The sequence below is a fragment of the Pteropus medius genome, unplaced genomic scaffold, assembly GCF_902729225.1.
Source record: "Pteropus medius unplaced genomic scaffold, Ma_sr-lr_union100, whole genome shotgun sequence".
NCBI lineage: Eukaryota > Metazoa > Chordata > Mammalia > Chiroptera > Pteropodidae > Pteropus > Pteropus medius.
Window position 1 is genome coordinate 42156257 of NW_024340849.1, and position 243793 is coordinate 42400049.

The 243793-nt window shown below is 37.2% G+C and overlaps 3 protein-coding genes across 9 annotated transcripts in view; 2 read left to right on the top strand and 1 right to left on the bottom strand.

Annotated features, from left to right (window-relative positions):
* The window catches only part of SMCHD1 (structural maintenance of chromosomes flexible hinge domain containing 1), a 140625-nt gene extending 45711 nt beyond the window's left edge, over positions 1 to 94914 (top strand). Inside the window, exons 14-48 of the mRNA XM_039845162.1 lie at positions 643 to 756; positions 1300 to 1406; positions 2117 to 2199; positions 2356 to 2469; positions 14649 to 14726; positions 14802 to 14921; positions 17516 to 17660; positions 25178 to 25274; positions 26646 to 26718; positions 28978 to 29117; positions 29745 to 29879; positions 31645 to 31872; positions 34623 to 34771; positions 35645 to 35733; positions 36294 to 36412; positions 40934 to 41101; positions 43658 to 43783; positions 45611 to 45690; positions 45910 to 46067; positions 47797 to 47912; positions 49005 to 49069; positions 54970 to 55054; positions 56004 to 56135; positions 56999 to 57151; positions 61253 to 61379; positions 61553 to 61672; positions 62756 to 62841; positions 63464 to 63586; positions 66891 to 67081; positions 68857 to 68966; positions 69233 to 69303; positions 76140 to 76311; positions 86705 to 86863; positions 87170 to 87284; positions 93857 to 94914. Coding sequence (XP_039701096.1) covers positions 643 to 756; positions 1300 to 1406; positions 2117 to 2199; positions 2356 to 2469; positions 14649 to 14726; positions 14802 to 14921; positions 17516 to 17660; positions 25178 to 25274; positions 26646 to 26718; positions 28978 to 29117; positions 29745 to 29879; positions 31645 to 31872; positions 34623 to 34771; positions 35645 to 35733; positions 36294 to 36412; positions 40934 to 41101; positions 43658 to 43783; positions 45611 to 45690; positions 45910 to 46067; positions 47797 to 47912; positions 49005 to 49069; positions 54970 to 55054; positions 56004 to 56135; positions 56999 to 57151; positions 61253 to 61379; positions 61553 to 61672; positions 62756 to 62841; positions 63464 to 63586; positions 66891 to 67081; positions 68857 to 68966; positions 69233 to 69303; positions 76140 to 76311; positions 86705 to 86863; positions 87170 to 87284; positions 93857 to 93881 — 4173 coding nt within the window. The 3' untranslated portion in view covers positions 93882 to 94914. The remainder of the gene's footprint in view (positions 1 to 642; positions 757 to 1299; positions 1407 to 2116; positions 2200 to 2355; positions 2470 to 14648; positions 14727 to 14801; positions 14922 to 17515; positions 17661 to 25177; positions 25275 to 26645; positions 26719 to 28977; positions 29118 to 29744; positions 29880 to 31644; positions 31873 to 34622; positions 34772 to 35644; positions 35734 to 36293; positions 36413 to 40933; positions 41102 to 43657; positions 43784 to 45610; positions 45691 to 45909; positions 46068 to 47796; positions 47913 to 49004; positions 49070 to 54969; positions 55055 to 56003; positions 56136 to 56998; positions 57152 to 61252; positions 61380 to 61552; positions 61673 to 62755; positions 62842 to 63463; positions 63587 to 66890; positions 67082 to 68856; positions 68967 to 69232; positions 69304 to 76139; positions 76312 to 86704; positions 86864 to 87169; positions 87285 to 93856) is intronic.
* A 19594-nt stretch (positions 94915 to 114508) lies between these two features.
* Positions 114509 to 165734, top strand: EMILIN2 (elastin microfibril interfacer 2). 3 transcript variants are annotated; one of them, XM_039845186.1, is made up of 10 exons: positions 114509 to 114603; positions 117447 to 117532; positions 117937 to 118093; positions 118631 to 118753; positions 139003 to 139178; positions 143072 to 145000; positions 158946 to 159359; positions 160581 to 160613; positions 161290 to 161418; positions 163084 to 165734. In XM_039845186.1, exons 1-10 carry the CDS (start codon positions 114524 to 114526, stop codon positions 163419 to 163421), a joined length of 3465 nt encoding a protein of 1154 aa, XP_039701120.1. In that variant the 5' UTR covers positions 114509 to 114523; the 3' UTR covers positions 163422 to 165734. The 3 variants fall into 3 exon arrangements, with proteins under 3 accessions (XP_039701120.1, XP_039701124.1, XP_039701128.1); XM_039845190.1 differs by having other exon boundaries at positions 158949 to 159359; XM_039845194.1 differs by lacking the exons at positions 117447 to 117532; positions 117937 to 118093.
* A 1052-nt stretch (positions 165735 to 166786) lies between these two features.
* LPIN2 (lipin 2) lies at positions 166787 to 243581 on the bottom strand. 5 transcript variants are annotated; one of them, XM_039845231.1, is made up of 21 exons: positions 243449 to 243581; positions 220344 to 220469; positions 197827 to 198027; positions 194535 to 194630; positions 191459 to 191760; positions 186662 to 186769; positions 185903 to 186026; positions 184158 to 184503; positions 182449 to 182548; positions 179663 to 179850; positions 177716 to 177809; positions 177202 to 177271; positions 176358 to 176447; positions 175553 to 175635; positions 173815 to 173962; positions 172811 to 172959; positions 172145 to 172231; positions 171449 to 171601; positions 170926 to 171040; positions 170194 to 170297; positions 166787 to 169866 (listed from the first exon to the last, which is right to left on the bottom strand). In XM_039845231.1, the coding sequence occupies exons 2-21, from the start codon at positions 220353 to 220355 to the stop codon at positions 169722 to 169724; spliced, it is 2715 nt and encodes a 904-aa protein (XP_039701165.1). In that variant the 5' UTR covers positions 220356 to 220469; positions 243449 to 243581; the 3' UTR covers positions 166787 to 169721. The 5 variants fall into 5 exon arrangements, with proteins under 5 accessions (XP_039701165.1, XP_039701170.1, XP_039701175.1 ...); XM_039845236.1 differs by lacking the exon at positions 243449 to 243581 and adding an exon at positions 222303 to 222321; XM_039845241.1 differs by lacking the exon at positions 220344 to 220469 and having other exon boundaries at positions 243449 to 243576.
* Between the last annotated feature and the right edge of the window lie 212 nt (positions 243582 to 243793).

Here is a 243793-nt window from a genome sequence, read left to right on the forward strand (position 1 = left end):
TAAAAAATGCTTTCTCAGAGAAGATAATCTGAGCAGAGACAAAGACATAGATAAGTTCAGGGAAGCAGCAGGTAGTAGAATTGGGTTGTCTTGCAACCCGTTATGTGTATGTGAAGAGAAATAATTTAGAAACGAGGCTGGAAAGGTAGATTGGATGTAAACTCTTGTAGTCTGTAGTCCTTTCCAAATTTCTGAATTGGGCTAGTGGATATTACCATTTTTTCCTAGCCATGTTAGGAAAAGAAATATAGGCAAGTTTTGAGCTAATTTTTCAAGGAAATAGCTTTCCAGAGTTTGTAAGTCACTGTTTATAGTCCGAAAGCAATATTTCATGGAGGAAAAGGTTTGCGGTATTTTGGCATTCATAATAATTTACTTGGAAGAAGTTATGAACCTTTTAAACACATGCATAGCTATGACGTTTTTGTATGGAGAAATTGCTGTATCTTTACAAAGATATGTTAGGAACAAGTGGAAAACTTCACAAATACAACTTTATTAGAATATTAGAATACTTTTTTCATTAATTTTTCTAATGATAATGAATTTTCTTTGTATAAAATGGTTCTGTTAAATAATATTAAACCTATTTTTGTTAGTATATATTAATATTGAAGCCTTTTTTCAAAACTAAAACATTAGGTCAAGACAGTCAAGACACTTCCTCTCTATTATGGAAGCATAGAAAAGTTTTTTCTTTATGGTGATCATGATGGAGAAGTATATGCTACAGGAGGAGAAGTTCAAATTGCAATGGTAAGACAAAGTAATAAAAAATATTTATTGAAAGTTGTTGGTACTACTTATTTTTGCTTAAATGTAGAAATAAAGATACAGTACTTTGCTTGAATTTGGTGTTTCCTTTGGATAATGTTAGCGTGAATTTTTATGTTTTATATATGGTGTTTTTAGTCATCTATAGAACTCAACATTTGTATGCTCTGTATTTAACAAACACACATGTTATTGCTAGTTATCACAATAATTTTGTAAACTGCACATTTAATACAAAGCCTACAGACCAGTAAACAATGGAGCCAGAATTCTATCTTAAGAATGAATGATTCTAAAACTGGAGTGGGTTTTTCTCTACTCCATTCTGCTAATATTTAAATGGTATTTAATTAGGCTTAAGGAAGTGCCATAAAAAATGGAAATAAACCTTGAGGTCTAATATCATAGCTGATATAATTTATATACTTAATTAGATAAAATATATTTCTTTGAAAGAAATGTTTTTTATTGCAACTAAATTTGAGTAGTTTTCTTTGAAAGACTGGTATAAATTTATTTATTTAGGAACCTCGAGCACTGTATGATGAAACAAGAACTGTACCAATTGCAAAGCTGGATAGGACAGTTGCTGAGAAAGCTGTAAAAAAATATGTAGAAGATGAAATGGCAAGGTAATTTGCATTTCAAGATGCATGATAAAAATAAGAAAAATCAAGTGATTATTAGTAATGCTTTTAACTGTTCTTGAGTGTGTTGTTATAGTCTAGTACGACATTTGTAGTCTAGATGTATATATGTGACAAACCAGAAAGCTTGTAAGCTGTAGTTATAAAAACAGAAATGCTATATTTGTTTTACAGAAAAAGGAGAACATTTTATATATTTAAAGTGTCACTGTTACAGGCACTATGATTATGTTAAAAAATTAACTTTGGTCTACAACTAGAAGAAATTTGTAGCAACTGTTGAAAGGTAAAGATTAGTACAAAAGAAAAAAAAGGAAATAGAAAAACAGAACTCTACTTGTGACTCTTGTTTAGCTAATGATGCAGTCATTTTGATTCTTATTGTATCTCACTGATAATTCTTAGAGTTTATCATATCTCCAAAGAGTAACTTACACTATAAATGAGTAGAAAAAATCATGAAAAATTGACATTTCCTAACTCTTAATACCAAGAAGTTTTGCCTGACTTTTTCAGTAGCCACAGTGATAGTTAAGGAGGAGAAAACTTTGAGATTATTAGTCATGTAGAATTTCAGATTTAGCCTTTTAAAATATATGATAAATAAGTATTAAAGTTTCTAGTAACTTCTGTTTTTCTAATTAAGGTCAAATTAACAGAGTTCATGAAACATTAATATGCTGCTTTCCTATTAGGCTCCCTGATAGATTGTCAGTAACTTGGCCTGAAGGAGATGAATTATTGCCAAATGAGATTAGACCTGCTGGAACCCCCATTGGTATGTTTTTGGTTTTTTTGCTTAATACTTTTTTTCTTGTGTCTTACGTTTCCAATATGTAAAAGACCATGAAAAATTAAAATGCAGTGTGAAGACCTAGCAGATTGATCATATTCTTTGGGTATAACTAAGATGTTCTTACTTTTGGACTAATAGGTGCATTAAGAATTGAAATACTGAATAAAAAAGGAGAAGCAATGCAAAAACTTCCAGGACCAAGTCATGGAGGGTCAAAGAAACTCCTCGTTGAGCTCAAAGTTATATTACACTGTAAGTGTAGAAACTAATTTGGATTACCGATCTGTAAACGTGTAATACCGATTTTAATATCATCATATAATGGATGAGCTAGCAATCTGATATACACATTGGATTTGATTAAAGTTAATTTCAGTTGTATTATGAATAATTCGAGTTTTTTAATCAATAATTTTGAGCTTTTTAAAAACACTTTATTCTAAATTTTCCATGTAGGTAACTGGACTGAAATAAAGATATGCTGTATATGTACATAGGAATTTAGATAATCTTTTAAGATCCCTTCTAAGTAGAAGATTCTGTGACTCTGTGGGCCAAAAGTAATTGATTCACATAATAAGCCTGATCCACTCTTTGGTAAAGAGGAAAGAACTGGATATTACTGTTCATCTTGTATTTCTCTAAGTTGAATCACCTTGTTTCTTAACTTTTTTATCTATTGTTTTTATCTTGACTGTGTAAAAGTATTTTCACTTCATACTTTAAATAATCTGTTTTATCATTATATACTTTTGTGTCTGGTGCATGGATTTTGAAGATACACTATTATTCAGTGTGTTTATTTACAACATTTAAAAACTAGTCAATGAAGGTATATACTTTTATTATATAAATATCTTATTAGAGCTCTCAGCAGCACTGAACAGTTTGACTAATGCATTTTACTAAACTATTCCTACTTTTGGCCTCTGACACCCTATATTTCACCAACTCTTTGTTTTTTTGTTTGGGGTTTTTTTGTTTGTTTTTGTGATGGGAAACAACATACATTTGTTATCTTAGAGTTCTCTAGGTCATACATCCCAGATGGGTTTCACTGGGCTAAAATCATTGTCAGCAAGATTGTATTCCTTTTGGAGGCTCTAGAGCAGCCTTGCCTTCTCTACCTTTTAAAAGCCGTCCACATTCCTTGGCTTGTGGTCCTTTCCTGCATTTCCAAAGCCAGAAATGTAGCATCTTCCAATCTCTCTGGAACTCTGGCTATCCTGTCTCCCTATTACTTTTTTAAAAAGTAGTTTTTTAGTTAAAAAAAAAAAATTTATTGTAGTAAATGAATATAAAGATGTATAATTTATACTTAACCATTTTTAGTTTTAATTTTTAAATTTATTATTATTTTTTTTTTATGGGGACATTGGTTACTGAAATCCAGTAAGTTTCAGTTGTACAATTTAACAGTCAGGCATATATATATTGTATTGTGTGTTCACTGCCCATAATTAGATTTCTTTCTGTCACCACATATTTGACCCCTTTTACTCCATTACCACCCATCTTCCCCCTACCCTCTGATAACCACTAGTCTATTGTCCATGTCCATGAGTCTGTTTGTTTGCTCTGTTTGTTTGTTGCTTTTAGGTTTATATGCCACATATAAGTGATATCATGTGGTTTTCAACTTTTTCTGTCTGACTTATTTTGCTTAGCATGATTACCTCAAGGTCCATCCATGTTGTTGTAAATGGCAATATTTCATCTCTTATGGCTGTGTAATATTCCATCGTATATAAGTACCGCAGCTTCATCCAGTCATCTGTTGTAGGACACTTCGGTTGCTTCTATGTCCTGGCCACCATGAATAATGCTGCTATGAACATCGGTGTGCAAATGTCTTTTTGGATATGGGTTTTCGGGTTTTAGGGAGTAAATACCCAGTAGAGAGATTGCTGGGTCATATGGTAGATCAATTCTTAGTTTTTTGAGGAACCTCCATATTGTTTTCCATAGTGGCTGTACCAATTCGCAGTCCCACCAGCAGTGTATGAGGGTTCCTTTTTCTCTGCATCCTCTCAAACATTTGTTATTACTTGTCCTATTGATGACAGCTATTCTAACAGGTGTGGTTTTGATTTGCATTTCCCTAATAGCTAGCAGTGTAGTATCTTTTCATGTGTTTGTTGGCCATTTGTATATCTTCTTGGGAGAAGTGTCTGTTTATGTCCTCTTCTCAGTTTGTAATTGGCTCATTTGTTTTTTGTTATTATTGAGTTGTATGAGTTCTTTCTATATTTTGGATATTAAGCTCTTATCAGAGACGTTGCTTGCAATTAATATATTCTCCCATTCAGATGGTTGGCTCTTTATCTTGTTGATGGTTTCATTCGCTGAGCAGAAGCTTTTTAGTTTGATGTAGTCCCATTCATGTATTTTAGCTTTTACTTTCCTTGCCTTTGAAGTCAAATTCATAAAATCCTTTTGAAGTCCAATGTCCATGAGTTTAGTTCCTGTGTTCTCTTCTATGCAATTTATTGTTTCAGGTCTTACATTCAGTATCACTTTGAGTTAATTTTGGTTTGTGGTGATAGACAACAGTCTAAACTTCATTCTTTCACAGATAGTTTTCCAGGTTTTTCTCAGCACTGTTTATTGAAGATACTTTCCTTTCTCCACTGTATGTTTTTGACTCTTTTGTCAAAAATAATTTGCCCATATGAATATGCGTTTATTTCTGGACTCTCGATTCTCTTCTGCTCAGCTGTGTGTCTGTTTTTCTGCCAATATGCCATTTTGTTATTATTGCTTTGTAGTATAATTTGAAGTCGGGAAGAATGACGCCACCAGCCTTGTTCCTTTTTCTCAGGATGGCTTTGGGAATTCGAGATCTTTCGTACTTCTGTACAAATCTGAAGATTTTTTTGTTCTATTACTTTAAAAAATACTGATGGGATTTTGATGGGGATTGCATTAAATCTTTATAATGCTTTAGGTAATAAGATCATTTTAACTATGTTGACTCTTCCAGTCCATGAACACGGACTATCTTTCCATTTCTTTGTATATTCTTTGATTTCTTTTAATAGGGTCTTCTAGCTTTCATTATATAGGTCCTTCACATGTTTCATTAGATTTATTCCTAGGTATTTTATTCTTTTTGTTGCAATTGCAAAAAGAATTATTTTTTCTACTTTTTTTCTGACAGTTCATTATTGGAGTATAGGAACAGTGTGGATTTTTAAACATTAATTTTGTATCCAGAAACTTAACTGTATTTGCTTATTGTTTGTATTAGTGTGGAGTCTTCAGGGTTTTCTTCATAAAGAATCATGTCATCCGCAAATAGTGACAGTTTGACTTTCATTTCTTATTTGAATGCCTTTTATATCTTTCCCTTGCCTGATTGCACTTGCTGGGACCTCCAATGTTATATTGAATAACATTGGCAATAGTGGACAACCTCGCCTTGTTCTTGATCTTAGAGGGAAGGTTTTTCGTTTTTCACCATTAAGTATAAAGTTGTCCGAGAGTTTGTCATAGATGGTCTTTATTATGTTAAGGCACTTTCCTTCTATATCGATTTTGTGAAGTATTTTGATCATAAATGGATGCTGTATCTTGTCGAAGGCTTTTTCTGCATCTATTGATATGATCATATGGTTATTTTTTAATTTGTTTATGCGATGTATCACATTAATCGATTTGCATACGTCGAACCATCCCTGTGCGCCTGGGATGAAGCCCACTTGATCGTGGTGTATAATCTTTTTAACATGTTGCTGCATTCGGTTTGCTAGTATCTTATTTAGGATATTCGCATCTGTGTTCATGAGAGGTATTGGTCTATAGTTTGTGTGTGTGTGTGTGTGTGTGTGTGTGTGTGATTTTTACCAGATTTTATCAGAGTAATATTGGCCGCATAAAATGAGTTAAGAAGTATTGTCTCTTCTTGATTTTTTGGAAAAGTTTGAGGAGAATAGGTATTAAGTCTTCTTTGAATGTTTGATAGAATTCACTAGCGAGGCCATCTGGTCCTGGACTTTTACTTTTTGGTAGGTTTTTGATGATTGTTTCCATTTGCATATTGCTGATCCATCTATTTAGATTTTCCAGCTCTTCTTGATTCAGTGTAGGAAGGTTGTATCTTTCTAAGTACTTGCCCATTTCTTCTAGGTTATTAAATCTGACGTTATATACTTTTTCATAGTACTCTTGTATGATTGATTGTATTTCTGCAGTGTCTGTTGTAATTCCTCCTCTTTCATTCCTGATATTGTTTGTGTCCTTTCTCTGTTTTCTTTAGTGAGTATAGCCCAGAGTTTGTCGATTTTATTAACCTTCTCAAAGAACCAATTCTTTCTTGCATTTATGTTTTCTTTTGTTTTTTTGTTTGTTTGTTTTCAATTTCATTTATTTCTGCTCTAATTTTGATGATTTCTTTCCTTCTGCTGACTTTAGGCTTCATTTGTTCTTCCTTTTCTAGTTTTTTAAGATGAAGCGTTAGGTGGTTTATTTGGGCTCGTTCTTGTTTTTGGAGATAGGCCTGTAATGATATGAACTTTCCTCTTATTACCACTTTTGCCATGTCTCAAAAGTTTTGATATGTTGTACTATCATTATCATTTGTTTCTATGTATCTCTTTTTATTTCTTCTCTGACCCAGTTGTTCTTCAGTAACATGTTGTTTAATCTCCATGTATCGTGGTTCTTCCTGCTTTCTTTTTACAGTTCATCTCCAGCATTATGATCACAGAATATAGTTGGTATGATTTCAACCCTCTTATATTTGTTGAGGCTATCTCTTGTGTCCCAGTATGTGGTCAATCCTTGAGAATGTTCCATGTGCACTAGAGAAAAATGTATAAGCAGCTATTTTGGGATAAAGACTGTAGATGTCAATTATGTCTAGTTTGTCTAATGTATCATTCAAGGATGTTATTTCCTTATTGATTTTCTGTTTGTATGGTCTGCCCATATCTGACAGTGGGGCATTTAGGTCCCCTACTGTGATAGTGTTTTGGTCTATTTTTTGCTTTAGTTCTGTTAGTAATTGCTTTACATATTTTGGTGCTCCCTGATTGGGAGCATAGATATTAATAAATGTTATGTTTTCTTGGTTCATGATCTTCTTTATCATTATAAAGTGCCTCTCAGTATCTTTCTTTACCTTTTTTTATTTTGAAGTCTATTTTGTTCGATATTAGTACTACTACTCCCACTTTTCTCTGAATGCCATTTGCTTGATATATTTCCACCCTTTCACTTTGAGTCTTTATTTGTCTTTGGAACTGAGATGTGTCTCCTGAAGGCAGCATATAGTTGGGTTTTATTTTTTGATCCAATCTGCAGCTCTTTGCCTTTTTATTGGTAAGTTCAGTCCATTTACATTTAGGGTGATTATTGAAATATGTGGTTTTCCTATAGTCATTTTTTTTTTCCTGGTAGCTCTATGTTTCCATTGCTTCCTTGTCCTTGTGTGTGTTTGTTTTTTTAATTCTGGTTGGGTTGTGTGGATTTTCCTTCTAGTCCTTCTTGTTTTATGTTACACACTTCTGAATCTTTGGCATATGAATATGTAAAGGGTATTTATCTATATCCATTTTCTTCTGTGTGTGCCTTATCTCCATTCCCATTTGAGAATTTGGATCTTTCAGTCCTTTTCTGTTGTTATTGTCTTAATATGTATGTCCCTATATGCTGAATATTCATTACTCTCTTGCAATAGTAAATGTCTTCTTATTGTTTAAGCTTATAATGCCCTGTTCTTAGTAAGGGTTTCACTCCTCTGCTTCTGCCTGCCTGCTAGTCTCCTTACTCATAGTTTTGTTTTGTTTTGTTTTGTTTTTGTCATTTTATTTTAGGTGAGCTGACCCTTTTCAGTATTTCCTATAATACAGGCCTTGTAGTGGAGAATTCCCTCATATTTTACATATCTGGAAAGGTCTTTATTTCTCCTTCATATCTAAAGGAGAGCTTAGCTGGATACATTATTTTAGGCTGGTAGTTCCTTTCATTTAATAGTTTGAATATTTGATTCCACCCCTTTCTTGCTTGTAAGGTTTGTACTGAGAAGTCCGACAATAACCGAATGAGTTTTTCTTTATAGATTACCGTTGTTTTTTCCCTGTTTGCCTGAGAATTCTTTTTTGTCATTGATTTTTGATAATTTTAATAGTGTGTCTTGGTGAAGGCCTTTTTTGGTTGAGATAACTGGAAGTTCTGTTGACTTCTTGAATTCCAACTCCAGCACATTTCTTAGATTTGGGAAATTCTTGTCTACTATTTGTCTGAAAATGCTTTCTAATCCCTGCTCATTTTCCTCCCTTTCGAGAGTGCTCATTATTTTTATGTTTCTTCTGATGGTATCAGCTAGTTCTTGTATTTCTTTTACATTATTATTCATTCTTCAGTTTCTCTTTTCTTCCTTCTGATTTATTTCTAGATTTCTGTCTTCAGTATCACTAATCCTTTTCTGCATTTAGTGGACTCTGTTTCTCAAGGTTACTATTTGATTTTTCATCTCTTAATGTGTTCTTCATCTCCAGAAGTTCTGTTTGGTTCTTTAGAATTTCAGTTTTCTTGCTAAAAAACTCATTTTGCTAATTTAGTTGTTTTTCCAATTCCTGGAATTGTTGATATGAATTATTTTGGATCTCATTGAGTTTTATCAGAAGTACCATCCTGAATTCTCTGTCATTTAAGTTGCATATTTCTATATCTTTAAGCTTATTTTCTGGAGATTTTTCTCTTTCTTTTTGAGCTGTTCACAATGTTTAGTGGACTGTTTCTCTGCCTGGGCATTAATGGAAGTATATCTTGCTTCCCGCCCTTGCCTCTCCCCCCACCCCCCCTGCCGAAAGATTCATTATATAAAGGTCTCTTTTTAGGCTGTTGCTAAGAAGGCGTAAAAAGTTACCAGTACATGGTGTCTAAGTTTCTTGGATCCCTGCTTTATATAAAGCCTTAATAACTTTTTTTTCTTTTAAATATTCAGTCATGCTCGCTACACTCAGTCTCAGTCCTTGTCAGTGTTAGCAACAAGAGCTGTGGTAACTCTTATTCACAGGTCCTTCACTCAGATGTGCTTGTGTGCAGGTTTAGTGTTAATTATTGAGTTTTAGATGTTCAGCTTATTGTTATTTCAAGGGGAGAGATCTAGGGACATCTCTCACTCTGTCATGCTTTCAACGTAACTCACACTTAACCATTTTTAAATGTACAGTTTAATAGCATTGAGTTTATTCACATTGTTGTGCAACCATTGCCACCATCTATCTCCAGAACTTTTTCATTATCCCACTTGTAGTAACAACTCCCCATTACTCCCTTCCCTCATCCTCTGTTCTGCTTTCTGTCTCTGTGAATTTGAGTATTTTTAGGTATCTCATATAAGTGGAATCATGTATTTAAGATGAAATGATATTCCATTGTATGTATATAACACATTTTGTCTATCCATTCATTTATCATTTGACACTTAGGTCCTTCCACATTTTAGCTATCATGAATAATACTGCTGTGAACATTGGTGTACAAATATCTGTTTGAGTCCCTGATTTCACTACTTTTGGAGATGTACTCAGATGTTGAATTGCTGGATCATATGGTAATTCTATGTGTACCTTTTTGAGGAACTGACATACTGTCCTCCACAGTAACTGTACCATTTTACATTCCTATCAGCAATACACAGGGTTCCAACATCTCCACATCCTTGCCAACCCATGTTATTTTCTGTTTTTGTTGTTGTTGTTGTTTTTTAATAAAAGTTATCCTAATTGGTGTTTAGTAGTATCTAATCGTGGTTTTGATTTTCATTTTCCTAATAATTAGCATATTTGAGTATCTTGTGCTCTTTGGCCATTTCTGTATCTTTGGAGAAATGTCTATTCTTTTGCTCATTTTATAATCAACTTTGTTGTTTCTGTTAAGTTGTAGGAGTTCTTTATATGTTTTAAGTAATTCTTATCAGATACGTGATTTGCAAATATTTTCTTCCACCATGTGGGTTGCCTTTTCACCCCATTTATGGTGTCCTTTGATGCAGAAAAGTTTTTAATTTTGATATAGTTCAGTTTGTCTACTTTTGCTTTTGTTGCCTGCACTTTTGGTGTCATATCCAAGAAGTCATTTCTAAATCCAATGTCATGAGTTTCTCTTGAATGTTTATTTCTAAGAGTTTTGCAGTTTTATCTTTTACATTTAGTTATTTGATCCATTTTTGAGTTAACTTTTATATAGGTTAACTTTTTTTGTATATGGTTAACTTCTTTTGCATGGGAATATTCTGTTTTCTCAGCATCATTTGTCAAAAAGACTATCCTTTTCCCAATGAATGGTTTTGGTATCTTTGTGAAAAACGTTTGACTGTCTATACCTGGGTTTCTTCTTGAGCTCTCTGTTATCTTCTGTTGGATTATATGTCTGCCCTTATGAGAGTACCACACTGTTGGGTTTTTTCATTGATTTTTAATTTTTAATTGATGTACAGTATCCTATTAGTTTCAGGTATACATCATAAATGATTTGATATTTATGTACATTATGAAATGATCCCTACGATAAATCTGGTTACCATCTGTCATACAAAGTTGTTAGAATATAATTGATTATTCTCTATGCTATATGCTATATCCTATGACTTTTTACTAAAATTATTGGGGTGACATTTTTTGATAAAATCATATAGGTTTCAAATCTACAGTTCAGTAATATGTCATATGTATATTGCATTGTGTGTTCACCACCCAAAGTTAAATTTCCAAACTTATTTTCTGATTGGAAGTTTGTGCTTCACTTAATACCCTTAACCTATTTCGCTTACCCTCCAACCCTTCTCCTCTTGGTAATGACCAAGTTTATTTCTTGTATCTACGAGTCTGTTTCTATTTTGTTGTGTTTGTTCAGTTGTTTTGTTGTTTAGATTCCACATAATTCCACAAGTGACATTTAATGGTATCTGTCTTTATCTGACATATTTACTTAGCATATAGCTCCATCCATCTTGTTGCAAATGACTAAGTTTTATTTTTTTATGACTGAGTAAGTATCACACTGTTTAATGTGAGTCCTCTAATTTTGTTCTTCCTTTTCAAGATTGTTTTGGCTGTTTGTGTCCCATGAGAGTTCATAAATTCTTAGAATGGGTTTTCTATTTCTGCAAAATACAGCATTGGGGTTTTGATAGGGATTATATTGAATCTGCAGATCAGTTGAGTATTATTATTGTCTCAACAATCCATGAATATGATTTTGTATTCTGCAAATTTGCTGAATTTACTAGCTCTAACATGTTTTGATTGAATCTTTAGGGGTTTCTACATATAAGATCATGTCACCTATAAACAGATAATTTTACTTCTTTCTCGAATGGATTCTTTTCCTTCCTTATTTCTCTCCTTCTTGCCCTCCGTCCCATCATTCCTTCCCTTTTTTTTGCTTAAGAGCTCTGGCTAGTACTTCCAGTACTATGTTGAATAGAAGTCATGAAAGCAAACATCCTTGCCTTGTTCCTGATCTTAGAGGTAAAATTTTAAGTCTTTCATTGAGTATGATATTAGCTGTGGGCTTTCCATAGGTCCACAAGGCTTCACACATGATCTAGTCCTGTCTCCTTTTTCAGCTTCACTTTATTCCATTTTCATCCTCACTCCCCGTATAATCATATTCTTTTTGCTCTCATTCAAGTCCAGTTTTTCCACCTCTGAACCTTTGCATGTGTTTCTTCTGCCTAAAACTTTAAAACAAATTTTTGACAAGCTTTTTGTTTCTCAGGTTTCAGATTGTCATTTTCTCAGGGAGGCTTCTAGTAGTAATATTTTTCTATTACTTTTTTCAGTTTCGTATTTCCTGAAATTTATTTTTATAACTGGAAATTCTGTTATTAAATGTATCTTTGCTCTCTAGAACAAGGGTGACAAAGTATTTGTAAAGGATCAGGTAGTATGTAGTTAGGCTTTGAGGTGTCATAAGTTCTTTGTCACAGCTGCCTAACTGCCATTCTAGAATGAAAGCACCCATGGACAATAAAGTAGCTTATGGATCCCTTGCACTAGAAAATAGAACTCCATGAAAGCAAAGATATTGTTTATATTCTTCACTTCTTTTTAGTGCCTAGTATGTAGGAAGTAATTAATAAGTGTTGAATAAATACATAAAAATCAGAAAGTTGATCTTTTTTAGAGAACTTCTGATGGTGGTTTACCATTTAATTTCCGTGTAAACTAGTAATTGCAAATTAAAAGTAATTTTTTTTTATTATGAGTGAAACAGAAAAATGGAATTACATAATTGGCCCTGATATATATTGGTTAACCTAATTCAACAGTTGTTCAATATTTGGTTATACTCGCTTCATGTGTTTATTTTTTTTGTGGTTGTTGAATTGCAGGTGTGTGAATCTCTAAAAACATGTATATTTTCAATTTTGATATTCCTTGGTATTATCTAATACCTAATCCAACTTAAATTTCTATGATTTTCTAAACTGATCACCTTGTATGTTTTTTTTGTGTGTGATTAGGCACTATTATTATTACATAGTTATTATAGGTCTTTCTAAGTCTTTTTTCAGAGTAGAGCCTCCTCCTCCTTTTCCATGCCAGTAATTTATCAACAAAACCCAGTCACTTGTACTGTAGAGTGTTTCACATATTTCTGTTTACCTCTTTGGGATGTCATTGAACTTGTTCCACTATTTGTTCAGTATCCTGAAAACTGGAAGTTAGCCCTAAAAGTTTGACTTGATTTAGGTTCACTATGTTTTTCCTAAAGCAAGAATCATAGCTAATCTGTGTTTATTATGGTATTTTATCACAAGAGACATAATGTCTGATTGTCCTACTTTTCGTGATGATGGATCTTTGTATTCACTTGTCTGACATGATGATAAAGTTCTCCTTTTACTCATCAGTTAAAGATTTTTGCTTGAATTAGTTATTTGATATACAAAATGGTGATTTTACCCCACCCCAGGTTCTTTCATTCCTTCTTAATTTATGATCCACAATTCATCTGAGAAGAAATTTCTTTTGTCAGTTAGAGTTATTGGTTTACTCTGAAACACAGCTTTTATAGGAAAGGCAATATCATGGCTTAATTCTTTTTCTTTAATTGAAAATTACCAGTCAGTACAATAATGCTAGTGAGTGCTTTTTGGGTGTTTTTGTTTTGTTTTGTTTTGTTTGTAAATTTATGGTTTTTTAAAATATATATTTAATATTCTTCATTCATTTTAATGTGCCATCACACTGGCTACTCTGTCTTCTTAATATGAACTTTCTTGGTCTTTGATGCAATCTTTCTTGTTTTCTAGTTTAAGATATCCTAGAATCTTCTAGCACATGGTCTACCCTAGACCTGGATTCAGCCATTACTTCTCATTCCTTTCAGTGAGGAATGGTATTTAGAGGCCACAATCTGAGTGTTAGTATTGCTCATTGCTACTGGGTAAAATTGCTTCTAAGTTTTTTCAGTTGATAACATGAATATTTTTGGAAAAGAAAAGAAAAACAATTCATATTGACATTCTGGGTTTTTATTTAATCACTTTGATTTTATGCTTTTATTTCATTTTTCATATTGAAAATCTTGATTCTTAACAACATTAACAATTACTTATTTGCTTTATCCTACAATATGTTTAATTTCAAAATAATACTAATATAATTACTACTAATAAAACTATTGCATTAAATATGTCTTCTTTGCAGTTCTGTTTGTCCTTAATATATTTCTGTCTGTATAAATCATTAAAAAAAAGTTAGTCTCAAGTTACTCAAAATGATTTTATTGTGATCGTATCACCTACTTGATGTTTTGGTTTTATGAATTACTTTGTTTTTTGTTTTTTGTTTTTTGGGGTTTTTTTTTTGAATATTTAACAACATTCCAAAGTCAAATATAATAAGGAATATTTGGAATAAGTGGTATTATCCCTCTATTCTGTTTTCTTCCTCTTTCTTTAGTAATTTTATTAGTTTTGACTTATCTTTCCTGTTTTTCCTGTTATAATGCTAAGCAAGAAAAAATGTGTTCATATATCTTTTCCTTCCTTAAAAAAAGGTAGCGTATTATATTTATATAAATATAAATGTTTTTACTCCTTGCTTTTTTTTTTCTCTTAACAATAGATCACTAGGTCTCAGAGTCGTTTTATATAAACTATGCTCTTTTAATTTTCTTGGAGAAAACTTTCAAGGAACGTGATTTTTAATATCAAAAATATATATACTTTTGTTTGTACTGTTTAAGTTCGTTTACAGGTAAATTTTTCAGAATTGAAATAAAGGAATTTTAGTGAGCTGAATGAGTAATGCTGTTCACTTGCGTAGGAGAGCTTTAGATATTTTGAAGTTTCAAAAACAATTTTTTAAATGTATAGCAAAAGGGGATATTTGGTGCCATTGTGACATTTCATATTCATGTTCTATATTCAGTTTCACAAGGTAAAAATACTTCTTTTTTCTTTTATTAAGCTTCAAGTGGAAATAAAGAAATCATTTCACATATTAGTCAACATGGAGGAAAATGGCCTTACTGGTTTAAAAAAATGGGTGAGTTATTCTGAATGTCAAAATTATATCAGTATTATGTTGACTTGATTCATAATTTCATCTTAATTTTTCCAGAAAATATTCAAAAGTTGGGGAATTACACATTGAAATTACAAGTTGTAGTTAATGAAAGTAACGCAGACACTTATGCTGGAAGACCACTACCATCTAAAGCAATTAAATTTTCCGTTAAAGGTAAGCAACACACTAATATATAACTATATGCTAAAGGTGACATTTTAAATCAAGGAGGACTAGATAGGTAATTTAATAAAAGATGTTCGACCAGTTGTTTAACCATCTTGATTTTAAAATGATTTTGTAATTCTTCTTTATAATTATATTCCTTCTAAATTTTGAAGACGTCATTGTTTTCGAGCTTTTTTTATTGTTGCTGGTGAAGTCTAAATCTATTCTGATTCCTGACCTTTGCATGTGAACCCCTCTGCCCTGTCCTTCTCCCCAATCTCCCTGTTCCCTAACCCCCAGATGTTTAGAGAATCTTTTTTTATCCCAGTGTCTGCAATTTTAAATTCTAGAGTTTTCTTTGAATTACTTTGATTTCCTACTCTGTTCATCTTTCAACAATATCTGATATTAAGATGTTGGACCTCTTGACTGATGTACTAATATTCTTTTTTCTAGTTTCCATCTCTTGCTTTTAATTTTCTACTTTATGAGAGATTCCCTTAATGTGATGCTCTACACTTTCAATTGAGTTTTTCCTCCCTGCTGTCATTTTTTAGTTTCTAAAATATCTTCTTTATTCTGTGGTTATTTCCTTTTAGTATATTCTCTTCCTACCTCATGGATTCAGTATCTTTATTCTCTGAGCATATTAATAAGTGGCAGTTTCTCTTGAAGCTTCTAAACTCTATATTCATAATCTATTTCCTCCATGTTTATTTTTCTGTTTGCTCTGGCTCTTTCATATTAGGTGCTATCTTACATGACTGGCTATTTGCTCACATTTAAGATTTAAAAACTTTTATTTCATTTGGAGAGATTATGACATTGACATTTTTTAGGTTTTTTTCTCTTTGTTCAGATTTCCCAGAGCGGAGCCTTCTAGTCTCCTGCTAGGAGAGTAAACACCTGGCTGCCAATATTTTGGGAGCCAAGCTGGGGAAGACTCTTGCAAGTCTCCCATTTATTATGTAATCTTTCACTTGATTTTCCTATTTTCAGTAGACTGTGACACCTTTAGCAGTTCTGTGTCCATCCCTCCTTAAATGTACGTACTCTTTTTACCTCTCCCAGAGAATAAACCATCTATTGCTGGGGCTGACTTGAGGAGTGCAATTGACTGGCTCTGTGTATTGAGGGGTGCGAATCTTTGGACTGCTTCTTAAACAGACTTCAGCAGATCTTCCTTTTTTTTTTTTTTTTTTTCATTTTTACTCCAATTTGATATAGTCATTCCTGAGATTTTGGGGTGTCCTATAGAGTGAATTAGATTGGATCTCTGCTTGCTTTCTGATGATTGAAGATTTGAGGTTCTTGGGTCTTTCTGCTAAGTCAGTTACACGTGTCTATATGTTCTCCAGCTTTTAAATGCTGTTACTCTTTTTCTTCATTATTTTTGTAGGTTTAGGCCTCTTAAAAAATATCGAGTTTTTGGAGAGAGTTGATCTAAGTGCCTGTGATCATCTTGCCTTCTATAGTAAGAAGGGCCATCATGGAGATCTTTCTTTTTTGTCCATATAAATCTTCACACTCTGTTAACGGCTGTGGAACACATTCCATAGTATGGACATGCTAGTTTAAGCGCTTTTCTGTTGATGAACATTTACAGTTGTTTTCTAATTTTTTGGTTATTACCAGTTCTATTGGTATATGGGAAAATAAATTATGCTGGTTTGTGTACATGTGCTAGAATTTCTCTGGGGTAGATACCAAAAAGTAGAATTGCCAGGCTGAAGTATATGTGCTTTAACATTTTAAATTTATTTACTGTCAGATCACTTTCCCAAAAGGTGATGCCATGGTGCCCTCACCAACAGACTGTGAGAGTTCCAGTTTCCCTATGATCATTCCTGGCAAACCTATATACTTATTTAGCCTCTTTGGCAGTTAAATTATTCCTTTTATTATTAGGTTGTATACCTCTTTTGGCCTTTATTGGACGTTTTATGTCATCTCTGAAAGCCTGTTCATTTGCTTTGTCCATTTCAATAGTTAAAGATGTGGTTTGCAGATTTGAGCTTGTATCTGAATCACCTGGAGGGCTTATTAAAACGGACTGCTGGGCCCCAATCCCACAGTTTCTGACTCAGTAGGTTTAAGACGAGCCCTAGAATTTGCATTTTAATAATTTCCCAGTTATAGCTGAAGCTGTTAGACTGGAGACCACACTTGGAGAGCAGCTGGTTTATGAGAGGTTTTTTGTATCCTGGATTTTAATCCTTTGTTGCATGCGTTGTGAATATTTTCTCTTATAGACCTTCCTTTTTAACTTTTATCTTTTAAACTTTATCAAGTCATTTTATACCTTTTTAATATGTGTTTAATAATGTTTTGTCTTAGTTTTTCCTATGGTAAGGTTATATTGTATTCTTTATTCTAATAATCTGCTAGAATTTTACTTTCATGTATGGTGTAAGGTAGAAATCTAACATCATTATTTTCCCAAGTGGATTATAGATATAATTTATGTAATTTTTGCATAGATTTAAAACATTGTCTTTATCATAGTCTAATTTCCCATACATAAATGGATCCGTTTTGGACCTACAGTGAATTTTCTGACCAATGAATTTGCTTTTCATTTTTATCTTTTTTTTTAAAAGAGGGTAAGCCGGAGAAATTTTCATTTGGTCTTCTCGATCCTCCTTTTCGTGTTGGAGTTCCATTCAATATCCCTCTGGAGTTTCAGGATGAATTTGGTCATACTAGTCAACTAATAAATGATATTCAACCAGTTCTTGAAGCAAGGTAATTTGAAACATCAATTTGTATTTGACTTTTTTATTTGCTAAGCAGTTACTCTTTTTATAGCTTAAATTTGTTATATGTAGTTAACTTCAGTATTATTAAAATGTTTAATGAGTTTTTATGATACCCTGGTGATTTATTTAGCCCAAATCTAAATAAATGTGACTACAGTGTCATATATATATTGGCTACCAAAAGTTTGTTTTGACTAAATTTATTGTTAAAGTTGTTTAGATAAGACTGATTGCTCTGTCTTACTCCATTTCTTTTTGCAAGTATGATAATTATTAGTAATACCATGTTTATTCTGTTGTTTGCTTAGAAATTGTGGCCATTTAAACTGAGAGATACTGCCTACTAGTAGGTTTTGAACCTCCTAATGCAATTTAGTTTGGTTTGTTTTAAAAACTGTAGAATAAAGTTTGTGCTTTCCATGCAAATTTGAGTCATTCCTTAGAATTTGCTTTTACTTAATAGCCTTTTAAAGTGGTGTGATTGGCTTATATTAAGAAATAGCTCTTAGAAACTTAACAGTGTATCTAATGATGTAATTGAGGATGTTCATTATTTTACACTATCTCTTTTTGTGGCACCAAGGGAAAAGTTCTTTATCAGTTTAAAGAGCATGAATGCTAAGTATTTCTTTTTTGCACTGGCTGCCAAATTTGTCTTTTTGGCCCACTTTTCATGTATGCTTTCTGTCGTTCTCATGTATTATTTTTCCTTGTGGTGTAATTGTTTACTCTTTCAGTCATTTGAGCATGTACTATATTTCAGGCATTTGCTTGTTGGAAAGAGAAGTGAATAGGACATTGTATTTGCCTTCTAGAAATTCACAGATTTAGTGAGATGTAGATAGTTTAGTGTTAGATTTATTCCGTGGTTAAATTCCTGAAAAGCAATACATGGGTATAAAAAATATTCAAAATGAATTTTTTCAGATTTTTGGTCTCAAGTTGCAAAAAGATTCTTGTCTTTTGACACATTACATTCATTTCAATATTAAGCAGTAAAGGAAGAGTTCAATACAGTTGACCCTTGAACAGTGTGGGGATTGGGGCTCTGACTCTTGCACAATTAAAATTCATATATAACTTCTAACTTCCCCAAAACTTAACTAATAGTCTCTTCTTGACTGGAAGCCTCACCAATAACATAAACAGTTGCTTAACATATTTTGTGTGTCATACGTATTATATACTGTATTCTTTCAATATAGCTAGAGAAAAGAATGTTAAGAAAATTATAAGGAAGATAATATTGCATTTGCAGTATTTATTGAAAAAAATCTTCATGTAAGTGACTTGCAAAATTCAGTTCCATGTTGTTCAAGGGTCCAAGAGTGCTTAGACGTTCTTTTTTTAAATAAAACACTAAAAAAAGCTCATCTGGTCACAAATAAAAAAGTTAGTGCATTAGTCAGCACTTGTTGTTTTCAATTATTACTTCTGTCTTATCCTTGATAAGATATTCTTACATAGGAAGTCTGTCACATACGTATATTGGTAGCTAAGACCGACTTAAAAAAAAATCTTGGCAGTGTGGCTATGTGAATTTATCTTCAATAAAGTATGACCATTGTCTGAGTGGGTTTTTGGGGGGTTATTTTTGTGTTTCCTATATTTAAAAAAAATTATTCACGTATGTCTCGTAAAGAATCAAATCATTTGATAAGGTTTGTTACTTGAATCTTTTAATAACTACTGCCATATTTCTAAGTAACTTTTATATTGCTACTTCTTGATTGTTTACTTTTAGGCATTATTTCTTGACTTAATGGTTATGGAAGATGAGAACATTTTCTCTTGTTGCCACTTCTATTACAAATAAACCTCCTTTCTGTTCCCTCATTTTCCAGTAAAGTTACATTTTAGCTTGATCAGCATTTACGTTATTACAAGTATATGTAAATGCTAGTCACTTTCTTTATTGCACAACTTTGTTTTTGTTATACTTTTTCTTTGCTAAATTTATTACAGATTGAACCCTAAATTCTCCGCCAATTATCTGGTCTCTTCTTAAAGTGTTTAAGTGCAGAGACATCTTGGAGACATCTCTTTTGGAACTTGTGATGTGTTCCAGTCTAGACCAGTTGTTTTTATGCTCATTAACAGTTGTCATTCTGTTTCTTCCTTCACTTTCAACCTGGGGATTTTCTTTGTCTTCTGTTTTTTGGGAAATATAATTAAAAACAAAAGCTATACCCAGCCTAGAAAACATCTTCACAAATGAGGGGAAAAAAAAACAATTTTATTATTGAATAAACATTAAGCCAGAATGTGATGTGGAGATAAAGAGATTGTAAAAACTATAGGAGCTCTTACTCATTTTTATCAATAAGTGGATACAATTCATTATATTCCATGTTTTCAAGATAAATTGCTGTGTCTTTATGTCTGGCTGTGGGATTTGAAATTGAGAGTCAGCTGACCACAAGTTAAGCCCAGGAGACTAGGAGGTAGGGCTTTATCTTCTTTGATGATTACACTAAAGAGAGATGGCTCTCAGGTACCTGAGGAAATAGTCTCAAATTGTGTGAATCTGTTAAGTGGCTTATTTAGCATTTAACCTTTCGTGTATCTCTTGTTTTTTAAAAGAATCCCTTTTGCTGAACAACATCCTTCACTAGTTTCCTAAGAAAAGATACATGTGACATGTGACATAAAATTACTGCTCTAAAAATGCCTTTATTCTTCCTGATACTTGATTGATTTGAATCAAAAGTTAGACACTATTTTTCATCAAAATTATGAGCATTACTTCATTTTTGCCTTTGAGCTTTCACTGTTGCTGATAAATTTAAACTTGGTTAATTTCCCTTTTTTATGTTTCCTGTGTATTTTCTCTGGAAGTTTATAGGGTCTAGTTTTTATTCTTAATTTTATTTTATTTTGTAGGTTTCTTCACTATTCGAAGTACTTCATTCTCTACCTCCCATCATCACTGTTTTCCCTTTCTGGGATCCTTATTTATTTGATAGTGAACCTTCTATCTAGACTGGTTCTCTGATTTTCCTAATTTTTCTGTCTTAATCTTTTTATGTTTCTTCTTTACTTTCTTTATTTTTATAACTTTTCCATTGAGTTTTCTCTGCTGTACTTTTAATTTCCAAGAGTTCTTCCTGACTTTCTGAATGGTTTTTTGTAGATCCTGTTTGTTTCATGAATGTAATTCCTTTTTTCACTGATAAATAAATGGTGATTTAAAAAAAAAAAACTTTACCTGCACAGATAATTTCTGTTGTCTCAGTGTTAGTTGCTTTTTGTTGGTTTTTCTCTTTTTTCCAGTTATCTGGTAATCATTGGTTTTCTGCTTATTACTTAATAGAGAACTAAGTGCACTTGGAGACTCGTGTGGGAGAGGCTGTTCACTGAACTCCACCGAAAGATGATCTGTCTGTAACACTTTGTTGAGGGGAAATCCTGTTGTCAGTATCCTTAAGTCTTTTTTTCTTGGGCTGGAAAGTTTTCTTAAAGAAAAATCTTTAGTCTCTTGCCTGGAGGGGAATATTTTGGTTCTCCAGGTTCCTAGCCAGTCCAGGAACAAGGCCAGGGTGGGAATGGAAATGGAAAAGTCTCAACATCCATATGCATTCATTCAGGATTACCCCTTCTCTTTTTAGCATTTTACTCTCTCCTTCAATTTATCTGCTTTTCCTTGGTTTCAGAGATTCTCTACTTTAACGATTTTCAGAGAATAATCTTTTAGTCATCTGCCAGTGACAGAGAGGGGAGATCTGGCGATATAGATTTCGTTTATTTTTGCTTTTCTCTTTTGACCCCACTTCTAGAGGCACCTAGTACAACCAATTCTGCATAGTACCTGGGAATTCTGTGATATAGATTGGTTTCCACATTTTTCCATTGCTATTTTTTAAGCACTTTTTAAATTGAACTATAATAGACCATTAGTTGCTCATATTTACAGTGTACAATTCAATGAGTTTTTTCAATTATAGTGGTATACAATAATAGTTTCAGTTGTACAGCGTAGCGATTAGAGATCTATATAATTCACAAAGTAATCCCCCTATAAATTTTGTACCCCTCTGCCCCTTACGTATTTATTACAATGTTATTGACTATATTCCTTAGGCTATACTTTTTATCTCCATGACTGTTTTGTAGCTATCCATTTGTACTTCTAAATTCCTTTTCTCTTTTTCACCATCTCCTCCCATCTACTAACCCTCAAAATGTTCTGTATCTATCAATTTGTTTCCAGTTTTGTTGTTGTTTATTTTGTTCTTTAGATTCCACATGTATGTGAAATATTATGAGATTTGTCTTTCTCTGTCTGACTTACCCCATTTAGCACAATAACCCTCTAGGTCAATGGTCCCCAACCTTTTTGGCACCAGGGACCAGTGCTCCTATGAGAATCTAATGCCTGATGATCTGAAGTGGAGCTGTGGTGATGCTAGTGCTGGGAAGCAGCTGCAAATACAGATGAAACTTTGCTCACTTGCCTGCCGCTCACCTCCTTCTGTGCAGCCAGTACTGGTCTACAGCCTAGGGGTTTGGGACCTCTACTCTAGGTCCATCCTGCAATATCTTTTCCTGTCCCCTTACTTTTAGTATGCGTGTGCGTCTTTTAATCTGAAGTGAGTCTCTCGTAGGCAGCATATGTAAGGGTCTTGTTTTCTTATCCATTCAGCCACCCTCTGTATTGATTGGATCACTTAATTCTTTTTCATTTGAAGTACTTGTTAATAGATATGTATTTATTGCCATTCTTTATTTGTATTTTTGATACATGTTTTTTCTTCTTAAAGAAGTCTCTCCAACATTTCCTCTAATGCTGACTTGATGGTAATGAACTACTTTAGCTTTTTCTTATCTGGGAAGCTCTTTATCTGTCCTTGGACTCTAAACGGTAGCTTTGCTGGATAAAGTAATCTTGGTCATAGATCCTGGGTTTTTACCACTTTGAATATTTTGTGCTAAGTCCTTCTGTCCTGCAAAATTTCTTTTGAGAAATCAGTCTTACGGGTGCTCCCTTGTAGGTAACTGTTTCTCTCCTGCTGCTTTTAAGATTCTCTCTTTGTATTTAACCTTTGGCATTTTAATTATGATGTCTTGGTATGAGCCTCTTTGGGCTCCTCTTTTTGGGACTCTCTGAGCTTCCTGGGGTTGTGTGTCTATTTCCTTCACCAGGTTACGGAAATTTTCCATCATTATTTCTTCAAATAGGTTTTCAACTTTTTGCTCTTCTCTGGTACCCCCATAATGCGAATGTTGTTACATTTAATATTATCTTCATTATTTTGGATTCTTTTTTCTTGTTGCTGTTCTGACAGGGCGTCCTCTGCTACCCCATCCTCTATCTCAGTGATTCAATCCTTTGCTTCCTCCACTATGTGGATTCCCTCTAATATACTCTTTATCTCAGATAATATATTCTTCATTTCTGAATGGTTCCCTTTTATAGTTTCCATCTCCATTTTTATGGTTATCTCTTTGTTAAAGTTCTTACTGAATTCATCTATTCTTCCCCTAAGTTCATTGAGTATCCTTATAACCAGTGTTTTGAACTATGCATCTGATAGATAGCATTACACCATTTTTCCTGGAGCACTGTTCTCTTCTTTCATGTAGGACATGCTTCTTTGTCTTCTCATTTTGGCTGCCTTTCTGTGTCTGTTTTTATGTATTAAGCAAAGCCCCTACATCTCCCAGTCTTATTCGCCTGGCTTTGTATAGTAGGTGTACAGCGACATAGTCCTGAGAGGGATCCAGCTACAGGCCAAGTTTATCCCCAGCCGGTGCCCCTCCAGGTCCTCCTGGTAAGATTCGGCAAGCAATCCCCAGATGGCTAATACCTGTGCCGTGCTTGTAGTTCCCTCAAGAGGCCATGTCAGAAACTGAGGCTGGGTGCCATCAATGTAGGACTTGGAGTTGCTCAGCAAGGGGCACAGGGCATGCCAAGGACCCCACTGAATACAGCTTGGGTAGGGCCGCAACTTGAGATGGGCAGAGTTTCAGGGAGTCCTCTGGGCAGAGCAACCTGTGTTATTCAGTTTGATGAAATCTCTGCTATGGCGGTGCCTGTGTTGGCACCCTGGGTGTGGGCAGGGCTCAACAGAGGAACAGTGGATCCCACCAGCACTCTACCTGGGAAAAAGCCTCTCCTTTGGCTCTTGCCCTGAAGGCCAACAACTCAGCATTCCCCTGTAAGTCCCTGACCACCCCATCCCCACACCCTCACCGCCAAACCCCACACCTCCCACCCCCCACAGTAGATGCAGCTCTGGAGCTCAGAGCCAGCAAGTCGGTTACCGCAAAAGTTCAGTTGTGGTGGCGGCCCCTTTAAGAGTCTGCACCTGCTGGCTGCAGCTTTTGCACAGCCTCTGTCTCACTCAGCTGCGTGGGACCAGGCAGCCTCTCAACTCTGCCCGCTCCTACCATTGGAGGGTGATTTCTTATTTCTCTCCCTAGTTGTAATGCCTCTGTTCATCCAGACCCCAGGCAACTCTGCTTGTTGTTTGCTCTGTGTTTTCATCACATTTCTGGTGTGGTCGCCAGAGGAGATGTACAAAGCTTCTAGCTCTGTGCCATCTTGCCTCTCCCTCTCCATTGCTGTTTTTTTTTAGGGTTCAAATTTTTGAGACTGTTAGGTCATTTGTTACTATCTATTCTATTTTCTAGCAGCAAGTTTTGTTGTCTCTTCCCTTCCTCTCTTTTCTTATCTTTGCCTTTAATAGTAGATTAAAGAAATCTTTGTTGTCTTTCCTGAAGTTTTAAGAGATAGTGAAAGTAGATGTGTGCCTTTAATGAACCATCTTTCCCAGGGAGTCTGCTTTATATTATATGCCACTTTACATCTTTTTTCAAACAAAGCATGTTGTTTAATTTTTACAATTTATTCAGATAGTACCTGTAAATATTTAAATTTCATTCTTAAGAAAAATTAGTTTTTTTCTCCATCATGGTGTGCTTTTTCCCTTTTTCTCTCATCTTACCCCTTAACATAGTAAAATGTTTACACTGTAAGGATGTACACGTGTTCAAAAGTGATTTAAAAATAAAATTGCTCATGGTAGTAGATTAGGGATCTCAATACATATTTGAACAAGATTACATCATCATAAGGCTATATTTGATTGTTTGGACTTCATCTAAATATGCCATTCAGTTTAATAAGTGCCAAAAATTCTCTAAATTCCCACTGGGTAAAAAATTTGAAAGAATTCATGATGAAGTCTGAAGAAATGCTTAAACCTGGCCCATTTGGATGATTTTCCCCCCTTAGGCCTGTATACATGATCTAGCATTTGATTATTTCCTACTTGTATCTTTACTAATTTAGCATATGAAGTTTTATATTTTACAATATATGTATTGTTTGCAGTGTTTAGCTTACTGGTATCACTTAGTTCAGTTATTTCTTCCTATTTTAAAAAAATGCTGTTTTATTTAAATAAGTTCAACATGTAAATGACATTTATGAGAAAACACATTTGTGGCTTATTTGTAGGTAATGGAGGGGAAATTAAAAAATAACTTATTTTTTTCCAGTGGTTTATCTTTACAATATGAAGAAATAACCAAGGGACCAAATTGTGTAATTCGAGGTGTTACAGCTAAGGGCCTTGTAAACTCTTGTCAAGGCAAGGTAAGCATTGTACATAAATATTATAATATATGTTTATTTTTTATATGGTAAAAATGAAATTGGAAATTTAAAATTGAACAACCTATTTTTATAACAAGATGCCACTAATGTTGGGTTCTTAGGAATTAATCAAGATTGTGTCATCTGGCTTAGCATTTACATCTTTAAGAAAAATTAGAATGTTTGTTGCTGCTGTTTTTATTACACATTTATTAATTAAATATTTTTCAGCTGTCTTCATCTCCATTTCATCCAGTCTTTTCACATTCAAAACCATTTTCAGCAGTTATCCAGTACTATGTTTTTTTCTTTTTTCTCTTCTTTATCTTTTTTCATCCATTCTTGAATTCTTAAAATAGAAACAAATATTTGAGAAACTTTAGCTCACGTCTATAAAAATATTGGGTTTGGTATTTGGATAAAAGGAATTATATTGGGAGGGATAAGGTTAGAGAAGGTAAAGCCATAAACTCTGATAAGATAATTTTTCAGTTATCTATATAAAGCAGCTGATAGTTTTATATGAATAAAAGTAACACTGTGGTTAATAACTTAAGTAATATGCTACTTTTTCTTTTTACTGTATCATTACCTTAAGTATATATTCAAATATTTTCCCTAGAAAATGTTTAAAAGAGAGCATATGAGTTCTAAGTACTATATACTATACTACAGTGTATTATCAAATCAAATTAAAGATCAAGTTTTGTACATTTTTCTGAATTACGATTTTCTGAGACAAAGAACTTTAATTCATAGAAAATTTGGCTCTAGTGAGATAAACTTAATAAAAAAATTTTAAAATTTTTGAAAACTTTTTATTTAGAAATAACTGTTTACTGAAGAGTTAGAAAGTTAGTATAAAGAGTTCATATATACTCTTTATCCAGCTTCCTCTGTTAATATCTTATATAACCATCACATTTTTATCCACACTAAGAAATTAGCATTAATACAGTATTATTAACAAAACTATGGACTATGTGGTGAACATTTCTCCAGTTTTTTCACTGTTATTTTTTCTATTCCAAGATCTAATCCAGAACACCATAGTACATTTGGAGATTTTTAGATTTGGGGGTTTTTTCACTGGACTATTTTCCCACATTTGGGAAAATGCCCATCCTGATTTTGATTACTATTCAGAGGGTTATACCTTTTAAATCTGAAGAGATTCTTGTCTGTAAAGAAGCAATATATCAGTTTTTTCACCTGCATCTCTTACATACATATATGTAATTTTAGTCAATATAAAATTGCTAAGTAGATTTCTATAATGGTATGAAAATGAAAAGCACAAATAAATTAGAATTGAGGTGATAAACTAAGTATTTATTTAAATCTTGGATTTAATTAAAATTTTTTCAACAGAATTTTAATCTGAAGGTTATTCTGCCGGGTTTAAAAGAAGACTCACAAATTTTGAAAATTAGATTACTACCAGGTAATATTATTTTAAGAAATACTCCTAATTATTTATTTTAAATAATACGATAATGTATAATGATACTTAAAAAGGCGAAGTGTCTTTTGGTTTGATTATGGTTTAAGTCTTGAAAATATTATTTGAATGTCAAACATAGCACTGACAGAAATGACCAATTAAAAAACATGAAAACATTAAGGAAGACTCTAGTGATGTTCTAAAAATAAACTTGGGAGAAAATTTTGAATATTCAAAATGTATTGGGGAGCTATTCTTAGAGATATAATTACTAGACTTATATTAGAATTGGATCTCCTTTACCTTTTCTAATATAACTGTAACTTTCATATTTTGAGAAGAAAAGTTTCTCAAGTATTTATGTTGTTAGTTTGATTTAATGACTTACAATTTGAAAATAAAGTTACATTAAAGTTACACAGGGTAGAAAATGCTAGCTAATTTGAGAGGGCAGTGTATTGTAGAGATTCAGAGTATATTCTGGACTTAGCCCTTCTGGGTTTGTATCTAAGCTGTCACCTAGGATCTAGATAAACTTGTTCTATGCATCAGTTTCCTCATGTGTAAAATGAGATACATACTTTCATAGAGTTGTAAGGATTAAATGAAAATATAGGCAACCCTCGATTTGCGTGTTCTGTGGTAACAGTTCCATTATGCATGAGTTCTCAAAACAGTACTGTGCAAAGTGAGGATTGCGTGTGCTTGTAAAACACCTAGAACAGTGCTTGGGATGTAAGTTTTAGATCTGATATTAACAATATCAAGTACAGCATAGGGAATATAGTCAGTAATATTGTAATAACCATGTATAGTGCTGCATGGGCACTAGACTAATTAGGGGCATCACTTCATAAACTATATAAATGTTTAACCACTATGCTGTACACCTGAAATTAATATAAAATAATACTGAATGTCAACTAATTGAAAAATAAAAAATATAAATTAAATGGGAAAAAACAATATCATGATTATATCTTTGTTCATATATGATGATTTTTAGCATGAGTTATCTCTATGTCATAGCTTGTCACATTAAAGTAAGTCTAGACATCAAACATTTTTATACAGTTTAGACTTTCGTACTGGTTTTAAGTGAAAAGAAACATATTAGCTATTTCCTTTTACAAATACAAGTAGTTTGAAGTTTCCCTCAAGCATGAATTGAAATAGATATAAAATTTGGCACATTAATAGAAGTATGATAAAAAATCATTACATATTAATAAATACTTACAATGCTTTTATTTTAGAGGTTAGCTAAAAATGTAGATTGGAGAAGTGAAATTCTCAGTAACCAGATAGTTCTAACAATTTCTTGGAATTTGGGAGTGAAAGTGGTAGGAACTAGCATGGTATGGTGATCATGGTTAAAAGGTTTCAAATTACAAACCAGGTCTTAAACCTGAGTCTGCAACTCACTAGCCATATGGCGTGGACAAGATAGTTAATATCTCTGTATCTCAGTTTCCTCATCTGCAAAATAGGAAAAATAATACTACCTTATTTATTAAACCATTGTGAGCATTATATGAGAATAGTGCTTAATTAAAACTTACGTTGCCTGGCATGTAGTAAAAAATTAACTAGTAATATAAAATAAGTGCTTCTGGTAACTGTTCTTTGTAAACTTGTGTTACTAGCATTTAGTATAAATTGAATTTTAAAATATCAGTATTTATAGAGCACATCAAGTAATCTTGCTGCAGAAGTGTAAAACCCTCTTTTAATCTTAGAAGAAGCTTGTGTTGTAACTTGCTTATGAAATCAGTAGTGGGCAATCTAACAAATTATCTGATCGCATCATTACATGAACTGGTCCTTTGAACATTACCTAAAACAGACTTGTAGTTACATGTACCTGAGAAATCAGTCATTGTATAAATTAAAGTTAGTAAATAAAAATGTAGTTTAGTAAATATTTACTTTTCTTCTTGAATACTTTTCTCCAGGATCTTTTTAAGATTTTATGTATCTAGATGATTTCTAGCCTAAGTTATCACTATATCATAGCTTGTCACATAAAAGTAAGTCTAGACATCAAATATTTTTAAATAATCATGACAACTCTGGTCATATACAAAATCTATGTATTGGAGAAATAGAAATGATGAAACACGGATGGTACTTATTTTTTCTTTCTCAGCATTATTTACAGAATATTAAAACTTGAAATGTTAAAAATTATTTCTTTTGCTACTTCAGTATTTTAGTCTTGAAACTTGAATCTTTATTTTATTATTAATTTCCTGGTAGGTCCCCCTCGTCGATTGAAAGTGAAACCTGATTCTGAAATTTTGGTTATAGAAAATGGAACAGCCTTCCCATTTCAGGTAGAAGTTTTGGATGAATCAGACAATATTACAGCACAGCCAAAATTGATTGTTCATTGTAAGGTAAGCTATAGTAAGATAAAAACATACAGATTTTGAGTCCTATCGTAGTAAATGGAAATGTAGTAAATGGAAATATCTTTTAGCTGCTTTATAGTAAGCCTTAGGTCTTTAATGATTATTCCATGGAGAAATTTGTAGAATATCTTATTGCCAGTAGTTTTCAGCATCCCTAAGCCAAAAAAATGTCAGTTATGCTGAGTTTCATAAAGAAATTTGTGAACTAAAGGTTCCTCCTCTCTTCTTCCATGGTTCATTCACCTCATTTCAGATCAGGTATTTAATTTATGAATAGAATGATAGAAATGTCCTTCAGGATTGGGTGTGGATGGCTAAATGAAGATGAGTAAAGACCTCAAAAAGGAAAGGAAAACCCAAATAAGTAAAGTAAAAAAAAAGAATAGTGGTTGAAGAAGTAGGAATTTCTTCTAAAATAAACTTTACTTAGAAGTATAGAAAATTATCTCTTTCGTTCAGAAAGTTTCTAGAATATTAGTGAGTTTTACTTAGAATTTTCCAGGTTATAACTGGAAATAGTAGCTGTAGGTAAGTATTTGAAAATTTAAATAATTATTGAATAATCAGTTAACATTTATTGCGGTCTTAAATTATTGTGTATGCTTCTAATAGTTTTCAGGTGCACCTAACCTTCCAGTCTACACTGTGGATTGCAGTAGTTCTGGAACCAGTATTTTATCAGGATCTGCAATTCAAGTTCAGAATATTAAAAAAGACCAGACCCTTAAAGCTAAAATTGAAATACCCGTAAGTTGTTATTGTTATTCATTGATATTATAATGCATCTTCATACAAATATTCTTTAAGAGCTTCATAATAAATTCTTCAAAGTTGTTTGACTTTTTAAAATAAGGTATTTGTGGTTCTTTTAGCCACGGGAGAAAAAGACAACATGAAATAGTATAGTGAATAATTTAATCTATCTGTATTGAATATTAGTAATTTTCTTGATAAAATCTTTTATATCTATTGCTATTATTGATTTATATATTCCTCAAATTAATTTTTCTTATATTAAAACATGACATCAGTTTATTTTTACATTTGCTTCTTAGAAAGTTAGATAAATATTCCCACTTAAACCACCACTGAAGGCTGTATAAACATTTAATTTGTATGTATAATTAGCTGAAGGTGAAGCCATCCTGATATAAGCAATTGATTCCCAAAGGATGCTGAATGGGATAACAAATACTTTACTAAAATACTTAAAAGTAATTTCTTTATAATTGATATGGGAAAATGATGAGTAATCTTATTCCAGTCGATTGATGCCTTTCTATTAATTATATATCAAATAACATACCTTGAGCCTCAGAAGAGAAAAGGACAGTATTTATTTTTTTAATTAGAATGAGATGACTTGATTTTATTCCAATTCTTTTCTTTCAAGCTCGTTATATTTGATAATCTTCAAATATTTGTTACACATTTCCTTTTTTACAATAATGTGGACAACATAGTTTTGAGTATCCTATCTCGCAAAAGATCAGGAAGATTTAGGAAGAAAAGACTTGAATTTAGGGAGGAATCTGGGCTTGGAAGCTAGAGTAACAAATATAAAATTATGTAAATACTGCAATGCAGCAACAGACAAAAGACCCCAGAATCCAGGTCGGTTAAGACACAAAGGTATATCATATAATATACAGTTAGAAAATGTTATTTAAAGGCAGTGACTCTTGAGTTTGAGTCAGGCAAATAGGATATGTGTATAATTGGAAGATGGATTATTTGTCTAATATTCTGTGAGGTAGGAATTTTAAGTTATTCATGTGGATGGGCTTTAATAAGAATGACTAATGAGAAAGATATGAGCTAAGTAAGATTGTGAAGGTATTTTAGGCTTATGCTTATTTTGAATTTTGTATATCCTGTGGAATGCACTATATCTAGATTATGAAAATAATAGTGTAATATTTTCATTTTGTGTGCCTAACATCAGTTTATGCAGCATAATCCAGCTTATCTTTACTTATCTGTGGAACACTGATAAGTTATAAATATGCCAGCTTAGCCCTTAAGGCATCTGGAATCCTTATCTAGCTAAAGCAAACTCGTCCACTTACTTCAGTGTATAATGCATGAAAAAGCACTAGAAACTTCAGTGTAAGCTAACATCATTAAATAAGATATTTTGCGGCAATTATTTGTCTCTGATTTTATGGAAAGTTTTAAATTTCCTACATCTTTATTCTTATATGTTGGTCACTGACTCTGTTTCATGTAATTAAAATTTTATTACAAATAAGGTGAAGGGAATCCTTTTAAGTCCAAATATACTAGTTTTTGATTTTAAAAATGTGGCCACTATCATTATTTATGACTCGATGGTATAAAACATGGAATTATTAATAGTACAGTGCCCTCTTAATGACAAAACCTATGAATGTTAACAGTATATAAGGTGATCTTCCACAGTATTGAAATAACTTCTTAAGCAGTATAAAACCAAAACCGTTTTCAGTACAGATGTCACTCAGGGTATATTTGTATTTTCTTCCCTTCCTAGAGTTGTAAAGATGTGGCATCTGTGGAGAAGACAATTAAGTTGCTTCCCAGTAGCCATGTTGCAAGATTACAGATATTCAGTGTGGAAGGACAAAAGGCAATCCAGATCAAACATCAGGATGAAGTTAATTGGATAGCAGGCGATATTATGCATAATCTTATTTTTCAAATGTATGATGAAGGAGAAAGAGAAATCCATTTAACATCAGCTTTAGCAGAGAAAATTAAAGTAAGTTTTTCAAACTGGTTATTTGCAAGAATTTTATTTTACGCTTGGAAGACAGACTCTGAACAAGAAGTTTTATTGGGTAACCTCTAAGAAGCAGCTTATCACAGAAATAATACTATTATTTAAAATTCCAGGCTAAATAAGAATTTTTTTCATATACTAGTTTGAAATGTGAAGGATTCATGTGTGACAGAATTGTACTTAGAAAAATGATTTTGACTCTTAAACAAAATTCCAATCAGGCATTTTGTCATTTCCTGACCAGCTGTATTTCTGCATTCACAATCAAGATCACCACCTTACCAAAGCAATATATTTGTAGCTATTTTGAAGGCACTAAATTAAAAGTCTGTTAAAGGTAAATAATGAAACAGTATTGTTAACTCTGTAGAATAGAACCTTGATTTGGCTGTTTGAAATCGGTGTACTGCTCTCTAAAAGCATGAATCTTAGAAAATAGTTTGATTGGTCCTCAGTAGCTTTAGGTGGTTCTCATCAATCTGCTGTCGATTAAATGTATTATTTATACCCTGACAGGGTGAATCTATATATTGAAACTTCACTTGTCACTTAACAGAAAACCAAATCAAACCAATTAGATTGTTATCACAAAGTAGACAGTTCTGGCATTCTTAATGGTTAATTGAAAGAATAGTAGACAATCTATGCTTGCTTCATTAAAAGTACAGTCAATTCAGCTATAATGAAACACATGCATTGCCAAAAATCACTGTACTATGTAAAATGGTACAATAAATATCACAGAGGTTGTGGGGAAAATGGGAATTAGAGGCATAATACTCACACCTCATCAATCGTTAATAAAGATAGGAGACTAATAAAATAGTACCAAAAACAGTAACAGTAACATATTACATGATTAAGAAGTTTGTAAACACTTTAAATATATGTCAGTTTACTTGTGGAAGTGAGTGCAGAAAGGGTCATAATTTGTGAGTTACTGTGGAAACTGGTGGAAACTCTACTAGATGTAGACACATGTGGCTCAGTACACATAATTAGCTGAGGTGGCTGGCAGGTGTTTGAGGTTTTGTATATTTCTACATGGCTCAGTTTAGTTGGGTACAGTTTTCTGTGTTCAGCTGTTATAAAGTAAAATTTGTTTTATACTCAAATTGTTCTCCGATATTTTAATTACATTAGAACAAATTTGTATTTTCAAACCAAGCGTTATAGCAGAACAAACTGTACTTTTTTCCTTGACATTCAAAGAGAGAAAACTTCAAATTTGTGTGAGAAAATAATTTTCTAAATCTTAATGTTTCTTTAAGGCAATTAGAGATTAATATCCCTCCATCCCTGGAAAGCCAATATTTGTGGACCTTTATGTAAAGAGATCCCAATTAAATAAATATTTGGACATTTGCAATTGGGGACAGGATGTAGAAATTACTTTTTTGTATTGTCATATCCTATAGCCACCTTGAGTTTCCAAATATAGGATCTGATATTTTAAAAACAAAAGTTCAACTGACTTTATTTTTAAAATCTTATTTGGAATAACCCTCGTTTCAGCCAGTTTATTTTTTCCCTTCATAATGAGGGAAGGGATGATCGAGAAAGAAATAATCCTGAAAGGAAAGTAAGTCATTTTTATCTGTATCAGGAGATTTGAAGACGAGTGGTTTAAAAGTAGGGCCAGGAGCCTAGCTTCTGAACTGGTTCCTTGCTGTCTCATAACAGTGTTTCCACATTCTAGTTTCTTACCAAGGTTAAGAAGAAACATTGACTGGAGAACCTCTTCTTGTATATAATCTTTTTGCCATTCTCTAAGTGTGTGGCCTGCATTTGATACATTTTGCCTCAAATTTAGTAGTTACCTATATCTTAGTTTCCAAAGATTTTAAAACATGCACCTCTTTATTGACAATAAAAGATATTAAATACTATTTTATTATAGTTTTTAAAGTGGTTTTTATAGTCTTTAAAGAGTTCTCCAGCATTGAAGAAAGTCAACCCAAACAGTCTAGCTTGCTTCTTCCACTATTAAACTATGATAAATGAGACTTAAAGATGGTTTAAAAATATAAAAAGGTGACTAAGATTAGAATAGCATAAACTAGGATCAAAATATTAGAATGTTAATGAGTTAAGAATCACTACTGTTGAAGGTTAAAAGAGAAGTTGAACTAAAAATTCTTAAATAGAAAAGATTAGAAGCTTCAAAGTAGGAGAGTAATCAGTTTTAAAATATGGTTCCAGTAACAAAATGTGGAATGCAAGAGCTGTAAAATTAAAATAGAAATAAAGCATTCAAGAGTGGATTAAGACCACATGGTGGCCTGGATAATAATTACATCAGTGGATGTAACTCGTTTTCTCATCCTGCTTAATAAGGGTCCACCTAAATCTCGTTTAAAGACTGTATTAAGATTCTTTTTTTAAAAAATTGATATCCCTCAGAAATGATCACATGGTTTGCTCTGTATGTTATTTTTAAACTATGACCACAATGATAATCTTGTGGCAAAACTCTAAAGAAATGACGTAAGAATTTTTATTATATTGCATTGAAAGATGTGGCAACATTAACAGCAAAGATAAATAAGATACTGTTTTTTATCATAGTAATGTATGAACCACCATTCTTGTCAAAAAGGGGACTTTCTTTTTCCTCAGAGGTAAGTAGAATGGGTTATACTTTAAGAGTCTTAATTTAGTAAGATAAGTGGCAGTAGGAGGGCATTGGACTAAGCTTTATATTCTTAAATATGTAATCTTTCTCTTAGGTTAATTGGACTCCTGAGATTAACAAAGAACACTTGCTACAGGGTCTGCTTCCTGATGTACAAGTACCAACATCTGTAAAAGATATGCGTTATTGCCAAGTTTCATTTCAAGATGATCATGTATCTTTGGAAAGTGCATTTACAGTAAGGTTTGTGTGCACATTTTATTTGGAGGTATTTCAAATTTCAGCGCATGGCAACAAAAATACTTTGTTCCTAATGTAGAAAATATCAATTTCTGTGAAATATGGTAGTTCATCTTTGGGATAAAGCTCGACTGGAGGTAATGACTAGTTTCTTAATATCACTATAACCCTCTGCTTAATTGGCTCCTCTAGTATCTGTAAGAACTGTGCAGGCAACAGTGAAAACACCTGCAGAATGACAGGCATGAAAAGTATAAAATATGTACTGTGATCAGTCAATGTATTGTTCAGAAGGAAAAATTCTTTCATTGATTAGTGATGATTTTCAAAGCTGAGTCCAACCATACCTACTCTATAGAACTGATAGGAAAGGTAAAGACAGGTAAATACATTTAAAAACCTATCTATCATCCTGGCCTCTCAATTCCTTGTCCACCTCTTTTCTAATAACCTCCTTCACTTTAATTCCTCTACCTATTTCGATACTATTCCCAACACTTAGACTAGCTCCATATTTGAGACAAAATTTTCAGATATGCTAATCTCCAATCATAGCTAGATCTTTTGACGAGTTATTCTTACCTACCTTTTCTTTCTCAATGCTCTCTTTTCATTATTTCTTTTTAATCCAGCATAGATACTGTGACTTAGCACTTCTGTAATATTTTTTTGTCAGTATTCTCTTTACAAATAGGCTTTTCTCTATATCCTTTGGGTTAATTGTCATCTATAAATTGAGTATTACTGTAGTTAAGTTTTAGAAAGTGAGATACATATGTGTATATGTACATATATATCTCTTTAGCATATTGAAACTAATTTTTTTCTATAATAAATAGTGTGACTAAAACCTCTTAACTTGTTAACCAATTTCAGACCCCTTCCCGATGAACCTAAACATCTAAAATGTGAGTTAAAAGGTGGGAAAACAGTACAGATGGGCCAAGAGCTTCAAGGAGAAATAGGTTAGTATGGCCTGCTTTTTTCCTTGAAATACTTATATAATATGTCCTTAAATTCATGTTTTGGCATACATAATCTGGAAAGAAAGCTTTGGGTTTATATATGATAATTGGTTTAAAATCCATTGTCGGAAAAGATTGAACGTTTTTTGCTATCTTTGCTTAGGCAGATATAACTGCAATCAGTTTGACAAAAATAGTTTGTTGGAAAAATTTTGGCTTTTGTTAGAAGTAATAATAGCTGATGTTAAAAGTATAAAGTAAATATGTGAGTGAATTTATGTATCCCATATTTTTTATATATATAGGATATTATGTAATATTAAATTACTTTATTCAAATTTTTATGGTAAAAAATCTGATTAACATCAATATTATATTAGATATATTAATACAAATGTACTTATGTAGATTCTTGATATTTTTTGTAGTGATGATAAAAGTAATTTTTTACAAATATACATAAAGACAGCAAGCTTGTGAGCATAGTTTTTTTGAAGTGTATATTTATAGATATATCTTTTATTGAAAGATAACACTTTAAAATTAAACTCTCCTTTTAGTTGTAATAGTTACAGATCAATATGGAAATCAGATTCAAGCATTTTCACCAAACTCTTTATCTACCTTGGCAATTGCTGGAATTGGACTTGATAAGTCACAGTTGAAAACTACTTTTCAGGTAACGGCTGCTTTTCATAACAATTGGCGTATGCCATTGGTCTACATATAACAAAATTTTGGGAAAACTAAAATAACTAAAATTTGATTTTACTGTTTACAATTAAAAATCATAAAAGGCATTACAGAAACTTTTTATAAGGAAAATTTTGAACACTCGGCTCCAGTAGTCATCATTTCCTCTTTACCGTCTCATTTTGAAGCAAATTCTATACATTGCATCGATTCATCCATAAATACTTTGATATGCATATAAAGGAAGTTTTTCGTGCAGCTATTATTTAAATAAAATTTTTCGTGCAGCTATTATTTAAATAAAATTTCCACACCCTGCATTAAAATAATTGTGAAAGTTTGCAATTGTTTCGTTAATTGATATTAGCTTGAAAAATAAGAACTGTGATACACTTACTTCAGTTTAAAACAAGCAAACATTATGTATTCTGCTTAAAGAGATCAGTCAGCTTTCGAGAAAAGGATATGTTGGAGTTGGGCCTTCAAGGAACCTGCCAGGCCAGAGTAGGTGAAAGAGGAAGAATTCTAAAACCCAAGTAAAGTTGACTCTATTTATACTATTTAATACTTTTTAAAAGTCTTCCTTTTAGAGCTTTCATTACAGTTTTTACTGACAGAATATCATAAGAATAGCCTCCTTGTTGCTTTTCCTAACTAGAGTTTCTATTTCCACTGATCTGTTATGTTGTGATTTTCTGATGTTCAGAACACCACTTTTACTATATCTTAGCACTGTTGAAGAACTTTTAATGATGTTTTGTTTACTATACAAAGATAGGTTTCCTCTTTGATTTTCAGATTCTTCTATTACCTAGCTTTACCTTATGTTTAGATGATATAAGAAGATAACTGTGCTCCTGCTGTTATGCATGAACAGTCTGCAATCACTTTATGCACAGACTCCCAACCTCTTTCACTAATTGCTCATAAATTGTAACTTCCCACATCTTTAGTTTCCTCAACTATTAGATACCTATCAGCATGTAAACATGCTACAATATGTCTCATCTTAAAAAATGTTCCCCACTCTGCCCCCCCAAAAAGCACACCAAAACTTCTTTGGCTCTGAATCCTGTCCATACACTGCCTTATTTCTCTCTTCCTTTTTAATTGTATAACTCCTTGGAAGAATGTGATTGTATATCACATTGTATGTTTTCCCATCCTTTTTTGTCATTCCCAAGCAGGCCCCACTCAACATGTTTTTCTGCCCTATTCTACCTGACCAAATCCATTGTCAATTTTCAGTTCTCATTTTACGCCACCTATCAGACCTATCAGCATTTTATACTATAATTTTAGATTCCATCACCATGGCCTAAAAATTCTATCTTCACTCATTTTCAAACAATAGGAATCTACCCCCAGTCTCTGCTGATAGAAGAAGAGCCTTACCTGACAGAATAATCACAAGAATATCCTCCTTGTTTTTTTTTTAAAGTAGTTTTAACATCATTGTTTCTTAAAATAATTTCTGCATCTACATGAAATTATTGCTACTCTGAAGTACTTCCCTTTGATAATTTCAACATTAGACCTTAGTGCCTTTCAGAATTTTATATTTTAGTCGTACTTATCTGAAATTTATAAAGGCATATACAAATTTCATTTTCAAGATTTGAAGTAAAACCAGAATAGCTTCTAACATGACATAAAAAAGAAATTACCTCTTTAAAAGAGCTTTTGCTGTTTCACTATTAAATGTGAAATTCTAGCTTAGACTACATATTTTGAACTTTCATTGTTTTACTATTGAATATTTAATTTGTTTTTTTTTTTCGTTTTTTGTTGTTGTTGTTGTTGACATTGGTTAACAAAATCCAGTAAGTTTCAAGTGTACAGTTTAACGGTAAAGGGCATATATATATATATATATATGCCCTTATATATATATATATATATATATATATATATATATATATATATATATATATATTGCATTATTGTGTTCACTGCCCATAGTTAGATTTTCTTTTTCTGTTGCCACATATTTGACCCTTTTATCCCATCTACCTCCCCCCTCACTCCACTCCACCCCATCCCAACCTCTGGTAACCACTGGTCCGTTGTCCATGTCCATGAGTCTCTGTTTGTTTGTCCTGTTCATTTGTTGCTTTTAGGTTTATATCCCACATATAAGTGATATCATATGTTTTTCAACTTTTTCTGTCTGGCTTATTTCGCTCAGCATGATTATCTTGAGGACCATCCATGTTACCACAAATGGCAGTATTTCATCTCTTCTTATGGCTGAGTAATATTCCATTGTATATATGTGTCACAGTTTCTTTAGCCAGTCATCTATCATAGGACACTTCGGTTGCTTCCATGTCCTGGCCACTGTGAATAATGCTGCTGTGAACATCGGTGTGCAAATATCTTTTTGGATATAGTTTTTCAAGTCTTTGGGGTAAATACTCAGTAGAGGGATTGCTGGATCATATGATAGATCAATTCTTAGTTTTTTGAGGAACCACCATACTGTTTCCCTAGTGGCTGTACCAATTTGCAGTCCCTCCAGCGGTGTATGAGGGTACCTTTTTCTCCACATCCTCTCCAACACTTGTTATTACTTGTCCTATTGATTATAACTATTCTAACAGGTATGAGATAGGATCTCATTGTGGTTTTGATTTTCATTTCCCTAAGAGCTAGTGATGTTGAGCATCTTTTCAAATATTTGTTGGCCATTTGTATGTCCTTTAGGAAGAAGTGTTTGTTCAGTCTTCTGCCCATTTCTTGATTGGATCATTTGTTTTTTTTGTTATTGAGTTGTATGAGTTCTTCGTATATTTTGGATATTAGGCCCTTATTGGAGGTGTTGCTTGCAAATATATTTTCCCATTCGGTTGGTTGTCTCATTACCTTGTTGATGGTTTCTTTTGCTGTGCAGAAGCTTTTTAGTTTGATGTTGTCCCATTTTCTTATTTTAGCTTTTATTTCACTTGCCTTTGAGGTCAAATTTATAAAATCCTCTTTAAGTCCAAGGTCCTTAAGTTTAGTTCTTATGTTCTCTTCTATGTAATTTATTGTTTCAGGTCTTACATTCAGATCCTTAATCCATTTTGAGTTAATTTTGGTGTGTGGTGATAGACAACAGTCTAGCTTCATTCTTTCGCAGATGGCTTTCCAGGTTTCTCGCACCATTTATTGAAGAGGCTTTCCTTTCTCCACTGTATGTTTTTGGCTCTTTTATCGAAAATTATTTGCCGTTGTAAACATGGATTTACTTTTGGACTCTAGATTCTGTTCCACTCATCTGTGTGTCTGTTTTTCTGCCAATACCATGCCATTTTGATTATTGTCGCTTTGTAGTATAATTTGAAGTCGAACAGAGTGATGCCTCTGTCCTTGTTTTTTTTCCTCAGGGTAGCTTTGGTGATTCAGAATCTTTTGTGTTTCCATACAAATCTGATGATTTTTTTTGTTCTATTTCTTTAAAAAGATGCCGATGGGATTTTGATGAGAATTGTGTTAAATCTCTATAATACTGTAGGTAATAAGGTAATTTTAACTATGTTGATTCTTCCAGTCCAAGAACACGGACTGTATTTCCATTTCTTTGTATATTCTCCAATTTCTTTTAATAGGGTCTTGTAGTTTTCATTATATAGGTCCTTCACATGTTTAATTTGCTTTTCAAATATTAAAAAATTCTCCTGTATTTAACAGGCTTTAGGGGAGATTAATTTTGATTATTTTGCAATCTTTTTATATTGTTTTACAAACAGTTGTTTCAAAACATAAAACATGAAAATTTAACTCTCAATTTTTAAAATCTGATGAAATAGATTTGTACTTATTGGAAATTTAAGATGATGAAATTATTAAGGGTCAGTATTAAAATGTAAATACAGTGCTCATCTACTATGGAATTAGTTTATGTCATTCAATCACATTGTAAAAATTACAAGCTAGTTTTATTGCTTTCTATTAATATAATATATTAGGCTTTCTAAATACCAGAGATTGAGCGGTAACAAATAAAAGCCCCTGCCTTCTTGGAAATCACCTTGTAAAGTAGAGCACATGCAACAGGTAGGATATGAGTGTCTAGAAAAAGCATGGTAAAGGAATAGAGTGCCACTTTGTAGAGTGGTCAGTGGTCAGGGAAGACCCCTCTGAATAAGATATCCTATGTGGAGAAACCTAAAGAAAGCAATGTAGATATCTGGTAAAGAATGTTGAAAATGGAGAGAAGGGGCAAGCGTAAAGGGTATTGAGCAAGCACCTGTGGCTTGTGGGGAACAGAAAGAACAATATAAGTGTAAATAAGGGAATTAGGAAAAGAGAAAACAAAAGGACATAGCCAGATTTTTTTTACATCTCTTTCTCACAAAAAAATTCATTTTATCTCAAGGAAATGAATTTTATGGTATGCCAGTATTGACATGTGTGCAAGTAATTTGCCTCTTATTTTACCTAGAAACATGTCTCCATCTTTTCTCAATGCCTTTTTTTTTTTTTTTATCTCCCTGTCTTTTCTCAATGTACTTTTCCTCACTAGGAAAATACACAAAGTATAAGTGTAAGAGGCATCAAATTTACTCCAGGTCCTCCTGGAAATAAGCATCTTTGTTTTACTTGGCGTGAGTTTTCTGACCTTATTCGAGTGCAGCTAATTTCTGGACCACCAGCTAAACTTCTTCTTATAGACTGGCCAGATTTAAAGGTGGTAAGTAACTTCCTGCTTTGATTGAAAGAATTTAATAGCACATGGCTCACTATGTTCAGCTTGTTGATGGATCAAAATAGGCATATTTTATTGTTGAAGTAACAACAAATAATAATAGTAATAGTAACAGTAACAAAGGGACAAAGTAATATGATTCTTAATACATTATTTAATTCATCACTGTTCTCCTTTGATAAAAAATAGTATAATTCAAATACTAAAAACATTATTATGGAAATTTTCAAATATGCATGAAAGCAAAAATAGTATAATGAGACCCTAGTTTCAGCAGTTACTGATTTTTGCCAATTATGTTTCATTGTTCTCACTTACTTAAAAAAATTTTTTTTGCTGAAATTTTAAAAAGCATATCAGATACCAAGTTATTATACCCATAAAAACTTCTGTATACCTTTCTACAGAAGTTGTAATTACTATATAAGTAGCTAAATTTTAAATACTAATTTAACAAATGTCTGTTAAATCTGTTACTTTTGTTGAGTTTTTACTAAATATTTAGAATTCTAATTTTGAAATGTTCAGATTCTGGCATTTAGTTATGGTATAGCAGAGCTTTATCTGTTGGTATGACAGTTTACATTTTTTTCTAAAGGAAAATGAGCTCACATGATTATGGTAGTAGATGAAATTATACTACTAAAGGAGCAGATAATCTAAGAAAAGTTTATATACTGGTGCCCTAGTTTGAGATTGCCCTTTATGATTTATGCATTTTAAAAAAAAAAAACAGATGAACTGGTATATGACAGTGTGCTTTAAAAAAAATTTTCTGTAATAGTGTCTTGACTGAGGAGTATCAACTAAAAAGACAGTGCATTTATTTTTATCTTGGAGCATTTACATACTACATATATTAATATTCTTTGTGCCTAATGATGTCAATAAAGGATTTCTTGGTTGATTATATTATGAAATAATTGCGTACCTTTGAGGTGGAAATAAATCTTTGACATGTTCATCTTTTTATACGATTTTGTGTGTAGAGAGGGGGATATCAAAAATAATTACAGCTCGTTAACTCAAACTTTATTAGCAGATTTAGTTGTAGACACCATAGAAATCCAGAAGCTTTTAAAATAAAACCTAAAACAAATTTCTCATTCTCTTAGAGATATTGTTATATGTGGATAGGGCTGAAAAAGTAATCATTGAATATCTGATTTTCATAGAATTTCCTAATTTAATTCTTGACCCACTTTCTCCTTACAAGATCTTAAATGGAAAGGGTAACTGATCAAACATCTGACCATGAGAAATAAAAAAAAATGAATATATTATATAAACATACATATATATCCCTTCATTTAATCTTCAACATTGTGTAATATATTATTAACATTCATATTTTCTAAATGAGGAAACTTAAATCTCAAAATGTTAAATTACATGCCACTACTAAACAGTCGCAGAGGGCAGATTTGTATTTATGGACATTTGATTTCAGATGCCTTTTCCACTATTTCCCAGAAAACTTTATGACTGACATCTTGGGCTATAGTCATTTACTGAAGGATATCCTTTAAAAATTGTACTATTTGATGGGTAAGCATTATATGATTAGGAATAAAATACCACGATGTGCTTGTATTTGGAAACTCAGCAGTTTTTAAAATTTAAGATTTTTATGAACTAGCAGATGGCATCTAGTCAACTTTATCCATATTAACTTTGTGCTAATCAAGCATTTTAACTAAATCAGTCTCAAGCATATCTTTAAAAAAAATAGTCCTATCTATAACACAGCATTAATTTTTCTCCCACTTTTAGCAACATAATTTGTTCCTAACATAATTCGATAACCAATCACCTCAGATAAAGTGGGGGATTGAAGAAGCAAAGGGAACATTATTGGTAGGAGAGATGATAAGTCAGCTTTCTCTTTTTTTTGCTAACTAGTTCTCTCCTATTTTCTTTTCTTTCTTTTTTTCTTCCTTTTTTTTTTTTTTTTTAACTTTTAAAATCTGACACAGAGGACTGGACTTTTATCAGGTTTCTTGCTTGACAGTGTGTTTCCTGGATATATCCAGGAAATATTAATAGTCAGCAGGCAAATTCCCAGAATTACACAAAATTTACATAAAGTAGGCTAAAAGCAAGAGTTAGAAGCCAACAAGACACTGAAGGTTATCAGCAACTAGTCTTATGTAACTGAGGACTTAAGAAACTATTACTGTTTCATGTAGAATGGCAGAGTGCTGAAAATTGACAGAGGAGCTAAACTATAGATAGCCAACACTAAATCTAAGAACCTAAGCTAAACCTCTGTTCCTTTAAAATCATTCTAATATGTACTTTTGGTAATGTGTTAGAAGCCAGCAATGTCAAATGTTATTTTTCCTTTTATCAAATTATTAGTCATTTCTACAATAGATCATTTGTGACAATATATTGACTTTCAAAAGTTGAATTGGTGAAAGAAGCCATTTGTGAATAGAACAGAGGTAAATTAAGTAATCATTTTATAAGTATACAAGTAGTAATGATGCTGTTTGGCACATATGTTTTAGTGCTTCTTAAAATATTTATGTCTGTCAGTCCATTCCAGTAATTAATGGAAGAGAATTACAGAATCCTCTCATTGTTCAACTTTGTGATCAGTGGGATAATCCAGCACCTATACCACAGGTTAAAATAAGTCTAATAAAAGGTAACAATTTAAAGGTAAGTTTTAAATGTCCTTAAATAATTTTTACTTAAAATTCTGAGTTTCATTCTCATGATGATGCCTTTAGGTATCACATTTCTTTTTTTTTTTTTAATAATGTTTATTATTGCTTAATTTAAGTCAGCTTTTAGATTTTTCATAATTATTTTGACGAAGTAAAGTTTATATCTTGCAAGCAGTATAACAAGCAGGCAACATTCTAAATTATGAATGTTTGAGTGTTTATAATTCTAATATTTGGATCTCAGATTAGGATGAATAATGACCTGCAGTATGGGTTAAGGAACAGATATTATTAGGGAAACTTAAAAGGTAAGCCAAGAGTCATGTGAGTTACCTATTCTCTTGCTTACCTTATGGAGAGCTATCAGGGCATGGATATAGCCGCTAGACCTATACTGGGTTATATTCTAGGGTAGGGGGCAAACATATTGCTTGGATACCAGGAAGTCCATGAGTATTGGGATAACCAGCTGCTTAGGATCTACTAGGAACTTTGGGTGCCTGGTGCAAAGTTGGAGGCCCTTCTGAGAGGGGAAAGGATAAAAGCTGCCCATCGCTTATAAAGTTGCATTTTAACACAGTCTCTCCTATTGGTTGAAGGGAATTAATTTGTCCTAGCCAAGTTATTACTAGGCAACACAGAGTTCCTGGGGTTAAATCAGCCAGGCTTGAGTATCCCTTCACAAACATTTTAATTTAGTAGATGAAAACAGTCGATAATATGTAGCTATGCAGTTCCTTGAAATTAATCCATTAGTTCAATAAAAATGCCAACAGGGATTTCCCAGGGCCTAACAAGTTGATCTTTCAAGTCATTCAGGATATTAAAGTGCCCAGAGTGGATTGTGGTTTACATGGATTTGTTTTCATAGTAAAGTAACCAGAGTCAGAGATCTTAAGCCTGTCAAAAAAGACTATGATTTTGTTTCTGTTCAACCTGAAATAGATTTGCTTCTCTAGCTTAGCAACAAGAATTTAGGACCCAGATGGAAGAAATACTTTGAGAAAGATGAATTGAAAGGCAATGGATCAGAGGGTAAATGTAACAAGTACAAATATAGGACTTTCTCATTTCACTTACTCCTCAGTTTTTGCCTCTCCAACTATTGCGTTTTTGTCCACATGGTACCATAGTTATCTCATCTTTAGGTTCCAATTAAGCGGAAATGCGTATTAGAGTTTAGGAGAGAGTGTGACTTTTCTGCTTGCTACAGTTTACAAATTCACTTTTGTTCTTAATGTTTATGTTCAGGAAAGTTAATCAGTGATTAATTTCTATCCCAAATAAGAGTAAGATTCTAGTTTGTAGAGACATATCTGCAAAATGATGAGAATTTTCTAACCATTGATTAGGAAATATGGGTACTGATTCTTAATTACTTAAAAGTGAAAGCTTGATTATCACTACGAAGGCAGTATTGCAACAGAATATTAAGGAGCACATTTTAGTAAGCAAAGAGAAAGATGAAGTAACAATAGACACCTTGATTTTGTGTGTGTGTGTGTGTGTGTGTGTTTATGTTTACTTATCTTGTGCCATCCCCCAGTTTTGAAATAGACCTTCAGTGTTTGTGTAACCAAACTTCACTTGATATCAGTGTTACTGAAATTGAACATTGAATTCTGCAACTTAATAATTGATAAAGATGAGTGATTATTATCCTTTAGATTATGTGATTACATTTACATTATTTCAGCTATTCATATTAGAAAATTATAGGTTTTAGAAATGTGTGCTAATATAACTTTTTGAATAGTAATAGGGGAAAAGAATTTGATCTCTAGAATTTTCTAATTAACCATTTTTGTTTTGTTTTTAGCTCACTCCTTCAAATCAACAGCATAAAACAGATGAAAGGGGCAGGGCAAATTTGGGAGTATTCAGTGTTAATGCCCCTAGGTAAGAACTGAGAGTTTAATAGCTATTAGTATTATAGAGATCGGTTTTTCTTATTACTTGTCAAAGAGTAATAAACTAGCATTCTATTTAGTGTTAAGCAGCAAATGGAATAAACAGGAATAGAGACGTTTCCTAAATTTTAAACTTTGTACAAATTGTCTCAGAATTTTTAGATTACAATTAATGTAATTTGAACCCCCCTCTTTTTTTTCTTGTCAGAGGAGAATATACGATGCAGATTAAAGCCATCTATAACAAGACTACCATAGAAGGACCTACAATTAAATTAATGGTTCTTCCAGACCCTGAAAAACCCATTCGTCTCAATGTTAAATATGACAAAGATGCTTCCTTTTTAGCAGGGGGTGTTTTCACTGGTGAGTAATTCACAGTTTTAAATAAATTTGTAATGATAATTTGCCTTTTACATTAGTGGAATGAATTATCCTAGGTGCTTAGCGTGATAAAAAAATCAAGCCTGTAACAGCCTTTTAAATGGCAAAGAAAGTACATTTCACTTAGCTACATCTTCTCACCCCTATATCCGACATTCCTTTAATGGTCAGGAATGAACTAAAAGTTCATAAACTGATAGCTTGAGGTAATTCCATTTGTGTTGTTCTTTCACTGAATTGTGAAATTCTGCAAAAGAAATAACTGCTAAATGGCAAGAACTGTGGAGGGGTGGGGCTCTACTAAGTATATTGTGAGGTTATCTTGAACAAAATAGAATCAAGATTGTTTAACTTGGATGGAAATACATTGCATCAGATCTTTCGAGTAAAGACATTTTTTAGCAAACATTTATTAAATACTTGCTATGTCTAGGTACTGTACTGAGTTCTTAGTTCCAATAATATGACAGTTTTTAATGAGTTCAGTCTAATGTAGAATACAAGTAAGCACATAATTTCAGTGTAGCGTGACAAATGCCAAGACAATAGGAAATAGTATTTGCTTTATACAGGTGATTCTCTTGAAGACTTCTGTTTTCTTGAAGGGATGAGTCCTATACATAGATATTAGCAGTTGAAAGAAGCAGACTAAAAAGTTTAGGTTCAAAATTAACTAGTTTTTAATAATCTTGTTACATATGTGCATAGCTTTTATACTGAGTTTTAAATCTATTTGGGGAGATAAGACCTATTTCTTGTGATTAAAATACTGTAACAAAAGCCAAATAAATGTTACAGATAATAACCACAAGGGGAATATTATATGTAATGATCATTTACTACTGTATGCCATTGAAAATCATAAAAGAAAATAAACATTGTATTCTTGGCATACATAAAGCATATGAATTTATGACCAGTTGCCAAAATTATAGGTTGCTGAGTATCTACAGTCTAACCTTTTTGATCTTGCCTGGTAGAACTTACAGCATGGCAGACTGTGAAAATAAGACAAGGAACTGTTAATGTATGTTTTAGATTTCTGGAGGAGATTTAGCACCAGAGTTATGTCATGATTAGTAAGTTTTATAAATTGTTGGGGAATGCTAATAAAAGAAGTGTTATTTTCTTTATCAGACTTTTATTAACATTTTTAAAAGTTGTATGCTTTAAGACACACAGGTGTACCTCATTTCATTGAGCTTTGCAGATACTGTGTTTTTTACATATTGAAGGTTTGTGGCAATCCTGTGTCAAGCAAGTCTGTCTGCACCATTTTTTCTATAGGCTAATAAAAAGTATGTACAATGTGTTTTTAGACATAATGCTATTACACACTTAATAGACTACAGTATAGCGTAAACATAACTATTATATGCACTTGGAAACCAAAAAAATGCGTGGTGATTCACTTTATTGTGGTCTGGAACCAAACCCCGCAATATTTTTGAGGGATGCCTGTACAGTAATTCCTCACTTAATATCATTGGTAAGTTTTGCAACTATAAGTGGAATGATGTATAGCAAAACCAGTTTTACTGTAGATTTAATTGATATACACAAGAGTTAGGTTCCTATGGCATCTCATTGGTGTTATAATAAACAGTGTTGAACAAAACAATGTTATTTGAGGACCTGCTGTACAATTATTTAGCCAGATCCATTAATTGAACTGGAAAGAAAATAATTTTTTTAATGTTCACCATGACAGATTTTTTGATTACTGTTATTTCTGAAGATGATAGTATCATTAAAAATATTAATCCTGCACATATTTCCATGAAAATGTGGAAGCTCTCTAACAATGGGAACCGACCACCAGCAAATGTGAGTCATGGAAAGCATTTTAGAAGTTACAAATAGCTGTTACTGTTAACTTAAAATTAAATGTAATTTAAGTCAAAATGCAATGTGTATGTATTGGAGAATTAGAAAGTAACTCACTTTATCACTTGGGATTTAAAAAAATTTATCAGAATATGTTTCAAAATTAAGTGCTGATGCTGTTGAAAAAAGAGTAGCCTATACTGTGATATTTCTAAAACTTATACTTTACATTGTAGAGTTATCTTGTCTAAAGGACAGTGGCACAAGGCAAAAAGCATTAAGTATCACTATGAGATAATATAGAAAATGGGATGGGAGAGATATGATTGATAGAAGTACAGGGCAGGGAAAGGGAATAGAGAAGTGAGAACAGTTTGAGGATCTAAAGCAGCATAATTCAATAGAAATAGAAATCACATGATATTTAAATTTTTCTAGTAGATGCATTAAAATGTAAAAAGTAAAATAAATTTTAATGTAGTTTTAACCTAATATATCAAAAATTACCATTTCATTATGAACTCAGTATTTTTAAATATTTTGAGATTTTACACATTTTATTTGTACCAAGTCTTTGAAATTTGGTGTGTATTTTATGCTTATACCACATCTTAATTTGGACCAGCCATATTTCAAGTGCTCAATAGCCAGATACAGCTGTTGGCTACCATACTGGACAATGCAAATCTAAAATAAATCTCAGATTGGAAACTAAACCTTAACCAAATCAGAAGGTCCCAATTTAACAAAGCCTTGCAGGATTTATGGTTTATTTTACTCATATGTTTAGGAAATTAGCTTTCTTAATTTATGCTATGAGTCCCATCAAGTTGCTGTTACTATATCACTACGGTAGAGATCTGTTGTGTTCCCTTTAATAATAATATAATATGACTTTTCTCTGTGACTAATCTCACCATCGTGTTACATGCATTGTAAAGATATATACATATAGGTGTGTGTCTGTATTTCTAAATCCAGATGTGATCTGTATTCACATTTGGTGAAGGTAATATAACTTCTCATCCTAAATATACTATTTTAATTTTTGTGATTTCTCCCTCCCCCTTTCTCTCCTGCTTCCTTTTCTAGGCAGAAATATTTAGTTGTAATAAAATAAAAGATAATGACAAGGAAGATGGCTGCTTCTACTTCAGGTATTTCTCAAGTCATTTCATATTTTTATGTAAATTTTGTTGCAGAGTGAATCATCCTCTGTAGGGCCGAAATGCTTATTATTTCAGTGCTTTTTCAGACTATACTGAAGGACCAATTTCTGTTTTTCAAAAAATTCCCAATCTATCATAGACCAGTGCTCCTTTTTTTTTTAAAAAAAAAAGGTCTCTGTGCACTTGTTCTCAAAAGCAATGTCAGATTGTTGTACATGTTTCTGAATACTCTTATATTATCTTTCTACAGAGAAGTAACAAAACATTTATACCAGCAACTGTCTTTCCTCTGCACTTCGAATAACATTGCCTTAGGTCTTTCGGGTATTTTCGTTGCATGGGATTGATTTAGACATCCTAGAAGGGACCCACTGCCTTCTCTTCAGTCTGTTAAATTACCTTTCAGTGTTTGAATCTATTAAATGTGTGGTAATTGAGCTATTTTATTGTATTCCAAAATATGTAATTCGTTTTAATTGGATCTTATTTTACCATTCCAGGGCTTCAGTTTGAAGGAATACTTCTGTAAATCTTTTAAAAATAATCACACATTTTAAAACTGCATAGAGGTAGTGGTTGCACAACAGTGTTTATCTACTAAATGCCAATGGAGTGTACACTCTAATATAGTTAATTTTGTTGTGTGAATTTCACCTCAATAAAAAGAAATCACATATGCTGTCGGTTACACATATAAAAAAATATATTTCCCTAAATTGGATATATTTGAGTGCATGAAAATATTTGAGTTCTTAATGTGTGTCAGTCACTGTATTTGGTGTTCTACATATAATCTCACTTAATTTTTTAACTTTTAAAAAGCGAAATTGAATATTCATAAAGTTAAAATAAAAGATATGCAGCTTTCTGATTTCTCCCAAAGTGAATGTCTGTGCATCCACTGCTGGAGTCAAGAAATAAAAGATTGCCACACCTTGGAAGCCCTTCGTGCCCCTCCCAGTCATTACCTCCTTTTTCCTTTTTTCCTGCTGTGCATGTACACACACACACACATATTCACATATTCTCTCTCTCTCTCTCTCTCTCTCTCTTTCTCAACACTTCAACACTCAACACTCTCAACACTCTCAACACTCTCCTGACTTGGTTTTCTTTAGAGTTCTATCATACATGCATATAATCCCCAAATTCTCTACATGTGCCCATTTTTTAACTTCATACATACTATATTGTTTTGTACACAACTTCTTTTACTCAATGTAAGATTATTGCTTGGAGCTGTAAGTTCATTCATTTTCATTGCTGGGTCATGGATTATGTATATGTTTAATTTTAGCTGCTGCCAAACAGTTTTCCAAAGAGTTTGTATTAGTTTATACTCGCACCAGCAGTGTATAACAGTTTGCAATTGCTCTGTATTTTCCCCAACATTTGATTTTGTCAATCTTTTCCATTTTAGTCTCCTGGCGTGTGTACTGGCATCACATTTCGTTTTAATTTGTATCTCTTTTTTCATCATATATTGGCCATTTTGATACCCTTTTGTGAAGTGCCTGGTTGTGGCTTACCCATTTTTCTACTGAATTTTCTTTTTCATATTAATTTGTAGCAGCTCTTTAGAGATTATGGATATAAGGCTTTTGTTAGACGTCTTTGCCCATTCCGTGGCTGGCTTTCGCATTCTCTTTATGATACCTTGAACAGAAGTTCTTAATTTTTATATAATCAAATGTATTAATTCTCTCCTTTATAGGTAGCCTTCTTTGTGTTCTTAAGAAGTCCTTCCTGACATTTAGGTCATGAGGATATTCAGCTGTATAATTGTGTTGGGGGTACACAAGACTGCCCCCATGAATTTGATGATTCATTAGGAGGACTCACAAGACTTGTCATATAGTCTTAGAGCTATGCTTTGTTAAAGCAAAAGGATAAAAAGCAAATCAGGAAAGGGAAGAGGTACATGGGACAGCATTCAAGGGAAAACATACTCAGGTTTCCAAGGATTCCACCCAATTGAGTCACACAGGATATGCTTAACGCCCCACAAGTTATGATAACACATATGAAATGTTGTCAACCAGGTAATATCATTAGGGACTCAGCAGTCACGGTTTTTGTTGGGGGTTGGTCATATAGGCAGCCTCTGCCTGGCGTATACCAAAATTCCAGATTCCCAGAAGAAAAGCAAGGATTTAGCATAAACTGTATTGTTTGCAGAAACAGCTTGGGTATTGTTAGCCACTCTTACCACTTAATGGTGGGAACCTTTCTGAAATCTAAGTTCACAAATGCCAGCCAGTTTGTGCAGTTATACCTGAAATTAATATTTTTATGTATGGTGTGATATAATGGGTCAAATTATATGTGTGTGTGCGTGTATGTATAGTTGTCCCTACATTACTTACTGAAAAGATCATTTTTCTGCATTGCCATCTTTATTATATCCATATATAGTGGGGCTGTTTCTGGACTTCTTATTTTGATTTCTTGGTCTATTCGATATATTTTGCCATACTATACTTTCTTGATAAGTCTGGTATATTATAGAATGAGTCCTATAACCATGTTCTTCATGAGTATCCTGGCCCTTTATTTTTGCCTACAAATTTTTCAATCAGTGTATCAAATTTCAAATAGCAAAAGTACAATTTCCATAACAAAACCAGTTGAGATTTTGTTCAGGTAGGAATTTGGGAACATCTTGCAATTTACAAATATGGCATCTCCCTGTTTTTATTTAAATTTCTTTAATTTCTCTTTTTTTTTTCTTTTTGAATCAAAGTATTATACATATCTTTCCCTAGATTAATTTCTAGATAGTTGGTATTTTTTCCAGTTTTATTGAGCTCTAATTGACATAAAACATTGTATTAGTTTAGTGTACACAGCATAATGATTTCTGTATGTATATACTGCAAAATGATTATCACGGTAAGTTTTGTTAACATTCATCACCTCACATAGCTATATTTTTTTTTTCTTATGTTGAGAACTTTTAAAGTTTACTCTTAGAAACTTTCAAGTAGATAGTGTGGTTTTGCTAACTATGGTCACCATGTTGTGCATACATCCCCAAGACTTACTTATCTTATAACTGGAAGTTTATACCTTTGACCACCTTCATTTTGCCTACTCAACACCCCCTACCTCTGGCAACCACCAGTCCATTCAAAATTTGCTAATGATTTTGTTTTAATTTTACCATATCTATTTTGGCTGAGTGTGGATTTGTATATTTCCCCTCTTGGTTCTGTCAGTGTTTATATATTTTGAGGCTATGCTATTATGTACATATAGACTTAGATTATTATATTTTCCTGGCATATCAAATTGACTATCATTACAGTCTTCATCTTTTTCTCTAGCAGTGCTTTTGTCTTGAAGTCCACTTTGATAACAGCATACCAACTTTCCATATGAGTGACACGCGAAAGCTACCTTAGGGAGCATAATACTTAGTGTTTGCATAAATTTTTTTAAATTACTTTTGTATCTTTATATTTTGTTTTCTAACGGTAGTTGTTTCTTAAAATAATCTTCTCTTTTAATTGAAAAGTTTAGATCTTACATGTAATTACCAAATGTATACTTTTAAATCTACTCTTACCAGTTTTTTATTTGATACTATTTGTTTTTTTCTTAATTTATTGTTTTTAATTGTTATTTTCTCCTTAAGTTGGTAGTTACACAGTCTTACAAATCTCTAAGTGATTTTTTTTTTTTTTTTTTTAGAGATTACAACATACATAGTTGACCAATGCATAATTGCCTTTTTTACCCTCTTTTTGGGCAGTGCATGCATCCTAGAACACTTAAACTCCATTTTTTCTTTTCTACCTTACATGCTTTTGTTGTTATGTATGTTAAACCTATCAAGATGTTATTATTTAGTGTAGTCAGTGTTCATTTAGATTTACTAACATACTTTCTGTTAATCTTCAACTTAGGGCTTCCATCTGAGATCACTTTCTGTCAGGGTATCTGAGGAAATTCCTTTAGTATTTCCTCTAGTGCACATTTGCTGGTGATGAATTATCTCATTTTTGCCTGAAAAAAATGTTTTTCTACCCTCATACTCGAAGTATATTTTTTCTGGATGTAATATTCTAAGTTGCTTTCTTACAGTACTTTCAAGCCATCGTTCACGCTCCCATCATTTCTCTTGAGAAGTTAGCTCTCAAGTCTTATTTTTGTTATCTTGAAAAGTAACCATTTCCCTTCTTCATTAGTGGTTTTGAGTTTTGTTTTCAGCAGTTTTACTCTGGCATGTTTGTGTATAAATTGATTTTTATTTATCCCGCTTGGTTTTTGTGAGCTTTCATTTTGTGGTTTTTGTTCAGTTTTGAAATTTTTTCAGCCATTATTTCATTAAATATGCATTACCTCTTTCCCTCTTCCTCTTCTTCTGGCAACTCTTAATTACATGCACATTAGCCCTTCTCTCAATATTCTGTCTCTTAACCCTCTTTGCCATTCTCGTGTTACTCTTCATTGTATGTATTTTCTTCTGAACTATTTTCAATTAACTAATATCTCTTAAGTAGTATCTAATTTACTGTTAAATCCATCTTTGAATTATCAATTCCTGTTTGGTATTTTTAGTTATTTTTTTTTATAGGTCCATTTCTCTGTTGGGATTCTCAATCTTGTGTTTTATTACCCTGAGTAGTAACTAAAGTCTGTCAAGGAATCCTTTGGGTTCGTTTTATCTCTTGTTTTTGTTGATTTTTATTCTAGTTTTCTTGCCCGTTAATGTACCTGGTTGCTTCTTTTTTGTGGTTTGTTTTTTACCATACATTTTATTTATGAATGTTTATAGAAATAATTTGAAAGCTAAGATGTTATTTTTCTCCAGAGTTTGCATTCACTTCTGTTCATTGTTTGGGCCATTAGCAGTCTGTTATCATTTCAGTGCAATTTCAGAGATTAAGTTGATTCAAAGCTACAAGTTGTTTTTCCCTTGAGAGCCTGTCTGCTTTAGGTCCACCTCTACTTCTAAGATATGCTCCCAGGAGCACAACAGCCTTAAATGTGAAACTCACCTCTCAGGGTCTCCATGCTATCTTATATCCTGCTGAATTATTGTTCACTTTTTGCTTGTTATCTCTCAAACATCTTTAAGCAGATGTCTTTCTAAACATGGTTGTCTTCATCAGGAAGGGTGTGTTTGCTATTTGGAAGCAGAAGTCTGTTTCATTTTCACTGTAACTTTATTAGGTATTATCCTCTTGGAGAGAACATGACTTAGAGAAAAGTTAAAGAGTTTTCCCTAAGGTTGCATATATGTTGCAGTACTGGGGTTTCAAGTCAGATGTGTATTCAGAGCCTTTTTCTTTTTGCTACATTATGCCAATATTTTGAGACTATAATGAAGTGCAAAAGCCATATGAGCCACCTTGCACAAACTAAGCAAGGTATACCTAGAATGTCATTCGTATTTTCACTGTGGTTAAGTGTGACCAAAACACTTAACTGTACCTCTTATTAGGCACTAAATTTGCTATTGTTAAGTCACAGTAAATACCTTATATATGTAAAGTTAAATATTTAGAAAAGCAATATTAAAAGATCATGATATCCTATAATTTTTAAATGTAAAACTGTGAGTTGGAAATTTATCATGTAGAATTGGAGCAAAATTCACTTGACATATAATTCAGCATTTTTGTGTTTACTTTGTCAACTTTCAACTTTATCACACCCAGAGCTTGGTTTCTGTATCTTTTGTTAAATAATGTCCAGGCAAGAGGGACCTAGGAGTAAGTGTAATATTGCAGGAAATATTTGTTGAATGAAGGCGAATGTAGTAGTAGTAATTCTGTTTTTATGCATTTTCTCTTTGTGAAAGGAACAGAAATTTTGATGCTTTGTATTTCTTCTCCCTTTATTTAAAGTTGTGAATAACTATCTCTTTCTTTCTAACTTAGGGATAAAGCAGTTCCTAATAAAATGGGGATATATTGTATCCAGTTTGGTTTAATGGATAAAACAAATACTCTTAACAGTGAACAGGTTTGCTTACTCTCTTTATATATGACAGCTAGCTTTACATTTTCTTGCTTAGTTTAGGAATGAAATATTTTCAAATGAATTAATTATTGGATGCAGAGTACAAGTAATACAATTTTCAGGAATATTAGAATAGAATATATTTAAATTATGTTAATAGATATGACCTTATTCAGAAGTTACTTTTCCATGTCTCTCTCCCTTTTTTTTTAAAATGTGCCAGGATATCTATTGCAGAATTGTTTGAAGCACACACACACAAAAGGCTTAAAGACCTAATTTAACATAAGCATCCATTCGTTAGTGGAATGGTTGATAAATTTTAATGTTTATACAGTCTCAATTTGGCCTCTTCTGTATGTCCCCACTTGTAGAACTTCTGTCCAGCTAGACTTCTGGTGACTTCCATGATGGCTGTACTGTAGTTTAGTTGTAATTTTAATGTGATTGTGAAAGGAGGTAAGCAGTGTTTACCTACTCTGCCATCCTGACTGGAAGCCTTTCCATGTCTCTTTATATCAAAGACTCAATTAGTAAGCCTTTTAGTGTGTATCATGGTAAGGTTGCTGCTATCAGCCATACATGAAAATTTTTCAATTAATAGTATTTCAGGTACTGGAATTCTGGCTAATGAAGTTTAAGGTAGTTTTAACATCCATCATCTCTATTCAGTAGATCCATTCAATAAATGATAGTGTACTAAATTTTTTTAAATTACCTATATTTTTCAGTGCCTCTAAATGTGTTTTTAGATAATTGTTAACATTCAAGAATTAATCTCTGATACGCTTTTTATCCTGAGTTTTTTTTAAAGTTGATTAGTTTTGAGATTAATGGAAATACATTTTAGAAGGTAACATTTCGTTTAGTATATGCTATCATTTCTTCTTTTACTCTTGAATACTAAACCATCAATATATTGTTAATCAGAATGCTTCTTTTGTTTTGAAAGATTTTAGTTGATGTTCTACCTAATCAACCTGTGAAGTTAGTACCTAAAATTCAGCCAGATACACCAGCTGTTTCAAATGTTCACTCAGTTACCAATAGGACCTTGGTCAAAGATCTACATCTTATTATCACGGTAATGTTTATTTGCTTCCAAAATTGCAAAAGGTAATAAATATTATTTCTAGTTTTAGGGTGCAGAATGGTTCTTATAGAATCATTTTGATTATTCAGTTTAAGGTTATAGGGGAAATTTGTACAGATGAATGAAATATTTATAAACATCTTTGAATACAAGGAGAATGTTTAACATTATATATAAACTATATCCAGATATACTGATTAGTACTGACTCAAAAATGCAGAAATATGCCTTTCCTAATTTGTCCTCTTAAAATTCCCTGTTTCATATATGTTTCATGGATCTGTGTCAGGTAGGTTGATTCCTCCATGTCCATTTCACTGAGAGGACAAGAGGAAGTAATTAAGTAATTATTTTTAAAAGATCTACTCTGATGACTGACTGTAGTGAGCTCAAAGTTTCTGGAGAGGAAGCAGCAATATAATTGCCAAGAATTTTAACAAAAACAAGTAAAACACAGTTGTAGGACTTCACCTTTATGGAGAATTTTGCTGGTAGGATACATAACACCTTTGTTTATTTTCTAGTTTTAGACAAGTGAGTCATTCTCTTGTCCACATTAATAGGTGCTAAAAGTACACAACGAAGTGAAACTTTAAAATGGAAGTCTTTTTAATACAGAACGTTAGGATCCAATATATTAGATGGAAGCACTGGTTCTTTCATCATTTCTGGGATTATTTTCTGCCCGTAGAGCACTTAATCTGAGAACTAAATTCTGTGCTTGGAGTAAAGGAGCAACATAATTTAATACTTGGGGTTTTCTAAATACATGTCATATTTTTTATTTGTACATGTCCTTCTCTGGGTTTAATCTCCTTACCGTACTTCTAATTAGTTATTTTCTGTTGTTTAAGGATGAGTACAACAATCAGACTGGAATTGATTTGGTTGGCACTGTAATAGCTACCATTAAAGGTTCTGATGAGGAAGATACTGATACACCACTCTTTATCGGGAAAGTTAAAACACTTCAATTTCCCTTTGTGAAAGGTTCAACTGAAATCACGGTAATTTTTATATCTTTTGATAGATAAGATTTCTGTATTTTATAGTTTATCCGACAATAGTACCATACCTGTTCTTTGTATATATAGCTATGAAGTTGTTCTAATTATAGCATTAAATTGAAAAGTCAAAAAAAAAGTCATTTGAAATATTTTGTGATTTTGCTCTAAACTATTACAAATTGAACCCAGGATCAGTATTACTATTAGCAAGATATCTTTTCCTATGAGATGACTGTTTTCTCTGCTTCTAGTGATTGTTCGCTTCAGTGATAGTATATTCATGCTTCATTGAAAAGCTATCATTCTGTAGATAGAATAAAACAAAGCCCACCTAAAACGTATATATAGCTTAGGAAAATTTAATAACAGCTTATCATTGTTATTTTTTTCCAAAATGGAAATGATTTTACTTATAAAAAATACGTAGTGCAACCCCCCCCACATACACAAACACAAAATCTTTTATCACCTTTCAGAGATAACAGTGATTAGTAATTTAGTGTATAACCTCCAGACTTTTCTGTATATACACTAACACTGCACAGATACTCTGTGTGTATGATTTATAATCATGAGGGGATGTAAAATTTCAATAAGATAATAGAACATTGGTTTTATAAAAATATTCTTTTCTCATTTAACACATCTCGATATATTTCTTCATCAGTAAGTATAAACCAACATCAATTTAGTGGTAATCATAATTTATTTGATCAATCCTAAATGAAAATTTAATTTCTATCCAAAGCTTGTTTTTATCAACAGTGCTTCCATCAGCTTTATTCTATGTATATCATTTTGTATATATCTGATTATTTCCTTAAGAAGTTACTGGAAGTAGAATTGGAATTAATATTCCCACCAGAATTATGTCTACATTCTCATAATATTACCAACCCTTAATATGAACAGTTTTTAAAATTCTAACCATTTTCTGTATTTAAAAAAGTTTTTTCTTTGTTACTAGTAAGGTTGAACATTTTTCATATTTTTGATCTTTATACGATTGTCTCTCAACTCTTTTAATTATTTCATCATTTTCTTCTTAATATTAAAGATATTAATGTTCTTTTGTATGTAAATTTTTTTTTCTGAGTTTGTCTTTTATTAGGACTTTGTTTAAATTGGGGCAGGAAGAAAGATTACATTCACAGTGCTAGCTTTAATATCTTATGCATTTAATCTTTAACTTTGAACTTTATTTTTATCTCTTTCAAATTCATTAACTAAGTTTCTTGGTATCATTTAAATAATTCTTCCTGTACCAATAAATTTGAAATGTCACCTTTTCTTGTATTTTTATCAATATTTATCTTTATATCTAATCCAATGCTGATACCTTTTTTTAAAAAATTAAAATGTAGTTGACATACAAAACTGTATTAGTTTCAGATATACAGTATATCACATTGTTTTAATAACATTAGTCTTATAGTCGAGGAGACTGCCAGCTTGACTTGGCATAATATAGACATGTCAGTTGGTTTGACCATGACAGACCCTTACAGCATTTCCATTTTAATTAGTTTCCCACATTTAAAGTTCTGGAGTTTTTACATAAAAATTTGCGCTTCTTGTTTGGAGAATTCTAAGGACCTTACAATACTGGGCTAAGATTCTCTTATGACAGCAGGATTTTCAAGTCAGCTATACCTGTGCCACTTCTTTTCATCTCTTGATATTGAGAGCAAGTGTCAGTTGACACTTCTATTTACACTTTTTAAATTATTGTTATTGTAATGGAGAGTAAAGTTAAATTTTCTTGTACCTTGACAAAAAATTAGATAATTAAAGCCACATGTTGGAAAACAAAGAAGAGGGGAGACATGTCGAACATGCAAAGTAGGTTTGTTTTGGAAAAATACACCTAGCCCACTTTACCTATTTCCTGTTTACATATGTACTACTTCCTTGTTCCCCCTGTAGGCATTTGAAATTGCTAACCCTGCTGTACCCGTTTCTGAGGTTAATATGGTGGCTTAAACTATTCCCCCGCAGCTGCATATAGAATCTAAGCTTCATGTCATACATATGAATTTCCACTAGAGGTTCCTAATACCCCACTGAATAAGCAGAAACCTCTTAAGCTCTACTTGATTCCTGACCTATATATATTGATTTGGTAGGTCTGGAGCAGAGCTCTGGAATATGATTTGTAACAAGCAGGTGATTCTTATCATGAGGACCACTTAGGAAACACTGGGCCAGAACACAACCAGTATTTGTAAACATTACACATTCACTTGAATGCATAATTGCTTTCTTTAAAGTTATCATCTAAATTTATAATTTTTCAAGTTGGTTAATTGTGTTATTCAAATTCTCTATATTATTTCCCTACTCAATCTGGAAATTTCTGAAATTTCTCAAGTTTCATTCTGATCATTCGTCCATATATCATACTCCAAATTCCCTTTTGTATTTGGATTCAGTTTTGGACTCTTCAGTTCTCTACATTTCTCTTATTCTGTTTATGCTTTTTTATTGATCAGCTATAGATCAGAGATTACAAACTGTAAAACTTTGAGATAGGAAAGGCCTCCTTAAACAAGACATAAAGGAAGACATTTTATTTTTAACTATAATGAAATTTAAAACTATATACCAGAAGCATATCTTAAACAGAATTAAAAGAATAACGGTTGTATATTGATAATTGTTGATACTGAATAATGGTATGTATAGAAATTCATTATATGATTGTATAAGAAAATAATTTTAAAGATGCTAAGTGGGGTAGAAATGTTGCTACGTATATATTGCTATATATGTATTGTTAAGTATATATATTATAGCGATATTTTTATATATAACAGAAGATTAACATATTAAACGTATTCTTAAATTCCTAAAGAACTGCATGCAAAGCAAAGAATAAAGACAATCTTTTAAAAAAATAAATGAACAAAGATTGTGGATAGGCAAATAATAGATGAGAAAGTATAAATGACCAATAAACAAGAAGCATGACCTCAGTACCAGTCAAGAAAATGCTCGTTAAAACAGTAATGACCGTTTTTTTAATCCATCTTTTTTAGAAAAAAATACTTGATTGATATTAAATGTTGGCCAGCATCAGGGAAGCTAGTTATTTTTATATACTAATGGTGAGAGAATAAATTGATACAGCCTTTTTTAAGGGGAGTTGGATACTACCTATTAAACTGTTTAAACAAGTCATTATATTTCTCATTATTCTAGAGAAGATACAAAGAAGTAGTGAAAGATATTTTCTTTGCTGTATTATAAATAGCTAAATATTTTTAAACTAATGTTCATCACCCAATGAAAGAATATTATAGTATTCTGTACTTTTTGGAGAAAGAATTATTAGCTATAATTTATAATTTTGTTATTTTGTGGATCATTCTACAATGTTTTATTTAAATTTTTTGAAATTCTCTGAATTGTACTGTAGTCTAAAACACAAAACAGGATCTATTTCCTATAAGACTGAAAAAAATTATTTAGGTTATAAATATTTATATTTGCATTATTTACAAATTATATGCTATGGTCTTAAACTAAAATGTAGCAAAAGGTATGTATGTGTGTGCACTGATGAAGAAAATAGAGTTTTAAAAAATCTTTAGAGCTTTTTGGGACCTCTTGTTTGGTCACTTGGGACTGGTGGGTCTACTTCCATGGTAACAACTGTAACTTAAACTCAGCTTTGGGCTTTGGGCATTGCTTTGTGGTTGTTTTTATAACTTTCACACCATTAGCTGTTTCACACGACTTCAACTTAAAGGTTGGAATTAAGAAGATTTTATAGGTCAAGATATAAGTGGCCATCGATATTTCTAGTCTGAAAGAAAAGATTCTTTTTCTTATAATTTTTCACTGTATATATTCTTTACATAATCTGTTTATTGATAAGATCATTTGGCTTTCAAACCAATACCAAAAGGTAAAAAATTTTATGTCTCAGTTGGTCCTAGTTACGTTTTAATGAATGTTTGATGAATCTTAAGGGTCAGTCAGTGTCTTGCCTTTAAAATTTACTGCTTACTTGGAAACAGCACAGCGAGATATATAACATTTATATATAGACAAATACCTTTATAAATTTCAGTTTTTTACTATTTTCTCTTTATATAGAGTCTAGTACTGGCAGAAAATAGCCCTGGAAAGGATAGTACTGAATATTATATTGTATTTGAGCCTCAGCTGCCAGCTTTGTCAAGAACATTAAAATCATACATCCTACCATTTATGTTTTCTGATGGTAAGTTTCTAGGAAAACAGAAAATTAAACTCTTATGTTTGTAGTACCTTAGATAACCTTGTTTTGCTTTCCATTAAATTGTGCTTATTAGTTATCTATTCATGTTTATGACATATTTGAGGGAAGTAACAATTTTTAAATTGAAGTAAATTATCTGAATGTTTTTTTCTTAGATGTTAAGAAGCAACAACAAATGCAAGCATTTACCAAAAAGAAGGATGAATTATCTAAATATATCGGAATGTATAGAAGTGTATTTGAAACCAGCAAACAACTTATTGATGAAATGAAGTGTAAGTCATTTTTTTATTCAAAAATAATAATAAATTATGCTTTCGGGAATGGTAAGGCAGAAAGTCGAGACCATGAGACATAAACATTGTCTATATTCCTTGACTGCAAGTAAACTGCAAAACACTGCAGACAGGTAGTAATGATGGCTTATAATATTCATCATTTGATATACATAAGATGAAGTGTTCCTTTATTTTAAATAAATTTATATCTTGCTAACCTACAAAAATTTGAGATTTTTAAAATTAGAAATGTGAATCTGGAAATTTAAGGGTTCGACATCATAAAATGTTTATATCTAGCTCCAGTTTTTGGCAACAGATTAGATGACAGTATCAATAGGGGATGTGTAATTTGATTTTTAGTTCGAGTCATGGAACTGTATATATTTTAATTAAAATATCTGCAGTATATATGTATATACACACACACACATATATATATCTCTCACGGTGTAGCTGTACAAGGTCGCACACAGATAGAGAAGTATGCAACTTATTTATGTTTTAATACACAGAATGTTCGCTGCAATTCTCAATAATGTTTATATACCGTTAAGACAAGGCATTTGCTGAGTTGTTCTGTATCATCTTTTCTGTTTGTCAGATTTTTTTCACTGTGGTTTTTGGCTTTGTGTGAATTACATAGTTAAAATTTTGGTCTATTAACTAACAAATATGTACTGCCTTAATCAAAGTACTCACCTTTGTATATCTATCCATAGTCAAGGATATTTAGAGGATAGTAGGAACTAAGTAGTGTATTTTTGTAGCACTAAAAATTGTTTTTATAAAGTCTTATTTGGTTATTGGAACAACCTTATGCAGTTATGTATAATTTATGTTTAGTCATGTGGATTAAGATTAAATAATTTATCCAAGACTATCGTTTTTAGTATAATATCTCATTAATTTATTGCTTATTTTTATGTATTAGATATGAACCTTATAACTTTGAATTTCTAAAATAGACATCATTTTTTCATTTAGGTCAGTCATTAAAAGGAAAAAAATTGAAAACATTTTCAAAACCTGTATTTGGGGAATTATTACAATTTTTTGTTTGCTTATTTTAAATTTTAGGCCAGGTTGAAGGAGCAAAATTAAAAGAGGTCCAGTTGCGAAATGAACTAAAAACACATAATATTGACATTCCTATAACACAACAGGTACAGTTTCCAAGTATATGTGAAAGATTTATTTTTTTATTAAATTATAATCTGTAATTTTTTTTTTACCATTCATATTTATTCAGAATGTTATGGCCACTACTGTTTTGGGGTACTAAGATGTGTATTATAATCTAGTCACTTACTAGACATTAAAAGAGTATAACAAAATGATAGTGCTGTTTTCAAAGCAGTTGCAGTTTGTGTTTCTAATGTAATGACACTAATAAGTGAAAGTAATACTACATCAGTTTGAGAACTGCACTGAAAAGACTGTGTAAGTTATATAGTATGTAGTATATAAGTAGTGGCAAAGAAAATGAGAGAAAGTAACAAGAGACGATAGATGTTTTTAAACTTACATTCTTTTATGTACTCAGTTTCAAAGAGAAGTCCTATTATAGGTCATGTGTTTCTTAACTAAGATAAAAAAAAATCAGTGAGGTAAAAGTTTTATGTTACTCTTTTAAGTAACCATACTCTTTTAGTAATGCTTGCTTAGTAATGTTATGTTTTGGGGTTGTTTAGACTGTTGATTTTTCTCTGCTATCATTATGGACTGCCTAGTACAAGAGTAATTGGCCTAGTACAAGAGTAGTTAATTTTTCTTTATAAATTACAGATGCCACACATTGAAACACTTTTGAAAAGAAAGTTGTCAGAACAGGAAGAACTAAAGAAAAAACCTAGAAGATCATGTACTCTTCCAAACTATACTAAAGGCAGTGGAAATGTTTTGGGAAAGGTTTGTTTTTATCCTTTTAAGAGGCAATGTATTTTATCACCTTGTTTTGTTTAAAATGTTTTTAAATGACATTATAATAAAAGTGTGCATTTCTTTGTACTTTTAAACTTTTCCAATAAATTACTTACTCTTGTTACTATACTAGAGATTTGGCAGAATTTAAAACTGCCAAATAAATTACTTTTAAATTTTTCCAATAAATTACTTACTCTTGTTACTATACTAGAGATTTGGCAGAATTTAAAACTGCCAAATAAATTACTTTTAAATTTTTCCAATAAATTACTTACTCTTGTTACTATACTAGAGATTTGGCAGAATTTAAAACTGAAATGAATAATTAATTACTTTTAAATTTTTCCAATAAATTACTTACTCTTGTTACTATACTAGAGATTTGGCAGAATTTAAAACTGAAATGAATAATTAATTTCATAATTCATCTTACTATTGAAGGCTATGGCAGAAATTGTTAACGTCTTAGTTCAAGGCTTATTTCCTACTTAGAGATGCTTTTATGTCATATGGCTTTATAGGTAGCCAAAACCTTTCCATGTGACTCAGACTTTGGTGAGACAACAGAAGAGAGATCAGAATTTTTGAGTGTTGAATCGAATGTTGTTGGAAAATGAATTCTGGAATGCTCCTAGAACTTAAGAATAAACCATAAGGAATGGGAGGGGGTGTCAAAAAAGAAAAGAATGAACAGTAAGAACAAACAAGAAACTTCATACATTGTTTACTGCCAAGAGAATGCCATTTTTCCTTATTTTCTGTTTCTTCCCTCTTAGGTTCTACTTTTTGTCAAATGAATTATGTTTTCATTTTTTTTCCTTCCAATATTTAGTCCTGAGCATTCTATTTTATAGAAAGTTTTATTATAGAACATCTTCAATTTTTAATGGTGTGAAGTTTTGTGGTATATGTATGTGTGGTTTACTTGTTAAACTTTTACATTTAATACACATCTTGGCTTTCTGCTTTTACCTCTGTTTTAAAATTGAGGAAACTGAAACTGAAGTATAGAGGGATTAAAAAAGACTTGCTCAAGGCCACATAGCAAGCAAATGGCAAGCCAGGATTCAAACCCAGGCAGTCTGACTCCAAAGTCTGTACTGTTTATCATTAATCTATATTGTCTTTATACATCATTCTTTCACAACCACTCTGTGAACTTTTTTAGTATTTCCAGCTTTTATATGAGGTAATTGAGGTTCAGAGAACTTGTTAATATATAATTAGTAAGAGGCAGAACTTAAACATAAACCAAAGTCTCTGATTCTGAAGTCCTTGGTAGTTTCTTTATAAATGGTTCCTTAACATTACAAGCAAACTACATACTGAAAATAGGAGGTAATGGTTACTCTAAAAGTGTGTACCAGTGTTTTCTACCAGAAACATGTTACATTATTATCCAAACTTCAAATATGAAAATTGAAAAATTAATAATTTAAACTTATAAACTGGAAAACAAGATGCTAATTTATAATTTTTTAAATTGCTATTCCTTAGAACCAATTTATAGAATTTATAGAAAGAAGCAGTCTTTATAGAAAGAAGCAGTCCTATGAGTCTAAGCATATTGATTATAATAGTCTCATTTCGGGTACTAACATTCCACATTCAGTGCTCGCTTCATATAAAATTCTTGTGCAATATGTAAGAGTTTTACCAAAGTATAAAATAAATTTTAGCAGATGAAATATATTTGTACGTCTTTTATTCACATATTTCTCATCATATGTCTTGAAAATCAGAGGGAAACCCTTGAAATCTCTTTTGGTATAGTTTCTCCCCTGTCTTCTCAGAAGTACAAACCCTCTCCTAAGCAGCAAGAGGAACTTTTTCAATCATGCTTAATTTTCTTCCTTGATTTCTTTAAAAAAAATTCTTCCTGGCATTTATCCTAAAACTAGAATTAATAAGTGTGGAATATAGTAGGGAACAAAAGCTTTACAATGTGTTTTTAACATGGTGAATACCGCCAGTAATTGGATGCTGCCCTCTTAACTGCAGATATCTTGAAATCCCATATATATATTTTTTTTAAAGAGCCATTCATCCCTGAGGAGGAATTGAGTAACATCCATAAAAATGGCTAGGGTAGACTCAAAACTGAAAAGGTAAAGCTAAATGAACCAAAAACTGTATGTGGTACACAAGTTTTAAAAAAGTGAGTTTATGTCTTTAAAAGGATTTTGGGAAAAAAAAAAAAGAAAATACTGTCTATGCTTTGTATCACCTGAAAGTTTAAGGAGAAAATATAGCATTAAGGAGTTTAGTGAGAGCTTTCAATCATATCTTCACTTAGAATTAATTACCCCATTATAAGATTAGGGTGCTTGTGAATAATCATAAAATGGACACCTCTCCTAGTACTTGTGGTCAAAATAGAATGAGATCACTTAATTTGATTTGCCTCTACTAATTCTTCCTTCGTTTGCTAGAACAATTTTTATCTGCATTTACATGTGCTAGTTTCCCTGCATGTCTGTTTTCTTACCTTCTACAAAGTTCAAGAGAATTGGCATACAAATTGACATTATGATATTTCTAACAGTAACACACAACTTTCTTCTTGCTAGGGCAGATTTTTGCCACCATTTCAGGTAAGGATAAAGGGTAGATGTGACCATACCAGTGCAATGAATGAGGTTTTGAAAACTGACTACAAAAGTCCAACCTTGGACTTTGAGGAAAAATGCTTCTGAGTGAGGGGCATTTTAAAAAAAAAAAAAAAAGAATGCTTCTGACTAAAGTATTTGTAAATAGGAAAGTGACTATCCTAAGCACCAAAAGTGTTCTTAGAAGCAGAAGAAATGATTCTTATTTGTAACATTTAGATTTGTTTTCTGAAAGAAATACTATGGTATTGGAATAAAATATCTACTTAGAAGGATATGTTATGTAATTACATTTATGTTTACTTGAGTCTTAAAACTTCATTTATTGCATGTGTATATTATTTAAATATATTTTATGATTACTTAAGATACATCCCAATAATAGGGATATTAAATGTGAAAAATGTGCCTCAGTAATTAGCTGTTGATATTCCAAATATTTGTATTTGCTCATTTGCAAAATTTATTGGAGTTTAATCTGTGGAACAGTTTTTCCAAAATTTAACAGCCGAATAGACAGTTTAAGATTCAAGCCAGTAAGTTTTTACAGTTTGATAATTTTTAATTCATGCATTTCAATGAAGTGTTTTTGCTGTTTGGACTTGGACTTTTAAAATATTTACTATCAAATTTTTTATATATTTAGAGTTTTATATTTGATTTTTAAAAATGGGTTACAGATTGCACATCTGGCACAAATCGAAGATGATAGAGCTGCAATGGTTATTTCCTGGCATCTGGCAAGTGATATGGATTGTGTTGTCACCCTGACCACTGATGCTGCGCGTCGTATCTATGATGAAACTCAAGGTCGTCAGCAGGTGTTGCCCCTTGATTCTATTTACAAGAAGACTCTTCCAGACTGGAAAAGGTTAGAAAAAAATAGAAGTAATGATTTTTTCTGAAATATCTTTTCTTTTTTATCGAAGTGCTGAATTTAAAGATGATTTCTCTAACGAATACCTAATACAAACCAAGAAATGACTCAAATTATCTACATTATTTTTATCTTCATCTTTATTACAAGTGTGTATACTTCATTAAGACCAGTATCGAAGTATATTCAATTATATATGCTGGCCATGTTTAATTTGCCAATTAAATGTTATTTGTATATTTGCAACACTTACAAGCACATGCACACACAAACCCAAAGCAAATTTTTGGTTTTTGCCACAGCAAAGATGGGAAGATTTCATTATCATTAACGATATGAAATTGCTTTATTTGGAATAAGGGTATAGATGCATGTTTTTTGTCCTATTTATGTAATATGAAAATAAGCAGCCATCATTCAGGTAGAGAAGATCTCTATTGGAACTGCCAATAGCAAAGTTGAAATGTAAGAGACCATCTAATTAGGATGTTTCATTCTTATTTTAATATAAATCTGATTTCATTGGGTAATTATTTATTTATGTTTTAAATATGTTTTTAGGGAATAACCAAACCTATTAAGTATTTTTAATCTAAATTTTAAAATATATTATGTGTACTCTGAGTTCGACTATTTTCTAAAATTCACTTTAAAAGACTGGAAGACAGAATAGTAAACTAAGTTCATTTCCTGTCTGTTTTTAAATAAGGTTAGTTAAAGTCGTCTTTGCTTGTTTTTAATGAAGAAAACTAAAACTATTTTTGTATATCCCATAAAAAAAATAAAAGACTGGAAGAAAATTGTAACAAAACAAAAAAATTAAAATATATAACAGGATTGACCAGTACTTTTCTCAGATTCCTAAACAAAGCTCTGCAAGGCCTACAATTGGGTAAGAATAGAGACTTTAAGGAGAGTGATAACTCATTAAGAGTCTGCTATGTTATTAAACTGACATTTCATTTTGTAATCTGAAATAGATTAAGGAAACAATTGGAATTTGAACTCATCTGCTTCTAAAATCTCTCACCCTGCTATTAGTACTTATTTTAAACAACATGGGAAATCCTGTTGGATTATAATTACTGTGTTGATAAGGGTCATACTTTTTATGAGAGACTAATTTTCCCTCCAGGAGGGTCTTCTCTTACATCCATAATCCCTGAAGACCAAATCAAGAATACTTGATTTAGGGAAAGTGTGAATTTGGTATTTAGGGCTGATGTTTGATCTAGAATAGTTATGCTATTTCTGGTATTGTACCTCTTACTGGGATTGAGTTAACTAGCTTCTGGAGCCACCCTCCTACCTTCAAGATTGGGAAAAGCTATACTATGTGAAAAGGCAAGGCCCTGAAACCTCAGTCAACCTTCATCTCTTGGATCTCATTATTACCTGTGGGCTTCAGTTGTTCATTCTGTATGTTGTGTGAGAAGGATAGAGCCAGGATACTGAGGAGCTACCTCATATGTGTCTCAGTGTTGGGCCTTGCCCCTTCCATTCTAGCGTCCCTCTCCCCATGACACAGTTATATCATTCATTAAGGGTAGTAGTACAGATAAAACTACGTAGATATTTTTGTATGGTAAATATTGTTTGTTTTCATTTCTAAGGGCATAATAGTTAATCATTTAAGAGTTTCCCTTGTGGATAGGGAGATGATTAAATGATCACAGTAATTACAAAATATTCATGTCTTTTATATATTTTCTAATTAAAAAGTTATATGTGTTTTTTATTTACTTTTTAAAAAATTTCTTTTTGTTCAGACCTCTACCTCATTACCGAAATGGAAAATTATACTTTAAACCCATTGGAGATCCAGTCTTTGCCCGAGATTTGTTAACATTTCCAGATAACATAGAACATTGTGAAACAGGTAAAGGGAGTCATGCTGACTTTATTTTATATAGATGTTACATTTGTGATCCAGATACATAAATTACTGATTATGGAATTTATTATGTTCTTATTTAGTTTATAAGTGACAGTTTTATTACTATTTCATTCTCATTTTTTCCTCTTAAAATGTTGAATAAAATTCTAATGTTAACATTTTTTGTAAGAAAAATTTTCAGTGTATGTTAATATTTTAACATGACCAAAGAAGATGTCATAATTTAAAAAATGTATTTAATTTTTTAGTATTTGGTATGCTGTTAGGAGACACCATTATTTTGGACAATTTGGATGCTGCCAATCATTATAGAAAAGAGGTACGTATTTGAATTCTTTCCTAATTTGTAGCTCTATTTTAATGTGTATTTTAAAATTTTAATATATTAGAGACCTATATAGAAATAATTTCATTTTATGATACATATGCAAATGACTAACTTTGTCAAAATTAACTTACATGCTGATAAGCAATATAAAATTGGGCAAAATATATGAATAAATAGGCCAACCTGCAAATTAAAATGAGACATATTTTTGAGCTATGAAATTATCCGGAACTCAAAACTAGTATCTGTTATTGATGATGGTATTGGAAAAAGAGTACTCCTAGATAATGTTGGTGGAAATGTAATTTTATGTCACCCTTGTTGATTAGTTGTTAGGGCTGCTGTAACAAAGTACCACAGACTGGTACTTTTGCCTTTCAGTTCCAAAGGCTTGAAATCCAGTTTAAGGTTTGGGCAAGGTCCATTTTTTCTGAGGTCTGTGAGAGAAGGATGTGTTCCAGGCCTCTATCCTTGGATTGCAGATGGTCATCTTCTGTTCACATCTGTGCATAACTGTGTCCCTTTCTTATAAGTACACTACTTACTGGATTCGGGCCCAACCTAATTACCTCATTTTAACTTTATTACTTCTGTAAAGACCCTGTCTTCAAATAATGTCACATTCTGAGGAACTGGGAGTTAGAACTTCAACATAAGAATTTTGAGGGACACAGTTTAACCCATAAGACCTTTGAAGGCATAATTTGGCAATATAAACGTTTCAGTCATCTATGCTATATAACAAACACACCAAAAGTTAGTGGTTTTTAACATAACAACATACTAGTTCTCATATCTCTGTGGGTTTCTTCAAGTACTATTAGCATCAGTGTTAGCTAGTTGCATTTGGGATTGTGGAACTCTAAAATGACTTACTCACACACTGGCAGTTGGTGCTGGTTGCCATCTGGGAATTCAACTGGAGGAGGCCAGAGGCTCAGCTCGTGCAGTCTGCCGGGGTTATTGTTCTCACATACACTTCACCCCAGAGTGCTGTGAGATAATGCCATTAAGATTTTTAGAAGCCCTTTCATTTACCTACAAGATCTAGGAAGCAGTGCCTTAAATCTGAGGTCTTAATAAAGGGATATCCTCGACTTGATTTTTGACTCTGAGACCACATTTTACTGGTTGTGCATTGAATTTGATCTTATCCCGAGATTCTCCATATCTTTTTCAACAATATTTTGTTTGCTGAACAGGCCATAAATGAAAAACAATTTTCCTACCCAGCAAGCCCTGGGTTAGAAATATTTCCTTGAGATTATTTTTTATTTCTTTATTATTAATTTTCTTGAAATTAGTTCCTACTTTAGTTTATCTCCCACTCATACTGGCTTATTGATACTGGCTGTGGCTAGGCACTCCACTGGGGCTGTAGGCTGGCAGATTTGGATCTCTCCACATGAGCCTCTTCTGTGACTACTTGGGCTTTTTCAGAATGGCATCTGGGTTCCAAAAAGGATGTTCCAAGCAGTGAAGGCAGATGCTGAGGGTCTCTTAAGTCTCAGCCTTGGAAAGTACATTTGATTGGTCGAAATATGGCCAGCCCAGATCCAAAGCAGGGGATCAGAAGGTGAGAGTAGACTCTCTCTTCATGGGAGAAGGAGCAAAGATTTGCAGCAATCTTTATACAATCACAGAATATTAAGATAATTTATCTGACAGACATACTCCCACAAGTATAAGACAGGTGTGCAAGAATATTCATGTGAATATTAAAGAATTTGTAATGGAAAACTTTGGAAACGGTGTAAATGTCCATCAGTCAGGGTTGGATAACTTCATTAAAGTAATTATAGAGTAGCGTGTTGCTATTTAAAAGAATATAATAGATTTATATGTTCTAAAAAGGAAGATGTACACAATATATTGAAAATTTGCAAAATTATAATGTATAAGGGAATGAAAAGTAAGGTTATGTACTTTCAACAAACTGGAAAAATGGGTTGTATACTGTTGGCTATATTAAGAAGGATTATCACTTCTATATTACTTTTAAGTTTTACTTATAAAAAGTCTACTCTGAAGTAGGGTCATTCAGAGGGCTGTTGTCAAAATTGAATGATACATATAAAGCATTTAGCAAAGAGCCTAGGTGTGGTAAAATTTTAATAATAAAAGTTCTCTTTGGATAAATCTTGAATTCTTTGACACACAAGAAGTATTAAATTTCATAAGTATAAGGGGCTTGGAAATACTAGTTGATAAATATATATGGAAAATATAGGCTTGTAAATTAGTATAACTGAAAATGAGTAAGAATGTGGTTATATAAGAAAAAAACAGTTTAAAATATGAGTCAGTATCTATAAACAGTGTATCTAGAATCATGGGTGCCTTAGAGACCCTCTAATCTCACTTTCTAGATGAGCAACTTTAAGCTAAACAAATAGTACATCTGTACCAGTCCATGCTACTAATTCATGGCAGAACTAGAACTAGTCAGAGCAGTTTTTCTTTGGGCTTAATTAAGAAGTAATAAATGTATCTTGAATATAGGAGAGCTAAATGAGAGATTATTGAAAATTACACAACTAGTTGGGGATTAGTCTTTGGCATCTTCACGAATGATTCCTCGTGAACGTAATAATGGCTATAATATACCAGAAAACAGTTATGGATAGGGAAGCTGCTATATTCTGGTAGTGATTAGCAAGTTTATATGTCATGAATTATGGAATAGAAACCATACCCACTAAATGTTTTGACAACATGGAATCTGTTAGAAGATAAGAAGCTTTCTGGGGAGAATAGAATTAACAAATTGGGTAATAACTGGAAGATTCTAGTGCTGTCAGATATTTGTACATCCACAGTGTTAAGACAGTGGTATGCTATTAAATGTTGAGCTCTCTGGACATGGGGTGGTAGGACCCTGATTTGCAGCTTTTGCCAGTCCCCTTGGTGTAAATGCTTATATCATAGCTGATTTCCAGCTGCCTATGTGCAGTCATTGAATGAAGCATACGGTAGACCTAGCTCTCATGACTTGGTAAATGCTACCTCCAGTACACTACTAGGCAGAGTGCTAGGCACTAAGGGTTATACAGAGATAGACTAGACAACTCAGATAGCCAGAGGAAACTCCAGCAGAAATTAAAAGGCTATATCAAAAGGTTATTTCTGGCTATATATCATTAAGATATATACCTTAATTCGTGAACTAGCAATAAAGTAAAGATTCTAAGTGAAGGTGGGAACCCAGAGATAAACAGAACACTTAAAGCCATATTTTGCCTTGAGAACATTTGTCAAACTAATTGAACTTGAGCATCAATTTTCACTCCCTTGAGAGGCTCAGAAGGTAGAAGATAAAAACCAGGTCTTTAACCAAAGTAGAGAATCTGATAGAAGACCCTATGCTAGTAAACTGGAACCCCCAAAGGACTAAACCTTAGTGTAAGAGTGAACAAAGCAATATATCTGCCATTTCCATCTCAAATCCAAGTACCTCTGGAGACTGCCAGAAAATTGCCTTTTTTGAACCTTGGCATTAAGTAGAAAAGAAAAAAATATTAAATTGCTTTCCTAGAGAATTCATCAGTATAAACAAATTGGCCCTCATGTCTGTTTGTAGTCTGCATGCATAATACTTGTCTGAAAAATGTCAAGATAAATGTTTGGTTTCCTATGTTGCTGGACTGGTAGTATCCTTAGATATCTGATAGAGGAAACACAGATTCTCTTTGGAAGAATTCACCTTTATCTTAAAACTGAAAAGACTTCCATGTTGAATATAAGAGCAAGTATTTCTAAGTATGTTTAATATAGTTCAAAAATGAAAATGTTGAAAATGAAGAAAGAACAATTCAATTTAAAGATCAAATAGAACTTCTAAAAATAAAAAATATATAATAAATACTCACCGGACCGGTTTAACAGCTTAAGAGAGAATTAATTAATTGAGAAATAGGTAAAAAAAAAAGTTATCCAGACTGCAGCCCAGAGAGAAGGAATGTAAGAGAAAGAGTTTGAGAGGCTGGAAGATAGAATGAGAAAAATCTCAAAAGGAAAAAAAAAAGTCTAATTATAGTGCCAAGGGGAGAAGGGGAAGGGAATCATAGGCAATATTTGAAGAACTAATGCCTGAAAACTCTTTAGAACTGATGAAAGACACCAACCCATAGTTTTATAAAAAGCAGTAAAGCAATATTCCATTGTATATACGTACCACATCTTTTTTGTCCAATCATCTATCAGAGAATACTTTAGTTGTTTTCATTACTCAGCCATAAAAAAAAAAAAAAAATGAAATGCTGCCATTTGCGACAACATGGATGGATCTTGAGATTGTCATGCTAAGCGAAATAAATCAGAAAAAGTTGAGAACCATGTGATTTCACTCATATGTGGGATATAAAACTGAAAGCAACAAATGAACAAGACAAACAAAAACTCAGACACAATGATTTATTGGTTACCAGAGGGAAAAGAGAGGGAGGAGAAAGTAGATGAGGTTAAAGGGGAGCAAATATATGGTAATAGAAGGAGATTTAACTTTGGTGAACATACAATGCAGTATACATATGTATTAGTGAATTGTACACTTGAAACCTACATATATTAACCAATGTCACCTCAGTAAATTTAATAATAGAAGTAGAGCATATGTGACAAAAGCAGGTGCAGTATATGTTCCTCATAATTGGTATAATACATACTGATTTCTTCCAAAATTTTGAACACTTGAAGTCATATGTAATTCCATCAATTAAATATTATTTTAAAGCTCTCCTGAGAAGAGACTTTTAAGACATCCCTTAGTGACATTGTTAGGTTTCAGTAGTCTTTGTTATTGTTTTCTCTGCCTAAATTCTTCATGTCATTTATCCTACTTTAACCCTTTGTTTATTCCACTCCTTGCTAGTCCCTACAGTGGTTGTGAGTAAGTATTTCCCAGAGCTATAGGGCTGTTGTTCACTCACTGAATTTGCAAAAACTGTCATTACTTTTTTTGTCTTAATAGAGAGCTTAGTGGGGTAGAATCGCAAGATTGAAAGATACTTTGAACATTGAAAAACTTTATAAAAATAATATTTGAAGAATTGTTGTAAAAGGGAAACCAAACTCTCCTTTCAACCTGAGGCATTATTGTCAGTCTGTTAACAAGAGAATAAACAAGTCTTAAATTTGAGTGTGTTTATTATTTAAGATGGCATCAAATCCTTAAAAACATTTTCTGAATCCTGATAGTTCATGAATCCAGTTTGTTTTCTTAATGTTCACTTTTAGAAAACATATAAATCCAAACTGAAAGTAAGGTGTTATTCTTTGTTTTACTAAAAGGTTCATTTTACCAAAAAATTCACTACAGATTTTCTTCAAATAGGCATCTTATTACATTTAAATTTTTTAAGGTATCCAGTTTGATGGGAAAAATCTGTAAAGTACCCCTATAATTATTTTAAAAGAGTAACTACTAGTTATGATTTTTTCTATTGCATGACCTATTTTTCGTTTTTAAAATATCAAGTTTCATTTAAATTTATTTTTATAAATCAGACTGTTTAACCCTCAATATTAGATTAGCATAGGTATTTTTACATTAAGTTATAATGTATGAATTCTGTTTCATTGTGCAGATTTCATTTATGTAACTTACTGATGCTTGTAAGTTTCATATTTTTCATTATTAAAATAATGTTTCAGGGCACATTGTTTACACTTGTGATTATTTTTAGAAGCGAAATTGCTGGGTCATGCAAAATTTAAGCTTTTTAACACTTGTCACATTTCCTTTGAGAATGGTTGTCCCAGAGCAGATTAGTATAAGACCTTTTCACCATAGCTCTCCCAATATTCAGTGATATGTGTGGTGTGGTGTGTGTGTGGACGTGTGCACACATATATGCATATGTACATTTAACATTTTGATTAGTGAAAGTATCTCAATTTGAATTCTACCTCTTTGGTTACCAAGAGAAGTTGAACATTTTATTTTTTTCCTAACCCTTTTTTGAAAGAATATTCTTTCATGAACATTAAAGATCATGAAATCTAAATCTAGTGTCTTATTCTCTCACTTCTCTGAAGAATTTAATTTGTGACTGACTCTACCTACTTCTTTTCGTGACTTAGGTTTTACTATATAATTCTAGTTCCCCCAACTCTCACATACTAGCTCTTTTACTTCCCACAAATTTCCCACAATTGAAATTGTAGTATTGTCCTCTGAAGTTTCAGCCCTATGCTTTTCAGTCTGTATTTTCTTCAGTGTAATATTCTCACTATGCTGTTCTTCAGTCATCTGGAAAATTTGTATCTAGTAGAAAGAAACTGAGCTAGTAATGCTACCTTGATCCTGAAATGACTTTCAGAAGCAGACCACTGGCTTTTCCCTCTCTTCCTCTTATAAGTCAAGGTGTCAATTTATTTTTTTTAAATTTGTGTTGTCACTATTCTAGTTTAGACTAACACTTGAGAATTAGTCTAGTTCATCTCCCTCTTTCTGTTTCTTTCCCTCAGTTCATCTTTTTTTTTTTATGATGATAATAATTAATGAAATCCATTAAGTTTCAGGTATACAATTTAGCAGTAAGATATATACATATTGTATTGTGTGTTCACCACCCATAGTTAGATTTCTTTCTGTCACTGCATATTTGACCCCTTTTACCCATTTACCTCCCCCTCCCCACCCTCTGATAACCCCTAGTCTATTGTCCATGTCCACGAGCCTCTGTTCATTATAGGGCACTGGCTTATTTTGTGAAAATACTAGTATGATCATGTCATTTCTAATTTCAGAACCTTTAAATGATTTCCCCTTTCATAGAACAATTGAAATGAGTTTTATAGACTCACTAATAATCTGTTTACTTTAGGTTGTTAAAATTACACATTGTCCTACACTGCTCACCAGAGATGGAGATCGAATTCGAAGCAATGGAAAGTTCGGGGGCCTTCAGAATAAAGCTCCTCCAATGGACAAACTTCGGGGAATGGTATTTGGAGCCCCAGTACCAAAACAGTGCCTGGTCTTAGGGGAACAAATAGGTAAGTTGAATAAGTACTTAAATAAGTTTTTCATTTGATTTTTATCCTTTTTTGGGGACTTGCGTATTAATATTCTAACATGAAAAATTAACCAGTAACAAATATGAATAAGATGTTTTTGTTTGTGATGTGAGACCTCACCCCATTTTACTTTCTGTAGGCTGCCAACAGAATTGTTTCTACATCTAAGCTCTGAAGTGTGTGTACAGTTGACCCTTGAACAGTACAGATTTGAACTGTGCTAGTCCATTTATACGTGGATTTTTTTTTTTTTTTTTTTTTAGTAAATATATAGTTGGCCCTTCATATCCCCACGTTTTGCATCCTTGAATCCAACCAACCATGGATTGAAAACAGTATTTTTGATCTGCAGTTGGGAATCTGTGGATGTGGAAGACTGACTATATGCGTTATTCTATACCATGTTATATAAGGTACTTGAGCATCTGTGGATTTTGGTATCCACAAGGATCAGGGAGTGGGATTGGTCAGCTCCCTGAACCCCCTGTGTTGTTCAAGGGTCACCTGTACTTTTACAAGAGGTCCCCTATAGACCTTTAGAGACTATTTGTGCTTAATTTTATATAGTTGTAATATGCTTGAATATCTGCTTAGTTTTTCAGCAAAAACCAGTTTATTGTTAACATTTTTAATGATAAATTATGGTAAATACATAGAATAGAAAATTTATCAACTTAACCATTTCTAAATGTACAGTTCAATAGTGTTAAGTACATTCATATTGTTGTGCAACCAGTCTCCAAAACTCTTGTCATTTTGCAGAACTGAAACTGTACCCATATTAACAGCAGCTGCTCATTCCCTCTTCCCTCTGGCAACCACCATTCTACTTTCTGCCTCTGAATTTGAGTATTCTCAGCACATTATATGAATGAAATCATACAGCATTCATCCTTTTGGGACTGGTTTATTTCATTTAGCATGTCTTCCAGGTGTATCTGTGTTATAGCATATGTCAGAACACCCTTTCTTTTTAATAATTAATAATATCTGTTGTGTGTATATACCACATTTTGTTAACTTTTATTAAAGAATAATATACATATAGAAACACACATTTCATAAACATACAGCTTGATAAATTTTCACAAGATGAACACTGCCCCTGGATGTGGAACATTATCAGCACCACATATGTTTTCTCATGCCCTCTTCCATTCACTGCCTAACCTCGTTTCCAAAGGCTAACAACCTTCTTGACTAAAAACAGCATAGATTAGTTTTGTTCATTTTCGTACTTTATGTAAATGAAATCATGCAGTGCATACTCTTGTGTATGTCTGGCTTTATTCATTCAGCACTATGTGTATAATTGAAGTTCATATACATTGTAGGATAGTATTCCATTGTGTAAATATACCACATTTTAAGACACAGGAAGGCTCAGGAAAATAAAGTTTATTATATTCACAGGTCCTAGAGACAGGAGGCACCACGTATACCTTACAGGGCTACATTGAAAAACACCAGGGTGGTCAGGAGGCAGAAGACAGGAGGAAGAATAGTGCTTAGGCCACAACCTTTATTAGGGTTTTTGCAGGAAAGGTAAGGCATAAATAGGTTAAACAATTTAGGATTGATTATTTTGAATAATTTCAACAGGCTTTGAGAGGTCTCTTGCTACTTTGCTGGTACCTGGCCCTGAGATGATTAAGGCAGAAAAATATTACTTCTTGCTGTGCACAGGCCAGATAAAGGAGGTTTTGCTCAAAATTGGTTAGTTAGCATATCAAAGACATGTTGGGGCCTTTGCTATCTCTGGGAGGAGCAGTATCTCTCCAGCCAGCAAGGTTTTTTAAGATGTTAGAACATCAATATACAGAAAATTAAATTATATATATATAAAGGTTCATACTTCTGGTAATGATGGCAGTAAATGCATTCAGAAATCTTTATAGATAGTAAATGAACATCTAAACAAACCAATAAGAAATCAAAAAAAACAATTCAGACTGGAGTAGTGAATTAACATAAAAAGCCTCAACCCTTATCACTCTAGCACTACACTTTATTGCAGTGTTTCCAAACAATAAGAATTACCTGTAGAACTTTTTAAGTACCATAAAGAGACTAATGATTCACCGATAAGAACTCAAATATTAGAAAGACGGTTTTTAAAAAAATGAGACACTTTAAGATTACTGATATGCATAAAGTATTTTCGATTGTAGGCAATAGCTGTCAGCCTTGACCACTTTAAGCAAAACAGTACTGTGTTGGGAAAAATTGGAAGAAATCACAGATTCAAAGGAGAGTAGAAACAGCCAAGACAAAAGCAAGAATGGCTCTGGGACATTTAGCAACCTTGAGTGTAACCTTCATCCTGGAGTGCATCTTTTAACAGAACTCAGATCCTACAACTCCTGGGAGAAGCTTTCTCTTCTGAATCAGCCAGCCATAGTAATGATCAGATAGAATAGAAAAGAGCTTTGAGGAACCTCCTCCTTGTGTATCGTGGGACGTTTGCAGAGGAAAAGCAATTTTCAACTAGACTACCACCACAAAAATTGTCTATACTCGCACAATTGAAAGCAGAGTGTTTGTCTTCTAAATAATTCTGCCTACACAGTGTTTGCATATTTTGTATGTGATATAAGAGTAAATCAGAGCATAAAACAGAAGGAAAAAATGAGTACATATTATAAAATGATTAGAAATAATACCTTGGATAACATGTAAATACATTGAGTTCTTTTATTAAAAAGCAAAGACTTAAATTTTAAAAATCTAGTTTCAGGGTATATAAAAATAGCTGGCATTTATTGAGTACTTAGCTACATAGTCAATAAACTAGAATAGGAATCCGTTAAAAGTTGTGTCTCTCCATGACAGCACTTTATGTTCCTTACAAGAAATACCCTTCTAAACAAAATACTACAAGGTAAAAATCTTAAATTAACAAAAATGTAATGTAAACATTAAATAGAAATATTAATGCCAAAATTAAGTTCAAGACAAAGGCACTGAAAGGACAAAGATAAATTCATTTTGATAAAAAATATATTCCATACTAGATGCATAAAAGTTAATAAACTTGATGTAATAAGTTACAGAATAAAAATTCTTAAAACTGTTCATAACACAAAGATAGAAACATTGTTGTGAGAAACTATTATTCAATGACAGGTCATTAGTCAAAGAACAAATTGTAATACCAGTAGCTTCTTAGATGTTTATAGACTATGTCACAAAAATTGGTCATAATTTTAGTTGATCACTGTGCTAATCAGCTACAATGAGACTACAAATTATAAAAATTAAAATTTACTTAGGATACATTTTGTGACATAATGTAACAGAATTAAAATTAATGTATTCTTTTCCTCCCAAACTAACTCCAAATAGTGGACATTCAGAAACAACTATTTTGTCAAAAAAAAAAAAAAAGTTTAAATATTAAAGAGTATTCTTGAAGAATTAAGCATTACAAATTAGATGTAGGCGACATGAAGACAGTTGAAATAAAATGTAGTCTAAAGCTTAATGCTTTTATTATTAAATGAGAAGGAAAATAATCCACTCAAATGACAGGAGAAAAAAAGTACATTTTAAGAAACAAGTACAAGCAAATGAATTAGGAAAAAGAAAACTCTTTCATTGAATATATAATTTCTAGAGATGGTCTTTGGGCAAAAACTAATATTAAAGGAATAATGGCTCACAGGATACATTCAGGCATAGAGGTTTCTTAGGTTTTGATAATGTTATAAATACATTTATTTAACATCTCCAAATAAAAGGGGCTAAGTTCTAGAAAATTGCAAATGAACAAAATTGATTTAAATAAGGCAGGATACTTATATAGACCATTACATGAGGAAGTGTTCAAAAAGTTAACTCCATCCTATAGGCCTTTTTTTATTTTAAATATAAATCATTCCAGAATATAGATAAATATGGAAAATACAGATCACTTTATGAAACTAGTAACAAACCTATTTCCAAAAATAGCACATCAAAAGAAAACTATTAACTACTCTTCAGCTGGGTTCAAGGAGTTCTTGACACAGCTAAATAGAAATAAGAAAGCTTAATATTGAAAGGAAGAGTTTATTTTAATGTTCCTTTTTTACCTTCAGCAATTTTACCCCAGACGTTTGCATGACTTGCTTCTTTTCTTTTCAGTTCTGTACTCTGTCACACCTTCAGAGAGAACTTCCCTGATCACCCTATCTAAAATACTGTAAGAAGTGAGAAAATACAATATTTTATAGTTAATTTTTTTAAGTTTACATAAAATTTTAAAGCACCATGAAGAAAATAGAAAGATAAATAACAAACTAAGGGGAAAAATGCAACATATGATAGGCAAAGGCATTATAGCCTTATTATTAAAAACAATCTTTAAAAATCAAAAAAAAGCAAAGAGTAATAGAAAAGTGGGTAGATGACATGAATTAGCAATTTTCAATGTAATAATAATAGTTAATATTTGAAATCTTAACTTATTACCGAATAGTTTGTTAAGCTTGTCACTTGAATGCTTTCATTTACAGATGAGGAAGATGAGGCTCAGAAAGGTTAGATAACTCTCTCAAGTTCAGGACAGTGTAGGTATTCATTCGCACAGTGAAGCAAAAGAGTAGAAAGAAAAAAAGAAGTAGAAAGAAAATTGTCTTCTTTATTTCAGGATTACATAATTGAGATCATTTTTTCTCTGTTATCCTTATCTATATATTTTTCCAGCTCTGCCTCAGTGAATACTATGTCACTTTCATAATTAGAAAAATTATTAATTTTTAATACTCATGTTCTTTGAACCAGTAATTGATCTTTTAGGAAACATGCCTAATAACATGCCTAAATAAACAATTCTAAATACAGACAAGACTTTTTACTTAGGTGAAAATTATAGCCTTGTTTTTGAAGCAAAACATTAGAAATATTAAATACTTCAATTGAATTTATAATCTGGGAAAGGCTTATTACAGTGTTAAATGGAAAGTGGTTAGAAAATATATGCAAGTATCACACATGTTAAAAATTAAACTTGCAAACTTATGGAATAAAAAGACTAGAAAAAAGTGAGTTGGTAGACCTATTGATTTTTTCCCAACCTTTCCTCTTTTTTTTCTGTATTATCCCAGGTTTTCTATAGAGATCTTATAAGTAGAAATTCTTTTAAAAAAATTATTTAAAAAAATAATTATGGACATTGTAGATGGTAAGATATGGACAGAAGAAAGGAGAGCTGTTAATAGATACTGAAGAAAGGAAAATCTTTATTCAATAAGTAATCAATATATAGCTTATAATCATGATATTACTAACAAACTCATTAACATTTTTATTATGTTCATATATTCCAAATATGTATTATACATCTGGTCAGCTTTGACATTATTTATACTTGTGTCATTATTCTAATATAAATTATTAGAATAAATTACTCTAATTTATTTAGAGTAAATTATTAGAATAAATTACTTATTGGATATTTAAAAAGATGTTCCTTTCTTCATTTGCTATTAACAGCTCTCCTTTCTTTCATCTGTCTATATCCTACCTTCTACAATGTCCATAATTATTTTTTTAAATAACTTTTAAAAAATAATTCCTCTCAATTATTACTGTCCATTTATTGGTTTTTTCATTGTTATTTTGAGTAAAACCATTCCTAATGTTTTTAGAAATACTGAACAAGATTATTTAAGTGCCATGGTTTTCAGGGCAAGGATATTTTGTTTAGTTTTATTATGGAAGTAAACCAAGTAGTAGTATGAGTTCCCATGGACCTGTCACCTAGCTACTTTTATGTCATTTATACCTACCCCTTTCATAACTTGCCTTCCTCTTCTCACTGGGTAGATTATTTTGGAACAAATCAAAGCAGAGATTCAAGTATATTTTTTCACATAATTTTTTTGGTAAGCGTAAGTGCTATCAGTTTTTGCCAATGAAGTTCTTAGGATCACGTAGAACACAAAATTTGAAGAAACCTAAATATTTTTAGTAAAGTCTACCTACCCATCTAACTGCTTAAAGCTTCCAGTGGTGAGAAAGGCAACCTTAAATACTTGCCTAATAACAAACAGCCCTTCAGATATACTTTCAGTTCTTTTGTATTACTTTTAGTAGTTTTGCTTATGTGGTCATTCTCCTAGATATATTCTTTATCTTCATATATGTATCATACAGAAATTAATGCATTGTAATTTGAACTTTCTTCCCTTTATATGAACTAAGTTTTAAAAGTATTTTGCTGTTTTCATAGTAAAGCTTCATCGTTTTTTTCCCCCAGATATTTGAAAAATTTAGACAACAGACCATATAAAAAGTTCAAAAATTATTTATAAACAGAATTGAATGCGAATTTCAAATTCTTCTCCTTGGCAAAATTCTATTAAATGAATTAAGAAAGACTTTTTATAGACACCATGATAAATAGAAATTACATATACAAAAATTTGAGGGTTGATAAGGCATGTTAAATTTAGCTGCTACTGTCCATTTTATGAATAAAATATAGAAGCTACTGTTAGGGCTGCATATTTTATTTATTTTTTTAATTTTATTAGTTTCAAGTATACACTACGTTGGTTACATATTTATATAGTTTATGAAACGATCCCCCTGATTACTGTTTCTCTCCTGTGGTTCTACACCCAGCAGTTACATTAATGCTAACTGATTCTCTATGCCGTGTTCCCCATCCCTGTAACCGTTTATCAACTAATGATTTGTACTTCTTTAACCCTTCACCCTTTCTTCCAGCCCCTCAACCGCCCTCCCCTGGGGCCCTCACCAGATTGTCCTCTGTATTTGTGAGTCTGTTTTTGATTAGTTTGTTCTTTTCCTAGATTCTGCAGCTACATGAAATCATATAGTATTTCTCTTTGTCTGACTTATTTCACTCAGCATAATAACCGCTAGGTCCATCCATATCATTGCAAATGGTAGGATTTCATTTTTTTTAATGGCTGAGTAATATTCCATTATGTATATGAACCATAACTTCTTTATCCAATCGTCTGTTGATGGGCATTTAGTTCGCTTCCATATCTTGGCTATTGTAAATTGTACTGCCATGAACATAGGGGTGCATAGATCTTTGCGAATTATCGTTTTGGTTTTCTTAGGATAAATACCCAGGAGTGCAATTGCTGGGTTAAAAGGTATATCCATTTTAATTTTTTGAGAAACCTCCATACTGTTTTCCATAGTGGCTGTACCAATTTGCAGTCTCACCAGCAGTGTATTGAGGGTTCCCTTTTCTCCACATCCTCGCCAACACTTGTTCTTTGATTTATTGTTGATAGCCATTCTGACAGGTGTGAAGTTGATATCTCATTTTGGTTTTAATTTGCATTTCTCTGATGATTAGTGACCTTGAGCATCTTTTCATGTGACTGTTGGCCATCTGTATTTCCTCTTTGGAGAAATATCTGTGCATTTTTTAATTGGATTGTTTGGTTTTTTTGTTGTTGAGTTGTATGAGTTCTTTATATATTTTGGATATTAACTTCTTACCAGATGTATCATAACCGAATATCTTCTCATATTCAGTCAGTTGTCTTTTCATTTTGTTCATGGTTTCCTTTGCTGTGCAAAACCTTTTAATTTGATGAAGTCCTATTTGTTTCCCTTGCCCGAGGAGATATGTTCAAAAATAAATTACTAGTAGCAATATCAGAGAGATTACTGCCTATGTTTTCTTTGGTTTAGGGTCTTACATATTACTCTTTAATCCATTTCGATTCTCTTCATGATTATTTATTTTGTATTCTGCTACTTTACTGAATTCATTGATCAGTTCTAACAGTGTTTTGGTGGAATCTTTAGGGTTCTCTATAGATAGTATGTCATTTGCAAATAACGAGAGTTTTACTTGTTCCTTTCCAATTTGGATACTTTTATTTCTCTTTCTTGTCTAATTGCTGTGGTAAAAGGGGGCATTCTTATCTTGTTCCTGATCTTAAGGAAAACGCTTTTAGCCTTTCTCCATTGAGTATGATGTTGGCTGTAGGTTTGTCATATATGGCCTTTATTATGTTGAGGTATATTCTATTTCCACTTTGCTGAGAGTTTTTATCATAACTGGATGCTGGATTTTGTTGAACACTTTTTCTGCATCTGTTGATATATAGTTTTTATCTTTCGATGTGTTAATATAGTGTATCACATTAATTGATTTGTGGATAGTGTACCAACCTTGTATCCCTGAATAAATCCAACTTGATCATGGTGTGTGATATTTTTAATGTAATGCTAAATTCAGTTTGCTAATATTTTGTTGAGAATTTTTGCATCAAATGTTCATAAGAGATATCAGCCTATAGTTTTCTTTTTTTGTAATGTCTTTTTCTGGTTTTGGAATCAAGTTGTAATGGTGGGGCCTCATAAAAGGAGTTAGAGAGCCTTCTCTCTTCTTGAATTTTTTGGAGTAGTTTGAGAAGAATGGATGTTAATTCTTCTTTGAATGTTTGGTAAAATTCACCTACAAAGCTATCTGGTTCAGGACTTTTGTTTTGGGGAAAGTTTTCGATTACCGATTCGATTTCATTTGTGGTAATCGATCAGTTCAGATTTTCTGTTTCTTCTTGACTCAGTCTTGGGAGATCGTATGTTTCTAGGAATGTATCCTTTTCTTCCAGATTGTCCAATTTGTTGGCGTATAATTGCTCATAGTATTTTCCTATGATCCTTTGTATTCCTGTGGAGTCCATAGTTATTTCTCCTTTCATTTCTGATTTTATTTGAGTTCTCTCTCTTTTTTCCTGGATGAGTCTGGTTAAGGGTTTGTCAGTTTTGTTTACCCTTTCAAAGAACCAGCCCTTGGTTTCATTAATCTTTTGTATTGTTTTTCTAGACTCTTATTTTCCTTCCTTCTATTCACTTTGGACTTTTTTGCTGTTCTTTTTTTTCTTTTAAGTATAAGATTAGATTGTTTATTTGAGCCTTTACTTATTTCTTGAGGTAGGCCTGGATTGCTGTAAATTTCCCTCTTAGGACTGCTTTCGCTGTGTCTCATAGATTTTTGAGTCATTGTGTTTTCATTTGTCTCTAGATATCTTTTGATTCTTCCTCGAATATACTTCTTTCTTGAGTATTTTAAAGGTAAAAGAACCTCATAACTAACTACATTAAGAAATATGATTTTAATCATTAATGACCTGAAGTTTTATGTTGTCTTGTGAAGAAGGGCAGCATCACTGACATTGAGGTCGAGACATAAGTTTTTAACTCATTCACCTATAAAATAACTGTTATTTTATGTACATAGAAAATATTTCTTTACTATGAAATTGGAAGAACTACCAGGCCAGAAACTCGGCCTCTTTTCCAGATACCTTTAAGAGTTCCCAGTAAGTCATAAAGAATTAAGGAACATAAGACCTTGTCATCACTCAGTTATACATATAGAATTTGTATTTATATTAATATATTCATGATGAATATAGTCACAGATATACATGTGTGTGTATTTACTCACTCTAAGTGTAGATTCTCAGAATACTGGTTAGTTTTCTTTTTCAAATACTGTTCTTAACCTTTAAAGTATAGAATATCTCATTTTATAACTCATGTTATATCTATGTACTCTGACTCTTAATTTCTAACACAGTTTTATATATAAACTATTCTATTTATTCACTAAATGTTTGGGTGTTTATATGTCCATTCTCATGAATATTGATCATCTTTGTTGTATGAGACTAGAATCTCAAAGGGCCAGATAGTAAATATTTTAGGTTTTGTGATCCAAGAGGCAAAATTGAGGGTAGTATGAAAGTATTTATATAACCATTTAGAATGTAACCATTTAAAACCATGAAAAGAATTCTTGGCCCATGGACTATAGTTTGCTGATCCCTGGACTAAAGTATAGTCACTGTATTTAATATTTAGTTTCTAGTAAATCATACAGGTGATGGTTTCAATTTTGCATAATATAATACATTTTTAGACAAATAATTTAAGGCAAGTTAAGTTTTTGAAAATTAAGTATTTTACCAAAAGTGTGTTTTTGAAAGCCATGTTTACAATAATGGTGATGTTAGAAGCAGTGATTTTCTAGCATGTATTTAATGCATTTATACTCTCCAAATTTGTCTATGTGGAATCAGATTGACTATTGAATATCAAACAGGATGTAAACATTGAGTAAGTGATCCCATTCAGAGAGCACTTTTATGTAGAAAACTCAGAAATAAATTTATTAAAGTTAAGCAATTGAAGGAAATTAAAATTTAACAAGCAACAGTCTTGTGCTGGGATCTAAACTGCTTTTTTATTTTATTTGTTTACATTGAACATTTTTTGGCTTTAAAAGTAGTTCCCACATGTTGCTGTAACATAGTACCCAGTGTTGCTAATTCTTTCCTTAAACTCTATCAGTAGTTTTAATCAAATATCTTTGGTTTCTTTGCAGATCTTCTTCAGCAGTATCGTAATGCTCTGGACAAGTTGAACAATCTGACTGAGGACCTTAATAGTCAATTAGAGTACCTTCAGTCTCCTGAAATGAAGAAGAAAAAACAGGAACTTGATGAACGAGAAAAAAATCTGAAATTAATAGAGCAAAAACTAGGTATGTGCTTACTTTTTGTTAACATCTAGTTTCTCTGTATGAGAAAGTATTTATGATTAGAGAGGTTCAGCTACAAGAAGAAAGAATGTGAATGATCCAGAGCTTCAGTCGGCATTCTTGACCTCCAAGTCATCTGATAAACGGTTAAAAACTATTCTCTCAGCAGATGTAGTAAAAATTACTCAGTAGTATTTATTAATTCTTTTTTTGTAAATTAAATTAAATAATTTTGTAAATTATTTGCTTTTCTTGCTTATAATAATTCTAATCTTTTTAAAGTTAATTTTGTACATTTTCTATCTACAGGTATGACTTCCACACATAAGTGTAGTGATTCATTGCGTCATCCAGCAAAGGTTGAAATAACAGATTGTCCAGTTCCTCTTAAAAGAATGAGAAGAGAAGCTACAAGACAAAATAGGTGAGTCTATTTAAGACTTGAAAGTTATCATTGGTTAGTTTATCAAAGCTCCTGGCTCATCATACTTTAAAAAATAGCATGAATTTATTTCTAATTTTCCCCTTGAGCCAGAATGTGTGTGTGTGTTTTATTGAATTAAGTGATGGATAATGAAGGAAGAAATAATCATCATATTCATTCAGGATATTCCAGTTTTCTAAATGACTTTTGCTAGTTATTTGGAAACATAATAGTTTATTTTTATGTTATGTTAAAAGTCAATGTTAAGATTTAAATTGCTTTTCAGTTTGGCCTGACTTTTGAATACACTCATTCTGCTTCATAGGATCAGCAACTTGATAAGTATAGACTATGCAGCACCATTTGTACATTACTTATTTAAAAATTGCTTTTAGCGTTTGGTTTGGAAAATCAAATACCATTTAGATAGCTCACCCAAAAACCAACAAAGCTGTCTGCAGCTAACTCGGTGATAAGAACAACTTTCTTTTTTAGATTATCTATAGGGACAGCCATCACACAGGATACCGTGGTACTAGGGTTTCTTGTACATTATTTCAAAAAGTTTAAATGTAGACTCTGTCCAGGTAAGTGTCTCACATTAACCTTACAGGAGTTCCCTCAAGACTGTGGTGTTTGGAATTGGTATTCCATGCCCTGTATATCTACATATTCTACATATATGCAGTAACTATTTGAATGTTCATTTTGTGCTGTATGTTGCTGGGTGAATAAAAGTTGAGGTGGTTATTGCCCCCATGACACTCTACAGTCCCGTGCAGGACAATTCAAAAAAGTAAACTCTTTTCTGTATATAAACATATACAATAATGTTAACTTCTATGAAAGAAAAAAGGATGAAGTGATAAAATATAATGGGGAAACTATATTGGTTTTCTGGAAGGATGCATTTTAGCAGAGAACTGAAAGATGAAGCTAGCCATATACTCTCCAAATTTTTATGAAGAAACCAGCCCTGTAGGTTTCAGTTAGGTATGTAAGCTCTGAGAAAATAACAAGTGTGGCATGCTTGTATGGCTAAAGTGTGGTGGGCAAGGAGAAGATCCCAAGATGTGATTGGAGAGGTAGGTAGAAGCCAAATTATGCCTCCTCTTCCTTCAAAATCATGTTGCAAAAAATTGTAGGACAAAATTTTTTATGTTCTAAGTTCATTGATGTCTCTTAAGTACACTAACATTGTGTGGTAGCAGGAGTAAAAAAGTGTGGTAGAATAACTGCCTTTAAATTAAAGAGGAGAACTACTGAGATGATAATGAGATTATAAGGATATAGTACTCAACAATATGAGAAGTGTTTTCACATTTTGGGCATGTGAATGATGTGTTTTTACTACAGGTATACAGTATTTACAAACTATTAAGCTGACCATTGAAAGTGTACTGGGACAATTTAGCATCAGGAAGAGTATTTGCAGTGGATTTAAACACATAATTTTTACAAGTCATGAGTTCAGAATGATGCAGAAAATCCTTACTAATCATCATTGGCAGTCGCTATGGCACCAGCTCGTTACTGTAAAAATCGATTTATTCATATAGAAAAGACGTGTTCTCTATCTAAATAATTGGAGAAAATTCTTCTTTATCGAAGTTATTTTTATAAAGTTCTTTATATAAGAATGAAATACAAGAGGCATGATAAAATTATAGCATCATGATTTTGCCACCCTTAATGAAATAATGGATCTAGGCAATAATAATCAATGATAAATAATAAATAATACCCAAGTGATTAAGTAAAAAGCTGATGAGGAAACAATAACTTAATAACTTCAGATTGACATACTTGAACCCACTAATCAATCTTAGCAACACTAGAAGCAGGACGTTAACGTGAATCTAATGAAGCTTCTAGTCAGCCTTTCTCAACTGGGGTTCTGTAGAAGAATTAAGCACTGCAGAAAACTGAGAGACTATTTTCCCTAGAGTAGTACATAGCTAGTTACATTCTAGATGCATAGGAATGAGGTTAATTCATTGCATACAATAGATGCTTTAAAGCATTAGCTAAAATCTCATAAATTGAGAAGGGCTCAATTTAACAGGTGTACTGGAAATAATGGGAATCTAGGGATGAGTTAAATGATGCCACCAGGAAACAATCAGCCAAATCTAGAATGTCAAGAACGGGACATTGTACAGGAAAGATGACTGATTTTGTTAATAAATCACTGACATAAAAGCATAGGGAGAAGGATAAACTGTTCATGTAGAGTAAAAAAATGATTAAAAGATATAACAGTTAAATGCAGTGTGTGGACCTTTTTTGGATCTGGATTTGAATTTTTAAAACGACAACTTTGAAAAAATTTGGAGACATTTTAATGTCATCTGGATATTAGATATGTTAAGAAATTATTAATTGTGTATATAACAACATCTAATAGTATTTACATTAAAATAAATATATAGTTGGAAATATGTACTTATAAGTATTTATCAGTGGTCCCCAACCCCCAGACTGCGGACCAGTACCAGTCTGTGGCCTGTTAGGAACTAGGCCACACACAGCAGGAGGTGAGCAGCGGGCTGGGGAGCAAGCAAAGCTTTATCTGTATTTGCAGCCACTCCCCAGCGCTAGCATCAGCTCCACCTCAGATCACCAGGCATTAGATTCTCCTTGTAGCACTGGTCCCTGGTGCTAAAAGGGTTGGGGACCACTGATAAATAACATGATGTCTGGGATATACTCCAAAATACTGCTGGATAAAGAAAAAGTGACAGGATATCAAAATAAGATTGGACAAAATGTTATAATTACTGAAGCTTTTTAATGTGGGTTTGCCATAATTTTTAAAGAAGTGTTTTATTAAAGATGGAGAGCATTTTTCCAGTTTTCTAAGAGACCAATGAAGAAATTGCTGCTGAGCATTTCTAAAGTACATACACTTGAGGCTACCGAATTAGCCCAAGCACTGAATTAGCCCAAGACCTTGCAGTTACAACAGCTCTACTACAGATAATCACTGATTTGGATCTTCTTCATTAAGATTTTGTAACAATTCAGAGGCAGTATGGTCTAAAGTACATTTTTTAGTTTATTATGTTGTTAGTAGTACTGCTATCATTTACAAAGTCATACATGTATATAAATCAAATGATATTGTGTTGTACTGTAATGTGAGCCACACATAAAAATTAAAATTTTATAGGAGCCATATTAAAAAGTAACAGATTAATTTTAGTAGATTTTATTGAATTTAGTATATAAAATATTATAATGTGTAAACCATGAAAAATTATTAATGAGGTATTTTAAATTTTTTTTTTCATATAAAGTCTTCAAAATTCTGAAAACAGTAAATCTCTATTAGGACTAGCTAGCTACATTGCAAGTGCTCTGGAGCCACACGTGGCCAGTGGCTACCGGATTGGACAGCACAGGTATAGAAAGAGCTTATGATGAGGAAATCTTGTATCCTATGCGTCTTCACTTTATCCTATTCCCTAGAGGCAACCTTTGTTTTAATGGTTTGTTTGTTCTGTTGTCGCCGCCATATTTTTTTTTTATACATGTGTATATATACTTATGTCTGTTTGTTTTATCAGTTTTCAGACAGTGCAGCTCACCCAACCCCTTGGTGTAGAGGTGTGTCTTGCCTGGCCCATCTAATGACTCTTGGACTGAATTGTTCTGAATTATTTTCGAACTTTTTTTCCCCTCATGATTCAGTTATATACTATCTTGCAGCCACAACCAAGCCTTCCATGCTTTTTCAAAGGTAGAAAGCAATAAACCACATATATCTTTATGACTATGTACATATTTAGTACTAGGCAAAGTTTTGTGCTAGGATTGCATTTCCTTCTCTATAAGGTTCTAGGTCACCAGAGTTCCAGACATCAGGATTAAATAAATCTTCCATACAATATCAGTTCTTAAATTTTAATCTGATACGTATTTAGATTGTTTCTTGGATGATGTTCATTTTTCTGGAGTTTCTGATTTCCTTTTTTTCTTTCACTATTTATTTTGTTCACATACTCTTCCTCCTGCTCCAGTAACTAGTAACTGTGTTGGACCTCCTTGGTCTTTCTTGGCTACTTTCATGAGTTAAATCCACTGTGTCTTGGGTTCCTTGTCTTTGTCTCATAGCTTTCTTAGGAAAAGTGTATACAAAGAAACTGGGAGCTTTTTAATGTCTGAAAATGTCTTCATTCTGCCTTCACATTTGATTGAAGTTTTTTGGAGATAACAGGATAGAAACAAGGCTAGAATACACTAAAAGAGGAGGAACTGGGAAATAGTCTAGAGACAGTGGCAGACAGTCTGTCAGACAGAACCCAGAGACTGTGGATTCAGAGAAGTCCTGCCCAAAAGAAGGTGGATGGGAGCAAAATGGAAAAGGGGAGGAAACTACAGCCTAGAATATGCCAGATTTTCAAATCAAAACTTTGAAAGCTTTGTTCCCTTGTTTCCAGGCATTACAATGGACACCATGAAGTTAGTTAATGATTAGTTAAATGTTGATATATTGGCCTCAGGTATAGTTGGTCGCACCCTAGAAGCTTGTCTAATGCATCTAGGGAACTAGCACCCAGATAGTTGGCTCTCCAGCCATACACTTAAAGCAAAGCTTTGCTGGCCCACTGGCCCTACTCTGCCATGTCCCACTTAAAATTTCCACTCAGAGAGGAGACTTGATGGGAAAATAGTTCTGTTTTTGTAACAGGAGAAGAAATCCAGGCCACCAGCACAATCCTTTTTCTTAAATATAATATTAAAACCGAGAATCATCACGTTTATGAGTGGCGTTAACATGTGAGAGAAAATCTAAGATAAATAGCAAAACCAACCCTAGAAGATAATTTAGCCAAACTCTTTTAAAAATTTATAATTCCTAATAAGCTTGAAGGATGTTATATTCATGAAACTGAGAGGGTATTAAGAGGAAGATAGAGGTAAGATTATAGATTACAAACACGGTTGCTGAAATAAAAAATTCAACGGATTAAAATCAAAGAAACTTCCAGGAAAAACAGAAAAGAAATATGTGAAGACAAAGGAGACAGAGAACCAATTCAGACTATTAGGAATCCTAGAAAGGAGAAAATGGAGAAAAAAAATATATGGAAGAGAATTTCCCAGGGGTGAATGAAAGAGACCATTGAATGCCCAGCACAATGACTGACAAAAGAGACGCCAAGATAATTCATAGTAAAATTTTAGAATATCAAAGAAAGGTGGAAGAGTGTAAGTATTTTCATAGAGCAGAGAGAGAGAACCATATTGTCAGTGCGGATTTTGGCGCCAAAAAACAAACCAAAAAGATTACCATTGTTCTTTAGCTTTGTTTAGGCAATGTTAGAAGTTTTAGGTCGAAAATTTGGTATATTGTAGCCTATGGCTTCCTCCCCTTTTGCATCCTGTTTATCTTTGGGAAATTTAAAACTATTTTAATCTTCTATTTAAAATTTAAATTTATTGTTTCTATTTAAAATTTGTTTAATTTGTTTAGTAATTTCCTCATCCCCAATCTTTATCTATACTCCATAAATCTTAAATAATTCTCACACTGTCTCAAAAACATTAGAGCATTTAAAATTAAAATATCTTAACAGAATTGAAATAGTGATCAATTTTAAATTTTAGTGATAAATTTCACAGTAGGAAATAGCAAAATAATGTATATGCACATGTATGTTTGTTTTTATTTATCTTTATGTATGTATAACATTTATATATTTGAAAGTTTCATAGAGGTTACATACAATATTTCATCAACTCTAAGATGTTATTAATTATAAGAAACACCATTATTTCATGAAATGTTAAAAACACTACAGATTAACTCATGACATTAAAAGGTGGATTTCAAAGATGTTAAATGTGGAAAAACATGGATCTTAGAATCAACAAAATATGTTTAGCAATATATAATACTACTTGGTAGACTTAATTTCTTCAATAGAGACTTCAGTTTTCTAATTCATGTTTTACTCATAAAGATTACAAATTAGCTTTTTATCAAAAATGTGGATCTTCTGTTTGGAGATGGAAGTTCAGGTAACTATCATTAGGGATAAAGAATTTAAATGTATCTGAATAAAAATATCTGCATATATATATATATACATCAAGGTATTCACTATGGTCATCTCTATGTGAATGTAATTAGAGATATTTTTTAACGTTTTTTCTTTTGTGTCTTTATTTTATAACTTTATTATAATAAGCATTATAATTCTTGTTAATTTTTAAAATTGTAATTTCATTTAAGGAAAAGTGAAAGCAAGAGAAAATCTTTCGATTTGGAGTCTAAGATATACTATTTTAAAGAACTATGGTACAAATTACTCCTTTTTCTATACATGTTTACTGCTTTTATTTTGAGGCTTTCTCGGTTTTGTTTTGGAGGGGACAGGCATACATGTAGAAGAAGTGAGTATATACAGGGATTTAATTAAATGTTTCTATTGAAGATTATCAGAATGAATAGAACATAGTTCCATTGGATATTTAACCATATACACATCTAGTGAAGGAGTTCAGGAAAGGAAAACTTTGGTACATATAATTTATTATGGTTTTTTTTCCCCACTATGAAACAGGTCTGTAACCAAAACAGATGTGTGAAAGGTGACAGAAGAGGAGACCATTATTGGTCTCAGTTAGAATGCCCTGCCTTCTGCAGCTCTGTTTCAGAAGACCGAGAAGGTGACTTTTACCACACTGAATATTTCTGGGGACTATACAGGAATCTGGGCATTCATATCCATGTCTATTCAGATGGGACTGGAAACAACTATTCAGTTTTTTGAATCTCACTGAACAATATGGATTTACTGTAATTATTCCAGTCATCATGCCCTTTAGTTGTCATTATCTTGCTTATGTGTCAGAGGAAAATGTGCAGATATAGCAGTGACCGTAAAATTGACACACAGCATTTATTATTCCTAAAGAACAGTATATGTACTATTTTTCAGTATGATTATTATGGCTATGTTAGAACTATTTCTTGGAAACAAATGTTTTTACGGCTTTTGTGTGAATTTATTTAACAAAACTGTTTGTCTCTTGTGTCTAAAGAAAGTTCCAGAGGTTAGGTATTTAATTGTAAATATGTGAGGAAACTTAATGAAGAATTCAAAATAAAAGTAGAAAGAGCACAGGTATCTGGAAATTCAAATGTTAAGATACATGGAAAAATATTAAATCAGTGAGTGAATTTTTGACAGCAGTAGCATTTTAAATTTCTAAAGACATCCTGTGTACATATATAAAATATGCAGCAGCCGCAATTTTTATAAGTGTTGTTTGACTCTATTAATATTAGATTGCGTAAACTCGGCCTTAATTCTACATTTACGTTATTTTGTAATTTTTTATTACTATTTTTAAAGAGTTAAAGAAGTTATACACTTCCACATTAATGCAATAAGGGTCTGCTAGAACATTGCTTCAAAAACATTTGAATTGTGTATTAATTCAAGCTAATGTATGTCAATATAATGTCTTGTGTAAGTCCAGTTGTATTGGTCTGTGAAGTCACTTTGTAAGGAAATACTTTTGGTACAGTTTTGTGTCCCAGGATATGTGTGTGTTTTTTAATCCTTTCTGAATATACAGTGAAGTTAATAAAGAGGATTTTTTTCCCCCTATTGAATAGACGTTTCTTTTTTTTTTTTGATAGAAAACTCCATAAAAGTTACCATGGTAAAAACTTTTCCGATGTTAATGTATCTTTATAATTGGAAGTCATTTAACTGTATTATTGAAGAAACAAAATGACAGTAATTGAATTATCTAAAGGAAAGATTACATTTCTTTTAAGTGAAACTTGTTCTTACTGTTAAATGTTTGTGCTAAAAAGATAAAAGTTCTTTTTGTATTTTTTATATTTTTGACTATGATATGGTTACTTAGTCATTTTAAATGGGTGGGATTAATTCAATTATATTTTCAGTATATAATTTTCAAATACTTTTTAGTAAAAGTTTGAATTTCTGTCATTTTTATACTGTTAAAATGAGTTCAGTTATCTGCTAAACATTTTCATGGAATCACCTCCCCCTTCATGGTTACGTAATTATATTTATAAAATTACTTTTATACATGTTAATTTAAGATATTTTGGATGTCTGTTGAGCACATATTTTTTATATTCTAATACTATGCTGAGTGAAAGTGGACATCCTTGTCTTGTTCCTGACTAAATAACCATATCGTAGTCAAAAATATAAAAAATACAAAAAGAACTTTTATCTTTTTAGCACAAACATTTAACAGTAAGAACAAGTTTTCAGTTATTTGCTGTTGAGTATGATGTTCGCTGTGGGTTTGTCATACATACATTGCCTTTATTATGTTGAGGTATGTTCTCTCTACCCCACTTTGCTGAGAGTTTTTAATCGTAAATAGATATTGTTGAATGCTTTTTCTGCATCAATTGATATAATTATATGTTTTTTTTCATTTTGTTTATTGGTATATCACAGTAATAGATTTGTGGATACTGAACTAACATTACATTCCAGATATAAATCCCACTTGAGCATGGTATATGATCTTTTTAAGGTATTGCTGAATTTGGTTTGCTAATATTCTGTTGAGGATATTTGTATCTGTTCATTAGGGATTTTGGCCTTTTTTTTTTGTAGTGTCTTTGGTTTTCGTATCAGATATACCCCATTTTCTGTAATAGAACAACGAGACATAAAACCAACAACACAGTAGAAGACTTAAAGAAAACACTACAAGCCAACTGAACTTAAGAGACATATAAAACATTCCACCCAATAGCAACAATTTACATTCTTCTCAAGTACACATAGAATGTTTTTCAGGTTAGACCATAAACTAGGCCATAAAACAAACTTCAACAAATTTAAAAGGACAGAAGTGATACAAAATATGTTCTCTGATCACAATGCAATCAAATTTGAAGTAACAGAAACACACAAATATGTAGAAATTAAACAGTACACTCCTAGATAACGAATGAGTCATAGAGGAAATCAAAAGGAATTCAGAAAATACTTTGATATGAGTGGAAAGACAATATATCAAGAGTTATGAGATGCATCTAAAGTAGTGCTTAGACAATATATCAAGAGTTATGGGATGTATCTAAAGTAGTGCTTAGAAACATAAATTAAGAAAGGAGAAAGATCTCAAATCAGTAACCTAATCTTCACTTTGAAAACAGGAGAAAACTAAACCTAAAATAAACAGAAGGTGGAAATGAACAGAATGAAAGAGACTAGATATACAAGAGAGAAAAGCAATGAAACCGAAAGTTGGTTTTTAAGAAAGATCAATAAAATTGAACCTTTAGAAGAAGAGAATATATTAGAATAGAAAATACACTAGAATTAGAAGGGAAAGAGATACATTGCTACTGACCTCACATGGAAAGGATTAAGGTACAAACTACTGGAACTGACTCGAAGAAATAGACAACTTGAATAAACCTATAACAAGAGATCGAATCAGTAATAAAAAAGAAAAACTACCCACAGTGCAAAACAAAGCCCAGGCCCAGAAGGATTTACCTCTGAATTCCACCAAACACGTAGAGTTAATACCAATTCTTCACAAACTTTTCCAAAAAATTGGAATACTTCCCCAGTAGTACCCTGATAACCAAAACCAAAGACATCATCAGAAAACTACAGATAGTACCTTTTATGAACATGTATGCAAAAATCCTCAAAATACTAGCAAAACAAATCCAGCAACATATAAAGAGAATTATATACCCTGACCAAGTAAGATTTATCCCAGGAATGCAAGATTAACATCTTTTTCAGGTTAACATCTGAAAAGCAATTGATGAATATAGCATGTCAATAGAATTTTTTTTAAGAATCACATGATCTAGTGCATAGATGCGGAAACCCATTTAACAAAATTTAACCCTGCATCATAATTAAAAAATCACTTGTCTAGTAATAGAACAGCACTTCTTCAGCCTGATAAAATTCATCTATGAAAAACCCAGAGCTAACATACTTAATGGTGAAACTGGATGCTTTTTCTCTAAGATCAGAAAAAAGACTGGACATCTGTTCTTGACACTTTTACTCAACATTATATTGGAGTTTCAGCCAGGGCAATTAAGCAAGAAAAAGAAATAAAAGTCATCCAGATTAAAAAGGAAGAAGTAGAATTATCTCTTTATATATAATGTCTTATCCATAGAAAACCCTAAAGAATTCATTAAAGAATCACTAGAATTAATGAGTTCAGCAAGGTTGCAGATACAAGATCAATATACAAAATCAGTTCTATTTCTATATACCTGTAATGAAAAATCCAAAAACGAAATTAAGAAAATCTCGTTCACAATAGCATCAAAAAGAATAAAATAATTTAACAAGAGAAATATAAAACATGTACTCTGAAAATTATAAAACATTGTTGAAAGAAATTAAAGATTGAAAAAACACATTCATGGGTTGGAAGACTTGACATTGTTAAGATGGAAATACTCCTAAAATTAATCTACCAATTCAACACACTCCTAATCAGAATCCAGCTGACTTCTTCAAAGTAACAAATTGATTCTACCATTCATGTGGAATTACAAGCAACACAGAATAGCTGAAATGATATAGAAAAATGAACAAAAAAGGACTCACACTTCATAGTTTCACAATATACTAGAAAGCAACAGTAATCAAAGCAATGTTATAGTGGCACAAAGATAGACATATAAGTGAATGGAGGAGGATGAGAGTTCAGAAATAAACCTATACTTCTATGGTCAATTGATTTTCAAGGGTGTCAAGACCAACTAAAGGGGAAACAATAGTCTTTTTGATGAATGGTGCTGAGACAGCCACATGCAAAAATATTAAGCCTGGATCCTTACCTCACATCATGTACGAAAGTAAACTCAAAATGCAGTAGAGACCTAAATGTAAAAGCAAAAATTATAAACTCCTAGAGGAAAACCTGGGTAAATCTTAATGATCTTAGATTTGGTAAAGAATTCTTAGATATGACACCAAAAGCAAGAGCAACAAAATGAAATGAGATAAATTGGACCATCAAAATTAGACACTTTTTTTTTTTTTTTGCCTCAAAGGATACTCAATGTGAAATGAAAACCAGCAGGAGGGGAGAAAATATTAACAAATCATATATCTGATAAGCGACATATCTAGAATATGTAAAGAACCATGACAACTCAAGAATAAAAATTCAGATCAAAACAATGTATTATTGGCATAAAAAAAGACACAAAGATCAGTGGAACAAAATAGCTCAGAAATAAACCCACACATTTATGGTCAATCAATTCATGACAAAAATGTCAAGAATATACAATGGAGAAAGGACAGTCTCTTCAAAAAATGATGTTTGGAGAACTGGACAGCCACTTTGCAAAAGAATGAAACTGTACCACTCTCTTAGGTCATTCAAAAAATTAAATGGATTAAAAACTTGAACCTAAGACCTGAAACCATAAAACTCATAGAAGAAAACATAGACAGTAAGCTCCTTGACATTAGTCTTGGTGATGATTTTTTGGATCTGACTCCAAAGGCAAAGGCAACAAAAGCTAAAGTAACAAGTGAGACTACATCAAACTAAAAAGCTGCACAGCAAAGGAAAACAATATGAAAAAGCAACATATCAAATGGGAGAAAATATTTGCAAATCATATATCTGATAAGGGGTTAATATCCAAAATATGTAAAGAACGCATACAACTTAGTGTCGAAAGGGAGGGAAGGAGGAAAGAAGAAAGAAAAAAAAAATCATTAAAAAATGGGCAGAGGATCTGAATAGATATTTTACCAAAGAAGACCTACAGATGGCCAGCAGGTACATGAAAAAGGTGTTCAACAACACTAATCAGGGAAATGCAAATCAAAACCACAATAAGATACTCCCTCACACCTGTTAGAATAGCTATTATCAAAAAGACAAGTATTGGTGAGGATATGGAAATAAAAGGAACCCTTCTGCACAGTTGATACAGTCATTATGGAAAACAGTATGGAGGGTCCTGAAAAACTTAGAACTACCATATGATCCAGCAATTCCATTTCTGGGTGCTTTTGCAAAGAAAAAGTATTAAAAGATATGCACTCCCATGTTCATTGCAGCATTATAATACACACACACACACACATGGAATACTATTCAGCCATAAAAAAAATGAAATTTTGCCATTTACAACAACATGAATGGACCATTAAGGCATTATGTTAAGTGAAATAAGTCAGAGAAAGAATTACCATATGATCTCACATGTGGAATCTAAAAAAATCATTGATACAGAAAACAGATCGGTGATTGCCAGAGGTGGGGAGTGAGAGGTGGGTGAAATAGGTGAAGGGAGTAAAAAAGTACAAACTTCCAGTTATAAAATAAATCATAGAGCTTATAATGTACAACATGGTGACTATAGTTAATAAATGTACTGCGTATCTGAAAGTTGCTATGACATTTTAAAAGTTCTCATCACAAAAAATTTTGTAACTATGGTGATGTTGACAAAACTTATTGGGTGATCATTTCACAATATATTAAAATAATAAATTACGTTATATACCAGAAACTAATATAATGTATGTCAATTATACCTCACTTAAAAGAAACAAAAGTAAAAGAATCCAAAAAAAATTTAAATCTAATAGTCTTAAAAAAGTAGAAAGCTAAGCTGAATAAAGGGAAAAATGAAGAGAAAAATCCAAAAAAAATAAGAGTCAATAAGATGATTTAACGACATTTTAGTCAGGAATCTGAAGGTCATGAAGACCATGCCCTGTTCTCAGAGCCAAGCCCTCCCCAGAAAACAGTGATTTTTTGACTCTCTGAATAAGTCAAAAAAATGATTTGAGCCTTATTATGAGTAAAGAATGGAGTCAGGCTCATAAGGCTTTCTAGACACAGACAACTGCACCATAATATCCCTAAAACATTTATTTCTGTGTTTCAAACCAGCACTCAGAGCTTTTTCTCAGGAGGAGATGAGTTGCAGATCCACATTTTGCCAAGAATGCTGCTGAAAGAATTTTCTTATTGTGGTATATTTTATGTTAATAATATGGTAATATATACATAAAAATATGAAGCAAGCATCCATTTAATAGCTGACTACAAGGTCAAGAGCACTGCTCTAAAGGTACCAATGTGCCCTCTGATGGCTCATCTCTCCTTCCTCTGGAGGTACTACCATCCTGCCTTGTTTCTCTCTTGCTTGTCTTTATAATTTTACCACCTACTATGCATCTGTAAACAACATAGTTTAGTTCTGGCATTTTTGAACTTAACATAAATTTTAAAATCATACTTTAACGGAAGTCTTCTTGGACTTGCATGTGCTTGTGAGATTCATTCACATCGGTAGTTATCGACGTTCACTGTAGTTTAGGATTCTATTATATGGATGTGCCACAATTTATCCATTTTACTTTAATGATCATTTGACTGTTAGAAACAATACTGCTGGAACATTGCAATAAGTCTCCTGGTGCACATGTGCCAGATCTTCTAGGTTATATATCTAGGGATGTGATTGATGGGTTTAGGGTATGTGCCTGTTCAAATGTAAAGTGTAATGAATGCAGAACTGTTCTCCAAAGCAGTTGTGCTAGTTTAAACTCCCTCCAGCTGTGTATTAGAGTTTCTTTCCACATTCACACTAACGTGGTATTGTTAGATTTTTAAATTTTTGTCAATATGGTAGTATGTAGTATCTGTATTGGATATTAATTAGGTATTAGTCTACACTTCCATGAATACTAATGAAGTTGAGCATATTTTTTTATCGCCCATTTGAGTTTCTTCTTTTATGGATTGCAGATTCTGATCTTTTGTCCATTTTTCAGTGGATCGTCTTTATCTTCGATTTGTTGTTGATTTATTAAGTTCCTCCATCAATTCTTTATGAATTTTATGTTGCAAACATGCAAGAGGGCCTGGAAGCACCAGGGAAAGCTTCAGAGGAAAGATGAGGATTGCGGAAGGTGGAGTTGAAGTTCTCCAGGCATAAAGAAAAGTCCACACAGAGAGAACAGTTTATGCAAAGGTATATTTGCTTGAGGGCCTCCAATTAAAAATAACTAGAAAAAGGTAAAAAGAAGAACTACTTTCCTTCCTTAGCCCTCCTCAAGCAGATTAGATTTGTTTCTGGAGTTAACATTCTTATTTTTGAAGACTAGTTTTAATGTGGATGAGACAAATTCATGTGTTTCTCCAGCTTGGGCTTTAGCTCCTCACTGTGCCTTTGAGGCTCATCTTAGATAAAGTACGTATCTCTGGGCGAGGGGGACAAATTGGAGGAAAGCATTCTCTAAGAAAAATTGTTTTCATTGTCCAGTCTTGCTCCCTTTCAAATTTTGAAGTGTCTTAAAGAAACATTTAAATCCCCAACCTAATGAAGTTATTCATAATGAATCTATCCTTCAGAAGACAATTTATTTGTTTCTCCCTGGGAATCATTTAGGAACAGCACTTCAAAGCTTAAAATGGATTTTCCTTTTATTTGTTATCTCTGCAGTTGACAGATCTTTCTGGGCAAGCAGTGATTTGGCAATGCTTGGTTTTTAATTCCAGCTTTAAAAGTACAGTTAAGGAAAACTAATTCTAAAGCAGCATACCCTTGAAACCTTATTTGGCCCCTCATTACCTCATTCATGAGGGTGGGAAGCACTCTGGCTGGAGTGCTTTGGCATAGGCAAAGAGTGACTCTTATTTTGTTCTCTGACTGACCAGGCTTCAGAGTGGGGTGGAGAAGAACTGAAAATAGTAATTTCTTGGCTCCATTGGTCAGAAGGGAGGGCCTCTCTAAAATGGGTCCATTTACAGATGAGAAGGAGAAACAAGCTGCTGGAGGTTGACCTTACCAGTTACAGTGAGTATGATGTTAAGGCCCAGGGAAAACTTGACAGAAGTTTAGATTTATTCAAGTTATTTACGCTTGTAAAAAGATAAAGCCAAAGTATACTCCTCTTCAAAGTTTGAGTTTTCAGCTTGTTTCCAAGTTGGCATCCCCAGATTCCAGTTCTCACCTAAATTGAATGCCACTTTCCCACCTATATATTAGATGGGTGAATTTGGTCAACTGTCTTTGAAAGTCAGACACCTATGTGCTTTCTTTCACTCATTCAACCAATGTTATTAAACAAGTAACATGCCAAGCACTGCACCAGGTATAGGGCTGAAGTATGAATAAGATGAATAAAGGTTTTCTTCAACAAAACTTTATTCAAAACTAATCGATGGTGTTGGAGGTCAGGATAGATGTAACATTTGGGAAGGATTAATGATTGCAAGAGGCCATGAGGGGCCCTGGGGTGCTGGTACGATTTGCTTCATGAACTGAGTACTGGTTGTGCGTTCACTTTTTGAACATTCATAAATCACTTATGATTTATGTACTCTTGTAATAATGCTCTACTTTGATAAAATTTACATTAGGAAACCATAATCTACAAACATTTATTTTCAAAAACCTTTGTGAAATTGGAATCCCTAGTACTAAAGGAGAAGATTCTTTTAGAGTTGAAACACATTGGAACTGGTTCTGGTGCATTTTTTACTAATGTTCCTCCTATTTCTCCCAGAAATTCTGGCACCACTTTGCCCCCAAACAATCATTTGGAAAGCATAACCTCAGAATATTTAGGAATATTTTGTTATTATATTTTTTAATGTTAGGGAAGAACATGTAAGAGTGCAATAGAAAAATAAGGCACTTTCCTCCTTGCCCCCTCAACATTCTCTGAATTTGGAATTCTTGTCTCACCTTGTATTTTCCATTAGTTAAAAAGTATTAGCAACTTTTATCTGCCCATGGCTTATTATTCATGCTGCTTTAGTCTTTTTAACTAAATGTTCAAAGATGTCAATAACGCTTTGATGATGGCTGTATTTGAAGAGGCTCTCCTCTGCTCTACACTTTTTAAATACGCTGTGACCAGGCCAGAGTATTTTAATAGAATGTCGCACCGTGGTGCTGTGTTCTTACTTAGCTTCCAAGGATGCATTTAAAAGTGATTAAATCTGAGAAGCCTGAGCCAAGGAAAGTTCATGCAAATATCCAGCTTCATCAACAACTAAACAACCAAGTCTCTAGCACTTAATCAAGTTTTTTTTAATAATATAAACTTCAAAAAGTTATCAAAATGCATGAGGCAATAACAGAACAGGAGACTTGTCTTGAGTAGTTATGACTTATAGCAATTCAATTCTTACTTTCTGATTTTATTATTTGCATTGATGTTTACTAATGTTTTAGCCTTTATAAACGTTTGTGTTAAACAAACATAGTGTGGCTTTCAGTTCATTTTAGGTCTCTTAAGTACTGTATAATTTATTTTCCAAACCCAGGGCACTTTTGAAGATGAAAGGAGACACTAAAAATAATAGTGTTAACAGGTCCACAGTAGGAGTAACCTGGGACTGGCTCAGGCAAATCAGGACACTTGGTCACCCTACTATCTTTAGATAAGGGGAAAACAAAAACAAAAACAAAAGACTGCTATCTAGTGTTCCTTAACACAAGAAGGCTGGTGATGTGTCTTATGAAGAAAATCTGTGTTAGTTAAGGCATGAGTTACAGTGGTGTTGGCCATGAGTTCAATGTTATTGAGTCAATAATATATTAAATAAGGTATCTTTAATAGAAACACATAAAATAGGGTTATGTATTGATTAGGTGACAAAACCATTGTGACCAAAGTGTTGTAGGAGCCTACCCATATTTCCCCTAGGAGCAATTCTCAGTATTCACTAATTCAGTGTCCAGAGCAACTTTATAGAACATACTACACTAAATAATGAGAATTGACTGTATTCAAACACTTAAACCATTGTTTGGAATTGTACAACCTGAAGTACTAGAAAAAGTTAATTTGCTTAGGAATACTGAATAATTTGCTTATGAATAATGAGTATGAACCAAGATTGTGCTAAAACTGAATAACTTATAATCATCTAACTCCTGTCTATATAAAACATTTTCTTGATTCCAGAATAATCAATTCTCGTTCAATAAATAAATGATGAATTACAATGTAGTATGATGTGGCTTACACATATGAAGATGTTATTGCCTAAACTATTATAGCTCTCTTGGAAACAAAACTCAAAGAGTCAATTTTTGTTAGTTATTTCTTATGAAGAAGAAATGTATTCAAAACCATACCATAAGTGTGATAGCAATAAATTCTCAAATGTAGTATTTGGCCTATAGTTAGCTATAGGAAGCATTAAGAACTAAAACATCTGAAAAAAATTAATGGATACAGTGACCCAGCAATCGTACTTCCAGGTATTTATTCAAAGAAAATTAAAACTAATTCACAAAGATTTATGTACCCTTATGTTCATGGCAGCTCTATTTACAATAGCCAAGATATAGAAGCAACCTAAATGCCCATCAACAGATGATTGGATAAAGAAGTTATGGTTCATATATACAATGGACTGTCATTCAGCCATTAAAAAAATGAAATCCTACCTTTTGTAACATGGATGGGCCTAAAGGTTAGGCTGAGTGAAGTCAGAGAAAGATAAATACCATATGATTTCACATATGCAGAATCTAAGGAACAAAAAGAACAAACTAATCAAAAACAGACTCAGAAATATAGAGGATAATCTAGCGATGGCCAGAGAGGAAGGGTGTTGAGGGGCTAGGGGAAAAGGGTGAAGGGTTTAAGAAGTACAAATTAGTAGTTGATAGATGGTCACAGGGATGGGGAGTACAGCATAGGGAATGCAGTCAGCATTAACGTAATGGCTAGGTGGAAAACCAGAGGAGAGAAAGAGCAATTAGGGGGAACGTTTTATAAACTATATAAATGTCTAACTAATGTACTATATAGTTGAAACTAATAATAAAATTTTTAAAAATTAATGGATATGGAATTAGTAACTAATTTCACCTTTTTGAGGAATAAGATATTCACCATTAAATTGCCTGATGATCTGAGTTTATTTTTGCAGAGTTATTAATCCTCCCAAATGGGTCCCCAACCACCAGGCTGTGGACCAGTACTGGTCCATGGCCTGTTAGGAACCAGGCCGCGTAGCAGGAGATGAGCAGTGGGCAAGTGAGCAAAGCTTCATTTGTATTTGTAGCCACTTCCCAGAGATAGCTTCACTGCCTCAGCTCCACCTCAAATCATTAGGCATTAGATTCTCATAGGAGCACCAGTCCTTGATGCCAAAAAGATTGGGAGCTGCTGATCCCAAAGATTTCATTGAATTGTCCTAAACTAAATTTCTTTACAATGTAGAAGATTAAATCTCCCAAACAATAAGCTCAGCTATTGTCTTCTCTCAGGGAGCAGACTGGACTAGAAGTCAAGAGCTCAGTGCTCTATTCCTAACTATCACGTTTAGAGTCATTCTGATTAAGCATACATGTACCTGCTTGATAGCTGCTGCTTTATATTATTTGGAAAGAACTACAACAGAGGGTCAGCTTCCCACATCAGCTGGCACAATGGAAGAATGACTACAAATTGTTGCAGTGCTGAAGTAGTAAATAACAATAACAATTATGAATATCCTTCACTTACTGTGTGCCAGGCACTGTGCTAAGCAATTTACATGTGGTAACTCAACTAGCTCTCTTAACAGCCTCATAAGGCAGTCCCATTTTCAGAGGAGGAAATGAAGAATGGAGAGGCTTATTGACTTGTCCACTATCATTCTGCTAGGGAGGTGAAGGTACCCGATCTTGAACAATACACTAACTCTGTTGCATGAACTCAAACACTACTTTTTTTGTGTGTGAGTTCAGGCATGATTTTAACTTTTCAAAGTTTTGAAATTCTCAGGTGATAGTTTAAAATATATTAAGGCACACAACTCCTGATCAATATAGTGAAATTTTCTCCTGGCATCTCTCAATGAAGATTAAAATAACGGCCATAATCCTTAACAATGTCACCAAATCAATCAATTGATAAATAATATAAGTCTTGAGGAGAAAGAAAGATAGCTGTAGTCAGGCTCCCCACCCGACACCCTCAGCAGCTTCAGAGAGGAAGTGACTCAGCGCTTCTCCCCTCATGGAACCATGTGCTGGGTGTGCATGTGCAGGATACTATAACTTGGCAGCATGCCACTACTGTTTAACCCGTGTATATAAAGGCGCTGCTGCCTTACGAGGTTGGCTGTACCTTTGCTGAAATAAAGAGCTATGTTGCAGTTGCCTACGGCTCCCTGCATTTTCTCCCAAATGCCTGAGTCTTACCCCTTACCTCGGTACCCTGAATCTGCAGCAACACATTTGGTGTAGTCAGCAGGATTCCCAGGTAAGGGAGCCGTCTGCCCTACCAGAGGATGAGAGGGACGTGTGGCCCCCACAGAGCATGTGGTATCTTGTGGTGGCAGTATTGATGACTTGGACTCCATCTGAGCCTTGGGAGGCAGCTGATGGGTCCCCAACAAGTATTGAGAAGGCGCTCTGCTCCCTGAAGGAGCAGCTGCCGGAAAAAGCATGAGCTGAAGCCAGCTGAGTGTGCTGGGTGCTCTTAACAGCTTTGAAGCAGAATATGAACAAAGCTCTAGCAGAGGCCACACAATTACAGAAGCTTTGGCAAAAGGCAGATGCCTTGGACACAAGAGTACAACTGGAAGCTGAGGTCCAAAAGAGTCCACCCTCAGAGTCACCCTCAGAGGTGGAGGAAGACATCCTGGAAGAAGTCCACCTGCAAGTATGGCCCATAATACATCAAAAGGAAAGCGTGAACAGCCCCTGGGTCTGGGTGAGGTGCAAGCTGGCGGCCCCATAGTGACAGAATTCACCACATACACCCCATATACACCCATGGAATTGCAGGATTTGGGGAAACATCAGCAGCAACCTGGTGAACTATTGCCGGCCTGGTTGCTATGCCTTTGGCATGAGGGGCCTGACAGTATCTCATGCTCCCCTGACATTATGGAGAAATTGGTATCCATAACTATACAGCCCTCATTATAGCAGCATCTACAGAACAGCCGCTGCTTGGCTCAAGGTCAGGGGGATCATACCCTGATGGAATGGCTTACTGCTGCTGTGCAGACAGTTTAGAATGACACCAAAGAACTCCCAGACCACATGAGTAAATGGCAAACATATGGTAAATTGGTGCAGATCATTCATGAACTGGGCATGTGACAAGCTATGTTTAATTTGAATAGGCGGGGACCGGAAGATGAATGGTTTACAACTGGCATGCTGGACCTAGTGTTAGGGACCACCCCCTCTACCACTTTTGGCTCTTTGGTTGCTATCCTGGCTCCCTATATGAGGAAACATATACATGAAGTGACTACAGCAATGGCTGCTTCGGGGGATGTAGAGGGGAGACACCATGAGGCAGGGAGCAGGAAGGTCCGTGGGGTAATGCCCAGACAATCGAGGGGTGAGAAGAAAAAGGCCCTATGCAGGGTCCTGTTCGGGTTACCAGAATGCAAATGTGGACTGCAGGAGCCAATCAAAACAAGATAGAACACCAGCCTAATTCAGTGTTATTAGAACTGTGGCAGCAATTGAAACTTGAACAGCAATTCAGGCATGGACAGAAATGTCCCTCTGAAAGAGCTAGGCTGGTGGCCTTGAAGGACTTTTTGAAACCCTTTATGATTAGAGAGAAGGCCAAGGTGCCCATTTGGAAGGGATAGGCGGAGACCAGAAGCCACACATGGAATTGGCAATCCACTGGTCCCCAAACAACGTGCAAAGAGTCCTAGCACTGGTGGATACTGGGGCTGACTGCAGTCTTATCTATGGAAATCCAGAAAGGTTCCTTGGACCAGCTGCCTATATAAATGGCTATGGGGGTAAGACTATTAAGACCAAAGCTGTGACTTCGCCTCTTGGAATAGGATGTTTGCCCCCATGTCTATATAAATTTTATGTTTCTCCAGTGCCAGAATATATCCTAAGGGTGGATGTGTTGCAAGGGCTCAATCTGCATGCAGGCTTCTGCTGGTGAATTTCATTTACGAATCTGAGTGGTGAAGACTGTGGTGCAGGGACATACACATCATCCACCACAGAAAGTGCCAGAACTGAGGCACATTGTCAATGTTAGGCAATATCGCTTGCCTGATGGACATGATGAAATCAGGGCTCAGATTGTGTGCCCCACCCCAAGTCCTTATATTGTCCTTGTGTGGCCAGTGAAGAAACGTGATCGCTTGCGGAGGATGACTGTGGACTATTGGGAATCGAATTAAGTGACTCCCCCACTGCATGCAGTGGTACCATCCATCCATGATCTAATGGATCAACTGATTACAAGGCTGGGAAAGTATCACTATGTCTTGCATTTGGCTAACACCTTTTTCTCCATAGATTTAGCTCCTGAAAGTCAAGACCAATTGGCCTTCATGTGGGAAGGAAGACAATGGACTTTTGTGGTACTACCCCAAGGCTATTAACATAGCTGAGCAATTTGCCATGGGTTGGCGGCCCAGGATTTTGCAACCTGGACCTGACTGGCCATGGTGGAATTGTTTCATTATGTTGATGATGTCATATTAACCCTGCTTTCCTTACAGATCAAGAAGAAGCAGTGCTGGCACTGTTGCAGCACCTGAAAACATGTGGTGGGCGGTAAATACAACTGAGGTTCAGGGACCTGGCTTATCTGTCAAATTCTTGGGTATTGTCTGGTCGGGTAAGACAAAAGTTATTCCTGACGCTATCATTGATAAGAGACAAGCGTATCCATGACGCACTACAGTTAAAGAATTGCAGAGTTATGTGGGCCTTTTTCGGTATTGGAGAGTGTTTGTGCCCCACCTAGAACAGCTAGCATGGCCATTGTATGGGCTGAGCAAGAAGGGAGCTACTTGGGACTGGGACGAAACAGTAGAGAAGGCATTGCAACAAGCCCAAGCTCTACAGGTAACCGATCCAGGTAACCCCTTTGAACATGTGTACATAACAGCAGAAGGATATGGCTGGGGCCTAGGGCAATGTTCGAAATGAACTAGGACCCTGGTGGTTTTTTGGTCCCAATTATGGAAAGGCGCAAAGAGCCGGTGCTCCCTAATAGAGAAGCAATTAGCGGCTGTATATGCAGCCTTCCAGGCCACTGAGGCAGTGACTGGCTTGCCCAAAGTGCAGGTGCACACCACTTGTCCTACACAAGGTTGGTTACACACATGGATACAGGCCTCCAAAACAGGGGTCGCCCAAACTTCTACCCTGATGAAATGGCGTGACTATCTGGAACAACAGAGTACCATCGCTGATAGCCCTCAGCCATAGTATTACAGATGGTTTTAGGCTCAGTTGAGTTTACCAACTGTCAATATGCTGGATACTGCAGTTCCTGCAGATTTAGAAGTGTTCTCCCACAAAGAAGGGAAAGTGCCTGAACCCACTGATGTGTGATAGACAGATGGGTCCAGTAGGGAGTAGGGAGCCAAGTGGGTAGCTATAGGGGTGCAACCAGCTACCGACCATATTTGGTATGATACAGGTATGGGCCAAAGTAGTCAGTGGGCTGAACTGTGGGCCGTATGGATGGTTAAGGCCCATGAAGATGGCCCCTTGTCTATATGCACTGACAGTTGGGCGGTGTTCAAAGGCTTAGCATTGTGGTTGCCCACGTCAAAATGGCAAAATTGGCTTGTGGGCCATAGACTCTCATGAGAACAAGCCATGTGGCAAGACCTATGGGAGATAGGACAAGGAAAGGATGTAACTGTTTATCCCGATACGGGTCACGTCCCCTTGGTGACTCCAAGAAATGATGAGGCAGGTGTGCTCTTGCACGTGCGATGGCTGGAAAAGGCTCCTGCCACCGACGTGGTGCACTAGCTCCACAGACGATTGCGGCACGGGGTGCTGACACTGTGTGGACAGTGCAGCAACAATGGAGCCTTCCCCTGAAGTGGGAAGATGTCTCAGGCGCCCGTGCCAGGTGTCCAGTGTGCAGATGGGATACACCACACCCTCGCCGCATGATGCGGGAGCATATACGAGTAACAAGGGAAGGGGCCCATTAACCATGTGGCCCATAGATTACATCTTATGCCCTTATGGCAGTGGACACAGCTACTGGGTTGTGCAGCCACAGATCAAAAACATACTATTCAAGCTCTCAAATGCTTATATGCCTTTTACGGTAGACGGTTAGTAGTAGAAAGTGACCAGACATGAGGTCTGAACGTGGGCCAAGCAAATGAACATTCAGTGGAAATTGCATGCCCCATATAATCCCCAGGCAGCAGACATGATTGAGCTATACAACGAGCTGTTGAAACAGCACCTACGAGTAACCATCAACCCCCGGGGACTGTGAGTTTGGCTTTCTCACCTGTGGGACATGTGGTGGGGCCTGAATGAGTGACCTTGAGCTGGAGTTCCCTCTCTGGTAGAGCTGTTATTACATAGGGCCATGGCCCCAATTCAATTATGGGTCACAACCACTGAAACTCTGTTGAAACCTGGTAACATACTCCTACCTGCCCCTACTTGTCTGAAAAGGGAAGATAGAGTGCAATGGACTTGGCCATGGAAAATAAAGGCCCCACATTGCCAGTGGGTAGCCCTAATAGCCCCATGGGGCAAGGGGCTAGAGGTGAACTTACAGGTATTTCTTGGATAATGGCTGATTAGCTACCACAAATAACTGTGAGATATCCCACCAGAGAGACAGATGAAGAAGAAAGTATCATCCTAAGGGGAACCTTTGTGTTTTCACGGTGGCCTATCATGAATTCTCCCAGACAGTGTCATGTTGACACAGTACGATCAGTGCCACAAGGGGAACGGTTATGGTACTGACAGCCAGGCCGCTCCCCCTCAGCAGCAACGATCTTATCGCAAGATAAGACACTAGCTTGCGTCTTGCCTGATGGAAAAGACTTACCTGTGTTGATACTGTTGTCCTCCCTTTCTTTCCGACCGTGGGCCGCTTTACGCGAATACGAATACCATGGTTGATGGGGCACGTACCTATGCCACAAATGTCTCACGCTGTTGGGTCTGCACAGAGTTTCCTGTTAGAGCCTCTGCAGGATTGCCCTGGCATATACATGCAGCTGATGTCACAGCACGGAATCGGCTGACCCACTGGGGACCCCAGTCACCTGACTGGACCGTCATCCATACTTGAGTGGATACACAACGAAGAACTCGGCATGGACTGGATAAACCCTTACTGGGGTACTTGGTACATGATGAATGGTCATGGCTGACTAGTGAAGGGGTGAAGGTAACTGGGGATGTGCCCCATTGTATTGAAAGAAAGATGGGGTCCCTACCATTAGGGTGGGTGCCATGTCCTCTATGCCAAAACATATCTACTATTTCATTCACCATGCATTGGTGGACAGGACAAAAGTATGCCGGCACCCACCCGACTATGATTTTACCCCAGGAAGCCTATGGGTATGTGGGGCCCATGGGAGGCCCTATAGTCCCTCGAATTGGACAGGCCGCTGTACTTGTGGATGCCCATGTTTGCCAGCAACTGTGTGGCAGATGCTCCCACAGTGCCTCACAAATCGGGATATGTATTATTCACAACATGTCCGTACTAAGCAAACCCCATGGTGGCATTAACCCTTAGCCATCTTTCTGCCTGCGGCAGTTAACATGGTAGTTGAAATGCAAGTGACAGCTTTGGCAGAACATACTGCTCGAGCCTTGAATTATACTCATAAAGCCCTCGGTCTGGTAACTGATGAAGTAGATCAAATTAGGAAAGTAGTATTGCAAAATCTTATGGCCTTAGACACCTTGACTGCTTCCTATTGGGGCACTTGTGCTGTTCTCCACACTAAATGCTGTATCTACATCTCAGACCACTGGCACAACATCTCACAAGCCTTAGTAGATCTCTCCCTAGAAATACAGGAAGCCTAGCAGCTAACTGGGGATTCTCTGCAGGAGTGCTGGGCAGGCCTAATGTCCACTTGGCACTGGGTCTTAGCTCTCCTAGGAGGTGGAGCCTGCCTTCTAGTGGCATGTTGTTGTTTCCTGTATTGTTGTTGTGGCCTGTGGGTAAGGGCTCTGCCCTTCCGCAGAGATCACTTGCCAAGCCTCCATAGGTGTACAGGAGGAACCCTGAAGGTGTGGAGTGTGTGGAGAAAGAAAGATGGATGCAGTCAGGCTCCCTCCCGACACCCTTAGCAGCTTCCGAGTGCAAGTGAGTCAGCATTTCTCCCCATATGGAACCATGTGCTGGGTGCGCAAGTGCGGGCTCCTATAACTTGGCAGTGTGTCATTATTGTTTAACCTGTGTATATAAAGGTGCCGCTGCCCTACAAGGCTGGCCGTGCCCTTGCTGGAATAAAGAGCTATGTCGTAGTTGCCTACAGCTCCCCCATTTTCTTCCAACTGCCCGAGCCTCATACCCTTTACCTCGGTACGCCGAATCTGCAGCAACACACTTTGATTCAGAAGATACTGAGATTTTGAATCTTTAGCTACATATAGTGTTAAAAAACTTTCATGGTCAAAGCTTTTCTAAAAAGAAAGGGTTTATTAGGCCATTGCTAGCAAGAAAAAAACGGGTCGTGGGGCATGCAGTCTGTACCATCAGCAGCACAGCTACTCAGAAGAGACAATTATATCTGCAATCCTGGAGGTGACACTCTTATTAAAACAGTTTTGGGAAGAAAGATGAAAGTTGTTCTGAAATAATTTACATTGATCATAAAGGAGATGGTAGACGGCAAAGTGAGGCTATTTCAGGGAGAGACGCTGGGTCCGAAAGGGAAAGGGGTTGGCTCCCGTGAATTTGTTAGGTGGTCAGACATGAGCGACAGGGGAACAAAGGAACCAAGGCCCAGCTCTGTAACCATAGAAACTTCCCTTGAAGACGGTTCTTAAGCACCTCCCAGAAATACCTCACTTTTAGTGTTATAAATTACCCCAAATCCTAGAGCACAAAGGCCGTCAGAGCTGCTGGCTAAATCAGCTACAAATGCATGCTCAGAAAGTACTGCCCATAACTTAATCCTCATTATACCATCATTATAATATCATGACTGCCTGGAAGTTCATAAAACTAATTATAACAGACTGAATTCTGGGTAAGCACATGCACAGTAGGCAATGTGTTATATAGCAGCCGTCAGTCAAGGTGACCTCACTTACGGATCATCTAGGCCCTCCCATCACCCATCACGCCCCAAATATAAACAGACCTTCCCATCTCTGCATTGTTACAGCATTCCTTGCTGGAAACCCGCCGCTCCCTTTGGGGTGGACTATCTTATCTCTTCACCTCCTAAATTCCACAGAACTGCAGCCTTTCCTAGTGCAGCCTGTGTCCTAAACCGTACTTTCAATAAATCTTACTTTTTCTCAATCTTGCCGACGTGTACTTCTTCACGGCATCAGCAGGGAAGAACCCAGGAACAACAACACACAACGCCACCAACCACTGTTCACCTCCTCCTCCCCCACACCGCTGGGGTGACCCAGGATTTCACCTCACCCCACGGTGACAGATTAACTGTGGGCAACAGATTGGAAAATTCAAGTGTAAGCAAGTAGTAGAAGCTTCAGGGTCCTGTGGCTCCGGGCTATTCTCTTTAGATAATCTGGAAACAATCAACTGGAAATTAATTCAAAGTTCCAACATACATTCAGGAATGCAAGCGATCTTTTGTTGGTTTTGCCCTGCAGTTGTGAACTGATTACCCTCTCCTGTCTCTTCCTTCCACCCTCTAGCCTGCTGTAACTTAATTTAGGATGTCTCAGAATTTTCTCCTTGTCAATAGTAAATGGGATATTTGCAAATAAGTATGTTAAGAAAAACTGAAGAGAGCAATTGTTTTTTGTTCTGGTTCAGTCTATTTGAGCAAAGCCTTTAACAAGACAGGAAAGTAGCTGTTTGTAAATTTTCAAGTCTGGGGGACTCATTGAGTTCTGCAGGTGCCTTGTCCAATACAATGCCTATGTCGAATGAAGCTAAACAAAACTGTATCACTGTCAACATAAGAAACATCCAAACCTGTAGAGAATTTTTGAGTTTATTTGAGCCCAACTGACAACAATTACAAATTGCCAGGAAGCAAAATCTCAACAGATTGGGAAAGTGCTCCAGAGACTGGCAGTTTTGCAGTTTATTTTTATACATTAGAATCAAAGGGGAGACGTAAGAAGGGTTACATAAAATCCACCGGTGATAGATTAAGGAGGTAGGAGAAAGCAAGGTCGGGAGTTACCTCTGGGATTGGATAAAAAGGAGAGATACATACTTCTTTTACAATGCTGGGTACAGGATAGTTAATAATTAACATGTACAGCATATAGAGATGGTATGCCAGGGAACAAATTAACAATGAGGGGTTCTGTGATCTCCTGCTCTGGTGGCGGGTATGCCCTGAGAGGTCTGGAGAAGATTACTGAGACGTTTCAAAGGTATGTTATCTTAGATGCAAAAAGACAATAGACAGGCTCACTTAAGGTGAAGACTGAACTTTGTCAAGGAAGCTACAGGCCTAGGATAAGACTGCCTGCCATGACCCGCTTTTTATTAGGAATTTTTATGTTCAGACAATTCTACGTGGTTACTTTTATTCTTTCAGTTTGTAGAGCCTGCCATGCTGGTCTCCCTGAGCTTGTCAGGTTTAGTATATGACCCTTTTGTCCACAAATCGAAACTTGGCATTCTAAAACAGTGACCAAGCTAGACAGTGCAGCCAGTGAATTTTTCTCAGACATTTCTTTCTCTTTTTCTCTACCAACTGCATTTTTTTTTTTAAAGAATGAAGGGCATCTTATCACTAAATTATAAATGTGTAAAACACTTTCTTAGAGTGTATTGCTTTGCGATCAAAATTTATTCAAGGTATCCAGTCTACAAGGACTACCTTTTTCCATCAGTAGAAAGACAGCACAGAGAAGCAGTAAAGACACCTAAAAGTACATCTAGAAATCAGGGGGAAATGTTTTTGAATTCTAGAAAATGAAAATAAGGAATGAGAAGGGTAGGACGCCTAGGCTAGTCTTATGACTGTTGACCACATCCTATATGCAAAATCAGTTCATCTTGATCAAATGTCTTGTGCCCAGATGACTGAGCTTGGGGGGTGGGAGAAATGTACCCACCTGCTGCTTCTGTAATGATCACCCATCTTCCTCCACGGGGGCATTTGAATGCGAGTCAGGGTCTACTAGGGCCCAGCTGGCTCACTGCTTCATGAAAATTGCCCCCAAGTACAGAGCCTGATGAGCATCTTTTACCATTAGCAACAGTGAGGGCATGGGTTATATGAAGAAGCAGTTCTACTTTGCATTTTTGTTTTAGGTAAGTTGGTCACACAGTCAAGAGTGTAAATAACTTTGGGGGCACTTTTGTTTTTAAAAGCAGAAGGAATTCCTTCAATTGTTATAGGAAACTGAGTTTTCAAGTGCTTGTTTAAGATAGTTGACAATTTATAAAGAATTCACACTTGTAGCATTCTGCCAATTATGTCCAAATTATTGCTTATGGCTGGGACCAGATGACCTGCCCAAATTAGTCTGTTTCCTAAGGTGCTTAAGCTCTCTATCCTCAGGAAGCTTCTCTCTGCCTCTTAGAGGGCTCTCTGGTTCCTGAGTCTGATGTGTCCCTCCCTTCCTCTGGCTAGAGAAGAGAAAGGAAGAAGGGTCTTTTAAGATCTTAGCCTCAAGTCTTCCTGAGAGCCAACAGTCTTCTTCCATCTTCCCAGAGCAGCCCCATACCAGGTACAGGTGGGTTTGTATCTAGAGAAACACATGTGACAAATATTATCTCACTTAATTGACTGTACATCAGAAACTTTATAGCTTTCATTGCACAGGAATGCCTGAAAGCTCTGTAAACACAGAGACCATGTCAGTTTTGGCTTACTCATGAATCCCAATATTTTTGCACAATGCCTACCATGGAACAGATGCTCAGAATAAAATTTATTTACTGATAAATGCCATTTATAGATGATTAAATATAGTATTGTGGCCATCTCATGAAAAGTTAGTCCTCAAACTCTGGGACTAGAATACAGCTTCCTAGTATAACTCTGATTCAATGGAAAAAAATAGATTTGACTTGACCAGTTCAACTTTACTGTCAAGTTTGAGAACTGCCTGTATCGAAAAGAAGTTGTGGTTGTTAGCTGTTAGTTGTAGACATACACATCTGTGTGTTTCCTCCAGTTTTTCCTTTTGTCACTTGCTTTCATTTCTGTCCTATGTTTCTTCCCTATGACACTTCATGAACAAAAATTGCGTTAGAATGAGGATAGTGAAGTCACACAGAAAGATACAGATTGGTTATGCAAGACAGCTTTTTATTTCTTTGTCTTATTTTCCCCTCAGGGTGGCTCTTTTGAAGGCAGAGATGTTGTCAGTCCATTATTTGCATGATCTATTTAGAGAGTTCATGGACAGACTATATCCTTACATGGTATAATTTTCTGCTTGGCTCTTGCAAAGTTTCTACTTATGAAACTGGCTAGAGAAGAGAAAGGCAGAACATCCCCATCAAAGCGTATTAGAAATAAAATGGACCAATGGCTTCATTTAGTAGAGTAGGGAACACAACACAACAGCAAAGCTATATTGTCCACGTAACTCACAGCCAACAGTGTCCTGTTAGCTCACAGATATTACAGTTAATCTATGCAGTGTGCAAATAACCTCATGCTAGTGTCCATTAAATGCAGCAAGTTAACTCAAATACATAGCTCGCTCTAATACCTTGAGAATACAACAAATTTCTTCTGTATTTTATGTAACATTCTTCTGCGGAGTTGCTTCATTCCACCACCCTATCCCTCCGAAAATTGGTAGAGATTAATGTAACTCATGAATAGGCAGAAAAATATACAAGCAAGTGAAAAGACAAATGGCTAGCAGTGTCTGAACTGTTAAGAAGCAAAGGTGTGGAGTAAATGGCTTTAATAGATAGAAAGAGAAAGCTCAGAAGAGGACATCGGAAGCAGAGTCTGAGGTTGCCTTTCAAAGATTAGTGTAGCATATAATAGAAGCCGCTGCTCCGCTTCAGAAGCTGTTGGAAAGTGGTGGGACTGTAGCTTCTACCGTCCCCTGCTCCCCTTCACGTGGACTTGGAAACTGTTAAATGATGGAGAAGGCGGAGTTGGGTAAAGAAAGAGAAGAGGATCCTGTTCATTTCCCTCTAAACTCTCCTAAATCCAGCTGTGGGGGAATAGCCAGTCTTGCCAGAGGAAATCCGAGTCGCGTCTGATAAAAGACTGATAAAGATGTCCCTCTCACCCTAGGAAGCCGGCACCCAGGCAGGACGTGAGGACCGAGACTCACCGACTGCGGCCACTTCCCGAGGGGCTGGGGGCGCGCCAGTTGGAAGGTGGGAGGCGGAGTTGCCCGGCTTCTGGGATGAGACCAAAGGAATGAGTAATTGGAAATTCTGTGACAGACCCAAACCCTTTAGCCCTTTCACCCCGAACCCCCTGCCGAGAGGCAAGGGGACTGGAGACAAGGAGACGTGGTGGAGGGAGAATCACGTTTCGGAGAGGGAAGTGAAATAAAGAGGGCGGCACCCGGGGGGACCTGTGCGTCATTGAGGGACCGAAGAGAAGCGAGGGCGCACGGGGTGGAAAAGGGGAAGTGGGAGCGAGAAGCGGGAGGGGGCGGCCGCGTAGCGCGGTGGAGCCCCGCGAAGCGCCGGAGCCTCCAGCCTTCTCCCGCCGCGCCCCGGCTGCCCGCAGCCTTGCGCTCTCGCCGCGACCCTCCGCGCTCCGGATTCCGCAGGCTGGGCGCCCGCCGCGCGCAGAATGTGGCCTCGGACGGGACTCCGGCCCCGCACGCCCTGGCGCTGGGCGCTGGCGCTGCTGACCCTGGGCGGCGCGGGGCTGTGCCACGCCGGCCCGCAGCCCAAGCACCCCGCGAGGCCCGGCTCCAGGAACAAGTAAGTGCGCGGCCCCGCTCCCAGCCCCGCGGATGGCGAGGCTCCTTCCCAGAGCCCTAGGCCCCCGCCTCCCCCTCCCGACCCGTCGCCAGGCCCCGAAGCTGCGCTGTCAGAGGCGACGAGCAGTAGCCAGGGGTTCCCCTCGAGTTGCCTCGGGCAGCGCCTCCTCTCGGGTGGCTGTGCGCTCCGCGGTGGGCGCAGGGTGCCGGGCGCCAGCGCCTCCAGCAGTGCTGCTGCCGGGGCCGTGGGGCGCAGGGAGTGTCCCGCAGAGCAGAACGGTTAGAAAACTCCCAAGAATTACTAGAGTTCTTGGGAGCTTGGGTGATTTTCTCTGTCTCTGGTCGGGAAGAAGTGCACTCGCCAAAGGCTCACCCGCGCACCCTTCGGAGGTCTGTTTCGTGGAGTTCCTGCCTCCGCAGGGACCACGACCTCCCTGACCTTGGCTCCGTCCGCCGCTGTATCAGCCTGTCCCCTTTCCCCCAGCCTCATTGTTCCCGGGATTTACACAGTGCCTTTCTCCCTCTCTCTCCACCCCAGGAACTGGTGCGCCTACATCGTGAACAAAAATGTGAGCTGCTCTGTGCTGGAGGGAAGTGAGAGTTTTATTCAGGCTCAGTACAACTGTGCCTGGAACCAGATGCCCTGCCCGTCAGCGCTGGTGTAAGTTCTGGAGCCGAGGAGCGGGCGGGGCGCGCCGGGGCCCGGACGGCGGGGGTGGGGTCGGGCCGTTGGGCTCCAGCCAGTTGGTAAATCTCTTCCAGAGCGGGAGAAAACTCCGCAGCTGAAAAGTTTGAGCGCAGAGCGGGGTCCCGGGCACGCCGGGGTAAAGATGCTGAGTTTCTCTAAGTTGAAGATGTACAAGACTTGCGAGCTTGTGATCATCAGGGCACAGGAGGGGGTGAACAAAGCCCCCCACCCTCACTTATTTTTTTTTTCAATTTTATTACTAACATAAGACAGCTGGACCTAATTAGATCCATATTGTGTGTACTGGGGCACATAGATTCCAAGATGTATACTGCTAAAAATGTTTAAATATAGGGCTAGCTGACTGTCCTAAAACAGATGAGTTTTGTCCAGATGTCCCATAAAACGGACCTCTTCCAGTGTTGTAGATCTCTGAAGTTCCCAGAATAACTTGCTTAGGAGTGTGTCGTCTTGTTTTTTTCAAGTTAGATTTTGGGATTAGCTAAGTAGTTGTCAGGAGAGAATTGTTCTTAAAGACAAGGGGAAGAATTAATCATCTTTTTGCTTATAAAGATTTCACCATCTTCAAAAAAAAAAAAAAGAGGAAGGGATGCAATAGAGTACAGATTTCGTTAAATACAGCACACTCGTTCAATTCCCATCCAGCAAGTCTGTGTGTTCGTGTAAGTCAGATATCAGAGGATGAGCTGATGTAAACGAATGGCTGTTGGGGAACACATGTGATGATTGAAATTAATTGTTTTCCCCTAAGAATAAGTTGTTTGTCTTAGAGCACAGTTGTCATTACAGCAAAGAATAATAGCCAGTAGGCGGATCAGTCTTTGGCAAAGCAAAGGGACAGACTGAAACTTGTACTCCAGGAAACCTCATTCCAGAAGGTAGTTAGATGAGCCTTCAGGCATGTGAGGTGCAAGTGGCCCCTAAATCACACCCCACCCCATGAGCTGCTGTGGGAACTTAAAACACGAAAGGGGTAATTTCTGTTAGGCCAACAACTTAGGACAGATCCCCACTTTTTAATACACAGAGAAGCAGGCTGAAGCGGGATCTCCGGCTGTCACACTGCATTGCGTAGAGTGTCCGAAGTGTGCGGTACAGTCATACAGCTTGCATCTCTAGTCCGTAAGATGCAGATCTCAGAATCTATGGCCAGCAGTGAGTGAAACAAGAACCAAGAGTTTCACATTGTAGTAGAGACATGTAAGTACTCAATACAGTTTTGAGTGGATTTCTTCAAAATTAGAATCGTCAGTCAGGAATATTTCATTTGTTTTACACAAAAACAGCATTTTATGATTTGTTATAATCTTAATGCTTACTTGTGACAACTCAAAAATAAATTTTTCATTTAGGGAAGTAATGCTTTTCATTTAAAAGATTTAATTTTTTTTCTGATATTATTTTAGTGCTTAAAAAATCAAATGACGATTTAATTGTTGTATTTGACCAAAACTCAGTGAAACAAATCTTCAGTGGGAAACGAACCATCTTCAGATAAGCAGGTTAATGAAAGTTGGAGCGTATTTTTGCCACCCAATGGGAAGGACAATAAACACTGCTATAAAAAAAAAAAATGACAGATGTTTCTGTTGTTTTATTAAACAAAACCAAAATAAGTGACCTCCGTATTTTTTCAGTAATAACCATGTAAATAATTCAAGTGTGTCTTTACATTTTAAGTACTGCACTGTATGTGAAATTCAAAAACTAAAAAGATTGTTTTAGCTGATCAAGCCGAAAATCTTGAAGTTAACTTAAGCAGCTAATTTAGTTCTTGACCTTTTTCTATTTCTTTAGAGGCAGGAAAGGAACGGTTTACCTTATTTTTCAACTACTAAGTGTTTGCTAAATTTTGAGGATTAGTGGATGAATGAAGGCCAAGGGAGAAACATTTCTTTTACACTTAAAGAGGAATGACTGTAATTAACATGGAATTTCCCAGGTGTTTCTGATGCCTTGTGTCCAGAAGCCTGAGTAACTTCTCTCAATTCATAGGTACTGTCAGGTGCGATCTTCATTATTTGATCCTTAAAACCTGAGACCTATGGAAGTGAAGGTTCTTTGGAACCTCATCCTACAGTGACAGAGGGCTACTTTCTGGGTGGTGTTAGAAGTACAGACATACCATATTTGCTGCACTGCACAAGTGCTGCGTTTTTCACAAATTGAAGACAAGACCCTCTCCCAGCAAAAAGATTACTACTTTATTGTAATATTCGCTTTATTGCGGTGGTCTGGAATTGAACTCGAAGTATCTCTGAGGTGCGCCTTTATAGCAGTGGTCCCCACCCTTTTTGGCACCAGGGACTGGTGTTCCTATGAGAATCTAAAGTCTGATGATTTGAGGTGGAGCTGAGGCAGTGATGCCAGCGCTGGGAAGTGGCTGCAGATACATATGAAGTTTTGCTCCCTTTTCTGCCACTGTGCTCCTGGTACCTAACAGGCCACAGAACTGTATAGTCTTCAGCCTGGGGGTTGGGGAACCCTGCTTATAGGCCTAGAGTTTGACTGAGATGCTGGAGCTAGAAAGGTAGTTTAGTAGCTAGTGACAGTTGGGTATCTAGGAGTGGCAGGTGTCAGCGAAGGAGGCCTTAATAGAGTTGTAGCAGAGCTGGGCTGCTGTGGCCATGGAGGGAAAGGAGGAAGAGAAGCCAGGCAGGGGAGAGAGCAAAGCCAAGATTTTTAGAGACCCTGGAAGGAGAAGTCCGGGAAGCTGAGGGATCCAGAAAGGCCAGATGAGTTAGCCAGCAAAAAGATCTGCTTATGTGGAAAATAGCAGTGGGGTACAGTCGTGTTGTAGCTCATGTGAGATTAAGGGACTGGGTCGTGAGGAAACCAGTTACTCAAGAATCAAATGTGTTTCAAAGGCTTTGGTGGGGAAAGGGAGTTGATAATAGCCAAGCGGGTGAAGAATTACTTCAATAGAGAGAACTCTGCATGTTTTAGGAGAGAAGTGAAGAAGCCAAAGGAAGAGACTGAGTATGAGGTGGGCATCAGCTAGGAAACAAGGGGTTGGAGGGGAAGTCCACACAAACCGCAGGAACGGGTCTGTGCCTGGCCCTGTCATCGGGTGCTAAGCCTCCATGGGCATTTCCAGAAAGTTTCGACAATGCTCGTTTGCATATATGAACAGCCTTAGATTATAGATTGTGGATTTGAGTATCAATATGTGAAACTAGGAGCAGAGAGGGTTTTTATATGATATGTGGGCATTTCGAACAATTGTTTTTCTGAAACTTAAAGAACTTTCTGAGTGTTGGGCATTGTGTTAGGACTTTTTATTCTATATATTAGTTTTTAATTCTTGCGACAGTCCTTCAAGATGGACTCCATTTTACCAATGAGGAAATGGACACGAGATGTTCTCTGACTTCCCTGTGGTCACATGATGGTAAGTGGCTGAGCGGCCTCCACACACAAGGCTGCTGGCCTTTGTGGACTGGCCTCTGTCCCTATAGCAATGGAGAAATGTGTTTTAGTGTGCGCCTTCGATAGATTGCACGGTACTCAGCTATAAAGAACATTGACACCTTTCATGGAAGACAATTTCCATATAAAAGTGACTGAGAACTGTTTGTCCACATGTGTGCATGTGTACACATATGCTTAAATTTCTTAACCGTGGGTCCTTTGCTACAATGCAGTGCACTGCATCATTTTTCACACTGTCCACTATGCTATAGAGGTTTTATTATTTTAATAAAACACTGGCAGATTTGATTTGATTTTTCTGGGTTGTTAGGACAGTTGTTTAAAGGGAATATTAGTAAGGCCAGTGCTGTGGAGTATAACCGTACGAGCCAATAAGTTTGGCCACGTCAGGATATTCACACATATATCCCCGAGCTCAGCTACTACCCTGAGACTTGTCACAAGGGGATGGTGTCAAAACCGTGCTCCTGGAAAAACAACTCTAAGCCCATGCCTTTGAATTAGTAATACCATTCTTGTGTGTAAGAATTATTAATTTTCTCCGAAGATTTTCTGTCACTTTGGAATTTAGGGATCTGTCAGTCTCTCTCTTTCATGCATTGGCACTAGATGTGAGGTGGGGTCTGGGTTCCGGAGAATTGCTCTAACAGAAACTGATTTGCTTTCCCTCAGCTAATCCTAAGGGTGGCTGATGAGGACCTGTGGAGGAGGTCAGAGGAGTTACCAGGTGGAAGTGTGTAGTGAGGGGGCAGCTGCTTGTGGACTAAACTAGCACAAAGTTGGATGGTAGTGATTTACTATTTATTCCTAATTAGTCTAAGGATTTTTTCCCCTCTGAGGTCACTGTTTTACTTTATACTTTCATATTAAGAAAGCCAAAACTCTTAAAATTTCATTGCATTGAGGAGTTTTTCTGGTTAACCATAAAAAGCACTGGCATTTCGGTGCGTTCGGCAGACTTTCACCATCACACTGCCACCCATGCAGCACTAGGATGGTCCTGGCGTGTCCACACCTCTGAGTTTGCAATCTCAGGAGCAGCACATAAGTGTGGAGGGGGTCTGTCTTGGACATGAGCTCATTTTGGGGTCACATTTTGGGAATGTGAGCAACTTAGAATTCTTCCTATGGGCTTTGGGCAGGATGGCCTTAATATAGTATCCAGTATCCAGGGCCTGACTTGGGGAGAATATCTCCCTGGAATGCATAGTTGTTTGTAACTTGATGAGCAGTTTTGGGTTCATTGCCTTCCATCTTTACAGCAATGCTTGGAGTTGTTAACCCCACTTTACAGGAGGGCACATAGTCACAAAGAAGCAGAGCCTAGATCTAAATCCAGTTATTATTTCCAAGCCTTAGGCTCTTCCCACTCCATTTGCCCATAGCCCCTTGCTGTCTAAACCCACACTCTGGGATGAGGACCCTGAGGGAGGGAGAGAAGGAAGGAGGTGTGTGTGTGTTGCCTGCCCCAGCACGCTGTGATGCTGGCATCTCTGGTGGGAAGGGAGGAGATGAGGGCATGAGGCTTCTTAGAGCCCCTCTATGCGGGTTGGTGGTGTTTGGGTATATCAATGGTAGAAACAGCACCATCTTTCTCATTCTTGGACTAGGCATTGTTTTCTTTCATGCATCATTCATGCTTCATGGCAGTAATTCCAGGTAGTTACATAACCTCCCACTCAGCTCGCGGTGGTCCAGCTGACTGCTGTTAGTATTGGAGGCGTTTGGGGGCATCCTGTGTGTGGAGCAGCTGCCTTGCTGGCACCTAGTGGGATCTGAGGATCCCAGATGTAAGGCAGCATTATTCCCCTGTATTTGTTTCCATCCCAACTCAGGGCTGAGGCTCTGCCTGTCTGACTGGAGCTTCCTGCTGACACCAAAACTGAGTCAGGCTTATCAACATGCACCCAGCCCTACCCACCCCACCCCACGCCCTTCTTGGGTGTGCTGCATCTCAGTGGAATTTTTCCTATTAGCACTTAAAAAACTCTTCCATTGGGGGAAGGATCTGGATGGGGCCAACAGGAGGATCCTGTGCTGCTGTCATAAGACAAACTAAGAATTTGCAAATTTGCAGCAGGTGTGAATGCTAAGTGCTGAGTTTCCAGAACTCTTGTAATCCTGAGATTCCAAGGGGAGCAGGTGATCATTCAGCTGGAAGAAAAGTTGTCGATTAGGGAGCAATCTCAGCCAGGAAAACCTTTTTTTTTTCCTTCTTCTTCTTAAAACAAACAAAAACACTTCATACTGGAGGGAGAAAATAAAGGCTTACATCTTCTAGAGCCAATTCTACATTTTCTGCATCTCCAGGAACAAAATTCCATTTAATTCAAAACATGCCTCTTGTGTGTGTAGATTTGGGGATTTTTTTTTCCCTTTCAACTTTTATACAAACATCTTCCGATTAATTGGCTACTATGAGCCTTGCTCCTTGGTAGTGAAGGAAACTTGAATCAATTTGAGATGCATGGGAGAACACTGGCAAACACGTGTGTGGAGGCATCAGACCCCAAGAGCCTCCTGCTGCCACTGGTGCGTTTCCTGTTTTGTCTGCTTCCCTAGGCTCTCGGACCTTTCAAGCTTGTTCATTCAGTGTTTTCCCTCCCTAGGTTCCCAGTAGATAAGAAACTATGTGTGTAGAGCCCTTTGGCGTTTCCAGAACGCTTCCGCAATAGTTTTTTATTTTTTATTTTTTTCTCATCACAAGCTCAGCCAGAAGATTAGGTAGGATAGAGACTGGGGTCTTGGGAAAAGAACTTTATGTTTATGGGCTACATTTACTACCTTTCTTATCTTTAGGAAAAAATTAATGAGATTCAAATAGAGATTATGGCCTTAAGAAAAACAGTTTGCTTCTTGTTAAACCCATTTTAGTCTTATTGATTAGTCTCCCTCCGCTGTTCTATTCTACCAGGTAGGCACTTGGCAAATGAACTAACATTCTGAGGTAGGTGGAAAAGGCGAAGTGAATGGGCCAGGCAGCCCCTGAGGTAGCCCCACCACGGTTGGCTGTTGTGGCCAATGTGTTCTGGAAGAGGAGATAGAAAACTTGGCTTCTGGCCTGAGCCCTACAGCCCCCTCCGCCCCCTGCGCTGTGTAACCTCGTTAAGTCCCGAGGCCTCTCTGATGCACAGTTCCCTCATCTCTGCATTCCTGGAGAGGTGACATAGCTGAGAGAACTTTGAAAAAGCACCCTATCACACTTGTGTAAGGGGCACTCAGCAGGAATGGCTACTGAACACTCCCGTTCTCATTGCTCATTTGGAGCGTTGTTGCCTTTCGGGTGGTCTGATCTTTTAGGGCTTTGAATGTGAAATTCATGCTTCCTGACATGTTAGAGACAGACTGAAGTGCTAAACAATGAGATAAATTCAGCGAACTGCAATAATAAGAAGATGTAATGACTAAAATCGACTTTTAAACACGAAGTTAAACTTTCAGAAACTGCTTCGGAAGCAGAGTCAGCAGTAGAGTTTCTTCAGGGAATGTAGGTAAGTGATTACGGCGGACTTGAGGTTCATGCTGCAGTCACCGTGGGCACTGACTGCTGGTTCTGCAGGTGTCGAGTGCCTGCGGTATATCAATAAAGAGAAGTGAGCCGATGTTCTCGGTTGCTGTTAGTGGTGGTGGTGAACTCTGCGGATCCCCAGGCCATCTTTCACCCAGAAATGAATATGCTGCTTTAATTCTTTACTTTTAGGAAAAAAAAGTCCTCGTCCTCATGTTGGTAATGTTAAGGTGTTACTAATGTTTCTTAGTATGAATAGCGTGGTAGGCACTGTGTGCCACAGTTACAGTGCTCTACTGTTTTTTTAAAATCTAAAACTGACAAACTGACTGTTCAGATTACTTGCAGACTGTCTTCCAAATGTTTTGATTTATTATTAGTTACAAGACTTTTTTACTACTCAGAATTAACTGGTTCTGTCCTTAGTGAAGCAGTTTTTGGAACTTAAAAGTAGCACTGAACCACTTGACAAAATGATGCAACTGTGACTTCTCCTTATGAAGAATGATTTTCCTGGGAGAATCAAGAGAGGAACGTAGTAGTTTTCAACGTGATAGTAGTTCGCATGGGAGGAAAAATAAATGATTAAAGTGAAATTCACCAATGAGTTTTCTTCTTTCTTTCCTGTCTTAAAGTGGTAATGGGTGCTGAAAAAAGTGGGGAGGGTTCAAACTAACCAAATTCCTAGTTTGAAAATACTGAAGAAGCAAACTTTTCTGGATATGTCAGGGCCCAGCTGCTATTTTTACTTTTTTCCACCTAAGAAAATATTAGAAGATTAGAGAATACGCCTAGAAGTTATTCTTTGCAATGTTAGCCTTTCAGGAGGTATATTCTACTGTGCATTTGGTTAAAAGAAATTTGGTTGAGAGACCAATGGTTTAGGTGGAGCTTTCTCGAACTGGTCATTTAGATGAAAGGAAATTTGCTATGAGGTTTCTCACCTTTTTCCTAACTTTTCCATACAGTGTCTGCTGAATGTGTGGGCCTAATTCAGTGATCTTTTATAGAGATTAGCTCATGGTCCATTATAAAACAAGGTTCTAGAGGTTTCCCTCTTGCTTCAAGTTGTTTCTAACATCTCAACAGGGATGCTGTTAAAGGATCTTGAGATACTGGCCTAAAATTTTTCTAAACTTTTGTGGTGAAAATGCTACTCGTTTTTCTGCTAACTGAGACTTTTCCACAAATCTTGAAAATGGAGCCCAAAAGCTGTGGCAGTGATTGCGACAGAACTCAGGGTGGGGTGAGTTTTGCAATCCAGTCCTTCACCGGGAGATCTTTTCACTATTAAAATGTTTCTCTGGCTCGGTTGGTTTCAACCCAGAGAGCTCTGACATGCTGGTGGAATGAGTGCCTCGGGCAGGGAGGCATAGGAGAGTTTTTTCTGAGTGTTGTGAACATTCCAGAATTTCGAATCTGGCCGGCTGTCCTGACAGTGTTCAGGCCTGGGTTGTGTGTCAGGTGGCCTGCATCTTCAATAACTTTCAGCTGGGGCAGCAACTTTGCAGGACAACGATGCCAAGTCAGGGCCTTGGAGTGGTCATGGTAAGTGATGCCTTTTCCCATCCCAACACATTGCATCATCTTCTGGCCATTCTCAAAATAACTGGAAGTCATTCTGTTTTATCATTTTAAAAAACATCTAGAAGGATATAACACAGATCTCTGCTCATGGATGGTGCAGGAGGGAAAGCAGAAATACTATTAATGGCTCATTTCCTGAACCAAATATCAAGGCATCCTCTAAACATTTTTTTTGTTAGAAGCGTCACTGGGAAAATAATCCATGAGTAGACTGTCAGATTTTCAAAATGCTAATTTATGTCTTTGATATTTTGTGTTATTTTACACAAAATGGCAATTTGAAAGTGGTTATTTAAAAAAAATTCTGTTTTGATTATCTTCCTTCATCATTGATCTATACCTTTAAAAGTACAAAAATAAATATAGGCCTGAATTCCCAAGAGAAAAAATAATTGGTTGTGTGTCTGAAGAATAATCTGATAATTAAAAAAAAAAAACACCCTTTAGTTAAATCCTCATTTTGAAACAAAAAAACTCAGTGATGCTGGTTTTGCTTAACTGAGATATATTATTGGATAGTGAAAACAAGACTTTCTAGCACTCTGCTTTCGCAGTCCTAATGCAGAAATATATAGTTTTTTTTTTTAAAACAGCTTTACGGAGATGTAATTTATATAAACTGTATATATTTTAGTTGTGTAATTTAATATTTTGACATGTATATGTAGAGCCATGAAACCAACACCACAATCAGGATATTGAACATTCCATCACTCAGAAGTTTCCTCATACTTCTTTATAATTCTTCCCTCTAGTTTTTTCCCACACACCCCTCAAGCTGATCTACTTTCCATCTTTGTAGATGATTTTTCAGTTTCTAGAGTTTTATGTAAACAAAGTCATACAGGATGTACTCTTCTATGTTAGACTTTTTTCATTCAGCATAATTGTTTTGAGATACATCCATTTTGTACTATGTATCGATAGTTGATTACTTTTTATTGACTAGTATTCCTTCGTATGTGTAAGCCACTATTTGTATATAGTAGTTATTTTGTAGCTGAGGACTTACTTATGGTGCAATACAGTGTAGAAAATCATTTATCTTGATAGTAAGTTTACCTCTCTGATTTTTCTAAAGACCAATAGAGATGGTAAATACATAAAATGTAGAACACTAAATAAAACCATTATGGAGTAAAAACCAATTTTTTTTTTTCTTCACACTTATAGCCCTGGAAAATGTTAGATTAAGGCTACATAATTAGCATAAACCATTTTGAATTGGCAGAAAACTCAATGTGTTAAAGACATTATTTGAAGGCTATTGGTTACTCAGTTTCATTAAACAAATATTTTTGTGCAGGGCCTGTGTCTGGCCCAGGACTAGGTCCCATGGGGACACAGCAAGGAACCCGACCTCTCTCTTGCCCTCAAAAGTTCATGTCCAGTAGGTAAAATGAGACAAACAGAAACCATTAGAAATAAAAGGTAGAAATGAGAATTGCAATAAGATAAGTACAAATAGCAGATGGTATTCAGAGGTAGAAGAAAGTGTTTCCAGCCAGGAGGAATGTGAGAACTTGTTTGTGGGTGGTGAAATCTTAGAAGGGCTTTGAAGGAAGATTTTTGTTAAATATATGCAAACGTAAGAGAACCCCAGCCTAAGCCAAGAAAGAACATGAGGAAGGGCCTAGGGGTGGGACATCAACAAGGAAGAGTAAATCGAGGTGTCAACACGGCTAGTTTCTTCTGAGGGCTGTGAGGGAAAGATCTGTTCCATGCCTCTCTCCCTGGCATGTAGATGGCTGCCTTCCTTGTCTCTTCACGTCTTCTGTCTATGCGTTTCCCTGTCCAATCTTCCTCTTTATATTAGGATACCAGTCATACTGGATTAGAGCCCATCCCAATGACCTCATTTTAATTTGATTACTTCTGTAAGACCCTATCTCCAAACAGGGTCACATTTTGAGGTACTGGGGGTAAGGACTCCAACATATCTATGGGGAAAGAGATGCAGTGCAACCCAGAACAACCAAGGTTGAGAGTTTGGGCTTTATCATTTAGGCAAAGGGAAGTCATGGGAGGTTTCTGACCTGGGGCCCCATCAGAGGTATGCTTTCAGGTGTTTGTCTGGCAATGTGTACAAAATAGGTTTGCAAGGGGAGAGAACGGGGTGGGCCCGAGGTGGGTAAAAGGGGCCTTGTTGGGAGACTGACCACAGTCCATGCCGGACGTCAGTAGGTGTGCTGGGAGAAGCAGACCAGGCTGCGGAGAAAGTGAAAAGCAGCAACCCATTTTGAATGGCCAGGTAACTGTCTCTGAGCTTCACGTACCACAGCACTGCACAGGCTCTGAGGCTATGTAGAGATCTGTCACAGCGATCTGTGTGGTCTGTTGTCAAGAGTATTGATAAAAAAGACCATGCAATTTGAAGGAAGGCAAATTAGTTCACGGACTGTCGTTTGGAGAGTATATAGCAGGATTGCTTTTATCCATGGGACAATCAGGATCTCATTATTCATTACCTTCAGTGATCAGAAACCAACTATAAACCAACTATAATCTTTCATATGGGCAATTGAGTCCATTATTACAGAAGGAGCACATATTTTTAGTCAATGCAAATTTTTGCCACTGTTTATAAGTTTCATTTATATAAAGTTTAAGTTTCACAGTTTTCACAGCTTTCTCTAATTTTGTTTTTCCAATCTTTGGGAGGTAGAAGAGGGGCAAATGTTATAAATCCAAAAATTTTTTTTTGAGGAAACAGGATTAGAGAAATTTTGGAGTCTTATCTGATATAATTGGTCTTTGGCTAAGTTGGGACTAGAATGGTCACTGTTGTAGTGGACAAAGAATTGGATGTTATTCTCCATACAGTCTCCACATAAGCCTGACCATTTCCTATTGGATACTGTTGGCTTAAGGAAAGCCATAGTGTGGTGCCTGGGTACCACCTGGTCAGTAACCAAAGGATGTTTGCTGAATGAATGAAAAAAAGAGCATATGAGTTGTTTATTTTTCTATTGAGGCTTTTTTTTTTAAAGAACAGTTTAAGGTTCACAGCAAATTTGAGGGGAAAGTGTAGAGATTTCCCACATACCTCCTGCCTCTACACATGCACAGCCTCCCCCATTATCAATATCTCCCTCCAGAGTGGTGCATTTGTTACAATTGATGAACACATCATAATCACCCCAAATCCATAGTTTACATTACGATTCACTTTTGGGAGAGCATGTGTGTTTAACTTGTCATTCTTCCCATTGTTAAGAATCATGTGCTGAGTTCAGTTTTCAGTTTTCAGTCATGGAGACCATAAGTTTGAACAACTGTCCATGGTTTATGTTTTTAAAATGGAAATTGTGACATACATATATAGTCTTTGAAAAAATTGTTAATGAAGTGGTTTGCAGCTAAAAGAGGGATTTTGGATATGGTGGATTCCAGCTGAAGCAATCAAAGTAATGATGTAATTTAGATTCCTGAACTATCTCGGTGTAACCTTTAAACTTTTTTTTTTTTTTGCCAAGACGTAAGTGTACATTGACTCTCTATGATGTGAGTCAGCTTTATTTTGTAAAGGTTCAAGTGACATAACTGTAAAGAATGGTTTAGTGTTATTGGGAGGACACAGTGACCAAAAATAGAATCGCATTTTGAGAAAGTTAAATACTAAAAATATAGTGAATTATTTTAAAGATTAATTTTGTGGCTTGTTTGAATATACCGTGCTTGCTTATGTATTTTATTTGGAAAAAACTGAAGGCAATTTTAGTGAAGTCTTTGAGTAGTGGGCCAGTTTACGCTCCAGCTTGTTAGGAGGTTGGGAACCACTACTTACACCACAGATTTAGATGTTTTATTTATTTAAATAAAATAACAAAATAATGCAACCCATGTAATTTTTCTTAAAAAATAAGCACAATTTTAAAGAAATGGAAAGCAAGCTGTATATATTTTTAGCTTGTTAATAGATGTCAGTTTGGCCCTTCTTCATATCAAAGTCTATATATTTGTCTCCACACCTTGCAATTATCCAATTTAGTAAAGAATTTGTCCTTTATTCAAGGGAAAGCAATCCATGGGCCAGGGGAGTTAGTACAGGACCTCACAGGAGCAGAGCATGCTTCCCTAGGGATTTGGACATGTTGACCTTAAACAGATAGTCAGATATTTCTCCTGCAAAATGGGTTTATTCTGGAACAACAAAGAATTGCAATTCGGGACATGTGGTATAAAGGCGAACCACCTCAGGTTCAGAGAATCAAAGGAGAGTAATGCTCTTTTAGGGACTTTGGAGAGGCTGTTGTAAACAAAGAGTCCATGGAAGGAAACTGAGTTTGAAGTACAGTGACTTCTCGTTGGCTGAGTTATGGTGGTCTCCCATTAACTGAGCTGTCACGGGGCCTGGAGGACTCTTTTCTTCCTCCTGCCGCGGTAGTAAAGTAATATCACCTCCTGTTGGAGATGCAAGGTATGTCTCTTCCTGTGGGGTCAGTCGTGTCCACTGGGTGACACATGTGAGTTTTCTAGCCTCCCAACTCCATTTTAAATGAGGTTTCTGTTTATTTTCATAGGCAGAAGTGAGTTTTATAGAGCGTTAGAAGAGGCAGTGCAGAAATGACATGATTGGCTGGGGTTCCATATCTGACCTCATTTAGAAAAATCAAGAAACAAGGAAATACATGTAGAGCTTAGAGTTGGCTTGGCATTTGGGGATTGGCTGACTGGATATACGGTGTTTCTGGTCAAGCGGAGCTTTTGCAGGAATACACAAGTTTGATTTGCTGATGTGATACCTCTGGCAGCAGCAGCTCCTTCTTGGGCCTAGACATTTCTTTTAACACCTCTCAATTTACAGGAACTATGGACCCCCACAAGCCTTCCTCTAGTCTGGGAAAATTCCTAAGGCATACTGTCCCATAGCCCCTTCATACCTGGGTACCATGGGGTTGACCAAGGTAAAGAATACGATACTTCCAAGTTCCCTAAGAAGAATCCAGTCCCACAAGCTTGCATCAGCAGTGAGGACTGTACTGAAGATTGTAGCAACATGGATGGCTTTAAGGACATTGCAGATATCACTAACCTTAAAAGTCCATTGGACACCCCAAGTGTTCTTAAAGTTCCCCACCGCCACCCCATGGCCTACTCCATTATCCCCCGCACTCCGCCCATTGAAAAGCAAATAAGCAAACAACTTCATTTTGTCTTCCTAAGTAGCTCTCTCCCCCATTCCTACTTGTGTGAACCTTAAGGGTGTGGGTTCGGGTGGGGTGGAGTGTGGCAGCATCTTCCAAAGAAAAACCACTCTCCTTCTAAGTAGAGTGCAGGTGACTGAGACGTGTCCACCTCACTGTGTTAAGTGTGGATTTAAAAAACAAAGTAATATGGGGTTAGCATGGATAACGTGAGGAATAGGTAACTATGCTGCAACATTTTGGTCCTTTTCCCCCCACTGAGGTCATAAATTAGAAAAGAAATACAAGTGTTTCTTTGTTTTCAATTCCCAGATTATTTTTTTTAACTGAGAGTGAATTGGCCCGAAGGAAGAAAATGTTTTTATATCTGCAGAGAAACTCATATTGTCTCTGGGTCATCTGAGTTTCTAAGTGACTTTCAGCAAGTTACAGGTGTGGTCTGTGTAAGAGCTTGCCAACTTCCATGGTCTTTACCCAAAAGTCGGAAATAAATACAGATGGAAAGTCATAGCCAATTCTCTTTTAGCATCAGAAAGCAATATTGAGAACGTTAGATGGGCTGCTGCAAGTTGAAGAGTGGCTGGAGGATGCGGAGTTGAGGAAGAGGAGAAAGCCAAGAGTGAGCGACCTCCTTAAGAGGGAGATGTGGTTGTTGCAAATCAAGTCAAGAGAAACACAGGAAAAAAGGATTTTGAAATTATTGTGACTTTACAGGAGAATTTGAGGAAATAATTTTTCCTCTTAAAAAAAGAGGAAATAATCAAACTAGAGTTATTCAGTAGCTCTGAAAGGAAAGATTTGGATCCCCAAACCACGGATAATCATATTTGTGGTGAGCATCATGTGAAAGGCGGAGGCCAGCAGATGTTCTCATGGCCTGCACTTTGGGAGCATTGAGCATGAGTCCATGGGGAGTGACGGGAGGAGAGCCTTCTGTGACTCTGACTCCAGGAATGAGGCAGCAAACATGGTGTAAGTTTGAGGAATGAAATAGTATAGAATTTATTTGGGGAAAACAGCCTGCAGCAGCGATGGCCTTTCCCAAAAGAATTCTTTGAGAGAATGTGATTCTTCATTAATCATGGATTTTTCAGCCTTGCAGAAATCCCTCACAGTTAGCTGGGGCCCTGGGGGACGCCCCACACCTTGGGCCCTCCTCCCCACTGCCACGGCACAGGCTTGAGTTTTGTAATGTATCTCACAAAGGGAGGCAGTTAAATCTTAAGAATGTAGACTCATTGGAACTCATGCATAAGCTGTATTTCATGATCTGGACGTGCCCTGCACTTGGGGATGATGTCATTTTTAGCAATGCAAGTTTGTCAGAAGGAGGATACTGACTGCTCTTAAAATAAGTCTAAGTGACAGCTTCAGTGCTGCCCAGTTGTACTGAGCCTTGCAGCTGAGCCACTGCGGTTTTCTTTAAACCGTAGTTTTCTTCAAACACCTTTCTCTGGGACTGTAGAGTTGCTCTGCCCTCTGGGTAAAGTGGGGTGCTAAATTGTGGAGAATGGTGGGGAAAACTTCTATTTATTACATCGTGTGATCAGGGCAAACTACTGAGAAGTGAAGAAGATTTTAGGTTTTGAATTCTAACTTACCACCCTAAGTACATAAGGAGAATTATTTCAAGAGGAAACGGAAAAATAAGCAGCTTACAATTGTGGTTTCTCCAGCAAATATCTCCTTTGTACTGGGAAACAGACAGTCTTTTATATATACATTTTCATTTTGAACACATTGCTTTGATACAGGATCTGTCATTTAAAAATGTGTACAAAGCTCTATTGTGATCTGATTTTAATCAGGGCTCATCAATCTGATTTTTAGAGTCATTGGATACATTTTGTAGTTCAGAAATATATTCGCCCAAGCATCCTTGACCTAGGTAGGCAGTTAGTTTTCTAGGCCCACAGTGCTCTTTACCAGAGGGAATCACTTTTTCTTTCTGGCTTCCTTTTCCTTCTTCACGGTTCCATTCCAGTCAGTACTGTGCAGAACCACACATGTGGAATGAAGCAAGAAGAGTTGGCTCCAGGTTTTTGGGGCAAGCAAGAAGGAGAGTTTACTAGAAAGTCTGTTTTGGGGAGAAATCCCAGTCAAGCGAGTGTCCCCAGTGGGGCACTGGGCTTTCGATTTGTGCAATTTTAGTGCCTGTGTTAAAATTAAGGTAAATACTAAATGCCAGGAAATGATCCTTACCTCATGCAACAGCTGCCTAGATGATCCTCTGCCAGCGATGTGTGGTTATTTTGCAGAGAAATGTTCTACTTGTACCTCTGGGGATGTGGGAGGAGATGGACGGATGGATGTGAGATAGAAATCCAGAGATGAACAGATGTGTGCCCGTTGCCGTTCCCTTGACAATCTCGTGACTCTCTCAGCCCTGTCCAGTGGAATTTTCTGCGATGATCGAGATGTTCAAGCCTTATGTGGCTGTTGAGCACTTGAAATGTGGCTAGTGTGACTGAGGAACTAAATACTTAATTCTATTTAATTTTAGTTAGTTTTAGTGTAAATAGCCACATGTGGATAATGGCTACTTTATAGGACAGCGCAGCAATAGGTCACCTGGTGTGTGATTCTTATCCAATTCGTCATGACCAGAGAACTCTGGAGTTTTGTTTGGTTCTGAGAATAGTCAGAAACTCACATCTGCCCGGGGTTACACCTGAGGATAACTCTGGGGCTTTTAATACGGACATTGGACTCCCTAAAACCTTGTCAAAAGTAGACCTAGTATCATTTATTAATTATTGTTTGATTAATCAATTGTCGATTGATTAATAATTGTTTATCGAGCACTTACAATAGGACAGACACTGTGTTAAAAAGTGGGGATGTAGAGAATAAAACCTGCAGGCATTCTCACCCTAATAGCCCTGCAGGGAAGATGAACATCGAACAAGCAAATGCGGGTGTGAGCTGAGCATGTTTAGGAAAGAGGTCTCGCCTTGAATCAGTAGGAAGGAGTCTTTGTGGGCTGATGTCAAATGGAGGTAGTCATTTTGTCATCCTGTTCAACAGGGTCACTTACGGTCATGTGGTCCCTGAATTCTGGTTCAACTTTCTCAATCCTTTTTTTGCCACCTTCCTTCTCTTTAGAATTTCCTTGGGCTGATCTGGTGTCTTTAACACAGAGGCTGAACTGATAAAAATGGTGAACACTTGTTTCACTCCAAAAAAGATTTTGGAAAGAGTTGGAGAATGTGGGTATGGTTGAGGCAGGGGTCGGGGCAGGCTCAGGTGGTGGAGCAGCTCATTGCCGCAGCCCCCAGGCGCCCCAGGGTGTCCGAGGCAGCTGTGGACTGGGCTCCGCAAGGAACAGGAGCTGTTACAGTCCCCACCAAGACTAGAATGAGGGCCAAGGCTGCACTCTGAGTCAGCCCCGCAGCTCTCCCAGCTCCGCCTGACTGCTCCTTTGGCTGTCGTTCCCTGGGTTTGGTGGCCCCCAGCTGGGTGCAGTGAGTTAATTGATTCAGTAAGTATTTATTGAGGACCTCTGTATGCTCACAGCCCAGGGGCCCCCCGGTAACACCTGGACTGATTTGGTTCCATTCACTTCCCTGCCTGATGGTGCAGCCCTGGCTGCTTCCAAGGTGGCAGCTCCCAGGGCGTTGGGTTCCTTGGGTCTGGGGCTATAATTCTCAACTCTGGCCAAGCTTGACAGTTACTTGGGGAGTTTTTGAAAAGTACAGATGCATAGGTATCCCTGTCCCTAAACCAATTAAAATTAGAATTTTGCGGGGGGCGGGGGGAGCAAAGGCCTAGGCATTTTTGTAAAGCTCCCTGGCCAGGATGTTTTTCTGTGTACTGGCTAGTGGGGGCAGGGGTCTGGAAACCTTATTGGGTTCCTCCCCATCCTCTGGGAACCCTCCCAGCTGGCTACTACGGAAGCAGAAAGCCCATTTCTGAGGAGAAAATCCCAGTAGGACTCTGGGGCTGGACAACCCCTAGCTCCTCCCCTTACATCCCCCAGATTGAAGCCTGAGGACCCATGGCTGCTTCTGGGATCTGTGTCATGCACAGAGAAGAGGGAATGAGAATGTTCCCACGATTAGAGGTGGCCACCTGATCATTTCCAGCTGTCACCAGGAAAGCCTCTTCCACACACCGGACCTGAAAACTTAGAGATGCTGTCAACCTGAACTCCATTGCCTGAAACCAGAAACCCTAACAGCCAGCCGCTTAGGGGAAGGGTGAGAGCGGGGAATGTGTGTGAGGGTGGAGAGGACGGCGAGAACTCCAGGGAGCTTTCCTAAGTTATGAGCTGGCTCCGAAATATAACTGGCTTTAAAGAAAAGAATGAAGTGTGTTGGAAAAGCAAGAACTTTCTTACAACCAGATCAGCAGTGAGGGGCGAAGGCCCCCCCGGGTAGGGCGAAATGGCCTCTTCCCAGGTCATCCAAGCCTGGTTTTGCTCTCCCAGTCCCGGCTCAGCCATGTCTAAGGGTTTAATATGGGCTGTCATCTGCTGGCACATGAACAAAACCCAAGAGCAAACACATTTTTACATTCGATGTTAAATGCTCAGAGGAACCAAGTTTTTCTGAGATTACACATTTTTCCAGCTTTATGCTGTACTCGAGCGTGCAAAACAATGAAGTGGAGTTTTTCTTTCTCTTTTACAGTTTCTAGGACTACACAAAGGATTCTTTTGGTAGACGGCTGGTATGGGGCCGAGGGCTTGTGTGTACCTGGATTGAATTAGATGCTCAGGTGAATGTTTGCTGAATGGGGACGGTGGCCACTTTCTTACTCAGATGTCCGTCTAGAACGTATCTGGATGGGTGAGGCTATTTCAAATTTAGGGCAAGTGCCCGAGAGACTCGCTGCTTCTGCATGCTGGAAGGCTGTGTGAGGTAAGGGGGAGACCACTTGGGTTTAAATCCAAGCCCTGCCCTTCCTGGCCTTTGGAACTTGGACAAGTCACTTAGCAGCCATGAAACTCTTATTTCCTCATTTGCGAAAGGAGGAAGATCTGAATGGCGGGGCCCTGGTGGGGAAAGTGGTAGGAATGAGAGAGAATGAAGCGCCTGTGATAGAGGTCTTACCCTCCTCCGTATCCCTCACTTCTTGAGTAGCCTTTCTTTTCTGTTAATTGGGCTTTCTCTTCATTTCTTCTTGAAAAAGACTCCTACCGGACCTTCTCAAAATTGATATGCCTAGGCCCCACCGCAGACTAAATCAGAACCTGTGAGGGTGAGACCCAGGCATTGGCAGTTTTTCACAGTTCCGTGGTGATTCTGATTCACGGCCAAGGTGAGGACCACTGCCTTAAAGGCAAAATGAAGCAGGGACAGGGAAAGGTGTTGGGACCCTAACACCTGGGGCAGCGCTGTCAGCGGGGATCCCTTGGAGTTCTGAAGGGACACCTGTCCTGTCCTGGTAGCAGAGTAGATTCTTACATTTGAGGTTTTAGATGACATAGTTTTGACCCTCGTGGAAGATGCCAAAGGTTCATTACATGTAGTAATCTGTAATTTTCTCAGGAACCTAAATTTGAAATCCACCTGCCACAAGGCTGGTGCCCGAGGGGAAGTCGTTTGGCCGGTGCACGGGCTGCAGGCCACCTGGCAGCTGGTCCGCCTGAACCCCGCCACACCCCAGCAGCATACAGCAACCCTGGGGAGGTGATACAAAGCCTCTTTCTTTCTGGAAACTGGCCTGCCAAAAGACAACCAGCTGCTAGTGCTGGCGTTCAAAATGAAAAGGGATGAGGTTTAGGAGACTCATAGTTCTGAGCCAGAAATAGAAGTTGGGTTAAATTAAGGAGCCTGCTTGCATCTGAGCTGTGAGGCAGGGCACCAGGGTGCTGCACATCTGGAGCCATCCCTCTGAGTGCCCAGGAGCTGCTGGATAGTCACTGTCTATTCTAGGCCCAAGCCCAGTCGTAGGTCTGGAGGACTTTATAGCTTGTCACAAAGGTCTCTACGTGATGTGTAAATGCATAAGGGAATGTGTGCTTGTAAAGGGAAATTTTGAATGGTCCAATTCTGCTAATTAGCTGTATGAATAGGGCATCTTTAAAGAGATCTGAACACAAATAGCTGTCTTCAAAGGCTCCCAGCCTGCTACCTTCGCTAGTTTTAGGGAAAGAGGGTGCTGAGATAAATACCTGGATGCAATGGGAGACAAGGATGCCAGGGATGTTTCTTCAAAACATACAACAACCCTGAGTTACACCTGAGAACATCTCAACAAAGCAGCGAATTGTAGAACAGAAGTTTGTTGGTGAAACCAAAGCTCAGTTTATGAAAAACATCCGCATCCAACGAGAATTGTGGGGTCAAGTTTTTCCTAAGTTGTCTTTTCCCAGGCTATTAGTTGGAGGGGAGGCAGGTGCAGGTGGATCTAAGCGTTGGAGGATAGAGGCCAATAGGATTTTGGCTGAGCCCAAGGTCAGTCTGGAAAGAGCTGGCAGGACCCTGAGTGTCCTAGATCCTCTTCATTAGGGTCTAGCTCTGGGAGGGCCAGAGGTACTTACAACAGCCAGTGAAGAGAGGTACCACCCTTTTCTTACGCAGGTATCGCGTGAACTTCAGACCCAGATATGTCACCAAGTACAAGCAGGTGACACAGTTGGAATGGAAGTGCTGCCCTGGCTTTAGAGGAGCAGACTGCCAAGAAGGTCCCAGAGACCCCATGAAGACTCCACGCCCCACGCCCGCTCGGCCTCGAAACAGCTTGAAGAAACCCACAGGTAACTTCTTACCTGTGCTTGGCTGTGCATGGGCACCACTATCATTTCCAGTGCTCTTTGAACAACAGGACTTAAGATTTACCTTGTTGAGCTCTCCAAGGTCTTCAAAGAACACAAATATATGCCTGCAGTAGATACATGTGGCACACAAATATATTTGCAGAAGCAGTAGCAATTGGAAGGCAAACTCTGCAAGTAAACGGCTTCTTTAGGGCCAACTTATGAAAGCCAAGGCCTTAGAAATCAGTGTAGGAGATGCTGATGGTTTCAGACTTGTGTAGACTGAGGCAGAGATGAGAAGATGCAATGATGCTTTGTTTTTACTTTACTTTCATCTATAAGCTCCCACAAATCTATATTTAAAGGAATTAAAATTGTTTTTTAAAAAATAGGTAAATAGAATCATTTTCATTCTGTTTGAGAATATACAAAGCTAAGCCCCATGTTAGAAGCATCCAATGAGGTTTCTCTTAAATTTGTTTCTGAATTTCGTTTTCTGAAGTGAAGTAGAACAGACCCAATGAATAGCTGAGAAAGCAGTGATCATTTTCACCTACAGTGAACCTTTGCTTTTAAGTGTGACATTGAGAGAGTGACTCGTATGGATAAATTTTTTTGGTCTTTTTTTCTACATCATTTTATCTTTCCTCTTTTTAAAGTCGAGTTAGTAAATTTGACTTAGATTTTCTCATAAATTAAATGTTTAAACTGTTTTAAAATGATCATATTTTCCCATTAAGTGTTTCGGTTTTGAAACTGGTAGTTTATCCCAACGTTATCTCTAAAATAGATTTTCAAATGATGTTTTATTACAAAAGGAATGCATATCAATTAAAGAATGCATATCAATTATAGAACATAGGAAAATATTAAAATATACATAATCTCACCACCAAGTGATAACTCCTGTTAATATTTTGTTACAGAACATTACTCTTTCTTGTGTCAGCACAGACATTTTATGAAAGAATATCTATAGTTCACAAATATTTATTGAGCTTCTTTATCTATACTAGGTACTTGGGAAAAGGAAAAAACAAGGCAGGCATAATCCCTGACCTCACTGAAAACAAACATTAGACAAGTAATTACAATAAATCATGATAGGTATTATGATAGATAGGCACACATGAAGGGGGTCTCTTGGAAGACAATAGTTTATTTCTGTTTTGTTTAGTTTCAGTTTTCATTTTATAAAAGTTTAAACATGCACGTAGTTTAAAGAGTCGAGCAGCTTTGTAAGGACTACTGGGAAAAGCGGTTATTCACCTCCTCCACTTTCCCTTCCAGGGGTAACCACTTTAAATGCTTCAGGCACTCTTTCGGAATTTACCTCCATATCTATTGACTTCGCATTATGGAAGGTGAAGATTTGACTCCCTTTCATCTGCTCTCCAAAGCGCTGCTCCTATACTTTCATATTTTCCATACAGTTACACCATGTTTTTATTTATTCAACATTTGCTGTTTACATTGTAGTAACTATGTAGATGTTTACAGCTGTAGTGTACTATGAATATGTTGCCTTTCACACAGCCTTTTGATTTCTGTAGAGTTAATCACCTTACATTTTTCTCTGCTTGGTTTTCTGTTTCTATCCCTATTTTAACCCCAACTTTCCTGTGATTATCAAATGTCCTCTCATTATATTCAGATACATTAGTTTCGTCTTCCTTAAGAAATCTCTCCTGGAGCCTCTCTCCCGCCCCACCTGGACTTCCTCTTCCTGGGTCAGAGCTGCCGACCTGTGATCTTAACTCTCCTATTGAATCTTGTATCCCCTGCTTGCTCTTTCTCAATTTGCTCTTTTTTTTTTTTTTTTTTTGGTGGCTTATTATCTAGTAGTTTCATGAGATGATTGGATGGGAGATAAACTTTTAGTATTTTATAGTCTGAAAATATTTTTACTTTAGTTTCGGGATTCTAGGTTGGAAATAATTTTCCTTTAGACTTCGAAAGTATTGTCAATTTTCTAGTTTCCAATGCTTCCAAAACCATTCTGATTTCTAACTTTTATGTGTGACTTGGTTGTGTGTGTGTGTGTGTGTGTGTGTGTGTGTGTGTGTGTGTGTGTGTGTGTGTGTTGTCATTTTAGTGGGATTTCAAAAGGAAATGAAAGGAAATGCTTATCTCAATCCACTATCATTAAAAAGAACATACTATTTTTGGAACTTATTTTTTAACTTAATCAATAGTGAACGACCTTCCATGTCATTAAATATTCTACAGTGTCATTTAATGGATTTATAAAGTGTGATTATTTGAACACATTCCCCTACTCATGGTCACTTAGATTGTTTGTAAGTTTTCATTTTTAGAGATATCTGAATAAGCATTTTTTCCTGTTAAATGTTTGGATTCATCCCTGATTATTCAATAGAATAAATTTCTAGAAGTATAATTGCAGGGTCAAGAGGATTCTGAGTATTTTGATACATATTGCCAAATTATCCTTCCATAAAGTTATAGCAATTCCCACAGTCACCAGTAGAATATGAAGAAGCATTTCCTTACATTCTGATCTTCCCCTACCCTCCTGCCCTTTGTTTTTATTTCCTTTGTTCAGAATAGCATTTCATGTGTTTGTGATTCAATAACTTTTCTTCTTCTACTGTCTTAAGATAGAAAACTTTTTCAGCATGGAAAATAAGATGTTCTTTACAGTTCTCTGCTTGGGAATTTGGCCATCTGAATTTGAGTCTTGGTTTTACCACTAAGTTGATTTTAATAATAGCAGTTGTTAAGATTGTATGCAAAAGTTTAGAGGAGTTAAAAAAAAATGAATGTTGAAGTCAAATATCTACAACATTCTAAATTTACTTCCAGTGTTTGTCAGTGTACATTGGTGGATTTTATTCCATTGCAATCTATTTTGTGTTTGACTTTAGCCACTTTAGATGATATGTCTCAATATAACCCGCTGGCTCGTTGACATTAACTCCTTGCTAGTATTCCTCATATCCTACTGTGCATTTAAGGGCATGGTTTGCTTCTTATTATCTTGTTGCCTCAGGTTTAGATAATCTCCTTTTTGTTTAATTTATTTTTCTCTCTATCAGTTTATTTTTTACTTTATAACTCATCACAATCATCTTTATAATATTTATTTTCTTTCTCTTGGACTAGTTCCTTGGGGGTGTATTTCTCAAAGTAGAATTATCAGAAATTCAGTGTTTGTTTACTTTGACTTAGTGAACCTTCCCACATATGGCCATGTGGCTCCCATTGTTAGGAGATGCCAATAGAATCGGTAACTATATTATTCTTTTGCTTTTAGTTTCCTCAACTGCATAATAATGCTAAACAATGTCTATGAAACTCTTTTAGCATAGGGATGTTAAGAAAAGTAAGAGAACATTTAGGGGTTACACGGAGGATAACTTACTGCTCATATGATATCATATCACCCAACAGCTCATGGGTAGATCTCGATAGAGTGGCTTCTTGTGGTTTTACAGTAAGCAGTCAACCATTGGGGTGTGGCTACAGTTCATTAATGTGGGGATGATGTGTTCGTACAATAAAGACGATAAAGAATATTTCCCTTCAGGACGAAAGAGACCATTGAGTATCTACGATGTGCCATGTATATATTCTCTTAACCTTCGAAGGGAAGAAAGTAGTTCTGCTTTATAGATGAGGGATTATAGTTCACAGAAGATAATTAACTTGCTCAAGGGCAGACAGTAAACTGCAGAGGCAGAAGGCAAGTGAAGGTTTTTTTTAACTCAAAGCCTAGAGTCTTTTCCATTCTACCACAATAATTACCTGTGGTGAGAGCAGATCTGGAAATGAAGGTTTCAGTATTCCTTAAGTACCCTGTTTATTGTCTTTGCAGAAACTACGTAAAGATAGAAAATGTTAAGTCATGTCCAACTCTTTTTTTGTAACAGACAATGAACCAAGTCACGTCTCAGAGCCCAAGAAGACTTTGTCACTAACTCCAGCAGCAGAACCAAGTCAGACAGTAGATCCAAAGCAGGGTCCCCAAGAACTTCAGGATAAGAAAATCCAGGTGCTTGAGGAAAAGGTTCTTCGACTCACAAGGACGGTTCTTGATCTCCAGTCTTCCATTGCTGGAGTGAACGAAAACCTCAAACATAGCATTCAAGATGATGCCAGCAAAATGCTGGCATCATGGCTTAGTAACATGCACCCCCAGCCAGTGCCTGACAGTGCTATTGGTGGAGATACAGAAACAGTCCAGCTTCCTGGTGTCCTCAACAATACGGAATCTGGCATGAAGGACATTAAGTCTGAATTGGCCGAAGTCAAGGATGCTCTGAGGACCAAGAGTGACAAGCTGGAAGAGCTGGATGGGAAAGTGAAGGGTTATGAAGGGCAACTCAAACAGCTCCAGGAGGCTTCCCAGGGACCCATAGTGACCATGGCGACCAGCGAAATCTACCAAGCTTATGTTGATAGTAGGATCGATGCCCTGAGAGAGGAGATCATGGAGGGAATGGACAGAAAGCTGGCTGATCTGAAGAACTTGTGTGAGTACAAGCTGGTTGGTCTCCAACAGCAGTGTGATGACTATGGGAGCAGCTACCTAGGAGTGATCGAGCTTATAGGAGAGAAGGAAACAAATCTGAGAAAAGAAATAGGTGACCTTCGAGCTCGGATACAGGATCCTTCAGCCCAGTCAAATTGCTGCGATGGTGAAAGGAGTGGTGACTTTGGGCAACAGATCAAAATATTAGACCAGAAAATCGAAAGAGTTACTGAAGCTACAAGAATGCTGAATGGACGAATGGACAATGAGTTTGACAGACTCGTAGTTCCAGAGCCAGATGTGGACTTCGATGCAAGATGGAATGAACTAGATGCAAGGATCAACGTGACAGAGAAGAATGCGGAAGAACATTGCTTTTACATTGAAGAAACTCTCAGGGGGACCATTAATGGAGAGGTGGATGACTTGAAGCAACTTTTTGATCAAAAAATACAGTCTCTGGAAAAGCGTCTGGGGAGCGTTCTCCTAGAGACGGCCAACAGCACTGATGCAGAACTCGCACCCCCATCATCAGCCCTACCAGGTATGTCAGGGGCTGGGGGCGAACAGGTCCTAATGGAATTAAACCGCTTGAAGGACAAAGTTCAAGTTGTCGAGGATGTTTGCCTGCAGAACTTCCAGGGAGAGCTTCATAGGATAGAAGATACTTTGCCCCATGGAGAAGACCACACAGTGGGTGACAGTTTGAGCCTTTTGAAATCTCTAAATGACACGATGCATAGAAAGTTTCAAGAAACCGAACATAGCATCCAGAAACTTCAACAAGATTTTAGTTTTCTTTATTCTCAACTAAACCACACAGAAGACGATATGAATCATCTTCAGAATCAGCTGAGCAAGTGTAAAGAAGGTAAAAACGCCGGAGTGGGTGGATTTTCTATGGGGGGTGAGCGAGGAAGGGCGGTGGAATCCCTCCCATCTCCCCAGGCCCCCGTGGCGCATTGCTGTGGCCAGCTGGAAGAGAGGTGGCACAGGCTGCAGAGCCAGGTCCGTTCGGAGCTGGACACTTGTAAGGAAAATACGCATGGGGTCCAGAGGGAGGTCTCCGTGGTTGAGGACAGGGTTTCTCAAATGGAGAAAACCTGCAGCAAACTGGACTCCATCTCAGGAAATCTTCAGAGGATAAAAGAAGGGCTTAACAAGCATGTCAACAGCCTGTGGAGCTGTGTCAGGCAGATGAATGGGACACTCCGGTCACATTCCAGAGACATTTCTGGCCTGAAGAATTCTGTCCAGCAGTTTTATAGCCACGTTTTCCAGATTTCTACTGACTTGCAAGATCTGATCAAATTTCAACCATCAGCAAGTAAGTTAACCTTTACGATATCATTTCTTGTATGTGTCTGCTAGATTTTGGACAGTTTGTGGAATTAACTACATCACTGCTCCCAAAGTGTGCTTCTTAGCCTGGCGCCAGTTTGTGAATCATTTGGTGTTGTGTAGTAATGAAATAAATACCAACATTGAGAGGAAGTATTTAGAAACTTTTAAAATAACTTGACATCCTGTAGCATTCAAGCGCATGCGTGTGGCCTACGTTCAATAACTGTCTTCTGGCCCAGCACACATCTCCTTTGTGTCTCCCAGAGTTGAATGCCGACTTATGGGGTCCATAAGGACTTGTCGAGGGCCAGCTGTGTGTCCTGAAGGACCCCACTTCCTGACCTGCCCTCTCCCTGTTTTCTTTTTTTTCCTCTCCTCCCCTTTGGGCCTTTATCACCTTTTCACCTTGCTCAGCTCCAGGTGACAAAGTCCCTTATGCATTGAGGCCTGGTGGGAGCCTATAGTATTTTATGATTGAGTCCCAGTTGAGACATAAAACCTGATGAGGGGAAGTCTGAAGCATGAGAGGCTGATGAGCCCTGGCCTGGCTGGGGAGAGCGGAGGTCAGGTCCTTAGGAGGCGTGGGGAGGGTCTGAGGTAGTCAGAGATAAAGGGTTTATAGATAAGGAGTCACCCAGGAAGCTGGCCAGTGTTGGGCCCACTATGCCACACTATTTATAACTCTCCCCCACCTCACCAGGCCCATGGCACCTCCTGTATCTCTGGTATGTGGAATAAAGTTCACAAGACTATGTATGTTTTCATAGAATGATTGTCCCTTGTAGTGACAGTGCTGTCTGGACAGTGCTTTATAATAACAGATTGAACCCGATATTTCCAGTTGATTTGCAACTCCCAGGCAGTGTGGGATGCTGCGTTAACGCTTTTACACTTGTCTGTTGAAGTAGAGGTTAGAAGTGAATGCCTTTAAAGAGAAAGGGACTTCCAAAAGAGTATCCTTTTGGAATGAACTCATTGTTGTGAATGTGAAGTGCATGGACTTTTGGAAATTTCATTGATTGCAATGAGCCAAAAAGAACCAAACAGAGTTTTATCTGTCATTGTATAGCATCCAGGCCAGGAGTTCTGTGACCTGAGTATCAGAGCTCCATGGACGGGTCAGGAGTTAAGGTCACAGTGAAAGTCACATGTCAACTAGTAAGCAAAATATTTATTGCGCACCTACTATGTGCAAGGCTCTGTGCGGAACATAGATGAGTAGCACGATCCTCACCTTCAAGGCATTTTCAGTGACTGTGGTAAAGACACACACAGGTCTGCAGAGAGAGTGCATGAGACCATAGGTAAAGGCCCAGTGAGCAGGGTAGGGTTTAGTCTTTCAGTTAATAGGATCTTACTGAATGAACTCTTATTGTGTGGTGGGTAATGAACTATGTGTGTGGAGTATGTGGTTGACAATGTATGTGACGGTGAGAGTCTAAGGGAAAACGAACAAACAGACAGAGATGGTCACAGGAATGGGTGTGTGGGTGCACCGTACTTGTGGAGAAGCACTCACGGCCGCTGTGGAAGTTGGGGAGTGCTTCTCAAAGAAGAGAGCCCCTGAGCCGAGCCTCCAAGGTTGGGTAGGTTGAGGGTTCAGAGGCTGACAGGGTGAGGAGTGAGGTATAGTGATGAGCGAAACTTCTGGAAGTTGTTACTGGAGCTAATAATTGAGGAATGGGTCGGGTTCAGAAGAGCAGCAGGAGGGAGGGCCTATCTGGTGAGGAGTCGGTGTTTTGCCGTATAACAGCCTACGCCAAACCTTGCTGGCTTAAAGCAACAAAGTGTATTATTTTCCACTGTTCTGTGGGTCAGGAACTTGGCAGGGCTTGGCTTGGCAGTTCTTCTCCTTTTGGCATCGACTCAAGTCAGACACTTGGCTGTAATCAGCTGGCATTGGGCCTGGCTGGACTGGGCCGTCTAGGAAGACTTCATTCACACGTCTATACCTCAGGACTTCTCCACTTAGCCTTTCTCTCTCTCTTTCCCACCATGTGGCTAACTTGGGCTTCTTCATGGCATGGTGGTCTCAGGGTAGTCAGATTTATTACACAGCAACTGGCCATAAGGGAAGGTGAAAGCCGCTGGGCTTCTTCCAGGCTAGGCCCAGAGCTGGCATGGTGTCACTTCTGCCACAATCTGTTGGTCAAAGCAAGTTAGCTCTTGAAGGATGATGTGGCTTGTACGTGTTGAGAGGGAGGGAATGTTAATGATAGTCTTCGTATCTCCCACCATGATCAAAGCGCCGGGGTGAGAATGCATAATGTAGCGGATACAGTAGCCAGGGACCAGATTGCTGGACGGAGGATGCAGACTCTGGTGTCCCACTCAGTCCACTGCCGTGTCCACGGATCCCATTCTTTTCTTCAGAAGCACCCCCAAAAGGGGCTCAATTACCCAGGAGGCAGCCAGTAGGGGAGCAGAGGAGTTTCAGCTGATGCTCAAATAGATCCAAATTTCTTTCATGTCCTTCCCGTTAGTGCAGATGTTTGGTTATTTGGGAGGACAAAAGGTCCATGACTTTCATCTAGGACTTGGACAGGTAGGTGCCTACTTTCCAAAAAGTGAAGAACCACTGTGTTTTCTTACCTTCAGCTCAGTGAGGTGGGTGTGATACTTCTCTCCTGGCTGCTGTACACTCCCACCCATTCATTCATTCAACGAATATTTACTGAATCATGTCCTAGTGCTGAAGTTTCACCCCTCATGGATCTTACACTATAGTTGGAAAGACAGACAATGCATAGCCAGGCAAATACAGATCTGATTTCAGCTAGTGATCAATGTGAGGAAAGGTGCAACAGAGGAAGGTGGTAGTGACTAGAGAACAATGTATTTTAGGGGAGTGGTAAGGGAGGGCTGCTCAGTGAAGATAACATTTGAGCAGAAATACGAATAAAATGAGGGGTCAAGCTCTGCAGAGATCTGTGGGACAAGTGTCCCAGACAGAGGGAACAGTGTGTTCAGAGGCCCTGAGGCAGGAACAAACTGGCCTTGTTTGAAAACCCCAAATGCCAGTTTGACCAAGTCTGTGGGCGGGGGGGAAGGTTATAGGCAGTGAGGGCAAAGAGAGTAGGAACCAGATCATGTAGCATTTTATAGGCCACGATAAAGGATTCGAAGTACAACGAGACACTATTCGAGGATTTTGAGCCAGGAAGTGATCGTTATTTCCCAGGTTTACAATTCCAGCTACTCCATATTTTCTCTGTGACTTTGGGCAAGTTATTTATCTACTTAATGCCTTACTTTCTGCATCTATTAATTGGAAATAATATTAATACCTCAAAAAGTTGGTATGAGGATTAATAATCCTAAGTGGAGTATCGAATAGTCCTTGGTAAACACTCAATTAATATTACCCCCTATTTTAAGGCTCTGTCCCGTCTAATGGATGTTTAATCTGCACCCTTCCTCCTTCTACAAAGCCCCAGGCCGGAGCGGCCTGTCAGCACAGGGATGCGGGATGAGAGCTCTTAATGTTTCTCTAGAGAGCCAGAGGGTGTTTCCTCCCTCTTTCCCTCTTATTTTCTTCTTTTCTAAATGAGGGGTCAGGTAAGAAGTGTAAAAATCCTAGAAATCTCCCCTTCCTAGTGTTCAGGATTCATGTCCAAATACTTTTATTGACCAGAAGCTTGACACTTAGGGCTAAATTAGGTTCTAAACGACAGACATTCTTAAGTCCTTTGTTCTGTCTGATGTGGCCATAGTGGTTTGGCCCTCTGTGCTTGGACACACTGACACCTGTTTTCACAGATGGGTGGGGGCTCACCGGTCCTTCACCCCTTCTCACCAGCACCCTCTCCCTTTCCTTTAGTCAGCGTCCTATCCCCAAGTTGCCTACTGCTGGGTAAGGAATCTTCCTTCCACTGACAGCTCCGGCGTCTGCCCCAGGCGAGGGTGAAAGGCAGAGTCTATTTTCTGCCTGGGCCCCAGGACGGCCCTGGCCTGATTGCCGCCTTTGACAGCCCGGCACATCCCAGCCGTCTCGTGATCTGACGTAGGTGCTGAGCCTGGCTGGACTCCAGTGGTTCTGCTGTTCCTCTTACAGTTGGGAGGGAAGGGGAGTTCCTTGTGTTGAGAAAGCTGGGGATTGTGGGCAGACGGATATTTCTGTGCATCAGGGAAGCTCTTTCCCCTTGTCACGGTTCCAAGAAGGACGCGCCTGCCTGGATGCTACAGTGTTGTTGCAACATCCTCTAGTGACAAAGCACTACTTCCTTTTCCAAATCACCCACATCTTTCTTCTGCTCATGGCTTAGGGTAATTTCTCATAGTACTTGAATTATATTAATAACATTTCATTTAGAAGAGTTTCAGATTTAAGAATCCCATGTTTATCAAGTTGCTTAATTTAAGATGTGCAAGATGTGTAAGAATGAAAAAGCACGGATTTTACAAATCATTAACCATAAAGCCCAGCCAGGGGAAGCGTAGCCTGAAATGCATATATGATGGTTTTGGCCCTCGACTTGAAATCAGGGTCAGTTTAGGTCTAAGACAGCATGGTGGACATGGAGTTTTATAAATATATAAAGGCTAAATAAACTGCGTACACTTGGACCATACTGACTCCGGACAACACATACCCTTTGACCCTGTGGGCATCTGGTGTTTGCAGTGCTCTTTAAGTTGGTGTAAATAGTAGCTACTTTTCTCCATCTTAACCTTGAATTTAGAAGTGCAGTGTTCTGAAGACTGAGATCTCCCATGGCAGCATGCAAAATCCTCTGGGAGCTTAAAAAAACAAAACTCCTGGGCTCGCTCAGGAGATTCCTGCTCAACAGGGATGAGGTGAGACCCAGGAATTTGTTATTAAATTTGTAATTAAAACAATAGCCCCCTAGCTCTGGTCTTGGAAGTGGAAGGAAAGCCACCTCAGGGGCAGAAGGAGACGACAACCCAGGACAAGCTACAGCTAGAAAGAAGGGGAGAAGGAGGAGGAAGGTTAGGAAAGAGAATAAAATCACCGACTTTGACACCTGCCATCAGCAAAAGGGAGACTGTGCACGTGTGAGTTCATTTACTGATTCTGTTCTGTTCGTTATTGATCTGTCCCTCCTTAACGTTTCGATTACTGCAGCTTTATAGTAAATCTGAAACTCAGGTAGCATCGATCCTTTCTGCATTTCCATATAAATTTTAGAATCAACTTGTGAATCTCTACCAAAAAGAAAAATTCCCAAGTGATGCTGATGCTCAGACAGGCAAGACCTCCCCCCTCCCCCACTCCTGGCCGGGATTCAGATAGTAAATTATTTTCCATTTCAAGTATATGGCCACAGATTTCAACACATGCAGCTAAAGCCATATCTATATTTCCATGTTGTGCTGTTCAGGAGTGTAGCCGCGCTCCCTTGTTTAGCCTGAGTCCATGGGCTTTCCGTGTGGTCATGTCTGGACTCACTTGCTTGGCTCGGCCCACTGAGCTCGGCCCTCCGGAGGGAGGGTGGGTGTGGGCTCTTCCTGGCGGAACCAGCACAGCGCTCCCTGGGACAAGCAGGAAGGTGTTTTCCTCTTCATTCTGAAGAAGGCCAGAAACAGCATTTAGGCTGCCATTTGCTCGGAGTAGAACCATCCCAGTATGAATACATGTTTTCACTTCCTTCGTTGTCAGGAGAAGAATTGAGGTTTTCTGCCAGTTGTCTCCTCAGCCTGAGAACCTGTGCAAGCCCCTCAGCGCCCTCCATTTAGGGGGCATGCCCCCCGGCCTGCTTCCGCCTCGGCCCTCCTGCAGGGAAGATCAGTAACTTTCCTTAAGAAGCCCATTTCCCGTGGCCCATCCCGTGCCCGTTCAGGGTTCACAGTTCCTCTGAACTTCCTCCTGATGAACAGGTATTTGTTGCACCTCAGTCAGTGGAGACCTGTGGGCTGATTCCCAGGAATTGAGTTTTTGCCTCACGGTGTGGTAACCGACTCTGAAAACATCTTACGTCTATTTTCTTAGCTGCCTTATGTCAACATTTTGATGGATTTTTTTAAAGCCAGAAGTCCTGATTAACATCTTTAAACTCCATCTACAGTTGCAGCATTTGGTTTGCAGACACCTTCCGGATGCCAGGCAGATCAGATTTCACCTCCACTGGCCTTCTAATGCACTGCACTTCACTCTCACAGTGTTTTACAATTAGGGAAGCTCACCTGCACCCATCACTTCATCTGATCGGCACCGAATTCTGCCTGGGTGACAGGAGGCATTGCAGGTTTGGCCTGTGGAATGGAGGAGGTTGATAACTTAGGTTTCAGTGGTCTTCCCACAGCCAGACCTTAAACACAGACTCTAACATCTAAGGCCAGTGTCTGTTCCCCACAGCCGCTTGTTCTGTGCCAAGATACCACTAAGTTGCCGGGAACATGCTAAGGAGCTTTAATTTTTGCAATTTAGATTCACATTGCAGCTGCCTGTCTCCAGGGTTCCCTAGCGGCTGTAGGAGGCAGACAACCCAGGCTCCTTCAACAGAGTGGGGGCGTTGGTCTGCTGGAAGACATGCAGCCTTGTGGATTATTGGGGATTTTCTTAGGCAGGTCTTTGTTTCAGTAAAGTTGAAATTGGCTTTTATTAAGGACTTTAAAGGAGAGGGAGTGGCTTTTACTATTGGTTGTCAGGTCCATCCTCTGTAAGGCTGTGGCCCTGCCTGACCTGCTCATCATGGTGGCACCAGGCCACACACTGGTATCAGGACGGCACCGTTGGGCAGGTTCCTGGAACAAGAGCCAGTACATGTGTGGCTTATTCATTTCTTACCACTCGTGCTGTAGACACAGGGGCAGCGACCCTTGGCTCTTATGAAGGCCTCAATTCAAATGGTCACTCTCTGAATTACAAACAGATGTTCAATTCAGAAAGATATCAACTGCCAGAGTTATCTTTGCAGAATGAGCAAAATACTGTACAGTCTGTTTCAAGTTTGTAATAAACGTATGCATCAGACACACCACGTGACACTGTGGAGTGAGTGTGAGCTGGAGGGGCCAGGGCTGGGGACCAATTGGCTCCAGGGCAGCTTTCTGTCTCGTTACTGCTTTTGCTGTGATGTGATGGGGGGTTTGGAGCATTCAGCTCTCCATAGCAGTCGTGGATGGAGTCCCCAAGGAGATAAGTAGAAGATATTTGGCCCAAGCAGTATATTTGTTCATTCTTTTTCCTCTGCCTTCCACTGGTTATTACAAGCCTGGGTGCTGGCGGAGTGATGACTATAAAAGAGAGAACTATCACCGTCTCTGTGAACCAGCATCGCCCTAATAGGACACCAGACTGCAATTGTTGGCAATATTAGGGTGCCAAATTTAATGGCTGGCAGGAATTTGGGTATGGGCCATAGTACCTGCCATACTTCCAGGCTTCTTTCATTCATCAAACACGTAAATGTCTCACTGCCACGGGCCAGGCCCTGTACATAGCCTGAGGATAAAAGATCATTGAAACGTGTCCTCAAGTGCTCATCACCAAGCGAGAGAGGAAAGATAAGAAATTGAAAGAACCCCTAGATGCTCAAAGAGCTTCATGGTTCAGAGGCAGGATTGTTCAAGCCCTACTGGGCAGATCCAGGATGGCTTCACGGAGGAGGTGGTATCTGAGCCAGGACTTCAGGGATGGGTGTGTTTCAGTGAGGGAGCCAGAAAAGGCCATTTAAGGAGTGCGAACAACAAAAGCAAAGGCACAAAGGAGTGAAGCTCAGATGAGAGCCGGGCACCAGTGAGGGTACTGAAGCCTGCAGGAGGAGATGGCAGGTGGTGTGAACACAGGACAGAGGAGATTTAACTCAATTTTATGAGCAGTGGAAAACAACTTTTATTCCCCACTGAAGAATTTTGAGCAGGGAAAAGATCACTAGAATGCTTTCTAAAGAGTACCGTGAAAAAAGTATGGAGGAGCTAAAAATATTTCAGAATTAGAATCAGCTGGACTTAGCAACCGATGGTAGTCAATATGTGTGAGTGATAAAGGAGAAGGAAGAGGAAAACACGACTGAGTGCCTGGATGAGGCGACCAGGAGAATGATGGTGGATGTCGTAGGAAGATGCAGTGGGAATGGGTAAGAAAACCAGGACCAGATGGAAGGGCTGGACTTTTCTATTTTAAGGTACTTTGCTGAGGAAAAGTGTTTTTATTTTTAAATTTTGGATGGAGACTCCTAATCTTGGGCTAAAAGGAAGGAGCTTGTGGGAAGGAAAGAGGAATGAGAAGAGAGTGATGTTGGATGGAGCAGCTCTGAGAAGGGAAGGTAGGTGGGCGCTGGAGGCACAGGCAGAAGCATGTGCCCTGGGAGGAAGGACAACCTGAGTGAGGAGGAAGAAAGAGAAGATGGATAAGAAATAGACTCAAGCGTGCTTGGATTGGAAGGGGTAGAGACAGGCCCTTGGTGAGTGTCTTTTATGATTATATTTTATAAAACTGAGTAGAACATTACTGAGATCCTTATAATGAAAATCAGCATTGCTGCCCCCACTTCTCCTCGTTACCCTTCTCATTTTCTAAGGGCAGCCACATGCAACTCTTTGAGGTACTATTTTGCCCCTGATATTTGCCTCCATAATTCTAAATTGATTTATTAGCTTCAGATATCTCTATAAAGATTATATGTAGTATTTAGACATTATATTATTTATTAGACTAATATACAAACAGTCTATCTATAAAGCTCTTTCGTGTCTCTCCCTGCTTCCCCTTCTCTTGCTCCCAATAGTTACATCGCAAAAATCAAGTCAATATTTATGCTATTATGAGTTTAAACAGCTCAATAATAGCTAAATATGATTATGTTGCTTTTTATTTTGCTCTTCATAGTAGTGTTGCATTCTTATTTGCTAGATTGTTTGTATCTGTTTTGGATTCTTACCCTTCAACACTCTCTCAATCTTATTTTCCACAGCAGAAAATGTCAGATATTTGTCAACTCCATTTTTTAAAACAAGTGACCTCCCTCTTGGAGTTCTTTCTTCATGATCCAATCTGGACTGCTTATTCTTTACACTTGCTATAAGACTTTCAACCTGAAACTTCCTTCACTACCATCCTAGAAATTTCTTGAACCTCTTTCTTATCTGTGACTCTTGTCTTTACTTCATGTTTCTTCCTTTCATGTGTTTCAGTGGAGCACATTTTCCAATAGCTTTTTAAGAAAGAGTGCTTGAGAATTTTTGTTTTGTTTTGTTTTAAAACATCACATGTCTGAAAATATTTTTATTCTAGTCTCATAATTGACAGACATTTTGGCTGGGTACAGAGATCAAAGTTAACAATGATATTCCCTGAAGTTTTTGAGGCAATTGCTCTCTTGTTTTCTAGTTTATAATATTATTGTTGAGAAGCCTGATGATGACCATCTCATTCAAAGTAACTTAAAAAAAATTTTTCCCCTGAAAGCTTATAGGATTTTTCTTTCTTTTATTTTTATTTTCAGCTTTATTGAGATATAATAGACAATTAGTTGCTCGTATTTACGTTGTATAATTCAGTGAGTTTTTTTCAGTTGGCATACAATAGTATATTAGTTTCAGTTGTACAGCATAGTGATTAGAGATCTATATAACTCACAAAGTCTGCACTCCACTAAATCTAGACCCCTCTTCCTTCTTACATATTTATTACATTATTAACTATTTTCCTTATGCTACACTTTATATCTCCCTGTCTATTTTGTAACTATCCATTTGTACTTCTTAATCCCTTTGCCCTTTTTCATCATCCCCCCAAGCTCCCTCCCATTTAGTAGCCCTCAAAGTATTCTCTATGAGTTTGTTTCCGTTTTTGATGTGGTCATTGTTTGTCTTGTACTTTAGATCCCACATGTATGTGAAATCATGTGGTATTTGTCTTTCTCTATCTAACTTACTTCATTCAGCGCAATACCCTCTAGGTCCATCAAGGCGATATCTTTTTCCACCCCCTTTCTTTTAGTCTCTGTGTATCTTTTAATCTGAAGTGAGTCTCTTATAGGCAACATATGTAGGGTCTTATTTTCTTATCCATTCAGCCACCCTATCTTTTGGTCAGTGTACTTAATTCTTTTCCATTTGAGGTACTTGCTGATAGGAATGTAGTTATTACCAGTCTTTATTCATGTTTTTGATGCATGTTTTTTCTTCTTAAAGAAGTATCACCAACATTTCCTGTACTACTGGCTTGGTGATGATAAATTCCTTTAGCTTATTTTTGTCTGGGAAGCTCTTTATCTGTCCTTCGACTCTAAATGATAGCTTTGCTGGAAAAAATATTCTTGGTTGTAGATCCTAGGTTTTCATCATGTTGAATATTTGTGCCAAGCCCTTATGTCCTGCATAGTTTCTTTTGAGGAATCAGCTGCCAGTCTTCTGGGTGCTCCCTTGTAGGTAACTAACTGCTTTTCTCTCGCTGCAGATTCTCTCTTTGTATTTAACCTTTGGCATTTTAATTATAATGTATCTTGGTGTGGGCCTCTTCGGGTTAATCTTTTTTGGGACTCTCTGAGCTTCCTGGGGTTGTATGCCTATTTTCTTCACTAGGTGAAGGAAGTTTTACATCATTATTTCTTCAAATAGCTCTTCAGCTTCTTGTTCCCCTTCAGGTACCTCTATGACCCAGATATTTTTACATTTAATTTTGTCCCATAGGCTCCTTAAATTATTATTATAGTCTTGGCTTCTTTTTTCTTGCCATTCTGATTGGGTGTCCTTGGCTTTCCCAACCTCTATATGGGTGGTTCGATCCTTTTCTTTATCCACTCTGTTGATTCCCTCCAGTATACACTTCATCTCAGATAATCTGTTCTTCATTTCTGACTGGTTCCCTTTTATAATTTCTATTTCAATTTTTATGTTTTTTTTTTTTAAATCTCTTTGTTGAAGTTCTCATTGAGTTCATCTACACTTCTCCTAAGTTCACTGAGCATCTTTATAACCATTGTTTTGAACTCTGCTTAGACTCCCTTATTCCTGGATCTCCATTCTGTTCTCTCGTATGGTTTCTGCTTCTTGGTCTTCCCATTTTGGCTGCCTTTCTGTGTCTGTTTCTATGTCCTAAGCAAAGCTCCTAAGTCTCCCAGTCTTATTAGTGCGGCTTTGTGTAGTAGGTGTCCAGTGGCACAGTCCTGAGAGGGGTTCAGCTGCAGGCCAAGTATAGCCCCAGCCTGTGCCTCTCTGGGGCCACCTGTTAAGTTTCAGCAAGCAATCCACAGATGCTGTGCTCAAGAGGCCATGCCAGAAACCGAGGCCAGCTGCCACCAGTGTGAGTCTTGGGGTTGGCTCAGTGAGGAGCACTGGACTCACCGAGGATACAGCTGGATGTGGCTTGGGCTGGGTAGGTGGGGCTGTAAGTTGGGAGGTGGAGTTTTAGGGACTTCTCTGGGCAGAGCGACCTCTATTATACAGTTCGATGATGTCTCAGCTATGGTGGTACATTGTCTAAGCACTGGGAGCAGGGAGGGCTCAACAGATGAACAATGGATACCCCCAGCACTTCTGCCTGGGAGAAAGCCCAGGGAGAAAGCCTCGCCGCCAGCCCTTACTCCAAAAATTTATTGTCCCCCTGTAAGTCCCTGGTGCCCCCTGAGCAGACAACCTGGCACTGGTGCTCAGAGTAAGCAGGTCCATCCCCACGAAAGTCCGCTTGCAGACATGGCCCCTTTAAGAGGCGTCTGCAGCTGCCGGCTGCCACTGCCGTAGCCTCTGTCCCACTCAGCCACTGGGGACTGGGCAGCCTCCATCTTCGCCCTCTCCCACTTTCCACCATTGAAGTTGATTAATTATTTCTCTCCTTAGTTGTAGGGCTTCTGTTCATTTAGATCCCAGGCAACTTTCCTTGCTGTTTGCTCCGTGTTTCCATCCCAAATTTGGTGTGGTCACAAGAGGGATGAACAAAGCCTTTTTTCTGCCGTTTTTAGGTGCCTCTGTAGGATTTTCCTTGATTCTCAGCATCTGAATATGCCTTGATTTGGGTTTTTGGTTTACTAGTTCTGCTGGAATCTTTCCTCTTCTTTACTCCTGAGAAATTGCATTGTATTTGATAATCCTCTTCTTACCACCTCATCATCCCTACACTCCAGCTTTTCTGATTTTTTTTTGTTTGTTTATTGAGGAGAAAAAGACTTCTGGGTTGACCTCAAATCTTCTTATGATTTCACTCCTATTTTCTACTATTTTGTCTTTCCATTCTGCCTTCTAAAAGATCTCGATTTTGTCTACCGACTTTCACTGAATTTTCTTATTTTGGGAAGCATATTTTTAATCAGCAAAAGCTCATCCTTATTCTCTAATTAGGTCTTTTTTTATACCAATCTATTCTTACATCTTGGATGGTGTCTTCTGTTTTTCTGAGGGTATTTCACATTTATTTTCTTGCATTGTCTCTTTCTCCAAAGTTCCTTTTCATTAGTTGGTTAGATGGCTTGTGTTGGTCTTTGTCTTTTACATCAGAGGTTTTCCTTGCGCTTCAGGTGATCTTGACTGTGGTTCACATTTAAAGGTGAGGCATAGACAGGGTTTCGTGCCTGTGAGCTTCACTGTGGAGTCAATTCGAAGACTCCTCCTATCTCTGAGCTGAGGTGATAAACAAGTGTCCTGGAAGCTGAGTGGGGGAGGGGGCTGCGAGCCTCCTAATTCAGTGTGCAGACTTTGACTTAGTGTTTTCGGATGGCTCTCAATTTCTGTCCTCCACTGTGGCTGGTGTACCCTTATGTCTGGAATCCCTCCGCCAGCTTCTCTGTTAAACTCAGCGGCCCTTCTAGCCAGGGTTAGGAAGAGAATTAAGGCCTGATGCAATTCCACGGAATGGCACGAATTAACTTCTCTGCATCCAGAATGGTAGTAGCTCTGTATTAACCTTGGGAGAGTTGAGAAAGTAATCACTTGACTCATTCTCTAAAGGGCTTAAGCACTGGGTAGGAAAGGTTGTTTGTGAAATAACCTCCCTTTGGGGATGGAAGTGGGTGAGCAACCTGGCTCTGTGGGTAGTGGGGAGCATGTGTTTGGTATGCCATAGGTACCTTACTGACTGTTAAAATCAGACTGGACAATGGGTCAGAATGCCATTACTGACTTTGTCAGGACAGACTTTGATAGCTTTGGCACCAAAGGGACCAAGGAGGTGGGGGAAGTGGCTTTTGAGGGTGGAATTTGGCCAGTGCCGGTTATTCTTAGATGCCTGTGGGCCCTCAGGAAGGCTTCCTAGTTCCAGGAACGTATTCACTGGAGGAAAGGGCAGAGCTTCCCGGCTGTGTCCCAGCACCATCCCAAGAAGGCAGGAAAATGTGAATCAGGAGGTTCCTCTGGCGGAAATCCCCTCCATTGGTGATCTTCAGGCTGTGGTGGCAAGCAAGGGGTGTCACTGCTCCTTTGGCACTTGTTCCTGCTGTCGACATGTCCCAAGTTCCCTGACACCTGCTTGGGTCACTTTAGTGTCTGTACCCAGGAGGCCCTCAGCTTCTGAGCTTCTGAAGCCATCCACAGTGACGCTGAAACTCACTTGTATGAGAGAATGTAAGTTTGCCAGTGGCAGCAGGTTCGCTTCAGTAATTTGGGATGCATCTACTTCCTTCAGTAATTTGGGATGCATCTAATTCACTTCAGTAATTTGGGATGCATTATGCTCTGAAATCAGGAAATTGTGGGTGCTAGAGCTAAGAATGGTACTGTTTTGGAGTGCAACCATCATGTAGGGAGGCTGAAAGTCCTGCTTCCTGGGCAGGGGGCTCTGACAAGCTTTCTCAATGGTTCTTGGGCCACCTGAAGGCAGCTTGCCCCAAGGTGCCCTCCACAGGTGTGAGACAGGTTGTCTCCACGCGGTGGTGGCTGCTCTCGTGTTCTCCAGGGCAGTGCCCATGGCTTCATTGATGCTAACACAGGGGCAGCCACCCAAGCACACACTTTTAGTCTCAGAGGGGCTATGGCGGAGCAGTCAGGCCTGAGGTTTTTAACTGTGTATGTCTTTTCATTTTCCAAATGCTCAGCAGAGGAGCCCTCAGAAACGCCCCCGCCTCCGCCCCGAGGGAAGGCCCCGCAGGCCCCCGAGAGGCCTCCACAGCTGGCAGAGGCCCCCACGGAGCCATCTCATCCAGAGCTGACCCCTCCGTCGCCGCCAAGGCCTGGTGCACCCCCACCTCCCGAGGACCCTGAACAACGGCTGCACACAGGCCAGCAGCCTGTCCTGCCTGAGAGGCCGCCACAGCTGCTGCCCCCACCAGCATGGCCTAGCTGGACAGGGCTGCCGTTCTTGCCTGGCTCCACTGGGGTCATTATGGAGACTGGAGAGGCTGGGCCTCCGGGGAGGCTGGGCGTGTCCGGGAAGGGCCTGCCCCACGGGGTGGATGGCCACACCAGGCAGGTGCCCATTCCCAGTGCTGAAGGCTTCGCTGGAGCACCAGGTGAGTAAGGCTCACAGTTGCTGCTGCTGCTGGACACATCTGAGCAGAGGGCGTGAATATAGGAGAGGCATCCTGAGCCTCAGGGCTCTGCCGCAGGGGCTTTGTGGGTCCAGGGACCAGCCTTCAGGGGACAAGTTCCAAAACTTAGTTCTCCAAAGGGGCTGAGGTCCTGAGGGACCAGTTTATGCTAATTGAACCCCCAGAGCCTGGGGCATTCCAGGAATAGTGTAATAAAGTACTTAGAGTTGCCCCATGGGCTGGAATACCTGGGTCATGGGCCGGCTCGTTGATCTTCTCAGCAGAAAATGTACCTGGGAAACCAAATGTGTACTGGGAGCCGGTGTAGCAGCAAAGACAGCTGCATGTCAGAGTGGATGGGTTGGAAGGTTCTAGCACAAATCCCAGCTGTGTCATCACAAGCTTCCTCACCTGAAATTCAGCTCCTTCACCTGCAGAATAAAGATAGTAATAGGACCTCAGGGGGTTACTGTGAGGGTGGAAGAGGGAAGCCTAGTTCAGTGCTTGGCTAGTAAGTGCTCCATGTGAGTTGTCAGCACCACTGGGGGCAGGTGGTGGTGGGGGTGATGGTGTTGGGTAAAGGGAGCCAGTATTTGTGGGATCCCCACTGCCTGCCAAGAACTGAACCAGGTGCTCAATCTCCTGACAGCGCTCCGAAGTTGATATTAGTTCTAATTACAGATGAGGAAACTGAGGCTCAGGGCTAAGACATGTAAACAAACAGTGCTGGACAGTTTGTTTCATTAGTTTTACGCATCATGGATGCTTATACATTGTTGGGCTATTGTCTGTGCATCCCTCCTTCCATCCATGCATCCATGTAACAAACACTACGTTCAGTCTAGCTGGAGGCAAAGCCTGTGAACAGGCAACACTAGAGGGCAAGTGTGCTGGCTGGCATGTGAGTCTGATCCGTCTGTGGACTTCTCCGTGGCTTGAGAAGCCCAGCATCTCATCTTTCTCCTTGCATTCTCCCAGCCGTCATACCTCCAGGGCCATCTCTGCCCGGGATAAGTGGGTTAGGAAGAAGGCACTGCGGGTACAACTATGCCTCTGTTTCTAGGAAGACAGCTTGGAGTGGGCGCCCTTGCTCTATGTCTATTTAAAGAAATAGTGTGAGGAGCAGGGAGAAAAAGGGGACTCCCAAAAATGAGATGCTGTTTAGGATTTTGTTTGATATTCCATTCTCATTTTTTTTTCCAGGATACCCCAGGTCACCTCCTCTAGCCTCCCCAGGTACGTTTGCTGAGAGACCAGGCAGGAGGCCGGTTCTCCTCGGCATGTCCTTCTTCCTCTCTTCGGGCTATTAGTGTGGGTAAAGACCGGGGCCCAGCCCTTCCCCACCCACCAGCCATGGGACAGGGTTTCTGCTGACTGCAGTGGACCAAGTTCCCCCAGGGTGTGCTTCCCAGAGAGGGCCACAGTCATGCCTGAAACAAGGGGTTTTCCCTCATGCATCATCCCAGCTCATGGAGTTTCCTGAGAAACTGTGTGGGCCTCTGCCTGGTGTGGCCCTGACAAGCGTTCTGGGGTCCAAGTTTAAGCAGCTCCCTAGATTATTCCCATTATCCACTCCCTGACCACCCCTGTCCCACCAACACACACACAGGTGTATGATGCACAAAGCCTCCCACCTCTGCACACAGCATCACATAGTCTGCTCTCACAAAGATATTCAGTCTCATAGTCAGCCTCAGCCCCCTCCTTGCCACACACACTCCCAGTGAGAGCCTGTCCAACTAACCGCTCAGCTTCTCTCGCTGCTGACCTGACAAGGTCTGTCTGGCTCTAGAGTGTGAGGACGGTTTGTGCCTGTGGATGCTTTACCACTTAAAGACAAAATAAAGCGGTGAGGCCGCCTCACGGCACAGGCCCTGACCATTTGCCTGCGAACACGTGTCCTCTGTTCCAGGGCTTGTGGCACCTTCTCTGGTGTCTTTCTCTGCGGGGCTCACCCAGAAGCCTTTCCCCAGCGATGGGGGCGTCGTCCTCTTTAACAAAGTGCTGGTCAATGATGGGGACGTGTACAACCCCAACACTGGTAAGTTCTGAGGGGCGTGCTCTCTGGGGTGCTGGGGCGGGAGGTGCCCCAGCAGCTGAGGGCCCTGGACGGGGCAGCTGGCTGTGTTGCTGTTCCCCGTTGTGGGTTTTTGTGAAAGAGTTTCCAGCTCACAGGCTGTAGGGAGGGTGGATGTGCAGTGACATTTCCCAGTCGTGAGGTCAGCAGACCAGCCTCTGCCATGGGAATTATTGTTCAACTGATTATGGAGCTTGTTAGCTTTCCCAGCCTCGGCCGCAGAGAGGTTCTCTTCCTTGCAGTCTGTCGTCCTCACACCCTGGGACACCTCACCCAACCTCTTTCAGGAGCTTGTGGTTTATGATGAACACAGCCAGAAAACGGACAGCGTTCTTTCCAGCAGGGTGGCCCTGGGTGTGGGGTCTCCTGCTCTGAAATAGAATCGTGTTCTGGATTCTGCCTGCAGCACCCATGTCGTCCCCCAGCCCATGGGAATAGTGAGGACAGAGGTCACCCTAGGTTCCTGTAGTACAGGTTCCCTCCTTCCTGCCAGCCTACCACTTCAGGGCCTGGGCTTCTGTCCCCGGGGTCTGGAGGCACAGCCCTTTCCATCAGGCCAGATATGGGCATCTGGTCTACTGTGTCAGGGCCCACCCGGCCCACTGATGTCTCCCGAGGTGTGCCTGGGGCAGATCAGGGCTGAGCCCTGAGGAAGGTGCTCAGGTGCCAGGTGGCCTGGGGATCTTTCCTGGGGAGCATGGAGACCTCTGAGGAGTATCTAGGCTCTGGGACTGTCAAGTGCCAGCAGACCAGGGTGCCCACACCGTGCTCGCAGGGCCTGCATGCATGTGACGGTGGATTTCTGCAAGGCTGTTGGCAGATGGAATTGAGTTCTTTCTGGGCAGATGTTAGCCATCACCCTCATGTTTACCCTGCCTGGCCACTGTCAAGTTAAATCCCACCTGTTCTTAGGATGGTGGTTCTTAAGAGTTAGCATAAAATTCTCCTGCAGAACCTGGAAAAATGGGTCTTCTAGGCTGACTGGAGGGAAGCTCAGGACCATTTCTAAGCCACTCCCGAGGCTCCAAGGTATGCAGGCTGCCGTCTGGCAAGTGCTGCTTTGGCTTTCAACTCGAGTATGGCTTCCTCTGGCACCCTCACTTCCTGCTGCCTTGGTAGTGGACAGCTTGTCCACTCTTCAGGTCAGGGGATCTTTGTAAGCAGGGATGCCACTCCTCCCATGATCCCAGGATGTCTAGTACCTTTCTCATTGAGCAGATCCTCGGTAAAGGAAATTCTGGGTGACCCTGAGTGAGGCTTCACTCCAGGAAGACTCTGAGGGAACTTGAACGCCAGATGTCTCAGTAAAGATTCCTGAGACTCCTAGAGCTTTAGGTTTCTATTAAAAGCTGGGGAAGAGAGCTGGATGGCCTAACATTTTTCAGGGTGGTTTGGAGACCCAGCCCAAGATTTCTTCTCAGCTCCAGGCCCCCATTCTGTCAGTTCTTGGATGTGAGAAGCAGAAGACAGTGTCTCACAATGAGGATTGGGTCAGTGGCAAGGAGCAGTGCACGCTAAGGGGATCTGTCACTGGGTGGGTATAGATGGGCTACCTCCCCAAGCGTTAACCTGTTGCACAGGGCTGTGCTGGGGTTCCATCAGCACAGGTGTCTGCCTTCTTCCTCCCAGGGATCTTCACGGCTCCATACGATGGGCGCTACCTGATCACAGCCACCCTCACTCCTGAGAGGGACGCGTATGTGGAAGCTGTCCTGTCGGTCTCCAATGCCAGTGTGGCCCAGTTGCACACAGCCGGCTACAAGAGAGAATTCCTGGAATATCACCGGCCCCAAGGCAGTTTGCACACTTGCGGGGGCCCAGGGGCATTCCACCTTATTGTGCACTTAAAGGCAGGAGATGGTGTCAACATCGTGGTGACAGGGGGCAGGTTGGCTCACACGGACTTCGATGAAATGTACTCCACATTTAGTGGGGTTTTCTTATATCCTTTCCTTTCTCACCTCTAGGGTGCAGGGGAATGGGGGAAAAGAGTTGTAAGAACTGGAAAGCTTTAATATATTCAGTTTATGTATGTAACTGGAATACTGGTCTAGTTTTCTAGACATCCCACCACTTCCCCCAAGGTAAAGAAAGGCCTTACCTGGCTGTAGAGGCCACCATACCTTAGAGTTCCCCAGCAGCAAGGAGTTCTCCAGAAAGGTTAACATGGCCCCCAGTTTGTCACTCCGAGGGATAGCTGAAAAGTTGGACACACCTCTACCTGTAAGTCAGGTCCTCCCCGTCTCTCACACTTCCGGCTCTGTGCCAAGGGGCCTGAGCTGGGCCTATAGGGTGCCAACTGTGGAGACTCAAACTGCTACTCTGTAGGGCTGTCACAGAATCACATCCTGATAGAGAAGGAAGAGCTGCTGGATACAGGCCTGAGAAGAGGCGGGCTGGCCAAAATTGGTACCTGTGGCTAGTCTACAAGAAAGCAAACCTGCCACCAACTAAGTTTATTTACATGGCATGCAGGAGGGAAGTTTAAACACTGAAGTGCTGAAATGGCACATAGTACCACTCAGAGACCTGAGGTTTACAGTCTGGGCTGTCCCGGGTTTGGTGCACCACTGCTCACCCGAGTCTCTGCCCAGCTGCGCAGGGATGCACGAGACTGTTTGTATCACTTGTTTGGCTCCTTGAATGACAAGTACAATTTAAGTGCAAAGACAGGGAGTGCCAATAAAGATGTAAAACCACTAAACCATTTCAAGTTACTTACGTCTGGTGCCTTATGGATTGAGAGTTACTTAAAAGCAAACTGCAGAAAGGTAATTGACTTTTCAATGGCCATAGAAAGTAAGCTTGAATAAATTAACCTCAACTGTTTACCCCACACCATCCAAGCTGTATACTTGGTTGTTTTTCCGCTTGAAAAGACAGATAAGATGTGCTTGGAGGCCTCCATGCGAGCCACACAGCGGAAGAGCGGCTCCTCCAGGGGATGCTGGGAATTCACATCTCATCAGCAGCTGCCCAGGCTAATGAGAGCGCTGAAGGCCCAGCCCACACAGATGCAGCTTTAACTAGGGACCCTAGGCAACGAGAGGCCCAACATAAAGCTTGAGTACACGCTGAAAGCTGAGATCATCTGAGAAAAGCAGGCATCTTCCCATGGAGAGCACGCTGTGTTCCAGGGAAGGCCAGGCAGATTACTCCCCTCCCAGCAGCCACGGAAACCTCTAGGCGCACGAGAACCTTAGCACCAGGGGTCTCTGCTCATCAGGTTAGTAAACTCTGTCAGACCAGAGCCACTGGGGGAGGCAAGTGCCCTAGCACCTCAGGGAAAGATCTGGACTGTAGACTTGTTTCCCTGGCCTGGCCTGGCCTGAATCAAGCCACCAGATATTCTCATGCCGTAAAAACTACTTTGTGTTTCCAAGACTGCCTGCAAACAAGATCACAGAGTGGCCACTGGACACTGCAAAGAGCCTTCTTCACCCCCTCCCTCAGCTAGGGAGCAGTGACCAAGAACCAGAGGGTTTGCTGTTTTAGTATTTTAAAGTCTGGGACTCTCTGTCCAGGAGCAGGGTGGAAGAATGGCATCCTCATCCCATTTCTGCAGCTGGTAACTGGGTAAAAGTGGCTGTCAGAGTATTGCTGGTTTCCTAGAAATGACTCATAGGAAAAACCCCAATGCAATGGAGCATTTTCAGGAAAACCCAGTTGGCGTGTGCACATGCTTTTGCTTTCTTCTGCACGCCCCCTTGTAAAGACCATACTTGGTGCCTAAGGGGACACAAGCACAATAGTAGAAAAGGCAGAGATGAAGAAGGTAGTGACTACTTTTCATTTTTTCTACTCTAGATGGTTCTCTAGAGCACCATGTAACACTTGGTCCTCCTCTCTCAGTGCATCCTGATGACTCATTAACTGAAAAGGTGAATTTCAGCTGTATCTTCAAGACAGGCAAAGTAGGCAGTCTAATCACAGCAAGTCCTGCCTTCACTTCGGGATGAAATAGGATGAAAGCTGGATTGTGACTCATTTAGGAGAAGCATCTTTCAAAAGGGAAAGGCAGAGAGAAAACACAAGGTCACCTGTGAGCAGCCCCAAGCTGTGTGGCTGCAAGTGAGACATGTAAACCAAGCCCTAGGACTTAATGGGCCACAGGGTTATAACCTCTAAAATAAAGTTGTTGCTGAGAAAAAGGTCAGGGCACTTAAGGTAAGCAAAGAGAGGACTGGGACATGTTTTCTCCCCTGCATGAAACATTAGCAAATGGCCTCATTTAAATGATTAAAAACACAATGATCCCAGCAATAAAGAATATAAATCAATGCAGACTGCATTTGAAATCATTTCCACATTAGTACATTTAGTTTTCTTAGTGACTGTATCATCTTTTCAACTGCTGCTCACAATTTGCAGTTTGAAAGGAAACAGGTATTGTGATCAGAGACAAACCCAAATCTACACTTGTAAATCTAAAACACGGCTTTGCACCTCTCTACTTTCTAAACATATATACCAGCCTTCCCTGTACTGTCCTATCAAAGGGGAAGAAAAAGAAAGAATACATGCAAATGAAGGGGTGCAGCGCACAGCGGAAGGAAGCTGCAGCTGGGACAGGCCGTCTGAGAGCCCAGGGATGGAACCTACACTGCTCCTCCCTGAAGCACTCAAAGCTGTTCCGAGTAAAAGCCATTTCCTTTATAATCAACTTCTCTGAGCTCTTCCTTTGTCTTCCCAAAATCCACCCCAAAGAGCCCCAGTGTCCTTCCCCGACCTCTCACCCAGCCATCACTGCATGGCAGAGAGGCATGAAGCAAGAGCTTTCCCACACTTGAAGGCACACCCGCAAAGAGGTCTTCTGGGATTCAACATGTTCAGCACATGCGGCATCTGGCAGGGTCTGGTGATCTGACACAAAGATGCTCATTTAAATAATACGTGGGATGTGGGTTTTGATCCAAGATCACTGTGACTCTAAGCTGATGAAAACATCAGGATTGGTCAGTAGTACTCACCCTAAGAAAAGTTTTAATGAAAGGTGGGGTGGCTCTGAGTGGGATTCTCCGGGGACCCCTGAAAGGCTGAGGGGTGGGTTAGAAATACGCCTAGAGAATACCAGTGAGAGCACACCAGAAATTACATATGTATAAAAGACTCATTCCCTGGCAGAACCTACAAAGCAAGAGTTCAGTTCCTGAGAGTGAAGCCTCACTTTTGGAGTCAGGTTTTATAAAAACAAGCACCCAAAATAAGTCCTTTTGTACACAAATTTAAGTGTCAGCGAAGATCAAAATGCTAATTTATGGAAATTATCAATTTCTGGCAAGAGTACAGAGAAGATGGTTTAAATGTCCTCTGAAGGAAAGAGTCAAATGCATTCGGTTTATGTTTGTTTATTGTTGTAACATTTTGTTTTGAACATCAAACACTGCACCAAAATATGAGCCATATCTTAAGACAACTGTCTTTGCCATAACTAAGAGTACTGGACTGATGTTTACAATTAATTTTTGACAACTTAAAACTTATTAGTGGCACCGCTATCTAATAATCAAATACTTCATCATAGACTGTAATTATTAAATTAAAAGAACAAAGTTTCCCTCTCCTTTTCTTACTTTTAAAACAAACCAAAAAAGTTTTCACCTGGAAAGAGCACTTACTTTAAAAACTCAACTTTAAACTAGCTTCATTAAACCCAGCATGCTCTAAAACAGGGGAAAACAAGACTTCCCAGAGTAAATGATATTGAAAAGATGTTAAAAATCCCTGGAAAAGTCTGTTTTCACCAACTTGCAAAAAAGGAGAAAGTTTACTTACCTATTTTTAAAAGGTCTTGTCTGCACCTTCAAGAACAGTGTGGAAGGCCATGCGCCATCTTACAGGGCACAAGTACTTCCAGCCACTGACTAGCTGCGATTCCCCAGCCATTCTACCTGTGACTGTTAGCAGCTTTCATTTTAGGACATCATAGTAGTAAGCTTTTCCTTTTTCCAGTTGAAAACTATGCAGATGCTTTTAAGCAGAGCAAACACAGTACTCATACACAGAGCTACGTGGGCATGCTCGGGCCCACACGTACACTTCCTAATGCCTGGTAAGATGTCCATGCCAAGGGTGCACAAGCTTCAGATATGAAAGTCAGGTTGAGCTGGGAAATGGGAAAGGGGCCATGGCCATTTCAGCAGTGAAGCAACCAAGAGGATGACTCAGAAGGGCTCAATCTGCCTGCAATCTCCCCGTGACACTGTTCTGAGAGCAGCATGCAGCTAATGTGTCTTCATTTACTCACTATCGTAAGGACCTGTGTACAAACACACTCAAGGGCATCTCTCTTTCACAGAAAGAACACATGTCATTTGTACCAAATGGCAATGGATTTTCAGCACAAACAATACTTTCGTAACACTACAGTAATAGTAATCATCTACTTTTCAGCAAGAGGGACTCCTTTAAGGAAAAAGACTCGTAATTAGTGTGCCCATTGGATCAATCTGCAGCAATGGAATGACAGTCTAGCACTTAGGACCACTGGGACAGAGGGACTGGCTGCCCTCAGTGCAGGCCCAGCAGACCTGGATTCCCAGGTTGGACCTGCTAAGAAGGTCCATGAGTCCAGAGACAAAGAAATTGTCTAGTCAAAAACCCTTTAAAGAACTTATAAAGGAATACAGAAAGTGTATATTAAGGTTTTCCATCCGGCACATATGCAGAGGCCCAACTAAGCTGGTTAAACACGGTCGAGGACACCGACAGCACCTATGAGGTGAAGTAACCGCGTGGACACCATACTAGGGACTGAATTCAATACCTGGGCAGAACTTCACATAAACATAATCTATAGTTTCCCTACCTACTGTACATAAATAAACTCTTTAAACTAGTCCCTGACCTACTTAAGGCGGGAAGGTTTGCACTGGAGGAAGTGTATGTCACTCCCCCTCTGGGAACATACGCCTCCAGGTTCTGCCACTGAGACCGTGTTTGAGGCCTTCACCATGGTCTCTGCATCCAACAGCACTAGGAAAACGGCTAAGTCAGGGCCTTTCAACTCTCCAATCCGGAAAAATAACCACTCCCATTTCTCCATATTTACATTAGTATTATTTTGGGTGGAGCACACTAAAAGGAGGAAAGCCCCCAATACAAGTACAGGGAAAAGCAGAGCCGGAAATGGAAACCATCCCGAGCGGGGTGGTGCCTAGACCCAGAGCTGTCTCTCCGCTCTGGAACTTGGCTCACTGCCTTCTCACCAACAGACCTATGTTTGGTCATTTTTGGTCCCCTGAAAGCCACCTAACAATTCTCTTGATTCTAATACTGAGGTGATTCTCAACACCCAGCCTGATAGCTCCAGGGTCTCCCAGCTCTGGAAGGGTTTATGGGACAGAACCTGATGTGTCTGCTCAGACTCTGACATGAGCTCGTTATAACCAGGCTAGGAAACTGAGCTGCCAGCAGAAGGGCGGAGAACAAGGCCCTTCCCAGAGCCAGCACAAGTACACACCTGCACTTCCAAGGCCTCCCTGAAAGCAGAGCTGTTCTTTGCTGTTTAACCAATTCCCACTGTTAGTTCTTACAAACATCAAACATATTCCGCAAAACTGTTTCTTCTGGCTAGTCCAAGACTTATGGGTCTCCCATCATGGAGCAGTCAGATGAGAAGGTGATGATCTGAGGGGCTTTTCTCCAGAAGCCCCCGTCTGCGGGGATGGGATGCGTGGCCTAGGCCTCTGCCCAGCGGCTGTTCCAGTTCAGTGCAGCAGGGAAGGAGGAGCCCAAAGAAGAAATGTGTATGGATGGCTGAACCAACATCACGACCTGGCTCTGTAGCAGTTCGGTGGACCCTGATACCCTGAAGAAAGCCCTGGTTTTAGAGAGAACACTTTCAACTGCCCAGTAGAAATGATAATACTTTACTTTGTGCAATATTTTGGTCCACTCTTATTTAGCTTCTTTCTTCCTTTTAAATTATGCAATTAAAGGAGCACCCAGCACATAACTCCACACAGAGCGTGTGTGAGGATCGACCAATGACAGGAGCCCAGGTCTCCAGTCTCAGGTCTGACCTCCCCTTACTTCTTCCGCTAGGGCATGAAGTTGCAACCGGGCTAAGCCCGGGAGGGTGAAGGAGATGGCAGTTCCAGCTCCAGGAGCTCTCCTGGTCCCTGCTGCTGCCCAGCTGTCAATACGGGTCTTATCCCGCACAAGTGGCTGGGAGGGGAGCCCAGTGCTCTCTGTCCAGCAGAAGTGCAGGTCACCTTCCCTTGTTGCAAAACGAGCGACTGAGGACCTCCCCTGGAGGTGCTGCCTCAGGCCAGGTCATCCAGGTCTACTTTGGGGATTGGGTCTCGCCAGTAGCAGAAGGAGCTGAACTCTGGGCATGGAAAGGCAGAATTCTGTTCCTTATTGAGAAGTGGGAACACGTGCTCCACGAGCTCACTCAGTCTGTGATACCTAGAAGGGATTGGGAAAGAAACACACAAACCGTTACTGTGAAGTTGACCTAAGAGCACAGATTGCAGGTTGTAAAGCCAGTAATTCAGATTCCTCTGATGGAAAGGACCCAAGATAGGCCTCCGTCCCTTCCTGGGGTACAGACTTTCTCTTCAGAGTCTAGGAGAATCAGTGATCCCATAGAGGAGAAAATACCAGGCAAAGAAGAAAGCCTCCAAAGGCAGGTACAGTTCTGATACTTTGAGTGAGGCCTGATCCTGATATCTGTCTGTCCCTAGTGTCACCTTGGCTACAGAGTTCTAGGTTAAGAAGTAGAAACACACTTACGAGGACTTGTTTCCTTTGGTCCTTTCTTGTATTAATTCACCCTTGGGGTTCACGGTGAATATTCTACAGTCTGGAACTCCAACTTGTGTATAAGCATAGACATCCTGGAGAAGAAAATACGAAGCAAAGGTGATTACAAGGAGAATAAATTAGGAGCTGCTTCTCCAGTCCCTTGTGAGCTAGAACTGCACAAACAGCAGACTGTCTATGGAAAACATGCAGAGCTGGGCACCGTACAGCATTCCACTGAAATTGAGCTTTAGACAAACCCAAACTAAGAGTGAAGCCAAACCCAGAGGGCACTTGGGGAGTCAGGAAACACGGTCACCAAGGAGACACCAGGGACCGTGGAGCAGGAGGGGCCCCATTGCCTGCCAGAGGCCAGGAAGCAGCTCCTTCTGCATGCCTAGGATCTGAGGGACCCTCTGAAGGGAGGCAGGTCCGGGAAGCATTAATGAAGGGTGAGCACTCATGCCATGGTTCTAGGGAGGATCTGAAGACAAAGCTTAGAACCAAGTAGAACGTGAGTGAGAACTGTCTGAGGAAACAGAACTGAAACCGCAAAGAGAAAGTGCCCTTCATTATTCACCGAGTACTTAGAAATCTGGAACAGATGAAGTGAAAACTGATTTAAAGAACAGTCATTTGCCTATAAAATTCATTTGAGAATTATGGCATGGCTATACCTAAAAGCACATTTCTCAGAATGCGCAGCCCACAGGAGACACTTACATTTGGACGGTTTCCAAAGGCAGCATAGAAGGGCTGCTTAGATGGTGCAAACAGATTCCTGATGTCATTGAGACACTCAATTTTGAATTTCTCTGGTTTCTTTTCTATCACTTCCCTAGGGAAAAAAAATTCAAATACACTCACCAAATTAAAAAATGGTAGTCTTCCCTGGTGTGTGGTCCTGGAAAGACTTAGTGCTCACAACCATCCAACTTTTTTAATCCGTTGTAACTGTTATTTCTCTTTCTCCTTCTCTGCCTAACAAAATCTCATGACTAACAAAATCTGATGGGGTTGGAGAAAGAGAAAACCACTCCTTGAACTTGACTTTCTGAGCCTGACAAAGACCAGGTGAGTTGTCTCACCTGAATGCTATTGGGGAGCCATAGAACTCAGACACAGAAGTTCTTAAACAGGTACAAACCCTTCCAACGAGCCTGACATATAGTCCTCACATACAGTCCATTCAGGCCTCAGCCTCTGCTTCCCATTCACTCAGAATGGCTGCACGCTGGGAAAGTACCTGTGGAAGGCGGAGAACAAGCTGCTAGGGGACAACATCAGAGGGCCCCGGGGCAAGATTGTGCCCTTGTCATTGACCCAGTGCAGGTAGCCACGGGTCATGTCAGCCATGCCGATGGCACGGGCAGAGCAGTACAGAAACTTGTAGCCGTTCCTGAAAGAGAATATGTCCTGTTTAGCCCATTGTGCTTTGGCTAAAGGTGAAAAAGAGCATTTTCCTTTTAAAAGACCCAAATAAAGATCCCCTCATTTACAGTTATAATAAAATTCCTGAATTTAACAGTAAATTAGGATTATAAAGATTTCACTTTTCCATGGAAAACACCATGGGGAAAAACGGAGGTTATGTGCAACTAGGAATTATGTGAAATTTACAAGTATCAATGTGTCTTCAGCATCTAGTCCATAGAACAGACAAAAAACCTTGGACTATTTTTAAATAATCTGCTATAAAGAAAAGATACAAAGGATCTTATTTATACAGATAATTTAGAGAATGCAAAGCATTCTGCAAGCCAAGGAGCAAAATTATACCTAGGTAACTGACATAATTTTCATATTAGAGCATTTTCAACTAATGCTTAAGACACTGTAATTTTTCAAATCAATTTAATTTGTATGTATTAGGGTCCCACAAAGGACATGGCACTCTTTTCTCTGGTGCACTGCATATTAGCAGGTGGGACGGGAGACCTACTCATTGATGGAGTGGTAGAGCTTTGCGATACCCTGATGAGTCCAGTCTTTACCCAACTGTGGAAGAATCTGTCCCAAAGCATCAGACCTAAAAGGGTAGAAATAAAAAATGGTATTAGGAACCAAGCATATAAAGCCAAGTGTTTTCCTTTTTAGTTGTATACCAGCTGCCACAAAATAATGTGTGCAGGAAGGGCGGCAGTGGGAGGGCAGAACAATCTACGAAAGTGATTTCGTCATGGCCTGTGCAACAGTGAACAGTCGCCTGCAAACACACCCACTGAAGAACTTCTCAAAGTAGAATCAGACATGAGAGCCAGCTGTTCATTTTCAGAGACAGTTTATAATTATGCATTCTTTTTCTCCTCCTTAATCTTAACAGCTTTCTAGATTTTTTTTTTAAATGCTAAAATTTAGAGACCAAATAACTAAATCTTTACAAAGTTATTTTTGACACTACACTTGTATGATTCCACCCATCTCTCTCTATCTGTAAATTGACCCTATGTGGACTGCACTCAGGATGTCTCAGTGCATTTGGTTTAAAATACACTACTGACAATGGCTGAGGGCCAGATGCCTGTTGAGGGAACCTCCCTTGCCCACCACCCCACTGCACACTGACCTACACCTCCCTCCCTGCCACCCACCACTGGCTCCTGCTTACTTGGTTATTGTCCCGTCAATGTCAGAAATGACGATCTTGTCATTCCAGTTCCATAGGTAAATGGTCCCTGCACAGCGGCAGGTACCTTGATACTGGGTTGTAATACTAAACACGACATCATTTGGGCCATCTTGGAGCTTCAGTTTTGCCTTTTATAAAAAGAATAAAATTGCAAAGCAGAATTTTAAAAATTAGGTACATCCCTTTGATGAGATTACATACAACAATTAAAATTCTCATTTTCCAATATGTAGTCACTCAGATTGCTTAAGAAATATTAAGTGAAAAAGGATCCTAATTTTTAAAATAGATAAATGTACATATATGTGTATGAATACACAAAGAAAAGAAATACATTAACATGCTAACTGGAACAAAAAGACAAGAAAATTATGGAATAAAGTCTAAATGCTTACAAAACAGGATGGTGTCTATCACATTACCACACACCTGGCCCAGTGCTATGCAAACAGCTCACTCTCAATGAGCTGGGCTGAGGGAGCCATTGTCTGAATGATGCTTGTGATTCCAAGAGATTTTTCTGATCTCCCAAACACAAAACCTCTCTGCTTCTCCCTCATACCTAGGACTGTCCTGGGGTACACCGAGACCATTTCACAGTGAAAATAGGTGAAAAGTCAGGGAGTGGAAGGAGGAAGTTGTGTCTAAATAAGAAAACAATATTTTTCTATTGTTGTGGCTCTCAAGAGACAGTAGGTGGCCCAGTGATGGGCTAACTGTGTAAGATTCATCTGGGAAACAGGTTAAATATACAGATTCCTCAGCTCACTCCCAGGGACTGAGACGAGAGGTCTCAGGTGGCGGAGGAAGCTGTGTCCCAGGTTCCCCAGGTGATTCCGGTGGTTCCTGGGGGTGGGGTGCTGTTCTACTGTATGTGAAGATTTACACAACTACACACCACGTTAGACAGAAGAGGAAGCAGGTCAACTTAAACAGTTACTAAGATAATCGGGCTACATCCACACAGATCACACACTACTCACGATCTGGTCTGAGGAAAGGCGAAGAGATTTCTTATATGAGGTTGTGCTGCTGTGGCTCGGGGGCTCCATGTGGACAGCGTCCACTTTGATTGATTCTTCGAGCTCCTGTGACCCCTCGTCACTGGATGAGTCATCCTCAATTGGCCTATTGAACATCAACCCAGTTATGAAGAGGCAGTAGGCTGTTTTATTAATGCGAGTTTTTCATTTAGGCTCAAGAGAAGGAAGAGTTGCTCCCTCTGCTGCTCTCCCACATCCAGCTTTCATGCCTGAATATTCATTTCATGAAGTAATAAGGCCACCTTCCTCCTCCCTCTCATGACTGGCCAGCTTTTACTTTCTGGCTGTGACTGGGCATTTTCTACTGTGACCCATGAATACGTGCTACTAGATCTACTTGTGAAAGAGGATACGTATGTTTCAAAAGGTATAAATTAAATGCTTATGCTGATTTAAAAAACTAACATGAAAGATTTTCTATACCCCTTTTATTTATTTTTAAATTTTTATTTAAAATTTTAAAAAGTTAGACATTTACACAATCCATGAAGTGATTCCCCCCATTACTCTAGCATCTATCTGACACTATACACAACCATTACAATAATACTGAATATTTATTTATTATAAATCAATAATATTTATCTTTAATTAAAAAAATATGGAAGAAAAACTTTTATAATTTAGTACCTTTAATGGATGTCTCTCCTGCCTTTTTAAAATGTTATTTTCTATTAGTTTCAGGTGCACAGCACAATGGCTAGACGCTTATATAATTTATGAAGTGATCCCCCCAATTATTCTAGTACCCACCTAACACTATACATAACCATTACAATATTACTGACTATATTCCCTATGCTGTACTCCATAGCAAGGGAAACAAAAGAGAAAAAATAAACAAATAGGACTGCATTAAACTAAAAAGTTTTTGCACAGCAAAGGAAACCATCAACAAAATGAAAAGACAACCTACTGAATGGGAAAAAATATCTGACTATGATACTTCTGATAAGGGGTTAATATCTAAAATTTATAAAGAATTCATACAATTCAACACCAAAAACACATAATCCAACTAAAAAATGAGCAGAAGACCTGAACAGGCATTTCTCCAAAGAGTACCTATGGATGGCCAACAGACATATGAAATGATGCTCAAAGTCTACGCCCCTTTTAAAAGAGGGTAAAGAGCAAGGAAAATAGTCTCAGACTACTAGGAGTTAGGGAATGGAAGGAGAAAGAATCTGAATAGGGAAAGTGCACAGATGGCAGAAACAAGAATGGGGTATATTGCGGCACTGCCTCTCAGAGCCAGCACGCTACTTCTTTCGAGAAATGAAATAGGCCCACAGCAATCTTTGAGAGTCTCTTTTATATCTCCCCTTTGTGCCTGACAGGAAGCCAGAGAGCAGGAACACTGGGACAGTCCATCTTAGGACTCCTCAAGATTCCCCTTTTCCAAAGGCCTACACTTCACAGGCATCTGATTCTATGGCTCCAGGATGGGAGTGAGGTATTTAGAAGGCAGTGATGAGTATATTTATACCTCTAAGCGAATAATATTTTTATCATCTGCTAGCTGAGTGGCACAAAAAAGCCACTTATTCATGTGTGTCCATAGGAGAAAGATATTTCTAAGAATTAAACAAAATTGTCAAACTCAAGTTGAATGCAATGACCAAAGCAGGGGTGGCCCAACTGCTGTGAGCCTAGAGGAAGGACAGGGTGCCCCCACCTGCCACTGGCTGGCTCCTTTGCACTTGATGGTAGGTCACAGGTCGGTGGCACCTCAGATTTCCCTTCTTTGGCCTCTGGCAGCTAAAAGGCAAGATAATAATGGCAAAGTGCAATTTTTTCCCGTACTGACAAAAATTCATCAGCTGCCCTCTCCAGGAATAAGCAAAACTGCTTTCTGAACCCACAGTTTAAAAATGCTCAAGAAAACAGACTGTTTCTAGTTTAAGCCAAAGGACAGAAACCTGATAGAAGTCATATGCTGCTATACGAAAGCTGTCACTACAAAGTCAGAAGTAAAAATTTTAAAGAGCACTATTTCAAGTCACAAAATAAAACACAACTGGTCCACTCATTAGGTTCATGGCAGGGACAATGAGACTACAGAACAGAAGTGACTGATGCCTCTTCCTCCTGTGTAGGACTGTAATAAGCTCTTGTTCTATCTGGAAGGTAATGCAGTGAAATGGAAAGAGCACAGGTGTTGAAGGTGGAGTCAAGGTCAAACCCTAGCTCCATCTTCACCAGTTATGGTACTCTAGTCAAGGCATTCCACCTCTTTGTCCCCCAGTTTCTTTACCTGTATGATGGGAACTCAAACTATCTATACTACTGGGTGAAAAGTAACATGCATAAAGCATCTAGCATAGTACCTGCACGTAGTAACTGTTCAAAAATGGCAACTGTTGTTATTGTAAAAGAGCATTATATAGCTCTAAAGGACTTTTTTTGTGCTTGACAGTTTTTTTGAATAAATGAGATTCACTTCTTTTTAGCTCAAGGAAAGGACCCTCCAGGTTGGTTACCTGTTTGGTCATGCTTTCTCTCTTACGCCAAAACCACCAGCGACCGGATTTCTTTGGCATCTTATCTTTGACCCAGGACTCAACTGTGGCCTGGAAACAATCAACTTGGGTTAGTCTAGCAATCTGTTGGTCACAAAGCACCTGACTAATACTTTCTACCACTAGCCTGCAAGACGGTGCCTTATCATGGAGTACAAGCAACGATCACCACACTTCCAAGACTCCTCTAGAGTTTTTAACACCTACAGGAGATGGAAAGTGTCCTCTTTCGTGGCAGTATGGCTTTGTAGCAGATCTGCGGTATGAGACCAAATGGTCCGACTATGGAGGAGCAGCCCCCTCTAAGGGGGCTGGCAGTTGGGCTGCTCTCATATCTGTACCCTTAAAAAATATGGCTCCCCTGAGTTATGAGGACCAACTATACTGATGATGTCTTCATGCAGGGAAGATTTAAAGCAAACCTTCAGGTTTATTAGCCACAATTTGATCTAATCACACTGATGTCATGCTTCTGGGGGGCCACATCACTCTCTTCTTGCTGCTTCTTTCCATGTTAATGAGAGGAATTTTTTTTATTCTATATGCAATTAGTAAAATCTCTCAACTTTTATATACAACAGCAAATTGGTATAATATCTAGTAAAAATGACAAAGATGTGGCCGTTGAGCTGATTTCCTAGATTTTGGGCATGCGATCATTTGAGTGGGCACACAGAAAAGAACTTTTATAACATTAAATAAAATTTAAAGAGTACCTAATTTAGAAATACGCATATATGGATTTTTCTAATTACTCTATGCTGTATATACTTTTGAAAAGACAAAAAATGGCAGATCATCTCACCTTAGGCAAACTCTTCTGGAATACTTGCAAGCTAAGAATCATGGGAGCAGCCAAAGCCCAATTATAGTAACTGTAAGAAATAACAATTGTAAAAAACCATTGCACAGAGAGGGAGGGAGAGAGAAAAGATGGTAGGAAGGGAGAGAGGAAGAAAAAAAGAAGGAAAGAAGCGGGAGGGAGGCAGGGAGAAAGGTGGGGGAGGAAGATGTGTAGAAATTCCTTATTCTTTTTAGTAAAAAGATGATCAGCTAAATTTTTTCTTATATGAATAATCTTTGCTTCAAGCCAAACTTCTCTGAACAGAGAAGCAGTAAAATCTACAAAACAGAATCACATTTTAATGCTTCATTTAGAAATGAAGTTGAGGTTTCACTATTACTTCTAAGTCTTTGCCTATTAGCTCATTTATATGAAATGACATATTTCATAGCAAGAAAAACTGGAATAGTTAAAAAGGGCACTTGGAAAAAAACCTGCAAGAGTATTTAACAATTACAAAAGCAACAGTATTTACCGGTTATATATCCGTATTACAAGGTTAGGATTGTCTATAAGTCCAGGGTTCTCTGCAAATTCATGATAAGTAATGATATGCTCCATGAATTTTTCTGCAATGTAAAATAATAATGATCAATTTGGTTAGAGTTTAAATTCCCAATATCACAATACTCTCTGCATTAAAGGGATTATAGGATAAAATAAAATGTCCTTTTTAATTTTTTTTTTTTATATCTATTAAAAACACAATGTTAAGACACTTTTCTTTCCCCAGGACAAGAAAATCCACTTTCTAACCTTCCCCTTCTCCATTTCCACCACTCTTTCCCTAGTTAAAGAAGAAAGAAAAGAAAGGAAAAGAAAGCAAACAAGGCAGCCTAAGAAAAGAAGAGGAAGAGAGAGAGAGAGAGAGAGAGAGAGAGACACAGAGAGAGAGAAAACACTCAAAACCAGGACAAAGAGATATGCCAGAGACTTTTAGGAAAGGAAATTACAGATGTGGCCAGAGAGAAAGAGGAACACACACACACGCATGCACATGCTCTATAACTAACAAAAACTGTAAGTTTCATTTTTATCAAAAGGAGAAACTCTTTACTGGCAGGCAACTGCATAACAGGAATATTCATGGGGGTCTTACAGCTTTAAGTGCATGCTGCATTAGAAAAAAACAAAACATTTTACAACTGCTTGGAGAAAAAAAACAAACATACACCAAAATTTGGCTTAGGGTCTATCAAAAAGTAAATCTTAAGTTCTTGCCAAATGAATGAGAATTTTGCATGAATTTTTATACCCTAGTCCTAAACACTCTACAAGCTAAAAAGAAAATTTTCACTGAGATTGTTCCTCCTGTTAATTTGTATATTATTTACTTTTACTTCCCATTTCTGCCTCCTCCAATAACAAACTCTACACATAAGTTTCCAATACTTTTTTTAAAGTGTAAATTTTATAATTTATATAACTTGTAAATTTTCCACTCCTCATCTCCTATATATTTTTTAAGTGAAGCCTTATGAAGATTATAATAAGAATGTGACCTATTTGATTTTGTCCCTGGAAGGAACCACTGGCCATAATACACTCTTAATTTCTTGCAAAAAATAAAACAAATAGAATTAAGAGATGAGGAAGAAAGAGGCATAATGAACACCCTGTGACCCCAAGAAGAAAATTATTAGGAAAAAAAAATTGTAAGACTCAGGGCACCCAGGCTGTCACATGCGAGCCTTCAGTTGCTCTGAGGGTGAGAGAAGACAAAAGATGATGCTAGTCATAAAAATAAATCTTTCCTTAGAGGAAAAGCAACCAAAGGCCACCAGCCAAGTTGAGAAAATATTAAGAAGAGTTTAGTTTACAAAGGAAGGTAAAACCAAAAATGCTGGAGAACTTGGGACAGATGCATACACAGATACTCAATCCACATTGGAGGCCTCTAAACTACATCTGCTAAGCTACTTCCTTTCTCCTGGGCCAGCTCTCAACACCGAGACAGAAAGTAATTCCTTCTACTTTTTGCCAAAAAGACCATTTACTCAGTGAACAATCAATTTTCACAACTTCAAGCCCTACGTTCCTATCTAAGGTTCACTGTTTTCCAGGAGGGCAGCTGGGCCCCAGTCCCAGATATTTCAACAACTTCACAGAAGAAAAAATGACATAGTTTGAGCTGATCCTGGCTGCTCAGCAAACGAGGCAGCCTAAGACCTCTCAACCTCTTATTGTGAAGTGACAGCCTTCAAGGCACACTCCCTCGCCCAAGCTATTTATATGTAATGTCACCCAATATGAGATATCTTAAGCAAGGGGCTATGGGTCTTTCATTAAAGGGAGACACCTGTTAACTGCACAATATCACTAAAGGATTTAATACTCCGAAATGGCTAAACAGCAGGTTTTCAATCAAGTGATGACCAGGCTGCTTTCTCAAGTGAAGGTAGGGCAAGACTGCTAAGTGTACCTTTAGAAATTTCTCCGTTCTCACTGAGGCCCCCACAAAGGGAGAGGGTGACATCGGGCAAGTCCATGGCAGAATCCGAGAGGCACTCAGTGCCGCTATCAGCAGCTGCACTTCCCACAGACTGTGGGGACTGGGAGCCAGAGAGTGTATCAGACTCAGGCCACTGCCTGGAAGTAGGGTCCAATTCGCTGTGGGCAGGGGACAGGGAAAGAAGAATTTGCTTTATTACAACTTCCTGTATTCCCAGCTTACTAAATGGTTCTCTGATGGCTCAAACCAAATAACATATCCTCTTTATAAAGCAGTAGATTAATCTACGATCAGTCTCTTCTTAGGTAGCATTAGAATCACATAAATGATAGTAAAAAATAACCTATTAGCACTAATGAGGAATTAACTGTGAATATAGTAAATATGTCATGAAAATCACTATTAAGTTATTCACAATAACACAAACATTTCAACTATAGCCTTTCTGGTTTTAATTAAAGGAGTGAAAGAGTTATAAGCAGTTATTTATATTTCCATGAAGAAAATGACAGGGTAATTAAGAAAAATCTGATGTCTGGAAACTTTATCCTAACTTCCTAGAAAAAGCTGTGGTACTATATACATCCTGTAGAAAATTACTATAGTCCAAGGCTGTATTATTTTTAAAAACAAGACTTTTCTAAATTTATCTGTTACTCCAGAAAACAAAGAAATTAAGCCAGAAAATATTCTCAGAAAATATTCTCAATACAAACAGAAATGTATTGAGAAATAAACTAGAAATAAACTGTTTTTTCATTAGAATGAGGGCCTCAAATAAATAGGCTATTCAATGTTTTCATTTTTTTAAATGAGGCACAGAAGCCAGGTTTTAGATGGTGATGCTAAGGGAATCTTTTTTGCAATGGAGCATTAAATTTGAGAGAAAAAGAATAAGAAAATGGCATCTTAAGTTTCTTAGTCATGAATATTTATTGCTCTACACCCTTTGAATGGATGTCACACTGAAATATTGTTTTAGAATTTTCCAATTCTTTTATTTAGAAAGCCAATATATTTAATGTATGCAATTAATATATGCAATCCAGTGTACTTATATGATCTTTAGGAAAAAAAATCTCACATTTGAGCAATAGGTGGCAGCAGAATACAGATATGTCATTAACTAGAAAGCGGTTTGAAAAGCTATTGTTTTGCACTCAAACAGAAGATTCAGATTTTTGGGAATGTTCTCTCTTAATAGCAATGCACAGCCATATCACAATACTGAGATTTACTCAGGTTCTCTTCACTGGAAATGGTAAAAAAAAAAAGCCACAGCCAATGTAAGGCAGCAAAGCCTGCTGTTAGGCTGGGGTTGAGGGGAAGACTGACTCCTTGGGTAAAACACAGACAAACCCCTCATTTTTCCTGGGCACACAGCTAAGTCCCAGTACAGTCAGGTGTGGCCACATGACCAGATGACTGAGTTGATGTGAACAGATGGGGTGTGCTGTGCCCTTCCCAAGAGTGGCCCCTGATAACTCTCCCATGTGACCCCCTCTCCTGTTCCTGTTGAGGATCTAAAGGGATGGTGAAACCTCCAGGTAGAAGGAGCCTGTGCTCCTGAATCCCTGTGTGCAAGGCCTACCAAACACCAGCACTTGAACAATTCGGGTTTGAACTGTGCAGGTCCACTTAACAATGATCCTAAGCAGTCGAATTATAATAGAGCACAGTAAGGTCCCATTCATTATTCACTTGCCCCATTTTTTAAAAGGAAAATAAAGAAATCTATCTTAGGAATTCCGATGTAAGTAAATGATTAAGGACTGGAAAATCTGAAAGAAAGTGATAATTCTAAGACAGTTCACATTTTAACTTACTTATTGGAAAAAAACTGAGCAACGGAGGAGTTCCAGTTCTCTCACCTTAAAAATCCAACTATTACTTCAAATGAAGTAAATATTCAAGACAAATTTAGAGAACTATTAGGAAGTTTTAAGGACCTTCCAAAAATATCTAAAAAATTTAAATACTTTCATATCAATCCCATCTATTTTAAATAAAAATGAAATACGTTTTCCAATAATTTATTTAAAAGTGTTTAATTATGTGTGTTTATGGTTCGGTTATATTCAAATCATTTCCATGGGGAAATGTTTTTGGTAATCACAGAATGTATTTATAATGGAATTTCCCTAGGAATGAAAATGAAGTTGGGAAAACAGTATATCATATCTGAGGTTTTAGAGTTATTTAAAGGGGAATATCATGAGGGAGAGGGAGGGGAAGTGACAAGAGGTGAGAGCTCTGGGGAATGTGGGGTGCACAGGCCAGGTGGAATGGTGGCTCCCCAAAGCCACGCTTGAGTTCAGAAAAAGCTTGGGAGCTCAGACTCACTGAGGGAATGAAGGTATTCTTTGTAAAATGTTTTTGAATAATGACAGATTACTTTTAAGACACATAATAAATAAATATTAACAAATTTTCCCAAGCATGCTGAGTTTGCATTAATGACTGTAATCAGTGCTAATCTGAAGTCATGTCCATTTGTATACCCTTATGTAGGTTTAACTAGTGTACCTCTTCTCATCACATCAAAAATTTCTTCATAAAAAGGCAAATTATTAGTTTCAAATCACTACTGTCGAAACAACATATGAACCATTTCTGAATTTTCCAAATCTGAAGCAATCATCTAACTTAAAGGACACTATCTTCTCACTCCTTTCTCTCTGACAAAATGTTTTGCTCTAGAAATAGCTAGAATATCTCAGAGCTGTTCACCCTTTAATATACAAGGAATACACTACCTTTTAGGGAAATAAAGAGCTGCAACTTCAGGTTCTAGAGCCTTTAAGTCGTCTAGGTAAATATCATCAGGTCCCTGGTGCTGGCTTCTCTTATGGACACCTGTTTATATATATATATAAAAAAAAATGCCTCAGAGATAAGAACTTAATTACCATTCTTCATTTACAACTCTGCAAGGAAACACATGATTTGAACTGGGCTTTATTTTTTAAAATGTCAGATAACCTTTTTACTTGTGTTGGTTTTCAACCATCCATGCCAAAGGAAGTGAAAATGAGTGTTACATGAGGTATATGACAGTTGCTCAATAAACATACACTAATTTACTCATTCATTTGCTGTTACATGAATATTCCTAGCTCCTAAATAATTTATAATTGATAATTTAAAAATATTTATAGTACAAATAAGCACGACTAGACTTGATGAAATCACCAGCACTAAGAAGCCCTTATTCTAAAACCATAAGGGAAAGGTTGTTGGGGAATAGGATATTCGCATAACGCCAAAGTATTACCTTCTCATTGCAAAAGGACAAAAATCCTTTACAATGGATAAAACTGGCAGACCATATTTTAAATAAGTGATCACATTTAGCATCACTAATAGTGATATGGTCTGCCAGTTTTATCCATTGTAAAAATCCTTTACAAAGGATAAAGTATGGTCTGCCAGTTTTATCCATTGTAAAGGATTTTTACAAATCCTTTACAATGGATAAAACTGGCAGACCATACTGGCAGACCATACTTTAAATAAGTGATCACATTTAGCATCACTAATAGAGACATTATGAGATACAATATAAAGTATTCAATATATCCCATAATCTTCAATTAAAAAATAAAAAATCTAATTATTTAATTAGATCTAATTAATCTAATTAAGCCTCTAGATCTGTACTGCCCACTACAGTAGTCACCAGCCATATGTGACTAGTAACTTGAACTGTCCTAGTCTGATATGAGGTATGTAAAAATGTGTAAAACACACACCAGATTTCCAAGACTTACAATAATAATGTAAAATTGCAATAATTTTTATACTGAATTACATGTTAAAATTATAACAGTTTGGATTGACTGGCTTAAGTAGAATGTATTACTAAATTTCATTTGTTTATTTTTACTTTTTTAATATTAGAAAATTTAAAATTATATACATGGCCCACATTACACTTCTACTGGACAGAGCTAACTTCCAGTTGAAGGAAATATGGGGATGTTACCTTGAAAAAAAAATCCGATTCATCTAGAATGTAAGAAAGTATACCAGACAATTGGCTGAGCTCTCAAAAGGTCAATATCATGGGCGTGGAGGGGGAAAGAGGTGTAGCAATGTGTATGTTTATGCATGAAGAAGTGTGTGGGGCGGGGAGGGGCAGGGAGGCTGTTCTAAATAAAAGCTTAAACATAAAACCAAATGCAACATGTGAACTTTAACGAGATCTTAGTTTGGAGAAAAAAAACAACAACAAAAAACAGCTAAAAAGCTATTCTCGGTACATTTAGGGAAATACAAATATCAGTTCCTCAACTTGACAATGGCAGTATGGCTATACAGAAAATATTCTTATTCTTAGAAAGTATATCTTAAAGGAGAAATGTCATAAACAAATATAAAGGTAGCCATCACATATTTGAAACACTGGAACAATTTACTATGTAAATTTAGAGTACCTAATGCCGTAAATTAAACAAATGATTACCTTTTTTCTTTGATGGCGAATCTACTTTAGCTGCTGGTTTTGAGTCTGAGGGAGCCTCCACTAACGATGGGTTAGGAAGGTAGTCTGTATCTAACATAGATGAAATGTGAGGCGGCTCAAAGGGAGGCTCGAGAAGATCTGCAGCAGAAGTTGCATCGCTCATCTGCTTACACAAGGCTCTGGGTTTTGGTTTCACTATGGTGCAGACCATTTCTCCCATGGCAGCATCCTTCTCAACTTCACTTATGAGGTTGTCCTCACTGGGAATTACCCGAAAATGGGTATTTTCTGATGGTGTAATCGTAGCAGTCCTAGGATGATGGTCAGATCTCTCTCTTTTGTTGATCTAAAAAAGTTGAATTGTTTAAAAATTAAACCACTTTCAAAGGTGTTTATATAATCTATTTCTTAAGCTGGATGCAGGTAAATGTGATCATTTAAAACAAACATTCAGTAAATACATCATTTGGTATGTGTGAACTACTTCATATTAAAAGTGGGAAAAATAACTGCATTTTGTTCAATATCATTTGTATAGATATCTATATATCTATAGATATAGCTATATATGTAAAATTGCTCTCTCTCTCTCTATACATATAATTGCTCTACTATGAAGAGTTCAACATCGAAGAATGAGGAAATGCAACAATTTTTAGATACTAAGAAGGATAATATTCATTTTGAGGGAGAAAACTTGAATGCTACATGAAAATTTAGCCCTGCTTGGACTACTTCCAAGCTTTGTTAAAACAACGTAAGATGCTGAATTATAATGTTGTACACCTGAAACTTTTGTGTTATAATCCAACGAATGTTACTTCCATTAAAAGAAAAAAAAAAAAAATAAAAGTGGGCAGTCAAGTATCAATGCAATCACAAATATGAGCAAAGTGTGTATTTTTAAAAAACTAGAAGGTCTAAACATATTCTCTGCCAAGAAATAGAGACAGATTAATACCATATGATTTCACTTATATGTGGAATCTATAAAGGAAAACAAACGAACAAACAAAATGAAACAGAAACAAACTCATAGTTACAGAGAACAAAGTGATGGTTGCCAGAGGGGAGGAGGTTGGGAGATCAGGTGGAAAAGAGGAAGGGAATTAAGAAGTACACACTGCCAGTTATAAAATCATGGGGATGTAATACAGCATAGGGACTAGAGTCAATAATATTGTATGACAGATGGGCACTACACTTATTGTGGTGATCACTTTGTAAGGTATATAAATGTTGAATTGCTATGTTGTACACCTGAAACTAATATAATATTGCACATTAACTATAATTTAAATTAAGAAAATAAAAAAATATAAAGCAAAGTTAGGTTTATTCACATACACAAAATAAAATAAAAGCAGTCTCTCAATAAACAAATATGAAGTGCAGCTTTCCAAGTCTTTCTTCTTTCATTATGAGTTGGCAAAAATGCTTTCACAATCAATTTCCTATTTAAAATTTCAGTGTGGAAATTTCAGTTTCTTTTAGGTACCTTCAAATTTTTCCTTACTAAAATGTTAATTAACAACCAATAATATTATTTACTAAATAGAAATACACAAAATAATGCTAGATTCCATCAGCTGTAAACACAGGGCAAACATGAAAAATGTTTACTTTGAATTTACTTATGTGACCACATGAGGTCACTGTCATCATTTATGTTCATATTAGCTCACACAGAATATCCTTTACTCATGGATGAGAGACAAACTCTGTAGGCAAGTAAACTCTAGTACCTTGGTGGACTCTGGAAACCCGCCCCACGTCCACTCCATGTGGGATTCGGATCTGAGCAGGCTCTCGGCGGGTTTTACCTCCAGCTCTGAATCACTCTTAGGACACGCTGCTGGGGAATAGGGACTGCAAACATAGTTCAAAGAAATGTGATGACTTTACAGTTAGGAACTTCAGTCTTCCTGAGCTCGACAGATTAAAAGAAATATAAATTTGAATATATATTGACTTTATCTTGCAGACATACTCTATTAATGGGAACGTCGATTATTCCTCTTGAGTTTAATAATAAAAACAATACCAACTAGTATTTATTGTGGACTTGCTAGGTCCTCTATGAACACTTTATATGCATTATCTCAATTGATTCTTACAAGAAATCAATAAGAAAGGTAATTTTACAGGAGAGGAAAAATTAACATAATACATGAGAGAAGCTGGATTTGAACACAGAACAAAGTTTGACTGCATGTTTCTTCACAATGTTATCCACAGTTATAGTTAACTAAAAGATTAAAACCAAAGCATTACAGAGGACCAAATTCTATACAAATTATACAGACATACAGTGACCAACATAGTAAAAGTAAGATTAAGTTTAGAAACAAAATAATTATTGAGAGAAAAGGTCCATATTCATGTTAAAAGTACATATTCAGTACCTATACTATATGAGAGAAATGAGAAATATCATTAGAGTCCAATAACAGAAAAGCTCTTTAATATACTTCAAGAAATTGAGAAATCTCAAAAATACTTACTTGTCCAAAGGGGACCAGTCTCCGTCAGATAAGGGGTAGTGATCTCCGGAGTGGAAGAGCAGAGGCTCCTTATATTCTTCTTCCTTTAAGGAAGCATTTGAAGATCCTCTGTGAAGGGCAGGGAAGAAAGGGACAGGAACGACACTTAATGTCAGCTTAAAAATATTCCCCAAATCTACTAACACATTGTCTAAATGATACAAATGAAGGTGGCCAAATAATTAATAACTAACCTTTTTAAAAGGAAAACATGACAGGGAGGGATTCACTGATGTCACCCTCATACCCTACTACAATCACTATTTAAATATGGGATAAAGAGAGGAGGAAAGAATGTGATTAAAAATTACTTTTTACATCCCTTAGAAGTAATTGATTCAAAGGTGGGATGAAAACTAAGGCTTTATGTATATTTCATTAACTCCTTACAAATCTGAGGTAGTAATATCGTATGTTCAGTTATTAGGTAATTAAGGATCTAGAGAAGTTTAGTAACTTGCCCAAAGTAAAAAAGCTAGTAAGTCTCTGAATTCAAAATAAGTAAGCCCTTGATCTTTTCACTACACTCTCCTGTGTATTACAAAAATAGAATATCACAATGGACTACTGGTTACCAAAAGGATGGGAGAAAATAAAAAATAAAGTGTTAAAAAAATTATGTATATATAGTATGAAAAATAAATAAACTGGCATTAAAAAAAAGAGAATATCAGCTGAAGACAAGAGCTATGGCTCAAAATTTAAAAATACCCCGAACTCTTAAAAACAAGAATTTATTTCCTCTTTAGCCCAAGCATTACCTCAGAATCTTTCTTTACTTAGAAATTACATGATGAGAGTTGTGAAAATGATACAAAAATATGATAAATGCTTTTAAAATTCACACACAGATCTTGGAACTTTAGGTGGCTGAACTAATGCTAATAAGGTTTTAATTAATTTATCCTTTGGTTTTCTTGAATTTGCAGAGTTACTGTAACTAACTTGCTATATGAACTTAAAACATCCCTCAGAAGCACCTTTAGTTGGAAATTTATCACTTGTTCTATTTCACAGAGTCAACGTGAGATTCATGTGGTGTGCCATGTTGAAAGCTCTAAATCTAAAAAGTATAAAGTATAAAGAAAAACTGAAAAGTATAAAGCACTATACTGTACAAGTTTAAGAGCATCTCATAGAAAATTCAATGTTCTACCAGGACAATGTTAAAGGTAAAATAAGAATATCTGTATCACTTAATCTGCTAGACTAAAAATAGGTCAGGGTAATACATACTGTCTGTGAAAAGTCTGAGGCTGCAATGAACACAGGTACATATCTTTATCAATAACAGTTTTCATATTTTTAGGGTAAATACCCAGAAGAGGAATTACTGCGATCATGTAGTAATTCCAATCTTAGTTTTCTGAGGATTCTCCATACTGTTTTCCATAGTGGATGCACTAATTTCCATTCCCACAACCTTTCCAACCCTTGTTATTTTTTGTCTTCTTGAATGATAACAGCCATTGTAACAGGTGTGAAAGAGTATCTCACTGTGGTTTTGACTTGCCATTCATTATAACTAGTGACGCTGAACATCTTTTCATATGCCTGTATGTACTATGGTATCATTTACAACAGCCAAGACATAGAAACAACCAAAGTGTCCATCGAAAGATGACTAGATAAAGATATCACACACACACACACACACACACACACACACACACACACACACGAATGGAATACTATTCTGCCATAAAGATGAAATATTGCCATGTACAACATGATGGATCTTGAGGGTATTATGCTAAGTGAAGTAAGACAGAAAGAAAAGGACAAAAACTGTATGATTTCACTCATGTGGAATATAAAACAAAAAAGAACAAATGAACAAAACAAAAACTCCATAGATACAGACAAGAGAATGGTGGTTACCAGAAGAAACAGGGTAAGAGTAGGGCAAAGTGAGTAAACGGGGTCAAATATATGGTAATGAAAGGAAACTAGACTTTCTTTGGGTGGTAAACACACAAAAAAGTACACAGACATCGATTACAATCTTGCACACCTAAAAATCGTAATTATTAACTAATTTTAATAAATTTTATAAATTTATTAAAATTTATTATTATTAAAAAATAAAAGTCTTAGGCTCCCTGCATTTGGCTCCCAGACATAACTTGTAAGCAAGTCTACTTTGGTTGCTTAAAAGTAGAGGCTCCTTTCTGATAGTGTGGTCTCTAATCCTCCATTGTTATTGCTGGGTATTTTAAGTATTTTCATCAGTTCCATATTTACACTCAAGACTGTGCTACCACACCGTCCACTTTGAAAAGTCTCTTCCCTCCAAAAGGCTATTTATACCTACAACCACGTTTTGAATACACATAAATCTATCCATCCTCTCTGAAAGGACAAACAAGACTTCTGTACCATACTTAAGTCAAAAGTCCAATTTGAGGAAGAAGGTACAGGGACTCATTAGGTACAGTTTATACAATGCCTTGTGTAATTTAAAGCTCTTCTATTTCAACCAATGAGTTTCTTCTAGCTTGTGCAACAGCAACAAGCATGATTCTGTCTTTTATCTGCCTCCTTCAAGGAGCCTCCATTAGCCTTAATCCTGTAATGCATGAAATTCTTGAAAAGTAAAGAGTTTAAATAGAATGCTGCCTAGCAAAATAAAAACTTATTTTAGGTATCTTCTCTGGAAACAATTTCTTTCCTAAATGGTAGAGGCTCAGGAAGGTAAGATATTTAAGAGTTGCGAATTCCAATACCAAATAATTCTAATCTCACAACTGCAAAAGCAGTAGAGTTTCTATTTTTTCTCTCAGATTCTTTAATGTGCCATTTAATATGCTGCTAATACTTTTGACCCTAAATATCTTCCACCAAATTATTTTAGAATCTAAATGCTGAGCTGGAAGGGGGCTTGCAAACCATGTAGTTTAATTCCATTATTTCACAGATTAAGAAAGAAAAGCCTGGAGTGACCAGGAGGCCACTGTTCCACAATTGGAAGTATAACTGGTTCAGTCTCCTACCTTTTAGCTCAGTGCTTATTTTAGTGCATATAGACCTGAAGTGTTATGACTGTTACATCTTGTCTTTTCTTTTTTAAGTCCTGATTTCTATTGGCTGCATAATTAAGATCCTATTTTAAGGAAATTTCAGGAAAGAGTTCCTCCAAGTGACGGCATCTATGATTTACTGGTAACCTAAAGAAAAAGCAAACCACTAAGTTTGTGAAAATTATTACAAGGCTCTAGCTTACATGTGTTCTGACAAGCAAGATTCTGGCTCAGAGAGAGAAGCTGGCAACCATGTCGCTGTCAACCAAATCAGCACACTGACAGATTTGGTTGATGCAGTGTTTCACACAATCTGGAAAAGTAAGGCATCCACTAATATTTATGCAATGCACATTCACTTGCAATACGCATTTACAAAATCCCTTCAGAATAACAATCCCTGTGCATTTAGTAGATGACTGCCTATGTTTCAGAAATGTTTTCACTTCCCAAGCTAAAACTGTAGGTTGTCCAAGCATTCTAAACTTAGCTCTATTATGTTATATAACAAAGGATTTTGTTGAATACTCATCAAGAAAACTTTGAAAGTAAAAGTTTTACTTCAGTGTTCTTTCTGGTGCATCTTAAAAGAATTTTAGTTGACAAAAAATACCACAATTTAAGGCACTTAGGGAGTATTACAGTGCTAATCCAAATAAAATTTAGATGCACACTTCAAGTTTTTCTCAAAAGAATGTTTCTTGCCCACTAAACATTTTAGGAACTGTTTACATGTTCCTTATAGCACCAAAATCAAGCAATAAAACATCTCAAAGAGTCTCCTAGTATACTCTCTCCTAAGAAAGGGAAAGATAAATAACCCTTAAGAGATTAAAAACAGGAAGAAAAGAATGATAAGTGTCTGTTTTTTAAGAAATTGTGGTACTTTTTATTAGCTTAAAATTCTGTGGGACTCAGTGATATAAAAGGAGAGTTTAGAGCATTTTAGAGCTCTTCCTAGATAGTACTTTGATACTGACAAAAAAGATTACCCAAATTTGTTAATTTATTTAGGATTTAAGATTTTTATAAGTATAGTTTACACTGGTCTGTAAAGTCTAAAGTATTTTTTGCTTTTTGCCTTTTGTTTAGTTCTAACACTAAACAAGAATCTGCATTCTAGAATTGAAATCAAAGTCTATATTCAGTGTTGGAGGGGAAAGAACATCATAAATATGACAACTGATGAGTAATAAAAGATAGGCAGAAAAAGAGTTCATGTATTAAAAATTACTATCAAATGTAGAATTTTGTTGCAGAATTTACAACCCAGATTTTAAAGTTTTAGAAAACATAAGTAGCAATCAAGATTTTCACCCTTAAAAACCCCCAAAACAAAAACCTCCTTTCTTCTTCAACTTCCTAGGATGTTTTGATGATAAACTCAAAATGACAATTCTACAATTCCTCAAGAACAGGTGAGATACCAAGCACAAAGACCCAGAGAGTTGGCAAATATTCCTGATGTTTATACCTGCTCACCCGGGGGCAAGTCACTAGTTCAGATCCTCCTTGAGATGCTTTATTTAGCTTTTAGAAAATTACTGGATGAAAAGACACATTGCCAGTCTGTTCTGAATGATATTTTAGCACCAAAGCAGGATGTCTGATGGCAAATTTTGTACAGTTGCAGAAAGAAAAAAAATGCCACAGCTTCTCACTTCACCTGCACTCTTGCCATAGTATGGATGCACACCTGGCACCTGCACAAGGAGTCCTCCCAGACCAAGAGCCCTACCTCACTGACTGGGCCCCCTTGTCATCGTCAGAGCTCAGGTCCACATCCACGGTATCTTCTGCAGCAGGAGAAGCAGCCTGATCTTCCTTCTTACTGTCCAGTTTGCATTTCTTTCTCCTTCGTTTCTTCTTTTTCACAGAACTTGGAGTGAAAACTGTCTCTGTTTCCAAGATGTGTGATATGTTGGAACTCTGAGATGGTCTTTCATTTCCACCTGATTTCGCCAAAAGGGTGTCAATATCTTTAAAGAACTGATCTTCAGTAGGAATTGGTGAAGTGGCAAGGTAAGCAGGAAGTTTTTCCTTAAAGAGAATATGGAGAAAGAAAAGTTGTCCATGGCAAACTGGACAGTGAATCAAAATAATAATGAATACTTTGCATATCTATATACTCTGCATAGTAGGGAATACATAGTTTCTAAAAGTAAGAAAGTCATACTGAACTAGGGCACTGCCTGCTCTATTCGAAATAGGTCTTTACTCTTGCACACGGCTCAGTGTTAGCTCATTTTGGTTCATGTAACTGAATACATTTGGAGAAACCATTATGACAAGTCGCATGGAACACATGAAAGCTATAATTAAAGCAGAGCCAATTAAATTTCTATAAAGAGAAGTTCAAAGCAGCAGCATTCTCAGGAAGTGTTACAAAGCACTCTGTCAAGAACTTGCAAAGAACAGTAAGAACAGGACAAAGTAGAAGGCAAGGAGCAGGAACACCCCATCAGATAAGGAGCAGAAGGACAAGTAAGTGAGGAACTATGGTAAAATTTAGAGTGGTTAATGCTTGTGTTTGTCAAATTAATTGAGGGTGAGAAAGGCGACTGTAACAGAGACAATACTCTGTACCAAATGAAATTAGTGGATTTTTAAATCAAAGTATTTATTGTTTTAGGAATTCAAAAGAAGAAAATAAGTCTCAACAGTTAGAAATAATTAAACTCTTATTTTAATATTAAATAAATAATCAAATCTAGCGTTCAGGGAATTCTTAATCATTTGCTTTATTCTTTTGTATCATGGAGGAAATGAAAGGTAGATATAAATTAACCTGAGATGATTCAGAATACTCAAGTTTTAAATTTGAGTATTTAAATTTATGTGAAAACAAGTAGGTTTCCATAACTGTTTTAAATTTGGCTTTGGTAAACATATTACTCTGAAGCCAAAGTTTAATTACCCAAGCAAAATCTGTGTTCACCAGCAACATACACCTAGAGAGAAACAGTGACGATAGGATATTATCCTGTAAGCCGCTAAAGCACCCAGGTAACAAGCTGTGGCCTCTGACTTCCAGGGCCTTTTAATTCAATGGTCTTTGTTATAAAGTTTACTTGTAATTCTTAAAAGCTGTTTTGTCTCTGGTAATGTTTCCTAGTTCTATTATAGCATTGTTTGTGGTATATCCATACTATGGAATACTGAACAGCTATTAGAAGGACAGTTAGATCTGGAACTACTGACTTGAAAAGGATATTGATGACATATAGTTAAATGAGAAAAATCTGAGAGAAACAAAAAGCAAATAAATGGAAGCCAGATGGGTTTTGGTAAAATTTATTCCTCTTTAAATCATGAACTCCTAGAGAGGGGGGCATACTTTATTCGTAGTATATGGTACAGAGCAGTGATTTCAATGTTGTCAGATGAATTAACTTTGTATATTTTTTTTAATTTTAAAGAGAAGTACACTTTACTAAAGAAAATGTGGCCCATCAAGTTATACATGGTATAGGGAAAAAAGGCTAGAAAGTTAACACTCTCCAAGTTGACCTTGCTAAATAAGCATAGTTTTAAATGTAATCAACAGAACTGATCATGAGAACCAGTTAACAGACTATCAATAACCAGTCTTCTTCCTTGTTGATTTATGTAAAGCCTAATCAGTGTTATCGATTATATGTGATTTTAAGAAACACATCAAAAAAATCTTATTCCTGTAATAACTCAATCTTTTATTCTGCCTTTTGCCTCTTTCTCTGATGAGGGAAATTCTGTTTAGGTCAAGTAAATGCAAACAAGATAATAAAAACAGGTAATTCAGGTACTAGTAAAATACTAGTCTGGTGAGGTTCCCTTCCATAATCATATTGTCTCAGTGTTGCTTTACATAGTAGTACTAAGGTGCTGACTTCTCTCTAAATTAAAAACGATCTCATTCTGCTACTGTTTATTTTTTTGGAAATTTTTTTTTCTTTGTCAATTTGACATTACACTGAAAGATCGTGTTCAACACCAAAAAAATACTAGTCCTGTATCCTTAATAACTTGAAGTTTATCATTTTTGCTACCTGAGATTTTATTCTTTCTGATGGAAGATATAACACTGCTTTCTAAGAATTTTTAAAAAGATTCACAATAAATCCATCAAGGACAGTTCACCATGATTCAAATCAGTGGATACAAAGGAAGGAAAAAGTAAGGGAGAGATTGATATTGATATTGTGTGTGTGTGTGTGTGTGTGTGTGTGTGTGTGTGTGTGTGTGTGTGTGTGGTGGTGGTGGTGGTGGTGGTGGTAGTGGTGAGTGGTGGTGACAATAAACTGCTTTCTTGCTGAAAGAAGCCAAACATGCAATTATCTTAAAGGGTATAGGCCAATTAATTTAAGTCCCCTGAGATCATAATAAATTCACGTGACTATTCACGTTTTCCAAGTTTAAAGGTCACATGTATACAAATACACAGTGTTAAGAGATACAAACACCTTAATTACTTAAGCAAAACTCAATGTATTCAAGTCAAGGTGTAAACTTTAACAGAAAGAAAGCTCATTAAAGTAAAATGAAAATATGTGCCTTTCTTTTTACAAAAAGATGTGCTTTTTGTAAAAAACAAAAAAAGCAAATACAAAGGCCTTCTGCATTCTCTCTGTGCTCTGAACCTGGAATGGAGAAAAGTTCCTCACTCTTCCATCTCCTATCTGACAGCTTAGTTCTTCAACCTAAAACTAAAACTTGCCTAAATCAGCAATAATCATCTGTACAATTAACCAGGAAAACTGAACATTTCTTTTTTGGGGCATGCACCAGAGGCATGAACAAACTGTGTAATGTGAATGCGACCAACTAGGACTTACATATTCCTCTTCGGTCTCCTCCACAAAGAAAGCTTCTCCATTGTCACCTAATTTCATGTGAAGATCCACTGCATCACCATTGATTTCTATATCAATCTAAGAGGAGAAACAAATTTAGCATTAAGAGTCTTTTATTGGAGCTAAACTAAGCCTAAATTCTGAGTTCTCAAACCAAACTTAGTATTAAGGTTTCTAGAGTGACAGCCCCAGAAACCACTGTTATCTGTCTCACATCCCATCCCTAAAAAACCAAACAGATCTTGGTAGGATGGGGAAGGGATGGTAACAAGGGACTGAAAGAAAATATTTTATCATCTATTTTTATTAACTTGTAAACATTTTTAATTATTTAATTCCCAAATGTCATAAAATGGGGAAAACATCCTTGTCAAGAAACATTTGAACACTTTCAGGGTTATATGTAGCACAAGTAGATTTCACCTTGTGTTGTTCAGGTAACACAAATTAGTCTTTAGGCAACAAAGGAAAAATATTAAAAATATTTTGAGAGATGGCATCAAGTTGGAATAAATGTTTCCCAAGGTGATTATTTTAAAGAGGATATTCATTTTGACGTACTACTTCTAGTAAGGTGGTTTCTAAAACAGCACTTATTTCCATATATTCTTACCTCCCACATTGTAGCTTAATCTTGCTCAACATATATGACTGAGATGTTAAAATAGAAATGATTTACTTTTGAGAAATATTGGCTATAGTAGATGTTTGACTTGGCATGCTATTCTTTTGTTAAGAATATCTCTGGTGTCCTATGGGTATCTATCCATCCCCTATTTCTGATCATCTATTTCAGGTGTAGCTTCAGAGAGTGCAGGTCGGGCTGTTGTCCAACCCAGGCCAATCAATATATTCCACCCCCAGCTATAGTGACTGGTCCCCAAGATATATGTACTCTGACAGGGAGACTAAACACTGACACTTCTTAGGAAAGAGAAGCTCTCTTTCCACTAAGGCTGTTAATAGAAGTAAACCTGCAGGCCATCTTATGTTAGAAAGAACATATACCAAGGAAACCAGAGCTGAGAGGTGGGGGAAGAGAGAGTTCTGATAACACCTTCAAAGACTCTAAAGAAAATCCTGATTAATTCAAATGCTCCTGGACTTTAGTTATACAAGCCAATAAAATCCTTTTTGCTTAAGCTAGTATGAGGTGGATTTTTGTCATCTACAATGGCAACTGCCTTATCTAATACACTGGGTTATTTAACTTTGATAAGTAATCAAAGCATCAGTTTTGTGTTAAATCAACAAAATATGTAAAAATATCAAGTACAGGTTTATCTTCTGAAATTAAACTGCTGCTCTACGAAACATACTGGGAGTACTGGTGCTCTATCAAATGAGAACATACTAGTTACAGTGGGGGAACTTATGATACGGCATCTCTCTAACCAGTGGTTTTATGGGGATTATGATTTCAAGTTCACTTCATAGGTATGAAAATTGGGGTTGTAGTTTAAAATCAATGAATTGCTTTCCCTGATTGAAACTGACCTAAAATAAGACAAACAGTTGATCCAGATTGCCAGAGTATCTCAGGGCAGACATGGTTTCAGTTTTACGGTCACGGAAAAGCTATGTTTTGGTCAAATAGACAAACTTCTTCCCAAACATATCTTTTGAGTTTCTGGGATACCAAAGGAAGAAGTGGAAAAGAAGAAATGTTCTTTTTTTATCCTGTGTCTCAACAGACTTCAATTAAATTCAAGGGTTTGACAAAATATTTAATACAACAATTTGTGTAACATTGTACAGAAACTATATTACTTTCCTAATTAGAGGCCTACAGCATGCAGAAAGAGGTATCTTACCTGCCTAGTTGCCACTGCAGATGCACAAATGCTTATTATGTATATATAAGTTCTGTTTTGAAAGGCCAGAAGACTTATCCAATTTGATCAAAAACCCAGATCACAGCAAACAAACAAATAAAGCCTTGTAAGTTGTTTTACAAATAAATCCTTGTACAACTAATGGGAAGTTTCAGTTTGCTGCTGATTCTCCTAAATCAGATACAGCCTGAAAGTACTACAGCTCAGTGTTACCGGAAAGAAAATAAATTTCAAAGAAATTAACTGTGACTAAATACTGTTTGCAAAGGAAAGTTTCAAAGACACTAAGTAAACTGCAACTGCTTTTGGTTTCCAAAGGGTAACTCTGAAAAGAGGCCGGACCACACAAACCCTGCTCCCCTGAAACGTGGCTCTCCAGAGGAACACTGATTTTGTTATAGAAAAATGAGATGTTTGTTTTGGGTGGGGAGAATATCTAGTTTGTGAAAGCCAGAAAATTTTTTCTTTCACTCTCAAAATAACCTAAATTTAATTAAAATAGAAGGAAATCTCTATTTTAAAGAATAAGATCACCTATGTGACATAGCCAAAATCTGAAAATAGATGTTTTCAACTTATACCAGTGGTCCTTTAATGCTTCTGGTTCCAGAAAATGGTGTGGATCTTTCGTTGTGCTTTAAAATCCTGACAAAAATCTCCATCTATTGTTTAAGTAGATACTATGGGGCAAGAGTGGCAATAAAAATACTACTATGTACCTGAAGAAGTTTTATTATTAGCTCAATTTTCTGACTTGACATCAGATATCCTAACAAACCTTCCAGTTGCTCTATTACCTGAAGGTAAGAGAATGTAAGAAAAAGAAAAGCCAATAGGATTACCATCTCTTTAAAAGAATCTTCCAATAAAAGATAACCAGCCTATGGCCTGAGAGTTTGCATTTCAGTCATATTTGGAGAAAGTCTTGGTATCAACAAAATTTAGATTACAAATAATATTTTACAGCTTTGTCAAAACAATCACATAAATCTGGCATTAATTTCGTTTAAATAAATGTTATGTATTCTAATCTCAGTCTATTCCATTCAGAATGGAATAATATAGTTGTTATGAAGGCATTACCCTAAATATTTTAAAGTGCTATGTAAGGTAAAGGAAGTTTTTCTAAATATACCCAACATCCTTATTTATAACTCTAGTTTCTCTGTTATGCTCTTCTGAGCTGCAATACATAGCCATTATGAAAATAATTTTCAGCCTTTTTTTCCCTTGGAGAGACTTTCTGTAGTAGGGCTTTTTAAATTTAGAAGTAATGTCAAAAAGCAATACATAAAGGTTGACCTTTCGTATCAGTGTCTTTAACATCCTACAGGTTTAAAATAAATAAAAGGCCCAGAAAGCGCACAGTAATGGTTTGTTTATTCATTGCCACCACCTAACTTCATCCTCTGGGAAAATAGGCTGTACCATGCACTCACCACTTTCTCTTTAGATCTCAGGACTCCCAGCTTCCCAAACCGAACGTGAAAAGGCGAACACTGATAGGTGCCATCCTGCTGCCGCACCACAATGACGTCGATACACCCAGACAAAGTGGCTTGGTTAATGCCCTTGTAGAGCTCCTTCACAGTGACGATCACCTGCCCAGCCAGCTGTCCCACATAATTCATGGTTTGAGACTACAAAAGACAAGAAAAAGTGAGATGCAATGTGGATCCGATGACAATGACAAAGAAAAAACCGAAGTGACACACAGAATTGCTCATTTGTACACCAGATTATGTATCATTAGTAACCTTGGTGATTTTAACCTAGTCTGATGCTACCACTGCATGGACAATCCTAGATTTTTTACATTTGAGAGGTTGTCCTAGCCAGGGCATGAGGCATGCAAAAGTTACCTTTCCCTTCCCATCATCAGTGATAGTGCCAGCTGCCATTAGAATTCAGAACCTGTACAGAACTACCAAAGAACCCAGACCACACCATTGCTCTCCTGCCCAAGAGTCTTGGGAATTCGCTATTATATTCACTCTAGACACAGTAGCCAAGCAAAAAAAATGACTAAAGATTATCCTTGGGAGAAAGCTGCTGAAAGATGAGAGCTGGGTTTTCTAATAGGATATTGGTTCAGACAGATGCTAGATTAAATAAACTCTAGGGAGCTAGACTGGGTCTAACCTACTTATAGCTCCCTACATTATTTTTAGGGAAAATCCCTTCAATGCTTCAGCACAACTCACTAGGACATATATTCTTGTTCCATAAAGTTAAAGCAGAGAAGAGGGTTTTAATCTTGTTCCTAAACCACAATTCACTATTCAAATAAGGATCACCAGGCTGAAAATGATTCTCCAGAAAGGGTCAAAGAAGGAGCTAAGTGCATCTGAGTAGGACTACAGGGCCAGTAGGATTTGCTTTCTGTCTCTGTGCCCCATACTGCTATGGTTGCAGCTAGAGCTGGCTTTATCTGACCACAGGATGGAGTGCCAGCCATTTGTTATGCAAGGAGGGCCAGTGGGGAAGTCTCCTCCACAATTAGAAAAAGTAGCCTCCTGTGAGTCTTAAGTTTTTCAAATTTCATTTCCAGTTACGGAGTACCACCACATTTCATTCATTAGACTCTTAGTATTATGTAAACGCACAATTTAGCAAAAGTCATTCTCCAGGGGACAGGATGGATGCAGACCAAAGAACAGACCCTCTCTCTACAGCTCTGGCTAACCCAGAGGCTGACTTTCACCAAAACAAAGAACTTACTGATTATTCTCTAGGTTATTCATCAGAAGCATAATTGTCTCTCTAAACTCAGCTGTCGAGGTGCCTTGAGTTCAAAATTACATGCTCAGACAAGTTCCCACAGATCACATTCTATGTTATCAGATAAGCCCAGAGCTAAACTGGAAGAAAGAATGTCATGCCCTTGGGAAAACTTAGAGGCCTGCCAGGACATGTACCTGTAGAGAAACTCACCCTACTCCACAGGTGAGTACCCAATGACAGTGCTCAGATTCTTTTTTTTTTTTTTTTTTGCTCTTGTACACAGATGAATGTGTAATCAAGGACTACTAGTTTTATACCATAAAGCAGAACTACAGTAATTTTACCCTGGAACATTTTTTGAATAATTTAAAGCTAATGTTACCACGGCCTCAAAACATACAGAAAAGCTAGCTTTGCGTGAAGTATACTAGCTGGGGAACTTACTACTCAATAACCAAATAAGGTGGTGTCCCCTATGTGGTAAATTCTAAAACAGTTACAAGTTGGTGATGATACTGGTTTTAAAATAACTGACTTGAACTCAATAGTAAGGCCAAATTAAGCATATATCAAGGGCTCAATAATTATTTTTTGAATGAATAAAGGAATGATCAAATGAACCATTAACAAATGAGTCTACAAAAATAAGGAACATGTGGGGAAGAAATTGTTTCATCAGAATATTTTTATTACATCTTGTTATATTTTTTAAAATTAATCTTTTTGAGATAATTGTAGACTCACATGCATGTAGTTGTAAGAAATATGCAAAGAGATCCCCTGTTTCCTTTACCAGTTTCCCTCAATGGTAACATCTTGCAAAATTCTAGTATTACAATCAGGATACCAACACTGATTCAGTTAAGATTCAGAACATTCCACCACCACAAAGATCTGTCCTACTGGCCTTTTTATAGACACACACACCTAACTTCCCTAATACCCTCACTCCGTCAATCTCTGGCAACCACCAATATGTTCGTTTTTGTGATGTTTGTCATTTTTAAGAAAGTTATATATAATAAATGGAATCATGTAGTATGTAACCTTTTGAGACTGCCCTTTTTCACTCACATTTCTATGGAGATTCCTCCAGCTTATTGTATGTATCGACTGTTCCTTTTTATTGTGAAGTAGTATTCCATGAGTGTACCATAGTTTGTTTACTCATTCACCTGTTGAAGAATAGCTGAACAATTTCAAGTTTTGGGCTATTGTAAAGAAAACTGCTATAAGCTCTTATGTACAGGTTTCAAGTGTGAAAATAAGTTTTCAGTTGACTGAGGTAAACGCCCAGGAATGTGACTGCTGGGTTAAATGGCAGCTCCATGCTTAGCTTTTAAAGACACTGCCACCAGAGTTGTACCATTTTACATTCCCACCAGAAATGCCTGAGATGCAGTTTCTTCTCATCCTTGCCAGCATTTGGCATTGTCACTATTTTTTATTTTAGCCATGATGACAGGTGTGTAGTGGTGTTGGTTTTAATTTGTATTTCCCTAATGGCTGGTGACACTGAACATCTTTTCACATGCTGATCTGCCATATGAGCATCTCATTAAATTTTGGGGAAAAGGGAATAAACATCTTGTTTGTTCCTTATTTCTGGGGTCATAGTGTATAATTTTTATATATCAAGAATGTTTCCAAAAACAGAAGTGAATTTTCTTTTCACTCTTTTACCAAAAGTATTTCCCAGCAACCTAGAACAGTCCATCAGAATTTTCGTATTCTGTTAAGTAATATATGTTCGTGACATGCTTTTTGCTTTCCCAACATGTTCGTTAATCAAACAGCATCCAAGTAGTCAAGCTTTGTATTATTGCTTGACTGATGGTGGCAATTTTAAAATGTTTTGTTACAAATTTTTAAAAAATTCATAAGTAATTACATAGGCCTTAAAAGAAACTGAAAAATGATAAATTTTATGCACCTACAGTCAGCCATAAACAACAGTCTTATAAACTAAATGTGTAATAAACTTACATCAACTAGAACATTGAATCCATAATTAAGTGTAACTACATCTATTCAAGATGACTTTAATTACCGTGGTTAAAGGATATGCTGTTACACAAGATACATCTACTGTGTAAATGAAAGTTGTTAAATGTAGAAAAACACAGGATGTCAAACGACTTACTTTCCGTTAGCCTTTAGATATAAAACAATTCTGTTTATGTTATGAAGGCTGGGGGGATAAAAAAGTAAAGGGAGGCTTGGTGCTTTAACATTTACTGTACACAGGGAATGACGGGTATCCCAACCAGGCTGGGGGAGGGGACTTCCTCATGGTATGTCTGGGGAAAAGCAGTTGGTCATTGGTATGCATGATACGTCAAACAGTTTCCTCTTTAAGCAGAATCTGGCTCCGCTGAACTTTACTGCCACATGCCTATCCCAACGCAAGCCATATTAAAGTTCAATGAGAACAAAGTCAGGACTGTCCTGGTCATAGCCTGGGAAAGCAGGACTCTGAGCAGGAGCAGAAAAGATATACCATTAGGTAACCCAGTCACATGTGGGTTAAACACACCACCAAAGACACTACCTTTTGAAATAAAACAAAGATTTTAAAATATAGCAAAATAATATACATTGTAAACTATTCATATTATACAGTGAATGATGACGAAAAAACAGAAGAGCAGCAAAAATGAATTCAAGAACGCAGATTGACAGAGACCAAGGGAGAAGGATGCAGAAAGAAACAGATGAAAATTTAGAGAAAAAGCAAAGACAAAATAAAAAAAAAATCATAACCCATACAGACATAAATCTGCCCCCACAGAAAGATCACACAGAACTGAACAATGTTCACAGAGCAACATCCCTCTCTTCGGGCTCACAAGCACAAAGGAAAACATAAGAATACATTTACTGATTCTTAGAACTGGAAGAATTTATCCAGCCCAGTCTTTCAATAAATACCAGAAATACTTCTAGCACATCTCTGAAATATGGTAGTTAACAATCATCACAGTAGCAGCAACTACTTTTTTTGAGAGCTTACTATGTATCAAATTCTTAAGCTTATACATGCATTACCATCTCAGAACCACTTTTATAGGTATTATCTATTTTTAAAGATAATAAAATTCAGGCTTAGAAAGGTTAAGCATTGTTATGGACTGAATGTTTCTCCTCCCAAACCCCAAATTCATGTTGAAGCCCTAACCGTGGAGGTGGGGTCTTTGGGAGGTAATCAGGTTTAGATGAGGTCATGAGGGTGGGGCCCCCATGATGGGATCAATGTCTAAATAAGGAGAGGAAGACACCAAAGCTCTGCCACTCTCCTCACCCCCCCACCCCTACCGTCAAGTGAGGACACAGTGAAAATGCAAACCAGAAAGAGGGCCCTCACGAGAAACTCAACGTGCCAGTACCCTGATCTTGGACTTCCAGGCCTCCAAACTGTGAGAAAAAAATGTCTGTTATTGAAACCATGCAGTCTGTGGTATTTTGTCATAGCAGCTTGAGCTGACTAAGACAAGTGTCTTCTTAAACATCATATGCTATATTGCTTTTCAATTTTGGGATACTTCCAGTTGACAGAGACACACTTCTTTCACCAAGAAGTTCACAATAGTATCAGACAGCCCTAGTTATAATGCCCACCAGAATCACAGTGAATATGTACCACCCGCTTCTAAATGATACTACTACACACCAGAGTTTTTTTTTACTGTACGACCACAATAAGCATTCTTATTCCTTAAAATATATGAAATGACTATGTTTACTTTCGCTTTAATGACAAACTGAGAATTGTGTATGTCTTTCATTAAGGGTAAAATTCAATCTTTATTTACAGGACACTCACTGCAAGATATGAAATACCACATAAAAATAAGAAACTCATTGAGAGAAGCTTCACACGATGTGAACAGTTTCGAACCATCTAAGTACAGTTCTGTTGTAAAAAGTGCTACAATAACAAACTATATTTTAAAAGAATTTGTAGTAGAGAAATACAAATTTATATCAAACACAGTATATGACAAACAACTTTATGCCTCAGCTGTACAATCCAAAAGTTAAAGTTCTCTGGAGTGCCATCCTGAACTTGGAACACATAACTTTCAAAGAGTTTCTGACATATTTTGATCTTCCTCTTCCTCTACAGAGAAATACTTCTCAATCAAGTTTAATGAAGCTTTGTACAAAGACTCATTTTCATGGTTTTGTAGAGCTTCAATTTTGTCCAAACTTCCGCATTCTTCAATCATTATACTAAGGTTCTCAGTCTCACCTAGTTTCTTAGCAACCTGAAAGATATTTGAAGTGGCATCCAGAATAACTAAATTATGTTGGTATCTTTCATAGTTAAGTGGTTCATCAATGGTTCCATTATGCCAGTGACTTTGGTATACGATCTGTTCAACTGTTCCACCACTTGTATAGTTAGTCACAGCCCATACTGCTTCCTTTTGTGTCTTAAAGTCTGCCTTACAGAGAACATCAATGAGGAATGGGACTAATTCATGATTCACAACTTATTGTATCTGGTCTTGGCGGCCAGCTGTGATGTTTGACACTGTCGACATAGCTTCCTTCTGAAGATTAGTTTTAGAGTTCATTAGCAGGCTAGGAAAGACAGCAAGTGCTCGCTCCTGCATCTACGACAACCTGAATCTGTTCATCTGTCCCAGTGATAATATTTCCTATGCTGTTAGTGCAGGAGTCACAATTGATAATTCAGTAGCTCCTAGGAGCTTCGCAAGTTGGGGTACAACTTCTGTTTTCATGACTATTTTAATCCACTCATTTGGACCATCAGTAACACAGGAAATGGCCCAGCTCCTATCTGCTAATACTGGATTATCATGATGCAGGATTCTTGTTGCAACAAAGGTTTGAAAGTGTCCAGGTAGGATTACATAAGTAACGACATGCTAAAGATGACATATAAGGAATTGCAAGAAGAGTCAACAGTGGGTCAACTGCACCATACTTGATAACCAAGTCTCGGAAAACTGAACCATCACATGCAATGTTTCCTGGAGCCCATACAGCTTGTTCACTGATGTGAGCATGGAGCAATGCCAATAAAGAAATGAATGCTGGGATAGCACTTCAATCTACTGCATGAAGCCACCTCAATCTTGGTCTGTTCTGATGTTCTGGAAGCAATGCTAGTGAGGCCTCAAGCAAATTCAAACTGAATGGGACTACAATCAGTTCTACCCTAAAAGCACACAAATTTTGTAATCAAACTAGCCTGAATTATGTTGTCTATATATGGGTGGCTGTTTTTCCCTAGAAAGCAGTTTCCTAGCAGCTTGACTAGCTTAGAGCTGGCTTTCCAAGTGGTTACTTTTTATACGTTTGACAATGTCCTCAACAGACCAATCTGCAGGGTGCCCTGGTTGTTGTGGTTTTCCTGCAGTGGAGAAGTAGCATCATCAGGAAATGAGCTTATATTTCTCCTTTTTAGCATCTGGTCATCCTTCTTACCTTTCTTTAGCTCCACATTAACTTCTATTTGGCAGTGCCTCATTTCTGTACTGACTTTCCCCTTGTTCTTGAATCTGTTAAGGTGGGTGGCCGGTGAATTGGCATTCTTAATTGGCGAGCATGGTTATAAGACAAAGGGAGAAAGCTACATAGCTGGCTCAGGCTTTCACAAGAGATGATGTAGAGGTGCACAGGTTGCAGGTCAGCTACCTAGAAAATGTCCACCACAGATAACCCTGTAGATGGTATGTGTATGTCTTTCTTTAAATGGGAGATCCAAAGCTAGACACAGTGGAGCAGATAAGCTTGATGGATATACTGTGTACACAATGTACAATTTGTGTTTGGGTCCAGGCACTAGCTCCGTGGGCTAGGTTAAGTTTTGGGAGCCTCCAAGAAAAGAAGGCACTTATTGGTCACTAAACTAAAAATGGAAAGAATCAGTAATAGCAATCAACTAAAATACTTATTAGAGGCCAAATGGCCCTTTCATGCACGAAATTCAATGGTGACCACTACCAGATTTTTCTTATCAAATACTTTAAACATATACTAGTGCCTGGAATAAATGGGCAGCTTTCAAATTTCAATTATTTACCAAATGTTTAAAGATTTTTAGCAGCTTTTCCTGAGCATCAGAAAAACTGAAGTAAATGATCACATGTAGTAGATTTATAAATGGAATGCATCAGTAAACAGGTTCAAATACAGATCTCCATCCTACAAAAACTGCCCCCCCAAATTACTCAAAAGTGACATGTTCGATCAAAAATAACTTTTGTTAAGGAAAAGAGTAACTATAAAAATACAGGTTGCTATTAAAATAGTACAATTTCTAAATTACTATCAATACAAAATACATTCTAAACCACTTTTATATAGATCATCAAAACCTGTTTCCTAAGTTTTAAGTTTACTTTCATATATCTATTCTATACTGCATTACTAGTTAGTACTTACTACTAACAAACACAACTACAGTTGTTACTCATCCATCACGTGTCAAGTGCTATGTTAATCTGAACATTATCTCATGTAATCTTCACAACTGCCCATGAGTTTGGTATCAATATTCCCATTTATAAGGAACTTAGGGTTCAGAAGTGTCCAAGGTCTCCACACTAAGTGGTAAAGCTGATATTCAAACTCAAGTCTGATTCTAGAGCCTATGTCCTTACCTGCATCTCTAAGTGACAGAAATGCCCTAAGCCATAATGATAAATGCCTTGATGAAACCCCCAGATTTCCTGCTGCAAGTGGGCTTCTTTAGCAACTGGAATATTATTTTTTGCCATGCCCAGCAAGTGGTAAATCCTGCCATGTCCAGCGTGGCCCTGGAAAATAAACCTGACTGGGAATGGTGGGAGAAAAAAAGAAAGACAGAAGCCTGGAATCAGGAGGTACACTGTCCACTGATGGTGGAGCAATGGCAGTTTTATTTTTGCAAGCTGCTTTTATACAAGAACTTACAATTGCTGCTGGCTCAGATAAGATTATCCTCACCTAACCCCCACCCTGCTATGATCTTCTGCAGTTGCGTCTGCTCGTGGCTATGAGTGTACTCCCTGCTTTTTTGAGTGTACGCTCTGCTTCGGAGCAACACCGCATTATTCCCCGATCAGGTCCTACTTCCGCATTCTTAGGAGGGTTCCTTGAGGCGAGGCACCACACAGATTACAAGGATCTTGTCGGCTTACAATCTGCTCTCCACAATTTTTACTTAATGCTACCCCAACTACATAAATATTATGATTACAGAGAGTCCAAAGAAGCCATATCCACCCTCCAAGCCTCCTCTGCACACCGCTACAAGAGTTAGCACTGATACTAATCCTTCCACTAGACCTGAGGTTCACTGTCAGGAAGTGGACTTCCTGGGAGATGACATGTGATTGGGGCTTGTGGACAGAGAAAATGGCTTTTACCCAAGAACTTGCCTGAACATTCCATCTAAGTTTCTGCTCACAGACACAAGAAATGGGCTATGAGGGAACCAAAACTTCTAGATACTTCAGGAAACAAACATCAGGCCACTGTTATCTCATACACATTGCAGCTTACACCTATGCTCCTGGACCAAACTCCTCCAGGAGTCAAAGCTTACATTCTGTATTCGAGTAGCACTTAATATTTTTCAAGAACTTCTCAAACATACCTCATTTGATCTTCAAAATGAGAATTTAGGTTATGCAAGGCAGACATTATTTATTTTACATTTAAACTGAGACAAGAGATGTTTACTTTCTATTACTATTCACTAGAACCCTGCTCTACTTTGACTCAGGGTCTCAACCTCTCTGCTACTTTTCACTCATGGCTTAAATGATCAGACTCTCAAGGTCATCTAGTGTCTCTGAGGACAAGAGATCTGAGGGCTGAACTCAAGTTGTACTTAAGTCCCTATAGTTCTCCAAGGATCCAAGAGTCCCCTAGAGGAGGGTACCACTCAGCCTTGCTGTGGATTTTACTTCCTTGAAAGTGGGTGATGAAAGGCAGCAATGGCACACACGGTAGCACATGCTGCAAGCTTCCACCTGGTCCTGGAGGGCAGGAGGTGAAAGTACCCCACATTTTCTAAAACATTTACCATGTGCCCTGCAGACACTATGGGGATCACAAGGACCTAAAGGAGGTTACAACTTAGACACATTGAATGAAGAACTATACAAAAGAGGTGCAGTCTTTGAGCAGAACACAGGGCCATAGTCACCTGATGTTATATGCCTGACAAAGAACCCAGCCTTTCTGGAGAAGCCACTCTCAGCTACTTAAATTCAATTAAATGCCTTACTTTGCACCTCTCAGTTTTTTCTTTTTCACATCACAGCAGAATGCTAACTTTTTAATTTAAATTTTTATTTTATATTAACTGCCTTTTAATCTTTGCTTTATAAAATAAGAAACAGGAAATAGCAGCACAAAAAAACAGCCCTTGTCTCAGTGGGGGAGATGGTCCCCAACCCTAGGAGCTCCACAAAGTAGATGGTCCATTAAACCCATCTGATCTCCTTGAATCTAAAGTTCTTAAAGAAATGCTGACAGTTGCACATCTAAAATGCACTGCCCCAAATGTCTGCTCAAGAATATGGCAGGTGTCATTCTGCCCCATGGCGCAGAGTGGCTATTGGAACAGGATTCTTCTTCATTTCTAGGACCATTTAGTTCCTCATCTACAAAATCTGTAAACCATAACTCAGTGTCTCCCAGCAAACTTCCTGAATACACCAAGTTCTTCAGACAGACTTTTTTGACACAATTAAAAAAGGAAGTCTGTAAAGGCCTTATCCAGGAAAGGTCCTTCAATGCAATACCTCTGCAGATTTAATTTAGAAACAACCACATAAGAAGACTGTGTAATTCCTTCAAGGCATAAAACAAAGAATTTGTAATCCACCTACCAAAATTGTCTGTTACACTGGGCTGTATCTGATAGGATTTATTTTCATACAGTCAAACAAAACTGAGCACCTGCCTCATGCCAGGTATCGCAGTAAGTCCTGACTATATGTAAATAAAATTCTGCCCTCCTTCTCTCAGTGGTCCCTGGCTCTAACAAGAAAAAGAGACATAAAGACTGTCTTAATTTACATAATGCCTGTGATAGTGCTATTTTGGCGAGAGAAAGGAAGAAAAAAATCTGCATGGGAGATTCAAGGAAGGCTACAGGAAGCAGGAAATATTTGTTTTAGTGATATAAATGTGTGTGAAGGGTCTATTGGGCCAAGAAAAAGAGGTTCCGGTGGACAGCCCTAGGAAAGAGAGATGCGCACGTGGAAAGGGCATGCTGAGTGTGAGGCGAAGGTGAGATATGATGCAAGGCCTTGTACCCATTCCTCAAGTGTAACCCGTGGGCAACAGGCACCAGCAGTGGTTGCGGTCAGAGAAGTGACATACATGATGACTTGGGAGTGGGGAGGATGAACTGGAGAAGAGAAGGCTAAAAACAGAAACCACTTCAGAAACTACTGCAACTCATATTCAAGCAAGAGATAGCACTACTGTAAAGGCAGAAGAGGTTCAGTGAGGACTGAGAATCAGTAAGTCCTAACGACCAGCCCAAGGTAGATGTTAATGGAAAGGAAGCAATTGGTTAGGATCACCCCACGATATCTAGACAAAGCTAGAAATACATCTGGCACATAGCTGGGATTCAGTAATATTGCTCAATGAATGAACAAAGCAACTTAGATATGGAAACAAAAAAGGCCAATTTGTAGTGAATTTCCTGTCAAAGCCAAACTTCAAGACTACTACTTATTCCATTGGTTCAAATTGTGTAGACATAAAAAACGTCCTGGACAATTTTTAAAATGCCAATTTCCTTGGATGTTTTTTAAAATTTAATAACTGATTATGAACATGAGTCAAGTTAGGGAAACAGCTCCGTACAAAAGCAAGAGAGCATCTGATAATGTGTATTCTTGCTATTTCCAAACTCAGTCATAAAACGGACTACAAGGAGGCAGAAAGCTTTGGGGGTTCTCCTATATCTTTCTTCAGAGAAGATGTATAAGGAAGTTCTGGAAATCATTCTGAGCTGGTATCTGGACTCAGAAGATTCCTTCCTGAGAGACTGAGACTTAGCCAGGATGAAGTATTCTTTGGAGGATCTGGGGTTCTGGTCAATTCCATGTAGGTTATGAGCTATCTTTCTAAAGAAAAGCAACTCCACCATCTCTGTTTGAAGGCACAGTCAGGGACTATTCTATATCTGATCTAATTCCTGTTTTGGAATTTGAACAGATATATTATGCAATGGCTAGTTCAGAGGGTATTAATAGGGCTCCCTGGATCACAATGATTTCCTCTCTGAAACTCAAACACAGGGTTAAACTCTCAGTAGCCATGTCTGTCATAAAGGACCCAGGCACTGGCATCAGCTGGCTGATGGGTTGGGGAGACATCTGACCCAAACTGGGCAGAACAGTTCTTGAAGTAAGTAAAAGTAATCAGAAACCACTGGGGCTGGGCCACCTGAGTGGTGATCCAGAAGGCCCACTAGCTCAAGATACCAAGATGCCAAACAGCCCCAGCTCTTGCCCTCTCATCATCGGTCTGAATGATAAAGGTCATAAAGTTTTTTTGTTTGCTTGGACTGTTTATAATCCAATTCTGATGTGTGCCAACAAAAGACTTAAAGACATACTAATACTGATTCTGACTTGATAAACCATGTGGAGAGCCCCTCATCACTTCCTCCAAAAGACGCCCTGAGAAAACTGGAAGAAAATACCCCAAATGTAACCCAGTGAAAGCCTTCTTCTACTGAACTCAGGGTTTTGTTGTTGTTGTTGTTTTTTAATGAGAGGACATGAGGCTGACCTTAAGCTTATCTGTCAAGGCCAGTAAGTTGATAAATTCAGTTCAAATCTGTCACAACAAATTTTCTTTAAGAAAGTTTGGAAGCACAGATTTCTGCTCAGGGGGCTTACTGCTCTATAATCTCAGCACACTCTCTACAAAATAGATGAACAATTATCTTGGGCGGAGTAAGATTCAGATAAGGGAAGACACTTTGCCACTACATTCTTTCACAAGTGGTGGCCCCAAGTTTTACTTAACTATTTGCTTTTGCTTTCAGCAGGTAAAAACTAAGGGAAGACTGTGTCACTATCATATCTCCAAACACCACTAATTCCCTGCCCTCCACCCCTGTCCCTGGCCCAATAATTTTCAGAACAATCCTTCAAAAGCCAAGACTAGTTTTCTTCTTAATCCATCAACTACTGTTGACTGTTAATCTGATGTTTTATAAGAGGAGCAAGGATATTTTAGATGAGATTATGGGATCAAATAAAGTATGCCCCCAACGGACTGTGAGCACACACAGCACAATCAAAAATAACAAAAAGAGATGGAATGAGGAAGCATGGGCTCAATGGTGAGAAGCAAAAGGTGGTAGGAAGGGGTTTGTGGCTGCATGCACCCATGGTACTCTGCCCTTTCCCTACCACAGCATGTAAGCACTCACCAGACTGCAGTAATTTGTTTATTGCACCTCCAAACTGACAAAGAAAGGAGAAGTGCTGCATGCTTCACTGTTTCCCGAAAGCCTGCCTGGCACAGTGCTTAGCAAGTTCTTAATGAATATTTCTGGATCAATGAATGTATGAATTAACAAATGGATGAACAGAATCAACAAGGAAGAGAAGGAATAGATACAATGTTTTGTATATAACTTGAAAGGAATTCAACAGGTAAAAGATATATATACAGACATCCGCCCACCCCCCACCCACACACACACAGGGTCAAACATTACCAAAAAATGCCAACAACAGTAAAGGCCAAGCCAATGTTCCAAAAGCAATGCTCAGATATTTAGAAACCAATGTTTTTAAACCAATGTTTTTGTCCAAATGCTAGTGAAGACCTCACAGAAAAATTTGCAGAAATCTAGTCTATGTGAGTGACAATTAAAAAGACACCCATCTCAGATGAGTATATCTAAAAATAACTCTGAGAGAACAAATGACATCCGTGCTGATCGCTCTGAATAACACTAAGCGGCCTCACAGCGACTTGTGGCGGGCGAGACACTGTTGGTTTGTCAGGGGAAGTAAATGCCAGGAAGTCAGCTGAGATAGAGGCAAGGCTGAAAGTGATAATGGTCATAACATGACCAAAGACTATTACAGAAAACAGAGTGAAAGAGAACAAACTTATGTTATCATATCCTACCAGTCAGTCTATTTACATGAAATAGCATTATAATTCTATAGGGCACAGCATTCAAGGTAAATGGCAGGTGGAAATAGTTTCATTTCAGCAATGTACCAGAATATTTTTTCTTCAGCAACAGAATTGGTACAGAGCAAGGAAAACTAAATGTTACTATTACACATATCTTTAGATTTCACTATACATAACATAAAGATATGTTACTATTACACATATCTTTAGATTCCTGAAGGGGCAAGAAGCACACCAGAAAAAGTGGGCCTCAACTTTCCTCAAGCCCCATATGACTTCTGTGAACAAACTTGTTACAAACTATCACAGCTCTATAAAATTTAATCGTTCCCATTACTATATTTCTCTTCACTGCTTCTGTCTTCATTTCTCAAACTGCTGAATAAGGCCTTGTAACAAAGCTTTCTAATATCTTTTCCTCTCATGGCTATATAATATGACCAGTTCTAATCTACTTGTACATGAAGTGACAAACCATATATGTTACAGGGAACATCTAACCTGACTGGAAACTGGAAAGAAGCACAGAAGTAAAATCATAATAACATGCAATGAGTTTGAGATTCTGTTTGTAATTAATCATGAAAGATATTAAGCTATTAATTAGTCAATCTTTGTTTAATGGTTATACCTATCAGCATAGAAAACTTCTAAATGTCCATGCCAACTCTGCTAAGAAATGCAATAAGATTTCTAATAACTACACTCTGAACTATTCAAAATACTATCTTTTGGTAGAAAAAAAAGAAAAAAAAATTTAAGGTGTACTTTACATACAGTAAAATTAATTCTTTTGTAGTGCAGTTTTAACCAATTATGTAACAATCACCATAATCAAGGTACAGAATTAGATCAAACTCAAAACACCCCTATGCCTCTTTGTGGTCAATCCTTTTCCCCTATCCCCTGCCAACTACTGATATGTTTTCTGTTCCTTAGCCTTGCCTTTTCCAGAATGTCATATAAATAGAGCCATAGAACATCTAGCTGTTTGAACATGGCTTCATCCATTTAGCATAATGTATTTGAGATTAATCAATATTGTTGCAGGTATCAGTAGTTTGTTCCTTGGTGTTAAGTAGTATTACATTATATGAATGTACTAAAGTCTGTTTATCCATCTGCCATCTGAAAATTTCTGGGTTGTTTCCAGACTTGGGCAATTACAAACAAAGCTACTAAAAACATTTGTGTACAGGCTTTTGTGTAAACAAACTTTCATGCCATTTGGATAAATACTTAGGAGTGGTATTACGTAGATGTATTTTTGCAAGGTTAATTTTGCAGCTATTGTTTTTAAGATATATTGAGTGCACTCAGAGGAGTTTGCTGTTAAATCTCTCCTAAAATTATTTTACAAAGTGGAGGTAATTTAACTGATTCACAAATTTGGAATTTCGTATGTGGGAGTTGCATTCACTTACACCAGCAAAAAGTCAAACTCTTAATTTATTCACGCCATAACATTTTAAACTGCATATCCTTGACAAACCACATATAACCTAAGTTACAATTCAGATGTTTAACTCATTATTCCTCCTAGTGTTAGCAATGGAAAAGTGATGGGGAAGAAAGAGAGGGCACTAACATTTATCCCTTCCAAATGCCATTTTATTTACCTCACTTCATTTAATCTTCATTTAAGACCTCAATTAGGTGAGGTAAATGTTATAGGCATTGCACTAGCAAGAAAACCAGCTCAGAGAAGATAAGCGACTTACTTGGAGTCAAACCATTACACAGTGACAGGCACAGACACAAGCTCGGGTGTCTCTCTCATGCCCACACTCTTTTTATTCTATCTTGGGACTGCAAGCTCCCCAAAGCACAAATGCTAAGTTTATGTAGTTTTCAGGGCTATGTGTATATAAATATTTCACAAGTACATTTAGAAGGCATAGTGATTCTTTCATATGCAATCATACATGAAAAATGTTAAGCTTTTATTATGAGTAGCCCTGTTTTAAGGTACATGTTCTCATCCTAAACTTTCTTGGATAAGCGAATTGTGTGGCTAACCCATACTGGTGGTGATCATTGGTAACCATAAGCAACTCTATAATAAAACAGGAAATCTGATCACTGGCTCACTTTCACATATGGAAGACACAATCTTAGCAGGTTTCTATGGAAACCATTGTAGTATTTTTGGTAATGACTATCACATTACTCCAGACATTGGTAGGCTATAATTTCCTTTAAAACATTCTGACTTTATTTGAAATTCTATTTACTCACTGACCTAGAAGTCAAGGACTGACATTATGACTCATCGATAGTCTAAATTACAGCTATGAGACTGGAAACAAATGAATATATTCCTGTGGTTTGGAGGTCTGGGGAAAAACATGTTAAAACTTCACTCATTATCCTCTCATTCTGCCAGAAGAATGTCCGTTAATATCACAAATGAATTAAATTGAAAGTTTAAATTTGTACCAATTGTGTTAATTCCCTGGGTTGAAAGTCCCTCAGCCTGCATCATATTACCTGGTTAAGTTCAGCAGGAACAAACCAGATGAATTACCCCAGTGGGATTTGAAGGTCACTGCACTTAAGCTTTAACTAAGCTGCTAACTTCACAAGCACATGCAGGCCTCAAGTTCACAAACCAAGCACCCTCAACAACCCAAGACTGAGGGGTTTATTATCAAGAAGGCTGACAGATAAAGCACCTACTTTAGAAAGAAAGCAACACTTTAGAAAAAGAATGCAGACTACTTTATCAAAAAGAAGATAATTCAAGGATTAAAATAAATTTGATGTTAGTGAAATTCTGTGACTTTGTCATTTGTTTGAGTGAGCTGTATGTATATTAATAAACACACGGCCTCCCTGTGCATTCAAACCACTAAACGCTCCCTGAAGTATACTCCATTTCTCTTCACAAATTTTTGCAAGAATGCTGGCCATGAAACTGGAATGGTTTCCACTCCACTACAAGAAAAAAAGGACTTTTTCTTCTAGGAGGCTGAGTTCCCTTAGTTACAAAGGTTAAGAGTGACACACAAAATTCTTTTCGGTGTGAGAAAAAGAAATGTTGATTAACCCAAGTAAGGAAAATAACGATGATTAACTAAGAAAGAGACATTTCATCAATGATGAGTATTTAACAAAGCCAAAAGGGCCTTTGCCTTTGAGGCCATAATGCACCTAACAGATATATATCCAAAAGCCATCATTCCCCAATTCTGAGTAATCACAAGCACTGGAGAAGTATCTAAAATTACAATTTCCTACAGAGAAGTCTTAAATAAACCCTGTGGTATTGGTTTGGAATTGGAAATCTCCACGGATAGATGCACAAATATAGACGTGCCTATGCCTGGGCTGTATATTCAACATCGGGGTTCTCTCTCTGCTAAGAGGGTCTAGAATCAAGGATACTCTAGAAGCAATTAGCACACCTGGAGGCCAGACATTGGTTTCTAAATACCATTCTCCAATTAAAAAAAAAACAAGGCTCCTTGGAGAGGTGGTTGATCCCAGAGCTGGGGGCAGGAAAATAACAGTTTCAGAAAGTAGGAAAGTGTTCAAAATCAAAAGAATGGAGCATGTTAAAGGAACACAGGAGCCAACATGTCAAGAGCTCCCAATGGCTACAGCTAGAACAATATGAGCAACAAGATGATAGGTTAACTTACAGACTAAAATATTCATGAGTCCACACTGATAAATTAATAAATAAGGAGAAGGGACAACTTTCTCTTAAAAGATGATTCTAATTAATAAATATAGAATGAGGAAAACAGAAAACCACTATTAGACCACCACAGTAATAACTGTGGCAGGCAATGGATGTTAAAAATAAATGAAAGTTTGAGGAGAAATGGGAATGTCTGCATATTCTCCAAGTATCTTCCCCAAGATACATATTACAAAAAGAAAAAGAGTAACTTTACAGTAGAGAAAACTGCAGACACCACCTACAGCAAGTGATCCAGGGAAACCTCACTAGTAATAAGACATCAACATCAGGGACTCCCTGGTATGAGTCACTGAAAAGAGCACATCACATGTATGGTTTTCTTGCCAAAAACACAGGACTTCCATCTAATTAGGAGACATCAAACTAACACAAATTGGGGGTAATTCTACAAAATAACTGGTCAAGACTCATCAAAAGTGTTTAGGTCATGAAAGACAAAGAAAGACTGAGGAAACATCACTTGATCGAAAGACTACAGTGAAATGATAACTAAATGCAAGGTGGGATTCTGGATTGGATGCGAACAGAAAAAATGGACTTCAGAAAATGTCTGAATAAAGTCTGCAGTTTAGTTTTAAAAACAAAATAAAACAATTCCTGGACTCCACTACCCCCTTTAATTCTGATTCAGTATGTCTAGGAAATCTGTATTTTATATTTAAAGCTCAGCAGGGGTTCCAATGATCAGTCAGAGTTTGGAAATCAATGTCCTTGAGAAACCATCCTTGGCTGCCACCAAGATCGCTGAGAACTCCGAAGAATCCCAATGCCCCAGGATTACAGGTACAAATACTTTTAAAACTCCCAAGTCACCCCAAATGGCAGCTTATCAAGCTGTTTCCAATAACAAGTGGATCAATTCGCAGTCCCCTCTTAAAAACTTCAGTGCACGGGGAGTGAAGAGAATTGGAGAGTACACTCCCTGCTCCTCTCCTGCCTCAGTTACTCTAAAGAAATTATTTTTCCAATATAATTTCAATCTTATGACTGAATATCAGTTTATAATGGTTATGACTTCATGCTGTTAGAATATAAAAGATGACAAATAACCTTTATAATCTCAGCTACTGCCCCTTGACTTAGCCTCTCTATCTGCATTCAGTTTAGATAAGTCTCAGAGAACACAATAACATTCTAGAGATAACACAGCTCTCCCTTCTTGTTTTCCTAGGATTTAGGGAAATTTCTGATGAAGGCCTTTTCTACACAGATATGGGCTAAGGTTAAGATGGTACACCAAGGGCACACAAAGTTCTAAACATGATTTCATCACAGAGTTAAAACGATACTCTGTAAAAGATCAGTATACTGTATTTCTACACTTTGAAAAATATCTTCTCAACAAAATTAAGATGATAAAAAAGAAAATCAAATGCCTTACATAATAAAGTCCTTGAAGCAATCCTACAAGGAAAAAACATCTCCAAATGTCTGAAGAAAGTAAGAGTTTATTTAGACAATGGTTCTAGGTTTTGCAGTAGGCTTCAGATGAGAGAAATAAATATTTTTCTAGATTAAGCAGCAAAACAAAAAATAAATAAATAAAGACGCATTTTCTCTGCTTTCATTAGATAAGTAATGTACAGCACTCTCAAAAATTATCTACTCTAGGATTGGTGTCTATAATTTTCCTTCAGTGGAACTGCACTGATTTTGAATATTTTATACCTAAGGTATAAATGTTAAACACAAATTATATAAAAAGATAAGTATTTTTCAAAGAAAGTTAAGAATTTTATTTAGATCCTTTCGGATAGCTATGTCCAATTCCACTAGACTGGACCCTATATCTGACTTTTTGAGATGTCTAAAGACACAGTGAAGAGATGATGACTTTTTTCCTTGCACAAAACTAAATGACTAGTATCTAGACCAGATTTACAATACTGGTTTGTTCCCAATCAGTTGACTGAACTAGTTCGGCTAACAGAGACCAAGTATCTGGACAAACTACAAAGTAGTATTTATATAGCCATCTGCTGGATATCCGTCTAATTAAATTACTCACAAAAATCAAAGCAGCAAACAATTCAGACATTTTAGTAAATGCAGACAACAAAAATGTAAGCATCTAGCAGACTCAATGCGGCACAATAAATATTTGCTGAATGAAGAGAATTTCGTTTTCTTTAAATTTATTTTTCAGTCATGCATTCTACAGTGTTGTGCAACAACAGCTGTGTATACCTGTGTTTTAACTGTAAGCCAACTCTAAGTCTTTCCTTTCTGAAAACAAATGAGGGCATAAATATAAAAACATGTAATAAATAATATTCAAACAGCCTAGACACATTTCCGGCCACAACCTCTAAGCTACTCTCCCCCAAATACCTGAGCTCATCTGTGGCATCAAGATTAAAAGAGGCAAACAAGTTGTGAAAACAGAAAAGATTTTATAAGAATTTACTCCCCTCCAAACTGCCTAATAACATAACATTTCTGTGAGGAAAAGAAATTCTATGCAACTAAATATTTAATCAGTTTTGTGAACACTGTCCACACTAGATTAGAGAAAAGTGTTTCGTTTTGGACCCATTCACATAGTGCTGTTCTAAGATTTGGGGAAGCAGGAAGCAACGACAAAGGTGCTAGGGTGGGGGAGGGGCTTTTCCACCCTCACTGAGGGTTTCTTCAGTATAAAGCACCACGCCCCAAGCCACACACACGTTCCTCCTACAGTGACTTGCTGTCTTCTACCACTGTTTATGTTACTAAGTCTTTCCGTAAATACATACAAAATTCTCTGAAAAAAGTGGGCGTTGGGACTTAGCCACACAGGTGCCCAGGTCCTTTGATAAAAGAGAGCAGAAAGACAAAGATGGAGAAGCACTGACCTTAGGACTTCTTAGAGTCCCCTGCAACTGGTGAGGATGTGAAGACCCAAACAAGGTCACTTCTGCCTCCTGAACAGGTCTCATAACCTCTGTGCATGGGGTTCTCATCTCCAATAAGCCTGGCTAGATGCCCCCTAGAGACTCTTCCAGTTCTAAACCACAGAGACTCAATTCTAGAAGCATTTCTTAGTATTACAAGTTTGGCTAAGAACTCCTATAGTACATTTTGCCCTAATTAAAAAATGCAATCAAGGTTATTTAAAATAAATGAGGTAAATAAGGCCAGTAGATTATTCTGGAACTTCAGGGTATTTAAATGAAATAATTTGGCTTTTTCTTTATCAAATAAAGGCATCATCTTCACTTGTTAGAAATTATGGAAACATGATTTAAAAAAATTCTCAATTTCTAACAAAGCACAGTCTTTTTAAAAAAATTATAAGATGTATAAATTTACATTCTAAACACATAAAATCATCTTTAAGATAGAGACTTTCATCTTCCATCGAGAAGTGTGTCCAGACAGCATATGACTAGTAAGGAGTGTCCAGATAACTGAAGGCCTAGATCTGAAAATCACAATTCTTCCTCTCCCTCTTGCCACACACATGCCCAGGTTATGAAGTCTAACATAAATCAGTACAACTTATTAAGCAGATATCAAATCCAGTGTCCTGAACCCTAGCCATTCAGAAAATCCAAGTTTCTCTTGGGGCAGGAAGGTAACCCACAGAACTTCAGTGGTCTAACATTATCATAAAGGGAACTGATAATAAAATGTAGCAAATCAAAACACCTATTGTCCTCGAGAAAACACCAGCAGCAAGAAGCATAAGAACTGCTTCCTGTGATGGGTGGTTTGTGATAGTGCTATTCACTAATTGAATTTTTAAAATATTTCATCAAGAGTCAGCTATGGTCACTATTTTCCCTTCTGATCTTTACAACAAAAGTGTATAAATCATATGTACACACTGTAAACTATTAAAATGACTTTCATTCATATTCAAATGATGTCCATATTCAAACAATGTCCAGTTTCAGAACCATGAAAAAGTACACTTTTCCAACAGATCCAAAAGCAAAAAGCACACAAATGTGTTAACTTTTTTTTAAGGTGATAAAATTTTTTTATAACTTTAAAACTAAAATCAACCTGAATTATAGGCCACAGATTTAAAAAGTCTAATTTTTGTCATTTATTTTACACTTTTCATAAAAACATACACCCTTAATTTTCTAAAAAAAAATTTTACTTCATTGTATTTACTTCAGATTATTTTTTAAAGGAAAAGGTTCTATAGGTAGAGTTAAATTATATTGTCCTTAATTCACCTGATTTTGTTTCCTTAATGAGGACATGTGGAACTTACACTAAGTTTATGTGACTTGTTTTATATCTTATTAGAGAGAGAAAACTAGATTAAAAAAACTCAAGACAATATGAATTTTCCCCACAAATTTCAAGATTACAAAATTTTTTTGTTTGCAATCATAGGAGAAAAAAGAATACAGTCACTCTTCTCTATATCAGAATAAAATGCCAGTTTTTAAAATATTAGTTTTAAAAAAATTTTAGAACCAAAAGACCCATAAAGCTTTTAAGTGTAGTTTATTCCTCAACTACTGCACTTTGAAACCAGATACATTTAGCTTGAAACTTAGTTTTTAAAAAATTCTCAGTTTAAAGTAACTTCATTTTCTTCTAGGCAGAAAGTTATGAGTTGTTAATGCATAGAAAAAGGTAGAAAGATGGTGTATGAATGAGGGAGAGCAGGGGGCCAAAGATTTCTATTGAATCTAACATTTAAAAGTTAATAAAATCCCTTACAATGCTACATTTTCCAAAGAAAAGGCATTAGGCACTTTCTTTTGGTGGGTGCTCTTTCCTATTCTCTCAGTATTATCCAGATTGAGCAAAGTGACCAGGACATTGGTGGATATAACTCACCAGGATACCAGCAGGAGCCTTTCCATGGTAAACATCTTCAGCTTTACTTAAAAAGCCTTCATGAATCTTCTTCTCAACTTCACTATCATCTTCTAAGTAAAACATACTAATATTGAACTACCTTATTAAGCATGTCTTTTTTCAAAGATGAAAACACACTTCTAAATTATCAAAACTGAAAGCTGCTCTGCTGACAAACTGCTGACAGACAGTAATATGGTTAAAACGGAAACGAAATGGTTCTTTAAAAAAAGAGCAATACATACACGACTTTACCAATAAGATTTGCTCAAAACACACAACCCCTGCTCTCTGAGGGAGATAAGCAGGGGCACAGGACAGCCTGTGCCATGTGTTTACACTGATAGGTACCAAGTCCTGCCCAATCACATGACGGTCAATGCAGCTTCCATCACAGAACAGGGATTGAGTTAATTGAGTTAATGATTCTCTAAATCGATCACGTCCTTGTTTCTGGAAAACCAGCTATACATATGGAGAAGAAATCTAATATAAATTAATCATGTAAGGGAAAATAGTGTAGTTTACATAAATCATATAAATTTATCATGTAAGGGAAAATCGTACCTTTGTAAGCATCAATGAGCTTCCCAAAGACAGCCAGGTTATATATGCTTCATAAGAACTCAATTGTCATCTAGCATGACCCAATATATTTTCACAATTCAGGAAGGGAGATAGCCTGCTCAAGCACTGTAAATAGTGAAGAAATAGTAATAATAACTCATTAATATGTTAACATAATAAATTCTATTGTTATATTAATATTATATAGTAATATAATGAACAAATCATTTAACTTAAGTAGTAAACAGTGCAATATTGTAAAATTCAACCATTCTTGGTTATTTCTCTTCCAGCTCTCAGTAAGTCAACATATAGCAACTTCAAGAAAATTATTTAAAATGCCTAAAACACTTAACACATGGACAAAATATATTAATTTTTAAATTAAATATACCATTTTATTCATCAGTATCTAGGACTGTGCTGTTCATTACAAATAGCCATTAGGCATGTGGCTATATTCAATGTGGCTAGTACCAACTGAGATGTGCTGTAACTGTAAAATACACACTTAGAATAAAAACAGAATATGCAATAATCTCAATTTTTTAAGTACTGTACAGGTCAAATGTTGAAATGACAATATTCTGGTTAAAAAATTAAATAAGATATTATTAAAATTAAGTTTACCTGCTTTGTTCATTTTTTTAAAAATGTTTTTAAATTTCGTATGTGGCTCTCATTACATTTCCATTGGACAGCACTATTTTAGGGCCCTGAGACAAACCTGAGCGCCAGGGAGATTAAAAAAAAGGACATTCAGCCAAAGTTCTACTGATAAAGAACTGAAAACAGGATTTTTCATCATTCCATAAAAATATTTAGGTAATTCATCAATAATTTACTAGCTGATCCTCAGATATTTAATAATGTTCACATTATTAAACCTTTTTTTCTACCTCTAAACATCACAAAGAGACACAATTTTCAAATATTTGACCAAATAAATGGGGGTTGGTAATGTTTACTGCAGCAATTTACTACCAAGATACACAATAAAAATGTTAAATGGCAGAGTTAAAAACGAATTTCACCAAAATTAGAAATAGAAAAATTTATCCTGCATTCAATGTGTTACACTGCTTGCTGTCCAGCCTACCATATATTAATGTGAGCCTGGAGTACATGAAGGACCCGCAAGCACTTGTAATCTAATTTAATATACATGATATACACAAATTCCTTTCAAAAGAAGTAACTGGGCCAGGTGGGGTCTAAATATTATGTAATGTATAAAAATTTAAACTTCTTCCTCCATGTCCTACTATAGCTCCTGATCCCTGGCCTCAGATGATAGTAAGAAAAAACTGATACTGGGGTGCTGCTAGTGGGGGGAAAAAAGGAAGGAGAAACGAGAGGTAGAAAAGAGGAAGTAAGAGAGAAGAAAGCAGATTAAGGAAAAAACTACATAAGAAGATGGTGGGGAGCAGAAGAAATACAACTTGGAAGAGATGAGAAAATATGCAGGTGGGATGACAGGAGAAAGGGAAAACTGTAAGTAGGAGGGTAGATGAAGGGATGAACATACAGGAAAAGAGAAAATGGCGGAAAACCTCATCCATTTTAAATGTGAGGAAACTGAGGCCCAGAAAGAGATCAGGAATTATCCCCAGGTCACCTACTTAGATGAAACCAGATTTCTGGTTTGGTGCTCTTTTTCATGATGCCAGGTTGAGACCACAAGTGAGTGCTAGGGAGAAAGAGGATGATGATTGATAGGAAAGGAAGAAAAAAGCCTAAAGAGAAGAGAGGTGAGATCCAGGAGGGCAGAGATTAGCAGGTATGAACTCTGTTCTGGCAACCTTTGTCTCAAACGCCTCTTACACAACAAGCAGGCCCCAGTCCAGCCACTTCAGCTTCCTGTTAGTATCGATACTGTTTCACTGTTTGGATCGATGACTCGAAATGTTCTGAGTTCACCAGAGCACGCACCATGAGACAAACAGAGGGTGAGCTCACCTTCCAAACATCTATTTAGCCAAGAGGGACACAACTCCAGCTTCTTCCTGTGGATCACCTGACCTCCAGGCTGATACCCAAATTCTGGTTCCAATTTCATCACTTGAGTCGTGGCTTTTCGGACTTGGTCAATAAGAGTTAAAACTAAACCAACGATTCTTAATCATCTACATGATTTTTCAAAGAAAAATGTTACTGTATTGTCGAACTTGTTCTCTATAGGCTAAGATAAAAATAAATGGTTGACTATTGAGAAAAACTACTTTTTAGTTTTGCATAGCACCTTCATTATCTTTTTTTTTTAAGGTGGGTAAATGGCATTTTTTTAAAGAAATAGAACAAAAAAATCATCAGATTTGTATGTAACCAGAAAAGACCCTGAATAGCCAAAGCAATCTTGACTAAAAAGAACAAAATTGGAGGTATCACACTCCCTGACTTCAAAACTATACTACAAAGTGACCATAATTAAAACAAGATAATATTGGCAGAAAAACAGACACACAGACCAATGGAAAAGAACTAAGAACCCAGAAATAAACCCACATATATATGGGCAAGTAATTTTTGACAAAGAAGCCAAAAATATACAATGGAGAAAAGAAAGCCTCTTCAAGGAAAACTGGAAAGCCAGGTGCAAAAGAATGAACTAGACTGCTATTTGTCGCCATACGCAAAAACTAACTCAAAATGAATCAAAGACCTAAATATTACACCTGAAACAATAAAATTCATAGAAGAAAACATAGGTACTAAACTTAAGGACCTTGGTCTTAGAAAGGGTTTTATGAATTTGACCTCAAAAACAAGGGAAGTAAAAGCAAAAATAAATGAATGAGACTATATCAGACTAAAAAGCTCCAACACAACAAAGAAAATCAAAGAGGCAACCAATCAAATGGAGAAGATATTTGCAAACAACATATCCAATAAGGGGCAATTATCCAAAATATACAAAGAACTCATGCAACCCGTACAACAAGAAAAACAATCCAATTAAAAAATGGGCAGAAACCTTAACAGACATTTCTCCCAAGAAGACAAACGGCCAATAGATATGAAAAGATTCTCAACTTCACTAGCTATTAGAAAAATGCAAATCAAACCCACAATGAGATACCTCACACCTGTTAGAATGGCTATTGTCAACAAGACAAGTAATAACAAGTGTCGGAGAGGTTGTGGGGGAAAAGGAACCCTCATACACTGCTGGTGGGAATGTAAATTAGTATAGCCACTATGGAAAACAATATGGAGGTTCCTCAAGATATTAAGAGAATTACCATATGACCCAGCAATCCTTCTTCTGGGTATCAAACCAAAAATTTGAAAACATTTATCCATAAAGAAATATGCACCTTGATGTTCACTGCAGTATTATTCACAGTGGCCAAGACATGGAAACAAACTAAAGTGTCCTTGAATAAATGACTGGATAAAGATGTGGTACATATCTACAAGAGAGTATTACTCAGCCATAAAAAAAGATGAAATACTGCCATTTGCAGTAACAGCATGAGAATATCATGCTAAGCAAAATAAGTCAGATGAAAAAAGTCAAGAACCATTTGATGTTACTCATATGTGGAATATAAAACTGAAAGCAACAAACAAACAAGACAAACGAACATTAACTTAGACACAGACAACAGTTTAGTGGTTACCAGAGAGAAAGGGGAAGAGAGAAAAGGGTACAAAGGGGGTCAAATATATAGTGCCACAAGGAGATCTGACTTTGGGTGATGAGCACACAATGCAATATACAGATGATGTATTACAGAATTGTACACTTGAAACCTATATAATTTTTATTAACCAATGTCACCCCAATAAATTGAAAAAAGGGGGAGGGAGCTGAATGCCTTTTTCCAAGATTTTAATCTCTCTGAAGAAAGTCTAGCTTAGGGAAACAAAGCTAAAATGCTATTCAGGAGTCAGAATCTGTTCAGATTCCATAGTTGATGATGATGCTCGGAAAATACATACCTTCTTTTTTTTTTCTATTAATAATCCCATAAGTATATGAAACTAGGTATAAAACATTTTTTAAAAAGATGTAAAGATTTAAAACTTCTTAACCTGCTTATTTGAAGCCGGGCTAAACTGGTTCAACAGAAATATCTTTATGCCACAAATTATATTCTGATTTTAACACAAAACATGAAAATAAACTACTCCCCCCAGTGGTCATACTGTAGAATAGCAAAATATTTCTACTGAACTACCAATGAAGATGTAAGAAAACTATTTTTGATTAGTAAAAAATCATAATAAAAATATATTTTAAAGCCTCAGTTACAAAAAATGCACAATCTCCACCATAATTATTCTATATTGAAGGAATTAACTCAAGTGCCTTTCTGCATTTTTCAAGGCTATCCACGCATGACAGAGACCCACACACCAAAGGACTAAAGCTCACCTGAAACAGTTCCTTGAGCCAGATGGCTCTCTTATTTACTACAAAATTTTTCTTCCCATATCTTAAAATTCACTGGTTACCTATGCAAACAATCCGAAAGTGACTGAAAGGGCTTCTTCAAAACCAAGAGAAAATTTCTCTTGATACCACTCTGAGGATTTTCCAACATTTGTAGTTTAATTGCTTATTGGATAACGGCTATCTACTTTATTCAAGTTCTAGTGTTTCATTATATCCTCATACGATCCCAAAACTCTAAAAAGGATAGCTACTAACTATTTCATTTGAGCTGTGAACGATCAAATGCAAACAGGTCTTTCTAGGAACAGAAGGGATAAAAAGGGTCTTCTGAGGTCAGAAGGCCCAGCTTAAAGTGACTCTCCCAAACGTAATCTTCTTGAAGACTTATATTTTACCTTTAAAATCAACACATTTTGCATTCTGCTCTGATATGTCTTTTTCTTAATATAAAAAACGACTAACTGGTTAAAGTTCAAGGGTTAATGTATGATGCTTACTATGTGACCTAGAATATCCTCAGTGTACATATCCCGGTTTAAGGAGTTTAGGACTAAACAATTTCTGCAGTCTAAACCTTCTGACACTAATATTCTAGGTCAAACTTTACCCAATATTTCGAGACCAGAGAGACAATATCAACAGCTGTCTGGCTGTAGCAATCAAGTCTACCTGCTTGAACATTAAGAAAATAAAGCTAAATAGCCCAATCGAGGACCAGAAGAGTCATGGCTTGATTTATTACAAATTCTGGACAATATTTCCAACAAAAGAAAGCCAAAACAAGTGAGAAAACATCTGCCCTGCTCAGAAACCCCATGGCGGCTGCCTGTGTGTGTGTGTGTGTGTCCATGTCATGTGAACGACCATTGTTTCTGTTGCAATGTTTGTCTTTTTCTTCTCTCATTTCCCCATCTAAATACCAGTTTGCAATGGTCATGTCCCCCATGCTAACACTCAGGGGTGATCCTAAGTATATACTTAACAATTTTATGTACTAGGGTTTTGTTGCTCCATTTTTTCATATCAGAACACTGACTGAGGCCAAGTGAAGGTACTCTGGAAACAATGTTGGGTTTCTCCACTCCAGGTCAGAAAGTGAGATGGCTTAAAATAGCCAAAGAAAACCGCAACAAATAACAAATGAAGTGAGCAAGAGTTCATGATATCATTAACAAATTCTAAAGAAAAATAAGCAAAAATTATCACAAATTATGAGATCAACATCATGTAGGGACTCAAGTCAGTCCTACTCTCATACTTTCCTTGACTCTTCAGAGGTTCTGCACATTTCTAACTAAAAATTTTAATTATTCTGTTGCTGTGATTTCACCTCTTTCAAACAATTACAATTTTTTTTTATTTAAAAAATATTTGTAATTAGCTGATACTCTCCCTCTCTGCCCTCTTCTTCCATATAAGTGAACTGTGACCGTAATGTTGACTACATACTTAGAAACCAGGAATTCAGCAATAATCTCTTGGATATGCAGTTTCTTGGGGAGAATGTAAAAATTCTATCATACATAAAATTCATACAATAATACATGAGGATTTCAAGAGATAAGTGTACAAAAACATAAACAACTGACATCTCATATACATAACTATCATCAAGAGTGAGAACCTGTTCATGTCTTACAGCTGCTACATGGAGAAGCCTGGCTATAAACCAAGTTCTGTCTGACTCCAGAGCCTTTGCTTTTAACCATACCATTGATGTTTCATTTACAATTTGTCTGCTATTTTATTAGTAGACTTAAAGAAAATGCCACCCAAGCAGCTGGGACCATCATTTTAATAAAGAATCATCATAAGTGCTGCTAAGAGTCAGCCAGACAGGACTGATGGGTGAGAGAATAAATTTTTGATTTGTAGTCTAAAATGGACCAAAAGAATCTAGCAACTCTGCAGTGCTTCTGTGGTCAACTCGCTCTCCTAATTGTTTCCTTTTCAAACCTCCTGTTTCTCAGCCTGACTGTATCCACATCACCCTTCCCTCCCCATTAGAATATGCAGCATTTCACATTCATCTATGCAGGTTCATTTGTGTTCTTAGGGAAATGAACAGGAAAAATGGATAAAATACATTGCTATAAGAATAACTTGAGAAATTTACTTTTTCAATACTTAGAAAATTCTAATGTTACATCTAAGTCTGTTACCAGATTTTAACTGGTATAATTTAAACAAAAATAATCAGAATGCTTAAATTATTGTCTTTCAGAAATTGAGTCTGCCTACTTCATCTAAAGTTCCCCTAAGATGTATAAGGAAAAGAGAAAAATAGTAGCGCTGGTACCCAGATTTATACATGACAAGAGTTATATTACACACATTCAGATGATCACAATTCCACGATAGCAGTAGTAGTTGCATTCTCCATCGAGGGTAAATCCTTAAGTCGGCTTTGTTACTCTTAGAGGTTAAATGTTGGCAACTTCTAAAATTTAACCTTGCAGTGTCAGGACACAATATAGGATCTGGGAAAGCAAAGAGGCATCTGAAAGGAACATTAGAAGAAAGGTTCCCCTCTTCTAAGGACACAGCGCCAATGAAATCAGAACAAGTGTGACATTTTATTACAATTCATTTTTCTTCCAGAGTCAACAACATACTTTATAAGGCTCTCTGAGGAACAGGATATTTAATTTGTGTAAAAATTTTTAGCCTTTCCAAAAAAATTAATTTTACTCAAGTATATAATATGGACTTTAATCATAAAACTTCTGGATCTGAAAAGGAATAAGCAAAGGTAATAAAAATGTTCATGAGAAACTGTATAGTAAACCAGTATTTATACTGAAACCATTCAAAAAAACACAATACTGGCAGCCTACTATTATTTATCTAGTATTTAACTGAGTCGCACTCTGGGGCTAGTCTTTTGCATACTATTACCTCTGATCTACACAACTTCTGTGAAAGACATATTTGCTTTATCCTTGTTTTTTATAGATGAAGAAATAGAGACTCACAAAGATTATGTGATATATACAAAGGTTATCAGCTAGTTTTTAAAAGTGCCAAAGCCAGGTACGAAAGCTAATCCACCTAGTTTCAAACCTCAAGCTGTCTTCCATAGTACCTTCTAGGACTTATTTCTTAAGATGGAACTCAGATTTAATGTGCTAGGTATTTTTAAAATCTCAAATACAATAAATCTAAAAGAATAAAATATCCAGGAATAAATTTAACCAAGAAGGTGAAAATATGCATATTTAAAATTATACAACATTGCTGAAAAAAACTGAAAATTGCCTAAGGAAATAGACATTTTGTGTTCATGAATACAAAGACATAATATTGTTAAGATGTTAATACTACCAAAACGATCTATAGAATCAACGCAATCCCTATCAAATCCCAATACTTTTTTTTTGCAGAAATACAAAGCCAGTTCTTATACTGATATGGAATTGAGAAGAGCCAAAACAATCTTGAAAAAGAACAAAGTTTCTGATTTCAAAACTTAGTACAGAACTACAGTAATCAAAACAATGTGATACTAGCATAAAAACAGACATTAAGACCAATGGAATAGAACTGAGAACCCAGAAATAAACCCAAACATCTATGGCCAACAGATTTTTGACATGGGTGCCAAGTTCATTCAACGGAGAAAGAATATGTCTTCAACATACGGCGCTAAGACAACTGGATTTCCACATACAAAAGTATGAAGTTGGAGCCCTACCTCACACCTCATAGAAAAATTAACTGAAAATGGATCAAAGACCTAAATATAGAGTTAAAACCATAAAACTCTTAGAAAAAAACATAGTAGTAAATATGTATGACTTTTGGTTTGGCAAATGATTTTTAGATATAAAACCAAAAGCATGAATAACAAAAAGTAGATAAATCAGATTCTCTCAAAATTTTAAACTTTTTTTTTTTTTTTGGATCAAAGGACATTATCAAGAAAGTGAAAAGAAAATATCTCCAAATCATATCTCTAATAAGAATTTAATATCCAGGATATAAAAATAACTTCTACAACTCAACAATGAAAAGACAAACCACCCAATTACAAATGGGCAAAAGGCTTCAATAACTGGCTCTTCACAGAAGATATATGAATGGCCAGTAAGTACATGAAAAGATGCTCAACATCAATCATTAGAAAAATGCAAAAGAGGGGAGGAGGGGGAGGTAGATAAGAGTCAAAGGGGTCAAATATTTGGTGGCAGAAAGAAATTTAACTTTGGGTCAACACACAATGCAATATACATATGATGTATTTTCGAACTGTACACTTGAAACCTATTTGATTAACCAATGTCACCCCAGTAATTTTTTTTTTTAAAGAAAAATGCAAATCAAAACCACAGTAAGATACTACTTCACACCCACTAGGATGGCTATAAAAAAAGAAACAGAAAGTAAGTGTGTTGAGGATGTAGAAATAATGAACTTTTGTGCAATTGAAACCTGGTAAGAATGTAAAATGGCACAGCCACTAGGGAAAATAATTTGGCAATTCCTCACAAAGCTAAAAATAGAATTATTCTATGATTCAGCAATACCACTCCCAGACATATATCCAAAATAACTGAGAACAAGGATTCAAATAGATACTTATAAACCAATGTTCATAGCAGCATTATTCACAATAGCTAAAAGATAGAATCCAACTTAGCTCTTGAATATACTCTTTACAGAAAGTGTACACACGAGCAGTACGCATGTATATCCACAGAACCACGATCTAATTTTGTGGTTTGAGGAACTGCTGGAACCCTTTCTATGGCTGGTATGTGGACCCTAAGTTAAGAACACCCCTGATTCTAATCCAAACTGTTATCTGAAAGATGAGAACATGCAGGTACTAAAAATTAGATTACTTCCCTGCTAAAGAATATAAATATGTTCAATTTAGCCTTACATCAAGTAATAACCACTCTTAAAATAAGAGTGTAGAATGTGCATAAATGTCATTCATTCATTCAGGAAGGATGCTGTTATGAAAATATTCATTTAATGAACATTTTCCCAGTATCTACTATATGCCAAGTGCCAGTACTGCCTTTAGTCCTGGGCAAGAGGGGCCTCTGCCCTTTAGAAGGCTCTGCAATATCATAAACCTAAAATCAAAAGACAGCATTTGTTTTTCTTCTTCTTTTCATAGCTAGGCAAAAACCCAGAAGTGTTCCAAAGAAGAAAGAAAGGTTAAGAGTTCTTTACTAAAAGTACTCTCTTGAGAATTATCAGTCCTACATTCATAGCCCTAGGTCAGGATGACAGGTGCCAGGTGGTCCAGAAGATGGTGCCAGGAGGTCTGGTCATGTCTGGTGGTCTGGATGATGGATGTCAGGAGGTCCGAATATGTAATCAGAGGGTTATCTGGAAGCTTGGTGTATGTACACATGTATATCCAGGCATCAACATAAGACTAGAAAGTTCAAAAAATTTAAGTTTCTAGGCTAGTTAGAACAAGAGTAAATCTTTACTCATGCCTCAAGCTTCATAATGTTAAATAATTTTAGCAGTTTGGTTAAAGTGACTCCATTTTATATATTTCCTGTCCACTTTTCCCTCAATATCATGGCTACTGTACAAAGTAACACCATTTGGCACTGTAGTTTTCTATTTAACACTATGAATACATCTTGTAATAAAAAAAAAATACTACAGCTAAAGTGAAAAAGAAACAATGAAATCTCTAGCACTCTATGTCTTCCACTTTTGTTTCTTATAATCTTTCCTCATAGAAATTACTTTGGTGGAATGCAGTTTTATGAAATGTTCAGCAAAATATTTTTCAATTGAATTTACTGGGGTAACATTGGTTAGTAACATATAAGTTTCAGGTGTACAAGATTATAATTCAATACCTGTGTTTCTGTATATTTGACCCCCTTCACCCACTTTGCTCTCCCCCAACCCCCTTTCCCTGGTAACCGCCATTCTATTTATCTATGAGTCTGTTTGTTTTGTTTGTTACTTTTTGTTTTATACTTCACATGAGTGAAATCATAGTTTTTGCCTTTTTCCTTCTGACTTATTTCACTTAGCATAATACTCTCAAGATCCACCCATGTTGTCACAAATGGCAATATTTCATGTTTTTATGGCTGGGTAGTATTCCACTGCAGTTACATTTTTTAATAGGAATACCAACAGTTTCCTTATTATCCATTTGTAATGGAGCACAAAACTGAAGAACTTAGGGTAATTAGATTTCACAGGTAAACTTTAGATTTATTAATAGCATGTCGCACCTGTTATTTAAATAGTAACATTTTTCATCATCAATTATCATCTACCACCCCACCTCAATAAACACTGCAGGGCTACAGAAAAGAACTATCTGCTCATAACCCAGGACAGTATGTATGTATTATGTATGTATGTATGTATGTATCTATCGAACATCATATATATATCCCAGAACAACAGAACCACATCTCATTCCTAGCTCCCCACCATCACACACAGAATCATTTGGTTTTACAGAGACCTTGCTACAGATACAAAGTTCTCTAAATCGGTTAGGAACTCCAAAGGCGATTATAATCTTTTGCATAACAGGTGCCAGATTCAACACTTCATGAATATGTACACTTCATTTTTGGAGATTTGTATTTTTCTAAACCTAACTGGAATTCAAAGGAAAGCAATAACAATCACCTTCGGGATGGCATCAGAATGCCAAGCCATTATGCTTATAACCCTTCAGTGTGCCAGGATAAAACCAAGACAGAGCCATGATATTAGTTCAACTCTGACAAACAATATGATTAACCTTATATATTGCATCAATCATTTTATGACTCCTGTATATGAAGAGGAGGATCTTCCCTGATTACTAGCAACACACTAATTCAAAAGAAAAGGAAATGAAAAAAGTAAGTATCAATCAATCAGCTTACTTAATTGATATAATAAAAATGACCAGAATTTCTCAGTTCCCATAACACAGTTTTTTCAAATACCTCCAATCTCTCTTGCATTTAACTCTTAGGAATTTGGCCCCACAGTTTCCCAGAGGGAAGTCTTCTAGATCAGAAAGCACAAATTCACTTCTCCACCCTTCTCTTTTGAACTGCCTGGGTTGACCTGTCTCAATTAAATATAACATGGCAACCAAGAGGCCAAGAAGCAGGGATATGAACTCCCGTACAGCCATACAGAGATCCTGCTCACAACTCCAGGCATCCCCGGAAGAAACCGCGGAGATAGGTGAGAGTCTTCTACCAATTCAATTAAAATACAGCTCAGATCTCATGACCTGCGTTATTTTGCACAGTGCTTACTGGGACCCCAGTAGAATTTTTAAAAATATGAGGAGAGGGACCTCCCTTTCCTGGATCTAGGAGGACATTTGGCTGGATAAAAGGAGAGGCTGTAGAGATAGCAGCCAAGTGCACCGCTACTGTCAGAGCCACCCATCATCACTCTGGTTTGAGCTGTGTCCTAGTTATGCATACCTCTGCAAAACAAATGTCAGGTAAGGCTGCACTTGTGTGTTATTGCAAGCCGACTTGCAAAATGAGCTCTTCAACAGGACAGAAGGACTTCCAAGAACAAAACCAAGTCAGTGAAGCAACATTTGAAATGGGGCAAAAGAAAGCCTGTTTCACTCACTGATCTTTTTAAAAGCAGCATCCACTTTGATGTGCCAAGAACTATTTGATTCTGTCCTAGGTTCAAGCAGTGAACTTGCTTGACAAGGTTCCTGTTCTCATAGCACTTAGATTCTAATGGAGGGAGAAAGACAACAAACAAAAAATAAGATTCTAGGCTATTATGAAGGAAATTAAAGAAAGTGATGCTGTTAGAAACTAAGGTAAGAAGGGCAAGAAGGGGCTACTTTAGGGAAAGGGCTTAGGGAGCCAAAAACAAACTGAATGACAGAATTTAAAAAAACAAACTCCAGGAAGGCTCACATCTGAAAAAGAAATAGGATATAATTAACATGGGAGATACAGCACTAGAAGTTGGCAATCGTTTTCACAAAACTATGCTGTGATATACTTAGGATTTACTTTCTCACAAGATACTGCTGCTATTCTTTCTTTAGTCATTTTGCCAACCTTCAAATTACTTTAGAAACAAAACAAGAGTGGAAAATGAGGTGACTCAGATACTAAGTTAAACATTCAGGAAACCAGCAGAAACTTTCTCAGTCACACAAGTCTGAACAAAAATCTTCAGTCGTAATCTATAAATTACTTCCTGAGAGTTGCTTTCTGATCTTCAGTGAAGATCGATGTGACTAAAAACATCTTACATCTTAAAAAATACTACTATGACTAGACATTCTGCTAAACACAGCAGATGTCACACACTCCATCTTTATTCTCTCTTAAAACTCACTATTATGAATTAAACTGTGTCCCCAAAAGTGGTGAGGTTGAAGTTCTAAACCTCAATACCTCAAGATGTGACCTAATTTGGAAACAGAATCTTTACAGAGGTAAGTAAGTTAAAATGAAGTCATTAGAGTGGGCCCTAAACCTTACAAAAAAGGGAAATTTGGACAAAGAGACAGATACATATATACTGGAAGAATGCCATGTGAAGATGAAGGCAGAGATCAAGGTGCTGCATCTACAAGCCAAGAAATACTGAAGATTGCCAGCTAACAGTCAGAAGCTAGGAGAGAGGAATGAACAGATTGTCACTCACATCCCTCAGAAGGAACCAACCCTCTGGCACCTTGATCTTCAGACTTCCAGCCACCATAACTGTGACAATAAATTTCTGTTGTTTAAGCCACTCAGTTCGTGGTACTTTGTTAGAGCAGCTTTAACAAACTAATACACTCACCAACGTAACAGTAAAGAAATATACAAGAGGTAACTCACGAGTACAAACAGAATGGTTAGAAGAAATGAAAGAGATTATTATTGAAGGATGAAAAATAGATGAAGAAAAAAAAAAAAGACCAGAAAGTAAGGAAGCGCTCAAAACAAAAGCCCACATTAGTGGAAGTATGTCAAAAAAACATGACAACTACAAGAAAATTTCCCAGAGTCAAAGTCATGATTTCCCAAATTGAAAGCTCCCATCAAGTGCCCAGGACAAAGGATAGAGAGGTACCTGCACTGGCTGTGGGCTCCACCATAGGCAGTCAGGAAAGAAAAATGCCAAAAGACAATGTTAAAGGTTACCAGGTTTCTCTAAGGGCAAAGGATTAAGAAATATCCATGATGGCAGGGCTATGCAAAGCAGGGTGCACATCATGCTTTCAATCATCCCTATAAAGGCCACTCCCACAAGGGTGAAGCCTCACCAGGTCTGAGAAGCACCCACTCACTACATTCTATTTTTATGACCTTCTGACCTACAGAGATTGGTGACATACCTGCCTGCTAACCAGGTGCAGGTGTACAAAACAAGGCCAGGACTATGGGTTCACCAGGAAGCCAGATGAGGAGGGCACTTCCCAGGTGTTCCAGTCACTCCCTGACCATGAATAGTCCAAGGACAGAGGCTACAAATCACAAATGAAGGCACTTTATCAAGAGATGAGAAAGTAAGAAGAGACTTTAAAAAGAGATGTAGTAAAAGGTACTAAACCAACAACAACTTGGGAGAAGGGGAAAGGATGACAGAAAAGAAAGTAGAAATTTAAAAGCTTGAGACTTCTCAAAAAAAAAAAGCAATTTCTCAAAAGTAACAATTCAAAATTCTAAAGGAAAACTATTTCCATTCTGGCATTCTACAGCCAGCCTACCAATTAAGTATGAGGCTAGAAAAAATTTCCACACATGTAAGATCTCAGAGAAGTGACCTTCCATGAGCCCTTTCTCAAAAAGCTAAAGGATATGCCTACCAAAATGAGAAAGCATGCAGAGAGAGGAATATCTAGGGAAGAGGACTCAATACCGAGGAGAAATTAACAGATTCAAGTGAAGTGTTGACTGCACTGAGGAATTTTGCAGTAGTCAGAAATTGGGGGCTTGATTTTGTGACTGGTACTAAGAAATGAGAACCAACAAAGGTCAAGTCCAGAGAAAAGAAAAATTTGAACTGGTGAAGAAATTAAATCACTGCATATGCTTGTTTTGAATAATATTCAGTCATGAAAATAAATACTGAATATTGAAGAAATAAAAAATTATGATACTATTATATTGGGAGGACAGAAGGAAATCTGTATACGGAGGATTATATAAGAGATGAATCCTCATCTTGTATAGTAGGAAATCCACAGACAACGTCTAAAATCGAAAAACCATAGATGATTGGCTAAAGAAGCTATGGTACATATATACAATGGAATATTACTCAGCCATAAGAAGAGATGAAATACTGTCATTTGCAACAACATGGATGGACCTTGAAATAATCATACTAAGCAAAATAAGCCAGAGAGAAAAAGTTGAAAGTCACATGATATCACTTTTATGTGGAATATAAATCTAAAAGCAACAAATGAACAAGACAAACAAACAGAGACACATGGACATGGACAATGGACTACTGGTTACCAGAGGGGAGAGGGAGAGGAAAGTAGAAAAAAATAAAATAAAAAATAAAGTAAAAAATTCAAAAAAAATAAAAATAAAATCGAAAAACCAAGCTATAGTACTATAAGCATACAAACATGGAATTACATCCCACAAGAAACCAGTAAGAGAGGTGAAAGAAGTTGCTTCTAATAAGCAGTAATCAGCAGTGAGGAAGAGACTGGTGTTTTTCATTACATATCTCAAAGTACTACTATCTGAATTTTTGAAGTATATATTAAAAAAAAAAAACCTTAAAAATTAAAGATGAACAGAACTATCATGAGATGCAGTCTTATGAAAAAGAACTATATTTACAGAATCAAAACCACTAGGGAAAAGGAAAAAAAAAAGTAAATATGAGCACTGTGGGTTTTGTTTTGCTTTTAATTAGAAAAAGCTCTTTTCCAACTCTCAGCATCAGCATCTGTGGTCCATTTGAGTTTTAGGTATATCTCATTAACAAGACAAAACAAATGAAATTTAAATATTACCAAAGTTCCTATTAAGTTATCTAGTCCACTTACTTGGGGTAAGAAAATGTCCTAACACAAAAGCCCTTTTCTAGTCTATGGCAAGGATACCAGCAAAAGATTTAGCCAAGGTCATTTAAAAGGATGACATTCAGAAGATTAAAAAATCAGCCACCGTCACAATAGAGGTATATTTGTTTTTCAACTAGTAGAGAATAAAATTTCATGTAATCTAGGAAATTTTTCATAAAATCAATTATTAAAGTTTATAGAAAACTGTTAATTACTTAACAACTTCATGAACAAGTCGGCAACAGGATTTTTTTTCTTCCAGTTAAACATTCATCTACATTATATACACTATGTAGAAGACAGCTCTGCTTTCTAGATACAAAGATATGGCTCCAGCAAGAGGCCTGGACAACAAAATTCATAGATGAACTCTGATGGTAAAATTCACAAGGCTTAAATTTATAAACATACATAATGTATTAGACTTGTATACAATATTACTAACTCATAAAAGTGTGTTTCCTATTTTGACTCTACAAAAATAAAAATTCTGGGTCAAGATAGAAAATTTAAGCAAGCACATGAAGCAATCATATTTTTGAGACATAAACATTTTCCAACTAAACATACTCTCATGCTAAAAATATAAGCACAGAAGCTTTCTCCAAGATATTTTCTGTGACTCACTTTCAATCACTATTGCTAGTACTCCCTTCTCAATCCCTCCCTATCACAGTTTTATAAAAGTCTGCTTTATATAGAAGTAGACTTAATTCCCTTACAGGATTATAAGCTACTTCAGGGCAAGAGAGATGTTCTATTCACTTTTTTGTACTTTGCCCCCATGCCTTTCCATACTGTCTGTCATCTGGTCTGGTTAGAGCTCCTAGCCTGTCACCCTGCCTCTGGATCTCTAGATAGCTTGTGGCTCTGGTTTAATGTACAACCTTATCTAATCCTCAGAATTGACCCATCGGTAGGTATTGTTATCTCCATATTACAGATGATACCAAAAGTATATGCATGAATTTGGGAATTCCTGAAGGTCTATGAATGTATTTGTTTAATGAGAGGTTGAGGTTCTTCTTTATTGAAGAGTTGATAAATAGCAAATTATTCTTTTTTTTCAATTATAGTAAAACTCTAATAAAGAGCCTCTCATTTACACATGTAGTTATCAAGTGAGTCAAATGATACAGTGAAGGAAACACCAAAAACCAAATCTGTTCAAAAACTCAAGCTCAGATGCTAAACAATATTAGGGGTTTCAGCTCGCTACCCACAATGTGATGGGCCAAGGGCTCCTGAATGGAGTAATAAGCTAGAAGCTCTGTCCATGTTGTAACTCAGTGCTCCTACTTCCAGTCTGGTCTTATGTAAACCAGTGATTGTAGAGTACAATTCTCAAATCAGGAATAGTCAAAAATACCAGGGAAAATTCTTGAAGAAGCTATCATGTTGGATTATGACACACCATGTCTCAAAAAGTCCAACTGAGTCCATTCCTCTTTCCTAACACTAAACAGAACTGCTTTCCTCTCAGGCTGAGCCTGACAGCAATATTTAGCTAGAATTCAGGGACCAAGTTTTAAATACTTGGTCCCAAACAAGCAGTGATGTGTTTGCACTGTGGAAGGCAGGCAGAGGAACTTCAGCTTCACTCTTTCCACAGCAGGCACCAAGTAGGCATGGTGGGACCAAATCACCTCCACTGTTTACTTGGCTGTTATTTCTCTCTCTAGCACAGCTAGATTTGCATACATATATGATTCATAGAAATCCAAGGACCCTATACAGCAGGTGCTATTCTATTAGCAGTTTATAGATGCTGAACTTAAGAATTCTCCAGTTCTATCTAATAAGTCAAAACAAAATCCTAATATTGATTTAAGCATGTCTAATAGATGCACAAGAATTCTTATAGATCCTGGGCAGTGTGCTGGCACAGGTGCAGAGGCACTGGAGTGAGGCCACTGCCACAATACTGTTGTGTGCCTTTGGCAAATCTCTTTCAGCTTCAGTGTCTTCACCTAGAAAATAAAGATGTTATCTCTACCTTGCAGAGTTGTTGTAACTCTTGAGATAATTTATGTAAAACACAATGCTTCACCCAAAGGTGTTCAATCATGTAACTATAATAATGGCAATCTTTCGCAAACATTAAACACCTCCTAGAAACATTTAGCGTTCCTGCAAAGTATGAGCACCATTTTACAGACTAAGAGTCTCTGTGGATAAAGTAAATAAATGTTATGTCTATAATGTCAAATTGGTACCTATAATTCATCTAAAAAACATTAAGAGAGTTTAAAGAAATATATGTGGACAGACGCTTTAGGATATTTTACAAAGAAAAAAATAATTACACTTCACATCCTAAAATAAACAGAAAGTATATTCCCATGGTTCTTCAGTAAACCCAAACATTCCTTGACTTATGGTAGTTCAGAAGAAAGGCATCATTTTACCAGGATCAAAAATTTACAAACTCAACTTTTGGGGAAAATACCATACCACATTCAAAGAGCATCAATTCAGTTTTTAATTCACATTAATGATCTGAAGGTTTTGCTGTCTCATGGTCGATAATACAAAATCATATCAAATTATCAGATATCTATATACTGAACAGATTATTCCAAAATACCTTTTAAGGTATTCTGAACACTTCTCTTTTAAAATAAGTTAAACATCAAGTCTATTCCACAGCTGGACACATCTATCTTGCTAGGAGCAATAACAGTCACTTCATAATGCATTAAATAAATTAGAACCATTCTGGCTATTGTATAACTCCTTTGTTTATTCAGAGTTATAAAAAGTCTTTTAAGTAGATTTCAATTCCAGATTAACCAATGAACTTTTTGTTTATAATTATGATACTTTCTATTAAGAAAGCCTCTTACTATCGATTTAAAAATAGATGTTTAATTATTCTTCCTATTATATTTCAGAAATAGGTAAATGCAGAAATTCAATTGGTCATTAAAGAAGTTATTTGGTATCAAATTCGCATCTTTTTTCGTGCAGTAAAATCGCTAGTTCCAACTTTAGCGTTTCTGAAAGGTATTTTCCTTATCCCCAACTTCTCCTCTTCATCTAATAACTACTTAGTTATAGCCGCCAAAACCAAAAATAAATTTAAACCTACATCCTGGTACCCCTCTCTTTGAAATATTAGTCTTTAATAATCATGTTTCTTAATCTTTTCAAATCCATGTCCCTTTACACTCCGTATAATGTTACTTAAAATTTCAACTAAATTAACAAGTAACCAAAAATTTAAAATTCAATACAGTGGAAGAAAGTATACCAGACCGTCAAAGTTTCCAAAGCACTGCAAACAACAGGCCTCACAGCTGTTCCAGCTTATTCGATTTGAGCTCCCTCTGCACATGAACCTATTAAGATTCACCCATTCCTCTTTTCCCCCTTTGTAGCTACTTTAAAATCAACAGATGCTCTGTCCCCACAATACTCAAAGGTGCCCATGTTTAAACATTCCTTCCTCCCCTCCTCAAATTCTACTTTTTCTACTAGAATCTGGCAAACCTTTAAAGCTAGCTTCTTACTATTTCCATTCAACATTCTCCATCTCTCTCCTACTCCACCCCTTAGTTCAATGTTTACAGAAAGCAAAGGAGGAAAACTGGCATTGATGCAAGCCACAGGGAGCACCTGAAAATTAAGGAGAAAATAGTTCTTTATTCTAATACCGATTAACAGTGAGAAAAAAGCCAGATGACTTTAGAACGGGCACAAAATTACAACATCAACACATGTAAAGAGGTGTGCCTCCTATAGCTGTAGTTAATCAAGGAAAATAAGAACGAAGAAAATGATTAAATGTTTGAGGCAGGTGGAAATGGTAGTGAGAAACTGAATTGAGAGAACTGAGATGAGAAATTTAGATTTGCTAAAACAGGTGAGAATGCATCATTGTAGATTCTTAAACAGGAAGGATTAAAAAGATACTAGAAATTGAAAACAACTTAGAATTTATAAATCACTTTAAATTTTATTTATACTCTGCCTGGTTGAAAAAATAATTTAAAGTAATTCAGACAAATATACATACTACTAAACAATAAAATTAAGATAAGGGAATTGGAACAAAGAGTGAATAAGAAATGAAATAAAGGCAATAGAATCAGTTACTGTTTATAAAATTAACTAGAGAAGTCTTTCTAAACTTTCAAATATGCCCAATAAGTCAGATAAAGGCAATCCACCAGCTACCCAAACATCACAAGGTGTGCTTTCCTATGAATCAATGTTTCTCTTCCAAAGCTGCAGGAGAGCCTAATTTGGATGATTCATGTTGAAAATATATGACAATAAAGTTCTAAATTCAAAGATTATAAAAATAGGTACCACATTCTAAATGGATTTTTATAAGATCACTTTCTAGGAGTTCCACCTCCCACTTTTCTAATACATTTATGCAGCCTTCTCAATTATATAGTCGACCTAAATAATGCAAAAATAATTTTTAAAGATCCCACTTCTAACAATCATATAGCACCTTGTCTTTCAGCCACTCTTTGTGCAGAGGTGAAATGAAGATAGGAAAAGGAGCTAATGCTGACTGTTTGGCTATGCCTTACAAGTTAAATGATTTCTGGTTCCTTTCTTCCTCGTTTCTTAGTAACAATTTTAACAACAATCTAAATTGACAAATAGGATCATTGAAATTTAGCACTGAAAGGCTTTAGAGGAAAATGAATCTAAACTGTAGTCGAGTGAATCAAATGAGAAAAAAATATATACTTTATCATCATTCTAATCCTAAAAGTCACATTAAGGGCTTTATAAACATCGCACCACACTTCATCTCCTAATGGATTCTTTTTGTTGCTCCTCTCTCTTGATAGACTTGAAAACTTAGAGCAGAATCATCCAGTTGCAGGATTTCAGAGCAAGAGGACACCTGTTGCTGGTCAGGAACAGCTGCCCCAGGTGAGGACTGCAGAGCTGGAGTGGCCCCACTACACACAGGTTGCCACTGACTGTGGAAGATACCTAACTGCTTCATCTGGACCCCAAGAGTGAGCAATTTTCCCTCACAAGTTTGTCTTGAAGAGTACAGGGCTGTAAAGTGTTTAGTGTTTATAATAGTGTGTTACTAAAATAAAGAATCAAGCAGACGGCAAGGGAGGTGGATTCTAAAAAGCACAGCTAATTGCTAGCAAAGCCACCAAGGCAACTTCTTATCCAAAAGCCTTCTTACCAAGATATAGCCATTAAGCTTACTGCTCCAGCCTGCAATAAATATCTTCAAAGGTTTAATAAGATCATTTATATAGGATTCTGCCAACTGGAGGCTCCACCTACCAACTTGTGAGTTGTTTCATCATGAAGAAAGCAAATGATAGGTCAGAAGCCTCCCAGGCTCAGCCAGAAGTATAACAATTTACTTATAAATGATGGGAATAAAATAGATAAAAACAGGCTTTCAAAATAAAGGTCCCAAACCACTGACTAGTGATTCAGGGCAAGTCAATATGTGCATATGTACAAACACATAGTTACAGCCGCTGGGGTCAGAGCAAAAAGGAAAGGATTTAAAGATGGTCAGACTTAAGTTGGATTTAAATAAAAACTTCCTGATTTAGGTTGCTAAGCACCTAAGAGAGGTAGCTAAAACTACCTAACAAGACAAAGCTTCAGGCTAAGTGTTGCTGTGCTGCTATATATGAGGAAATATGCATACAAAGAAGCATACCCAGAAGAAATAGCTGTTGACAGAGAACCAAGCTATATTTAAACTGAATATTAATATTTAAACTAGACATTGCAAAATGTTCACTGAAATAATCATCAGCTTAATTTAACATTTCACTACAACTAATGCTTGGCACTGCCAGGATTATTCATCCAAAGTTCACAATTCAGTAAAGCTGAGTGAACTCATTCAGGAAGTGCCACCAGCTCTCAGGTCACTGGTAAGGACAACCCGTCTGCTGCTTCCTACCTTTATCCAATAAACCAAGGCTCTGCTAAAAGCCCCCTCAGCGTTTGGTACCAGGCAGAAATCAAAGTCTGGCCTTCAACGATTCCTGGTGTAGCGGAGAAGACAGTCCAATTAGTAAAGCAAAAATTACAATACAGGGTGATGAGTACCTTTATTGCTACAAGAAACCCTAGTGAAGGACAAAGCTATTTGCTATTTGCTTAAGAGTGGCTTTACTATAGTGTTCAATGGTTTTTTCACACTCCCATTGCCAGTTCCTCTTAAATGTAAAGCATTTGGTTCTGAACGGTGCCATCAAATACTAAAACAGAACCTATCATCTTTTGTAGCATTCTACGGCCTTCTCTATCAACATATGGACACGAAGATACTTCAGTCTGATATACAACAAACTGCACATTTATTTGAAAAGAAGCCATACATATTGCCCAATGGCTCTTTCACAGGTAGCTTTAGACTGCTTTTCACACTAGGGCCAGATATGGCCTAAGGATGACTCCCTTCGGGAAAAGTGAGAATGCTCTAAGGGACCAGCCAAGGGAGGGCTAAGTCACCGGAATCTTTCCCATGAACCATGCTGTGGGCTCTGCCCATCCTCATCTCCGCATCACCTGCCACTTTTTATTCTTAAGCTCCTAAGAACAACCCATATCAGACTACCAATTTAGAAACCATTATAGGTCACTAAATAATTTGTAAGTATTTCAAAATATATTTCAGAACTGACTTTGTATTGTCAAAGCATTATGAATGAGTGAGGCCAAGTTTTAACAAATGGTAACATCGAGCATCTCTACTGGGCAAGGAGCTTCAACACGGGCTGGCTTGACATCAAGGTAAGAGACTCTTTATCAATTAAAAAAACAGGTTTGAAAAATAATCCCCAAATATGCATTTAAAATTATTCTAGCGACTGTTAAATAATCCTTCAGAGCATTTCCAAATAGTCAAGAGTTCCAGCACTTTCTGTAAGGAAGTATGATCTTTTCCGTCCTGTTCTTCATTAGTATGCCTTCAAAATATCACCTCAAATTTTCAGTGAGAGTAGTAGCAGTGTTAATTTATTCAGGCGAGTGGAGAAAACAGTGACCCGCCGGGGTTAAAAGTTTCGAGAGAAGCCCTCAGTGTAAACTGTATTTCAGCAAGTTCAATACACATTAAGACTGCCCGAGAAGAGGGGGTTTAAGAGAAAAACAACTCATACTTGGGATCCGGTCTACAACCTGGAGGTGGAGATGCCGGGCGAACAAACGGCCCCAGAGCAATAACAGCAACTTCCCAGCCCCGGCCTCACCGCGGATCACGTGCCACAGCCACCCCCTCCCCCAGGGCCGGAGGCGGGATGGAGACTCGGCCTCCCGTGGCACTTTCCTCGCCGTGACCGACTTGGCCAAGCCTCACTTCGGCCTCAGCTCGAGCCTCCACGCCAGAAACCCGAGCGGTGGGGGGTGTCTAAAGTGACCGTCGCCTCGGGAAGCGGCGGAGGCACCGAATTTTTCAGCCTTCATGTCCTCCCATCATGTTCGCCCGCCAGCCCCCGGCTCGCCCCTCAGCCCACCCCGCGAGCCCGTCCCGCCACGGCGCCGCATCTACGTGACGGCGAAGGCGCGGGCAGGGGCCGCTCGGCCCGTGCTGCCCTGGAGGGTCCCGGCCTCCAGCAGGACAGCCCCGTGCCGTGCTGGAGCCCCCACGTCACCCCCGGGCGCTGACACGACGCCGCCGCGGAGGCCGACCCGCGGTGGAGGGCGGTGCGAGGGCGCGAGGACTCCGTCCCGGCGCCCGCTTACCTGCAGCGGCTCGGCTCCCGGCCGGCGCCCGCGGACAGCAGAAGGGAGACGGCGGCTGGACCGAGACAGCGAGGACCAGCGGGAGAGGACGGGCTCACGGGAAGCTGAGGGGGCGGGGCCGCCCGGGAGCGCGCGGAGCTCCGGCACCCGCCGCCGCCGCTACTTCGGAAGCCGCCTGGGCCGCAGCCGAGCCAGGCGGCCCGCATGAATGGGACGCGGCGGCGGCAGCGGCCGAGAGGCGGGCGGGCGGCACGCAGTCCCCGCCCCTATCACGTGATGGCCGCGCTGCACCGCCCCCTCCCGGCTTCCCTCCTGGGCCCGCAGCAGTCCAGCGCGGCGACTCCG

Bases quoted from the DNA above. Each gene is read 5' to 3' on its own strand.
- EMILIN2 (XM_039845186.1), top strand. From the start codon at position 114,524: ATGAGGGGTTCTGTGATCTCCTGCTCTGGTGGCGGGTATGCCCTGAGA. The intron at 118,094-118,630 runs GTAAGTGCGCGG...TCTCCACCCCAG, and splicing joins AGGCCCGGCTCCAGGAACAA to GAACTGGTGCGCCTACATCG. The intron at 159,360-160,580 runs GTGAGTAAGGCT...TTTTTTTTCCAG, and splicing joins AGGCTTCGCTGGAGCACCAG to GATACCCCAGGTCACCTCCT.
- LPIN2 (XM_039845208.1), bottom strand. From the start codon at position 219,860: ATGTTTTACTTAGAAGATGATAGTGAAGTTGAGAAGAAGATTCATGAA. The intron at 191,761-194,534 runs GTAAGTCCTAGT...ATTCTCTTTAAG, and splicing joins AGGAGACCGAAGAGGAATAT to GAAAAACTTCCTGCTTACCT. The intron at 184,504-185,902 runs GTACTAGAGTTT...CAACTTTTTTAG, and splicing joins GGTTTCCAGAGTCCACCAAG to ATCAACAAAAGAGAGAGATC.